The sequence below is a fragment of the Bombyx mori genome, chromosome 17 (genome assembly GCF_030269925.1).
Source record: "Bombyx mori chromosome 17, ASM3026992v2".
Taxonomy (NCBI): Eukaryota; Metazoa; Arthropoda; class Insecta; order Lepidoptera; family Bombycidae; genus Bombyx; species Bombyx mori.
The window spans coordinates 11215127-11453334 of record NC_085123.1 but is presented as its reverse complement, the minus strand read 5'-3'; the positions used below and the strand labels follow the sequence as shown (position 1 = coordinate 11453334).

The 238208-nt window shown below is 38.2% G+C and overlaps 2 protein-coding genes and 2 long non-coding RNA genes across 5 annotated transcripts; 2 read left to right on the top strand and 2 right to left on the bottom strand.

Annotated features, from left to right (window-relative positions):
• Positions 1 to 19363: 19363 nt before the first annotated feature.
• Positions 19364 to 25135, top strand: LOC101745053 (uncharacterized). Its single transcript, XM_021352134.3, has 4 exons — positions 19364 to 19537; positions 19867 to 20051; positions 21924 to 22099; positions 24894 to 25135. Exons 1-4 carry the CDS (start codon positions 19369 to 19371, stop codon positions 25114 to 25116), a joined length of 753 nt encoding a protein of 250 aa, XP_021207809.2. The 5' UTR covers positions 19364 to 19368; the 3' UTR covers positions 25117 to 25135.
• A 10301-nt stretch (positions 25136 to 35436) lies between these two features.
• LOC101744910 (voltage-dependent T-type calcium channel subunit alpha-1G) lies at positions 35437 to 223102 on the top strand. 2 transcript variants are annotated; one of them, XM_062673401.1, is made up of 36 exons: positions 35437 to 35768; positions 72184 to 72297; positions 135751 to 136149; positions 178021 to 178130; positions 178855 to 178988; positions 185784 to 185881; positions 186942 to 187113; positions 189344 to 189620; positions 189697 to 189789; positions 190295 to 190527; positions 193466 to 193580; positions 196748 to 196840; positions 197297 to 197450; positions 198214 to 198410; positions 198562 to 198745; positions 199180 to 199390; positions 200698 to 200907; positions 203563 to 203728; positions 204409 to 204564; positions 204645 to 204779; positions 205000 to 205167; positions 205287 to 205484; positions 206644 to 206939; positions 207303 to 207475; positions 208457 to 208626; positions 209871 to 209973; positions 210386 to 210546; positions 213102 to 213250; positions 214000 to 214192; positions 214770 to 214919; positions 215278 to 215439; positions 217042 to 217260; positions 217970 to 218162; positions 218679 to 219248; positions 219340 to 219569; positions 219644 to 223102. In XM_062673401.1, exons 3-36 carry the CDS (start codon positions 135933 to 135935, stop codon positions 220421 to 220423), a joined length of 6870 nt encoding a protein of 2289 aa, XP_062529385.1. In that variant the 5' UTR covers positions 35437 to 35768; positions 72184 to 72297; positions 135751 to 135932; the 3' UTR covers positions 220424 to 223102. The 2 variants fall into 2 exon arrangements, with proteins under 2 accessions (XP_062529385.1, XP_062529386.1); XM_062673402.1 differs by lacking the exon at positions 203563 to 203728 and adding an exon at positions 201826 to 201943 and having other exon boundaries at positions 35465 to 35768.
• On the bottom strand, positions 114797 to 115653 carry LOC134200521 (uncharacterized). The gene is made up of 2 exons (XR_009975476.1): positions 115444 to 115653; positions 114797 to 115080 (listed from the first exon to the last, which is right to left on the bottom strand). It is a non-coding gene; the product is annotated as an uncharacterized LOC134200521 (long non-coding RNA).
• On the bottom strand, positions 199565 to 217033 carry LOC134200465 (uncharacterized). The gene is made up of 2 exons (XR_009975408.1): positions 216088 to 217033; positions 199565 to 199996 (listed from the first exon to the last, which is right to left on the bottom strand). It is a non-coding gene; the product is annotated as an uncharacterized LOC134200465 (long non-coding RNA).
• Positions 223103 to 238208: the final 15106 nt, after the last annotated feature.

Sequence of the window (238208 nt, the reverse complement as noted above, 5' to 3'; positions counted from 1 at the left end):
AACTTTTATTACATAGTCTCAAACTTTTTCGTCTGTGTGTTGCATGTCGCGTGACGGTCGGCCGCGGAATAGGAATAAAGTGAAAGGCGCTCGTCAGAGCAGCCAAGGCCAATATGGCGGCGCTTACAGTTCGCAGCAGCTGACCGTTTAGTGTATAGACTATTACTCATTTGTGCCAGTGCTCCACGCTATTTTGTTTGTTTTTGTCAGTATTAATGTATATGTTGTTTGTCTATAATGTGAAAAAGTGTCACTTTTAACGTGGTTTCATAAAACCACACAATCCTTTTTTTTTACCAACAGTTTGCTGATTCGAAAATGAAAAATTCAGTTTAGCTATGAAGCTTATAACGATCGCGGAAAGTGAAAACGAAACGGTAATTGCCAATCTGACTGTTCATTCGTCAGCGGATATGGGATGATCGATGCACGAACTGTGCACTGATTAGGTCAAAATACTCTGACCGTTGCGTCGGAAAATCTTCATGTCAATTCGCTTACTTCATTAATGAAAAAATAACATAAATCGTTCTAGACACTACGACAGTCAGCTTTTTGATAGAAATATACGGATTCGTATGTGGGTGTGTGTGTGTGTTTTTTTATCTTTATCTTGAACATGCCTACACTATAATTTTAGGTCAAGTGCATATTTAAAAAAATCTAATCGCAAAAATTACCACATTTTTAATATAATTTAAAAAACTTGAAAAACAAAAACCAAATTGATTGTTACTGGTAGGAGGACCTCTTGTGAGTCCGCGCGGGTAGGTACCACCGCCCTGTTTATTTCTACCGTGAAGCAGTAATGCGTTTCGGTTTGAAGGGTGGGGCAGCCGTTGTAACTATACTGGAGATCTTAGAACTTATATCTCAAGGCGGGTGGCGCATTTACGTTGTAAATGTCTATGGGCTCCAGTGACTACTTAACACCAGGTGGGCTGTGAGCTCATCCATCCATCTAAGCAATAATATATATATATAAAATACACTAGGTACATAGTGTTCGCCCAATAAAAAATAAATAAAAAATCGACCATAATCGCTGACTCCTTTATATTCACCAGACACATTTAGTGTACCACTTCATTTCCTCTTTATATATTAATTGACATCTTGATAAAAAAAACTGACTATTTTTGATTGTGACAAATGAATAAAACAAAAGCCGCTTAATCTTTACCTATTTATTTGTATATAGATATTGATTTAATTCATATGCGCGTTCATTGTCGATGAAGTATGTATATACTTTTTACCAATAAATACGCTACGCTAGGTTTTCTTTGTGTCAATAACGCTCTTTCGTCTTTGTTCAGTTTAACGAAGGCGACTCGTCTCTGATCCTGAAAATTGTAAAGTAATCGAAACGTAACGAAATAATTTAATTAAGCGGGAGATTAAACTGTAAAAGTTGTTTTAATTGCATAAGCTGTTTTTCAGGGTAGGAAAAGTTTTTAAGAGTCACCAGTGAAAATTTACTGAACTGATATCCTTCAATAAAAAAAGTCGTAAATAAAAAAAAACATTTTGAGCCAATCCATCATGGCTTTCGAAAAATTTTGTAATATTTTATAAATAACATTTCGTGATGAAAGAGATTCTTGAGGTTTTTGCCTGTTGCTCTGAGAATCTTTTTTCGCGGTTTCTAAATCTATCGACCGATTTTCAAATACTACCCGGAGTGTAATGGAATTCCCAAAAGAAAGTTTAGTGGGCTCCTTAGATTTGCCACCTTTACATATTCCGTGAAACTGACTGAGCAATTCAATGATTCTATAGGAGATTTTATTTGTCATACTACTGAATAAGCATTACAGATATTGTGTGAAGTGAAAATTTAGAAATCATGTTACCACAGGGCTCCTTATCCATCTCAGCCCCTGCCTATTCCCTGTCTGTTTGCTAGATTTTAAGATGGAAAAGTCGTTAAACTCTAGATTTGAGGCTTAGCCCTAAATACCTAAATAAACAGGTGCTCAGGTTCGCATTTAAGTTCAGATTTTAAGCTATTTGTGAGGATACCCCGAAGGTCACTGACATGAAGTCTGTACTTTTGTGGACTTAACATAGAGAAAGCAATTCAAAGTTCATAATGTAAGTTCGATATTTATATAGCAGTGAATCTCCTCCGGAAACCCTTTAATACCAGCTGAGCCGGAAGTATTAAAACTCCATACGTTGCATGTGGTCACAAGTGACCAATTTTCTTAAGCCGGTAACAACATAGAAAATATATTGGCTCTGATAATTATAGTGGCACTTATAGATGATGAATATTCGTAAGCCAAAAGGATCAATTTATTTTAAGTGTTTCCCTAAATGTTTAACAAAACAGATTAGTTCGAAACTAATTATGAACTGACAAAAGTCATATAAGTCTTCTCATTTATTAAATGGAATGGGGGAAGTAATCTTTGCTACGCGTCAATTAACTTACATACTGAGTAGTCGTAAAACGCGAAGTAATTTGTATATTAATTGCACGGATTCATTAAGAGTTTGTTGCCAAATTTGTAAGTGGCATTGAAAAAAATATACTTTGAATTTCGTAATAAATGAAAAAGGATTTGCGGAAAAAACAATTGGAACATATAGGAAATTAACTTCTTATCATATCTCGGTCGATTTTTGCCGCAAACTAATAATCCATTTGACCGGCACGACATTCAAATTAGACATGTTGACAACACGTCTTTAAGCTTCGTTAATAGGCTAACGGTAAATCTCATGTGGACTATGCATCTACCTAACGACGCTATAAAAATAAACTTTGGAGATTTATTTTGCCGTTCCGAAAATCTATCATTCAAATCATTTTCAAAATTACTTACTACTTACAAAACTACATACTACAACTATCATCGATATACGCAAAATGGATAATTTACGGATCGGTTAGGCAAAATAAAAGTAAATATTCTCCCATGGGTTTCCCGATTTTCAATCAATTCAATCAATTTTGTTAAATGAATCACAAATGGGTCTTGTTCTAAATTATTGCGATCACTTCTAGAACATTTTAATTATAGGTTTTCGTTTTGAATAATTCAGTTCACTTCCAGCTAAATGCATTCATCCTGAGTAAAGTCAAAGGTCGAGGCTACAAGCCGAGTGGAGTGTGACAGACGATCTCATCTGCATAATAGCATTACCGACGCCGACACCTCTTTGAGAAATTGCGAACTTCCAAACATAACACTCAAAGGCCCGTATCAAACAATAAAGTATATTCATACGTATTTCTGTTGTTTTAAACCGAGAACAATTTAAAACTTCCGAAATTAAATTGTTACTTAAAATAGTTCTAATATTTAATTATTAAAAGGAAAATTAGAATAGAAAATATATAAATTTAAAACCTTAAAAACTGTTCAGTTTTTAAGTGACAGATACGTGTATGTGATCCAGTCACGTGTCAAGATATCATGGCTCCGAAATATTAGACAGTGGATATAAAGGCAGTCAAAATGTCTTGTCCTCAACTAGCATAGCTTTAGAAAAATTGTCTTAACCAAGTGAGTTAACCTCTAAGCCCGTCATTTGGGATCCTCCCGATCCATTCTCAGTGCTTTAAGGCATTCCAAGCACCGGTCACAGTCTTCGTCGAATCCGTCAAATGCGACGAAGGGTTCGTCGTGCAACATAGCCCACAGACATGGCTCAGTGAGTCGCGATTTCGATCCGGTGGTAGATTCAACGAAGCATTGCCCTTGCAATGGCAGATGTTAGCAAAGTCTCCCAGGCTGAGCCCCGTGAGCTCGCACACGTCCAGTGAAGCTTCCTCAATGCTACCAGTAATGCTCAATGGTTCCTCAATGCTTCCTCAATGCTTCCTCAATGCTAACAGTAGGTAAGAAAAACAAAGTAACCTTAATTAATATGACACATAAAAGAAGGACGCTTCGTTGTTGGGCTATTGATGTAGTAGTATCCGGTCATCGTTCTCGTCGAACCCGTCGCTTGCGACGAAGGGCTCGGCGAGTAAATTAACCCACAGGCACAGCCCACTGAGTTTCTCGCCACATCTCCTCAGTAGGTCGCGCTTCCGATCCAGTGGTAGATTCTGCGAAGCACGGCTCTTGCTAGGGTTAGTGTTAGCAACAACTTCAGGTTTGAGCCCCGTGAGCTCACCTACTCGCCCGCTTACGCTGAAATGGTCTCTCAAGACCATCGGCTTAGGTAGGAAAATAAAAAAGATGTAGTATGATTATCATGTTTTAACTTAACCCTACTAATGTTTATTTCAAATTCCAGGATTAAAATACCCGGAGTGTTGGCACAGACGGCCGGGTGCGGCCGTAGGTTGGCCGTTCTTCCTATTAGCAGTTTCAAAATCCTTACAGTTGAGAAACGCCTTTGATGTCGGACGACACTGCCGTTCATGTAGGTACGTTATGTGACGCGAATGGGCCAGAGTTGTTAGAAAATAATAATAAAATAAATGTAATTAGTACATAATATGTAATCATTTATTTACAAGTCCCTCTGTTCCTAATTGCATTTTACATGTGTTATAATGGTAGATAATAAACTGACACTTTATTTTTAGATGTTTTCAGATTTTCAGATTTTATTTTTCCGTACTATAAATTTTACTTCATAGAATCTCAGAAATCTAAACACACATAAAATCTATTAAGTGCGAGTGAATATCAAATATTTATTCATGGTTTCTGTTAGTCTTTTACTATATCAACACGGCGAAAGTCAAATGCGTGGGCCTATTTGCCACAGTGAAACGAGATCAGGGTCCATGAATATATAGTAGTTTAGCGTTCTCACAACTTTTATGTATGTTAACTTGTTTGCACGAAGTTCTGGGGTTCAGCTTGACAAATACATCTTCATACAAAAATGAAATGTTGTCATGGTAAAAATAATAATGTCAAACACATATCAGAATATGTCAAAAACGTTTTCGATCCCTATGATGTTGCCCAAAACCACAATAACGTCACGGCGGCTGCGGACTGCGATGCGGTCCGCATTTTCGCCGTCACTGTCGTCGCCGAACATACTGTGGAAGAGCAACCCAGTCGGCGGTGTATCGCGTTCCGACCCGGCAGGCTGGTTCTGGCCCAGCGGGGTATCCCGGAACACCAGCGGTATCGCCCGGGCGGCCTGGTAGGGCCGCCGTACCGCGGAGACCGACGTCGTTGGTCTTCGACTATCGCCTCGACGACCCGTCGGTCGGGCGTCCTCGGTGTGGCGCCGCGTGTCTGGTTGTAGTGTTGACCGCGGGAACCCCCCTAATCTGACCTCAACACCTGCAGATCGTTGAGTCTCACATCGTAGGAAGGACCCCTCGTAGGAAGTTCGGCCCACGGCACAAAAAAAAATAATAATAATAAAAAGTACAAAAAAAATGAACGGTAACACTATCCAATTTCCAACTATTTCGAAAAGGTTATATATTTATGAAAATATAAATCCTATGTTAAATCGCTACAGATCCGTAACGTAATATATTCTGTGACTAACGAAATTACCTAGAAAATTAGGATGATATAAAAGGCGCAGCATAAATAAAGCATAAAAAATACAAGAATCGGGATTTGAATTTGCTGAAAAAAAACTTGACACACTTTTCTTTACCCTTCTTCTTACAACTGTCATACACTACACTCAAATCCGACGATAGTGTCAAAATGAATAAGAATCAACTATAATAAAGGCTTGTAATCTAAAGACCGAATAATAATCACTAGTTTTAAAATATCCAAGTTTTCTGAACTTCTATAATTACTTAAATAAATAAATAAACGGCATTTCAGTCAGCATTAATCCAGATGGTCTCCATTATTGACGTCTCATTAAGTCCTACTCGGCTGTATAAGACAGCTCAGGATTTAAATTGTAATATGCGAAATGAATACTGCTTAATGATAAACGATGTGAAAGAACGACTTTATTATAAACTCGATGAATCTTTATTGCACTGACGCAGTTAATACTTTTGCATTCATTAATTTTCAGTTGTGTTATTCAAAGATAAGACAAAAGGAAGAATAATTTTAATCTAGAATTAGATACCAATAAAACTGTACTAGTATACGAAGACATAAATGACAGGTTTATAGATTTTCTAATAAGGAACCTAAACAAATACCTATGAGCAGTGGGTTCGAATACCAGAACTATGACCCAGTATGTCATTCAAAGCTAACGGTTTAGATAACAAACGAAAAGTTTCAAACTAATGGGCTATTAAGAAATATATTTCAGAAAAGCAGCTATGAATTTACATTTTTCAGGTGCCATTGTCAATGTTTTTTTTATTTTTTATTGCTTAAATGGGTGGACGAGCTCACAGCCCACCTGGTGTTAAGTGGTTACTGGAGCCCATAGACATCTGCAACGTAAATGCGCCACCCACCTTGAGATATAAGTTCTAAGGTCTCAAGTATAGCTACAACGGCTACCCCACCCTTCAAACTAGAATCCCCATCTAAGAAAAAAAAAAAAAGAATGATTTGTTTATACTATGAATTCAGGAGGTTAGTATTTTTACTTTTGTTTTGTTCAATACGACATTATATACTTATATACTATAATAATAAGCTCCTTGTGATTTTATTTTTGCCAAACTTATTTTTATTAAATCTTCCCATAATTATTTTACTTTGTTGTATAATTTATTTTTTATACAGCGTTTAAAAAAAATAAAAAAAAAAAAAAATAAAAAAAAAAAAAATTTTTAAAGAAAATTTTTAAATTTTTTTTTAAAAAAATATTTTTTATAAATCAAATTTAATTTCGCTTTTCGTGAGTCGCTAGATATATTTAAAACTACTTTTTGTATTCAATTCCGTGCTTCATTTCATTTAACTGGAGTTGGGATAAAATGAATTAAAGAAAATGGAATGTAATGAGATGAGATGACACAAAATGAAATAAATAAACAAATGAAACTTTCTTGTAAAGTAATAATAATTTAGTGAAACTTTACTGGATTATTTTAGATTCCTAGAAGTCAGATCCTGCAAATTGTTTTCAAATTCCCACACTTGCGCACTTTCACAGAAACTAAATGATTAATAAGGCATTTTTACTCATTTAAGTCTGCAGGAATACTAAATTGACAAATAAACAATGCACATATCTTCTCCTCGATTTATCATCTAAAATTATTCTTTGATATGGGTATATGTCTGTTGGACTAATTTTATAAATAAAACACTCGATGCATATGCATTTCCTCTGTAACTGAAACAAAAAAATCAAATAGATTCAAATAAATACCACGAAAGAAAGAAATTTACGTAAAACAATTTGTATCTTCGCCTTTCCTAGTCAGACTCATGATGGACACCCCAACTATTTATTTATTTATTATTTATTTAACGGCCATCTGGTGTAGTGGTAAGTGACATGGTCACTACACAAGGGGGTCGCGGGTTCGAATCCCGCCAAGGGAAGATATTTGTATGATAAATATAAATGTCTTTTCCAGGGTTATGGGTGTATATTAAACTTATTATTATGTATGTGTATAATAAAAATCTTACATTTATATCCGTTATCTGGTACCTGTAACACAAGTTCTTTACGAACTTATCACGGGACCAGTTAACGTGGCGTGATTGTTAGTAAATATTTAGTTATTTATTATTTATTTATTTATGTACACACAAAAAAGAAGACATAGTACAGAGTAATAGGAAAATCATGTACAAAGGCACTGCTTATTTCTTTAAGAAATCTCTTCCAGCAAACCTGCGAGAGGATTATGAGAACAATAATTAAAAGTGATGAGTGTGTGTAGAACAGCTAAAATAACAAATACAACATAAGAATTATAGTAATGCACATACACATAGCAAATATTGTTAAACTTGAATACAAAATATTATAAGTAACACAGTTTCTTCTGAGTTCTCCAAGCGACACACAACTATGTGGAGTTGTTTCAAGCGATAAGTTGTTTGATAGTATTCATCTAATTCTTACACCGCTTCAACGTTTTTCGGCACTTCTATGAAAATCATAAACATTTATTTTTCTTTTCTAAATAGTAGTAGTCTTGTTGCTCAGTAAATTAAATGTTTAGCCTTGTACATTTTATAAATATTTTCATATCTTTGATATTTTCATTTCGTTTCATTATAGGCTCACTGTTTATTTTTTTACCATTGACGGTAAGCTCCGATTTATACCACTTCGAGCAGCCCACTATCTCTCTCTATAATAGCCTCTCAAGGCTATCAGCATAGGTAGAATAATTATGGTCGCTCGTGGACATCGACAATGACAGTGAAACTGTCGAACTGGAATCGAATCTGGAAATATTAAATACAATTTAAGTATTTGTTGCCTTTTTTGTGCATGAAAGTGTAATGAAAAAAAAAAGTTGAACCTGTTGTCGCTACATGTATGATTTCTTCTTTCACAAAATAGTTCTTAAGTAATTTCGCTGTCGTAGAATAATCCTCGACGGTATGGTCTTCAATTTTGAATTTGTAAACATTTCCTTGCGAGTTTTCGCTCGAAAACTTTCGCCAGACTTTCTTAGATCCAACCGTGTTTTTGTTTACATCCATTTTTTTTCTGTGTAACATAAAAACTTTTTTATTCATCTACGTAGATAAACAAGGTGGTCTTTGGTATTAGTGGCCTACCTGGTATTAGTTAGGTAACAGTACAAAGAGAATATCTTTAGCCATTCTAAGAGGTGGAAGCCTCAATTCTGTTTGAGAAACTAAACTATAAAATCGAAACACATGATTGAAATAGGTCGGGCCAGTTGTCCTAAGTTGCGCAGGGTCATAGTTTGCCCGGAGGGCAGGTCACCTAATGGTTTTATGATCTTAATCTTTGTTTATTCCCGATTTCAATCTGTGATTACCGACGTGAGTATGGGATCGAGCCATTTTCTAAATCTAATGGTACATTTTAGACACAATCTGAGGAACGATTTACCGATGGATTTAGGAGACAACGCATAAAAAGTGCTAAAGTTTCTATTTTAAAATTAGTTTATTAAAAGTAAGAGATTATAATATTAATTAGTATGAAGCTTAATTAAATTTGAAGAACATCTATTACACGATATCGGCTGTGTACGAAATGTTACATTTTCAATTAAAACTTTGGAACCGTTTACTTTCCAGTTCGAGTAATATCCGTAATTAATGTAAATATAATAATTTACAGTGAATATAATGCGAATTGAAAGGAGTATAGATTTAATAAAAAAATCGTAAATTTAAAAAATAGAGGCAAATCACAAACCGTCATCTGGCCCTAAAATAGGCTTTTCTTGTTTAAAAATATACTGGTACACATATTAAACGCCCACAGAGCAATCAAACTTCTGCGCCACACGAATGTTTGCCTGATGTAGGTATCGAACCCACGACCCTCGGGCCACCAGTCATTGTCGTTACCTACTCTGCCACTGAGTTAGTTTAAATGAATATGCAATTTCGAAAAGGGCACATGTCGCATATTTTGTCAAATACGTTTTTTCATATACATGTAGTTTTGAGGCTTACCTACACCCATTTTATAATGATTCAGTTACTAATTAACACTAAATATATCTCAAAAGTTAATATTTTAAATTTGACACTGCTTTAGAAAATAATCAGTTTTTTTTCATTTCTTGAACATTTTACATTTTCAGAGATGTGCCCTTTTCGAAATTGCATATTCAAATATACTCTCCATTTATCTTTCAGCCCACACGCGCCCACTACTGGACATAAGCCTCCCCCGATATTTATACATAAATGGGAAATTTGTCAATCATAGATTATTTTAAACTTTCACGCCATTCTACTGCGGATAGAAGTTTAGGAACAGACAAATCTGTCTACTCTATTTCTAGTCTGTTTGGGTGGTACCACTGGAGGTCGATGACTCGACGGCTATATCATATCGACAATTACTTTAAGACAGTTCGATAATGCATTATTTATCACTAAACTTAATATTGAATGCCACACTTAAATAATAACCACTTTTATGTTTTTTAAATTTCGATATTACAAATTGTTTCTTTCATCAGTTTCGGTATTCATTCGACGGTCAGCTGTTTAACAACTGTGGTTTATGAAACTCAGTTAAGATCAGGTTCAAAATCCGGTATATGTTCAGTTACGGAAGATTTTTGCGTTATAATAACTAATTCGATAGCACTAAAGTCAATAGTTACTAAATAAAATAGAAAATGAAAATCGGTTCACAATAAGAGAAAAAGGTGCATGACTGTATTATCTTAATTTATCAATGCATATATATACATATATTTTATAGATAAAGTACATCAGTAACGCTCTAAAGCCTGACACTTAATTTCCCAGAAGAATCATAAAGAAGGCAGTGATCGATTCCGCACGTGTATTCACTAGTAATCAGGTAGTTTCCCCAAACGTAATATATTGATATATTGAGCCTTCAGAGTATCTCTGGAAGCATTTATCACTTCATGTTCGTGAGCTCTTATATCAATGTCAAATGAAAGAAATGATTTTGAATATAATCGAGATGAAAGACAAATGTCAAATTTTTCTAAAACTTTTTTATCACTATCCTCATGCTACTTAATTTTGTAATACGGCTGTCTCATCTTTTAGAACAAAACCCATGTATGTATGCTTCGCTTTAAAAATCAACCTTATGTATTTAGTAGTCTCCACCTTATTCCTCTTTCTGTGATATCGTCATTCACACTATACTATACTATACTATACTATACTATACTATACTATACTATACTATACTATACTATACTATACTATACTATACTATACTATACTATACTATACTATACTATACTATACTATACTATACTATACTATACTATACTATATATAGTATATAGTATACTATATATACTCTACACAACCGTCGAGTTGTGAAGAAGAGTGGACGCCTACAGAATCTTTTGCCTATGTTCTACAAAAGAGAGATCTACTAAATAAGCTAAACTAAATAAATCTAAATCTAATCATATCTTCATTAATATAAAAAGCACCGCAAAACATCTTCCTATTACACTAAAACTGAATGACGTTCTAATGGAATCACGCAAGCAAACAATGCCAGATAAAATTGAAACATTTGTGCATACCGTACAATAATTTAATATTATTTTGACACGAGAAATCCCAAGGGCCACCCATAGATACAAAACACTCAGTTTCTCGTCGGATCTTCTCAATAAGTCGTGATTTCGATACGGCGGTAGAATCAGCAAAGCACTGCTTTAGGGTCAGTGTTAACAATTCTCTCAGGTTGACCCCGTGATCTCACCTACCGGTACGCGAGTATTTGGTATAGCCCCTTAGGCTACGAACGATTAGGCAAGGGAAAAACTAAGGGCCAAAGTGTATTTTTTTACCCAGTCCCTAGAGATTGAAATACTTACCCAAATTAAGAGAAGAGATCAAATATGTACTACTCTGCAAAATAAAACGCGCTATGCTAAATTCTATGAAGAAATTATACTCGTAACTCAGAATATCGTATCTATGCAACAGTTTACACAACTGCACTAATTGTTTATTTTTCAACCTACAGAGAACAGAATTGAAAAGATTTAAATTAAATATAATTGCTGTTTTTTTTAAATGTTAATACATAATTGTTTGGATAATGTATACAAACAAAAGTCATAAGTATTGATGTTAATAGAGAACACAGCTAAGAAAATATTAAAAAGTAAACAGTAAATTAATCTTTTAAATCAATTGGTTTACTTAGCTATGTAGCTAAACTTTTGAATACCCCAATGATATTGTAAACGTAAATTAGGAAAAACAATTAAAGATGTATGGCTTTCATACCCGCAGTAAGGCGAAACGATAGTTGGAGTACGTATGGGACTCGTAATATGAAAGTACGCTACTACATCATCTCGGCCTGTTCAATGTCCACTGTTGTTAAATAACGCATACAGAATCGCAAGGGTGAACATAGGCCTCTCCAAGTGATCTCCAGTGCGGCCGGTCTGTTGTCACCTGCATCCAACGTGACCCAGCGATTCTCACTAGGTCGTCGGTCCATCTGGTAGGTGGCCGTCCCACACTGCGCTTGCCAGCATGTGGTCTCCACTCGAGGGTCCTTCTGCCCCATCGGCCGTCCGATCTTCGCGCTATGTAGCCTGCCCACTACCACTTCAGCTTGCTAATCCTACGGGCTATGTCAGCAACTTTGGTTTTTCTATGGATCTCTTCATTTGTAATTCGGCCTCGTAGAGAAATACCAAGCATAGCCCTCTCAATAGCGCGCTGCGTGACGCTAAGCTTCTTAAAAATATCACACGTTACTACACTGATGCTGAAAATTATAGTGTCGCATGACTATGCTATTTTGTAAACAAGATTGCTGTCTTTTCGATTTCGATATTTTCTTGAGCTTCACAGTTTGGTACTGAGCATCGATAAAGGACTGAGATAGGAATTAAAAAATAGAAAAAGGAATTTTAGACAGATTTTTCTACACGATGTTATTCCTTGATGATTGATTGCATTGCAACTTGTTCCATAAACTAAGCAGAGTCGTAGGACTTAACTAAAACGCGTAAAATACTTGGTAATTTTTTTCCAAGTGAAGTTATTTAAAAACCAAATTGACAGACACGCGGTGAATCACGGGCAAAGAAAGATTCTGCTGAAGAAGCCCATGCTCCAATTAAATAACGAGTTTAGTAAGCCAGTAATAAACCCCTTAGCAACTGTGGTCCAATTATGATAAGACAAACGGCTAATTAGGTATTTCTCTTGTGATGAATAGCCACAATACAACAGGGATATTAATCCGTTTATAGGATTAATTGTAAGTAGATGAGCATTTCACGGATAATCCGTATTAATTTAATTAAGGACGTGTTTTGTCGAATTATCAAACAGATACAGGTATTATCAATTTGTCATTCACGAAATGAGCTACCAATTAGATTAAAAAAGCTATGAAATCGGCCGCTTGTTTCATTGATTGTAGTTAAATATAAGAAAGCATTTCAATGTACAACCCACGTGCGCTTTAACATTTATTGATCTCCAATCGCTTTTTTTCAAGTTTGAACCGCAGTACGCGCAAAAGAAAAGGCATACGGACATTTTATCAAGACCATAAATGCCCTACAATTAATTCGTACACTCTGATTTGAGGTATAAAATCAATTCTATACAACTGCATGTTCATAATCTATTTAACAAGAATATAAACAATTTTTATGTATATAAGTTACTCACAATTTTTTTAGAGGAATCAAAAATATTGCATAATTTGTAATAAAAATATATTTTTAAATACATTCAAAAGATCTCTTAGCAAGTATATGGACAATCTCTACAGAAAAAAGTTATTTAGCTATCGATTTTTTTTCTAAAAAATATTCTTACAAATATCAAAACCTTCTTCAATTAGTCCAATTATTTTTCATGGTCCTGTTTATTCAATAATTTATAAAATAAGAGTTAAAGATAAAACATATATGTTTAACCACCAACCGTGGACAATGTCAATAGCATGTCAGAATATGTGCTAGTGAACGAGTAGGAAACGGGTTGCAACATTTTAACTGAATGATTACTAGTAACAGTCATGGCTTCATGGATTTACTTTTTTTATTTTTTATTACTTAGATGGGTGGACGAGCTCACAGCCCACCTGGTGTTAAGTGGTTACTGGAGCGCATAGACATCTACAACGTAAGTGCGCCACCCACCTTGAGATATAAGTTCTAAATACTTAGGTCTCAATACTCAGTTACAACGGCTGCCCCACCCTTCAAACCGAAACGCATTACTGCTTCACGGCAGAAATAGGCAGGGTGGTGGTACCTATCCGCGCGGACTCACAAGAGGTCCTACCACCAGTGATTACGCAAATTATAATTTTGCGGGTTTGATTTCTATTACACGATGTTATTCCTTCATCGTGGAAGTCAATCGTGAACATTTGTTGAGTACGTATTTCATTAGAAAAATTGGTACCCGCCTGAGATTCGAACACCGGTACATCGCTCAACACGAATGCACCGGACGTCTTATCCTTTAGGCCACGACGACTTACATCATCAGACATAATAATTTCATCGTTAAAAACAGACATTCTCCGTACCTTTTCATAATGACTAATTATCATTCCCAACAGAGAAACGTATTCAGTTAATTTCTGCAACAACTCTCGCAAAAGTTCTAAAATAAACTTAAAAACTTTAAGTTAAATGTTCCTTCTGCAAAAACACTTGTTACTGAAGTCAAAGTAAGATATGACAACTTTGTCAAAAGCCAAACGTACGAAGAGTGACTGCGAGATACGTTCACAAACCCGAAAGCTGGAGCTCGTTAAGAGGTTCGCCTGAAGCCAACCGAAGTTAGTGAGTCCAGAAATTAATTCACAGTAGTTTTCGTGTTAGTAATCTCCGGAGTACTAAGAAACATTATAAAACACAGGGTTGAAGAAATGCAAATAAATTTTGATATGTAACATTTACTTTCGTTTATCTAACAAATATTTGTAAGAGTTTTTTTTTTATTATTGCTTAGATGGGTGGACGAGCTCGCAGCCAACCTGGTGTTAAGTGGTTACTGGAGCCCATAGACATCTACAACGTAAATGCGCCACCCACCTCGAGATATAAGTTCTAAGGTCTCAGTATAGTTAAAACGGCAACCCCACCCTTCGAACCGAAACGCATTACTGCTTCACGGCGGAAATAAGCGGGGTGGTGGTACCTACCCGTGCAGATTCCCAAGAGGTCCTACCACCAGTGATTACGCAAATTATAATTTTGCGGATTTAATTTTTATTACACGATGCTATTCCTTCACCGTGGAAGTCAATCGTGAACATTTGTTGAGTACGTATTTCATTAGAAAAATTGGTACCCGCCTGCGGGATTTAAACTACGGTGCATCGCTACATACGAATGCAATAAGTAACTATGCTGCTAAACTGAAAACTAACGCAGTAATAAAAGCCAAATGATTAATTTTTAAGTTTAATTAATCATTGTACTTCAATAGCGAAATGTTCTACGTGATCTACCCGTTATATTCTGTGTTTAGACGTGAGAATCCAATAAATCTACTAATAAAACCGGTTTGCAATCTCAAAAAGCACTATTTTTATGTTGCAGTACAATTACAACAAAAAAACATTATCTCTCCACTACAAATTACACACTATCTATACTAAAAAAATAAAGGAATGAAAAAGAAAGAAATGAAATAAAAAAAGAAAGAAAATAATAATGAATACATTTGGTGAAAACTTATTAAGAAAACTTATGAGGCCAGTGAGGCCAGACCAATGAGTTTGAATAATGCGTTTATAAAAATTTGAACTCGGATATCGAAACAAAGCACGAGTACCGCGTGTTGAAATCTTTTTAGATGTCACTAATGCTTTTTATATTCTACGCTAGATATTAAAACGTAAATATACGAGTAACGACACCTCAGTGTTGGCATATAGACAGAAAAAATAATATTAAGTTTAAAAGCGTTAGTTTTATATTATCTAATCTAAATATTCCACTCCTTATGTTTTCTCTGTATCTCAACGCTCACGCTGTTCAAATATGGACACTCGAATAAAATGTGCCCTTCGAAGGAAATTGAAAATCAAAAATGTAGTAGATCTCATGAAAACTGTAACACGAATTCGTCGTGACGTAAAGAATAAGACGCCTGATGAATTCGTATCGAGCGATGCGAATGTGCCGGTATTCGTTTTGCCTGTGTTCTGAACACAAGTTCTTTTTTTTATTTTATTGATAGATGTGTGGACGAGCTCCCAGCCCACCTGGTGTTAAGTGGTTACTGGAGCCCATAGACATCTACAACGTAAATGCGCCACCCACCTTGAGATATAAGTTGTAAGGTCTCAGTATAGTTACAACGGCTGCCCCACCCTTCAAACCGAAACGTATTACTGCTTCACGGCAGAAATAGGCAGGGCGGTGGTACCTACCCGCGCGGACTCACAACAGGTCCTACCACCAGTAATTACGCACATTATAATTTTGCGGGTTTTACTTTTATTACACGACTAGCGACCCGCCCTCGCTTCGCTTCGGAAACATTAAAACACACATGAAGCCAAAAAATAAAAAAAATAAAATAAAATAAAAATAGCCTATGTTCATCAGGGACAATGTCGGCTTCTAATGGGAAAAGAATTTTTCAAGTCGGTCCAGTAGTTTTGGAGCCTATTCGAAACAAACAAACAAACAAACAAACAAATCTTTCCTCTTTAAAATATTAGTATAGATGTTATTCCTTCACCGTGGAAGTCAATCGTGAACATTGGTTGAGTACGTATTTCATCAGAAAAATTGGTGCCCGCCTGCAGGATTCGAACACCGGTGCATCGCTTCAACACGAATGCACCGGACGTCTTATCTTTTAGGCCACGACGACTTCTCACGAAAAACTTCCACAATGAAGGAATAATAAAATTATAAGGAATAATAAATATCCGATGTGGCATATATATTTTCAGATGTGGCATATACATCGATTTCTAAAGTTACTTACCATCCTTTCATTATTAAATTTTAAAATGAATTGTTCGTAACTTGATCATGAAAAAATAAATCATCATCATCTTAGGCATTACAGCCCAGGGTGGGCCTTAGCCTGGTCCAGTATGTCTCTCCAGACTGCTCTGTTCAGGGCTTTCTCCTTCCAGTTCTTGACGCCGATATTTTTGAGGTCGCGCTCCACGCCATCCAACCATCGGAGTTTGGGTCTGCCACGACTTCTGCGGCCCTCTGGTTTGCCATAGAGCAATTGTCTCGGCATTCTGGTACTCTCCATTCCAACCACATGTCCTGCCCATCCAAAAAATAAATTGGAACGAAGTTATTCAGCCTATCAATATCCAGTAGAAGCTAATAATATTCTTCTTTATGCCCTTATTCCAGATTATGTAGGGTCAGCGGAGCATGTCCTCTTATAATGATGTGTCGGAATTTGAAATAAGTTTTACTCCCCGCCATAACATACTGTTACACCGGTAAGAGTAACACCATCTATCTCCGAATAGTCGAATTAATATCGAAGAATCTAGCACCTAGAACGCTCGAGAAGTACAAACTCCATCTATTGTCAGAAAGCGAAAACACATTGCAAGAGATGTGTGAAATATTCTCGATAATTCTAGGGCTGTGTGGCATCGGCTATAAAAGCGTTGCAGAGATGGCACGCAGCTAGTAATCAGAACTTCTCGAAGCGAAACAGCGAACGGATCACCTGAAGCAAATCGGAAGAAGCAAACTGAACTTAAAGTGTTTCTGTAGTGTTTTAAGTGTTTTTTTTCACTTTCTCACTTTCAGCACCTGGTCCCTCGTTTGTTGGGGGTGGCCGGCGCGTTAAGCCGGCTTCTGCCCAACGTCGGGGGGCCTGACCAGGACCGTATAGAGACGCGCCGTCTCTATACGGGGGTGGTGCGATCAATGGCCCTATACGGGGCACCCGTGTGGGGCCAGTCCCTGGCCGTGGGGGTAGCGAAGTTGCTGCAACGGCCGCAACGCACCATCGCGGTCAGGGTCATCCGTGGTTATCGCACCATCTCTTTTGAGGCGGCGTGTGTACTGGCTGGGACGCCGCCTTGGGTCCTGGAGGCGGAGGCGCTCGCCGCTTACTATCAGTGGCGAGCTAACCTTCGTGCTCGGGGCGTAGCGCGTCCCAGCCCCAGTGTGGTCAGAGCGCGGAGGGCCCAATCTCGGCGGTCCGTGCTGGAGGCATGGTCCAGGCGGCTGGCCGATCCTTCAGCTGGTCGTAGGACCGTCGAGACGATTCGCCCGATTCTTGTGGATTGGGTGAATCGTGACAGAGGACGCCTCACTTTCCGGCTCACGCAGGTGCTCACTGGGCATGGTTGCTTCGGTGAGTTCCTGCACCGGATCGGAGCCGAGCCGACGGCAGAGTGTTACCATTGTGGTTGCGACTTGGACACGGCGGAGCACACGCTCGTTGCCTGCCCCGCATGGGAGGGATGGCGCCGTGTCCTCGTCGCAAAAATAGGAAACGACTTGTCGTTGCCGAGTGTTGTGGCATCGATGCTCGGCAGCGACGAGTCGTGGAAGGCGATGCTCGACTTCTGCGAGTGCACCATCTCGCAGAAGGAGGCGGCGGGGCGCGTTAGGGACGCGCATGCCCGCCGCCGTCGAGCGGGGGCCAGGGAGGCGGATCTCGCCCTAGCCCTGGCCCTCTAAGTGTTTCGGGTCCCCCTCATATGTCGGTCTGGGGCCCGGCGAAGGGGGCCTAAGAAGACGACGTGCAAGCTGCTCTGCACGCGTTTTATGCAAGAGCATCCGGGTGATGGAAGGCCGGCTATCCTCGACCCACGCTGGTTCTGACCCAGCGGGGTATTTCACTCTCCTCCCCTTGCCTTTTCATGAGTTCTGTCTCATGCGAGGGTTGGACGTTGGTTGTTGAGCGACAGGAGGTTTTAGTCGGTTCGACTCCGACATGCCCCACTCTCCATCCCCAGTGGAGGGTGGGAGTCCGGCGATTTCCTCCTGATAAAAAAAAAACAAAAAAAATTTTTTTTTTTTTTTTTTTGTGATGGGTGGACGAGCTCCACAGTTGAATGAACACGAGTTGAATACAGTTTCTAGTTGTATTTTGGTGAAATTTTATTTATCCCGAACCCTAGCGCGTATATAGACAATTATAGATACTGATATATGGATTCTATAATTTGCATTTTAGTTATTCAGACTAAAAGTTAGATTCTCAAATGCTAAAAAGAAAAATATGTCATAAATAATAGAAAATAAGGTGTGGATTTTCAGTCCCGCTGGGGCACTCATTCAGAGCGCTTCTATACCACTCCGCTTGAACCGAATATCACACCATAGTCCAGGAACTCCTTTATTATCAGGTGGTCTGGCGTGTAAGGGAGCTATGTTGTGGAGATGCTCGTGAGATTCAGAGACAGTCCGCTCGGACATAGCACAACCTAGCCTCCGAATGAGCTTCTCGAGCGACTGACTCCACTCCCAGATCCGGCTCCGACTATAGTGGGAAGAGAAAGGTCCTGCTAGACCTACAACCTCACCCGCGAAAGGTCCGGGGAAAGGGGTGACACCAGGCCTTGGCTGCGTAAGTGATACGGGAACGAACATACGTTTTGTAGATAGCGAGTTTAGTCCTGACCGGTAACCTGGAGGCTAAGGCCGGCCGGAGGAGGAATCTCACGTGGTGAGATGCTGCCAAGCATAGCCGCGAATCAATAATTTAATGTACATATTATGTATATGCAAAATGAACCGAACCATTATGACGGCAAATGACATGCTTGAAGAAAGGTTTGCCTTTGTAATCATTTTAATTTGTTTGAATAAAACATGTACTCCGAAAGTATTTAAACAGCGTTCAGGTGTTTCATTGACTATTCAAAATGTTTTCACCGCATGGATCGGAGGAGTGGTTAAAATTTTCGAAGATCAGAAAAGATGGAACAATTCTAAATTTTTCCATTCAAACACTACCAGAAAATAGATTTGACGAATTTATGGATTTCAAAATCAAATACTACGTACAGCAAGAGGCTATTCATGTAGCTTCAGGCAAGAATAAATCTTTGCTTTTACTTTTTGTTCACTAACTTTTTAGTACGTATCTTCGCTTTATGTTTTTAACGTCAAACTGAAACCTCTCTTACACCTTGAGTACGGGACGATCTGATATGCCTCATCTCTATCTTTCTTTGCGATACCGTTAAGAAACACCTAAGGTCCTATGTTAGACAGAGGTCTACTGTCAACGCATCACCTGACCGTAGATGAAAACACATCGATACCCAAGAGGATGATATCCAAAATATTAAGAGGCTAGAGGAATTAAGAGGAAGAGTTTTCATAAAACTAAAATTACAAAACAGCATTTTCTGTTACAGGTATTGCAAACAACGAAAGGGCCTTGGAAGACTATAGACAAGTCTACACGAAGCTGTTGAAGCATCCTTCGATCAAAATAGTTATTTGTTGCCTTGAGAAAGATAATGATCAATCAGAAATAGTAGGATTTTCTATAGTAAAATTGTTGAAAATTGGAGAAAAGCAGAATGAAGTTGTAATTGAGGTCAGTGAGATTATTTTAATATCTAACACTTGACTATTAAAATCTTTAAAATATTTACATTTTTTTTATTGCTTAGATGTGTAGACGAGCTCACAGCCCACCTGGTGTTAAGTGGTTACTGGAGCCCATAGACATCTACAACGTAAATGCACCACACACCTTGAGATATAGTTCTAAGGTCTCAGTATAGTTAGTACGGCTGCCCCACCCTTCAAACCGAAACGCATTACTGCTTCACGACAGAAATAGGCAGAGTGGTGGTACCTACCCGCGCGGACTCACAAGAGGTCCTACCACCAGTGTAATAAGGTTTATATACATACATATATCCACAAACAGAACAGATGAGAAGTCGGTGTTAGGAACGAACAAAAGAGTCCAACTTAAAACTTACTTTCGCAAAAACGTTTCATTGAATAGTCTAATTGTTTTTTTTTAATATTCTGTTTATGGGTAAACGGACTCAAGGTCCACCTTATAATTAATCCTCCACAGAAATCCTTAAACAATTCAACTTAAATGACATATCAGGTTCTTCAGAGAAATTTCCATTCCAATTGTATCATGGATATGACTAACTTTTAAACTGGCGTGTAGGACTTTTCCCAACAGTAGACATAGGAAGAATCGTGATACCTACCTGTACAATTTACAAAATGCCCTATGATCAGATGTTACAGTTTTATTTTTAATTCAAAACCTATGCCTTCATCATGGAAGTCGATCATCAGTTTCATTGATAGTTTAGTTAGAAAATTTTGATTAATTAGAAAAATTTATATGTTAAATTCCTTATTTAGTCGTCTTTATCCCTAATTTTCGTCTGTTATATATGTACGATAACTTAACGTCCAATGTTGTACATTGTACATTTGAAATCTTAATATACCTACGAATAAATAATAAGTCTTAATCGTAGTAATATACACATAAACTGTAATGAGGACATTGACGTAATAAACTCAACAAATACATAAAAAAATTAACGGTACCTTCTGATAATATATAATTAGAATGCAAAGCATAGAATGGAAGATATAATTGGCCAAATTCTAAACAAAGTATTTAAAAGTTTATTAAATACATGATAACAACTCTTTCAGTAAATTTGCTGCCAAAATGAAAATTTAATTTGTTTTTATATGTAATACTTTTGTTACTTGTATTTTAAAGTCTAAGATTTTATGTAGCTGCCATTTGCTTTGCTTGGTCAACTTATTATTTATTTATACAATGCTATCCCTTATAGTTTGTTGAGAGCTATTTAAGCTATCTGCACTTTCGTATCGGTTTGATAAACTAAAATAATATTATAATCTTCTAGATCGTCCGTTAGGCTTTCGGTCCAACAAGTATTGCTTTTTTAGCCCACAAACGTCCATTGTTGGACATAGGCCTCCTCAAACCTCTCCACAACGATTATCCTTTTATTGTGGAATCGGCCGAAATCATGAAGAAACTAGTATCGAACATTCACTAGTGACAAAATGCAATTATCGCGTTTCCTCTAAAGTGGCACAGACAAACATCAGTCATCGAAGAATTTTTGATTCTTAGGAGCCATTACTAATCCATAATATTACAATATCCTGTCAATACATTACATGATCTATTCTATCAATTACATTATCCTGTCTTGTCGTTGTCTTCTCTCGCTGATGGTGGTGAAAACGTTGTCTTAATCCTCAAATTATTTTTCCAACGGAATTAAAACAGATGAAGGCTGACGAATGTAGGTTGTCGGAAACTTAACTTTTCATTTATGGACTGCTGAATGACGAATTTTCTAGTGTCTAACCACACTATTTTACTTTACTATCTCTAACACTATATTATGTATTATGTAAATCTCCATAACTCTACAATTTTCAGCCAAAAACTGAATTAATGAGAAGATTTTTGGAGATCTTTGAACGCTTGGAAAAAATCTTTGTAGTTTCTGATTTGATGAAGCAATACAACATTGATAGTTATTTGGATGATGAAGGACTTGCAACACATCCTGATTACAGAAGCTATGGAATAGCACAAGCATTGATCAAAATAAGGTAACATTTAGAACATGTGTGCACTGAAACTGCACCCGATACAGAAACTTTCTTTTTAGTTTTAAATTTGAATTTTTATGTTATGGAATCTTTAAATACAATTTTTACCAAATTTAAAACGTCCGATTTAGTTGGAAATTGCACAGGTATCAAGAACCGATGACAAACCCATAATTTTATTACTTTTGCTTAAAAATATTATTTAATTTTAGTATAGCTTGCTATTTAAACCGATTTTTATTACATATACTATTTTTACTTATTTTTGAACAATTATTCTGAGTAAAACGATAAATTCGGTGTTCGACTGATAATGGTTAATTGCATATTGACGTGGAACTCGAAGGATTTTTTAAAAAGTTAAAACGACTGTAAAATCATCTACTACATAAATGACTATAACAGGTGATTAATAAGTATTCCTTGCTTTATTAACTTAATAATTTGTGGAATCAGCAAAGTTGGCGAGAGTACATAGACGAAACTGGCGTCCGCTGAAATAGCAGAATGCAATGCACCTCTACTGATTTTTAATTGTATTCTTTTTTAGTAAATTGCGAAATAGCTTTAGAACGTAAAATGTTAAGTTTCGTTTCGTAAGTTAAGTTATATACGTTATATTTTCGTCCCAGATAATTTTATTTTTTTCTATCTGCAATAACTAGGGTACGTAGCTTTTCCTAATTTAGTAACATTATATTAAAAAACGTCCTCTGTATAGAAAGATACAGGAGTACTTTTATGTTAAGAATATTTAAAATTAATTCCGATATAATTGAAACTCACTCGCTGGCGATTTTTTCTCATAATTATTTCATTACTAGCTAATTATTACAGCTAGATTTTTTCTCATAGTGTATTATAATGGCCACACAGACTTAAATGCAAATTTTGGTGAGTCTTAAGCGCTAAAATCACTGAATAACTTTAGTGCAAAATGCTGTTGTGTGTATTTAGACGTGTTTTCAAATTAATGTATAGTCTTAATAGATATGTAACGAGAAAACAATTTGCGCCTGCCGGAATATCATTCACAATGCTATAACAATATACTGTTGCAATATGACTTCAAACAGTGAAGCAGTTACTAATTATATAAATAAGAGTACCCGAATTTTTCTCGCTCACTATTTTCCTTAAGATTATAATTTTAATTTTAATTATTGTGTAATCAAGTAATTACCTTTAACAAATTTTATTATGATCCGAGAAAACAATTTGCGCCTACCGGAATAACATTCACAATGCTATAACAATATACTGTTGCAATATGACTTCAAACAGTGAAGCAGTTACTAATTACTAGAGGTCCCGCAGTAGTCGAAATTCGACTATAATTAATTGGAATTGTAAGCTTGTATACTATTATGATTGTATTTTATAATTCTATAATCACAAATTTCGCCAAGACAGACTACACTATAAAAAATATTAACAAAGACAAACAATATATATTCTATTCTCAATTTGACGCTGGAGTCATGGTCCAGACGGCTGGCCGATCCTTCGGCTGGTCGTAGGACCGTCGAGGCGATTCGCCCGGTTCTTGTGAATTGGGTGAATCGTGACAGAGGACGCCTCACTTTCCGGCTCACGCAGGTGCTCACTGGGCATGGTTGCTTCGGTGAGTTCCTGCACCGGATCGGAGCCGAGCTGACGGCAGAGTGCCACCATTGTGGTTGCGACTTGGACACGGCGGAGCACACGCTCGTCGCCTGCCCCGCATGGGAGGGGTGGCGCCGTGTCCCTGTCGCAAAAATAGGAAACGACTTGTCGTTGCCGGGTGTTGTGGCATAGATGCGTGGTGACGACGAGTCGTGGAAGGTGATGCTCGACTTCTGCGAGTGCACCATCTCGCAGAAGGAGGCGGCGGGTCGCGTGCAAGACGCGCAGGCCCGCCGCCGTCGAGCGGGGGCCAGGGAGGCGGATTTCGCCCAAGCCCTGGCCCTCTAAGTGTTTCGGGTCTCTCTCACATGTCGGCCTGGGGACCTGCGAAGGGGACCTAAGAAGACGACGTGCAAGCTGCTCTGCACGCGTTTTATGCAAGAGCGTCCGGGTGATGGAAGGCCGGCTATCCTCAACCCACGCTGGTTCTGACCCAGCGGGGTATTCCGAGGGTAGACCATTCTAACCGGCGCCATCTAGGCGGGCTTCGGATAGCCTCCCGACCGAGAGGACTGGTGGTCGTGGCACCGACGACCGCCAGTCCGGCGTCCCGAGGGGGAGGGTGATGGGAGAGATGTGCTCCGCACTAAACGCTTCACTTTCCCCCGTTTGCCTTTTCATGAGTTCTGTCTCATGCGAGGTTTGGATGCTGGTTGTTGAGCGACAGGAGGTTTTAGTCGGTTCAACTCCGACATGCCCTGCCCTCCATCCCCAGTGGAGGGCGGAAGTCCGGTGATTTCCTCATGACAAAAAAAAAAAAATCTCAATTTGACAACAGACGTCAAGAACAAAAGTTTGACAATAAATAGTATGCATGCGTGTGTGCGTTAAATACATAGTATGTAGTGTGTGTAATGTTTTTTTATTGATTTAATGTATATTTTATGCATCATTTAAAAAAAATATTAGCATTGTGCACTTCTCTATATTCTCTATAAGTGTAGAAAATTTCATAATCCTCCGTCCGCGCAATTTTCGTAAAAAGGGATACAAAGTTTTTGCTTCACGTATTAATATATAGATATAAGAGTTCCCGAATTTTTCTCGCTCACTATTTTCCTTAAGATTATAATTTTAATTATTGTGTAATCAAGTAATTACATTTAACAAAATTTATTATGATTTATAGAATAATGCTTTGTAAAACTTATGGCGTACCAATGACCGGAGGTTGGGTCACATCGCGCGGAACAGATATAGCTGCTACACGTCAAGGCTGTGTGAAAGTTTTCGAAATTAGCCAAGAGGAATTAGGCAAAAAATTAGGAATCGAACTTCCTGATAATGAAGTAACGCATTACAAATACTACATTGTAAGTCCCTCTTCAGAGAAAAATGTCTGTAAATTATAATATTAAAATCGTTCACGTATGATTTGGTTTTTTTTTTCTTTCTTCTATATACCAGTATAAATAAAATATTAAGATTAAAAATGAAGTTAAGTTGACTCTTAAGCTTCACTCGAGTTGGGTCTTGTCTAGTTTTACGGTTTTCTTGAAACCCCAGGTTTACGTGACTGAACCAAAAAGATGTTTTGAAATTTGATATGATCATCCAATAAGCGTGTTTTAAACTCATACAGAGCGTGTAAAAGTGTTTTGTTTGAAGATGGCTAACCTACGATAAAACGAAAGGGAGCTCTGGAGAGTGGAAATTGGTACAGAGATCGTGAATCCTTTACCCGCTTCGGAAAAACATGTCGAAAAGGTTTATTCGCTGTTTATCTGAATGTTTAGTAGATTGTCTTTATGTATTATATGCCTTTATTTCTGGTTTCCATAGTTACAGGAAATCTTGATTTGGGGTCCATGTTGGATTTGTTCAAAACTATTGTTTATTTTTTTATTACCTATCCGCTTTTAAAAAAATATAATCCGAATTGAGGACCCACTCTTGAAGTCTGTTAAAAGTGTAGTTAGTTCTTTATAGTGAATGAGACCCTGAAATCTATGTTAAGTATTTATATCCTTAGACAAATTGATTTCTGTCCCTGGAATCCATGACATTGGTCTGTATTAGTTAACAGGGACCTTGTTTACTAGGCCACGGTTAATTGATTGATACTCAGAGGGCATAGTGAGCTCCGCGCGAAACGCGTCGGCCCGCCTCAGCCTACCTTGGGTGAGTTCTATCTATTTCATCCGAGGCTTAGACGCGACTTGTTGAACTTAAACGGGATTTAGTTTCTTTTAGGAAGAAAGGATTGCTGGTGTCCCGGAGGCCTTTCTAGTTTCAGGGAGGGATTTAATACTCTCAACTCCTACACGATTTGCTCCTGATACAAAAACAAAGAGTATCATATAAAGATACTATTTTTAGATCTCTAACTAAGGCTGGAACGAGATCTTGAAGTTAAAGTAAGAGTGAGCTACTATCACGATTATATGACATGTCGTGATCACAACTATGACCGGAAAACAATGCTCGTACTGAACATCAGAGCGAATTATCCTTTTATTTTCCACTAGCTGACCCGGCAGACTTCGTAGTACCTCAATCGATACATAAAAGAACTAACCTTTCGTATAAAATAAACTTAGAACAAACAAAAGGAATCCGTCCGACGGGGGACACATGAAAGGAAAAACAAAATTGTTATTTTTATTTAATTCTGAGCATTTTCATATTTATCTACATTTTAAACCTTCTCTGGACTTCCACAAACAATTCAAGACCAAAATTAGCCAAATCGGTCCAGCTGTTCTCGAGTTTTAGCGAGACTAACGAACAGCAATTCATTTTTATATATTATATTATATCTTATATATTTTTATATGTTTTATAGATTATTACTGCCAATGATCGAGTCTCCGAGACAAATGATTGTTAATTTTGTAAGATAGCGTGAAAAGTATTATAAAATATTTTTTATAAATATTATTTGAATCTTATTAATGATAGGAATCAACAATATTATTGCCGTCTCTTTTCTTTTCCAGAATTGTTCACCTAGTACACAATGTCACATAAAGCTCTCCTGGAGCCTGAATATGGAATCGAAACAATCGAATCCCTTCAACCAAATTCGAATATCGCTTTCAGCGATAAGACCGCCTATTGTACAAATGTATGTGCTTTTTGACTGTTTTTTTTAATGTAAATTGTGTTGGTGTGCAATAAAGTGTATTCTCTCTCTCTCTCTCTCTCGAAACGTGAAGTGACAGTCGTTGAAGTTTTGAATTCGTTGTGGCTTAAAGGATAAGACTTTCGGTGCATTCGTATGTAGCGATACAAAGTGGTTCGAATCCCGCAGGCGGGTACCAATTTTTCTAATGAAATACGTACTTAACAAATGTTCACGATTGACTTCTAAGGTGAAGGAATGACATCGTGTAATAAAAACCAAACCCGTAATATTATAATTTGCGTAATCACTGGTGGTAGGACGTCTTGTGAGTCCGCGCGGGTAGATATCACCACCGTGCTTATTTCTGCCTTGAAGGAGTAATGCTTTTCGGTTCGAGGTGAGGCAGCCATTGTACTTTAAAAACTTAGCCTGTAACCACATAACACCAGGTGGTCCGTGAGCTCGTCCAACCATATAAGCATTAAAAAAAAGAAAAAAATAGACAATGGCAGGTTTTATTGTATATTCTGCAATAGTACATCAGAGTCTGTTGTGGACATATTTCTAACATGCATTATATATTATTATGTATGTTCAGTTGGTTTCATATGAAAACAGAATACGGTCACGTATTTAAAATATTACCAATAAATAAGCATATTTATGCAACTATTACTACGCATTATAAAAGTAGATTATTTAACCAGATTTCATTATTTCGTATGCTTATATGTATAATATATTATTTACATTCTCCTGTTAAGTATAATGTAATTATATACATTCAGTATTATTGCTAATTATTTAAGAAAAGGCTATAAAACGAACGAATAAATTAAAGTGTTTTTTTTATTTGATTTTACCCATAATTAGTTTAGTAATTAGTGCTAGTTATGTGTCTTTCGCAATATTTTATTCTAATTACATAAATGAATTTATTATTCGAAAAATAACTTAGAAAAAGTAAGCTGCAAAACGATAATTCGAATGATAAAATACCACTACAAATGTGTTATTTCTCACGCATCTTATACCTTTAAACGAGCGATTCTTGTATAATGTGAATCTAATATTTAAAATATTAATATATAATCTGAATCTCGGAAACGGCTCCAACGATTTTCATAAAATTTAGTATACAGGGGATTTCGGGGGCGATAAATCGATCTAGCCACGATTTATTTTCAGAAAATTTTGTTTTATTCGTGTTTTCAATAATCAACTCTTCCCGACATCTATTGGCGAATAATAATACTATTTTGCTTAATTGAGGGCAACTAACCGCTTTAAAGAGACAACAAGATGGCGTTATAACAAAAAATCATCATCTAGTTTCATTTATTTTATTACCATAACTCAAATCAAAAGTACGAGTATCAATCTCCCTATGGGTGCACTGAAACTTAACGGTCTCCAAGCACCGTGACAAGATATTGGGGCTTGTACTCCATACAGCTTACCAGCCTAGATACGGTTCGAGTGGTATCTCAATGTAGCAACACAAAGCGACAACCCTGAAGAGACTCTTTCAATCCCTGGAATCAAATCCATCATCGTCTACTGAAAACTGAAAAAAAAAAAACACATTATCATGTTAATGACATTGTACGAAATTCAACTTCTTACACGAAGCAAAACGTTTTTGTGAAGCAAATTAATAATCGTGTTAACCTTTGCTGAAATAAACCTTTCTGTGCGGAGACACGGATAACGACAGCGCTCCGTACAAGATGTTCTTACCGCAATTACACATGTCGTTTCGCAACGAACGAGGTGGTTGTTGTTTTACACTTGTCTTTTCTCGTGACGTGTGTTCCGCGTGTTACGTAAAGCATTTTTAATCTAAGCATACTTTTCCAGGAAACGAAAACAATTCCTTTTACGTTCGTTTAAAAAATCAAAAGCGAAACATAGCTATATATTAATACGTGAAGCAAAAACTTTGTATCCCTTTTTACGAAAATTGCGCGGACGGAGGAGTATGAAATTTTGCACACTTATAGAGAATATAGAGAAGAAGTGCACAATGCTAATATTTTTTCAAAATAATGCATAAAAGATACATTAAGTCAATAAAGAAAACATTACACACACTACATATCATGTATTTGACGCACACACGCATGCATACTATTTATTGTCAAACTTTTGTTCTTGGCGTCTGTTGTCAGATTGAGAATAGATTAAATATTGTTGTTAATATTTTTTTCAGTGTAGTCTTGGCGAAATTTGTGATTATAGAAGTATAAAATACAATCATAATAGTGTACAAACTTACAATTCCAATTAATTATAGTCGAATTTCGACTACTGCGGGACCTCTAGTATTTCTAATTGCGTGAGCGCTTTGAGTATCTTATACCTTTTTGTGGCAATTGGCTTGTGCACGTCTAAGTGCATAAGACGGGATTGGGTGTATACTAAAAACGCTGTCAATCTTGATGTTCCGTAATTTCAAAGCATTTCTTGCAATTAACGTAGCCTCAGGACGAAAAGGAGGTCGTCAATTTCACCCAATCCCCTTCTTGTCGGTCAAACATGCTACACTAAACACTTCATCTCTAATTACTTATCCCATAGACACAGCCTACTGAGTTTCTCGCCGGATCTTCTCAGTGGGTCGTCTTTCTGATCCGGTGGTAGATTCTGCGAAGCACTGCTCTTACTAGGACCAGTGCTAGCAACACTTCGGCTTGAGCCCCGTGAGCTCACCTACTCACCCGGCTACGCTGACATAGCCTCTCAAGGCTATCAGTTAAGGCAGGAAAAAAATCTACTTAATATTTGCATGACCATTTCAGTTTTGATATGGTGACTCATTTACTCTCAATGTCTTCTCAAATTCTTCTTAAATAACTCTTGCACTCTATCTTTAGTTTGCAGTTTAAAGTAAGAAAAATATTAATTAGTTTAATTTCACCTTTATACATTATGAACTCAGTTACGTACGTACATTTATTTTATTTTATTGCTTAGATGAGTGGACAAGCTCACGGCCCACCTGGTGTGGAGTGGTTACTGGAGCCCACAGACATCTATCTACAACGTAAATGCCGCCACCCACATTGAGACATGAGTTCTAAGGTCTCACTTGTAACAGTACAACGGCTGCCCCGCCCTTCAAACCGAAACGCATTACTGCTTCACGGCAGAAATAGGTGGGCTGGTGATACCTACCCGTGCGGACTCACAAGAGGTTCTACCACTAGTAGAAGAGTAAGAGTGCACAAGTTAAATAAAAGCTATTTCATGTCATAGTAAAATGACTACCCCATCTATTTATTCGGAAAACTTTAGCCAATAAATGTCGTCGTTGTTAGTCTGAGATTTCAATAAAATTTTGCCCAAGATATCCAGCAATTTTATTTGATTTACCCATCCTTGTGAATCTTCTCAGAAACAGCTAATGACGCTACTGTGACTACACGTGTAAGCCGAAGAAAACATCAAATTAGTGAATATAACAGTTCACACGACCACATAATCTACTTCATCCCATTAAAGCTCTATGACGTTTAATAACTTTATGTGTGTTTACATTATTTTTTTTCTAAACCAGCTTTCTTTTATATCTTTTGATTTTTATGTGGAAAAAATGTGTTTTCAATACTCATACTCATATCGCCTGTGTCGTGAATTAACATATTTTTTTTATTGCTTTTGTAGGCAGCCGAGCATACGGCCCACCTGATGGCGAGTGGTTACCGTCGCCCATGGACTTCAGCAATGCCAAGGGCAGAGCCAAGCCGCTGCCTACCGCACATTATAATGCTTTAACAATATTAGATGTATTTCAATAACATAGAATGTTTATTGACTTCAAGGCAAACAAGATACACCTTTTACCTGTACGGCTATGTTTAAATACTTACTACTGTATAGTCACCGATGAATTAGCGACTAATTCCTACACGAGTAGTAGATAGCCGTTTCCTCGGCGAAGGGAGGTCCTCGGTCCTCCTTTTTTACTGGTGGCAGGACCTCTTGTGAGTCCGCGCGGGTAGGTACCACCGCCCTGCCTATTTCTGCCGTGAAGCAGTAATACGTTTCGGTCTGAAGGGTAGGGCAGCCGTTGTAACTATACTGAGATCTTAGAACTTATATCTCAAGGTGGGTGGCGCATTTACGCTGTAGATTTCTATGGGCTCCAGTAACCATTAACACCAGGTGGGCTGTGAGCTCGTCCACCCATCTAAGCAATAAATAAAAAATAAATAAAAAAGGGAGCTAGATTGGTCTATGGTGACCGGGATATATCGTTGATATTCAAACTAAATAGTCAGGGGGAAAGAGCGGAGCCTTGCGGGACTCTGGGCGTTTAATTGACGGGGGCGAGAGCGAGTTTCCTCGACTCGATATCGAAATGAACGGCTCGACAAGAAGTCTCGATTCATGAGCACGAGACTGCATAGCGCGTCCATGATATACGTTTATAAGTTAAATCATAATGCCAGGCTTTTTTTTTCTCTCCTACCTATGCTGATAGCCTTGAAGGGCTATTTCAGCTTCATCCTAACGTATAAGTGAGCTCACGGGGCTCAAACCGGAACCGGTGCTAACACTGACCCTAGCAAGAGCAGTGCTTCGCAGAATCTACCACCGGATCGAAAATGCGACCCACTGAGAAGATCCGGCGAGAAACTTAGTGGGCTGTCAGAGTTGTCAGATGTTTGGACGAGCTCACAGCCCACCTGGTATTAAGTGGTTACTAGAGCGCATAGACATCTACGACGTAATTGCGCCACCCAACTTGAGTTAAGTACGTATTTCATTTAAAAAAATTGGTACCCGCAAGTAGGATTCGATCACCGTTGCATCGCCAGATACGAATGCACCGGACGTCTTATCCTTTAGGCCACGACGACAAGAAATTCCCATCCGAGCAATACCATACCCATTCTGAATACAAGTGCTTAACAATTCAAAGCCAAATATATTATCTGGAGCGTATTATGTTTACGTGTTTGTTTAGTCGAAATGTGTTGAGCAAATATGCGGAATTCTAACCCCATACAGTGAAGGAATACGTACCTGATTTTCCACGCGTAAGCTGCTTTGTTGAGTGACTAATTGCACTATAAGGCTTTATTAATATTCCGACTAATTAAGTCAATTTTCAAAGAGACCGTAACGAAACCGAGTTGAAGTAAAATATTAATTGAAACATTTTGTTGTAGCTATATAGACGTAATATCGCATTCCTTGATGACACATAATAATATGTATGTAGAATAGTGATCTCTTCTTCCTTCTTCCTTTCCTTCCTTCCTTTCTTGGTATGGTATCATCTAAGTTTCCTACTTCAGTGGTATCATCTCAAACAATTCCTAGAGCACTCGTATGTCACTGTCGTATAATAATTCTAATATTTAAAAAAACATTCACATTGTGATGTCCCGTGTCAACTTAGGACTTTCTGGGTTCTGAGTTGTACAACCCAGCGAAATTTATATACAAAAATTAAGTATTTGTATCTTTTCTAACTTAGACTGACATAATAAAAATAACATTAACGGTATGAGTTACACAATACTCACAATGTACTCTAAGTTTGCATTATATATGCACTATGTATATATAAATATATTAATAATCATATTATCTTATTGAGCAGAAACTCTTATCTAAATAAGACAATTTGTAACAGTGAAGCCAAAATCAGAGGAAAACAATGTGGATCCACCAAATTGCGGACAATATTTCATAAGGCGGTACCACCTGGCCAAGCTCAATGATATAATTCAGAATCTCGGGAACATATTGAAGAAACGCTCTCTTAATTATATACTTTGTTGCACAGATGATGCTCGTGATTAATATTAAAATTCAAACAAACTTCCAATATTCAATTAGTCCAGACTAATACGCCTATGCTATGAGGGTTGGACATATAGACATTTGAGATAATAACGGCTTGACCCAGAATGCTAGATGCATTTTTATAAAGATACGGTTTTCAGCTTTGAATCTAACTATGACCCGATACACACTACACACCAGTCAGAATCACTAGCTCTTTGACTAAAGTGTGTAAATGGGCGAATGGTGTTTATTGGTTCAATAGTTCTCAGAGTATTGATGAGCAGACCGGTTATCATCGACCGGTACAGGTTCGCTTTATATCAGTTGTGGAAATTTACAAAATGTGTTGCAACTTCATCATGGAAATACTTTTTTTTTTAAATTGTACTTGTTATACTTTTGAATGAAGGATGGCACCGATAAAAGTATATCAGGACGCTTCAAATATATTTTCCATGTGTATAAATAATCTAGAGAAACAAGACCAAATTAGGACTAATAAGAGGGGGCCTCGTTAAAATCAGTGCAGTAGAATAACGTCTAGCAGAGAGATGGCGGGGTAAGATCCTGAATAATGATTTATCAATATTATCCCGTTGGAGTAATTCGCATGGATTGAGGGTGAACCCGTCGAAGACACAGGTCATTGTTGTCGGTAGTTCAAGATTGTGCTCGAAAGTGAAATGGTCGCAGCTTCCGGCTATTTTATTTGATGGCGCACAAATTCCTATCAGCGATACTGTGAAAAATTTAGGAATCTTAATTGATAAAAACCTTTCATGGAACGCACAGATAAAAGAGGTTAGCCGGAAGGTGTTTGCATCAGCTGGATCTTTGAGACGGTTCCGAAATTTTCTTCCAACTGCTACTAAAACTGCGCTTGCACAATCTTCTCCTTCTTCCAATTATTGTCCACTGATCTAACTGATTTAACTGAAACACAACTTGATAAACTTAAGCGGCTACAAAATTTCTGCATAAGATTCATATTTGGTTTACGGAAATATGATCATGTATTTGAATTTCGCACTAAACTCAAGTGGTTACCAATTCGCCTTCGCCGCAATACTCATGTCCTTTCATTACTATACTGTACTCTCTTTAAGCCCCATACCCCCACATATCTCAAAGAACATTTCGAGTTCCTAGGTGATGCGCATAATTTTTCCTTGAGATCATCGGATAGCCTGAGATTGAAAATGCCGGTGCATTCATCATCATTCTTTGATAATTCATTCACCGTCCAGGCGGTTCGATTGTGGAATGCTCTGCCGGATGCAGTGAGAAGTGCTCAAACTTTAAACTGTTTAAAGAATGGTGAAGGAACACTACTTATCTGCTTAGTGCTGTTTGTTTGCATTATCATTTATTATTTCCATACTGTTGATGTATTATGTGTATGTAAGTATATTAGTATGTATTGTATGTAAGTATGTATATTAGTATATCTTTCATATTATATGTAAACGGTATATATTTTATTTATTGTATGTATATATTTTCTATAATAACTATAGTATATATAATATAAATATATCTATAGTACACCGCAACATACCTGCTATATTTTTATATTTTCCAGAATTTCTGTAAATTAAACGGTTGTCTGGAAGAGATCGCTTTTAGCGATAAGACCGCCTATTGTACAAATGTATCGTGATTATTTTTTGAATGTAAATTGTGTTTTGGTATGCAATAAAGTGTATTCTCTCTCTCTCTCTCTCTCTCTCTCTCTCTCTCTCTCTCTCTCTTTCTAAGATCCATAAAACTGCCTCCTCTAAAGTAATATTATATAACGAATAAGACCACTCTGTCAAGACCATTATGAAGGAAAAATAGAGAAACGAATCCCTTAATTGTATTTTAGTGCGCGCTATGGCATCTGTTTTTAGAATGCCCTCACTTAAAATGGCCATCTACTTTAATATACGGGGCCTTTTGACCCTTTCCTTTTGACCACATTTTCATTTTCTCTGCGCATTAAATACCCATACAACGGTAACTGACGTCCGGAAAGTATTTGCCTTAGCCATCCGTCACTGTCGTATGCGTTATGCCGTGGCCTACGGAATCCCACCTTTATTAAAATTTAATTGAGAAATAATTCCATCAATGTCTCAAGTTGGGCAATAACATTTGCATTGTGGTATTTACGGGCTCCAAAAACCACGAAGACCGAGAGTCTATCTATAAATCGTTCACTATGATATAGCAAATTAAAACCCAAATTGGTGCAAAAGGACAAGGTTAAACATAAAATGTGGCGTTTAAATATTTGAAAAACATAAGAAGAGACTTTAATTAAAAATAAAGTATAAGGTGATGAACGTTAACTTGTATAATCAAATTCATTCAATCCTGAAAACAGTAGAACTTTAAATGGTCGAATTTCGGTATTTTCCGAAAAAGCCGCTCTCGGGAGACAAGCTTTCGGAGCATGTAAGAATGTAATTATGCTCTCTACAGCTCGGATTGTGCATTCATGGTACGACTTTACACGAATTTCGTGGAATAGAATTTGAAAACTTCTATAGCGATGCAAGATTTTCATGTATTGGTAGATGTAGATGGTAAAATGCAATTAAATGTATATGACTTTAGTGTTAGGGTAAAAAAAAATCTTTGGACTTTATTAATCCAATTTTAAATATTTCTTTCGGTTTGATCGCGAACCGACACTGATTTAGGTGTTACGCAATTATTTGTAGCGCATCGAAAGATTTTTCAGCAGATCCCGCGAGCCCAGTCAATGTTTATCGTTAGCACGAGATTTACGAGCGCTAACAGATTCCGGGATCCATATATGAAGAAAATAGTCGGGAGGCGCATACACGGTAATCGGGTGCGCAAAAATCAATTCAATTTGTCCATCAATAGCAGCTACTTAGTTCTGGATGTATGGGGGACTATACCTGTTACAGGTACAGGGGAGGCAGGGCGGGGAACCCTGCCTGGGTATTCAGTTCAATCGTCGCCTCCGCCCATTGTGGACGCCGCGCGCGTTCCTGTTTCAACGCGCGAATCACGAACCTATGCACATTGTAACTAGTGTAGTGTACTAGTGACTAACAGTGTATCCTGTTCCTGTTTACTGAATTTTCTTTCATATCGGAATTTTTTGCGACTTTTTATTTGGTATGTATTTTTTATTTATTTATCTTAAGTATAAACTGAATTGTGAACTATTAAGTACTATCTATAGTTAATTTTAAAGTTAACAAAAAAATACGAATCACATATTTTTCGAAATAATAATTTTATTATACTCATGAAAGTCGTTGTTATTTTATATAAACTTAATTATAAAAATGACTATGTTTTTAAAATGGTGTATAATAATTATTTAAAACGATTAATAAAATTTAAGAGAAACAAAAACAGGTTAAGGTTAAAATTCAGTGATTAAAACGAGCTTGAGAAAGCTCGTTCAGTCAGCGCGGTCTTTACTTGTTGCATCCAGCGCTTTTGTAAAATCCTGAAAGCGAGCGAAAATGCTTTTTCTATTTCCTTCCAGCTTTAGAAAATGAGGGCTCTAAAATATATCGTCTCGTAGATATTATGACAGTGCATTGAATAATTTAATTGCACATTACTCGGCTTCAGCCAAACGGAGCTTACTGCATAAGTTATTATTAATGTACCGATACGTATCGCATTAATATGTAATGGAAACTGGTGAGGATATAACACAGTGGATGTAAAACAACCGCCGAATTTCGTTGTAATACGTGAAATGTATTAATTCCATGACTAATGTACAATTTGAACAAAAATGTTACTGCTTTTTTGGGTTCAAGTGTAAATTACAACAGCTTACGACCTGCTTGGTGGCAAGTGCTTACTGTAAGGCGAGGAAGTAACAGCTCCAATGTCACTGACCACCTTCAGACGTAACATTCAATTGAACTTCTTCTAGAATCTTCCTCTAAAAAAAAGTGAAACATCTCATCTACCAAATCCAATCGCATGATTATTTTGAAGCAAAAATTGAAAGACGGTGTTACAGACCCGTACAGACTCTCACCATGTCCTACCATCGGATATGTACTTTTTAATTGATCCGAATTACATTAGTTAATAAAGAACTGCTTAGTTTAAATAAATATATACGGTCTACTCTATTTTCTGTTACTTCCACATTTCTAGCCTTTGGTAGATTTTAAACTGAGAAAATATGGTTGTTGTCACTAATGAACATAGTTAAAATTAAGCCGATGACTACCTTAAATGAAGACACATTTAAGTACTAAGTTAATATCACTAACAACTAGTCGAACCGGGCCGGGTTTTCTGGCCGATCTATGATTGGACTTTAATCCGATGCCAATCAAACTTCACATAATTATAGGGTAGATAAATCTGAAGAATATCTGTAAATTCTTTAAAAAACGGTCGAGCCGTTTTGTAGTATATAGGAACGCATCGATTTTTAATATAAACGTAAATGGGAATAAATATATTGAGAATGTTTCTAAATTTATTTAAGGTTAAATTACATTTAACCAACTCCGTTTTACAATAAGTTCCGGTAACAGATATATTACAAAATTTCATAGCAAATGTTTGGAAGTTTAATACAAAATAGGGAGTATTATGAAAGATCCCAAACAAAGTCCTGCTGTGACCGTCGTTCAAAGTCCCTTGCTGATGATGTGGTTCTACATTTATCATATTTATTTATCATTATCATTAAATATATATAATTACGAGTAAGCGGTACGCAAACCGAACAGATATTAGTTCTTGGTAACGGAACCAACCTTGGTATTTTTTTTGTTGTATATTCATTTATTTATTTGTTGATTTATTTATGTAAACACAAAAAAGAAGACATAGTACAGAGTAATAGGAAAATTATATACAAAGGCATATGCCTTTTGTAGATATTGTACAAAGGCATTCATATTAGTTGTTTATCTAATATATTTTTATTGCTTATATGCGTGGACTAGCTCACAGCCCACCTGGTGTTAAGTGGTTACTGGAGCCCATAGACATCTACAAAGTAAATGCGCCACGCACCTTGAGACATAAGTTCTAAGGCCTCAGGCATAGTTACAATTTTGTGTTCGTGTGCCCCTCTAATTTAATATTGCGTAGAACTACTTTTTTATCATCAGAAAAAGGTAGACCTAAATCTGACTGAATATTAGAATAAATCAATTTTTATTCATTAAAAATTTTAATAACAAATTTTCTAGAGCTGCTTTGTAATTATTATTCTTTTCGTGTTAATTTTAATTTATATTAAAATGTAAGTATGTAAGTATATTAAGTACAAAAATCATCGAGTAAACAAAATCACTATAGCGAATTTTTGCCTTTGTATAATAAATTAAGAGCATTTTAAGCGGCGATCTGTCCAGAACAGTCTCCGGGTATATTCTATGTGCAACAGGAAGAACTTTCAACAACTATGTTTTCTATGTAATGTACCTATTTGATTTTAGCGATCTCGAAGTTGTTGATCGGTTTCCTTTAAGTCCAAATATTATGTTTTAGCAAAATTGAGTGATTTACAACAGCTCTCAAAAATTTTCTAAAATAACCCATTGAACATTCATACATTGTCCAATCTGTTTTGACTCGCACAACAAAATATGACGTTGAATTATCTGTATTAAAAACTACGTTTATTTATTTATCAAAAAAACAAGAATCGATTACTGAGTTTTCGGTATTGAATGCTATTTTTAAATATGATTCAAGAATATAAGTTGTTTTTTTTTTTTAAATATGCTACCAATAATTTTGCGGTGTTTGAAACACGAACCAATGTTATCAATTTCAAGATTCGAACTTGAAGCCGCTACGAATTGTACGCCTTCGGGGTTCGCTAATCTATGTTCTGGCTCATTTCCAAGGCCCACTGGAGATTAGATAATATGGCGATCCATACCAACCCCTTGTCGTTAACTTTGTACTCTCCAGAAGATTACAGAATACAGATTGATAGTAAGTTTTGTTGTTTTTGTCTCATACATTTTATATTATGAATGAGATGATGATACATTAATGAATCATGCTTCATCTACAGAGCTTACAACATAGACAATGTTACATCATGTTTTCATTGTTCTATCGTATGGAATTCACCGTAAAAGCCGTTAATGTATGGCTACAAATAAATAAATAAATATAAATATTTACTAACAATCACGCCACGTTACTGGTCCCGTGATAAGTTCATAAAGAACTTGTGTTACAGGTATCAGATAACGGAAATGAATGTAAAATTTTTATAACACACATACATATATATTTAATATACTACATCCATAACCCAGGAAAAAACATCTTATATTTATTATACAGATATCCTCCCTTGGCGGGATTCGAACCCGCGACCCCTTGTGTAGTGACCATGTCACTTACCACTACACCACACGGCCGTTAAGTTATGTATCGATTATACTGTTTAGCCCGGCAATGCATATTGAAACGAAACTACGATGCTCATACTAGTGCTAGACGTATTATGAGTTCGCACAAGTAGGTATTTTTTTTACCTATCTCTATTAGCACCCTCGTGAGGATGTTCTGGCTTCACCGCGCTTGGTACGACATTCACCTTGAGATGTATATATACTCCAGTAACACCAAATGGATTGTGAGCTGGTTCATTCTCCTGTGCCATAAAAAAATAAAAAAATCTCAGGAATTTATTTAACCTAGTATTCTAGAATTTAAACTCAATCGTACAAAACAAAAAACGGTCGAACTACACAAAACACATCGATAACTACCTACCTACCGTATACGGTTTTTAATGGATTAAGTGAAGATAAAATCTAATGCTTCTTATGAAGCCGTTGTACGCTAACATGGATTTTTATTTTATGTAATTTGTACAACATTCATCCGAAACTGTGTATGTTTGTTTTACGTATCTCAAAAAGAACCACGTCAATTTGATTTTATGCGCAGACATGGTACCTACAAATAATAATTAGGGCGGCAGAGTGAGGCAATTTTGGGTACCAAAGTAATATAATGTTTAAAAAGTGAGTGAAACCACAAGGCATAGTCTTTTAACATATAATAGAAATTTAGTTTTAAAATTAAAAATAATGAGAAGCTAAATAATGAATTACATACAATTTTATACACGGACTTCTTCACATTTTGAAGTCGTCGTGGCCTAAAGGATAAGACGTCCGGTGCATTCGTATCGAGCGCTGCAACGGCGTTCGAATCCCGCAGGCGGGTACCAATTTTTCTAATGAAATAGGTACTTAGCAAGTGTTCACGATTGACTTCCACGGTGAAGGAATAACATCGTGTAATAAAAATCAAACCCGCAAAATTCTAAATTGCGTAATTACTGGTGGCAGGACCTCTTGTGAGTCCGCACGGGTAGGTACCACCACCCCGCCTATTTCTACCGTGAAGCAGTAATACTGAGACCTTAGAACTTATATCTCAAGGTGGGTGGCGCATTTACGTCGTAGATGTCTATGTGCTCCAGTAACCACTTAACACCAGGTGGGCTGTGAGATCGTCCGCGCATCTACGAAAAAAAAAAAAAAAAAATTAATTCGACAAATGAAATCGTAATTGGCATTTATAATTCCGTCTTTGCATTACGAATAAATAAATGTTTTGTAAGTCGTTTATGAGAAAACAACTTACATACATCCGCAACATGAAAGCCAATCAGCATGAACGATCATATTTCACATTTAATGTCTTCCTCTGTCCCTCGCGAACTAACACAAAATATACATAACATTTATCTTTATGAAAAATCGGATCATCTTCAAAGTGAATTACGTTTTATGCCTCATATTAAAATGACTGTGAGATTGCTTAATAGACGCGCGAACTGAGCTGTTGTAGCAAACTGCTGATGTTTCGAATGTAGTAAAATTAATAGTGAAATATTGTCGTTGAGGTGGCGCTTCTGACTATCAGTTTAATGACCACGCAGATTCTTAGGCGCCTTTAATTGATTTATTGTCTTCCTATTGCTGGGAGCTTTATATCTGATTTAATTAACATTAACTAGTCGTAGTATTGTAATGCCTACATAAATTCGTGTTATATGTATTATAAAAAAGATTTTTGATTTGTTAAGTTGATGTATGTGCGTATTGCCCACGGTTAGTTAATATATTTTACATTGCTGGTTGCATGGACGTCGGGTATATCAAACCTCCTTACAAGCCTACTAGAGTTAGCAAGTAAAATGATTTTGTCGATTTCCATTCTAGAAGCTTCTTGCACCACTGGTGATCGGATCATTCATAACTTCACATCGTGGATTGAAAATAAAATTGGTTCACATAACTCAACAAACAAATATTGAAAGAACATCAATTTTTATTTATTTTGTTCGTTACAAAATTCATCGCCTCAATTTTCCTTTTATTGCTTAGATGGGTGGACGAGCTCACAGCCCACCTGCTGTTAAGTGGTTACTGGAGCCCATAGACATCTATGCTATGTAAATGCGCCACCTACCTTGAGATATAAGTTCTAAGATCTCAGTGTAATTACAACGGCTGCTTTACCCTTCAAACCGAAACGCATTACTGCTTCACGGCAGAAAAAAGGCAGCAGAAATGGCCAGTAATTACGCAAATTAAAATTTTGCGGATTTAATTTTTATAACACAATGCTATTCCTTCACCGTGGAAGTCAATCGTGCACATTTGTTGTGTACGTATTCCAACAGAAAAATTGGTACCCGCCTGGTATTCGAACACCGGTGCATCGCTCAACACGAATGCACCGGACGTCTTATCCTTTAGGCCACGACGACTGAATCGGTAAAACTCCAGATTCGGTACTTTCTACTTTTATAGTATACATACCGTATCAACCGCATCCCAAATCTAGGGCAGTAGCTTTTTTATTTCCATCGAGCAAAAAAGACACCCATAAAACTTGAATCTCTCATTCCGAGGCAAATTATGACCCGTCTCACCTCGATGTATATTATCAGTAAATACGAACATCATGAGCTGTGTGGAAGTCTATAAAGCGTTAATACGATTTTACTGCAAATTACTTTTTTCGTGGCCCTTCGAGTCCACGTATAGACGGAATTAATCTTTCAAGCGAGTAAATTATAAACGATAGTTTAAGTCTCCGGAGGCTTCGAAGCTTTATACAAGTAAGAAGGTTCGCCTGCCTCAATTTTTCCCGCCGGGAGTTGCTGCCGGAATTATTTATAGACAAAACGTAGTCCGCTCGAGCGGCCCGATCTCGCAGATTTAAGAGCTAAAGAAGCTGAGCAACAGCTTTTACATGAAAATGCAAGAAAAATCAAAAGAAAGCGTTTAGAAGTTTTTTAAGAAGTTTTTAAGAAGTTTTACAGCGCTTAGTAGGCAGCGGCTTGGCTCTGTTCTGGCATTGCTGAAGTCCATGGGCGACGGTAATCACTCACCATCAAGTGGGCCGTATGCTCGTCTGCCTACAAGGACAATAAAGAAACAGTAATGCGTTTCGGTTCGAACGGTGGGGTAGCCGTTGTAACTATACTGAGATCTTAGAACTTATATCTCAAGGTGAGTGGCGCATTTACGTTGTAGATGTCTATGGGCTTCAGTAACCACTTAACACCAGGTGGGCTGTGAGCTCGTCCATCCAACTAAGCAATAAAAAAAAGGATTGTTTTTTTTATTGCCTGTGTAGGCAGAACGAGCGTACGGCCCACCTGATGGTGAGTGGTTACCGTCGCTCATGGACGTCAGCAATGCCAGGGGTAGAGCCAAGCTGCTGCCTACCTGATTCACTAGATGTTGTTTAAGATTCGCATGTCGATTATTGTTTAACATATTTAGATCAGAATATCTTAACTATAGATAGCGAACAGAAGATACGAATTTGCTACCAGAGTTACGTTAAAAAATAGCTTCTTCGTAATAATTTGTCTGTAGCAGTAATATTTCTGACCAGCAGTTCTCAGGTACGATCTTTCCCACACTTTCCTCCACCTCCCTCCTTGCGTCGGTTTCCTCATTACTGAGGGTCGTGGTCATGGCCTTGAAACAGTTTAAATGTTTCTCTGTCCATGACTCTCTTGGGATGTAATTGTGGTGGGTTCCCACGTCCTTCACGGCAAACTGGTCCCGCTCCGGGTCTCTGGTTGTATCCGGGGGCTGGGTTATTTCCCGCCGCCCAGTGCTCGGCGTTGACGTTTTACGGTAGGAATGTCCAGCTCTACTCAACCCTCCTCTTTTCTCATCCGGGCTTGGGACCGGCAATGGCAGAGTTGACTTTATAGATTTAAATGATAGGACAGTGGTTTTAAAATACAATTGATATTTTTACATCGTGTTTTAATGTGTGTGGTGGCATTGACGTTGTGTAATCAATTATAATACCATCAGGAGCGCGGTGAGCTTAGCCCACTTGTCTAATGTAATGAAATAAATGCATACTATTGAACGATAAAGATATGTTCCTTCGCTTCATTAGACGCTAGTGATTCTTGACCGTTTGCACCCATATACTTACAGGATCGATTCCCAGTCAGTACCTTTATTGAAGACTAGCTGAGTCCCGCGATGTTACCCCGGTTATTGTCGGACCGCGGGTCGCGGGGCGAGGCTAGTCTAAAAAAAGTAGCCTAAGTTACTCCTTATACCATCAGCTAGCTATCAGTGAAACTCCCGTCAAAAGCGGTCCAACCGTCCCAGAGATTAGCCGGAACAGACAGACAGACAAAAATTGTAATAAATGTAATTTCGGTGTATATATCGTATATATATTCATATGCATGTAGCAAAAAGCGCTTATTTCAATATTACAAACATACACTCCAATTTTATTTATATGTATAGATATTAGGCGTTCAAGCTGTGTGTTTTTTTTTTCGCATATTTGTTTTTAGTATCAACACAAGGGAATTTCTATCTTAGGATAATGCAAATGAACGTTTGTAAAAACATAAACATAAAATTTATAAAATTAATTAAACCCTTCACGCTCCGCGATGATCATCGTCAATGGTATGAAAAATCTAAATCACTTACGCTGATGCTACTATGACGAAAATATTCCCTGGAACGCCAATAACTGTACAAAATAGAAACACCATCGGATGATGGTGTTGGGACACATACGGGACAGATATACAAAAGTTAATTTTAATTTGTATAAAAGGAAAAAGATGGGCGATACCACGGAAAAGTTATAAGAGGAAAGATACAATCTGCTTGCGATCTACAGATCGGGTTACCCAGTTTAGTAGCCACTAGGGTCGCGGTCACGTCCGCTAATGTTCCTTTTATAACTCGATAGCCAATAAACTTTGTTTCTGATCAGATGGCGCTCTAAAGGTCAGTGCTATACAAATTTTATTTACTACCTTGATTTATTTCTGTAATTTATAAGCCTCTCAGATTCATTAGCCCAATAAAAACAATCTGTTATCAATATTCATTAAATCACAGCGCTCGCATTGAATTGTTTGTAAGACACAAAAACCATGCTATTACTGATGTTACTATGATACTTTACTGTTCAAATTCCGCAATCATATACCAATTTTTGTAATCCAAATAAAAAGTACACGCATGTTCACGAATGTCTTCCGATGAAAGAATAGCATCGTGTAATAAAAATCCAACCGTAGATATTGTAATAAGCATAATTAGTATACAATTGAGACAATAGACCTCAAATTTCAAGGTGGTTGGTGACATTCAGGTGGTCGTGTCTACGGGCTCGGTAACCACTAGGTAGACCGTGTGTGGCAGTAGCTATACAACACAAGATATTTGACAGATGCCTGAATCTCGCTTACGATAAGTTCCGAACACATTAACATTTGGACTATCGGTCTACCAAGCAATATCACCCGCCCGGTGGAAGATCTTCCCTCCGTGGTTAAGCCTTCCACACGTGCGTTCATTCACACCCGTGTATGCAATTAAAAAAAACGTCCGCTAATTTCGCTCAGTAGTTGAATTTCGATCATAATCTTCTGAACATCTTTACGAGAAAGATCTAAGAACTGCTAGTTATAAGTTTTTGAAGCTGGCACTTATAAAATACCCAAAAAATAGTAATAAATGGAGTCAGATTTTAAAGTTTAATTTTTTTAAGTTAGTAACATTAAGTAATATGTACTAACAAAATGTATGATTTTTAATGAAAAAAAAAAGGGAAAAAGTTGTTACCAAATTTTCACCCGTTTCATGTATTACATTTTCTTTTTTGTTACAGAATTCTTGTAAATGTGGGGAGGAAAATTGTTTCCAATTATATTTTAATTGAAAACAAGAAATCTCAATAACATTTTGATATTTTTTTAAGCACCTGCCTTCATTACATTGTGTTCAATAAACACTATACAAAATATTTAAGTACACATAATATTAGTAATGTATCTAAAAATATTTGGACAGAAATAAAATAAGAATCGTAATATACATGTTTTGGCGATTATGAACTACAACATTTTTGTTTGCTTTAATTCAGTTTTGTTTCAGTTTTCTATCATACTCGTTCCTGAATATTACTCGTAGAGTAAGTACATTGATGATTTTCAATGATACAGACTTGCTAGTTGCAAATATAATATAATACGCTTCGTTTGATTTAATATAGTATTTATAACGGCCGTCTGGTGTAGTGGTAAGTGACATGGTCACTACACAAGGGGGTCGCGGGTTCGAATCCCGCCAAGGGGAGATATTTGTATGATAAATATAAATGTCTTTTCCAGGGCTATGGATGTATATTAAATATATGTATGTGTATAATAAAAATCTTACATTTGTTTCCGTTATCTGGTACCTGTAACACAATTTCTTTACGATCTTATCACGGGACCAGTTAACGTGGCGTGATTGTTAGTAAATATTTATTTATTTATTATTATTTATATTTTCTATTCCAATCACAGTCATAGGAAAAACCTATGAAACGAAATTATTTACGGTTGACCTTACAAAATTATCCTTGTAACTCTGTTTACTTTTCTCATTTTACTCGAAGACGGATAAATTTTCCATTAGCTGTGCACACACGGCCCTTAACCTTAAGAATTTTATAAATAATAACGCTTAATAACATGTCATATTATTAGCCGGTAACATTATTCTTATAATGTTATTATACTATAATATATGTATTTTTATATATTATATTATTTACTATATTTTATATACTAGATTACACAGTATTTTGAGTAAGCAATTGAGAAATCAATTTACTCATGCAACCAAAAGCAATTTTATCAAGTAGAAACATATTTTGAATAATGTTGTTTAATATGGTTGTGCGATGTCAGCCAAGAATAGTACAATCCCTAGGGTATCTTAAATACCAAGGAATTTGCCGGAGAAAGGACACCTGCATTCTCTGAGTATTAATGCAGGTTACTGCGATCGCTAACGGGCTTTTGCTGGTGGCAGGACGCATTGTAAGTACAGGTATCAACAACCTGCTTATTTAAGCCGCGAAGAATTTATGCGTTCCAGTTTGGAGGGTGGGAGAGCTGCTATAAAATACAACTGAAACTTGGACATCATGTGACTTAATTTTATTAAGTCCCCGCATGATGTCCAAGACGGATGGTAGTGGTGACAAATTGGTACCCGCCCGGAAGATTCGAACACCGATTCAGTCGCCTTACTCGTTACGAATATACCGGACGTCTTATCCTTTAGGCCACGTTGATTTCATCTTGATCTTGTTCAGTTACTAACGCATTAAAAAAAACTTTTCAAAATACTATACAATTTATTTTGCAGAATCACTGATGTAATAACATGACAGTTTGCATACGATGTTACGCATGTCCTTCTAATTTTAGTCGCCAGCAAAACGTCCTTACGATGTTAGTTGCGAAGCATACGTTTCAATTTAAAAGGAAGCTCTCTTATTATTCCAATAAAACCTCGACTTGATGTTATATAGTATATCATAACCTCTATTTTGAGAAAGAAGTGATGAGCTTAAATAGAATCTCATTTCATCAGGATTTTCTTCGATTTTTGCGAGCTGTGGGCATAATTTAAACTACTTTTGCTTTTAATCTCACGTTTACTATTTTATTTTAATTTTTTTTCGACGCTTCTCATACTACAACTACAATTTACCACTGTCTTTCGTCGACATTTCAATATTATGCTAACTACCGTCTAATTTTCAATAAAAACACGGAATTAAAAATTTATAGAAGTTTTACATATAACTCAGAGGTTATGTTGGTCATAATTTACAGGGTTACCAGACTATGCTTGAAGCACATAAATTAATAGTGGTTTATTCATGTGATTATTTTAGTGCTATTGTTTTAGGAAAAACTATTAATTAGTGTTCGAGAACGGTTCATCCAGTATACAAGCGTTTCTCTGCTAATAATTTCTGGGCCTTTTCTGCTTGAGTGCCTTTTAATAAGTGCCGCGTTCAGACAAGTAAGGTTTTGATATTAAAAATAAAAGAGACAAAATATTTTTTTTACGTAATAACGAAACGATCTCGGGTATTCAAATAGGAATTAATGAAAGAGCATTCTGTTTTTTCAATAACTTACCTTTTGAATCTGTATTAAAAATGAAAAAATTACAAATTAAGATGAAACCACTTTTTTTTAAAAAAAATGACGAGCCCCGTTTTTTTTATAATTCCCGATGCTCTTGAATTTTACCACAAAATATGAACAAAGCTTTAGCAATTACAAAAAATCTAAAATGTAATTTACTAGGTACATAACCCAAATAAAATTTACTTTAGCGCAATGAAGATGTCCGCTATCGAATTAACTTTGCTAAAAGTGAAATCCTTCTCAAAAACGATCTACACCTAGCATCGGCCCATATTTGCCCATTGCTAAAAGACTAAACCCAATCTGCGTCACTACTACCCATTGCTTCTCGCAAATTATCCCTATCAATTTATTAGGACCGCCCTAGACACATTTTCCAGTTTGCGGTATCCGCCGACAAACTCGTCAGCTGCAACTGAAATAGCCACGGCAGTGGTACTAATCTAAAGTGGTCCAGTAGACTATTAGTCAGTCGGACCACTCTCATATAAGATTGTCTTGATATGGCTTTAAACAACAAGCGGGTTGCCGGCTTATACTAACAAATATATACAAAGTGTTAGTTGTAGTAATATTAGATTAACTACACATTTCTTTTAATATTAGATTAACTACACATTTCTTTTATTTTATTGCTTAGATGGGTGGACGAGCTCACAGCCCACCTGGTGTTAAGTGATTACTGGAGCCCATAAACATCTACAACGTAAATGCGCCACACACCTTGAGATATAAGTTCTAAGGTCTCAGTATATTTACAACGGCTGCCACACCCTTCAAAACGAAGCGCATTACTGCTTCACGGCAGAAATAGGCTGATGTCGATCAACAGTTTTGATTAAGACGAACACGAAATTAAATCAATAATGCCAAAAATATCAGAATCCTTGCCGTCGTAATTTAATGGCAAACAATAAAATTATATTGTACGAGCAAAATTTAATTTATGATGTCGTTGATACAATCACAGCCAAATAGCTTTCTAAATTAATAAAGGAGACGAATTCCATAATTCGTACAGTACCATTACTGTTATGAAAATAATATGGTACGGAGTGAAGTAATTTAATTAAAATGAGATTTTATTACATTTTTGAGAACAAACGGTATTTATTTTGAAAATTGAATCTCTAAAATTGAAAAAATCTAATATTTCAAAAATAATCTAATATTTTAAAAAAAAAAAGAAAAAAGACATGCCCGCTGAGTTTCTTGCTAATTCTTCTCAGGACGGAGGCTAGTTCTTGTGAATTGGCAGTAGTTCTTTTGACGTTCAACAAGTATGTACTTTCATTTATGTTGAATAAATTTTTTTTGATTTGATTTGATTTGATTTGAAAGCGTAGGTACGGTAAAGGATCATAATAATGTTATGCCGGTATGAGTAACTCCATCTGTTGTCAAATAGCGAAAACGGATATAGAAACGATCAATACTATCGGAAATGTTCTGGAAAATTGTAGATATGTCGTGTTGGCTATAAAAGCGCTGTAAAGACGACATCAAGGCAGTTATATAGTTCTACTCGAAGCGAAACAACAAAAGGATCATCTGAATCGAGGTCAAATAAGCGAATTGATATTCTGAAGCTTACCTTATGCATTATAATAATTAAATTGAGTTTTAATTTTTATTTCCTTAAGAGTTTTTATTTAACCTGATAAGATGAGTATGTGACTAAGTATTCTTAACGCTTCTTACAGTTCTTAGTGCTGAGTTAGTAGTAAAATGTAAGAAATACGCTTTGTAAACAGTCGGCAGGATATGGTGGAGTCGGATAGACAAAATCCCTTGAATGCTCAAAAAGCCCAAACATCGGAAGAGATAGCACTCAATGAGCAAACATTGAGGTTATGCGCTTAGTACGTGACCTAAAGGATAAGACGATGTATTCGTATCAAGCTATGCGATTTTACCGATTTTCGAATCCCGCAAATTAGATCCCAATGCTTCTAATGAAATACGTACTTAACAAATGTTCACGAATTAATTCCAGAATAAAAGAACTACAATTCGCATAGCTACTGGTGGTATTATATGTTTTGGGAGCCCACACGGGTAGTTACCACTACCGTGCCTATTTCTGAAGCGAAGCAATAATGCGTTTCAGTTCGAAAAGTGAAGCAGCCGTTCCTTGTATAAAACTGAGATTTAGAACTGAGGCCTCAACAGTTGGCGGTATTTACGTCTTTGTTGTCTATGGGCTCCAATACCCACTTTAATCCAGTTCCTGACACGTGGTCCTTGTTTTTAAACTATAGTATTAAACGCGGGTGAAATAGCGGAGAAGATCTCATATAGAAATGAGAATGTAATTTCCAGTACAATTTTTTTATTGAATTTTAAATTGATTTGTTCGGACCTAATTTATATTTCAGCAAGTACTTTGTTTACTTTTTTTCAAAGTTCATAATATATTTGTTACATTATTAAAATATTTAAATCGCTGAACTCATAAGCGGTCTAAACAAACTAAATGTTAAGCTTTAACTGGAAACAGGACCAAAAGAACCATTAACCCTATTTTCAAGTGTCAATAAATTATAGGGAAAGACTAAAATACGGGTTGCCAGAGCCGTGACCTGTTTGATTGATGTAAACTTATCGATATGCAGCTGTAAAAAAAAAAACTTAATCGGTATAGGTAGCACTTACTGTAAATGAATATTGAATTCTTAATAATTTAGAGTACATTTGCCATAATACATTATTTTACAAAGACCGTTGTTGATAGCGATTGAATAAAATACATTTTAGATGTTTTGATAGACCTGTACAGTATATGAGTACATAAGAATCGACGTAGTGACAATTTCATGTTTAAAACAGTAATAATTTTGTTTTAATCTTGTTTAAGATTCTAAATTTAGTAAGTTACTAAACTAAGAATCTAAATTTTAATTTAATGAATAATTTTAATATTCTGATTTATGTCAATAGTTATAAAAAAATAATATTGATAACAATATTATACTCTAAATAATATTTAAACTTGAAACAATTATTATCACAGTAATTATGAAGCTTTGTTTATTACTTTTCTTACATTTAAGCGAATTACATTAGTTTTGAAACAATGAATGATTTGTAGGTACATAGTTCGTAACGTGTGTCCTTATTTTTTAATGTTAACTCCACACAGCCTCTAGCGGAACATTGTAATCGAATGTTTGAAGATAATGTTTTAAAAATACATTAATGAATCGATGTTTGCAGATGAACAAGGTTTTGGGGTCAAGTGTGCGTTTGTATGACGACAGTAAGCTGTGATAGTCATCATGATATTGCCCAAATCGACTTATTATTTATTCGTAGCCCAAATCTATATAATTTAACTAGTTGATCCGGCAGACTTCGTAGTGCCTCAATCGATAAACAAAATACCTAAGATTTTGTATAAAATAAACATAAAACAAAGAAAAGGAATCCGTCCGACGGGGGACACATCAAAGGAAAAACAAAATTGCTATTTTTTTTAAATTTAATCCCGAGAATTTTCATATTTATCTACCTTTTAAGCCTTCTCTGAACTTCCACAAATAATTCAAGACCAAAGTTAACCAAATCGGTCTCGAGTTTTAGCGAGACTGCCGAACAGCAATTCATTTATAAATATATAGATAATATCGTTAACAGTTCTCAACTGTCATTTTACGCGCGGCACTCTCAATAATTTGCGTGTGCTATTTGCAGTTACATTGATTGGCAAATGAAATAAGATTTATTAGAATTTTGATGCGAGACGATGAAATTGTAAGAATTCTGTTTCCTAATAATGAATTAACTTTTGTTAAATGTGTCACTCGAGAATGGCTAAATTGTTTTTATTTTTATAGCCGATACAATTTACGATAAAGTTTTTAGGGAAATAATTATTAAATTAATTTCATCATAGCTTACTTGTTGAAAGCCAAGACTCTACCGACAGTTTTAAAATTCGTCAGTTTTAAAAAAGAAAAACTCAACGGGCTTGTCTTTTTTAGTAATTTTTTGTTTTTGCATATAGAAGGAACTTTAACATATTTACATTTAAAAAATGATAGCTTAACGTAAATAATTAATAAAACAATTATACTATTATAGTTTTATCACTAGTGGTAGGACCTCTTGGGAGTCCGCACGGGTAGGTACCACCACCCCGCCTATTTCCGCCGTGAAGCAGTAATGCGTTTCGGTTCGAAGGGTGGGGTAGCCGTTGTAACTATACTTGAGATCTTAGAACTTCTATTTCGAGGTGGATGGCGCATTTACGTTGTAGATGTCTATGGGCTCCAGTAACCACTAACACCAGGTGGGCTGTGAGCTCGTCCATCCATCTAAGCAATAAAAAAAAAAAAAAAAGTTAATGCCTAAAATCGACTTTGACTTTTGAATCGATCATCAGATGTTATCAAAAGAAACAAGACAATACAGTTAATAGGCTTTTAAATTTGTGAATATACAAATAAAATATAATGTGGAGAAATTACTGCAAAAATAATGTACATTTTTTGTTTTAAAATATTCGTTCATTTGAAAACAAGATGAGAATATAAGTAATTGCCGCTCAAAACTGCATACAAATTACAAACCAAAAACACATCAAATAACATTTTCATACAAAGGGTACACAGTCGAAGCTCAATGTCCAAATCGAAGGCTTTCTGTGTCATTTATCCCCGAAGATGGGTTTTCTGGAACCATCCGGCTGATCTATTGTGTCGTTCATAGGTTTCCGTAAAGCAATTTACTTTTCGATTTTATGACCCCGGGAGAAGCATAAAAATCTGAGAAAATATCTCGTGTGGTGACTTCTTATTTTTCAAAGTTCTGTTGTATACTATTATTTAATTTTAATAGCTATGATGTGTGAACATGGTCACGGTCTGTCCGCCGTTCGGTTGTAATTATCACAGCGTGAATGCGATCACCCTCATTGAGGCATGAAACTGAAGTCTAAATTGTATTACGGATTTCTCAGTCTTAAAATAGGGATACTCAGCTGATGCGCGGCCCATATTATTATAGTCAGAAAGGTAGTAAGTACATACTCGTGTATGCTTATATTATGAATAAAATAGGTAGGTACCACCGCCCTGCCTATTTCTGCCGTGAAGCGGTAATGCGTTTCGCTTTGAAGGCTAGAGCAACCGTTGTAACTATAACTATACTGAGACCTTAGAACTCATATCTCAGCGTGGGTGCCGGCATTTACATTGTAGATGTCTATGGGCTCCGGTAACTACTTAGCTCCAGGTGAGCTTCTCATCCATTCATAAGCAAAGAAAAAAAAAGAAAAAAAATCTGAGCGTCTTAAGCTTTTAGACCACGATACACCAAATCACATAAGTGCCACATAGTCTGTTTTATTTATTATCTGATTTTCATCAGTGGGCTGAGCAATTTTGCATTATTACCTAACATTAATCCATTTACTGATGTTAATCTATAAGAATGGTATCTCTGAAAACTTGGTGGAACCCTTAAAGTGTCCATAAATTCATTGTCATTTGATTTGTCGCAAGATACCAACAAAGATGTTTCACAAAAATTAAATTGTAACTTCACAAAGCATTTACTCCTCTTGGCACCGCGCTATCTCTGATGGACGAAATTCGATGAAGATTGGAAATTCTTATCTTATTAAACCTCGAATTCGGCACAATTTCATCTTTTATATTGTATATTGAAGCAGGACGCTGATAAAACACCTTTAGGAGGAAAATGTCACGTTCAAAAGATAATCGGGAAGATTTCTGGAAAACCCTTTTCCCTTTAGCTTCATTTAGTTAAGGATTAAATATCTGTGTCTTATAAATTCATTTCTCCAATTTTGATATTTCTCACGGTAGAATGATGGTAGGTTTTTTTATTTTTTTTATTGCTTAGATGGATGGACAGCTCATAGCTCACAGCCCACCTGGTGTTAAGTGGTTACTGGAGCCCATAGACATCTACAACGTAAATGCGCCACCCACCTCGAGATATAAGTTCTAAGATCTCAGTATAGTTACAACGGCTACCCCACCCTTCGAACCGAAACGCATTACTGCTTCACGGCGGAATTAGGCGGGGTGGTGGTACCTACCCGGCGGACTCCCAAGAGGTTCTACCACCAGTGAAAAAAAAAAAGGTGATGTCAACCCGTATATAATTTTTTTACTTATTAATATAACTCAACGATCATACTAAAACGTCCAACATATTCTGTAATAAATACATTATCATGAACTCATCGTAACATATTCAAACAAAGAAAAACGGAATAAAATTCATTCAGAAGAACATTCGCAACTCTCCAAAAGCAAATACATCCCAATATAGCCCTCGTAAAACCCTAGTTTTTTATGTTTAACCACTAACACAACCATTTCGGAGAGAATAAGACAAATTCGGTCGCAACGGAGAATAAATGTTCTGGGCGTATTTTCAACAGGTTTTTCCTCGCACGTTCACCTGTAATTTTTGCGCTTCAATTATTATTTCAACGCAATTGTAATATGTACATAACATTATATATTTTATCGAATAATAATTATATTGAAGCGTAATATTTTTCTAAAGCTATGGTCATATATTTAACTACATGTATCAATTTATATGTAACTATAATATTTGACTTTGTAAGGTCCTAGAATAGCACCACTACATCTCTTGTCGTCGATATCGTAAAGGCGATCAAGAAATTACCAACTGCTATTTAGTGGTGTTAGTTCGTGTTTAAAGCCATCACAGATACGTATCACCTTCCCATCCGTATCTGCTGTGAAGTGTAATAGTAATACTTGCCAGCTTAAAGGGTGGAACAGTGATACAATACTGTTACGCGCTGGGGTTCGGGATAAATAAAAGCTCCACCAAAGTACAAATTAAAACTCTATTTAACATTAAGAGCACTCACAGAACACTTTACAATTCGTAATTCGCTTCAGGCGATCCGTTCAATGTTTCGCTTCGAGTCCTCACAAGTCGATTATTTTCGATATGCGTTTCCGCAATTTGACAATAGATGGCGTTGTAGTTCTCGAGCGTTCTCGAGTTTACTAGTACTTTTGATATTCGTTTCTGCTATTCGACGATAGATGGCGTTGCTCTTATCGGAGTAACAATACTATAAGGGCGACTGTGAATCGACTTCATGTCTAAAGGTGGCAGAATTCATGTTGTGACATTTTTTATTTTTTTATTGCTTAGATGGGTGGACGAGCTTACAGTCCACCTGGTGTTAAGTGGTTACTGGAGCCCATAGACATCTACAATATAAATGCGCCACCCATCTTGAGATATAAGTTCTAAGGTCTCAAGTATAGTTACTAACTACTACTACTACATCTAAGGACTCCGGTAAGCACTTAATACTAGGAGAGTAATTGGTATTAGTACATGTGTCTTTACTAACTTTCCATTAAGCTGTCGATATAATATAATTGCTCCAAATTTAAATTAATGTATTGTAGTACTTATGTGATCATAGAGTGGATATCGAATACCTTATCCAGATCCATTCTCGATGACGAAATAACCTAATTATTCGTAGTTCGTATATTTTATTTCGAATAAAATCAAACGCAATCGAGTACCTACAGTTGGTATTTATTTGTCATAAGATACAAAAGGTAAACTTTACATTCCACTCTTACTAAATGAAATCGGGTTTTAATAAAATAAAAAATCAATGTGTTAAGGATTACTACTGTTGGTCCGTATGTATAGATCGGACCTACGGATATCACCTTTCGGACTATATCTGTCGCCAATTGAGGCCGTCAGCGCAAAAGTGGCCTAACCCACAATTTTTTGATAATCATGCTTATAGTTAAGTATATTGCATTTTATTTAAAATATAATAAATTTTAATGCAAGACCGGCCTATCCATAGTTTCACCTATAGATAACAGATGGCTTTGTAAACATTATTTTGCGCGTATTGTTTTTTTGCACACTTAATTCAAATTCATGAAAACTTAAACCTCATTGCTCCATAATAACTATGGTAAGCTTAGGCCACTTTTGCGCTGACGGCCTCCATTATACGTTGCTTCTTTTCGAGGCCGAGAAAATGTGAATTTTCAGCCTCAATATCCAACTGACGACGGAGTCTGCGTTGCTATGTCTACTTTCATATCACAGAACATGAATTGGACAATAAGCTCATATGTATATTTTAGTATCAGAACAAAATACAAACAAACGTAAATGTCCACTATAAAATGTTAATAGCGCAGGGCAAATACCCCAAGATAAACGAGGCGTGTAGCCTGAAGTCGCGTGCTCTCTTTGGATGGCTCGTCTCACTCATTGTTGCACGTTCATGCTCGTGATATCGTTATACTAGAATAAAACCCGCCTTTGTAAGGAAGACCACTTAGTTTTATTTGCCTTTTTTCTCGTAGAGGAAGCCTAGAAAACTTGCAAAGATTCTACATGAACTCACGATATGTTTATTTATTTATTTATTTATTTAAGGATTATTATTATGTCCTGTAATTTTTAACCAGATTGTATTTGCATTTATCTATGTATGAAAATAAATCTTTCTGATCAACTTGAAAATCTTCACAAAAATCAATGACAATCTTATTTTAAATGACATCTAATTAACTAAACAAATAATTGACTTAAAATTGGAAATAGACTTCTTTAGGCTGTATTTTCTCACAGTCTATAAAGTTTGAAGGCTGGACATTTTATTGTACAGAGCCTAACAAGACCGGTAGTGTTTGTTCAGCGTAATTCAATCCCCGTAAAGCCGACTGACTTAATGTTAAAGCTACAAACAAGAGAATTGACACTCGTCATTGCGCTCGACTGACTATAGCGTCACATTCAGGATCCCTCAGTGGATTTGTGTCACATCACAGCGAAGCACAGCGGAACGATGTAATGATTTGAAAATGGCATCCGATTAAATGGAAATAAAAACAATATTTGAATATATTTTTCATGAAAAGAACTAGTTCTTTAAGTGTATAATTTAAGAGTACATTTGAGCTGGACTGATCAGAGAAATGAGATGCTTTCTGTACTTGAAACTATGTGTTACTTAGGGTATGTGCTCTATGCTCTGATGAATAGCTTAAGATGACGAAACTATCTCATTTTTACCATCAGACTACCCGCCACTAATTCCAAGTTCTTCCCTAATGTTTTGAAATGCTTCATTATAGAGTACTGTGCATTCTCATGTATCATATTTGGAAACAACTCCGTTCAACAGTGCTTTCTGAGCGTCAAGTTCTTCTTTAAACAAGATCTGAAAAAACAAAAAAGGATTAGGCTATTCCCGAGAGCTGTTCCCCTAATATTCGTGATGTCGATAAACGACAGTGAAACTAACCATCAACTAGGCTGTATATTCGTTTAATTTGAAAGCATCAAATAAATTTTCAATAATTAATTCGATTTATTATTATGTGATTCTGCTAAATGCGCCCAAACGACTCTCGTTGCGTGCATAGCAGAAATTCATTCGGCTCTTTATGCTTTTGACAAGTTATTTCATATCATTTCCACGGCAATGCGTGTGTTATTACTGATATGACTGGGCCCTCAGAAAAAATTGCGACAGAGTCCATAATGCTGATGATAGCGTTAAGTTGTTTTGAGAACATCAAGAAAAAAATAAGAATATCCCTATGTCTAAATTTTACCAGTACTCTGCGCTTAAAGTAATAAAAACTTTTAAAATTCACTTTTACTCTAGAAAATTGTACTCCAGCATACATTGTATGCCTCGTTTAAAATGTAATTTAGAAAATCTACTGGTGGTAAGACCTCTTGTGAGTCCGCGCGGGTAGGTACCACGGCCCTGCCTATTTCTGTCGTGAAGCAGTAATGCGTTTCGGTTTGAAGGGTAGGGCAGCCGTTGTAACTATACTGAGGTCTTAGAACTTATATCTCAAGGTGAGTGGCGCATTTACATTGTAGATGTCCATGGGCTCCAGTAACCACTTAACACCAGGTGGGCTGTGAGCTCGTCCACCTTAGCAAATAAAACCATACCCATCTTAGCAAATAAAAAAAAAAAACGTTTTGCGCTAAGTGAGTAATTCAAATTGGTATACCACTGTCTTCAAATCAAATTGCCACAATCCTTGGTGGCGACCTTCGTACAAAAACGCGTACTGTTGATTAAACCTGCGAAAACAATAACATTTAACGCCCATTTGTTTGAAATAACACATTATTTATTGGCTATACTTATGAACTGTAATTTCTTGGATACGAAACAGAACATCGTGCGTGGATCACATAATGTATTTAAAGTTTTTTAGAACGAAAGAACTTGTTAGTGCTCGCATTTATCGAGTTTTTAAATGGTTATCAGGGTGTTAAAACTGCGATTCCTTTAATAATGGGTGTACCTCAGGGTTCCATTTTGGGTCCTTTTTTATTTCTAATATATATAAACGATTTGCCTAGTTTTATTGAGTCCCGACACGAGGTCGTATTATTCGCAGATGATACATCTTTATTATTTAAAATTAAACGACAATTACAAGTCTATGACGAAGTGAATGATGCGATTTCGTGTGTGGTTCATTGGTTCCGTATCAATAACCTATTATTGAATAGTAAGAAAACGAAATGTATTAAATTTACTTTAAAATGTATTAAATCATCTTTAAATGTGAGACAAGTAGATAGTAATGTAATTGTTTCTGAGGAATCATTGGAGCTTGTTGAGTCAACCGTATTTCTTGGTATAACAGTGGACTCCAAACTGCAGTGGGGACCTCATATTCATAAATTGGCGAGTAAGCTTAGCTCTGCAGCATACGCAGTAAAAAAAATTAGAATGTTAACAAATGCGGACACGGCTCGTTTAGTTTACTTTAGTTACTTCCACAGTGTCATGTCCTATGGCATTTTGCTATGGGGCAATGCGGCCGATGTAGAAATGATATTTATTCTGCAGAAAAGAGCTATACGTGCTATTTATAACATGCACTCAAGGGAATCCCTGAGGGAAAAATTTAAAGAAATTAAAGTTCTCACTATGCCATCCCAGTACATCTTTGAAAATTTGATGTATGTTCGTAAACATATTGAGGAGTTTCCTAAGATGTCGGACATACATAATAGAAATACTAGGAACAAACACAAGCTTGTTGTGCCGATGAGTAGGTTACATAAGATACGAAATTCATTCGGGTGTTTGTCTGTGCGCCTGTACAACAAAATCCCACAAGATGTTCAGAACCTACATATACATAGGTTTAAGAAAACTATTAAAGAACATCTGTGCAATAAAGCTTACTATAAAGTCAATGATTATCTAGAAGATTGCACAAAGTGGGAATGAGTTGCTCGCTCCGGGAATTTCAATATTGTAAAATTGTTATGTTATAATTACTTATTGTAATATGAATATTTAAAAAAAAAAATATTTAAAATAAAAATAAAAATCTAATATTTAAAAAAAAAAAAAAAAACATGCCCGCTGAGTTTCTTGCCAATTCTTCTCAGGACGGAGGCTAATTCTTGTGAATTGGCGGTAATTCTTTTGACGTTCAACAAGTATGTACTTTCATTTATGTTGAATAAAACTTTTTTGATTTGATTTGATTTGAATGTCAAAGTACTTAAGTACGGTCAAATCACATAATACCACAAATTATTATTATTTTAAAGCTGAAACGAGAATGTCATAACATGCTAATTAATAATAAAATGTATAAGATAATTATCATATAAATGCATACATGAAACAAAACATCAAAGTATTGCTTTAGCGGGATCATCTACTATGTATATATATATTTCTTAACAGGCAAAGAAAAAAATTACATGAAAAATGATTTAACAATGCAATACATACAAATACCAAACAAAACAAACATAATAAATATATATCTTGAGACATCAGTGATCAGTCAGCAGTCAGGCTGTGCCTGTGATATTGCTGGTGTCCATGCGACGCTGACTACTTACACTCAGCTGAGCCATTTTCTAGCTTGCGTATAATGGCAATTATAAAATAAGCTAATTTTCCAATTCCGACGGGGGACACATCAAAGGAAAAACAAAATTGTTATTTTTATTTAATTCCGAGCATTTTCATTTTCATATGTATCTACCTTTTAAACCTCTTCTGGACTTCTACAAATAATTCAATACCAAAAGTAGCCAAATCGGTCCAGCCGTTTTCGAGTTTTAGCGAGAATAACGAACAGCAATTCATTTTTATATATTACTAGCTGACCCAGCAGACTTCGTTGTGCCTCAATCGATAAATAAAAGACAAAAGGAATCCGTCCGATGGCGGACACATCAAAGGACAAACAAAATTGTTATTTTTATTTAATTCCGAGCATTTTCATATTTATATACCTTTTAAGCCTTCTCTGGACTTCCACAAATAATTCAAAACCAAAATTAGCCAAATCACTCTCAAGTTTTAGTGAGACTGACAAACAGCAATTCATTTATAAATATATAGATAATATCGTTAACAGTTCTCAACTGTCATTTTACGCGCGGCACTCTCAATAATTTGCGTGTGCTATTGCAGTTACATTGATTGGCAAGTTTTAGCGAAAATAACGAACAGCAATTCATTTATATATATATAGATTTTAGAAGTATTGTAATAAAAGTAAAAATGTAATAAATCAATGTAATAAAATTTAATCGAATTCGTAATCCCATATTACCGTTCAGCTAATTTCAATTAACACATAAAAATTATTGCATTAATTTGATAATGCCAGCGATCATAAATAAACGAACGCGCACTCATTTCGTCTGCTTATTCACTTTCGTGGCGTGAATCTGTAAATAAGGGGGTGGCGGTTTATTGAATTTCTATAAAAGCGCTGATCGTGTATTCCGTAGGAACGTTGTCAATGCAAATCGAACGAAGTCCCGGAAGAGTTTTAACTGAACCCCGGAGAGTATTATGTATTCATTATTTTTTTTAATAAATAATAGATTTTTTTTTATTGCTTAGATGAGTGGAAGAGCTCATAGCCTACCTGGTGTTAAGTGGTTACTGGAGCCCATAGACATCTACGACGTAAATGCGCCACCCACCTTTTTTTTATGATTGAAGGATTACTGGTGGCCCGGAGGCCTTTCCAGTTTCACCAGGACAGGTGGGCGAGCAAAGGCTCAGCCAAGAGGGGTGGAATTTGCTAACAGCTACCCGAGCGCCTCCGAAGGAGACCTAACAGCTCAAGAGTAGCTGCTTCACGAATGAATCTACTACCGAATCGGAATCGCGACAGCTGAGAAGATCCGGCGAGAAACTCAGCGAGCTGATTCATGGGTTAGGTTGCACGGCGAACTCTTTGTCGAGTTCGACGAGTACGGTTACCGAGGTCCCTAAGCCTGCTCCTAGTGTTAGAGCTGAAGACGTCTAATGCAAAGGTTATTGGATCTGATGGATCCGTAAGGACGTGTCGTCGTGCGTGATCAGGATTCGGGGAGTAGTCAGCGGCGGCAGCGATAAGGCGATTATCATGACGCATAGCCTTATCGAAGTACCGTTCCGACGCTGACTTCATGTATTTCTGGATAGATTCGAGGCCCTGGTGGTCGTGTAGGTCAACGTTACTCACGAACCACGGAGCTCCGACGGCTAGCCTGCAAAAGCGGGATTGTAGAGATTGGAGGGTGTCCATGTGTGTGCGGGCCGCGTGAGCGAACACCGCACTCGCGTAAGTCATGACGGGCGCGCCACCCACCTTGAGATATAAGTTCTAAGGTATCAAGTATAGTTACAACGGCTGCTCCACCCTTCAAACCGAAACATATTACTGCTTCACGGTAGAAATAGGCAAGGTAGTTGTACCTACCCGCGCGAACTCACAAGAGGTCCTACCACCAGTAATTACACAAATAAAAAATTTGCGTGTTTGATTTTTATTACACGATGTTATTCCTGCACCGTGGAAGTCAATCGTGAACCTTTGTTGAGTACGTATTTCATTAGAAATATTGGTACCCGCCTGGGGTTCGAACACCGGTGCATCGCTTAACACGAATGCACCGGACGTCTTATCCATTAGGCCACGACGACGACTTATGTAGCGGTAGCTAGCATAGAACAGAAGATATTCGACATAGCATTATATTTTTTTTTTTTTTATTGCCCTTGTAGGCAGACGAGCATACGGCCCACCTGGTGGTGAGTGGTTACCGTCGCCCATGGACTTCAGCAATGCCAGGGGCAGAGCCAAGCCGCTGCCTACCGCTTAATACTCTCCACAAGCCTCGTTTGAAGAAGGACATGTCATAGCGCTCGGGAAACACCGTGGAGGGGAGCTCATTCCATAGCCGGATGGTACGTGGCAAGAAAGATCTCTGGAAACGCACTGTGGATGACCGCAGTGGCTCCAGGTAGTATGGATGAACTCTACTCCGGTGGCGGGCGGTGCGATGGTAAAAACGAGATGCCGGTATCATCTCGAACAATTCCTCAGAGCACTCCCCATGGAACATACGGTACAAAATACAGAGGGAACCGAAGTCCCTCCGCAGACCCAGAGGCTCCAAACGATCCGTGAGAATGGGATTATCGACAATCCGAACGGCCCTCCTCTGTATGGAGTCAAATGGAAGAAGCTGGTATTTGGGAGCCCCGGCCCAGAGATGGGAGCAGTACTCCACGCGAGGCCGGACTTGTGCTTTATAAAGCAAAAGTCTTTGTCCAGGCGTGAAGTACCGCTTTGCTCTGTTGAGGACTCCCAGCATTTTGGACGCCAACTTGGCTTTGCCTTCCAAATGACTCCGAAACTGGACATCGCTCGAAATGTCGACCCCAAGTATCCCGATACTCTGGGAAGGTTGCAGGGATACTCCTTGGAATTGCGGCGCCATGACAAAGGGGTCCTTCTTCGCAGTGAACGCGCAAACTTGTGTCTTTATCGGGTTGAATTGAACCAAGTTCAATTCACCCCATTCGGAGACTCGCCCCAGAGAGTTCTCCACTTCAGACACAAGTTTTGATCGTCTCTCTTGCACCGCGCTCCGAGAGAGACTCTGATGGCCGATATATCGCGCTTCCCCCGTGCTATCATCCACATAGCAATGCATGCCATCAATAGACAGCATGTCATTGATATACAGGATGAAAAGCGTGGGGGAGAGCACCGAACCTTGTGGAACGCCAGCGTTAATGGTCATGGTATCAGAACAGTCACCGTCTACAACGACCGTGATGCTCCGCCCATCCAAAAAGCTAGCGATCCACTTGCAGAGACCCTCGGGGATTCCGTAAGATGGTAGCTTCGACAGAAGTGCCCTATGCCAGACCCTGTCGAAGGCCTTCGCGATATCAAGGCTCACAGCAAGAGCCTCGCCCTTGCTCTCCAAGGCTTCAGCCCACCTGTGAGTAAGGTATACAAGAAGATCGCCAGCTGAGCGACCGTGACGGAAACCGTACTGTCGGTCACTGATCAGCTGGCGATCCTCAAGATACTTCAGGAGTTGTGTATTTATTATTCGCTCCATCACCTTGGAAAGCAAGGAAGTTATCGCGATAGGCCTATAGCTCGACGGGTCCGACCGGTCACCCTTCTTGGGGATAGGGTGGACGTGGGCGGTCTTCCATGAAGACGGAACCCTGTTAGCGCAATAAGAGAGGCGATACAAACGCGTTAGCGCAGGTGTCAGCTCAGGGGCGCATGTTTTCAGAACCACTGCAGGGATGCCGTCTGGCCCACTCGACTCGACACATGGACGTCCAGGAGTCGGAGCTCCCGCCTAACTGCATACTGTGTGAAGCAGATATCCGGCAGGGAGCTATCACACCGGGGGATGTTCGGTGGTGTGGCACCCCCGTCGTCCACAGTCGAGTTCGAGGCGAACGAGGCAACGAGGTTTGACCAGAAGGTCAGCCTTTTCTTTCGCGCTGTGGGCCAGAGTGTCATCGGACTTGCGCAGTGGTGGGAGACCAGACCTGCAAAAGTTTCCTTCTGCAGCTTTGGCGAGCGACCAAAAAGCACGGCTCGCGGAGGGATAGCTCTTTAATCGCTCGCCAACTCTAGCAACGTGCTCCGACATGTACCCATTATAAATATCACTACGTTCTTATTAACTCATTTTCTTTCGTTTAGTCTACACGATAATGAAAGTTTTAACGATGAAACTTGCTTTGCTTGAAAAAAAATCTTACAATTAGACCACAATGCACGAAGATGCGAACAAATAATTTTTACTCATTTTTTTTAATACGCTTTTATTGGCTTCAGACGTATGTATGTTTGTAACGGAATCTGTGAACATGTTTTTTTTTACATCTCGCTTTTTTTTACAATAAAATAATTTTTTCTTACACTATTTTAAATTCAAATTTATTAAAATTTATTTTCTATTTTTTAGTTGGATTTTCTATAAAAGCGTATTTTGTTAGTATTTTAAAATTGTTATTTATTTATATTTCAATTTAAAAACTAAAGTTTTGTGCTTCACTTTTTTAACATCTAATTAATGCATTTTTTTGTTTTTAATAACAAATTTGAACCTGTTTCGGTTTAATACTACCAAATAAGGAATTATTAAGGTCCACACACGAGGTCATCAACATCGCATGTAAACACTCGTTTAAAATCTCTATTGACACCAAAATAACGTCCGCTGTCGACAGAAGCTTTAAAACGCAGGTAATCATACTTGATGGCGAGTCGGCGACCAGGAGGGACGATTTATCAAACTTATTGTCCCGCTGGGAATCGGCAACCCGGATACCCTCCTCGTTGGACAAAGATGGTTAATTCTAGGCACACCAAAACTTAAATGGGATTTTGAATCGTGACGTATTGCAGTAAGGTTTATTTTGTTATATTAGACATTACAAAGTGGTTGGTTAGACTTTGATATTCTCTTATAGGTTTGAGTGGAATGTTGGTGGAATTGCATATTATTATTTAATAGACACAAATCCTAACTGATCCTTATTAATAAACGACTTTATTAAAATTGTGCAAAGTATAATGTGATTTAAATTACTTTAATGTGTGTAGTTATTTATGGACTTTAAAATATAATTATAAAAATTATTAAAACGTACTTTTTCTCAATCAAGAGGAAGTCGCCTGACTTCCATCTATGAATAGGGGTGGTACACAGCAGCGTATATTGGAATCGAACCGACTGAAGCTCTTTGTTAGCAACCAGCGTCCGAACTTCGGATGAGATACTTAATCAAGGCAGCCAGTGGACAAGGTTACGTGGTATGTGCGGATGGGGTGTATTTCTCGTCACCACTGTACGCGTATAGAAGTCACGGAATATACATAATAAAAAGTCCCAGCAATTTCATATTCATTTTAATTTAATATGATCACTTTTCATACAATTCACCTTCTTTAATGAATGTAGATTTGCTACTGCATGTATACCCTTATGTCGAACAAACACTAAAAACACTTCATATAATTATAATATACTTATATATATTTTTAATTTAGCAACGATTCGTGTAAATTTCATGTTTTCAAATTTTAAGCTATTAGCCATTACATTTTACATCAAGTCAAAAGAAATAATGGTGGTACCTATCTGTATGGATCCGAAATGATTTAGAAATAATATATCTAATGAAAATTATAAAAGCGACGTTAAATCTTAAATAAAAGGGATTTAAAGCATGTTTACCACCCGTGAAAACTGAAGCAAATAGTGACAATTCAAAAACAAAATTCTGTAGTTTTTTGCATCTACATCGTTTTTTTAGATTTTAACCTATTTATACAAAAACCTGACTATTTCTTTACAACATATTATTACCTCATAACGTGGGAAAACTATCTGACAATTAAATTAATACGCGAAATCATTTATAACAACGTTTCAATGTAAACAATTTAGTTAAATGTTAAATAATTTACATAACTTTATTTTCAATTCCGAAGAAATTCGAAATATTTTTTGTAACGTAAACACCTGGTTAATATCAAAACAAATTAGTGACTACGATGCCAGTCATAAGCGTAAATTGAATTGTAATTGCGCCAAAAATTGCTGATGCCACTGCTTAGGCATTCACATCAGCAATGCATTGAAAATGAATATTTGGATTTTTACATTCTCCTCAGCAATTTCATTGCTGGCGAGTGTATTATAGTAATTAAGCACTAAAATATACCCCGTGTCCTTAGTTCCTTTATTTTTATGCCAATTTCATGAAATATTATCATTAGATAATTAAATAATGATTTTAGTCTGGTCTGGTTAGAAGATTTGGGCATACGACTCCAGTAAACTCATAGCAATACTAATTAGTAGCAATAATCCTTGAATACGTTTTCCCTCCTATAATATTTCTGGATCGCTAATACAGCTATTGCATCCCAACAGATAATAAAAAATTATAAGTGTTAATAGGTGTTTTGTAATGTTCAGATGGGCGGATGAGGTCACGGCCCACTTGGTGTTCAATAGCTACCGGAGCTCAGAGACAACACCAACTTAAATAAACTTTATTAACATTTTATTGTTAAAACCTTATTAACAAAATCAACCTGGATCAGTTCTTAAAAATGATTTCGCCCTACTTGAACTAGTCTATCGCTACAAACAGGACTATTGTCGCCAATAACCCCAATATCGTGATAATATGTTCGCCTAACTGTGTTAGTTGATATAACCATTCCTCAGGACGAGGACTCCGTGAAAACAGAAAAGGATAAAATATTTAGAAGAAAAAGATAAAAAGTCAAGGATTTATAAAAGATTTAGACCACTGGCCCACAATACTACCGCGATACTTTATATTGATTCAAATCCAATTGTTCCGATGGTTGCGCCGATGCAGACTTTGATAGCGAATATTTTGGACTAATACCTTAAGAAGCTTTCGCAATCCAGTTGTATCGAGGCACGTGCCGAAAGTGACTATTCATGTATCGCAAGCGTTTCTTTTCTGGAACCTTATTTTATGTTTGAGAGATTACTGGTAGCCCGGAGGCCTTTCCAGCATTATCAGAGCAGGTGCAGGTGTTAGCACATGCCACCCCTCCTTGCGAGCAAGGGCTCAGCCAGGAAGTGTGGAATTTGCTAACAGCTACCCAAGCGCCTCCAAAGGAGACCTAACAACTCAAGAGTAGCTGCTTCACAGATTCGGCGAGAAACTCAGTGGGCTGATGCTTAGGTTAGGTTGCGCGTCGTATTCTTTGCCGAATTTGACGGTTACCGGGGTCCCTACTCCTAGTGTTAGAGCTAAAGGCGTCTAATGCAAGGGTTATTGGATCTGATGGATCTGTAAGGACGTGTCTAGGGCGTCGACGGTGACTAGCTCATGCGTGATCAGGATTCGGGGAGTAGTCAGCGGGGATTATCATGACGCATTGCCCTATGGAAGTATCTTTCCGAGGCTGACATCATGTGTTTCCGGATTGATTCGAGGCCCAGGTCGTTATGTAGGTCAACATTCCTCACGAACCACGGAGCTCCGACAGCTAACCTGCAAAAGCGGGATTGTAGGGATTGGAGGGTGTCTATGTGTTTTCGGACCGCGTAAGCGAACACCACACTGGCGTAAGTCATGGCGGGCCTTATGCAAGTTCTGTAAAGTGTCACCTTGTTTCAAAGGGACATTTTACTCCGCTTACAGATCATGGGGTAGAGTGTGCCGAGAACAAACGCGGCACGGTTGCGAACGGATTTTATATGGGGGCGGAATGTCATGGATCATGTAATCGGGTATGTCCTCCTAATCCGGAAGGAAATCCGTGTAGAGTTTCCCCTTTGAAATATCACCGCAATGCTTTTCGCTGGGATGATGTCCCATGCGCCATTTTCGGAACCACTGTCCTAAGGTTATGGCTGCGCTCTGGAGTTTCCTCGCGATTAGGGAGTTATTTCTACTCGAGTAGTAAACGGTCGCGTCATCGACGAATAAGGCTAACTCTCTGGAACCCTAACCACAGGTGGGAATAGGTTTTTAATCGCTTTTATATATATTAATATTTCCTTACAAAAAAAAATCGGCGCTCAATATATTGTCAATAATGCATTTTTTCAGCAAACATTCTAGTACTAAATACTATTAAATGCACGTACTATGGTAATAAGTAAGTAAAACAGTATTTTTCAAATAACATAATAATGCGTTCCACATCAGATACATTAGAAAACTTTCATTTCTCTATGTATCAATCAACACACCAAATAAACAAACCAATCCTCCGATCAGAATTCTCGGCACAGCGATATCGCCAACACAAGCATTACTATTGAAAATTCAGTGATAAATCTCAGCAGCAAATACAAACAGAGCGGATAAACCAAAACTAGAACTAGACTTGATAACTAAAAGCTTTGATACGTCACTGCATTATTTCTGTACATTATATCTCAAGGCCATTCAAACTGCATTGTATCAGAGAAGTTTTTAGTCGAACTATGTAGAACAAATAGACAAATACATTTGATTGTTGGTTGTGATAAAGAGGTTTTGGGCTTCGATATCCGTTCGGAATCAGTATCATTGTAAAAGTATTTTGTTCAGTTTTCGCGAGAAGTCAAATTAAGCTTCATTTATTAGTAATTTTTTTGTGGCTTAGATGGGTGGACGAGCTCACAGCCCACCTGGTGTTAAGTGGTTACTGGAGTCCATGGACATCTACAACGTAAATGCGCCACCCACCTTCAGATATACTTTCTAAGATCTCAGTATGGTTACAACGGCTGCCCCACCGAGCAGCTTCAAACCGAAACGCATTACTGCTTCACGGCAGAAATAGGCAGGGCGGTGGTACCCACCCGCGAGGACTCACAAGAGGTCCTACTACCAGTGAATAAGTTTCAGAGTTACCAGAATTTCGATGTTTGAAACACTGTACAGTTTTTGATGTCACATTTGGATATGGTAAATAATGGTAGGCAGCGGGTTAGCTCTGCCTCTGGCATTGCTGAAGTCCGTAGGCGACGGTAACCACTCATTATCGGGTGGTCCGTATGCTCGTCTGCCTGCAAGGGCAATAAAAAAAAATAAAAAAAATATATTGGATATTGTACTATATAACTTGTAATTTTAATATGTGAAAGATATTTGGGGTTCTAGGTGTGAATGTATTAGTTCTAGTCTGGTGTTTTTGAGACATGTATTAAAGGAGGGAATCTTAGTTACCGGAGTTCATAGGAAATAACGATAGTATTCTAGCCTACCTTAAGGCACGAAATAGTAATCTCAACTTTAGCAATAGCCCTCGCAGATATAAATAGATCCGCACTACGCTTCCGTGTGGTCTCACAAAATAGTCACGAGTAGTATTTAAAATTTTGAATGAATTAACCGAAGGAAATTCTTAAAAAAAATTTCTCATAGACTAATTAAATATCCAAATGTCGTAAAACTGGAATTGTTTTCACACATTGTGTATGAACAGTTAAAGTAAACGATCCCAGGATTTTAGATCCAAGGGATGTAATAAAATGGAAATAAAATAATCCGTCGATTCTGAACTGGCGTAACAGCAAACAATGTTGAGTTTGTACAAATAAAGAGTCATTCGTTCGTAGATGTTTCGTTTTGAGCAACCAAAACAGCGCTGACGTGTTTCTTTCAATAATAAATGGTCTTTTTTTTGTACTATCTTCGATCGGAACGTTCCAAGGTATTGATTAATGAATGCTCTTTAAATTTTATTCTTTACGAATACGGTCATGTGAAAGTGGTCAAGAGAAGTAAATTCTGTGAAAAAAAATTCTTAAATTAAAAAAAATACGTTTGTTCATTCGTGTTTTTTTATGTTTTCGTTTTTTTTTCTGATTGAAATTTTGATGAAAATTTGGTTGAAATTTTTTGACGGTCACAGTTCTTCTTCTTTTACTTCTTAGTCGCATAGTTCATTGCTGAAGGTCGTATCCTTGAAAGGCCTTCGTGTCTCTTCAATTTTTTTTATTACTTTAGATGGTCTTTAGACGAAGCTCACAGCCCACCTGGTGTTAAGTTACAGTATAGTTACAACGGCTGCCCCGCCCTTCAAACCGAAACGCATTACTGCTTCACGGCAGAAATAAGCACGGTAGTGGTATCTATCTACCCGCGCGGACTGACAAGAGGTCTTACCACCAGTAATTACGCAAATTATAATAGTGCGGGTTCGATTTTTATTAAACGATATTATTCCTTCACCGTGGAAGTCAATCGTGAACATTTGTTGAGTACGTATTTCATTAGAAAAATTGGTACCCGCCTGCGGGATTAGAACACCGATGCATCGCTGGATACGAATGCACCGGACGTGTTATCCTTTAGGCCACGCCGACTTCAAAGTTCGTTTTGTTTGGTTTTCGGCTTCCCTCGGGGCAGTTGTAACAGACAGTCCGCTGAGTGCGGTTACTTGATCTGATCAACGGCTTGGTGACCAGCCGGGGTTTTCCCTTCTACCTTGCCCACTACAATCAAATTTTCAAAGTTGTTTGGTTACCGTCGACCAATGTGACCAAAGGTTACAGTTACAGGAAGTTTTCTAATAAAATCCTTTCTACTTTTGATCAATAATATTTTCTACATTTAGCGGTGGTTACAGTAAAGAGTGCGGGAGATTCACTAGTTATTTATAAAATACAGGTGTAAACAAGTACTGAATTTTTATTTATTTCTTAAAACAGAATGACGAGCCCACGACCTTTCTAAGGTAAGGCGATTTCCAGAACTCAATGATACAACAACTTTATGATTGAAGTCTTAACTGATCTGGCTTAATGATTTTAATTGCTTCGCGAGAGTGTAGGTGCTAGTGTAGGTACTATTGTATTTATGTTCGGAATTTTTTAATACAACCTGTGTTTAAATAATTACTTAGAACATTGGGAATCGGGGAGTCATGAAGGGAAATAGGCGATATGAACAAACGATTGGGTGTTCCAGTAGAGCTCGAAGACGCCAGGGCACTCGTAAATATTTAAATAGATTTAGATTTAGTATTTCGTCTCTGTTTGCCAAACAATTTTCTTTTCTTTTCCGGAGCCATTATCAAGCTTTAGTGTCATCATTGAAATAAATTGAAAATATAAGCTTCCGTTTAAAAACGTTAATAATTTTTTTAAGATTTTACTAAAATGTTCACTGCTTGGATTGGATTTTCCACTTTTGGAACAGTGATTTTGGAACGCTATTACATTGAGTTTATATTAATTCTGACTAATGGCCTAAATAAATTATCATTAAGACGACCCCAAATGTGTAATACGAAAAATTAGCCTCAAAATTCTAAATTTAAATTTGTAACAATAACAAAATATATGGTTCGAAGCACCTATCAATTTAAAATGAAGAATAAAAAATTGAAATTGATTCGCGTTATTTACATATAAAAGCCTATTATTCATAATGTTTGAATGTAGAACGGATTTATGTATTCATATGAATTCTGTAATGCGTCTATTCGGATAAATTACTCTATGAGTTGTACGAGAATAGCTGTGCGTTTCGCATTCAGCACAATTTTCATAACAATAACATATATATGTATTGGTATTTATTAGCGGACTCCATAGTTAATGAACTGCTTTGGTCGGACCGAAAACGTTTTACAGTTGGATTTATCATAACAAATTTTATGTACATTATAACTTATGAGAAACGGGCAATGGTTGCTAATACGATTTACGATTGCAGTTGACGTATGTTCAAACAAGTGAAACGAAATTAATTTATAACCTTTTAATAATAGCCGAATTACGTTATGTAGGTACGTGTAGTTTCGTAGGGACTATCGACTGTTGGTCCAGTGGTGAAGCGGTGCAAGGTGACTCCTGTGCGCCGCTCGCGGTGTGTCTCGCGAGACGAGGTTCTTCGGGATTTTCCCGGAGATGAGATCCTGTCTTAACATTAGTACCTTACTCGCCTTAGCCGGTACCCCGGCTAAGGCGAGACTTTCGACGCGCACCGCGGTACCGTAAGCTTCGTGTAGTCGGTGGGGTGGAGCTCGATGGGGCTTAGTCGGTACTTCTTCCTCTCGGAAGGCGCCGGAGTCCGACATAACCCGGTCCGTTACCCCCATCGACCGGGTATCTGTCAATGGATTCCCCAGTGTTAACAAAAAAAAAAAAGGTAAGTGTAGTTGGGGATTTCTATAATATTCCAAAACAATTTCGATATATATATTATTTTATTAATACGTGTTTTTAATGGCACGCAATTTAATACAATAAAAGCAAATGAACTATTTAATTCACTGAATACCTATAATATGTATATTAGTTTGGTCCATTTTAACAGATCTCTATCAATCGTAATACACTCCTACATACCTGACGTGTCGTTTAAAAATATCCCTATGAGAAAACGGTTTCCTAGAAGAAATCGTCTTTAGTGTTAACACTGCTTATTGTAGAAATTATATGTGCCTGTTGACTGATTTTCAATGTCATATAAGTTTTTGTGAGCAATTAGGTATGCTCTTTCTCTCTCTCTCTCTCTCTGTCTCTCTAAGGCAAGGAAACCATGACATGTAGACGACACGGATGTCACGCTTTTGTCAGTCACTTTCTTATAAGAAATATCAACTGCCTTCATGAAATACCTGCTAAAATTACAAATATTTCTACTTTTATTAGTGTACATCCTATAAAAGATATTCCTTGTTTGTTTTGTTGAACTCAAAGTTTTGTATAGTTATGTTTGGCAGTTTAAAGTCGAAGCATGTATCGTTCCGAATAAGCATGGCGATGTCTAAAATAATTATGAACATTGAAAATACAAAAACATCGTTTTTAGTGATAGATGGGCGATAAGAACTTTATTTTTTTTATGATTAAGATAAAAATGTACAACCTAATGTAAATTAGTAGTCTTCTTAACTTGTGATGTTTTAATGAAGATCAGTCTATCCTTAGTCCTTAATACAATGAGGAAGGCCCCGTGAGGGTTCCTAATACAATGTGGAAAACCCGGTGAGGAAAGCCCAAAGAAGGTGACAGCATCCATGGTATGCTCTGGGTATCTCTGAGCATCGGTAATCGCCTAACACCAGCGAAGTCAACTTCCACGTATATTTTTTTTCTCTGTGCGGAAGATACCGGCCATGCTTATCATTATGCTTTTGTTTATTATGCATTATGCTCTTTTACAAACCCAATTAATCTAAACGCACCCTTGTCTTGTTTCAGATACTTTCCCTTCGATGTGATTTCACAAAAAAGTTTCAAATTCTCTCAAGTGCAGTGCTTTAATTGAAGAACGATTTATTTTTTCTATTACTACTATTTGAAAAAAAATAAAAGGTGAGTAAAATACATTTATTATTCGATAAACAAGCTCTTTCCACGTGAATAATCTATGTCTGATCTAGAAATACATGGAGTAACGCAAGACAGAGATATATGAGCAGAAAGAAGAGTCCATAGACCCAACTCTGAGGTGCGAGGTCGAGGTCTCTCCTGATATGGAACAATGGTCACCCTACTCCACGAAAATAAGCAGAACGGTGCTAGCCACCCATGCTTACAAAAGGCCCTGCCATCAGTGATTACGTAAATTGCTTTGTTTCCTAAACTAATTGGCTTTCAGTAGTTACTGAGCCAACGGGTACGACTGAACTTTCCGGAATGTTCCAGTACGTACGGTTGCCAAAAACAATGCTGTTAGCTTCCTGGCTTAAATCATGTACGATTTGTTCTGCAGTTTGTACTAATACATCAATAAATTCAAAGTTTTCGAATAGTATTTTAAAATAATGATATTTTAATTTAATTATCGTTATTGCGTGATATTTAAAAAAATCGTATTTAATAAAAGACGAAAAGAAGATTGCGGAGATATTACAATATGATTAAGGGATTAAAGTTTAGGTTTTTACAGTAGAACTTAACTAAAACTGAGGAACCCTATTGTAGGCTAAACAATTGGTACACGAAGAAACAAACGCCATACTGTTAATCACCAGCATTCATCAATAACGATCATGAAACGGTAGAAACAACAACGACGGGTATATAACATCTAACCGCAGTTTCTCCGCCAGAAAGCCTGAACAAAAGTCTATTGTTAACATCATAATCGCTACGGAACCACAAGATAAGGCCCGAGATAGGCGTAGTTGGCCTAGTTTACACCCCTGCGTAGTTCCTGACACTACAGATGCCATTCAAACGAGACGTTTTCTTCACCAGCTGAATATTTTACCCTTGTTCTTACAAAAGGTGTGAAGTTATTCAATGAATCTCAGCGTTTGTATATTTCCTCGGCAATAAAACCGATGCGAGCGTCGATTTGTAATGTCACTTCATTTCTAACAAAAATATATTTCATAATTAAATACTTTGGGTCTCCATGACTCTTCACTACTTCCAGATACTGCGTAGATACTCTTTTGACTAAAAAATATCTCTTCGATTACTTTAAAGTTCCATATTCGGGCGTAGTGAAGATTTGTCCGGGTGGCCAGCCTCATTCCAGCTATTTATGGAGTGGAGCATACCGTGTTTTGACTCTATCTGACAGGTACGATATCGTACCGTATGTTCCATGGGGAATGCTCTGAGGAATTGTTCGAGATGATACCATCATCTCGTTTTTACCATCGCACCGCCCGCCACCGGAGTAGAGGTTATCCATATTACCTGGAGCCACTGAGGTCATCCACAGTGCGTTTCCAGAGATTTTTTTTTCCACGTACCACCCGGCTTTGGAATGAGCTCCCCTCCATGGTGTTTCCCAAGCGCTATGACATGTCCTTCTTCAAACAAGGCTTGTGGAGAGTATTAAACGGTAGGCAGTGGCATTGTTGAAGTCCATGAGCGACGGTAACCACTCACCATCAGGTGGGCCGTATGCTCGTCTGCCTAAAAAGCCCACTGAGTTTCTCGCCGGATCTCCTCGGAGGATCGCGATTACTTCATTCATTGAAGTTTAAGTGCTCTAACAACCTCTCAATAACGGGTGGAATACCAATTCATGAACGCATCGAAAGCAAAAACATACATTCGATTCATGGTAATTGCAGTGGGTACTTGATCAGTGCCATGTTGAATGATCCTGCCCTCAATCCAGCAAACAGAGCTACGTCTTACTTTCATTGACCCTGCTCTGGTCAACAAGACTCGTGCTGCCGGCGATGATTTCTCCTTGATTTTTTTGCAGTCCTAGGATGCAAAACATCCATGGTTGCAGACCATCTTTCTCCAACATACATTTTTAACGCATTAATCTATTTCAGCTCTCTTTCTTTGAGAATACTTAATGATGCAGTAGTTAGCTCTCCTGACTACCAGACTTATGGTCCTGGTTCGATTGCTATGTTTGGCAAGGATTCGTATGATGAACAGCTGTGTTTGTCCTTTTTTTAGATTTTTAATAAGTTTGGAAGCTACACTATCTCCGAGTGACATAGGCCATATTTGTTTTTAACAAAAATTAGGGATCCTTACTAAAACTTTTGTTAAAGACCCGAGCGAAGCCAGAGCGGGCCGCTAGCTATTTTATAAATTACTAAAAACGTATCTTTATCGCGTACCTGAACCATAAAATTATTATATATTATAATAACGACTCGCTAAAACCGAAGAAAATGCTACGTAATTTTTAATTGCCGTAATTCTCCCGATTTCGATAGTATACTCGTATAACTATTTCATCAGCAGGCTTTTGACAAAGCCGACAATGGTGTGGAATTATGAATGATCATTGAATATTGTTCTGTGTTATGTGTGTGATATTTTAGGCTCAATCTAGAAACAGGTTTTATTTTGTTATTCATTGAGGTGGCCAGAAATTGTGGTTTTTGTGCGTCTATGGGCAAAAGAAGAAGAGGCCGTCCAAAGAGGAGTTGAATCGACAAAATAATAGAAACAGTATGAAAAGAATGGAGAAGCAAAGCAAAGAATGGAGAAAATGGAGTAAGCTGGAGGAGGTCTATACCCGGAGTGGGGTTCCAATAACAGAACAAGTTTGATATTTAATTTTGTAATTTAAAAAAAACCCTGTTTTGTAAGGTTGTTGGAAATAAAAGGGCTCATTGTTATTATCATTATATCTGTCAATGGATCCCTAATGTTGGGTGTAATTTATGTTGGTTCGTAGGTTCGTGGAATGCACTAACAGAGGTTTTAGTGAGAAAAATATTTATTATCTAAGGTGGCGTGGAATGACAAAACTTTAGTGGTTAGGAAGCGCGCGGCGTTCGTTGCTTTGGTCACAGCACTGACTTCGTTCGCCTCAGGTCATCGGTCCGAGGCCCCCTCACCTCTCGTTGAACCCCGCGCACTCCCTCTTACAAATCTTGTTAATTTAAAACTAAGCTAAAACTTTTGTTAACTTATCCTAACAAAACGAATTCACCATACAACAAACATACACCAAATATACTAATCACAGCTCCAAATTTATATTTAACGCATCGCTAACATTGGGAAACGCGCATTTGTATCTGTAGAACATTTGACAATGGATTTTCTTTTAGTATTTTTATTTATTTTTTTGGATTGACAATTATATTACATATGTTTTTTTTGTTTTTCTTAGCTTTAGCTTTAGGTGCTGATATACCTAAAACACATGTGATGCTCTATTGTCATGAAGTATAACATCCAATATATAGTATGGTATAATATTATAAAACATTGGAATCCGCCTGCGGGATTTATACATCGCTCGATACGAATACATACATCAACCGTGTCGCCTTTAGGCCACAGCGACTTCAATTCTGATAAAACTAACAAAAAAAAACCCAACACCGCATTTATTAAAACTTAATTTTCAAATATTTTGGGAACAATCAAAACCGTACGTACCTGCGAAATGACATTGAATATTTAAATGACTTTACACATTCGTGACAGCTATATATTAATGTATTACGTGAAGGAAAAACTTTGTACCCCTTTTTACGAGAATTGCGCGGACAGAGAAGTATGAAATTTCCCACACTTATACAGAATATAGAGAAGGAGTGCAGAATACTAATATTTTTTTCAAATTATACATAAAAAATACATTAAATCAATAAATAGAACATTACACACTACCCTGTAATTGACATAACACATAATATATACTCTTTGTATATTGTTAAGCTTTTGTTATTGTCTAAAGTCTGTGGTCAAATTGAGAATATATTAATATCGTTTGTCTTTCATATTATGTTTCTATAGTGTAGTCTTGACGAAATATGTGATTATAGAAGTATAAATAATGTTTAAACAAAAAATTTCAAATTATATTATAATTATAATTATAGTCGAATTTCGACTACTGCAGGACCACTAGTGTTATTTAAAATATCTTTACCACGAAAAACTGGTACCGAGAAAATCTAACACGAAAAAATAGCTTGTAAATACCAGTTTAATGTTTCAATTAGCCAAAGCGGTATCTTTTAACGGCTCCTCTAATCTTGACGGCTGCCACATTTTAGTTGAGATGGATCCTTCAATATTGGCTTCGCTGGTGAATCGGTTCTTTGAAAATGTTGCCATGTTTATTATACCAATACAGAAAGCACTTAAGTTTTGACATTTTATTCATTTAGAATTTTATATGTACAGCTTTTTTTCATCAAACAATTTAGTGGACCTAGATTGTTTCATCTTTAGACATGACAACGTGAATGAACCCTTAAGGTATGAGGATATAAAGTCTAGATTTCATTTTACAACGATGAAGCGGTTGTTGGACAATGTGACGGTTCCTGCTGGTGTTGCTACAAAATACGACCTACTACCAGTAGTTTTAGAAAATGTATACTACGATATATTAGAATTATTAATATTTAGACTGTAGCTAAATTTGATTGGGACTCCTTGCGCACTACCTATTTTACTGGTACCTATATTACTGGTGGTAGGACCACTTGTGAGTCCGCGCAGGTAGGTACCACCACCCTGCCTATTTCTGCCGCGTGAAGCAATACTGCGTTTCGGTTTGAAGGGTGGGGCAGCCGTTGTAACTATACTTGAGACCTTAGAACTTATATCTCAAGGTGGGTGGCGCATTTAAGCTGCGGATGTCTATGGGCTCCAGTAACCACTTAACACCAGGTGGGCTGTGAGCTCGTCCATCAATCAAAGTAATAAAAAAAAAACGTTAATGAAACTATGCCGGAAATCGTTCCGGAAAAATCACAAGAATTGCGAGAAAATTCACTTTAATGGAATGAGCAACCTGTAAAACAATTAAACAAGCTTTCAACTTAATTTTACACAGCGTGGAATTAGATATGCATAGCTCTAAATGGTAATTGCGTTTATATTAAACTATATGATGACCGAGCTTAGCTCGTTTTTTTTTTTTTTGATAATCAAACAACATTTTCTGAAAATAAATCGTAGCTAAATCGATTTATCGCCCCCGAAATCCTCTGTATACTATATTTTATGAAAATCGTTGGAGCCGTTTCCGAGATTCAGATTATATATACATATATATACAAGAATTGCTCGTTTAAAGATATAAGATAACACGTGCACATCGATCTGCTTGACTGGTGGTAAGGCCTCTTGTGAGTCCGCACGGGTAGGTACCACCGCCCTGCCTATTTCTGCCGTGAAGCAGTAATGCGTTTCGGTTTGAAGGGTGGGGCAGCCGTTGTAACTATACTTGAGACCTTAGAACTTATATCTCAAGGTGGGTGGCGCATTTACGTTGTAGATGTCTATGGGCTCCAGTAACCACTTAACACCAGGTGGGCTGTGAGCTCGTCCACACATCTAAGCAATAAAAAAAAAGCGTTTATATTACATAAGATAGTACGTGCACATCGATCTGCCGAAAAAAACTACAATAAACTACATCAGATGCATAATAATTTATGGTATCTCAGAATGACGTGTAACAATCCCCCAATCTTTTTATAACCGCTATAAAAACGATAAAACGTATTCGTATAAACATTTTCGTGATCTTTGAAATGTTAACGTCCTAGGCCACTTTAGATATCACAGTGGAATGCATGAAATGATTCATTTCTTTTGAAAATTCAACAATAAAATCGATTTGTAAGAATAGCATAATAGCATGACTGTGTGAGAGTCGAAATACTACTTCCTTTTAATTCGATCGTGTAGGTTTTTACCACCACGCCGCTAATTTCGGCCGTGAAGCAGTAATGCGTTTCGGTTTGAAGGGTGGGGCAGCCGTTGTAACTATACTGAGACCTTAGAACTCATGTCTCAGTGTCGGTGGCAGCATTTACGTTGTATATGTCTATGGGCTCCAGTAACCACTTAACACCAGGTGGGCTGTGAGCTCGTCCATCTCTCTAAGCAATAAAAAAGGCCCTCCTTGAAAAATAAGTTTAATGAATATATTACGGCCTGAACAAATGGTGTGTTCTATTTTCGACAAGCCACTTTGACGTCGCCATTAGGATAAATAAAGAGCAAGGTACTTAGAATTGAGCAGTGAACCGAGCGCCATATTATGCGATAGACCGTGATAGACCGGGATCCATGATGCAAATGACATTTACATCCCCTGGCACTTGAGAACGCCAAGGGCTCTCTCGGAACTGGAATGAATATTAAAAAACGGAAGAAAGGTCCTATCGCCTGTTTTATTGAATAAAATATATTGTTTTATGTTAAATGGAATTTTGTTTGTGGTTATGATAGAACAATTTCAAGGATGGTCCATCTGATGCTATTTTTTTAATTTTTTTAAATTACTTAGATGGGTGGACAAGCTCACAGTCTACCTGGTGTTAAGTGGTTACTGGAGCCCATAGACATCTACAAAGTAAATGCGCCATCCACCTTGAGATATAAGTTCTAAGTTCTCAGTATAGTTACAACGGCTACCCCACCCTTCAAATCGAAACGCATTACTGCTTCACGGTATAAATAGGCAGATGGTGGCACCTACCCGTGCGGATTCACAAGAGCCACCAATAAAAATATTATATAATACATTTATTTGGAACAGCTGATACATATGGTAACGAATAGGCGCACCAGAAAAACAACGCTTAGACAGTTTTTGTAGTTCAACTTTAGTGTTATCTGCTAATGCTTGCAATTCGTATTGCACGGTAAATTCATTGTCATTTCTTATTCTTGAAACAGGAACTTGAATGTTCTCGATAATTTTCCACAAAGATACAAGATTCCGATCACACATTTCCTCTAAAACATCTAAAACTAAAATAAAACGATATTGTACATTGATTGAAGTTTCGAAGGCTAAAAAAGTGTTCAACTCACATTGTATCTTCTTGGCGAACATTTATTTTTTAACGTATAATGCGTTCAAATGTTCATGGTACTTCAGAAAAATTTTCTGACGGTTTCCCCCTATGGATTTCAACGCTACAAACAATCCAATGTTATTAATATATGTGTCCAATATCAGCTGTGCTTCCTTCATATCATTAGTACTCGTATTCATGTGTCAAGCCTTATTTGATTTAATTTTAGGTAAAATAATGCGAATTTACATTTGTGAAAAAGTTTTTCAATTTCAGTCTTTAATATAGTAATATATCTTCGATAGCAACTGTACGAAATCAAAATGAAATTATTTATATAACATATTTTGAAGCGTAAAAATAATCTGTTCGTATATGTATTATAGTCACGGGTTGTTCTTTATTAACAAATTACTTATTTAAATTAATAAATTATTAAAGAATGGCTCTAAAATCTGCTTCTTTGCAAGAAATTTTTACTGGTGGTAGGACCTCTTGTGAGTCCGCACGGGTAGGTACCACCACACTGCCTATTTCTGCCGTGAAGCAGTAATGGTTTTGAAGGGTGGGGCAGCCGTTGTAACTATACTGAGACCTTAGAACTCAAATCTCAAGCTGGGTGGCCTCATTTACGTTGTAGATGTCTATGGGCTCCAGTAATCACTTAACACCAGGTGGGCTGTGAGCTCGTCCACCCATTAACGCAATAAATAAATAAATGTATCCTTCTAGTTCTATGAAAAAAATAAAGCATTTCATGTAAAGCATTTCATTTGGGGGTTGGTGCTTCCCGCTTCCGTAGGTTTAACCCGCGATTCCCTACAAGTGACCCCTGGGTGGTGCTAAACGGGAGCCGAAAACATAACCGGTGGTAGGACCTAGTCCGACTGGCTGGCGACCACCCTCCAACTAGAGTCCGCCGCCAAATAGCCTAGCTGTGTTCCGGCGTGTGGGTTGGAGAGCCAGTTCTATCCCTTCCCTTTCCCCTTCCTTGTTGGGGTTGAGTCTTGGTGACGACTGGAACTTGCGGAGCAGACGTGCGTGCGAACTCACGGGGCGTGATTGTTTGACGGGGGTATAGGGAGACCCAGTGAAACGGTACCCGCTGCCGCCCGCCGGTCAGTAGGGGACCTGAACCCGGGTGTCTCTACTAAACTCCGCCCCGGGAAGCTGTCCCGCCAACCGGTGTAAAATCCTGTCGTGCGGTCGTCGTGCCGGAGTCGGAGACCGGAGTGGATCCCGGCGATCGCACGCAGAGTGGACTGGGGGCCCTTCCATGCCCTGCGTCAGTCTCTCACGCAACCCGTGGTCGAGCACGTACTATGTTCCGCGCTTCATTCAGGTGTTGCCTCGATCTCACCTCCAACATCCTACCTCTCCTTATCCTACTCTCCGAAAACTAAAGAATCATGAAGACGACAAAAAAAAAGAAAAGGGTTTCACAGGCGGTCCCCCATTCCACATTTAATGTGGATTTCAGCAATGTCAGGGGCCTACATAGCAACCTTGACGCCGTACACCACCACCTTGAGACGGCGCAGCCTGCCCTGCTTTTTTTAACGGAGACGCAGATATCTGCTCCGGATGATACCTCATACCTTGAATACCCCGGCTACGTATTGGAGCACAACTTCCTGCGTAAAGCCGGGGTCTGCGTATTCGTCCGGGCTGATGTCTGTTGTCGCCGTCTTCGGGGCCTCGAACAACGGGACCTGTCCCTCTTGTGGCTGCGCGTAGATCATGGGGGCCGTAGCCGAATCTACGCGTGCCTGTACAGGTCCCACAGCAGTGATGCAGGTTCAGCTCTGTTTGAGCATGTGCAAGAGGGGACTAACCGCGTGCTTGAGCAGTACCCATCTGCGGAGGTGGTGGTTCTTGGAGACTTTAACGCTCACCACCAAGAGTGGTTGGGATCCAGAACCACTGACCTCCCGGGTCGGACTGCCTACGATTTCGCCTTGGCCTACGGCTTCTCCCAGCTGGTAACACAGCCCACCCGTGTCCCAGATATCGAGGGGCACGAGCCTTCTTTGTTGGACCTTCTGCTGACCACAGATCCGGCCGGATACAGTGTGGTGGTCGACGCTCCGCTTGGATCGTCTGATCACTGCCTTATTCGTGCTGCCGTACCACTCTCTCGTCCTGATCGTCGAACGACGACCAGGTATCGAAGAGTTTGGCGGTATATGTCAGCAGATTGGGATGGATTGCGTGAATTTTACGCATCCTACCCATGGGGGCGGTTCTGCTTTTCCTCTGCTGATCCTGACGTCTGTACGGACCGTCTTAAAGACGTGGTGCTCCAGGGGATGGAATTGTTTATTCCCTCCTCTGAAGTGCCCGTTGGGGGTCGCAGCAGACCCTGGTATAACAATGCCAGCAGGGATGCTGCACGCCTCAAGCGGTCCGCATACGTGGCATGGGATAATGCCAGGAGACGTCGGGATCCTAACATCTCAGGGGAAAGGCGGAAATATAACGCCGCTTCCAGGTCCTACAAGAAGGTAATTGCCAAGGCGAAGTCGGAGCACGTCGCTAGAGTTGGCGAGCGATTGAAGAGCTATCCCTCCGGGAGCCGTGCTTTTTGGTCGCTCGCCAAAGCTGCAGAAGGAAACTTCTGCAGGTCTAGTCTCCCACCACTGCGCAAGTCCGATGACAATCTGGCCCACAGCGCGAAAGAGAAGGCTGACCTTCTGGTCAAACTCTTCGCCTCGAACTCGACTGTGGACGACGGGGGTGCCACACCACCGAACATCCCCCGGTGTGATAGCTCCCTGCCAGATATCTGCTTCACACAGTGTGCAGTCAGGCGGGAGCTCCGACTCCTGGACGTCCATAAGTCGAGTGGGCCAGACGGCATCCCCGCAGTGGTTTTGAAAACGTGCGCCCCTGAGCTGACACCTGCGCTAACGCGTTTGTATCGCCTCTCTTATTGCACTAACAGGGTTCCGTCTTCATGGAAGACCGCCCACGTCCACCCTATCCCCAAGAAGGGTGACCGGTCGGACCCATCGAGCTACAGGCCTATCGCGATAACTTCCTTGCTTTCCAAGGTGATGGAGCGAATTATAAATACACAACTCCTGAAGTATCTTGAAGATCGCCAGCTGATCAGTGACCGACAGTACGGTTTCCGTCACGGTCGCTCAGCTGGCGATCTTCTTGTATACCTTACTCACAGGTGGGCTGAAGCCTTGGAGAGCAAGGGCGAGGCTCTTGCTGTGAGCCTTGATATCGCGAAGGCCTTCGACAGGGTCTGGCATAGGGCACTTCTATCGAAGTTACCATCTTACGGAATCCCCGAGGGTCTCTGCAAGTGGATCGCTAGCTTTTTGGATGGGCGGAGCATCACGGTCGTTGTAGACGGTGACTGTTCTGATACCATGACCATTAACGCTGGCGTTCCACAAGGTTCGGTGCTCTCCCCCACGCTTTTCATCCTGTATATCAATGACATGCTGTCTATTGATGGCATGCATTGCTATGCAGATGATAGCACGGGGGATGCGCGATATATCGGCCATCAGAGTCTCTCTCGGAGCGTGGTGCAAGAGAGACGATCAAAACTTGTGTCTGAAGTGGAGAACTCTCTGGGGCGAGTCTCCGAATGGGGTGAATTGAACTTGGTTCAATTCAACCCGATAAAGACACAAGTTTGCGCGTTCACTGCGAAGAAGGACCCCTTTGTCATGGCGCCGCAATTCCAAGGAGTATCCCTGCAACCTTCCGAGAGTATCGGGATACTTGGGGTCGACATTTCGAGCGATGTCCAGTTTCGGAGTCATTTGGAAGGCAAAGCCAAGTTGGCGTCCAAAATGCTGGGAGTCCTCAACAGAGCGAAGCGGTACTTCACGCCCGGACAAAGACTTTTGCTTTATAAAGCACAAGTCCGGCCTCGCGTGGAGTACTGCTCCCATCTCTGGGCCGGGGCTCCCAAATACCAGCTTCTTCCATTTGACTCCATACAGAGGAGGGCCGTTCGGATTGTCGATAATCCCATTCTCTCGGATCGTTTGGAGCCTCTGGGTCTGCGGAGGGACTTCGGTTCCCTCTGTATTTTGTACCGTATGTTCCATGGGGAGTGCTCTGAGGAATTGTTCGAGATGATACCAGCATCTCGTTTTTACCATCGCACCGCCCGCCACCGGAGTAGAGTTCATCCATACTACCTGGAGCCACTGCGGTCATCCACAGTGCGTTTCCAGAGATCTTTTTTGCCACGTACCATCCGGCTATGGAATGAGCTCCCCTCCACGGTGTTTCCCGAGCGCTATGACATGTCCTTCTTCAAACGAGGCTTATGGAGAGTATTAAGCGGTAGGCAGCGGCTTGGCTCTGCCCCTGGCATTGCTGAAGTCCATGGGCGACGGTAACCACTCACCATCAGGTGGGCCGTATGCCCGTCTGCCTACAAAGGCAATAAAAAAAAAAAAAAAAAAAAAATGTAAGTATTTAGTTATAGTCATAGGGAAGTGTGAACGGAATTCACTATTCTTATACTATTAGCACAACAGTAGCGGAAACAGTTGCCTCGAAAATAAAATTAATTGTAAACTTTAACGTCTCGAACACATGCCGAGTTATGGACGACGTTTCGTGAAATTATTTTGATGTGAACTTCTGGAGCATTCTAGAAATAGTTTCCTTATTTTTACTTACATAGTTATTAGTAATTAAACCACACTATAACTACTAATATTAATGTTATAAATGTGAAAGTCTGTTTGTTTGTTTGCGTGTTTGTTTGTTCTTGTGTCACGTCGAAATGAAGCGACGGATTGACGTTTTTTAATGTCATAGAATTCGGTCAGGAGAGTAGTGACCTTTTATCGTCATTGGAAAAACATATTACTTTCACGGGAAGCTACACTAACACTTTTCCTAGCCCAGACTAGCCGAAGCCGCGGCTAACAATTAGTTATATGTAAAATCTTCTGTTTTTTTCTATTATTATCTAAATTTCTAAGTATTTACTTTTGTTCTAAAATACTTACGTCAATTATTTATGTAAAATTACGTTTTCATTTACATTTCGGATCGATCTTAGGACCAATACACACGTGTTTTTCACACGTGTGTATTGGTTATAACCAATGTGTGTCAACAACCCCTGGTCACTCACAGTAGGTAGGCAGAAAAAGTAACAATATGAAACTGAAAACCTTTAATCTGGAAATAATAAGTGCTTCACGACAGATATCAGCAAGACAGTGATCCTAACCCGTGCTAATGTGTAATTAAAATAAGTATCAGCAGCATTTAAAAAAACGTCAAAAAAATAAATTTAACAGTATCTGTTTGATATCCTGGATAGTCGCATCAGTCGTTTTAAACACATACTGCTTATCCATTGTAACTATACTTGAGACCTTAGAACTTACATCTCAAGATGGATGGCGCATTTACGTTGTAGATGCCTATGGGCTCCATTAACCACTTAGCACCAGGTGGACTATGAGCTCGTCCACCCATCTAACCAATAAAATAAAATAAAAACACCCACACCCACACACACGCACACAAGAAAGACATCTTGATGAGTGTCTAAAAAGAAATGCACTTGACGCTATTCTTCATTTTTTTTTTTTTGTTTTTTTTTTTTTGTTTTTTTTTATTGCCCTTGTAGGCAGACGAGCATACGGCCCACCTGATGGTGAGTGGTTACCGTCGCCCATGGACTTCAGCAATGCCAGGGGCAGAGCCAAGCCGCTGCCTACCGTATCATTTCCCTTGAGGTCAATTAATTTCTTTCTTCTCAGCAACAGGAATCGTTTTCATTCAATTATAATGACTCTGTGTATTGACGAAGACAACGTTCGGCGAACGCGATTCGCAAACACGAGCACTTAATCTAATAACAGATAAGGAAATTTTGCGGATTGTCGTAATATATCATCGGACATGTACATACTAGAAACAGGAATATCATCTAAGCAAATAAATGGATCTGTTGGAATACTGCCACAATATTGACAAATAAATAACCCGCCCTTGAAATGTGGATGGTCTTGTTCAACGCTTTTGTTCATAATATGATTCTAATATATTTGTTTACGTTTTAAAGTAGTAACGGTAAAGCTTTTTATGAACTACATCGCCAGTAAGTATAGGAATGTTACGTACCTACGCTAATGGAATATATGTAGACTTTTTGACAATTTGATTAAATCTAGTTATTATTTTCGTCAAGGATAATGAATATACATACGTATACATTTAGGTAAATGGAAATCAAATTTGGTTTTAATACGGCAATTTAACAAAAGGAACAAAATACCAAAAAACTTCAAGCTTGTTAACCGTCTTGAAGTTGGTGAAAATTAAATGGACCGATTGCATAAATATACCTATAGTTATATACATATCGTTATATACATATAAATAAATGCTGTTCCACCACTAAAAGCGGCTTTTTCACAAGCCCCGAATTGAGAGCCTTCTTATGTTTTATTTGAAATCGGGTAAAAAAAGTCAATCCAAAATTAGAACATGACCTTTACTCAATAAAATATAATGGCCAGTTTCATCGATATTAAGAAAGATCATCTTGAACCTTCTCCGAACCAGACAAAAGAGGTTATTAACAACTTTAATTAATATTTTCGAACAATAGATTGAAGCGATTTCTTTTCATAACGAGTTAAGTCTACAGTCCCTTAAATATTGAATTATTCTACTGCATTCAAAATTTGTTTAAATACTCCAGTTCGAAAATTTTGTTTTAATATTTTACGTGTAAATGAATGAAACTTTCCGAGAAATTGGAAATTAATAAAATATTGATGTCATTTGTAACGTATTATAATAATATGTAAGGCTATTTATTCTAACCTACTATTATATTACAAGACAGAGAAATGTACCACTTTGGCTGCAAGTGGCATTATTATAAAAATCAATACAGTCTTATTTATATACGACTATTTATAAATATATATTTTTTTCAATCGATAGTCATACCGCGTTTAATTTATTTAGTGATTCTTGCCCACCTGATGGTTGTCTGGAAGAGATCGCTCTTAGCTATAAGGCCGCCCATTCTACTTTTTTATATTTATTGTTTTGGATTTTTGTTTATTTTCCTTTATAATAAAGTATACTTTCTCTCTCCCACTAATATCTAGGACTAAGATCACTCTATAATATACATACATATATGCCGTTGTAGTAATAGTTTAATAATTTGCATACAAAAATTAAAGCAATACTCCGTTAGAAACATGATGAAGTAAACATTGAAAATTAGTAATGAAGGCGAGAAATTTGCTTATTTGGAAACCCGCGAACGTGTTTCGGTCAGTTGTACACCGCAAAAAAAGTTTGTAAAGCACTCCTGAAACTGGGAAAAGGGGCCAGTGATTACAGTGAAACGCTTTTTGCGGTCCAGCATGTGAACTCGCTTAAATGTTTCGACGAGTTTCGCCAGACGTAATCCCCCTTACTCTGTAGTCGCTGATCTGTCTCGCGTTTACACCGGCGATCAATTTGGAATAAATAATCCGCAGTTGAAATAAGAACTCACCATACGTTTACATTTTGACGAATTTATTTCAGTTTTTTTTACAAATTATTTTACAACTTTGTTCTCGATTATTTATACATTACTGGTGATAGGACCTCTTGTGAATCCACACGGATGGGCACCACCACCTTGCCTATTTCTGCCGTGAAGCAGTAATACGTTTCGGCTTGAAGGGTAGGGCAGCCGCTGTAACTATACTTAAGACCTTAGAACTTATATTTCAAGGGGGTGGCGCATTTACATCGTAGATGTCTATGGACTCCAGTAACCACATAACACCAGGTTGGTCGTGAGTTCGTCCACCCATCTAAGCAATAAATAAAAAAATATCTGTGAGTAAATCCGGTTTTACTATTAATTTTGCGACTACCATTATTGTTATTTACTGGTACTAGTGGTAACTCACCAACGGCTTAAGCTGTTAGCCTCCCTTACCGACATGCCTATGCCTGAAGCTATAAAAACTGTCGCAAGTTGAAATATCTGGTAAAAACTCTGCAATGAGTGGTCAGAGAACAGTCTTCAAACTAGACACAACAATAAGGAAATGAAGATAACGACTCTGAGCAAAATAAAATCATTTGTCTTCATGTGTAGACGAAGCTCACGGCCATCCTAATTAGAAAGAGTTACGGAAACCTATAGACAACATGAATGCCACCATCTAACTCAAGACACGATTCAAAATCCCAATTGTACTGTACAATAATAATAAATATCCATAAAAAATCTTCTAAATTCAATCATGATGAAATTTTTTGGTGGTAGGGTTTCTCTTGTGAGTGCGCGGGTAGGTACGTAGGTATCACCCTACCTATTTCTGTTGTGGAGCAGTAATGCGTTTCGGTTTGAAGGGTGGGGCAGCCGCTGTAACTATACTTGAGACCCTAGAACTTATATTTGAAGGCGGGTGGGGCATTTACGTTGTAGATGTCTACTCATCTAAGCAATAAACAAAAAACATTATATGTAAGCGCTTACATTCCATAAAAGTAATCTGATACAACGAAAATGTTGAATTCAAAATGCTTGCACACAAACAATATACAGCACAGGAAATGCAACAGCAAGCCATGCTACGGATGTAGTGTCAGATAACCTGCCTTTAACGTACCTCGGGATAATGTTTGCCTTGGTCAGCACATGTTTATCGTGCAAGTTCATACCTGATGCTTGATTGCATGACGGCTTCGCAATTGCTATTGATTTTTTTGACGTGTTAAATATGAAATATCGTGTTTTTTTTTTGTTTTATTGTCTTTGTAGGCAGACGAGCACACGGCCCATCTGATGGTGAGTGGTTACCGTTGCCCATGAACTCCAGCAATGGCAGAGCCAAGCCGCTGCCTACCTATTAATACTCTCCACAAGCCTCGTTTGAAGAAGGACATGTCATAGCGCTCGGGAAACACCGTGGAGGGGAGCTCATTCCATAGCCGGATGGTACTAGGCAAAAAAGACCTTTGGAAACGCACTGTGGATGACCGCAGTGGCTCCAGGTAGTATGGATGAACTCTACTCCGGTGGCGGGCGGTGCGATGTTAAAAACGAGATGTCGGTATCATCTCGAACAATTCCTCAGAGCACAGCTATTCGTGTATGTACTTTTAGTATTGATCTCTTTGACGTCCTCAATATTAAATTTTTATAGCTATTCACTCTATTTTAGTATAAGGTTGAGAGTTAAATACATTATTCAAGATTTGAGACATTTACCAACAAAATTGACGGGCGGCTTGAACTGCTAACCACTATGTTTACAAGTTTCCGTTTCCGGTTCTTTTGGATATATATTTTTGGAAGATGCCTGTATTCGGCTATAAATATTTGCTGTATTGTAATATAACATATGATATGAAGTCGAAGAGAAAAAAATATTTTGAAAAGAATCCTAGACAACCCTCAAATTGGAACTTTTTCGAAGAAATAGTTTAAACTTTGGTATTAGCCCATTAATTCTAATATCTCTGAGTAATATGTATAAGCAGTGACTATAATCACCAAAGATTCAAAACGATTACGATCGCAAAAGCTGTTAGAGAACTAAGGCTTTCATCTTTGAATGCATGTTTGGTTTGAGTATGAAATTATTATCTTTTTTGCTTCGAGCTAAGGATCAGTTTTCATTGTTCGTAATGCTGACGAGAATTTTTTTAAGATTTTTCAATGCAGTTTTGTTTATGGCAATTTAGAGGTATCTTACAAATTTTTTTGTTAATAGAATAGAATTGCTACTTTTTCTTTCACTGTTTTGTTGCTTTAACATAATATATTATGTGCATAATATATAATGCTTACAAATATGTAGTATAAAATATTTCCAATACTGCAATAAACACTGTAGGCATATTTCTATATGTTGTTGTCGATTTAAATTATTTAATTATTCAATTTCAGTGTATGACAAAGAAAATAAAAGTATTTTATTTTATTATTTCTTTATATTCTAATCGTGTTATTAATTTGTAAATAATAGTGGTAATAATTATATGAAAAGGATCAAATACATTAAATAGACCATTGAATAGTTAAAACCGCCACTGAAATAGAGTTCATCCATACAAATTTTTTGTTATTATTGAAGGCTTACCTACTGTTGGCCTTCGAAAGACACCTAGCAACTTGAGAGCAGCTGCGTCGCGAATTAATCTACTACCGGATCGCGATCGCGATCCGCTGAGAAGATCCGGCGAGAAACTCAGCGGGCTGATGTTAAGGTTAGGTTGCACGTCGTACTCTTTGCCGAATTCGACGAGTACGGTTGCCGGGGTCCCTACTCCTAGTGTTAGAGCTGAAGGCGTCTAATGCAAGTTATTGAATCTGGTGGATCCGTAAGGTGACTGGCTTCTGCGTGATCAGGATTCGGAGAGTAGTCAGCGGCGGCAACGGCAAGGCGATTGTCATGACGCAAAGCCTTATCGAAGTAACGTTCCGACGCTGACTTCATGTGTTTTCGGATTGATTCGAGGTCCAGGTCGTCGTGTAAGTCGATGTTCCTCACAAACCACGGATCTCCAACGGCTAACCTGCCAAAACAAGATCGTAGAGATTGGAGGGTGTCTATGTGTGTGAACACCACAGTCAGTAAGTCATGACGGGTCTTATGCAAGTTTTGTATGAGCTCTCCTTTCCGGTGTTTCCCAAGCTATGTTACATGACCTTTTTTAAACGAGGCTTATGGAGAGCACTTAACGGTAGGCAGCGGCTTGACTCTGCCCCTGGCATTGCTGGCGTCCATGGGCGACGGTAACCACTCATCGTCAGGTAGATCGTACGGTCGTCTACCTACAAGGGCAATAAATAAAATAATCCATAAATATAGTTTTAAAATTACGTCTTCGACTCGCTAAGCCCAAGAGAGTTCCTTCTTATCTTAAGCATATTTGCATTTGTAAAAGAATACGCTATATTTGACATATTAACGTTTTAACATATAAATGATGTATACGATATATATATGAACAATATATGTGAACATATACGAGTATACACATTCATAATAGAGAGTGATAAATTAAAATAAAGCAACATTGTAACCAAACACTAACAACCTAACAACTGATCAAGCAAGTAACATTTCTAAGTACATACATACATTTGCGAACTAACTCCTTGACCGAATTAAACTGATAGCTAAATTATTTCCACTCGAAATGCTATATTTGCCGTAGACAATTTGCATGTTAACTAATAAATTTATTCAATTTAATATCAAAGCTATCTTTTCCGAAAGAAGAAAGTTGAAATATTAATAATAAAAGCCAACTTATGTGTAACGCTGCATGCTATATGTGGACCGTATTTGACCACGTTCCATTTTTGCCTGTTGTCGGGAATGTCACTCCGGTCAAAGTCGTCATCAAACCAAAGTCTTTGCTAATGACCTCGGTGAGCGAACTTGAGGCGCGAACTTTTTTCCTTTATTTTCTACCTAAGCTGATAGCCTTAAGAGGCTATGTCATCATAACCCTAACGTGTAGGTGAGCTCTCGGAGCTCAAACGAGAAGGCGTTGCTAACACTAGTCCTAGAAAGAGCAGTACTTCGCAAATCTACCACCGGATCGGAAACGCGACTGAGAAGATCCGGCAAGAAACTCAGTGGGCTGTGCCTATGGGTTAGTTTTTTTTTCTGCATCTCATTCCACTAGAATGTGTACTACTGTCTCATCTGCCGCCACACAGGCCCTACATAGGGAACTGTCAGTAGGACTTTTAGCGTGTAGTTGCTCGTTAGGAGTACTTAGGAGGATAGATTAGGGCATTCAACACCAACAGAAACTTTTTTTGGTTCCACTACGATAAATGAAGAAATATTGTTGCACGCTGATAATTGCAGAATACAATTTTTTTACAAAAAAAAGAAAACTGACTTCTCTGATATCATGAAAATATGATAAATAAATAAGAGGTGTTGTTAAGCATAATTCAGAAGCTACGGTCAGTTCGAAAGTCGTCAGTCAAAAATCGAGCTACACGAGAAACTCTTTCAAATAAAAGAAGAATCATCAAAATGAGTTCGTCTAGGCAAAAGTTCTGAGGTAACATACATAAAAAAGCAGTCTAATCGAGAGCCTCCTCTTTTTTAAAAGTTAAAAATACGTCTGTACGTCTGTAGTGGCTCGTAAGAAAACTACGAGTTAAAAGCATAGATCGGTGCTTCCGCTTACAACATTTCTGCCGGAAAACAACGATGATCTCGGGATATCTATCCATCTACGCCAATAAAAATAAACATCAAGTCACGTTTGAATACAGGTGTAAAAAGGTTAAACTTTTAGCATTCGTACACATAAACCCGAAAAAATACCGAGAGCTCTTTGCATTTATTTCGAGGAGAAAAAATTTTTCGTGCTATTTAACCCGTATCACATTTTATCCAACAGACAATAGTAATGCGAGGAAGGCTCGCTCGTAAAGACGTGTGAGGGTTGTGGCCTGATTTCATACTACAAAACTAGAACGCACGAATGCACGCCATATTTATTTTACATCATTCATTTCGAAAATTATTTGTACTTCTGATTTATGATTTAACACAAAGTGCTCTATGAATCTATCAGGAATATATCCATCTATTCGGAAATTTAAAAATTTCTCTTTTTGAAGCCTGTTTGATATTAAATAATTGTTAAAAAAAATAGTTTAAAAAAACTAACAAAATACGCCTTTATAGAAAATCCAACTAAAAAATACAAAATATATTTTAATAAATTTGAATTAAAAATAGTGTAAGAAAAAGTTATTTTATTGTAAAAAGAGCGTGGTGTGCTTTTCAGGATATTAGCCCTTCAATCAAAATAACCTTTCTACTCATATCTGTTCATAAAATATATATAACTACTGATACCATGCACACCACGCTTTTTTTCTTACACTATTTTTAATTCAAATTTATTTTCTAGTTTTTAGTTGGATTTTCTATAAAAGCGTATTTTGTTAATTTTTTAAACTATTATTTATTTTTCATTTTTTAGTTCAATTTCAATTTTTTTTTTCTTTTAGTTAGTTCCAACATACTATCGTTCTTTCTATTATATTATATTATTATATTATTATTTCTATTATATTATATTATATTATTTATATTATATTAGCTGTCTTCTTGACGTAATAAAGTTACATAATTTCACATGCGTAATCGAACATCAAACTGCAACATTATCTCGTTACACGTTAAACAGATATTTTGGCTCCTTTGAAATTGCTTTACAATAAATTAAATAATGCATTAGTTTTAAAGATATCGTGCTTTGATCGTTCTGTTTCTTTTAACTTGTAAACAATCAATGTGTCTGTTATTTCGAGAGAAAAAAAACTTATAACATTCAAGAACAGTCTCTTTTGTATTGGATCTATCACACGAATATTACCACGATTGCTGCTAAAATTAGGTTTGGAGAAAGTCCAAATGTTTTAAATATATTGTTTTTAACGGCCGTCTGGTGTAGTGGTAAGTGACATGGTCACTACACAAGGGGGTCGCGGGCTCGAATCCCGCCAAGGGAAGATATTTGTATGATAAATGTCTTTTCCAGGGTTATGGATGTTTATTAAATATAATATGTATGTTTATAATAAAAATCTTACATTTATTTCCGTTATCTGGTACCTGTAATACAAGTTCTTTACGAACTTAGTACGGGACCAGTTAATGTGGCGTGAGTGTTAATAAATATTTATTTATTATTATTTATTTATTATTTATTTTTAATGTTAAACTAATACAAATTTCCATGACAGCTCTGTCCATTTTTAATCGTATGTATTTTAATACGCTACCAACATCAATGTTTTGCTCATGATATCCAACTGGAAATAGTTTGATAACTTATGTTAGAAGGAATGTGTCTCGCATTCGTTAGAAAATGAAATATTTCCAAGCGTTTATGGCTCGCTTAAAATACTTTACAATTTTCGTTATGACATTACTGAATTAGTAAAAGTTCGTAAAAGCTGTTTTAAACTACATTGATCCGAATTGCAAAGGCCTTGTAGACGGAGTGAAAAATGTTTTAAATATTTTAGAAAAGATTCAACAAAGGGTGCTTTTTTACAAAAATATGTACAACAAAACCTGAGTATAAATTAGAGTTCAATACTAGACTGGAAAATGTAGTAGTGCCTGGGAAACATGGAATGTTTTAGCGTCTTTAAAAGCGTTTGAACCGCAAATTTATTATTAGTTAAAATTCCTAATTCTCTCGTTGGCCAAGCATCTGATCTCGATTGGAATAGAATTTAAGTAAGCAAAGAGTACTCAAAAACTTGCCTGCCTCTAAACAGGCAAGGGTGGATAAGAACTTATAGATATCAGCAATGCTGACAGAGGCAAGGTGCTGCTGATCGCTAAAGAGTCTCGTCATACACTACTTCTAGAAGGACATATAATAGCGTTCGGGAAACAACGAGAAAAGCACCTTACAGACCCTGATCGTCGTATTGGAAAGAATAAGAATTACTCGTGTACTACACTGATGAAAATACACAAAACAATTTATTTATTTATTACACTTCATGTAAAATTTACATTGGCGGACTTAATGCCTAAGGCATTCTCTACCAGTCAACCAAAGGTAGTGCAGAGTAAATAGTGGTAGGTGCAATGAAATTTAAATTAGGTTACGAATACATACAAAAAAAGTATATCTACATATATACAAAATCACATATACATATACATATACATATACATATACATACATATAATAGTTTATACAGTATTAAAAGGAATATATTAATAAATTTCCTTAACAAATAACTTCATCTTAATAAGTTCATGACGATTCCGCTAACTTTTCCAACAGCATTCGCCGAACCCTTAACTTGAACGTGCAGCGGATAATAATAGTCCTGATCTCGAGAGGAAGCGCATTCCATAGCAGAACAGATTGCACGACGAAAGAGTTACGAACATAACTAGAACTATGTGTGGGACAACGAATTAATAGGCTATTGAGAGAACGTAGGGCCCGCTCATGGCTGGAGTGAAGATATTGAAAATAGGAAGTTAGATAGGAAGGAGGTTCGGGAGACATAAGTAAGGAATGAAGAGTCGTCAGTGCACGTAAATTACGTCGCTAATTTAATTTATTTTCTTGTAATATTCTCTGAATGAATGGAAATGAGAAGTGGATGAGAATGAATTTGCATGATACCTAATCTAAATGGTCTAAATTGGCTTTAATGGTGATGGTTTGGGAAATTGAAAATAGGTAACTACTGAATTTTCTATCGGATGTAAACCATACATTGTTTTTTTGAAGTGAAACTTCCTTATCGGCGTTGGAAAAAAATTTACCGTCACATTTTTCGGTTACGCGTCACATTTTTCCGTTACGCGCCATCTTTTTTGTATTCATGTCTATGATAATAAAATCCTTTTGTTTAAACTTTATCTAATTTAACTTTTTTGTATTCATGTCTATGATAATAAAATCCTTTTGTTTAAACTTTATCTAATTTAACTTTATTTAACCAATTTCTAGAAAGTTGCATGTAGATCATTTTTCGAAAAATAAGGCCATAAAGAAGTTTCACTTCTTACGTGTGTACACTAGTACACGCACACATTTTTTTATTTTTTTATTGCTTAGATGGGTGGACGAGCTCACAGCCCACCTGGTGTTAAGTGGTTACTGGAGCCCATGGACATCTACAACGTAAATGCGCGACCCATCTTGAGAATGGAAATATCACAAAGTCTGAAAAAAATATGTATATATTTAGCAGGTGTTTAATACTTGTCATGTTCTGCTGTAGATAGATAAACGATCCTTTGAGTACCTAGTACTTAACAGTAATAATCTACTTGACACACGATCCCATCACCGAGAAAAGAGGTTAAAGCCGCATTTCTATTACTTAAAGCTGCTCTACACTTGTAACGGAACGTTACTTATAATTATCATTAAAAACTGACATTAAAATTGCATTGTAAAACAATATCGAGCGATGCGTCTTCTTTGTTATTAAATAAAAAAATTTGAAGTACACAAAAAAATCCACAATTTTTTATAAATATTTTGAAGTCAGAGAGAGAATATAGTGTATTGCACACCAAAACACAATTTAAATTAAAAAAACAGTCAAAAAGTAGATACATTTATACAATAGGGGATCTTATCGCTAAAAGCGACATCTCTTTCAGACAACCGTTTAATTTACAGAAATTCTGGAAAATATAAAAATATAGCAGGTATGTTGCGGTGTACTATTGACAATACATTATTATAGAAAGTATATACATACAATAAACAGAGATATGAGTCGTCTATTATCAAAGGTGGCAATCTGTGCATTTGGAAAAAAAAATGTTATTGATATGTCAATACAGATTGGTTTGAATATAATTGTCTCCTTCAAAGAATACGGTTCAAAACCTGCATTAAATAAAGGTTAATAGTTAACCTGTTATTTATCTAAGATGTCGTTCCGAAGAGTTTTGTGACTGCCAATGGAATACAAAGTCAACAATTCGTTTTTCTGATTTACCAATAATTGTCCAAAAGTCAGATTGCCGGCTTTGATAATAGTCGACTCATATACCGTTTACATATAATATGAAATATATAGCTAGCTAACTGATTTAATATACCAGCAAATAAACAAATTTTTAAACAAAACCGTATTAATTTTGTTCTTTACGAATGTTCGATTCAAACTTTAGCATAGCGAACGAACTCGCATGTCCGTGCCGATATAAAACTTACACGACATTTGACGACACCGCAAGCTTCCGGTGAACGCGGTGCATTGCGAACCTTTCGTTTGGCTGGACTTCAAGATGTCAGTCGGTCGATGACTCGTCTGTACATTAATTGCTCTTAAGTCACTCGACATAAGGTTCACAATTGCATAGTAGTTTAATAGTGAATGATATCATCCATTGATATTCATTGAGTCAGTTATTTTTTTTTGAAAAGCGAACTTGGCTTCCTGAATTTCATTCATTTAAACGAATAATACTGCTACTATACTATGCCATATATTTATATATTAATACGTGAAGGAATAACTTTGTATCCCTTTTTACGAAAATTGCGCGTACGGAGGACTATGGAATTTTCCACACTTATAGAGAGTATTGAGAAGAAGTGCACAATGCTAATATTTTTTTAAATAATGCTTAAAAGATATATTAAATCAATAAAGAAAATATTACACACACTACCATGTATTTGACTCAACACATATATATGAATATACCCTTTGTTTATTGTCAATTGTCAAACTTTTGTTAGTGTTTAAAGTCTGTGATCAAATTGAGAATAGATGAATATTGCTTGTCTTTATTATTATTTATGTATAGTGTAGTTTTGGCAAAATCTGTGATTATATTAAATAAGTATGATAGTATTTGACAATAGAACCATATTAATGTATAAACATAAAATTTCAATTGATTAAAGTCGAATTTCGACTACTGCGGGACCACTATATTAAAAAATCCATGTGAGTTTCTATGTAGTAGCTCGTTGTGGTCGCTCGTATTCTCGAACACAAAGAGATGTGGTAGATGTAAAACAATGAAATGAAAAAAAAACAGTTTCTATTTGGTGCGTGTGTGTGTTAGCTTTTCAATTCCTCTAGCTCGGTAGACTAACACGAAGCACCCTTATTTTTGTAGCAAAGCAATTATATGTTTCATTTTATCCGATGACTCAGCCTGTACACAATTGTAAAAAGTCTCATTTGAGACTCCAGTGTCTCACGTGTCTCACGATGTCTATGGGCCCTGGTAACCAAGTACCCCCTCCTTCCTTGCGTCGTTCTCCTCATTACTGAGGGTCGTGACTCTTCCGCTGCATCAATCTCTCTTGTACGATTGGTCTCCATCTGCTGCGATCCTTGGCCTATTGAAGGGCATGGTAGAGCTTGATGTTCAGACAAGACCGAATTTGATCCGACCATCTCGTGGGACTGCGTCCTCTGGGACGCTTGCCCTCTATCTTGCCTCATATCTCATCAATCTTAAGATTGTGACGCTCCTTTCGAACAATGTGTCCAAAGAACTCCAATACTCTATGAATGCATATTGTGGAGAGACTGGTTTTAACATTAAGCTCTTCTAGTATTGACACGTTGGTGCGAAAAGGAGTCATGGAATCTGCAGCAATATCCTCCAGTACCACATTTCGAAGGCGTCTATGCGGTACCAGACAACCAAGTACTAGATGAGCCGTAAACTCCTATACGACTTTACGCTATAAATAAATAAAACTTTTAAGCTGCTTTAAGCTTCCATCTATTTATCTAGCCATCTTTCAGCCCACAGATATCCACAGCTGGACATAGACCTCCCACAAGCCTCGCCACAAGCGGATTCCCGCTCCAACAGGCTGTTAGTCTACCTTGTAGAAGACCACGATATAACTAGCATCCAAATAAGCTATTTATCTATTTAAGACTACCTGGCCCGGTAGACATCGTAGTACCTCAATCGAGAAATAAAAGACCTAAACTTTTGTATAAAATAAACTTAAAACAAACAAAAGGAATCCGTCCGACGGGAGACACATCAAAGGAAAAACAAAATTGTAATTTTTATTTAATTCCGAGCGTTTTCATATTGATCTACCTTTTAAACCTTCTCTAAACTTCCACAAATAATTCAAGACCAAATTTAGCCAAATCGGTCGAGCCGTTCTCGAGTTTTAGCGAGACTAACGAACAACAATTCATTTTTATATATAGGTAGATTAAAAATGCGATATACAAAAACAAATCTGTACCATAAAACAAATGTACAATCTTCAACGTAATCTACGGCTCGGAGAAACATTATTTTCAGTCTTAGAAGCCTTTTTCTCAAAATCACTTCCTGAACACATGTTCTCTGACTTCACGCATCGGAATGTTCGAAAACATTCACTCACGGAGCGCCGAGAGGCGTTACCGCTAGTTTGCTCCACCTATGTATATGGTGTCAGTTGATTAATAATCTGATTCTGTTTGTTGAAGTAAGAGTTTGTATTTACATAAAAAACGTTTAAAATGAAATCTACACGTTTTCGTGATGTAATAAACTCTTTAAAATAATACAGTGCGCTGTCTAATTATCGATGTCTATCGCTCTGAAATTATTCCGTATTAATTTTAGTTTCATTTATAATTTTAAGCTTCTCTGGTTTTGTGATTCAAACCATCGCAACGTGTACTGAAATATCAGTACTACTTTAAAACGTTGAAGGATTCCTAAGTGTTGAGATTACTGTGTAATTAGAATCCGCATTTCGAATAATGTAACCACTTTAGCATTAAAAGCTACGTATATAATACTTTATCTATACTAATATATAAATCTACAGTAGTTTTTATGGATGTTCCGTTATAACTACTGAACCATGCATCCGTTTGACTTGAAACTTGGTGTCATTCCGATAGAGGCACCCGTCACGCGCGGACGTGCTCATCGACCACTCGATCGCCCGGCCTTTGTTCGCCCGGCTTTTGTTAGCCCGGCCATTGTTCGCGCGGCCTGTGTTCGTGGTACATCTGCCGACTAAGTGCTCTTCCTGGAAGTTTTTATTTGTTTTGTTTCCTTTTGTTATTTCTGTGTTCGTGGTACATCTGCCGACAAACTGTCTTCCTGGAAGTGTTTAATTGTTTTGTTTCTTTTTGTTATTTCCGTTTTGTTGTGATTTTTCTTTGTCCTGCAGTAATCGTGCCGCATCGCCACCTGTGTTCAATAGAACCGCTCAGGTCCGAGAAGTTGGGGCCTCGCCGCAAGGCGAGTGTTTTCTAAGACCCAGGGTAGCCCCACCTGGGCACGTAGACATCATGGACGCTGTATTTGCGGAATTTCTCCGGCTTCGCTACCCAAAGCTCACTTCCGAGTTTCAGGCCTTCAAGGCCGATCACACTGCGAGCCCTCTCGTGGACTCCACCGAGCTCGCTGCTCCTGCGTCGCCTGTACCTGCGTGCAAAGCTTCTGCATCGAGCACCGCAGCCTCCGTCGTGCCTGCCGTTCCCGCGTCGCCTATACTGGCGAGTAAAACTGCTGCGTCGTCCGCCGTGGTCACCGTTCCAGCAGCGCGATCATCCGCGGCCTCCGTCGCGCCGTCCAAAACACCTACTCGTAGGTCACCTGCGCCCGCCTCCTCGTCCTCCGACTCTGACTCGGAGATGGAGGTCGACCTCGCTCCCGCCTCATCGACGGATGAATTCACCCTGGTGCAAAAGGGTAAGAAGCGTGCCGCGGAGTCTCGAGCTCCCGCGGCCGCTAAAATTAGCAAAGCCGCGAACGCGTCGCGCCCCCGCCCTCAGACTCCCGTTGCGCCTCCAGCCCGTGCCACTCCGTCGCCGCGTCCAGTGGCACAAAATAAAGCCCAGACCCCTCCCCCGGTAATCCTTCAAGAGAAGGCAGCTTGGGAACGAGTTTCCCTGGCCCTTAAGGCCAAAAATATCAATTTTACGAATGCCCGTAACCTCGCGAACGGCATTCAAATTAAGGTTCGAACATCCGACGACCATAGGGCCCTCTCTTCTTACCTCCGTAAGGAGCGTATAAGTTTCCACACATATACGCTCCAGGAGGAGCGCGAACTCCGTGCCGTTATACGTGGCATCCCTAAAGAGTTGGATGCCGAGCTCGTCAAGGCCGACCTTCTCGAACAAGGCCTACCGGTTAACTCCGTACACCGCATGCACACAGGCCGCGGAAGGGAGCCATATAATATGGTTCTCGTCGCCCTCCAGCCTACCCCCGAGGGTAAGCAAATATTCAACATCCGAACGGTCTGTAGCCTTTCCGGAATCGCAGTCGAAACCCCACACAAGAAAGGCACACCTAGCCAGTGCCATAACTGCCAATTATACGGGCATTCTTCCCGTAACTGTCACGCGCGCCCCCGATGCGTCAAGTGCTTAGGCGATCACGCCACGGCCCTATGCACTCGCGATCAAAAAACCGCGACAGAACCGCCTAGCTGCGTCCTGTGTCGAACACAGGGTCACCCCGCAAATTACCGCGGATGCCCCCGAGCCCCGAAAATAAATCGCCGCGTCGCCCGCCAAAACCGCCTCCGAGCTTCCGGCCCAGACATCAAAGCCTCGGCACCCTCTGTGTCGCAGGCTAAGCCAGCGTTCGTTCCGGCGCCGGTGCCCAGTGTCTCGGCCTGGGCGAAACCGCTGCCGTACATGAACACGGCTACAACTCCCTCCTCCGCGATTCGTCCCGCCCCCGCGACTCGTCCCTCTCCCGCGACTTGCCCTCCGACCGCGTCCGACAATCTCGCTTTAGCGATCGACTTCTTTCAGTCGATCAACTTTGAGCGCGTTAACGCTTTGGGCGACGCCATTCGCTCTGCCTCCACTGCACAACACTTTATCGCCGTTGTGCAAGAATACGCCGACGTATACGCGTCATTAAATACGTACGTCCTCCCCTCACTCCGCCGGTAATCAATGGCGTATATAAGTAGAATAAAGCCCCTATCCGTAACGATAGGATTTTTTAACGCTTACGGTCTCGCAAATCAGCGTGATCAGGTTTCTGACTTTTTGCGTGACCATCAAATTGATATCTTTTTAGTGCAGGAGACCCTACTTAAGCCCGCGCGCCGTGACCCTAAAATCGCGAACTATAACATGGTCAGGAACGACAGGCTCTCTGCTCGTGGTGGTGGTACCGTCATTTACTATAGAAGAGCCCTGCATTGCGTCCCACTCGATCCTCCCGCGCTCGCTAATATCGAAGCATCAGTGTGCCGAATCTCACTGACGGGACACGCGCCGATCGTTATCGCGTCCGTTTATCTTCCACCGGATAAGATCGTTCTAAGCAGTGATATCGAGGCGCTGCTCGGCATGGGGAGCTCTGTCATTCTGGCGGGCGACCTAAATTGTAAACACATTAGGTGGAACTCACACACCACAACCCCGAATGGCAGGCGGCTTGACGCGTTAGTCGATAATCTCGCCTTCGATATCGTCGCTCCGCTAATCCCGACTCACTACCCGCTAAATATCGCGCATCGCCCGGATATACTCGACATAGCGTTATTAAAAAACGTAACTCTGCGCTTACACTCGATCGAAGTAGTTTCAGAGTTAGATTCAGACCACCGTCCCGTCGTTATGAAGCTCGGTCGCGCTCCCGATTCCGTTCCCGTCACGAGGACTGTGGTGGATTGGCACACGCTGGGCATCAGCCTGGCTGAATCTGATCCACCATCGCTACCGTTTAGCCCGGACTCTACCCCGTCTCCTCAGGATACCGCTGAAGCCATAGACATCTTAACGTCACACATCACCTCGACATTAGATAGGTCATCGAAACAAGTTGTAGCGGAGGACTTCCTTCACCGCTTCAAATTGTCCGACGATATTAGGGAACTCCTTAGAGCTAAGAACGCCTCGATACGCGCCTACGACAGGTATCCTACCGCGGAAAATCGTATTCGAATGCGTGCCCTACAACGCGACGTAAAGTCGCGCATCGCCGAAGTCCGAGATGCCAGATGGTCTGATTTCTTAAAAGGACTCGCGCCCTCCCAAAGGTCTTACTACCGCTTAGCTCGTACTCTCAAATCGGATACGGTAGTAACTATGCCCCCCCTCGTAGGCCCCTCAGGCCGACTCACGGCGTTCGATGATGACGAAAAAGCAGAGCTGCTGGCCGATACATTGCAAACCCAGTGCACGCCCAGCACTCAATCCGTGGACCCTGTGCATGTAGAATTAGTAGACAGTGAGGTAGAACGCAGAGCCTCCTTGCCACCCTCTGATGTGTTACCACCCGTCACCCCGATGGAAGTTAAAGACTTGATCAAAGACCTACGTCCTCGCAAGGCTCCCGGTTCCGACGGTATATCCAACCGCGTTATTAAACTTCTACCCGTCCAACTCATCGTGATGTTGGCATCTATTTTCAATGCCGCTATGGCGAACTGTATCTTTCCCGCGGTGTGGAAAGAAGCGGACGTTATCGGCATACATAAACCCGGTAAACCAAAAAATCATCCGACGAGCTACCGCCCGATTAGCCTCCTCATGTCTCTAGGCAAACTGTATGAGCGTCTGCTCTACAAACGCCTCAGAGACTTCGTCTCATCCAAGGGCATTCTCATCGATGAACAATTCGGATTCCGTACAAATCACTCATGCGTTCAACAGGTGCACCGCCTCACGGAGCACATTCTTGTGGGGCTTAATCGACCAAAACCGTTATACACGGGAGCTCTCTTCTTCGACGTCGCAAAAGCGTTCGACAAAGTCTGGCACAACGGTTTGATTTTCAAACTATTCAACATGGGTGTGCCGGATAGTCTCGTGCTCATCATACGGGACTTCTTGTCGAACCGCTCTTTTCGATATCGAGTCGAGGGAACCCGCTCCTCCCCACGACCTCTCACAGCTGGAGTCCCGCAAGGCTCTGTCCTCTCACCCCTCCTATTTAGCTTATTCGTTAACGATATTCCCCGGTCGCCGCCGACCCATTTAGCTTTATTCGCCGACGACACGACTGTTTACTATTCCAGTAGAAACAAGTCCCTAATCGCGAAGAAGCTTCAGAGCGCAGCCCTAGCCCTAGGACAGTGGTTCCGAAAATGGCGCATAGACATCAACCCAGCGAAAAGTACTGCGGTGCTCTTTCAGAGGGGAAGCTCCACACGGATTTCCTCCCGTATTAGGAGGAGGAATCTCACACCCCCGATTACTCTCTTTAGTCAATCCATACCCTGGGCCAGGAAGGTCAAGTACCTGGGCGTTACCCTGGATGCATCGATGACATTCCGCCCGCATATAAAATCAGTCCGTGACCGTGCCGCGTTTATTCTCGGTAGACTCTACCCCATGATTTGTAAGCGGAGTAAAATGTCCCTTCGGAACAAGGTGACACTTTACAAAACTTGCATAAGGCCCGTCATGACTTACGCGAGTGTGGTGTTCGCTCACGCGGCCCGCACGCACATAGACACCCTTCAATCTCTACAATCCCGCTTTTGCAGGTTAGCCGTCGGAGCTCCGTGGTTCGTGAGGAACGTTGACCTACACGACGACCTGGGCCTCGAATCTATACAGAAATACATGAAGTCAGCGTCGGAACGGTACTTCGATAAGGCTATGCGTCATGATAATCGCCTTATCGTAGCCGCCGCTGACTACTCCCCGAATCCTGATCATGCAGGAGCCAGTCACCGTCGACGCCCTAGACACGTCCTTACGGATCCATCAGATCCAATAACCTTCGCACTAGACGCCTTCAGCTCTAGGAGCAGGCTTAGGGACCTCGGTAACCGTACTCGTCGAACTCGACAAAGAGTTCGCCGTGCAACCTAACCCATGAATCAGCTCGCTGAGTTTCTCGCCGGATCTTCTCAGCGGGTCGCGATTCCGATCCGGTAGTAGATTCATTCGCGAAGCAGCTGCTCTTGAGCTGTTAGGTCTCCTTCGGAGGCGCCGCTCGGGTAGCTGTTAGCAAATCCCACCCCTCCTGGCTGAGCCTTTGCTCGCCCACCTGTCCTGGTGAAACTGGAAAGGCCTCCGGGCCACCAGTAATCCTTCAATCATAAAAAAAAAAAAAAAAAAAAAAAAAACTTGAAACTTGGTATCCATGTAGAAAATACATGTACTTGATGGATAGGCTAAAACTTATATAAGTATTGGACTCCCTAATAATAATGACAATAAATGATAATGTTAATTTTAAATGCCCAGCGAAGCGGGCGAGTACGGTTAGTAGTATTATATTACACCCGCCACGTCATCTGTAATGTTATTAATGAAAGAGTGATTTAACCGATTGCTTTTAAGCTTCAATTTTGATTAACATCCGCGATACTCTTCTATGTCTTACTTTACTTTTACTTTATTATATTACTTTACAAAAAGATCCTAACTACCAAGAGTACTGGTAAAGATACAGGTAATTATATCAGAAACGGATCAACCCTCGAAGGCGCTAACAAATTACCGTCAAATTCTAATTTTGAAATAAGACCTCTAATAAAATTAAATAAATTATGTCGCAATGTAGACGCAATTATTTGATTTTAAATCCCTAACATTTGATCTTAGAAAGCCCTACACTTTGAAATCGTTCGGTTGCTCGTCTTTTGAATTTTCCCATAATGCTATTTTCGTATCAACGATGATAGGCTATGTAGCCCTGATGACGTCATATCAATTAAAAATACCGAGAGCGCTTATCTTTTTACATATTTTTTTCCTAAGTTTTTTTTTCCAGTGGACCGTATAAATTAAAAGAACAAAAGAATAGAATACATTCATTACAACGTAACAAATTCTATTTGGCATAGCGCACACATAGTTATTTTCTATTATAAACTTGTAAAAAATTACCGCTGAATCTGAATTATTAATTTACAACGGTCGCTTATACAAAGTTCCTTATGTAAACATATGAGGCTATAGAAATATTTACCTACTAATTTTACCAAAGCTACTTTGTATTTAATGTAGCAATAATGTATTAGTAATTTACAGTAATTCTCTACAATACATCAATTAGTGCTCACGTCATTACACTCGATTTGTACATCGTAAACACCTTGTTCGAATAAGCTCCCTTCAAACACTACTATATACATACCTACGTGTTAATTTGCATGTAAAATCTATTTGCATAACATAACTATTCGTCACGAAATTGAGTTATATTTATTTTATTATATCATTTTGTCACTGGTAGTAGGATGTCTTGAGTCCGCACGGGTAGGTACCACCGCTCTGCCAATTTCTGGCGTGAAGCAGTAATGCGTTTCGGTTTGAAGGGTGGGGCAGCCGTTGTAACCTGAGACCTTAGAACTTATATCTCAAGGTGGGTGGTGTATTTACGTTGTAGATGTCTATGGGCTCCAGTAACCACCACTCCAGTAAGACCAAGTGGGCTGTGAGCTCGCCTACCCATCTAAGCAATAAAAAAAATTTATTCAGTTAGCATAATATGATTTAAATGTAGAGAAATACTGAAATAGTATCTAGATTAACCCGGGGCACGTCTATAGTTTATTATAATAGTAACTGGAGTCTATAAATACATTGTTAATATCATCACCTTCACTTGAGATCTGAAATTGAAATGTTATTTCAATCAATTTATTCATATTAATTAATTATATAATTCAATCATATTAATTAACGGATTTCCTAGCGTTCAAATCAGAACATATAATTTATTAAAACTAACTTTAATAACATTTTATTTAAAGACTAAGAAAATAATGTTTGAAGAAAACATTTTTAAAACACTATTCACAGAAAGCCAAGCGCAAAACAGACGTCCGCCAGAATCAGAAATCTTGACCTTTGCGTTGTGTGAAAATATGTTTATCTAGGCCGGCCGTTATCATGATTCATGGCCGATTCGCGTAACGCCTAGCTTTCGTCGAAACAAAAATGTGCACTCGATAAATCAAGCAACATAACAATTGGTTGGGAAGCGAAGTGAATCGGGAATAAAAAAATTCGACCTTCAATTTAGTTGTGTGATCTAAGACTAGGTCCTAAATATGTTTTAAGATTTCCGTAAATAATTTTATGTATGTACATTTTTTTTATTGCTTAGATGGGTGGACGAGCTCACAGCCCACCTGGTGTTAAGTGGTTACTGGAGCCCATAGACATCTACAACGTAAATGCGCCACCCATCTTGAGATATAAGTTCTAAGGTTTCAGTATAGTTACAACGGCTACCCCACCCTGCAAACCGAAACCCATCACTGCTTCACGGCAGAAATAGGCAGGGCGGTGGTACCTACCCGTGCGGACTCACAAGAGGTCCTACCACCAGTAAAAATTTCTTGCAAAGATGCAGATTTTAGAGCCATTCTTTAATTATTTATTAATTTAAATAAGTAATTTGATAATAAAGAACAACCCGTGACTATAATACATAAACGAACAGATTATTTTTACGCTCCAAAATATGTTATATAAATAATTTCATTTTGATTTCTTACAGTTGCTATCGAAGATATATTACTATATTAAAGACTGAAATTGAAAAACTTTTTCACAAATGTAAATTCGCATTATTTTACCTAAAATTAAATCAAACTAGAGGTCCCGTAGTAGTCGAAATTCGACTATAATTAATTGGAATTGTAAGTTTGTACTCTATTATGATTGTATTTTATATTTCTATAATCACAAATTTCGCCAAGGGTACACTATAAAAAAATATTAATAAAGACAAACAATATTTAATCTATTCTCAATTTGACAACAGACGTCAAGAACAAAAGTTTGACAATAAATAGTATGCATGCGTGTGTGCGTCAAATACATGGTATGTGGTGTGTGTAATGTTTTCTTTATTGATTTAATGTATCTTTTATACATTATTTTGAAAAAATATTAGCATTGTGCACTTCTTCTCTATATTCTCTATAAGTGTGCTAAATTTTATACTCCTCCGTCCGCGCAATTTTCGTAAAAAGGGATACAAAGTTTTTGCTTCACGTATTAATATATAGATAAAGCTTGACACATGAATACGAGTACTAATGATATGAAGGAAGTATAGATAGTGACATATATTAATAGCATTGGTTTGTTTGTAGCGTTCAATTTCTAAACAACTCGAAATCGATTCTGAATTGCAATAGAGTTATTAAAATAAACCTTGAAATTTGTAACGTGAAAACGGTTCAGGAATTGCTTTAGATTTACGAGATGGATAGACAGAATGCAGTAATGAAACTCTTCGGTAAGCCTCCATATTGTAATCCCTCAAACGATGACAGTGGAGATTCGTGACAATCATTTTAAATTATTTTTGTCAGAGATATCCATTGAAGTAGGAAACCTGAGATATCCAATCCTTTTTTGACATACTATACTAGATGAATACACGTCACGTTTCTTGTCAACAATAATCGTCTAATGAAATCGCATTCGACAATGTAGATATGAAATCCAAAGCAAAATTTTCCGCTCTTTATCCGCTTAGTATTAATCGAATGTTGTGTACCGGACATTATTAGGTTGAACCATTTCTGTTTGCTATCAAAATTCACGTGAATTTTTTTGAATAAAAACGGCAATAAAAGCGACTTAATTGGAACAGTATTTATATCAAAACTGCATAATCATGATCATACACAGTCTGTTCGTCACAAAAGTGGAACTAGTTTGGATGTGTGTTTAACGCTGCGCTTATCGACACTTGATCTCCAGTCCAGAACGCGTCTGCTTCATCGGTCATCGGTTCCTCGCCACATATGCCCGGCACTTCAGCCTGCCAATTTTTAGGGCAGCCTTTCACAAAGTGAGCGATAACGCTACTTTGCGGGCACTGCAGGCCTAAAGGGTGTGCGGTAAGAGACCCAGAAAAAAAAGGGAGCGTTGTGAAGAGGCTTGGGAGGCGATTTGTAATTTCATTTAGGAGGACTCTTAGACACCGACTGAGCTCTCGCTATAGTAGTTTTTAGGTAGGTGAAAAAATAGGGACACTAAAAAATAATTTATTCTTAAAGTGGGCAGTAGACAAAATAAGTTTGGGAGCCCCTGCTTTAGGGCTATGCCGGTTACCATGGTTCTTCAATTGATTTTTTCGTTTCTGATTCAATCCATCAAAAAATCTCCGAGTGTACTCCTTTTCATAAAGGAAGAATACATAAACGCAAAATATTTGAAAACTGTTCATAATAATGAACATCAGTGTTCGTGCCATCCCTGATCACAACGGCTGAGTAACGCTCGCTGTTTACATGTTAAGGTCTTGCGATGATGGAATTGTAGTGGTTTCTAATTTCATGATTTATATTTGTGTTCCAGGTAAATTACTCCAGGGCCAATGGAATATAAACATTAGGCTCAGAACACTATTAATAATTCATGTTTATTAAGTCAATGTGTGTTTATTTTAGACATTTTTTACCAACTTCTATTCGTTTTTAGATCATACGGATAATGAGTAAATGTTATTACTATTATGACTACTACATATTATGACTTTATTATTATGAGTTATTGTTATATATTTCTTTTTTTTCTTCGTTTCTTTTCTTTCGTTATCTTATATATACATACATACATTTATACATACATAAATATATAACAAAACCTTGAACAAGTGTGAATGATGCATATAGTTTGTTTCTTTGCATTTTATAAGTACGTGGGCTATCCAATTAAGACCAATTTTTACGGTTAACCTAAGATAGCAGTTAGTGCAAATCGTTATAAGGAATCGATGTAAGATAATTAGCGATTCAGATAATTAAAAATTCACATTACTTAGATTACTCTATGTGTATTCGTATTCTAATTATTCACGCGTCGTTTATCCAATTACTAAAAATGTATTTATATGTTACCAATTCAAAAAAGTGCATAGTATGATGCTATCAATAAATTATTAAATTTCTTTAATACTATTCACAATCAAACGTGAGAAATTTAATATAAATAAAACGTAATATAGTGGAAGAATAATAACAATAGCTTTCAGTAATATTATTAATTGCGCTTTTGGGAGTTTTAGATGTAATTAAAAATACTTATACAATTTAAATAGCGTAAAAGTATTTTTTTATGAATATAACATATTATTATTTAGACGGTACGGTTAAAGTAATCCGTGCATTCGCGCTTACTATGTGAACCCTTTTTAATTAACGCCCGTAATAGTAGAAGATGAATGATCCGTAAAGTTTCCGACAGATTATAGGCAGTTTATATAAAACTTATGCTCAGAGTGTCTTCAGCAGCCCGGAATTGGTGATACAGCTAAGAATGCAGTAGAATGTATGTACGTGTGAAGCAGTAATGCGTTTCGGTTTGAAGGGTGGGGCAGCCGTTATAACTATACTTGAGACCTTAGAACTTATATCTCAAGTTGGGTGGCGCATTTACGTTGTGGATGTCTATGGGCTCCAGTAACCACTTAACACCAGGTGAGCTGTGAGCTCGTCCACCCATCTATACAATAAAAAAATTAAAAAACAAACCTTCGTCATTGGTGCAAAATTTATAAAATTGCATAATAACTAACGACAGGGCTTACCCCCCATCCTCTCTACCTATGACGCTAAGAAGTTATGCTTTATGGTTCGAAAGGCCACTAATTGCACACTAAAATCAGATTACATAAAACGACTTTCATACCTTAAATCAAGATATCAGCATTGATATTTTACAGCAAGATATTTGGTAGGCAGCGGCTTGGCTCTGCTCTTGGCATTGCTGAAGTCCATGGGCGACGGTAACCACTCACCATCAGGTGGGCCGTATGCTCGTCTGCCTACAAAGGCAATAAAAAAAAAAAATAATAATATCAAAACCTCAAAAAAATCTACGTTCACGTAAAAATAATATTCAATTTGATCATATGGATTATCCAAATACTGTACGTGAATTGTAGTAACAATACATGTACAATATTTGTACACATGGAGTATCTATTAATTGATATGAAAATACACAAAACATGTATTCGCGGTTATGATTGCAATCATTCGAAGTTTGATGAAAGAGCTTTTGTAGATACAGAATATAATAACTTGATTCGTCACTTTATTTTTTTTATTTTACTTTTTCGTTATGACGCTAATAACTTATGAAATGTTCAGATAAAAAACCATTGAAGGTACTACTTACGTCCAATTATGAACAAGAGTGGTAAAACAATCACAATCATTATTAAAAAATAGAGTTGTAAAATCATGTGTCGTGTGTGTGATAACTATATTATATTCAATTAATTAAGTAATTCTGTGGTCCAATGAATCACCAACACCATTACAAGATTTCACAGATTTAGGAAGCACCCTTAATAAACTATGACTTGCTCGAGAATACACGTTCGCTACCAACAAAAAAGTTTAAAAAAAAAACAAAATCCACCACAACTTCGTGAAATATAACGAATATTTATTTAGTTTCACGACGATTTTAACAAATTCAGAGGAAACTTGAGAAGAAGTGACTAATAATAATAACATGTGACAAGGGCAACAATTTAATTTAAGGAAAGATTGAAGGATTGATTACTGGTGGCCCGAAGGCCTTTCCAGTTTGACCAGGATATGTGAGCGAGCAAAGGCCAGGAGAAAAGCGTTAAGCCGATGTAAAATGTATAAATTTTATTTAGCAGTATTTGTATCGTAATCTATATATTATATAAAAATGAATTGCTGTTCGTTAGTCTCGCTAAAACTCGAGAACGGCTGGACCGATTTGGCTAATTTTGGTCTTGAATTATTCGTGAAAGGCCAGGAAAGGCTTAAAGGGTGAGAAAATATAAAAAAGCTCGGAATTATATAAAAACAAACAATTTTGTTTTTCCTTTGATGTGTCCCCTTGATGTATCTTTTATTTATCGATTGAGGCACTACGAAGTCTGCCGGGTCAGCTTGTAGTCAATAATATTTACATAGAAGTGATACGTAAGCGATGATCTGAAAACTAAATTAAATTGAAAATATTCGAATTTTCGGTCGAATGTGTCGGTCGAGTAAAAGATGTGACTTGATCTTCTCTCCGATTTGATTGTTTACTTTTCGAAGTAATAAGATATTCTATATTTTAAGTGCTGAAAATTGAAATTGGCGAGCTATTTATTTTTTAGATTTACCTAATTATAGAGCATTCCTTGAGCCAAATATGTGATTTTCAATGCAATAATTCGCCTCAGGCTGAACTATTGTGATACACCACTATCTTGTCAAGCAATAGCCGTCATACTTATTTAGTCAATCAATTATTTAGTCACTTAATTCAATAATATAATACCAAAAATATCTAACGAAATTAACGTCTTTCGCATTGGATATATCACGTATATACCCAAGAATAGAAATTGAAAATATATTCATTACAACTGCAACAAATCTCGTTTGGTGGCACGAAACGTCAAAACATGATGCTTAGCAAATCACCAATAAATTTTCAATATGTAAATCCTTGTCTAAAGAGATTGGGTAAGTGCTTGTCTAAGAATGATATTTCATTTCATGAATTTCAATATATTTTTTTAAAGTAGTTCTGTGTTACAAAAAAATCTTGAGAAAGCTTTTCACGTACTTTTGATATACATACATATATTTATCTAAGCTAATATTAAAAGTTACATTTATTTCTGTAAGCTTAAACGCATTATCTATGAAAAATCTGAAACTACATCTTCATGTATTTTTCAAAGATTTTCTAAATTTGTTACAACCAAAAAGAAAGAAATTCACATACAATTTAGCTTAGCTCAGTGCACATTTTTCTAAGGTAAACAAAATACGAAAATAGGAAACTGGGTGTGCGAGAGAAATTCTTTACAAAGCTTATTCAATAGAACCAAACTCAATAACGCAAACAAAACAATAATCAGATACACTCATTTTAATGGTGAATACACAAACCTGCAGTATGTGCGAGTATTCTCACATTTCTATTTCGGGATTCCCTTGAATCGGCCACCTTCATTGATACCAACGGATTTTACACTCATTACGTTCCGGAATGCAGAGTTCGATAGTGTTTATTGAATCACCATCCTGTTACATTTCCTACAAGCTCATGATACTGAAATTGTTTTTAAATTTCCAATCACACAGATGAGCAGACTAATTCATGGCACTCAGTGAACGTCGACGCCCACTTTCAAGAATGAGATTGAAGTTTTGTATTGTGGATTGAATGTAGATTTTCAAATAAGAAATCCACATTCAATAGTCCTAAGCTAAGCTAGCCTGGATTATAACTGGAAACATGCATCCCAGATATGAACGATATTTTTTAACAAGGACATTGACCTCAATTGGATATCGAACTGGGACCTCGGAATGTGGTGGTTACGATAACTATCTAAAGACCAACAAGACGATCAAATCGGATAGCTTCGTTGGAAAATAGTCAGGATAGCGAAACAAACAATTTTAAGAAAGGTGAAGATAATTTGTACTTCCACGGACGGATGTTGTTATATTGCTTGTTACTATAGTTATATCACCCTGTATTTGCTCCCTAAAAATAGGTACATATATTTTTGTCTACATTACTAAAGGGCCCGGTAGAAAATGTCCTACAAACTGTACTGTCCTTAAAAATAACTCAAATTCCTGAAATCGCAGCGCCACCAACTTAATCTAATTTGAAAAACCAAGCTATCCATTCAAACAGTGAGAGTCAGGGCAGTGTAAAAGGCAAACAATCTTATCAAGAACTTAATTGCATAGCCCACTAGAACCAAATATAAATCTCAACCAAAATCGGACACATTTATATACACACAAAAACCATCTGAATCGGTTTCACGGCTTAAGGTCATTTGAGAGTTTAATGATAAATACAACAGCAGAATTATATTGTGTAGAATACATATATAATTTATATTAGTTGTGAAAATATATCATAAATTATAATAGTAAACGAAAATGTTTCAAAAGTACGAATATTGTTTTAGTTCCATCTCGTTTTGAATTAATACATAAAACATTTTTGAATCCTTGGGAAATGGCAACATAATTCCTCCACCATTATGTCACGAATATTGCTTATTTATAATCCATCCATGTTTTTCCATGCAAATTAGATGTTATTGTAGAACGAAGGCAGAAACACGATATTCCGCATTCAGTTTACAATATAAAGTATTTTCATGGTTATTGTATCATCGTAGTACCTATAATCTATTCTTTTATTATAACATTAGATGTTGATTTTAATATTTGTGGTTTTTTTTTTCGTGGTTTCAACAAAATTTATATTTTATATGGTAAAATTCACAAAGATCACAGCACAGCGTGGCTTTTAGGAGTACTGCCAGTCACCGTCTTCGTCAAACACGACGCTTGCGACGAAGGGCACGACGAGCGAATTAGCGTATAGACACAGCCCACTGAGTTTCTCGCCAGATCTTCTCAGTGGGTTGCGTTTCCGATCCGGTGGTAGATTCTGCGAAGCACTGCTCTTGCTAGGGTCAGTGTTAGCATCACTCCGGTTTGAGCCCCGTGAGCTCACCTACTAGTTAAGGTTACGCTGAAATAGTCTCTCAAGGCTATCAGCTTAGGTAGGTGGGAGTACTGTAATATATTATAATGTAGGTATAACAATGATTATTTATGTTCTTTGTAGTCCTTAAGGATAAGATGCCTGATGTACTGTCAAGTGATGCGGCTATGCTAAATATAAATTTACAGAGGCAACTAATTCGGATAAGAAAATACGACATAAAACGTGTTTAGGGATGAGTTCCACGATGAAAAAAGTTGAGGAAATCGTTGTGCTCCTCGTTTCGTAGTGTCCTCATAATTAAGGTGTTTGGTATGCGTCGTCTGGTAATCAATCATATTCAGTGATTCGACTATGACAGAGTTTTAACTCTGAAGGTATCATACATTTTTTTTTTCACCAACGACTTTTAGCATTGTGAGTAACGTGTAATAAAAATAGAATTTACAAATCGTGCGTATCGGATTGTGACATGATAAGAATAATGGTGTAGAACAGACTTTATTGCTATAAAAAAAATTCCACGCGGCGAAAAGTGCCCTAACCCTTTGAACCGTTAAATCTCCTGACTTTCTACATCAAAACAAAAAAATCTTGACACGTCTCCTCTGTCTTTAAATACCAAATTCATAATGCTTTCATCTTTTATATTTTATGTTTTTTAAATTAACAGTTTTTTTTTTCTACAAAAGTCTCTTGGAGTCGTCGAATGTCTGGATAACTTAAAGCTCCTTTCACTTAATAATGCTAAAAGCCTCGACGTTTCACCTCAATTACTAAAATACTGAATTGGAGATTATGGGCGTTCTGTTGTCACTTAATCGTTCGATATCTATTCATTAAAATAAACGCTATTGCAAAGAAAACGTTAGTTTAATCGTCTGTCTCAATGACAGCCTTAGTGAGTATTAGTTTAGGTAATTGCACAATGATTGACGATAATTTTAAGAAAAGCTTCCGCATACAAGTTCTGACCTCTCTGTTTGCTGATAAAAGCACCCGTGAGGTAGATAATTTTCCGTTTTTTTTTTGTTTTTTCTATAGACTGTTTTCCTCAGCGTGATGACCTATAACGCGATTTGTATGTATCCAACTACAAAACGTGGTGTGTATACAAGGTGATCAATTCAACCAAAACTAGCAATAGACTTGAACCGCACAAGACAGTGACCGCAAACCATTTGCCCGTCTACGCCGCGCCGAACGCTAACAATGGCCAGATGATGGACAGCGAAAATAGAACGTAAAGTAAACAATCGCCGACAAAGCGAGCGTTGCGGACTCGAAACTGTGAGATTAACCAATGTCGGTGCTTTTGATATCCTGTAACGTCACGCCAGAAGCACGTGCGCGATCGCATGCAGGTTCGGTCGTAAAATTTTCGGGAACTTTAAAAGAAAAATGCGGGTATAATTTAGCTTTAATCGTAGCGAGTTTCAAGGTCAAAGGATTAGATAAAAAAAAAACCTTACAGATATAATCTGAGTCTACGATTAGTCATAGGTTATCTCTGTGTTTTGTTCTTCAACATCAGAAAGGACGGTTCTAAATATATATTTGAATCATTCTCTTTTTATTTGCATTGCACTACTCGCCAATGGAGCAAAACGAAATTAGGGCTGTAAAGTTCCAAAATGAGTGTTTATATTATCTTATGCAATAAAAATAAACTTCAAATATATTTTATTAACGAAAAACCATTTTTCCAAAAGTCAATTATATTTAGGGTATTTTGTAGAAAAATTCCGTTTTGTCAGTTGCTATAATTGTTTCCCTCAAAAACTTTTCGGTTTCCTAATGTTCCGCAATTACGAATGTTATTGCATTTTTACAGCCAACCTCAGATCGCTTAGCATGCACGCTCTCAAGCGACATTTGTTATTACTTCCGCCAGTAAATATTTAGACGAATGCGGGAGACGTTGAATGACGTTCCAAGCCTCAGCGGTGCCTGTAATATTGAGCTGTGGATAGAGCATTCTTATCGTTTTGCTAAGGTAATATTTAATAATTTTATTTAAAAATTCATCATCATCTTAGGCCTTACAGCCCAGGGTGGGCCTTAGTCTGGTCCAGTATGTCTCTCCAGACTGCTCTGTTCAGGGCTTTCTCCTTCCAGTTCCTGACACCGATAGCTTTGAGGTCATGCTCTACGCCATCTAACCATCGGAGTTTAGGTCTGCCACGACTTCTGCGGCCCACTGGTTTGCCATAGAGCAGTTCTCTTGGCATTCTGGTCTCTTCCATTCGAACTACATGTCCTGCCCATCGTAGGCATCCAATTTTTATAGTTTTTATTAAAAAAATACTATACCTTATTTACACCTAGAATAAAACTACTTTTATGGTATAATCTTGACATTTGAATATTGTGCTAACTGAAGTAAAACATTAATCGACACGTTAGTCTTCCGCAACAACGAAAACTATAAACTACAAGTTTTCGAAAAAATCGCAAATTAAAATGTATAAAAATATTAAAATAAATCGTAAACGTACAAAATGGCTTTAATTATTAAACATCTAGATTTTTAGCTTTTTCCTGGCTGTATAGATAATGTCAAAACGTTAAAAATGATACATAGTATGTCATACCTACGGACTGACATTAATCTAATAACGCTTCATCTATAAGTATGTATATGAATTGCGTATTAGTACGTGAAGCAAAAACTTTTTATGAAAATTGAAATTTCCCACACTCATGGAGAAAATAGTGCGTGAGTACGGAATGTATTTTTTTTTTTTATTATGCATAAAAAATACATTAAATCAATAAAAAAAAACATTACACACCCTAACCACCATGTATTTGACACACACACACTCACATGCATACTATTTGACTATTGTCAAGCTTTCCTTATTGCTTAGTCTGTGGTCAAATTGAGAAAAGATTAAATAATGTTTGTCTTTATTAATATTTGTGTAAAGTGTAGTTTTGGAGAAACCTGTTATTATAGAAGTATAATAAATAGTATTTGACAATAGAATCATAAAAGTGTACAAATTGATAATTTCAATTAATTATAGTCGAATTTCGACTACTGTGGGACCACTAGTAGGTATGTTGAAATCGATCAAGACTCTGGTAAACCGATTCAAGATTAGTACAGTCGTTATTGGTGCTCCTCGTAATACCGCCAACTTTGTGTGGTGGCGGCTCGCGAGTAGACTCAAGAATTCGATATTTTTCATACAATCAGCAATAGTCACTACGAAACGTGACCAGTTTTCACTATTACAATACAAAAAAAGGTTTTTTGACTCTCAAACGAATTTTTATAATTTTTTTTTATATTATTGCCGTGTAGGCAGACGAGTACACGCCTACCAGATGTTGAGTAGTTACCGTCAACCATGGCCTTCAGCAATGCCAGGGGTTGAGCCAAGCCGCTGCCTATCACTTAATATTCTCCACAACAGAAAAAAAAGCAAATGGAAATATGTTAGCGTTCAACCTACAAACCAACTCGGGTCACAGACTAGATAATCCGAGTGGATTCTGATAAAAAGTACATTGCGTTAATAAGCACTACCTACTGCATTAGTGAATTCGCAAAATAATAATTTTAATACACTATTGTCGTAACTTAGAATTGGTTCCATTTGATAAGCCCACAACGCACACGGGTCGTGTTTTAAGCGTATCTACGATAAAGTGCTTAATCCGGTACTTCGCAAACTCGCATAAACCCACATGCTTTTAGCATTTGATTGGGCTGTCACTTATTAACCAAATAGAGGAGCGGAAAATCAAACGCGCCACGTACATGGTAACTAGCGCAGGACTAATTCAGTTATATCTGTATCTCGTATTATCAACTGAGTTCAAGAACGAATTATACTGACATTTAATTTGACATTGCCATAGATGGGAAAATATGCTCGTGGTCTATCTGGTGTTTTTTACTGGTGTACCACCACCCTGCCTATTTCAGTCGTGAAACAGTAATGCGTTTCGGTTTGAAGGGCGGGGCAGCCATTGTAACTATAGTTGAGACCTTAGAACTTATATCTCAAGGTGGGTGGCGCATTTACGTTCTAGATGTATATGTGCTCCAGTAACCACTTAACGCCAGGTGGGCTGTGAGCTAGTCCACCCATCCAAGCAAAAAAAAAGGTCATCAAAGTTCATAGACAACATGAATGCCACCACACTCGACACTGACGCAGTAAGTAACTTAGACAGCTTTAAAATACTATATCTATATATTATTATATAAAAATGAATTGCTGTTCGTTAGTCTCACTAAAACTCGAGAACGGCTGGACCGATTTGGCTAATTTTGGTTTTGAATTACTCGTGGAAGTCCAGGGAAGGTTTAAAAGGAAAGGAGAAAATATAAAAAAGCTCGGAATTATATAAAAACAAACAATTTTGTTTTTCCTTTGATGTGTCCCCTTGATGTGTCTTTTATTTATCGATTGAGGCACTACGAAGTCTGCCGGGTCAGCTAGTTAATAATATTTTGCACCCCGCCGTTTCATCTATGTTTAATTTGTAATTCAAATGAACCGAAATATGTTGCAGTGTCCCTAAAGAAAAAAATACTTATGGCGCGGTCTAGTCCATAATCTGCTATTTGATTATTTTGTCAGTTCAGAAAGAATGAAATAAAAATATACTTGTATCACAGCCCGGACTATAACCTATTATGCATTTTCTAGACTCATTAGTACGTAAAATTATGGAGCAGCAAATACACTGTTGTATTTATTATAGGCGATATACGCGCCGTTGTCCAAATCACGTGCCATGAAAAAAAATATCCTATGTATTTATCGAGGTTTATAAACAATCTTTGTGCGAAAAATCATGCAAAACCGTTCTGTCACTTTTGCGTGATTGAAGTATAAACATCTAAAGATACAAAACATTTATAATTAGGATATTATACAGCATACATTGTTTTTCTCCTACCTACGCCGAAAGTTCGGTTTTCCTCCCGCCGTACTGAGAAGAAAGTGTAACTTTTCCTCCCTGGGTACTGACAAGTGCGCATGCGCGTTAGTGTCTACGTCTGCTCTCACGCACCTAAAATTCTCCGCCATTGTTTTGCTCGGGTAATTTGCAATATTGTGTTTAGTGTAAAAGTGAAATAAACAAATGGCAATAAAATTTAATAGTAAAGTATTAAACAAAGATGAGTTCATCAGGCAATTCTTATTCAATTAGTAGTAGTTTATTTAAAAATTAAAAAACAGTTAAATTCTTTTTTTATGAGTATAGAAGAACGACCCCCCCGCCAAGGCTTCGCCCCTGGACCCCGGCTCAGTACTCCACGAACTTTCGGCCTAGTAGGAGAAAAAATAGTATGTGCACCGCGGGAAAAAAATACTATACTATAATACCATTGGAGTCAATTTCGGATCGGTAAATAAGTAGAAATTTTAATTTGAAAAATACAGAAATATGAAATTCTTGAAATATTTCATACTGTTGTTTAATCCCAAATACGGCTCTGCAACAAACCCGTTAGTTCATTTATCGATCGTTCCCATGCCGCGATACTTCCCAAGCCCAAAATGCTGGTTAAATACATCTGCACGTTTCAATTTGCACATACGGCCTAATTCGGAACACGAATGGTAATTCTTAATGCATGAGGCTTCGTGATCGATCGCCACTCATCAGATTGTGGCTTTTGAAAATTCATCAAAAGACATTCAATGTAGTAAAGCTAGTAGCCGGCCTTTAACAGCCGTCTGGTGTAGTGGTAAGTGACATGGTCACTACACAAGGGGGTCGCGGGTTCGAATCCTGCCAAGGGAAGATATTTGTATGATAAATATGAATGTCTTTTCCAGGGTTATGGATGTATATTAAATATATGTGTGTGTATAATAAAAATCTTACATTTATTTCCGTTATCTGGTACCTTGTAACACAAGTTCTTTACGAACTTATCACGGGACCAGTTAACGTGGCGTGATTGTTAGTAAATATTTATATATTTATTATTAGGAATAAGTAGTGCTATTTACGAATAGTTACTGTATGCTTAGATATTATGAATATGGGCTGACAATATTTTTATCATTGCATCTCCCGCCTCTAGGGCAAAGTTCTTCCATACTATTTGGAACCACTGCTTTTATCGACAGATGTTTCTTGCCATGTTCGATCCGGCTCTGGAATGAGCTCGCCTCCACCGTGTGTCCTGAGAGCTATGATATCTCTTTTTTCAGTAGTAGGGCAGATAAGTTCACAATTCCTTCTGTCTAGAACAGTCAACAAGGCCTATAGACACCACAACGTGAATTCTACGATTCCACTTAAGACAAAAAATCGGAATTTTAATTTTTACAACTTATTAATACTAGTGGTCCCGCAGTAGTCGAAATTCGACTATAATTAATTGAAATTATAAGTTTGAACGTCATTATGGTTCTATTGTCAAAGACTATTATACTTCTATAATCACAGATTTCGCCAAGACTACACTATAGACAAATAAACAATATTAACCTATTCTCAATTTGATCACAGACTAACAGAGCAACAAAAGTTTGACAATAAACATAGAGTATTCATATGCGTGGTGTGTCAAATACATGGTAGTGTGTGTAACGTTTTTTTATTGATGTAATTAATGTATTATTAACGCATAATTTAAAAAAAATTACCATTCGGCACTCCTTCGCTATATTCTCTATAAGCGTAGGAAATTTCGTACTCCTCCGTCCACACAATTTTCTTAAAAAGGGGTACAAAGTTTTTGCTTCACGTATTAATATATACATAAAATTGTTAACTATAACAAAATAGAAAAAAATATTCCTTACATCATTATGACAATGCATTTCATGAAGTACATCCATTATTATGAAAACCGTTTTTTTTAACAGTTTTTTGTTAGTTTCGTTTGAAAAAAAAAAAGAAAAAACTCCTGACCTTCCTGGTCTATTTTCTGATTTTCAATTTAACATACAGAGATCAGACAGATGGCCAGCAATTTATATTGTTTCCACAATTTGAATTCCGTAGAAACATAACTTCGTCACCAAAGCCAGTCGTCAATCACAGTGCTCATTCACTCCACCTTTACGTAATCACTTAGCTGATGAGCTCTCGAACCGACTCTCGTGGCTTTGTCTGTCATTTAAAACGGTCGCGACGTATAAAATATGTATAGACCCACGTAAATAATCAAAATGTTAATGCAAAAGAACCACTAGGTACTATATCAGAACAAGATTAGTTGAAAACAGATTGTGATATAAATCGAAATTGGCAGGCTATCTTTAGTGAAGGCTGTTTTTGGCAAGGACAGTTTCTCGAATGCAATATTTTGCGTAATGATTGTCTAAACGATTATTGGTCAAAGGCATACCACATTCGTGTAATACCCCAAGCTAATTCGATCTATGAAACAGCTTTATTCGACTTTTGGCTCACGTAGCATAAATTGCTTACCGAATGACAGAGATGTGAGTAATTGGAACTAGGCAGATGGTTATACCTCGGTCATTGCAGTATCCATGCTCACTTCGAGAACTTGGCCCCCCGACTAATGGTGACGGTTGGCTCGTTAAGCCAGAGTTTGCTAGACATCGGGGGACCAAACAGCGCCGTCTCTAAACGATGGTGGTGCAGTCCATGATATTGTACACGCCCACTAAGGTGCCTCACTCTGATCCTGATGTAGGTACGTCACGGTGCTTCTTCAACGCCCACTGCTCGCGATCCCCCTCAGGGCGGTTCTGGGATACCGCACCGTCTTCTTCAAGGCGGCGTGTGTTCTCACTGGGACGCATCTCTGGGACTTGAAAGCGGAAACGGTCACCGCCGATTATGGGTGGCAATAAAACCTGGTGGCGGATGGTAGTTGCTACCAGTATGGACTAATAATTCTCTTTACCACTAGTGATAGGCCCTACCAGCTTTAATTATTTTCACGTTAAACTATTGAACGATAAAATGGCAATAAACTTTGCTTTCTTAAAGGCCAATGAGTAGAATATATGTATACTGGACACGCTTTGAGTTAATAAACTAACATATTGTTAAGGCTATTGATGTCTTGGGTAACTTTTTTCGTTGCCTTCTCGGCCATTTACATAAGCTATCAAAGGGGATCTCAAACCATTACTGTAAACTAAAATTGTACAGATTTACTTTCACATAATAAAGCATGCAAGGCACGGATATTTTTAATCAGCAGAAGCAAATCAGCATTTCCGTTCATTCTAAATATAAAAGAACAGAGCGCACTTTTGGAGAGTAAATACAACGTTAAATAAAAGAAATGCCCATCGCTGGAAATTGGAAGACTTATTTATTTACTCTCACTGTTATAATGTGTAATGTAATGTTGGTATTTGATAATTTTAGTAATTTTTTTTTCGAAATATAGTGTAATTTTGAATCGACAACATCAGGTCTATTTTAAAGCAATTTTTCTAATTTCTTTTATCATCAAAGAAGAAGATACCGTAATAAGTATGGGTACTGTTTATTATATTAGAAAAAAAAAGGCTCTGTAGTTTCGGCTTAGAATAACGTTCTCTGAGTATTGCACCAGAGTGATATTAGCCCACTGAGTTTCTTGCGGGATCTTCTCAGTGGGTCGCGTTTCCGATCCGGTGATAGATTGTGCGAAGCACTGCTCTTGCTAGGGCCAGTGTTAACAACTCTCCCGGTTAGAGTCACATGAGCTCACCTGCACGTCAAGGAGAAGCTAAAATAGCCTCTCAAAGCTATCAGCATAGGTAGGAAAAAAAAAAGAGTAATACGATCGACATTTATTATTGGTTGGGCGTATTGAGTGAAGCTCATTCGTACATTCCACCGTCCTATGTACTGCTGCTACGAAGTAGTTATGCGTTGTGGCTTTAAGAGTGAGACAGCCTCTACAAAGGAGGATTTACATACCGATTCTATCATACAAGGTAGGAGCCAGAATTCACCTTAGTATTTCTATGTACCACCATTCTAGTAGGTTTGCTTAGAGCTCGTCCACTCATCGAAGCATCAATAAAAATTAAAAAAAGAATTTCTTTTACATATTTGTATTTTTAGTATGTTGAAATTTTTCATTTTTCATTATTATTATTATTTATTTGAATTGTATTTTTTGACTTGTTTTTTCGTATACTGTAAATATGTTTTCTTATTTAAAAAAAAAGAAAATATTTGAGAACATCCAAAAAAAAAAAAGCCCACTGAGTTTGTTTCGCCGGTTCTTCTCAGGACTGTGGGTTTTTTTGGAACCGGTGGTAGAGTTAACATTTTTATTTACATTTTGACATTCAACAAGTGTGTTTTTGATGACATCCAAGTTGAAATAAATGATTTTGAATTTGAATTTGAATTTATACTGTATTGAAAATATTTGCTGTTCAACTAAACTGAATTTTCTCAGACGAGAGCATCGCCCGCTGTGTCCGAAAAACGAAATTTACTTTCGGTCTGAGAGTCAGGTAATTGTTCCAGTATTCGAATTATTAACCCGATTTCTTGAGGTGGCAGATTAATACTGTATCCACGAACCACAGTAATTACCTTCACCTAAGACTTATGACCATGAATTTGTATAGCTGTCGTAAAAATTTAAGATCCAGATCATGATTAAACCATGTGATCGTCGATCAGTGGGCGGCCATCTTGCCAATCAAAAGAGCCAAATATAGATAACGCACAATTGAAATTTATTCAATTCAAGGGCTTTTGTTTTAAATAGCCTTGTGTTTCAAAAATGTTTACTCGTCTCTGACAAGCCAAGATAGGAACTAATATACCGTGCCTGAACTTAAACATTTTTTTAATTGCTTTTATGTGTGGACGAGCTCACAGCCCACCTGGTGTTGAGTGGTTACCGGAGCTCATAGACATCTACAACGTAAATGCGCCACCCACCTTGAGATATAAGCTCTAAAGTCTCTAAAGTGAGTCCGCGCGGGTAGGCACCACCAACCTGACGTGTGATCCACAATCGTATTATTAATGTTACTAGCATTAAGATTTCGAACACTTTCGACCACCATAGTTATGTATGTTGTTTTCACGTTTATCTTGATTCGATATCTTCTCGCTAACAATTCAACCCAGTAGTGCTTTTTGCCCAGTCTCGTGCGACATTGAGAACGCTGTATGGATTTAAAACATACTAGATGATGACCGAACTTTGCTCGGTTTTTTTTTTTGATAACGCCATCTTGTTGTGTCTTTAAAGCGGTTAGTTATTATCCGCCAACAGATGTCGGGAAGAGTTGATTATTGAAAACACGAATAAAACAACATTTTCTGAAAATAAATCGTAGCTAGATCGATTTATCGCCCCCGAAATCCTCTGTATACTAAATTTTATGAAAATCGTTGGAGCCGTTTCCGAGATTCAGATTATTTAAATATTAATATACAAAAATTGCTCGTTTAAAGGTATAAGATCAACTTAAAACTATCTCACACTATTTATTTCACTAATCGAGTTTAATTGTACGTCCCAAAGCCCAGATTTCTTCTGTGAAAACATACACATGAAAAACCCAAACTCCAAACATCTGATCAACTAGGAAATAAAAAAATATTTCCTGTATACTGTTGGGTACGACATCGCTACAATGTCAGAACTTTGTTTGTCAGTAACTGAATTAGAACATTAGAATCTATATGATTAATACGTGAAGCAAAAACTTTGTATCCCTTTTTACGAAAATTGCGCGGACGGAGGAGTATGAAATTTACCACACTTATAGATAACATAGAGAAGAAGTGCACAATGCCAATATGTTTTTAAAATAATGCGTAAAAGATACATTAAATCAATAAAGAAAACATTACACACACTACACACCATGTATTTGACGCACACACGCATGCATACTATTTATTGTCAAACTTTTGTTCTTGACGTCTGTTGTCAAATTGAGATTAAATATTGTTTGTCTTTGTTCATATTTTTTATAGTGTAGTCTTGGCGAAATTTGTGATTATAGAAGTATAAAATACAATCATAATAGTGTTCAAACTTAAAATTCCAATTAATTATAGTCGAATTTCGACTACTGCGGGACCTTTAGTCTTAATAGAAATCCAAATATGATATTAGCATGTGACTATATTGATTCATATTACACGACGTTCTTTACATTATGGAGTACGCTGACATTTAAAATATATACCTACGTTTTTAATTGAAAACATTTCAAATTCCGTTCTGTAGGTACTTGATTCTAAAAACGCATAGTTTTGTATAAATACACTTCAAATGCTTTCTATCACCACGGCTCCGACGGCATCCGCAACCGCGCGCTTAAACTGTTACCAGCCCAACTGATAACGATGTTGGCCACCATATTAAATGCTGCTATGACGAACTGCATCTTTCCCGCGGCGTGGAAAGAAGCGGACGTTATCGGCATACACAAGCCGGGCAAACCGAAGAACGAAACCGCGAGTTACCGCCCCATCAGTCTCCTCCCGGCAATAGGCAAACTATACGAACGGCTCCTTCGTAAACGCCTCTGGGACTTCGTATCCGCGAATAAAATTCTTATAGACGAGCAGTTTGGATTCCGCGCCAGACACTCGTGCGTCCATCAAGTGCACCGCCTCACGGAGCACATCTTACTAGGGCTGAACAGGCGGAAACCCATTCCGACAGGAGCCCTCTTCTTCGATATAGCGAAGGCGTTCGACAAAGTCTGGCACAACGGTTTGATATACAAACTGTATAACATGGGAGTGCCAGACAGACTCGTGCTCATCATACGAGACTACTTGTCGAACCGTTCGTTCCGATATCGAGTCGAGGGAACGCGTTCCCGGCCCCGTCACGTCACAGCCGGAGTCCCGCAAGGCTCCGCCCTCTCCCCGTTACTATTCAGTTTGTATATCAATGATATACCCCGGTCTCCGGAGACCCATCTGGCGCTCTTCGCCGATGACACCGCCATCTACTACTCGTGTAGGAAGAAGGCGTTGCTTCATCGACGACTTCAGACCGCAGCTACCACCATGGGACAGTGGTTCCGGAAGTGGCGCATCGACATTAACCCCACGAAAAGCACAGCGGTGCTCTTCAAAAGGGGTCGCCCTCCGAACACCACGCTGAGCATCCCTCTCCCGACTAGGCGCGTCAACACCCCCGCCCCCGCCGTTCGCCCAATCACGATGTTCGACCAGCCCATACCGTGGGCCCCGAAGGTCAAATATTTAGGCGTCACCCTCGACAGTAGGATGACATTCCGCCCCCACATTAAGACGGTACGCGATCGTGCCGCCTTCATCCTAGGACGTCTCTACCCGATGATATGTAGGCGAAGTAAAATGTCCCTTAGAAATAAGGTGACACTCTACAAAACTTGCATACGCCCCGTCATGACCTATGCAAGTGTAGTGTTCGCTCACGCGGCCCGCATACACTTAAAATCCTTTCAAATCATTCAATCCCGTTTTTGCAGGATAGCCGTCGGAGCCCCGTGGTTCGTCAGGAATGTCGACCTCCATGACGACCTGGACTTAGAGTCCATCAGTAAGTATCTGCAGTCGGCGTCCATGCGCCACTTCGATAAAGCGGCACGACACGAGAACCCTCTCATCGTGGCCGCCGGTAACTACATTCCCGATCCTGCGGACAGAATGGAAAGCAGTCGACGTCGCCCAAAACACGTCATCTCGGATCCTCCCGATCCACTAACGGTGCTTTTAGGTACTTCAAGCACCGGTCACCGTTCTCGTCGAACCCGTCGCTTGCGAAGGGCTCGACGAGTAAATTAACTCTCAGACACAGCCCACTGAGTTTCTCGCCGGATCTTCTCAGTGGGTCGCGTTTCCGATCCGGTGGTAGATTCTGCGAAGCACGACTCTTGCTAGGGTTCGTGTTAGCAACATCGTCAGGTTTGAGCCCCGTGAGCTCACCTACTAAAGTTAGGGTTACGCTGAAATAGCCGCTAGGGCTATCAGCTTAGGTATGGAAAAAAAAAAAAAAAAAAAAAATCTATCACCATTCACTGCAAAGAGGAATCTGGTTAGCTAGTTTCTGAAGTTATCGTGGCCGTAAGGATCAGACGTCCGGTGCTTTCGTAGCGATGTAACGGTGTTCGAATCCAATCTTTGTAATGAAATATGTACATAACAAATGTTCACGATTGACTACCACGGTGCAGGAATAACATCGTGTAATAAAAATCGAACCTGCAAAATTATAATTTGCGTAATTACTGGTGATAGGACCTCTTGTGAGTCTGCACGGGTTGGTACCACCACGCCGCCTATTTCTGCCGTGGGACAGCCGTTGTAACTATACTGCGACTTTATAACTTATAATCAAGGTAGGTGGCGCATTTACGTTGTAGATGTCTATGGGCTTCAGTAACCACTTAACACCAAGTAGGCTCTGAGCTTGTCCATATGGGTGGAGATGGATACAAAAAAAAAGTTTGATAAATTAGTCTTAAATTATACGGACCACTTAACTCTTTAATTTCTGCTGAAAAATAACACCTAAATAAAATTCATAAGGATAAACAAAAAAAAACTGATTGACAAGCTTATTTTTAGCTTGTCCATCACACGGTCACATACACAAACCAAAACCCGAAACGAAAACAAATAAAACCGTGAATTCCATTTGCCGTTGAAGACAACTCAAATATCAACTTCAATCATTCGTTCTGATTGTTTACAAGCAAGCGCCACAACCACAAATATAGTTGTAGCCGACGCGTCCGGAATCGTAACAGATAGTAATATCGAACAACGTAAATACGCGGATCACCTATTATTATTGAAATGTGAACTAGAATAGACCCTCGTAATGTTTTTACTCGTAAGGGCAAACGGTGGCTTAGAATAGCACTATACAAACCCGTAAAGGCGATTTAGAGATTCAGCGGAGCCTTGGCAGCGACATCCACTGATTATTATATCGACTTATTCAGTGTGCTTAGTGCGAGTACATTCTCGATAGCGTAAAAGTTAACCCAATTTTTTTATGCAATTGGAACAGCGCCCCTAGTGGCAAACGTAGGCAAACGTTCCCATTCCATACAAATATGAGCTAACTTTTACGCTATCGAGAACGTTAAAAAACTCGCACTAAGCACACAGAAATATTTATTTCTGTCTATTTCAGTGAAGCAGCTCTTCGTTCCTGTTTGAACGGAGGAACAGCTATAATCTGTGCATTTCACAGATTTTTCATCAAATCAACGGAATCAGTAACAAGTACTTAGGAATGGGAATCAATACCATTATTATATTATATAGGTATATATTATTATATATAACAACAACTACAAATAGTACCTACTCGATAGTTCGAGCACGTCTGGAATCGCGGCAGACGCACAGAAATAACATTAACCTATTGTATCCGATCGGTACCGCCGTAGGTATTTAGACAGAGCTAGGGCTGCCTAATTCAATTCATTAACAATCTATATATATAAAAATGAATTGCTGTTCGTTAGTCTCGCTAAAACTCGAGAACGGCTGGACCGATTTGGCTAATTTTAGTCTTGAATTATCTGTGGAAGTCAAGAGATGGTTTAAAAGGTAAATGAATATGAAAATTCTCGGAATTAAATAAAAATAACAAGTTTGTTTTTCCTTTGAGGTGTTCCCCGTCGGACGGATTCCTTTTGTTTTATATAGTTTATTTTATACAAAAGTTTAGGTAAAGACCTTTATCGATTGAGGCACTACGAAGTCTGCCGGGTCAGCTAGTATTAAATATATTTTTGAAATGCCAAAGAAGCGTATATTCGATTGAGAGATTATTGGTGACCGTAATTAAAACTGCATTAGACATCATCAGACTTTTTTTTTATGACAAAATTGAGCAATACCCAAATTTTTTTGTTGATATGAGGAAAAACCGTCTCTACGGTAGTATAATTAGGGGTGAGATGAAGAACTCAGGCCGTAGCGTACAATACGGCGTCTCCCCACTACTGCTTAAAGAACGAGGTCAGTGTGCTCAATACGAGTTTTAACTTCTCTTAGCAAGCGCCAAACGAAGGGAATCTGTTCTAACTCCACACAAATTTGAGTTAACTTTTACGTGATCGAGAAGTTAAAAAAAACTGGCACTAAACATACTGGTATCCATTCTATTTCATATGAAAAGTATGACGTGTCATGTGGAGGAACTTCGCAAACGTGAAACAAATATTGGCGATTCTAATATATCATAAACATGAAATTCTCTGGTGCCAGAAATCTGGTAAGAAAATAGTAATAAAACGTGCCGAGTCAAAGCAGCTGCTACCACTAAAATAATAAATAATTATTTTGTCTTATTTTAATTCAGACATTAGTTTCAATATAAAAACTGGTACCGACAGAAAACTATCGACGATGACCCTAAGCACATTAGATCAATTCATCCGTAACAAGTTACAGCGCTGGCAATCCTTTGAATATATAGGTATATATACAAATATAATGTTCTCCTAACATAAAGATAAGTCCAGTTTGATCTATACCTAAAGTTTACATATAATTTCCCAATTAATTTTAATTCGACGTAAAGGGACGTCCGATGTTCTCGTATGATATTCCAATCCCGCAGGCAAGTACCTTTTTTTTCGAATGAAAAATCTACTTGACTAATGTTCACGAATGACTTCCAGTGCAGGGAATAGCATTGTGTAATAAAAATGAAACCGGCAAAAAATGTAATAAGCTAATAACTATATAATTGAAACAATAAAATTAAATAACAAGTCTCTTAGCGGGCAGGGATATTTACGTTATGATATCTATGCAGCTAGTTCTCGGTCTACACAAGAAATCAAAACTTGAAATCATTTCAAAAAGTCGATTATCTACAACTTTAGCTATCTACAATCTGTACCATTGTACTACTGTGTACTGAAATGCGCAATTTACCCAAAATATAGCCATAACATAAGGGTGCAGTCACTGAGCACGTTATGAAGAGGACAATGACTTTGGACAAGTCGAATCGAAGATTTTTAGTAATACATACAAGGAACAAGTAATTTCTTTGAAACATGGCGGACTTACTTACAGCACTTAAATAATGCTTGAAAAATTGAAAATTCCTACGAACAATTAAAATTTTGATTTTTGATGTAAGTAAACTTGACTGTAGATTTTAGACTTACTTAATTAAGTTTTTCTATCAACAGTTGGCTGAGCAAATTAAACAAGAATAATAGTAATCATAATTAATTGATCCGGCAGTTCATCAGAAGTTGGTTGATTCAGGCTTCGTCAAACTTCTACCACTACATAATATTGTTTCTCACTTCTGAACATCAATTAATAATCTCGATTTCCCAGTCACGCGAGTCAAAAAGAAATAATTTACGCCTACGTTAAATTCTAGAAAATTAAAAATTAAAAAATGGTAATCGATGTTTGGGCGCATGATGTCCAAGCTAGCCAATGAAATTCCAATATCGTTCAGGAGGCAGCCACTTCTACAGAAACGGTTTCGATATCTCTTGAAACTCGTCTTCTTTGCTTACTATCCACTCATCTCAAGGGCTATCGAATGTTCAGGAAACCAGAAATTCTCGAACTCTTCAACAGATCGCAGTTACACCTAAACTTCAGAAATATAAATTACTTAAATGTTATTCAGGTCTAAATAAATTTGTGACGGCGAAATTCGAAATATTAAAAAAAAGCAAAGACCGCGACATCAGAAGGTGTGAATCTTTTTCTAAACGACATAATTGAAACACGCTCCAACGCTTCACAGACTGCTAGCTATCAAAAGATAAAAATTCTCGTTTGCGCTATAAATTACTTTTATGAAGCGTTTTCCAGCTATTCGGATTATAAATGGTCGAGAACTTCGCTTTTTTTTCTATCTCCGACACAATATTTCCAATAAAACCGATCCATAAGTGTCGGAGTCGCGCCGAGGCCGGCACGAAATTTCAGAATAAATTTCACGAAAACAATACTTCACCATTGCGAATAAAATTATAAGTGTTTCACTAGTATGCTGTGTGAAGCGGCTTTATGGTAACTTGTTTTACGTGATTTATGACTTCAGCGTGTTGCCGAGTGACGTCATTTCGATGGAGTTGTCGGTTTTGTCGTTCCTATGATTAATATTGTATGCCGGAGTATATTTAGAACGTACCAGTACAAGCGATCGGTAACGAGAATGACAATTTTACTTTGATGTTTCAACGACAGACAACGCTTTAAGTGCTGGTTTACGATTGAGCTTTATGTAATTGCTTCTGTTAATGGCACACTACTGTCGTTGGGGTGCGAAATGATTTATATTGCTTCATTTGTCTTTAATGTATCAACAACACGCAAATTACTAGTGGCGTTTGTATTTTGTTTTTTATTTGCATATGCGAACGGTATATATCTTCTATCTTCTTCTTCTATATATATATATATATATATATATATATATATATATATATATAAATGAATTGCTGTTCGTTAGTCTCGCTAAAACTCTAGAACGGCTGGACCGACTTGGCTAATTTTGGTCTTGAATTATTTGTGGAAGTTCAGAGAAGGTTTAAAAGGTAAATAAATATATAAATGCCGGAATTAAATAAAGTTAACAATTTTGTTTTTCCTTTGATGTGTCCCCAGTCCAGGACGGATTCCTTTTGTTTGTTTCTATGTTTATTTTATACAAAAGTTTTGGATTTTTATTTATCGATTGAGTCACTACGAAGTCTGCCATATCTGCTAGTACTAAATAACGATTGCTTCTTGTCCGTTTGCCAATTTCATAACAGAAATTCTTGATAACATATTTATTGAGTCCGATTTTGAGTAGGTTATCGTACGCACCTTTATTGCTATAAAGCTGAGCCGCCTTCCTATCATAAAGCCCGAGATGTGAGCCAGTAATGTTAATTGCTATACGAATGCCCACATAGCGTTTGCCAAAAACACTTTGTTTAACGAGAACGACCATCAGGTTGCATCTGGCTGCTATTTAATTTCACTTTTTTAAATACCATTTAAATGAAGGACCACTCGAACGCTTATTATGAAATAGACCAATTTTTCTCCCACTTCACACTTTATATCCCCATCCTGCGTTTTATGATCATCACAAATCGAAAGTAATTTTTGTGTTCACAAAAGATTTGTTTCTATTTCATGAAAAATATTGAGGTTCATGAAAGTTTCCTCTTGAAACAAATTTATTACCAAACAGTTTGAAAACTAGAACCCTTTGGCCAAGTTTTGACTAAGAAAGAAGTTCGGGGCCTTCTAATTCCCACGGAGATGAACGAGACGCAAAGTCTATTACTAGTTTTATTCGGATATTTCGAAACTTTACAAATAAAATGGTTAACAAAAGAATTTTCTGTAAAAATGGATGTACGATATAATGGGATATTGTGGGTCGACCATGATTTGTTGAACAAGCGAAGGAACTATATATAGCCTTAGGGTGCGACATCGTTATGGCGTCGTATTACTGTTTGGACGTGAGACTCTTTCTCACTTATTTCTTGAGACAATTTATTGGGTTTAACATTACCGTTAACATTTGTTTTAGCTTATTGTTTATTAGTTTATTACTATACTGTTTAATTTTTGCTATGAACGCACACAATAAAACCAGTAAAAAATATTTTTCAAATATGTCACAGATAAATTAAAGACCTCTATTATTTTTATGGAGTGGGCAGAATACCAGCCAAATGGTCAATTCTGGTTAAAAAAGCGATTAGTGGTAGTCTATATCATACGGCCCAAGCCACCCATGACCGAACACTATGGAGGAAAGTCACATGTGGTCGCGATCCTCAGCAGTGAGGGAACGATGAAAAAGAAATTAAAGACAAGAGATCGTTGAGACAGAATTTACTAAATGCAAGGAAAAATAGTGATAAAATAGAAATAGCATCAAACTCATAACATACTTTAAGAAATTATGACATAAAACTCCTAAGTACATTTTGTTTTCGCATAAAAAAACTTTAAAGAGAAACACATAAAGTGTGTAGAAAGAGCAATTTCCTAAGTTCTTTGTGTGGCCATTTGCGAGTTTCATCTAGAACGCGAGTGAGTTGAGAAATGACTCTCGCTTTATAACCTTATGTTTTTCTGACACTTTGAATTGACGCCTTAACTTGGAAAATACTTCGTAGATTCCACGAGAAGTATATTTTAAAAGTACGAGGCAGCACTGCAACCATTCTTAATTAAAGCTTACATTTTTTCTTATTTCATTATTAACAACGTATTATTTCATCATCGTATCTTTTTCTTGTTTCATTATTAACAACGCCATTAATTAACAACGTATTAGCGGCTGTACCGCTTTATATTCACTATTTTTTATATTTAACTAGCAGACTCGGCAGACTTCGTAGTGCCACAATCAATAAATAAAAGACCTAAACTTTTGTATAAAATAAACTTAAAACAAACAAATGGGACCCGTCCGACGGAAGACAAATAAAAGGAAAAACAAAATTGTTGTTTTTATTTAATTCCGAGCATTTTCATATTTATCTACCTTTTAAACCTTCTCTGGACTTCCACAAATAATTCAAGACCAAAATTAGCCAAATCGGTCCAATCGTTCTCGAGTTTTAGCGAAACTAACGAATAGCAATTCATTTTTATATATATAGATAACAATAATCAAAGCATATTCAAACATTGAGATTACATCTCACCGTAATTAAATCTAAAACGTATGTCTTCCAGAGGGAATTGTTTTTTATTTTTGAAAGTGCCTCACATTTTTCTCTATCACGTTCTCTACTCGACGTGTACAAATGTATATAAGAATGTAAACGTATATACGAAATGAGATATGCATAAAAGATAAGTGTAACATGAGTAAACACATCTTGCACGACCAAAAATACTTTCGATTGAGATGATGTGGCCCACATTAAGATTATTTTTTGTGCTGAAATTGGACGCAGACCTGCCTTTCGCCGAAATCAGCCCAGATGATAAATGGTTATTGCAGCTTATGAAGATCCGTAATGCCAGGGGTAAAAAGATTTACAAGTTCGTATTCAGTACAAAGTTCATCAATAAATAAATGTGTGGACAGTCAGTTTTAATGCCGGCATGTATGTATTTCAATAGACAGTTTCGGGGACCACAGTCATAACAATTATTTTAGAAATGTGTAATCGCATATTTAAAACTACTAATATTACAGTTTAATGGGTCGGATGGTAAGTCGTTCGTCGGAAGTAATACAATAACAATAAAAAAAAATGCGAGATTAAATCGTAAAAGTAATATTTTTTATGTCTACAACTCGTGAAAATGGAAGAAAATTGTATGTTTTATTGCTTATACAAAAATTTACGCTTTAAAATTTACCAAATACGTAATTATATTCTAGTTTCCATTTATAACCGTGGATGCTATATACTCTTTTTTTGTTATGTGTGTGTAGCCAAGAAGGATGTTCATGAATCCCGTTTTTATGTTATCACAGGATTAGACGTAATACGGTAATTTGAAGGGATGGATCACATTCGTAAAAGTTTAATGGTTGTTTCGGTGATCATAATGTTTTCGCTTAATGTCCAAATTCAGGGATATACTCTGTGGTAGATTTCTTTTTTATTACAGTAAAAGATTCATGTCTGTTTTTTTTTTTAAATATAATCCACAACACATGCGTTCAATAAAAAACAATATTTTTAATGTCACGTAATACATGGCAACAAAAATGTTCATCGTACAATTGCAAGGACAATTACAGCGAGAAAGAAATTGGCCGAGCCATTCTCAATCGATGTTCCGTCAAACAGTTAGTTATTGATTTTTATTTAAATAGAACACTAAATTAAATAAATTTAAATGTTTTACCCAGAACATTTTTACTAAGCTATAGTTCGCTGGCTCGGTTTTTGAATTATTTTGACTATTCTGTTTGATTGTTCCAATACTGTACAGAAAGTACTGGACATATATTTGGTATTATACTGGTATATTTTTTTATTTTTAATACTCCAATACATAAAATTGTTTAATCATGTATTGTGTTTTATTAGTCACCAATATGACCAGAACTAGATTAACTGTCCTTTCAGATCCTCTCGATCAGCTCACGGTGCTTTTAGACATTCCAAGAACCTGCCCCTGTTCTCGTCTAGTCCAACAAAGACTTCAACGTCCAACTTAACCCATTGTATCTCTCGCCGGATCTTCTCAGTGGGTCGCGGTTCTGATCCGGTGGTAGATTCAGCGAAGCGCTGCTCTTGCTAAGCAATTTTGGTGGGCTGAGTAGCCTTACTAGCAACAGAGGAAAAAATATCATATATTTAATAGTATAACTTCTGTTTTTCAAAACAAATCCCACATGCATTTAAAACATTTTAAGATGAGAACGTGGATCTTTACTATTTTTCTTATTCTCACTAACAAAATGAAGGATCTTATAACACAAACTATAAGTGTCATCTTATTTTATAATTCATACTTTCACCCTTATAAAATTACTGTAATTCGATCGTGAAATCGTCGAGTCATTAAACATGTTCAAATTATACAGCCTTTCATAAGTAAGAAGAACACGCAACAATACTACCTCCATAAATATTTTATTACTTCCTTTGTGTACACGGAAAAGTCGTTAGTCATTTTGGTCGTAGTAATTATTCAGGTATTAATTTAACCTATCCTATGTGAACTGTTTGAGGTAATTACTAGTATCTTATTAACCTTGTGGTTGAACTTTATTGGCCTTACGGCTGGATTACGATTATAGTATCACCGTTTTTGTGGCGCGTAAGAAAATAATATGTACATATATTTGTATGTGTATGTATATATTTTTTCTCTTATTATCAAAAAGGAATAAACCTATCAAAGGACTTTCATGACACCCTTGGTTGACTGGTAGAGAATGCCTTAGGCATTAAGACCGCCACTGTAATTGTGTGCATAAAGTTAAATAAATAAATAAAAGTGGAAGCTTTTATTGCACGACATCAAAACAGGAATACCGGGAACCACTTTGAGACACCAGTTTGGTTTCATATCGGATCAGATTTTGAAGTTTTGTTACAGAAATAAGCAAGATAGTTTTACCTATACATATGAGTATATGAGTACACATGTAGGCTTATAATTGTTGCGAGTTAATTGTACGATTTGTCTTAACATTAAACAAAGCCTTGTAATAGCTCGCAGCATTCACAATGTAGTATCTATGGACTCTTTTAATCACTTAGCACAACGTAGATTGTCTGTCCGTCGGTCCGTGTACAATAAACAATGGGATGCCCTTCATTTCGCATCTGAAACTCGAATCAAATCCTTCGTTTTTTTTATTGCTTAGCTGGGTGGGTGAGCTCACAGCCCACCTGATATAAAGTGGTTACTGGAGCCCATAGACATCTACAACGTAAATGCGCCACCCACCTTGAGATATAAGTTCTGAGGCCTCAAGTGTAGCTACAACGGCTGCCCCACCCTTCAAGCCGAAACGCATTACTGTTTCACGGCAGAAATAGGCAGGGTGGTAGTACCTACCCACGCGGACTCACAAGAGCTCCTACCACCAGTAAGAAAGAAGTTTGTACAAAACGTAAAGCTTGATCTTTTTTTTAACGCTTTTTTTTCCAAGCAAAACGATTAACAAAAGTCACTAATAACTCACTCTGCGCCTTCTCATGCAACGGTTTATTCGATAGACTAATAGTTTATTTTTTTTTGTTACAGATAAAAGAGTTACCAGTTCGCGCTCACCTCAATCATGGAGTTCCTCGCCAGCACAGTGACGGAACGATCAAAACATTCACTTCAAACACAAACCGATTCGTATGTGTATAGTTAAAAACATCTAAGATGTAGTATAAGACTGTTCAAGTGATAAAATGAGCTTATAAATTAAGTCGAGAGAAATGCCTTACTACGGGTATCGGGACGGGGGAGAATCGGACACTAGTGGGGGATGCTCGGAATCCGACGGGGTGGAGTCGGATTCGGAAGGAGGGGTGAGCACGGAGAGTTCCGTGGGCCAGGGCCTGCCGTACCCCGGTTTCACTCCTGTCGCACTACGGTATTTGACTCAAGACACAAGGCCAAGGAGCTGGTGCTTGAAACTCATCACGAATCCATATCCTTTTCAATAAAATATTAAATAATGAGACTACATACATACAATTTCAGACTACTTTCGTCTTCATATTTGTGAATAACAGTGAAGTTCCAGTTTTGATTCCGTCATGACCTAATGAATGGGTCGGCTGGCTTGCTTTTATCGAAAAATACGACTTTCAATTCTGCAATAATACGTACCTGACACATTTCAAGAATTAATTCTATGATGGAGGAATTAGATAACATAAAAATAAATGAAGGCAAAGAAAAATCCGTAAGACTGTGTAAACGCATCGCATTATGAACCCTTACGGGTGGATACCACCGTCTTGTCTACTATGGGCTCGTCTAGAGCAATAATATTTTTTTTGTCTTTGTAATCAAAATGTCATCTTCTTCGTCTACAGACGTCCACTGTTGGTGATAGGCCTCCTCCAAGGTTTGCCACAATGACCTGCACAGCCCGTATTTAGATGACTCGCATAAAATATAACAGGTCATCGTTCTACCCTCGTTATAAGCCAACCCACCAACATCTTCCGGTGAGCGGTCCGAAGAGAAGTCGCGGCCATTTGTTCTTCGAGCAATGTGCTCTGTTAAATTGCTATCATTATCTTCTACGGTATTGTAGCTTTTTCGGCTTATTCGCGAGGCTAGAAACCTTCAAGGTTGCGCACCATAATGTTTGTAACAATTCTTATACGTGGTTCGGAATTGAGATGGGTCTATAGTTTTTTCAACGATTATCATCACCCATTTCGCAGTATCACAACTACCAGAGTACTACCGCACTTCTGGTCCGTGCTTGAGGTATCTTGGTAAACAAACCATGCAAAATCCAAAATGCATCTTATTCTACATATATCATCATCAGCCTGCGGCAGTCCACTGCTGGACATAGGTCTCCCCCAAAGCTCGCCACTGAACCCGATCTTCGGTTCTACGCATTCAGTTACTGCCAGCTGCCTTGCGCAGGTCGTCGCTCCATCTAGCAGAAGGGCGTCCTACACTACGTTTGCCGGTTTGCGATCTCCACTCCAGAACACGTCTATTCTAACTATTATCGGTTCTGCGACATATGTGACCAGCCCACTGCCACTTCAGCTTACTAACTCTGCGAGTTATATCGATCACTTTGGTTTTTGCCCGAATGACCTCATTGCGTATTCGGTCTCGCAATGACAAACAAAGCATAGCTCGCTCCATATCTCGCTGAATAACTTTTAGTTGGTGGACTAGTCAGTGTCCACGTTTCGGCTCCGTAATCCTGCGGAAATCTCCTGGCCGGTAACGGTCAGCAGCATTACCTGTGCAAGGCACCGAGTACTGCGATCACCAACCCGCCTGCCAAGCGTGGCGATTACGGCATAACCCCCCCCTTATGGCAGCTACAAATAAAAAACGTGCTAACCATATATTACATATTAAACTTTAAAAAAATCCAATTCAAAATTGCTAACATTAAAAACGTCTCAAATACCTTTAAAAATTTTCAATTAGGATTTACGAAGCGTGATTAGTCGCTCTAAAATAATGTTCAGCCAAAACGCCTAGATACATCAAACATCCATTTTCATGTTACCGTACAAAATTCAATTAGTTCATCAAAATTAAACAACGTGTTAGACCTTCGTTAGTACTAAAAAAACATTGGGCTATTTTAATCTGTGGCGAACTGGATTATAACAGACTTTTACGTTTATTAAAAACACCCAAAAACCCGTAGTATAAACACGTATGTGAGCTCAGTACTGTGTACATCGCACAATGGAGTACTCATAGACGCCCGGAGATTGTGATGATAAACAGACACTAAATAATTTATGATTACTATTAAAAATGTATTTTATATTCGCATGGAAATAATCTTTTACGCGTCATCTTTAGAATGGCGACGTGAAAACTATGTTAGGAATTTTCCTTTGTGATCGAATGTTTAACGAAATTTTTATTTGAAAATATACCAAATATTTATGATATTACCAAACGAATTATACCTGAATATGGAATGAGATTGCTCAGGTGTACTTAACACGTAAGCACTGCTCGAATGTGTATGAGAGGGCGCACACACGCCCTCAAGTACACAAGCAATTTCTTACAAAATTTGTTTCAAAGCCATGCCGTCAAACGGGAAACGTTCAAACGGCCGTCTGGTGTAGTGGTAAGTGACATGGTCACTACACAAGGGGGTCGCGGGTTCGAATCCCGCCAAAGGAAGATATGTATTTGTATGTTAAATATAAAATGTCTTTTCCAGGGTTATAATTATGGATGTATATTAATTATATGTATGTGTCTATAATAAAAATCTTACATTTATTTCCGTCATCTGGTACCTGTAACACAAGTTCTTTACGAACTTATCACGGGACCAGTTAACGTGGCGTGATTATTAGTAAATATTTATTTATTATTTATTTATTATAGTCTATTGTAATTCAGTCAAAACAGTTCATTGAACCAGGAAATAAAGGTTTTCATGAAGATTGATTACATAATTTTCCTAGACGGGCCGACGATTAGAAAGAAACCTTTAGAAGACTACGATTTCGTCCACGGATTAGGGCGAGTCGCTATCAAATTACGAACCTGCATTTCATTAATCAAGAGTTTCGTGCATATCATTTTACGTAGAAAGCTGTATTGATATTGTATAGAAAGTACTTTTAAAAATCGTCGGTTTTATTCAATTTTTATCAAATTTCAATTAATATGGAATTTAAGAAATCTGCTCTCCTTTCCGTGTAACTGAGTCTTAATTTGTCCCAATTTCAAAATGTCCGATCAACTATAAAATAGGCAAAGGTATACCTAAGCGAACGATTACATAAAAACAATATTACCTTGGCTCAATATCCTGTGCAGAATGACACGGTTATTATTATTATAATTTTTTCATTTAACTTTAAGACATACAATATATTATCTTTACTTTTACTTTTAAACAGTAGTCGTAACCTGCATGTCAAGATCACATCACCCCCTAATCGAAGCATTTTAAAATTCTGTGGCATGGATGAATCTTTTATATTCTAGAAAACATAATCGTTAAGTTTCTGCTCCTAGATCTAACCAAGATTTCTCATATATTCAAAGGAATTCGCACAAGGCAAGCATTAATACTGTAATATTAAACCATACAAGTTATATTATTGAAACAGCCAAGACCATAAATGGAATCTCACGGGGCAATGGGTGTTTTGTTAAATTTACTGCCCGCGTATAGCGAGAATTACTATACCTATACTTGTCTAGATTGGTTTACAATGGCGGCCAACTCTGTGTCTATGTTGACCTGAACTTCTAGTGTAGTTCACACAGACTATCCAAACAAGACCACGGCGATTTAACATGCACAACGGAGCTGAGAGTTTATTAAAGAGATACTGGTAACACTGTGTGAATTATGAATGTAATAAACTTTGTGCCTAATATTTCATAAAGTATGTTTAGAGATATTTTATTTATTTATTTATAGCTTTTATGGGTGATCGAGCTCACAGCTCACCTGGTGTTAAGTGGTTACTGGAGCCCATTGACATCTACAACGTCAACGCGACACCCACCTTGAGATATAAGTTCAAACCGAAACGCATTACTGCTTCACGGCAGAAATAGGCGGCGCGGTGGTACCTACCCGCGCGGACTCACAAGAGGTCCCACCACCGGTAATTACACGAATTATAATTTTGCGGGTTTGATTTAGCTACGTCTCTTATCTGGCAGATTGTGCAAACTGTCTACAGCTTATCTAGTGGGGCTAGCAGCCGTGTGAGTTCCGGCTTGAGACTTAAATTCGTTAGTTTTTAAGTTTTTTCGTTAAGTTTTTACGGATGTTCCGTTATAACTACTGAACCATGCATCCGATTGACTTGAAACTTGGTATTCATGTAGAAAATACATGTAATTATATATAGGCTATATATATTATAGGCTAATAGGCTATATATATTATAGGCTAATATTTATATGAGTGTTGGACTCCCTAATAATAATGACAATAAATAATAATGTTAATTTTAAATCTCCAGCGAAGCGGGCAAGTACGGCTAGTTTAGTTCTATTTCTGTAGTCTGGTGTAAATAAGTCTAATATTAATTATCGTAATTTTTTACTATTAAGCATTAGAACAATCAGTCATCAATAACTACAAAGTATGAATGAAAGCACGCAAATCTCATTATTATCCGATCACAAATACAAAACTAAGCTGTTCTTAGATATTACCCGGAATATAGTTTCATGGACTGCGCCAATCTTGAATGCACGTGCTTTGATAAACTGTAAGAACTGTTCAAAGGGAATGAGAAATGAATAAGGCAGCAAATGTATGCAGTCCTTCCCCGAGGCATTTCTATTTGATGCTTTTCGAAACCTTGTAACAGAACAACATAAAAGTACAGTTGAGTGGAAAGAAGTATTTATTTTTAGTATTTTTTACTAGTGGTAGGACCTCTTGTCAGTCCGCACGGATAGGTACCACCACCCTGCCTATTTCTGCCGTGAACCAGTAACGCGTTTCAGTTTGAAGAGCGGGGCAGCCGCTGTAACTATACTGAGACCTTAGAACTGATATTTCAAGGTGGGTGGCGTATTTGCGTCGTAGATGTCTGTGGTCTCCAGTAACCACTTAACACCAGGTGAGCTGTAAGCTCGTCCACCCATCTAAGCAATAAAAAAAAAGTATCTGACTTTATAGGCTTGCCGTTACCTGCTTACTTACTTTATGGCTGACGATTTTTTAAACCAACAAACTACAATGACTAGAATTATCGAATCTATTCTATTCTAAATTAATTAAATTCTAAATAAAACTGAAACAAGCTTTCAACAAATATTTATCAAAAATAATTAGTTTCAAGCGAAAAGCTTTATGGAAATTCTTCGGAGCCATTAAATATTTTATCTCCGTATGATTTAAATACCTTACAACAACACTCATTTTCTCATCAACAAAGCTAACCTAAATGTTTTGACATCGTTTCATCAAACAAACACTCGAAACGGTCAATATTGTGAATCATCACAGAGTTATTTATGTATTTACATTTAATTTTTGTTCTGAGAGACAGAAACTAAATTAAAAGTGAAATAACCACGGCGCGGCTGGCTTTAATTGTTGTGACCGTGACCTCGTTCCGCAAAGACCTAGAGCTCGACAGATATAATCTAGGCTTTAGATGATTTCGCTGTTTTACGCTACGATTTTTATTCAGAATTCAATTATTTTTTTATTTCAAAATTAGAATTACTTGTTACACGGTTACTTCTAGAATATTACTTTCCACAAGTCTCTTACTAATGAACCAATTTAGAAACTCTTATCTGTACCATCGACTAAAACAGAGACGTCTGTGTTTCTGGCATGGTTTTACTATTTGTTACTTTCTATGAAACACACGTGCATTAAGGCAAAGACATTTTTCAGGAATATCCATTTTAGAACAAACCAAATGTTTTTTTTATTCTGATCTTATGGATTTTTTAAATTTGAATTCACGATTAGTCTACCTCTTTATATTTAATTAAGCAGAAAAATACTTACAGAATCACTGTAGATGTATTTTAATTTTATATAAAACGATGTACACATGATGTCACGCATTATGATACATATTAAGGCAGTTTCCAATATCATCATCGTCCCCCACTTTTCCGCTGCTAAATACTGATCTCTCCTAATTTGAGCTCCTTTGTCAAACCCTTGTCATTTAGGAGCATATTAATATGAACGTTGACGTATGCTAAAAACCTTTATATCGTTTAACCGGGTATAATGGTAGTTCATAAATACATTTTTCACTAGTACTTTCTCCGGTTTTCACTAGACGTAAACATAATTACAACTACTTTTACGGTCAAATCTCGTGTTGTGAATAAAATAGCGTAGTTACACAACAGTTTGCCCAATATTCAAATAATATAATGACTATAAAGTCGCGAGATTAAGCTGTAAAAAATATGTTAATTGCTAATACATTTACTAATACTCAAACGAACAAAAGGAGAGAGGAAAATAGAGTAATTTACAAAAGTAATTTACGTAATAAAATGTAAGTAGAAAGAAATTTAATTCGATGTAATTTTCTTCCTCTTAGCGTACTCGACCTGACTTCAAACCAAAAAGGATATTCTTCCTTCGACGCGTAGGTTTTTTTGTCTAAATTCTATATTATACTTATATGATATTATTATACTACATGAAATTTAATAACGCACTGAAAATCTACTATTAATTTATTCGTCAATAAACCCTTTAATAGTGTAGTCGAACAAATATTCCAATTTAACAAAAAGAAAAGTTCAAGACAATAACAAATACAAAACAAAAATGTGCGTGAAAACCCGGAGTTAACTATCATATAAATTATGAAAAACAAATCTGGTTAATATCAGAAGTGGAGCGTGTGGGCAATGAATCTTAATTGTTTTATACTATGGTACAAGACGTGGGCGCCTTTTGTTGGAACACCACAATTTGAGGGATTCCTTTCATCATCGAAATCGAATTGAGATCGGGATTAAATTTTGATTCAATATCGTATCGCGGTCACCGTTCCTCAACTCAAAGACTTTTCTGTATGAAAAGTAACGTGTTCCGGAAAATTATGGGTTCCGTTGAAACGCAAGAAGAAATCCAATACTTTCCTCATTCGAAATATATTCGTACATCTCCCCGGTATTTCTTATTCGTAATAAATGAAGTATGTGAACTCTCGGATCTGTACACTTGAACCGCGTACGACGTAAAAATTTAAAATTAACTCGCAACCTATTTGTTCGTTCAACGTTATTATTAAGCGTGAACTGTACGCTCTTTGGGGTTCGGCAAATTTCGCTAAAATGTGTTTTACTAAATATTATCTAAAAATATTTTTTTATTCAACGAGTCCACGCTAGCAATAAAACTACACTGCCTTATCAACGTGTGGCTATCAAACGTTTGGGTTTATTGATAGGATGCATAAGTGATAAACATATGCATTCAATCAAACAATAGCATCGATAGTGTCGCTTATTACAAGTTTTTTTTTTATTGGAGTTTACTCCTTTAGAATCGATTTACATATATAGGCCCGGGGTATGAAAATTATGGGGACCAAAATCGTACTAGCATGTCACACGAAATGCGTTATGCGCCTGATTGGCTCCTGATTGCGTGATGCGTGCGCGCGCCAATCAAAATCGTACTAGCATGTCACACGAAATGCGTTATGCGCCTGATTGGCTCCTGATTGCGTGATGCGTGCGCGCGCCAATCAGGAGCCAACGCGCGGCCGCGTTATTGCAGGTGACGCCGGGCTGCTGCGCCGGCAGTCCGCCACAAAGCCTCGTACTGATCGCGCGTTTCTCTCATTATTGTATTTTCATATATTTGTTAGTCGTTTGTTTTGTGTCTCGTTAATTTGTTTAATAATCTGTAGTGTATCGTGTTGTCGTAATATAGAACTATTTCTCGTATTGTTTCGTTTAATTTTTTATATCCAGTAAACTCCAGTCGTGCGTCGGAGCGGACACACACACTTTTTTTTTTAAATTGTTTAGATGTTTGGACTCTCCGGGTCTGCGGACTTCGTTTCTTTCTGCATTTTATACCATATGTTCCCCGGGAAGTGATCTGAGGAATTGTTTGAGATGACTCGATCATCTCGTTTTTACCATCGCACCGCCCGCCACCGGAATAGATTTCATCCATGCTACCTGGAGCCACTGCGTTCATCCACAGGGCGTTTCCAGAAATATTTTTTGCCACAAACCATCCGGCTTTAGAATGAGCTCCCCTCCACGGTGTTTCCCGAGTGCTATGACATATCCTTCTTCAAACGAGGCTTGTGGTACTTAACAGTAGGTATCGGCTTGGCTCTGCCCCTGGCATTGCTGACATCGATGGGCGACGGTAAATACTCATCATCAGGTAGACCGTATGCTCGTCTTCCTACAAGGGCAATAAAAAAAAGCTTGATTTTCTATCACGAAAAAAAAACATATTTATTAAAATCAACTTACAGTATTTTGTACGTAATAACAAAACGCGGTGACCGAAAGAATTGCGGACGCTAGTAGTAAAACCGGCCAACGCAACGGATACTTAGGTGTGCGGTGGCTTACGGCTTCCTTAATTACGTTTGTTATACGAAATTCACATCGAATAGCCATCGTTAATTTTTAATAACAGTCGTTATGTGCTAATAAAGGTATTACTGGTTTTACTTTGGACGTGACCGTCAAACATTTTTCGTGGTCAAGAAATCAAAGTAAGACTTGTTTTTGCTTCCCATTTTTCGCTGTGAGCGGTCGTATTTGTATTATGATTTCTGTATCCCTCTAACAACCGTTTAACATCAGTTTACGAATAAATTCGTCTTTACATTTAATTGATCATAAGACTTAGCAATGATAACAATCACCGATTAAGAAACAAGCATACAAGTAAAATTAATGTCTATCTAATTTTAGCTTAGTTCGAAATTTTATAAAATTTGCTTAAAATCAACAACCCATTTTTGTATTAATCAACAACATATAATATTGGTTAACTTAAATATTGGTAATGAACTTTTTTTAGAAGAATTTAGCGAGATAAAGACTCCGATTTTTTCCTTTCAAAACAACAAAGCAGACAACAGAGAATTCCTATGTAATTAATATCTGCAGCTTTCAAGGAACATTGAAATCTTAATTGACGGTGTAATAAAAATATATATGCGAAAACATACTGAATACGTGCCCCAAATCCTTTGGTCGTGTATCACACACGAAGATTCGTTTATAGAATAAAAAACAGCATCTGATAAGCTGTATACTTTCATTCATCCACCAAGAAAATGAGCTTAAGAACACCCATGTGTGATTTAGTGTCAACACTCCCATTTTCTTTTAAATTTGTTACTTAACTCAGGATAGACTCGCTCATAGAGGCATCATTACCGGGCGGCTTATCTATTTCGCAAAGTATGCCTCATTTCAACTTCCTTAGCCCGTATCCGTTCGAAAACTGTAACACAGCCAAAATCATTGCATTCATTTGCATTTATAACTGGTTTATAATATTTAGGATACGAGAAAGGTTTTGAAGATTTTGTAATGTCCTTTTTTTCTTCCCTACCTATTCGCTGGTAAACTAAGGGGCATGTGAGCTCACGGGATCAACCTGAGACAATTTGCTAACATTATCCCTAGCAAGAGCAGTGCTTCGTAGAATCTACCACCGGATCGGAAACGCGACCCACTGAGACGACCTGGCGAGAAACTCAGTGGCCGAACATTTCATACTTTCATCATCAGGCGTATAAAAAGGAATTATAAATAAAATCGCCTGTTTGTAGTATTGTACCTACGTATTTTATTCGCACTGCTTTCTCCCAATTTTATTCATCAAGTGTTCTATTGTGAATTAGTGACGTGTGCTGAAATTTATTTAATTCCGAAATAAATGTAGTACATACAGACAGGAGACAATAATGCACTGGCAGCTTGATTTTTTCAGTCAGACGTAAGTACGATGTAATGTGTACAAAAGAGGCCATAGTCGGAGGTTTATTGTCTCAACAAATTGCTGGATTTTTGCCTAACAATTGAGCGCGCTGGACAGGGCAATCGTCTTACAAACCGTTTATCGTTTAACAACCCGTGTGAGAACCTTATATAAAACAGAAGTAGGAAGGAGGTCGAAAGCAAGACCACGATGCTCAACCCACCGTTAACCACCTCACTCCCACGGGAGCCTACTTTTGATACCCCTAGATCTCCGAAAGCAGCCTATCTGAAGTCCAAGTTGACGATATTTGATGACGGTCTAACGGTATTTTTTTTTAATTATGATGACCGCAGAATCTAATCTCAAAGGTCAAAGCCTAAGCGACTGTTAAGTGATTCGGTCAAGCAATCAAAACTCTTATACTTTTCATCTTATACATTTGTAAATGAACACTTAACGGTAGGCAGCGGCTTAGCTCTGCCCCTGGCATTGCTGACGTCCATGAGTGACGGTGACCACTTACCATCAGGTGGGCCATATGCTCGTCTGCCTACAATGGCCAAAAAAAAAGTCACAGACAATATACATTACTTATACGGCTCAATTTATATGCAAACAATTTAAACCTTTAAGAGGATTATTTCTTTAGGGCTACTTATATAAATAATATAAGTATATAAGTAAATAATCCTCTTAAAAGTTACCAAAAATGAATACGCGTGCTTTGTAGACCACTCGGCGACTTTATGCTTAAAACAAACGTGTAAACAGATTTAAAAAAAAAAAAAAATCTATGGAAACATTCCCGAAAAGAACCGATGGAAAGTTAATCCGAACGCGCTGAAAAAGATTAATGTACCGTTTTATATTTTCACGGTTGCTGATGTCTATAAAATTGTCCATAACAAAATAAACAACGCCACTGGCGTATCTCCAACGTACGAAATGATAACGTAACGTTTAAATTGTTACAGTTTGACGCAAAGGTGTTGTTTGTGTACGTAACATACAATACGGGATACAACAAAACATTTACTTGTGATATCGGTAATGTTAATGCACACGAGATTGTTACTGTGCACAATAGAACTGCCAAATTGTGCCGCGACCAATCATGCGTTAGATCTCGTGGATTAGCTTAGCAGTTATTTTAATGTTATTGCAATTTCAGTCTTAAATGGCGACCTTTTCTCCTTACCTATGCTGATAGCCTTGAAAGGCTATTTCAGCTTCTCCTTGACGTGTAGGTGAGCTCACGGAGCTCAAACCGGAGTGTTGCTAACATTGGCCCTAGCAAGAGCAGTGCTTCGCAGAATCTACCATCGGATCGGAAACGCGGCGCACTCTGAAGATCCGGCGAGAAACTCAGTGGGCTGTGTCTGTGGGTTTAATTCACTCGTCGAGCCCTTTGTCGCGAGCGACGGTTTCGATGAGAACGGTGACCGGTGCTTGTGGTACCTAAAAGCACCGTTAATGGATCGAAAGGATCCAGGTTTGAGGTTTGAGCCTCGTGAGCTTACCTACTAGCCCGGTGACGCTGATATAGTCCTCTAGACCATCAGCTTAGGAAGGAAAAAAAAGAAATTAACCTTTTTGGAAGTGGCATTAGAAGTTTCACTTCAAAAGTAACTTAATCTAAGTATATACGTGTAAAGAACTATTACTGTTTTAATATTTATTCAGAAATACTCTAATTAACGAAAAAATCAGGCCCGACCAATATATGGATAGTGGCGCACTAAACATATATTTTTAAGTAGGTATAACACTCGGATTCGTGGAATTATGAAAAATCAGCAAATTAAAAAAAAACAATATGTTAATAGAAATATATGTAAATAGACAGTTGGACTCTTGATATATGCTAAATCTATGATTAAGTTAAAACTCGCAATTTGATGACTAAGCAAAATACAATGTATTTTGTAATAGTTCCAAGTTTAATATATTATATTTTTCGGATGCATTTTTTTATTTATCTATATTTAAGGAGGATTCATTGGGTGCCCAAAAACCCGTTGTCACAAACATGTACATACTAAATAAAAAAATTAAAAACTGTATTGAATATAAGAAAGCACTCATCCAGCATTTATGAAAATTATATCAAGATATCATTTTTATTGGCTTTGGGGGCAACCGAACATATGGCCCACTTGATGCTAAGTAACCGTCATTGCTCGTGAATATCAGTGATGCCAGTAAGCTAAGCTAAGCCTCTGTCCACAAGCCACAAGACAAGATGTTTTATATTTTAAGAAGTAAAATACAATTAAGAAAACAAACCACACTTCACCACTGACATCCTTTAAGTGAATTTTTAACTTGAAACATTGGAATATGCAAATAAAAAAATAAAATGAAACCTTGCTTAAATTGAAATCACAAATAAAGCACAAAAGAAATATCTACTTTAAGTCAAATATCATTAAGGTTCAAATTCGCTGAATCTCAAAATTCTCGTTACATTTCCAATGTCGAGTGCTCTAGACAACTTGTATCTCGTGAAGCAGTGAAATTAGGTTGTACACTCAAAACAGGGTTTATAACTGGAAAATTAGGTTCTTACTATTTGTTTGTGTTACATCCTTGGAGTCCGTAACTCCCCTAATATTTTTACAATTTGCAACCTCTAGGATAGATAAAATAGGGATGACACGTTTCAAAACGAGAAATAATTATTCACATCCAGATGCGAAAATTTCATTTGAACAAAATTAAAGTTTAGTTTAAATGCAAAAGAGAAGTTAAAAAAAATTAACAGGAGTCTGTTTTGTTTTCCATTGTTATCTATTTACCAAAACTGTAAGAAACGTAATCTCTATATATAAAAATGAATTGCTGTTCGTTAGTCTCGCTAAAACTCGAGAACGGCTGAACCGATTTGGCTAATTTTGGTCTTGAATTATTTGTGGAAGTCCCGAGAAGGTTTAAAAGGCAGATAAATATGAAAATCTGACTCTGAATTAAATAAAAATAACAATTTTGTTTTTCCTTTCATGTGTCCCCCGTCAGACCGATTCCTTTTGTTTGTTTTAAGTTTATTTTATACAAAAGTTTAGGTCTTTTATTTATCGATTGAAGCACTACGAAGTCTGCCGGGTTAGCTAGTTAAAACTAAATATACACCCAAATGTACTTCATGCTACATATATCCACTCCATTCGATTGCAAACGACCCGAATGAAGTCACGAGCTAAAAGTTTCCAGTACCTACACAGAACTGCTACAACATGGCAATACGAGTTTCAGTTCAAGAAGTTTAACTAGACGCATCTGGCTTAGAGGGATTAACAATTTATCAATCTCAAACAACATTCGGAGCTAGATTAAAACCATTAATTATATTACGAATGTAAGTTCGAAACTTTAACACAACTTTTTTTTTTTTAAAACGTCATTCGAAAATTCTAGTTAAGATAGATTTATCTATACATATAAATAAAATTGGATAACTGGAATTGAATAACCGCTTTTTACTACTTGCATATGAATATATATACGGTACATACACCAAAATAACATTTTTTACAATTTTTGTCTGTTTTGATATGTAGCTGATGATATAAGGAGTAATTTAGACTACTTTTCTTAGACTAGCTTCGCCCCGCGACGTCACGCACGGTACCAAAATAACCGCGGTTACTATCGCGGGTTTCAGCTATCAATAATATTTCCAAAGCGAAGCGAGGGCGGGTCGTAATATAATGTATATAATTAAATTACTATGACTACTAAAGTTATATATGTACAATATGGCAAACACTAATGAATTTGCACCCGAATTTTTCGCTATATTAAGTAGACCTTAACTATCTTAGGTAGTATATTGAGATCACTTGGGCAATTTCAAATAGGCTTTTGGGCTGGACTGATTCATACTTCCAAGTCATATGGAACGTTTATATAATTAATTATAAGTGAGTGGTCCGTTACTCAATTGAATCGTTTTTAATTATATTTATACTTTAAATGTTACTACTCGTAAAGTTTCATTTATTTACCAAAATATTTAAATAAAAAATATTCGAAAATAAAACGGTAGAGTGTCAACCCTAAGTAATAAGCTACCCTTGGCTTCCAGCCCGATTACACGTGCGAGCAATTTGTAAAGGTAGTTCGGAGCCAAAACTACAGCGATACCGCCTATTCGTTATCAAACTCAACACAAATATGTAAATAGGCGATAGAATTTCGTGAACGGTCGTGAATTCACGTTCACGACACTGAGCTGTAGAATTCAGAGAATTCAGAGATTTTCGGAGATAATTTCATCCACGCACGATCCAACTGTAAAAGTAACCGCCTTCCGCAGTATTTCCTGAGCACTATAACACGTACCAAACACATCCTTCTGCAAACTATATATATTATTATATATTATTTTTTTATTGCTTAGATGGATGGACGAGCTCACAGCCCACATGGTGTTAAGTGGTTACTGGAGCCCATAGACATCTACGACGTAAATGCGCCACCCACCTTGAGATATAAGTTCTAAGGTCTCAAGCATAGTTACAACGGCTGTCCCACCCTACAAACCGAAACGCATTACTGCTTCACAGCAGAAATACGCAGGGTGGTGATACCTACCCGCGCGGACTCACAAGAGGTCCTACCACCAGTAATTACGCAAATTATAATTTTGCGGGTTTGATTTTTATTACCCGATGTTATTCCTTCACCATGAAAGTCAATTGTTAACATTTGTGCAGTACGTATTTCATTAGAAAAATTGGTACGCGCCTGGGATTCGAACATCGGTGCCTCGCTCAACACGAATGCACCGGACGTCTTATCCTTTAGGCCACGACGACTTCAAAGCTTTGAGGAGAGTCCTCAGCGTTAGGCTTGGTTAGGTGCCATTACTCATGTTCTTGGGCGATTATTCGCTATCAGGCGCATCGCAAACGTTTTAAGACAAAAACAAAATCTTGAAAGCAAACTCAAACTTTACTGGTGGTAAGACCTCTTGTGAGTCCGCGCGGGTAGGTACCACCGCCCTGCCTATTTCTGCCGTGAAGCAGTAATGCGTTTCGGTTTGAAGGGTGAGGCAGCCGTTGTAACTATACTGAGATCTTAGAACTTATATCTCAAGGTGGGTGGCGCATTTAAGTTGTAGATGTCCATGGGCTCCAGTAACCATTTAACACCAGGTGGGCTGTGAGCTCGTCCACCCAGCTAAGCAATAATAAAAAAACTCGATCACCGTAATAAACTTTCGTAGTCAGTCATCTCTCTGAAATAGACATCGCCATTGTAATTTCAATTCGATTGCATGGTCAATCGTCGGTTCTCTGGCTCGCCAAAACCACTATACATTTGTAACGTGTTCATCGCAATTATGTAAATATTCGAACTGATTTCAAATCGACCGCATTTCTGTTACATTCTAGGTGATGCTTCGATGATTGTAAATGCTGCTATTCGATAGATTTATCACTCAGTCTTGTTTAGGTTTCTTGAATTAAATGCAACATCAGATTCACTCCAGAAAATGCGTTTAACTTTAACGAAAATCTTCTGTTTGTGGACTTTTTCAGAACACGATATATCACTCTTGGTAAACGTCCTAAGAAAAAAACTTAACGATATCTTAATCGGGTAAAAAAATCAAACCCGCAAAATTATAATTTGCGGTGGTAGGACTTCGCGGGAGGGTACGCGCACGGGTAGGTACTACCACCCCGCCTATATCTGCCGTGAAGCAGTAATGCGTTTCGGTTTGAAGCGTGAGGAAGCCGTTGTAACTATACTGAGACCTTAGAACTCATATCTCAAGGTGGGTGGCGACATTTTCGTTGTAGATGCCTATGGACTCCGGTAGCCATTCAACACCAGGTGGGCTGTGAGCTCGTCCACCCATTTAATAATTTTTTTTTTTTTAGTATCTAGTTAAAGAAACGATTTTACTAGAAATTACTGACCAGTTTTCATGATAATAAGTAAATACTAAGCAACACTTGTGCGAAATCGTTTGCTGTACAAAAAAAAACAGATACCCCAGATGCACGAGAACATAATCACAGAGTAGTGACAAGCCATGGAGGCTTTCATAACGTCACAGCACCGTAGAACTAAAATTAAAAAAGTTCCTTTTACACTACTAGATCGTTCCGAGCGATGCGAACGCTTGTATAATAGACTGTACCATTGAAATGACTGACTTTCCTTTATTAAAACGTACCGAATTTTTCGCGAAGGGCTCTTCATAATATGAAATGCATTGTTAACAAAAGTTTGTCGTTCACGGTTATACTCTAACTTTGATTTAAATGAAACCCGAGCTATTCAAACAGATATCCAATAGAGTTGGTTATTCAGAACACAATCGTTGGCAAATTAATCAGTATTTTTTGAAGTGAAAACTTCTTTAGAATTGTTGTGATTTCAAACCGGATGCAACGGAAAAAACGACAGGTAAGAGACACAAATACAAAAATGTGTAGGATGAAGCCAGCAAAGAATGAGACAGAAATATACATACTATTTAATACAGCGCCATCTGTGTGATTTTTTTATACTAACGTGTGTATGAAAGCTCTTGTAGTGAATTTTAATTTAGGATTATACGTGAAATTAAAATATCAATTCACAGAGGGCGCTACCTTACAATTATTTACTAATGACAAAATTTTACATATACTTAAGATGTTTAGGATAATTGTATTTTAATTTTGGAAGGTTTCACTTCTACCACGTGTGAATTGCACACATTTTGTTTTTTTTTATTAAAGAAACAAAGTGAAATAGACTTAGTAGTCGTACTCTATAGAGATGGAAGGAAATTCCAATTTACATCAACTATCAACTAATTTGTTAAACGGTCTTGATTCCATGTAGAAATAGATAAAAATAGAGCCTTGAGGCAACGAACCGTGATAGTTCGTATAATTACGTATTTAACATTCACCGGTAAAGCGGATAGGAACAAATAGACTTTCGACTTTAATGCGTAGAACATTAAACACAATTTTGCATTTATAATGTTGGAAACAGGAATCGTTTTGTTTGTGCTTGAAAACGTCTCCCACTATACGTTTTTCGCATACAGAGCTTTATAGGAAAAGCAATTAGAAATCAGTTTCAACTTCCTAGGCATTAAAATTCGTCTTGTGTTGCTTAAAATATGTTTAAAAATCTATTGTATAAGTAAATAACTAGAAATATTGATAATTATTTTTTAATTCACTAGCTAAAAATCTATCGATATAAAGTGACAGAATTTAAGAAATGGCTTTTTGTATTACATTATTACAAATCACACACAATACATAAAACCATTATCAAAATTTAATATTAAACTGTTTGGAAGATTGTTAAAAAATTAAACAACGCAAAAACAATTGGAAGAGACAGCCTTAGTAATGCAATTCCAAAGATTGATGACTCTCAATTTAGATTAACGAAGTGGATTCGAAATCAATTGAACTCAATTACAATTCGATCCAAATTTGGCTTGAGATATTATGCCGCTTTTGTCTCTGACTAAAAAATCATTTTAATATTGACTGCGTGTTTATCCTCATCATCTATTTCTATCTTTAAACTAGCAGACACAGCCACACGTTGCTGTGGTTAAGGTTTTTGTTTCTAAATAACACGCGGCTGGCTATGCTCATACCAAAAATTCACAAAGTAAGAACAATTGGATTTCACTGTATTGCGTTTACTACGAAATAAATATCACTTATACTTTAGCCTCAGCAACACGTGGTGTTTATGCCATTAAATTGTAGCTAATGTGACACGTTGGTATTTTTAACACAGCCCCATCTATGAGATATTAATGTCAGACAGTATTACAATTGTCTGTAAAAACTGATTTAAGGCGCCATCTGTTTTAGACTTATGAAACTTACAATTAATAACAAAAATCAACATAAGAAATCATTTTAATGTTAATTAATAAATATTGCGACCATTAATCGAAATAAAAACCATCCTATCTTTCAAGTTGGATCAAACTGCACACGGTGTACAAATTTCATTTAAAATGGGTTAAGTAGTTTAGGAGTCCATCGCGGACAAACAACGTGACACGTGATTTATATATATTAAGATAGAATACAAATAGGTAAGGTAGGTACTACTGAATTCACGTTAGAGTATCAAGCTTTCTATAAAAGATAAAAACGATAAAATTCGTAAGTATTATAATAATATATATACTTATAATATACAGTTTCAATCAACCAATAAACCCTTTACCCTTTTAAGACTGTTCATTTAATTTTTATATATTTTAAAGACGTGCTCTTAGTTCATTGTGTCTTCTATTGCTATCTATCTTTAGGAATAAACAGATTATAATATATTGATTATATATTATAACAATAAAATAATAATAAATAAAAACATTTTTATTCAGTACATGGGTAGACGAGCTCATGGCTTCTCCTGTGTTAAATGGTTGGCACATTTTTTTTTTTTAAATATATCCATCTACGAATTGTAGGTTTTCAATATTTATTTTAGCTAGAAAAATGTGCAAATCTGAACAATGATGTACTAATTCTTCGAGGGATTATAAAAATCATTTTGGAATGACAGTATTTAGACGAACAAATTTTTTTTTTTTTTTTTTTTGTTTTTTTTTATCCTACCTATGCTGATAGCCTTGAGAGGCTATTTCAGCTTCGCCCTAACGTTAGTAGGTGAGCTCGCGGGGCTCAACCGGAGAGTTGCTAACACTGACCCTAGCAAGAGCAGTGCTTCGCAGAATCTACCACCGGATCGGAAACGCGACCCACTGAGAAGATTCGGCGAGAAACTCAGTGGGCTGTCTGTGTCTATGGGTTAGTTCGCTCGTCGAGCCCTTCGTCGCAAGCGACGGGTTCGACGAGGACGGTGACCGGGGTCAAATTAGTAGTAAATTTAATTTTAACACGGTATATTCATGCTATACAGTAAGTTGGTCTGTAGTAAATATATAACTAAAATTTCAGCGTAAGCGGAAAATAATATTTATTTAGTAAACAGAAATGTAAAGTTGCTAGCAGAGGTGAATTTTACTAATCAGGTTAGACGTTTTTGACTTAAGTACGTCCAACAAGCTTGAAGTTTTAAACTGTTCTAAGCTTTGCCGATTAATGTTCAGGAGAATTCAGACAATTTTCAAATGCAATGAAAGTCATTTTAATTTAATTAAGTTCATATTTATATATAGATTGGGATCAAGATATTTAAAAAAGAATGTTTTTAACCTTTTGAAATCCTTCGTGAGTGTCACTAACAAAAGTCTTCTTTTAGTAATTTATAGTTAAATTCTAAATCTATAAGTTCATCTGATTTTAGACTAAACTTAGTTGACCAATAGATTTGGCCTCAACGACCTATCAGTCTGGCGTCGCTAGTCTGGTTGTAGTGTTGACCGTGGAAACACCCCTGGGTTCTGACCTCGGACAGAGATCGGACGTCGGGTGACGAAGTACAAGAGGAATCTTTTAGTTGGTAGGAGCCCTAAAAATAACCTTGTTAAGACTCACATACCCCGCGTGCCCTCTAGGCGCGGACATCTCGTACGAGGTTCGGGCCAATGTGCGAAAACAAATTAGTAAAGATTTATTTAAACATATTTTTTGGAGGTCAGTAAGTCATATTATGTGTGTGGTACTAAAAAAGGAGTTAGAAGTTAGATTTCCTGCACCATTATAAAAGGTATTAGCAAATCACGACTTATTCTGATCCCCTTCAGTCTTATCTATTTTTTAGTCGCGTATGAACCGTAAGGGCTCGTGGGTGTTCGGATTTATTTTACAGGTCATTAGATGAGAAAGGGTAAGCAAATTACGCGGTAACGGCCTTTGTTCGTTGAGCATTTTTTAAAGATTTTTTTATTACATTCGAAAAAGGTACTTGATGCCAATATGCGAAAGGGGTAACAAATTTAAAAAACAAATGTTTTACTAAATATAATACATATCGCACATACAGAGCTATAATGACACTTATGCAATTCTTGTTAATACCGAACTGAGTTTGAGAAAATCCATTTTTTTAAAGTTACTAGTGGCAGTAGTCGAAATTCGACTATAATTAATTGAAATTATAAGTTTTAACGTTATTATGGTTCTATTGTCAAAGACTATTATACTATAATCACAGATTTTTCGCTAAGACTACAGACAAATAAACAATACTAAAGTTCCCGCAGTAGTCTAAATTCGACTATAATTAACTGGAATTGTAAGTTTGTACACTATTATGATTGTATTTTATACTTCTATAATCACAAATTTCACCAAGGATTCACTATAAAAAAATATTAACAAAGACAAACAATATTTAATCTATTCTCAATTTGACAACAGACGTCATGAACAAAAGTTTGACAATAAATAGTATGCATGCGTGTGTGCGTCAAACACATGGTATGTAGTGTGTGTAATGTTTTCTTTATTGATTTAATGTACCTATCTTTTATGCATTATTTAAAAAAAATATTAACATTGTGCACTTCTTCTCTATTTTCTCTATAAGTGTGGAAAATTTCATACTCCTCCGTCCGCGCAGTTTTCGTAAAAAGGGATACAAAGTTTTTGCTTCACGTATTAATTATAAACAATATTAACCTATTCTCAATTTGATTACAGACTAACAGAGCAACAAAAGTTTGACAATAAACATAGAGTATTCATATGCGTGTGTGTCAAATACATGGTAGTGTGTGTAACGTTTTTTTTATTGATTTAATGTATTACTAATGCATAATTTAAAAAAAATTACCATTCGGCACTCCTTCGCTATATTATCTATAAGTGAATATAGCAAAAATTTCGTACTCCTCCGTCCGCGCAATTTTCGTAAAAAGGGGTACAAAGTTTTTGCTTCACGTATTAATATATAGATTAGTGAGATGTTTCCTTTTAATATAAATAATAACGTTTAAAGTTGTAGTTTAAATATTATCATTTTATTTCTTTAGTCGAGAAGAAGTATATAATTGTATTAAGATGTTGAATTTTCAACGCTTTTCCTGAAAAACTACATAATATGCATAAGTGTAGCTATAGCACCGTATGTGCGATATTATGTGTTACTAAAATGTAATAATGTCCATAGTCTGTAGAGTTAGACGATCTTACGGAGCACTTATTTGTAGATATTGTATAATGTAAATTTAAATTTGAATGACCTCATTGTATGAAACCGTTGAAACAGTATTATAAAGGCTTGTATTACGAGATGAAAACGCCACCGGCCTAGCCTACCCAGCCATTGTCCCGACAAACGTCGCCTATTGCTCGCTTGCATCGGCTTAGTAACTCTTCTGAAAAACCAATATGCCGCTAGTCTTTTTTTATTTTTATTGCTGAGATGGGTGGACGAGCTCACAGCCCACCTGGTGTTAAGTGGTTACTGGAGCCCATAGACATCCACAACGTAAATGCGCCACCCACCTTGAGATATAAGTTCTAAGGTCTCGAGTATAGTTACAACGGCAGCCCTACCCTTCAAACCGAAACGCATTACTGCTTCGCGGCAGAAATAGGCAGGGCGGTGGTACCTACCCGTGCGGACTCACAAGAGGTCCTACCACCAGTAACAAGAGGTCCTACCATCTTTTCCCACCATTTCGTTTACATCCCATTAAAAGTTAAAAATAAATACGTATTGTCGTAAATTAATCTATAAAATAAAGTCTCTTTGTATTTTTGCTCGGATTTTTCACTTTCATTGTTCAACTATTCGCAAATAAAAGTAAAAATATAGCAAACTGCAATAATATAACTTGGCACTCGCGATGAATGATTGTCATTGATCGTGCATGATTCGAGTTTTAGTGACCGTAAAACGATCGTAAATTTCCCTCGTTCGGTTCTGCTTTTGTTTATGCAATTGTTAAATTATTTATTTGCGTAAAAATAAAACATTATTCATATCCGTTGTCGAGCATAATGTGATAAGTGTAATCACTTCTTGAGAAGGACTTGAGAGACGGAGGGAAAAAGTCGGAATAGCTAAGAAAGTAATATAAAGGCATAATATACAGTATAGCTGTTGTACACAGTTGTAGGTTGTTTGTACATAATATGTATTTTGCCGTGGCACACTGACTTGAATAATACTATATGATATTTCCTCATTAATGTGGCCATTTCAACTACATGACTAGATAAAGTTGATTAAATAAAATGAAAACTCTAGATACAGCGGTTGTAACCTATATATGAGTCGTCTATTATCAAAGGTGGCAATCTGTGCATTTGGACAAAAAAAAATTATTGATATGTCAATACAGATTTATTTGAATATAATAGTCTCCTTCAAAGAATACGGTTCAAAACCTGCATTAAATAAAGGTTAATAGTTAACCTGTTATTTATCTAAGATGTCGTTCCGAAGAGTTTTGTGACTGCCAATGGAATACAAAGTCAATAATTCGTTTTTCTGATTTACCAATCATTGTCCAAAAGTCAGATTGCCGCCTTTGATAATAGTCGACTCATATAAAGCCTTTACATAAGAGTAATTTTAAAATAATAATTTAATTTGTGAATTGACGACAGGTATCTGCAACAGCACGCGATCGTAGAATGTCCCTTAAGCTCTAGGGGAAAATTTACAAAACGATCATTAGACCTGTCGTATTATATGGATCTGTATGTTTGGCGATGAAAGTAAAGTATGAAAGCATGAAAGAGGAATGCATGCGGCAGAGATGTGAATGTTGAAATGGATGTGGGGAGTGACAAGAATGGATAAGGTAAAAAATGAATATATCAGAAATGGAAATAGGCCCGGTGATTGACAAATTAAAGAGCGGACGGTTAGCGTGGTATGGACATTGATGCGTAGAGAGGAGATGCATGTGACTAGGAGATGTAAATGGTAGTGCAAGGTAGAGGGGGAAGAGGTCGACCGAAGAAGACATGGATGGAATGTGTGAATGACGATATGAGAGAGAGAGAGAGAGAGAGGAGTGAGTGTTGAGATGACGGCTGATAGAACAGAATGAAATAGAAAATTTTGTGACCTAGTGAGATAAGGTGCAGACAAAGAAGAATTTAAAATTGTAAATTGAGTTTTAAAATTTGAATTCTATTTTACAGTTTAGTTGAGTTTCATTTAAACGAGGCATACTTTGAAGTGAGAAAATACGCGATACTGAGTTCTGATTTCGAATCATCGAGTTTCTTGGTTTAATATTTCATTCTATACAAATGGACTGTCACCGATAAAAGGTTTTTCATTTAAAACATTCAAATACAATATTTAATATTAAAATTTAATGAAGATTTCATTTGTGAAGATTTTTATATTATTCAAATTCAAATTTATATTACCGAAGGGGGGCATGTTGTATGCCCGTACGAATGAATACCGCCGTCCTGTTTATTTCTGCCGCGAAAAACTCCTGCGTTTCGGATTAAATGCAACAGTAATTATACAATACAATTGTGGTTTGTTATTTGTTGATCGTATTCGCGGGATATTTTCACTCCGAATATACAACAGTCAAACACGCTATTTCAATAATATCTATAATGTGTACAATATTATAATATAAACTAAAAAAGAGTAAACAACGCTAGGCACTAGAAGATGCAAATTAAAACTAAAATTAGGTACGTTTTTACATTCAACTTAAATCGGTGCGCGCGAATTTTGTTGCATGACGTCACGGGACACCTGCGCGTTCGGGAACTCTGATCGCACCCGATGACGCCCGAGTGCGACCGAATGTTGCACGATACACAATTTTTTTTTTTTTAACACTCTCTATGAGTGGACGAGCTCACAGCCCACCTGGTGTTAAATGGTTACTGGAGCCCATAGACATCTACAACGTAAATGCGCCACGCACCTTGAGATATAAGTTCTAAGGTCTCCGTATAGTTACAACGGCTGCCCCACCCTTCAAACCGAAATGCATTACTGCTTCACGGCGGAAATAGGCAGGGTGGTGGTACCTACCCGTGCGAACTCACAAGAGGTCCTACCACCAGTAAAAATTGAATGTCAATGAAGTCTTCGACTTTAGGGATATAAGGTTGTTTAGATAAGTACATAAGTCGAGATGGGTAAGTCTTAAATGGATAGCGGTATTCACGTTTGGATGTATTCTTTATATAGGTACACGACGACTAAGGACATTTATAGTTTCCCGTAACAATTTAGGTTACGATAAACTCGTAAAGTACCTATTTTCCCCTATTTTTTTGCTGGTATACTAAGAAGCTATTCCAGCTACATGCGATCGGAGAGGTGAGCTCACAGGCTCAACCTAAGACAATTGGCTAACACTACCCCTAAGAGCAGTGCTTCGCAGAATTACCACCGGATCTGAATGGTACACACTGAAAAGAGAAGATTCGACGAGAAACTCAGTGGGTTGTGTCTATGGGACTATTTGTCTTAGTCGATGAGTTCGATGAGAACGGAGACTGATGCTTAAATTCTTGCTCGATGAGCCTAAAAGCACCGAAAATGGAATCCCGGGATTCAACAAGACATGTTTCAAGCGATGACAGTTTTGCGTTATCCTATTGCTTGGGTCGCACATGTAATTAGCGGTGGCCACGATAAGTGGGCTATCGTGTCACGCCGCTTTGTCGAAATAGCATTCTGACACTACCTTAAAATACTTACGTATCGGTTCTAGATTTATATCGTCGTGAAAATGGACATTCCTTATGTACTTACCATGGTGCTCTGACAGCTATCCTGGACAAACGGGATTGGATGACCAGAAGAGAGTTTATATAATATATAAATATAAATATAATTATATATTATATTATATATTATATTGTCTTGAGATGTACCATAGAGGACCTGTAATCGTGAGCTCGTCGCCATATCTAGTGTAAAGAAATAAGGTGTGCTAGTGAGGTTTAAACAAGCCAATCAATTTAATATAATAAATAGATTGTAGCTATGGAGATGCGCAGAATTAGAATATTATTTAATTTTTTTATCAAACGTTACATTTCTATACCATATCCTAAAAACTTTGCGTTACGTATCGTAACCTATTGTCGTACATTTTAATATTCACATAAAATGTTTCTGTGATCACGGGCGCCACATTGACATAGACTCTCTGAGATATATTTAGGTGAATCATTAAATTATTATTACACTACAATTTATTTCTGCTCTAACATCTTTTTCAGAAACAGTTTCCCTCATAAACTCAACTGATTAGATAATGGTCGACAATAATTTATTCTACATAATTAATTAGGTGTAGCGTTTGAAAAAAAAAAAAATTATGCCATAGAATAAATAAGAATCATTTTAGGATTTTTCTTTTCAATTTTAATTGTTTTGGGCATCCAAGAATTTACAAACAAAAATACGCTTGACTTCCCCATTATCCACGAAATTCGATTCCCAATCGAAGTTACTATCTTTGGTAAAGATTAGGCATTGAGTACATATATGGCGATTATGGTGGTTTTGTACTTATACATGAGAACATCTTAGGTTGTAAATAGCTTTTCAAATTTCCTACATTCAAAAAAAGTCTGTGTTTTACAATAGAGTTTTGTAATTATTTGCCTACCGACCAGACTTTCTTCTTTCGCCAACGTAAAAAAAAAACAAAATAATCAAAATATAAAATCAACATGGAACCGAACAAAAGAAAAGTACATGATTCTTTCATGGCCAGAATCGAGGGCGCGCCAAGGACCGTCGATCACAAAAAAAAAAGAAAAAAATCGTCAACTGCGAGATATTTACCGAGCTTCAAGCACCGCACTTTACAATACAGATGTATTTCCCTGTCTTACTAATGTTTTGGAGAGATTTTATTTCTTTGTTTACTCGTTACGTGGAAAGTTTCAGAATTATTGGTTAAGATATTTTTGTTAGCTGTCTTCATTGCTTTGTTGTTCAACCTACAATAATTATTATCATTTTATATATCACTAAAACTTTTCGATATTATTCATTTTAGATCAGATATTTTGTGAAAGCTGCTGTCTTTATAATATGATATTCTTCGCTTCAAATCAGCTTCATATTCAACACAAGATGTTCTAAGACGACCATTCCCGATCCTAAGGACCGAATGGTAAACAGTCGACGTCGCCCTAAACACGTCATTTCGGTTCCTCCCGATCCACTAACGGTGCTTTTAGGTACCTCAAAGACCGGTCATCGTTCTCGTCGAACCCGTCGCTTGCAATGAAGGGCTCGGCGAGTAAACTAACCCACAAGCACAGCCCACTGAGTTTCTCGCCGGATCTTCTCAGTAGGTCGTGTTCCCGCTCCAGTGGTAGATTCTGCGAAGCACTGTTCTTGCTAGGGTTAGTGTTGGCAACGTTTTCTTTTACTCCACCTTATCCCACTAGGCGGGGTCGGCACAGCTAATTTTTCTCTTCATTCTCTTTTATCAGCCGTCATCTCAACACTCACTCCTCTCTCTCACATATCGTAATTCACACATTCCATCCACCGAAGAAGATATGGATCTTCTTCGGTCGACCTCTTCCCCCTCTACCTTGCACTACCATTTCCATACACCTCCTAGTCAAATGCACCTTTTCTCTACGCATCACATGTCCATACCACGCTAGTGTTGGGAACTTCGTCACTTGTTAACTATTTATTGGGTTACGCTGGCACAGCCTCTCAAGGCTTAGGTCAATCTTTGGTCGGAAAAAACAAAAAAACTAAGATCCGTGAACACGAAACCTGTAAACTGTTTGAAAATTCGTAAATACCTACTAAGACAATAGCAAAAGAGACATGAAAGTGGAAGCTTATTTTTAGTGACAACACTGTCTTCTTCTTGGTCGCATACTTCATTGCTGAAGGTCGTGACCTTGAAAGGCCTTCATGGCTCTTTGTACAATTATCTTCTACTTCGTTCGGTTTTCGGCTTCCCTCAGGGCGGTTGTAACAGACAGTCCAGTGGGCGCGGATACTTGATCCGACCAGACACTTTAACTCAACGCAAATGCATATGTCCCAATTATGTTGGCCACAATGAAATGTTTCGAACAAGCATAAATGTTTTTTGTCAAAATACGAATTTGATGACTCCCGTACTTTCCTATAGAAAATAAAATATGCATACGATATCGATCATCCATCACAATTAGACGAAACTTTGTTCGTGTACTAAGCTCGCGTGCTTCCATACAATAAAATTAGAACAGTGTCACATGGGACAATAGTAATTTATAGACATTCTCTTAACGTGAAAAACTGATACCAACAAAAGATTTATTACGCTCTAGCAAATGTACGAATCTTGTATCCTGTCTGCCAACGTGGTCTGTCAATTATAAGAAATAGTGATTTTCTTGGCACATAAGAGATGATGAAATATCATAAAACGAATCATAACGAATAGGGAAAAGTTTCTTTAACCGAATTAGAAAAGTTTTATCTCTGGCATTAGTCTTCATTACAGCCGGACATAGCATGTCTTCATAATAGATATTAAATATACCTACCTATACAAAGGCACAACGTATAGAAAAGTTGATAAATAAAAAAAAACAATGTTATTAAAATCGTTCTGATATATTTCCCATAACGCTTTAAGATGATAATAAGAAAAACAAAAATAATGATAAGAAATGCTGTAACAAATACTTTTGCAAATCGATATGTATTAATCCGGACTATAACCTACGTTTGTACGAAATTTCATCCAAACTAATCATTTTTGGGTTACTAAAAATCAAATATCTAAACATAAAAATCTTCATTTTTATAAGATTACTTATAACTGTATTATATTGAACACAATAATGAACTATGGACGTAACCCACTTACTGCTGTGACTAATAACATAGATAATTTAAAAAAAGGATAAGACTGCCAGTGTGACAGTGGCTTTGTTTCGTAATCAGTGGTAGAGGAAACGTGATTTCAAAATACAACTATATTTTGATGTCATTTAAATTGTTATTCACAACTAACTGGCCCGGCAGACTTCGTAGTACCTCAATCGATAAATAAAAGACCTAAACTTTTGTATAAAATAAACTTAAAACAAACAAAAAGAATCCGTCTGACGGGGGGACACCAAAGGAAAAACAAAATTGTTATTTTTATTTAATTCTGAGCATTTTCATATTTATTTACCTTTTAAACCTTCTCTGGATTCCACAAATAATTCAAAACCAAAATTAGCCAAATCGGTCCAGCCGTTCTCGAATTTTAGCGAGACTAACGAATAGCAATTCTTTTATATATATATAGATTTGAATTTTGAACAGAACATTAACAGTAGCAATAAGAACCTATTTTAAATACTTTTCCTTTTAACTATTATACTTTTCACACAAATTGAGAACAAATTTTTTTTTTTTTTTAACTAAGGTCGCATCTCGACCTTGCGGAACAAATAAATCTCATATCAAGCCACGATTGCCTCTGTCGTGGAATGGCGGCATCCGCGTAGACACAGGAATCCACGGGTTTAACGACAGTTTTATAGCCGACTGGAGCCGCGCTGACTAAATGTCGGTTTCGGATGGACGACCGGCGTTATTAAAACCCCGGGAAAGGACAAATTGAACTAAGCTTCGCATATGACGGGGGTCATGTAATATGGTATCGCATGTTTCAGAGTGATCGTAAATCACTTCGTTGCACTAAACTGGAAATAGTGGTAGGAATATATTGAACTTGGAAAAAACATAAGAACTATTACGCCAAATATATCGCTGACTTTGTCTTTAGAAATATCAATGGAATAGCTTATGGAATCTATAATAATTTAACTATAATGTAATAATTAAAATTACTATTATTAGACGTTCATTAATACTTAATTATCGTGAGTTCCTATTTGGGAGTTTATACCGTTATTCCAATACATTTTTGTGTTTTTTTATTTTTTTTTATTGCTTAGCTGTGTGGACGAGCTCACAGCCCACCTGATGTTAAGTGGTTACTGGAGCCCATAGACATCTACAACGTAAATGCGCCACACACCTTGAGATATAGTTCTAAGGTCTCAGTATAGTCACAACGGCTGCCCCACCCTTCAAACCGAAACGCATTACTGCTTCACGGCAGAAATAGGCGGGGCGGTGGTACCTATTCGTGCGGACTCACAAGAGGTCCTACCACTAGTAATTACGCAAATTATAATTTTGCGGGTTTCACCTTTATTACACGATGTTATTCCTTCACCGTGGAAGTCAATCGTGAACATTTGTTGAGTACGCACTTCATTAGAAAAACTGGTACCCGCCTGCGGGATTCGAACACCGGTGCATCGCTTCAACACGAATGCACCGGACGTCTTATCCGTTAGGCCACAACGACTTCATATATGCTTATAAGCGTGCACTTGCGGTGCTATCTATAGGTGCTTAATTTCACGAAGCCGTAAGATCGCATCTTCTTTGTTCTCTACACCTGCTATACTACTACTACTACTACTACTACCACCACTACTACTACTTCTTCTACTACTACTACTACTACACTACATATACCACTACAAATAAATATACAGATTAAAATAAACAAATATTAGAATACCAAGCACGACGACTCAAGCGATTGTGATCAGGTAAGTTGATAAAATCTAGGGGAAGTGTAATTTGAGGGGTCTTGTCACGTCGCCGAATACCGCTTAATTACATCCCTTGACTAGACATAAGCTCTAAGCCATAAGCTAATTAACTATTAAAGAACGGCCCCCGGAGATACTAAACGACAAAAGTGGATTAAACAAGGATTTGTTACCAAGTTCGCTTGGTATCTGCTTAATTATGTTATAAGTGATCTGAAACGTCATAAGTGCTGTACTATGCTCATATAATTACTTAGTCTCTTTAAAAAGCTTATTGACCTTAACAACCACTCTGTGGCTTAAGCTCCAGTCTGCCTATTAAATATTAATTTTTGTTTTCCTTTGAAGGATTATTCGGGGAAAGATAACAATAATTCCCTCCACGCGAGGAGTTTCGAGCCCGCATTTTCCTTTTGACAATGGACGTTTTTATCGGGTATCGGCAGGGATATACATTATTCTTCGGAATGGGTCATAGAGAACAATGTTAGTGGCTCCGTGAATCTGTATCCTGGCAGTCGATAAATAAAAACAGAGCATAAGTTCGTGCAAAGAAACTGGGGCTGTCCCTCCCGATAACGCGTAACGATTTTAAACTTGTATATACTTCATCTGACTACTCAAACTAGCTTATTATATTCAAACTAAAGTTTTGTTGCTTAAAGATAAGTAGTAATTTGTAATGTTAACAAATAAATAATTTAAAACACCTCTCTGCCCCCAAAAAGTATTTCACTATTTATTTATTTATTCAACTTCATGCACAAAGGTACTTAATGCATGAGGCACAACTATAATTGTGTTTAATATATTTAGATGATATTTTTTATAGATCTATATTATAAAGCTTAACCAGCCCATCGCCTACTTGATAAGCGTTATAGACATTATAATTCTATGCCGACGCTAACGTTATCAACGCTTTGGATTCCCAGCTATACTTTCATTTAAACCGAAAATCCGAGACAAATCGAAGCTGGATAGGAGTACAGCCTTATCGTAAAATTCGGGTATTTTTTTAGTATTTGCTAACAATGACGATTACTGGTAGCAACTGGTTTGGCTGCTTCAGAGACTAATTTGAAAAGTAAAATTCTCTTGTAATTGGCCATAGCCACAAGAAATTAACAATCAACAAAATTAACTTGGTCTGAATTGTGGAACGGACGAATTGAGGAATTTCCTTTGTGAATGTTCCCATTGTGAGCCCTTTTAGCAAACAGATGAGATATATAATGGAAAACGCAAGTCATCTCGATTCGGTTTCCCCGATCTCTTGAGGTAATATTATTGTGACCGATTAATTTTTTTGAAGAGCTTGCGAAGGCTGTCCTTCTAGCCTAATTAAAATGGACCTCTCAGCTTCATACTGGTTACATTGATCTCATCCTCGCAGGAGTAGGCAGATAAATGAGTAGCTATTTACTTCATATATATTTACCCATGCCGCACGCGCTGCACAAAATTCTGAATTCCGAAGTAACTGTTTTTTTTTAAATAATATGAACTGGAAATAATTGCTCGTCGTTGTAGAATTACGTTTTTAATAAATGCGTTTTTTACAAAATACTTTTGGTTGCCGTTAACGTAATGAAATAAAAAATTTTTTTTAGTTCTAATAATAAATAAGTTTAAAGCATTATTACGTCATGATATGCCATAGCATATCATGCATATCATGACGTATCTACGTATTGTCATAACAATACGTAGATACGTCATTTTTAACTAAATGTGTTGCACAATTTGATAAGTAACGGAAAAATGTCAATAAATGTCAAATAAATAAAAACAAGGACGCACACAAACATTTTCTATTCTAATCCCAATACGCACTGGAATACAACAACGGATGGCATTCAGCAAATAGCCGAACCGCAATCAAAATCCAGGAATTTGTAATTAACGAAGGCTCACTCGATAAATCCGATTGAGTAAATGGAAATTTGCGGAAAATAAATTACGTTGAACATGAAAAAATGTAATAATGCTCTGAATTCGAAACCACCATTTTTTATTTGATTTTGTAATCAAATTTGGAATATGTTATTTCGTGACTTATATTTTATTACATATTAGACTTATATTTAATTAATGCTACAGAAGAAATTCCTCTTTTATTTTTAGAAAAAATAATCAAGTAATACATTTTAAAATTCAATTTTCAGTTCATCTGCTTTTAAAATATTTTCAATATTGCAATTCTACGTTTCCCACAATTGGGCTAACCACCAATCCGCATAAATACGTGAACTCGCTAAGCAGTGAAACAATTAACAAGCGCCGGATTTTATAATTAATTCTGGCCATAAATTAGAGAGATCGGATACAGTTTCGTGAAAGCGAAAAAATTGGCGACGGATCCAAATTTAATGCATTTTAACTGAAAATTAAAAGAGCACGGATTGTATTATTTATTAAACAAAAACAACAAAAAAACACGTGTGGCACTCGGGAACTGCCGCGGTAAAGCTATTGCATAGCATTTTTTATCAACTTATACAATTATAATTAGACAATAATAATTTAATATTAAAACAATAATGAAATAAAACCACGCCATATTTATAAACATTAACAAAAGCAAAACATTAGCTGTCCCCTTCACACTCATAAGCTAGACCGCGCGAGAGAGAGATGGGCAGAATTTTTATGATGCGCATACAGTGCGACGTCACGCCGCGCGCTTATTCACAAACACTACACAAGCACAACGTATGAATGTGTTGAACGCGAACTACATGGTAGGCGGAGTGGGGGAGTTAGGTTTTATTTTCGTTACGAAGTTTCTTGATTCGGTCGCCACGCTGAAAGCCCACGATAAAAACTATGCAATAGCTTAAAAATATAATAGAAACAAATACATTTCAATAAAGTAAAGCAAATATTTTATTCTGTAGTTTATATAAATAAAAGAGTTACAAAAAAACTTTTCCGCTAAATATTAGAAAAAAATGCATTGCCGACCGCTGTTTCTTCAGACTTAGAAAATAAATTAAGTGATAATCACACGCTACGGCTGTCAGTTAGGCGTTAAAAGTACAAAATGCGATGCCTTCAGTGAACATTTTCCTACGAACACCAGGTACCTTAATCTAGCTTCCGGCTTGTTGTAATTAATGCACACGAGCCCCGACCACAAACGAGAAACACGTCTAGTAACAGCACACTACACGTTCTGCTATTTAAATCTTTCATTTTAAGTGAAACGTTCATGCTCACTTTTTAAATGAATTGAAGTTTAAAAAAAATGTGAGCCGTCACGGGACGCCTGGCAGATGTGAAACATTGACATTATTTTCTAAAAGTAATATGCAGTAAAGAGCAGATTTTGATAAGAACTAGATATGTCATAATCTATATATATAAAAGAAAGTCGTGTTAGTTACACTATTTATAACTCAAGAACGGCTGAATTGATTTGGCTGAAAATTGGTGAGGAGGTAGCTTAGAACCAGGAGAAGGACCCAGGATACTTTTTATCACGTTCCCATGGGACGTGACATAAAACGTGGCATAACAAAATGCAACTGATATGGAATAATAAAACGCAACTGACAGCTAAACATAATATATTCTATGGTTAATTATAGTAGAATTTTGAAGTTGACCGGTTGATGTGTTTGAAACAAACCGTGTGGCGGAACGAAGTTCGGTGGGTCCACTAGTGATAAAATAAAATATTACGAAAAAATGATTTGTTTTCAAGTAGAACACAGGTTATGTGTACTGTAGTAAACAACACTGTATACACTACGGAGTATACACTATAGGTATCCGAGCTCAGTGTAGCGAGAGAGATGGCTTAACGCCGGATGGAGTGGGAGAGAATCGCACAGTCGATTGCGCATGGCAATGCGTCGCCACGGCATGCGTCGCCACGCCAGAAGTCGGTTTTACGTGTGGCGCATGGCAATGCGTCGCCACGCCAGAAATCGGTTTTACGTGTGGCTATAGATGTTTCACATCAAAATTATTTATTTCACAACCAATTCGGACTTAATCGACCAACACCGGGCGTTCGAACATCATAACAGCTTTGTTCTTGTTTGTTGATTTGTGTTTCAAGTTTGCGAAAAGTCACTTATTCTTTACCGAGTCGCCACATTGTCTGCTATTCAGGTAGCATTAAGCTGGCTGTTTAAGATATCTCATTACCGAAATAACGTTAATTTATTTAAAACTATTTTGTACTATAATCTTGCGTTTTTTAAATATTATTATGTTATTTGTTAAGTCTGTTTGATATGTCTTTACTGGTGGTAGGACGTCTTGCGCGTCCGCACGAGTAGGTACCACCACCTGCCTGTTTCTGCCGTGAAGTAGTAATACGTTTCGGTTTGAAGGCTAGGACAGCCGTTGTACTGTAAAACGAAACCTTAGAACTTATATCTCAAGGTGGGTGGCGCATTTACGTTATAGATGTCTATGGGTTCCAGTAATCACTTAATACCAGGTGGGCTGTGAGCTCGTCCACCCATCTAAGTAATACAAAAAAAAAACCTCGATGACATATGACTGACCGTGATGAAGAAAACTGTGAAGTATTTTAAAAGTACTTGAAAATAAAATATTCATCAAATTTATTCTCCGTCGGTTGTGCAAACACCGAAAATTTAACTTCTATTAAAAACGTTTGCCCTCGATGTAAAACCCATCTGTTACAGTTTTTCTCGATGTTATTCAGTATCAGTCAAAAATATAAATTCAATTCATAATTTTTCCGCTCCTCTCATACAACACACATTCATCACTTGTCATTGGCGTTTATTTACAGATTACAGATGTGCGCTTTCGATCCTCCTTAAAAACTGATTAACTGATAGAAAAGTATTTTTGGTGTGTTCTGTACATTATGGGATTTAAAAAAAATTGTCAAACATTTTGAAAGACTTGGATTTCTATAATTAAAAAAAAGTTGTTTAAAATCCACACTAGTCAGATTTTCAGCATTTAATTTGAGTGTTTTATCTTATTTGATAATAAATACATTCCATTCATTGAAATATTATTTCATAATATATGACTCTTCTTAATACGCTTTTATTAGCTTCAGACGTATGTGTAACATTTCCGATAGAGGTACCCGTCACGCGCGGACGTGCTCATCGACCACTCGATCGCCCGGCCTTTGTTCGCCCGGCTTTTGTTAGCCCGGCCATTGTTCGCGCGGCCTGTGTTCGTGGTACATCTGCCGACTAAGTGCTCTTCCTGGAAGTTTTTATTTGTTTTGTTTCCTTTTGTTATTTCTGTGTTCGTGGTACATCTGCCGACAAACTGTCTTCCTGGAAGTGTTTAATTGTTTTGTTTCTTTTGTTATTTCCGTTTTGTTGTGATTTTTCTTTGTCCCGCAGTAATCGTGCCGCATCGCCACCTGTGTTCAATAGAACCGCTCAGGTCCGAGAAGTTGGGGCCTCGCCGCAAGGCGAGTGTTTTCTAAGACCCAGGGTAGCCCCACCTGGGCACGTAGACATCATGGACGCTGTATTTGCGGAATTTCTCCGGCTTCGCTACCCAAAGCTCACTTCCGAGTTTCAGGCCTTCAAGGCCGATCACACTGCGAGCCCTCTCGTGGACTCCACCGAGCTCGCTGCTCCTGCGTCGCCTGTACCTGCGTGCAAAGCTTCTGCATCGAGCACCGCAGCCTCCGTCGTGCCTGCCGTTCCCGCGTCGCCTATACTGGCGAGTAAAACTGCTGCGTCGTCCGCCGTGGTCACCGTTCCAGCAGCGCGATCATCCGCGGCCTCCGTCGCGCCGTCCAAAACACCTACTCGTAGGTCACCTGCGCCCGCCTCCTCGTCCTCCGACTCTGACTCGGAGATGGAGGTCGACCTCGCTCCCGCCTCATCGACGGATGGATTCACCCTGGTGCAAAAGGGTAAGAAGCGTGCCGCGGAGTCTCGAGCTCCCGCGGCCGCTAAAATTAGCAAAGCCGCGAACGCGTCGCGCCCCCGCCCTCAGACTCCCGTTGCGCCTCCAGCCCGTGCCACTCCGTCGCCGCGTCCGGTGGCACAAAATAAAGCCCAGACCCCTCCCCCGGTAATCCTTCAAGAGAAGGCAGCTTGGGAACGAGTTTCCCTGGCCCTTAAGGCCAAAAATATCAATTTTACGAATGCCCGTAACCTTGCGAACGGCATTCAAATTAAGGTTCGAACATCCGACGACCATAGGGCCCTCTCTTCTTACCTCCGTAAGGAGCGTATAAGTTTCCACACATATACGCTCCAGGAGGAGCGCGAACTCCGTGCCGTTATACGTGGCATCCCTAAAGAGTTGGATGCCGAGCTCGTCAAGGCCGACCTTCTCGAACAAGGCCTACCGGTTAACTCCGTACACCGCATGCACACAGGCCGCGGAAGGGAGCCATATAATATGGTTCTCGTCGCCCTCCAGCCTACCCCCGAGGGTAAGCAAATATTCAACATCCGAACGGTCTGTAGCCTTTCCGGAATCGCAGTCGAAACCCCACACAAGAAAGGCACACCTAGCCAGTGCCATAACTGCCAATTATACGGGCATTCTTCCCGTAACTGTCACGCGCGCCCCCGATGCGTCAAGTGCTTAGGCGATCACGCCACGGCCCTATGCACTCGCGATCAAAAAACCGCGACAGAACCGCCTAGCTGCGTCCTGTGTCGTACACAGGGTCACCCCGCAAATTACCGCGGATGCCCCCGAGCCCCGAAAATAAATCGCCGCGTCGCCCGCCAAAACCGCCTCCGAGCTTCCGGCCCAGACATCAAAGCCTCGGCACCCTCTGTGTCGCAGGCTAAGCCAGCGTTCGTTCCGGCGCCGGTGCCCAGTGTCTCGGCCTGGGCGAAACCGCTGCCGTACATGAACACGGCTACAACTCCCTCCTCCGCGATTCGTCCCGCCCCCGCGACTCGTCCCTCTCCCGCGACTTGCCCTCCGACCGCGTCCGACAATCTCGCTTTAGCGATCGACTTCTTTCAGTCGATCAACTTTGAGCGCGTTAACGCTTTGGGCGACGCCATTCGCTCTGCCTCCACTGCACAACACTTTATCGCCGTTGTGCAAGAATACGCCGACGTATACGCGTCATTAAATACGTACGTCCTCCCCTCACTCCGCCGGTAATCAATGGCGTATATAAGTAGAATAAAGCCCCTATCCGTAACGATAGGATTTTTTAACGCTTACGGTCTCGCAAATCAGCGTGATCAGGTTTCTGACTTTTTGCGTGACCATCAAATTGATATCTTTTTAGTGCAGGAGACCCTACTTAAGCCTGCGCGCCGTGACCCTAAAATCGCGAACTATAACATGGTCAGGAACGACAGGCTCTCTGCTCGTGGTGGTGGTACCGTCATTTACTATAGAAGAGCCCTGCATTGCGTCCCACTCGATCCTCCCGCGCTCGCTAATATCGAAGCATCAGTGTGCCGAATCTCACTGACGGGACACGCGCCGATCGTTATCGCGTCCGTTTATCTTCCACCGGATAAGATCGTTCTAAGCAGTGATATCGAGGCGCTGCTCGGCATGGGGAGCTCTGTCATTCTGGCGGGCGACCTAAATTGTAAACACATTAGGTGGAACTCACACACCACAACCCCGAATGGCAGGCGGCTTGACGCGTTAGTCGATAATCTCGCCTTCGATATCGTCGCTCCGCTAATCCCGACTCACTACCCGCTAAATATCGCGCATCGCCCGGATATACTCGACATAGCGTTATTAAAAAACGTAACTCTGCGCTTACACTCGATCGAAGTAGTTTCAGAGTTAGATTCAGACCACCGTCCCGTCGTTATGAAGCTCGGTCGCGCTCCCGATTCCGTTCCCGTCACGAGGACTGTGGTGGATTGGCACACGCTGGGCATCAGCCTGGCTGAATCTGATCCACCATCGCTACCGTTTAGCCCGGACTCTACCCCGTCTCCTCAGGATACCGCTGAAGCCATAGACATCTTAACGTCACACATCACCTCGACATTAGATAGGTCATCGAAACAAGTTGTAGCGGAGGACTTCCTTCACCGCTTCAAATTGTCCGACGATATTAGGGAACTCCTTAGAGCTAAGAACGCCTCGATACGCGCCTACGACAGGTATCCTACCGCGGAAAATCGTATTCGAATGCGTGCCCTACAACGCGACGTAAAGTCTCGCATCGCCGAAGTCCGAGATGCCAGATGGTCTGATTTCTTAGAAGGACTCGCGCCCTCCCAAAGGTCTTACTACCGCTTAGCTCGTACTCTCAAATCGGATACGGTAGTAACTATGCCCCCCCTCGTAGGCCCCTCAGGCCGACTCACGGCGTTCGATGATGACGAAAAAGCAGAGCTGCTGGCCGATACATTGCAAACCCAGTGCACGCCCAGCACTCAATCCGTGGACCCTGTGCATGTAGAATTAGTAGACAGTGAGGTAGAACGCAGAGCCTCCTTGCCACCCTCTGATGTGTTACCACCCGTCACCCCGATGGAAGTTAAAGACTTGATCAAAGACCTACGTCCTCGCAAGGCTCCCGGTTCCGACGGTATATCCAACCGCGTTATTAAACTTCTACCCGTCCAACTCATCGTGATGTTGGCATCTATTTTCAATGCCGCTATGGCGAACTGTATCTTTCCCGCGGTGTGGAAAGAAGCGGACGTTATCGGCATACATAAACCCGGTAAACCAAAAAATCATCCGACGAGCTACCGCCCGATTAGCCTCCTCATGTCTCTAGGCAAACTGTATGAGCGTCTGCTCTACAAACGCCTCAGAGACTTCGTCTCATCCAAGGGCATTCTCATCGATGAACAATTCGGATTCCGTACCAATCACTCATGCGTTCAACAGGTGCACCGCCTCACGGAGCACATTCTTGTGGGGCTTAATCGACCAAAACCGTTATACACGGGAGCTCTCTTCTTCGACGTCGCAAAAGCGTTCGACAAAGTCTGGCACAACGGTTTGATTTTCAAACTATTCAACATGGGTGTGCCGGATAGTCTCGTGCTCATCATACGGGACTTCTTGTCGAACCGCTCTTTTCGATATCGAGTCGAGGGAACCCGCTCCTCCCCACGACCTCTCACAGCTGGAGTCCCGCAAGGCTCTGTCCTCTCACCCCTCCTATTTAGCTTATTCGTTAACGATATTCCCCGGTCGCCGCCGACCCATTTAGCTTTATTCGCCGACGACACGACTGTTTACTATTCCAGTAGAAACAAGTCCCTAATCGCGAAGAAGCTTCAGAGCGCAGCCCTAGCCCTAGGACAGTGGTTCCGAAAATGGCGCATAGACATCAACCCAGCGAAAAGTACTGCGGTGCTCTTTCAGAGGGGAAGCTCCACACGGATTTCCTCCCGTATTAGGAGGAGGAATCTCACACCCCCGATTACTCTCTTTAGTCAATCCATACCCTGGGCCAGGAAGGTCAAGTACCTGGGCGTTACCCTGGATGCATCGATGACATTCCGCCCGCATATAAAATCAGTCCGTGACCGTGCCGCGTTTATTCTCGGTAGACTCTACCCCATGATTTGTAAGCGGAGTAAAATGTCCCTTCGGAACAAGGTGACACTTTACAAAACTTGCATAAGGCCCGTCATGACTTACGCGAGTGTGGTGTTCGCTCACGCGGCCCGCACGCACATAGACACCCTTCAATCTCTACAATCCCGCTTTTGCAGGTTAGCCGTCGGAGCTCCGTGGTTCGTGAGGAACGTTGACCTACACGACGACCTGGGCCTCGAATCTATACAGAAATACATGAAGTCAGCGTCGGAACGGTACTTCGATAAGGCTATGCGTCATGATAATCGCCTTATCGTAGCCGCCGCTGACTACTCCCCGAATCCTGATCATGCAGGAGCCAGTCACCGTCGACGCCCTAGACACGTCCTTACGGATCCATCAGATCCAATAACCTTCGCACTAGACGCCTTCAGCTCTAGGAGCAGGCTTAGGGACCTCGGTAACCGTACTCGTCGAACTCGACAAAGAGTTCGCCGTGCAACCTAACCCATGAATCAGCTCGCTGAGTTTCTCGCCGGATCTTCTCAGCGGGTCGCGATTCCGATCCGGTAGTAGATTCATTCGCGAAGCAGCTGCTCTTGAGCTGTTAGGTCTCCTTCGGAGGCGCTCGGGTAGCTGTTAGCAAATCCCACCCCTCCTGGCTGAGCCTTTGCTCGCCCACCTGTCCTGGTGAAACTGGAAAGGCCTCCGGGCCACCAGTAATCCGTCAATCATAAAAAAAAATAAAAAAAAAAAAATAAAAAAAAAAAAAAAAAAAAAAAAAAAAAAAAAAAAAAAAAAAAAAAAAAAAAAAAAAAAAAAAAACGTATGTGTAACGGAATCTTTGAACATGATTTTGACCCCCTTCAAAACGGCGGATTAACTCGAAATTTGGTATACTTATTAAGGACCGATGACAATTCAAACTAAAAAAAAAATTGAAAAAAAAAATTTAAAAAAATTGAAATTCAACTAAAAATGACAAATAAATAACCCCACGCTTTTCTTACAATAAAATCATTTTTTTCTTACACTATTTTTAATTCAAATTTATTAAAATTTATTTTCTACTATTTATTTGGATTTTCTATAAAAGCGTATTTTGTTAGTTTTTTTAAACTATTATTTATTTTTCATCTTCTTTCAAAGAAGCGTTACCCTTTATTTTAAATACAAAGAACAAAACAAACTGACCGCTAGCTAATTCTATGTTTCGGTAACTCGCAAACGAGATCAAATGAACAAGTCACGTAACAAAGATCCAACCTCATACTGACCGCACCTGTACTATCTACTCAGTTACTCTACCGAATTAACTGCGGAACAGCTTTATTTCACATTTTGAATGATGTCTAGGGTTGGCAACAAAGAGTTTCACATTTTAATAGCCGGCGAAGGAGTAATTAGTGGCCTTAACGCAACTAACACTCATGTCACTCTTGACAACGAAAAAAACACTTTATTCAACCAAAATTGCTAGCTATAAAACCGGCTAAAACCGGCTACTATCATAATAAACGAGCATCCATCTGTACATAACGCAGAGTAGGTACTTTCCTTATTTTTTAGCTTAAGCAGATTTCTAACTGTCATCGTGATTTGCCAATTTGCCAAGCTCACTACTGAGTTTCGTGGTTCGTAAAATATTCTAATTTAATGTTTTAATTTACTTGTGGTAGGATCTCTTTTTTATTTATTTATTGGTTAGATGGGTGGACGAGCTCACAGCCCACCTGGTGTTAGTGGTTACTGGAGCCCATGGACATCTACAACGTAAATGCGCCACCCACCTTGAGATATAAGTTCTAAGATCTCAGTATAGTTACAACGGCTGCCCCATCCTTCAAACCGAAACGCATTAGTGCTTCACGGCAGAAATAAGCAGGGCGGTGGTACCTACCCGCGCGGACTCACAAGAGGTCCTAGCACCAGTTAAATCTCTTCTGAGTCGCACGAGTAGGTACCACCACCCCGCCTATTTATGCCGTGAAGCACTAATGCGTTTCGGTTTGAAGGGTAGGGCAGCCGTTGTAACAATATAGAGACCTTAGAACTCATATCTCAAGTTGGATGGTATTTACGTTGTAAATGTCTATAGGCTCCAGTAACCTTAGAACTTGTATCTCAGGTTGGGTGGCGCATTTACGTTGTAGATGTCCATGGGCTCCAGTAACCACTTAACACCAGGTGGGCTGTGAGCTCGTCCAACCATCTAAGCAATAAAAATAAAAAAACTTAAGCCTAGGTGGGCCGTGAGCTCGTCCACCCATCTAATCTATAAAAATGAAATAAAACACACACACAAATAACCGCAAATAATTGTAAAAACAAAGTAGGAGTAACTTTAAAGTCAAAATCTGCAATATCTTCTTCTTCTTACTCGTTTCACTCTTCGTCATACATTGATAGAGTTGACGTGATCGTTATCTAGTATTAGGGGGTGGTTGTGAGGTGCAGATTTCATGTGTCTTGCGATGTCCAGCCATCTTTCGCTCTTCGAGGCCATTCTCCTGTACTCATTTAAGAGATCTTCCTCTGTATTCTTGATTTGGCCGACAGTAGCCTCATGAAAGACCTTCCGCGGGGTGCTGTGCCATCCACCCTTCCTTGAACAATGAAACACTCTATGGACTATCTGCATTATAAATACTATTATTTATCGCGTTCTTAATCGTACGATTTTTAGTTTTAATTAGCTCCCAATATTCCGGTGCTCATGATCGGTGAGAAGGATCATGATCACTGGTCGACTGTAGGAATAGTCCTTATCAAAAACCTAACTGTATCGAACTCGAACTGCAAATCGCAGTCTTGCCCATTAAATGTTAAATTACTAAAGTAATTTCGAATGGAATAATTGCGAAACTGCAACCTAAAATGTATTTGATACTTTTGTTTAAAAAATTTATTATCAAAAAGCTGACCCGGCAGACTTTGTAGTGCCTCAATCGATAAATAAAAGACCTAAACTTTTGTATAAAACAATCTTAAAACAAACAAAAGGAATCCGTCCGACGGGGGACACATCATAGGAAAAACAAATTTGTTATTTTTATTTAATTCCGAGCATTTTCATATTTATCTACCTTTTAAACCTTCTCTGGACTTCTACACATAATTCAAGACTAAAATTAGCCAAATCGGTCCAGCCGTTCTCGAGTTTTAGCGAGACTAACGAACAGCAATTCATTTTTATATATATAGATGTTATTCCTTCACCGTGGAAGTCAATCGAGAAACATTTGTTGAGTACGTATTTCTTTAGAAACATTGGTACCCGCCTGTGGGATTTAAACACCGGTGCATCGCTTCAACACGAATGCACCGGACGTCTTATCCTTTAGGCCACGACGTCTTCCGACGACTCTTTGGAACTTGTTTAAAAATGTTATTATCAATTAATTAACAAAACATTTCCTTGACTAAAATAATTCACATGGTTCGAGAGAATATCAATGCTAGTTATCCTGCTGAACTGCGTGACCCTTGGGATGTACCAGCCTTGTGTCGACGATCAATGCGTCACAAACAGATGTAAAATATTACAGGTGAGAAATTTACAACGATTTCAATATGTTTTTTGGTTGTATGCTGCTACCTCATTCTCTGCCTATACCATTACCACAAACCACAATGAGCAAATTTCGCAATGTTTCCGAAGCTGGATAATATAATTTTGTTCCAATTTCGTTTATAACTCAAACGGAAAACCTATTACAACCCATTCAAACCAATTATATCTGAATCTCAACAATGCATTATAATTTTTTAATTAATAATGTAATATAATACTTACGTTAAAACATTTAATAATCATAACAACCATCAAAAATATTACGAAAACTTATCTGGTTGGTTTGATTTTTATTTATTCTTTTTAAAAATAGAAATATGTGTGTAAATTCGAATTTGAATTTTAATACGTAATACGTAGGCGTATTCTGTCATAGTTCTTAAATTATGTGTTGTTTTAAATATAGCGAATATAGCAACTAGCGAACCCGGCAGACGTTGTCCTATAAAAATAAATTCAAGTCGATCCAGCCTTTTAGTTGTAATATAGATGAATAACCTAGATACCGACTGCAGTGTCATCTGCCAGGCTGATTTGTGAATCTAAACCATCCACGGTGCCACCCAAACGCATACAAAAAAATCATTCAATTCGGTCCGGCCGTTTAGGAGTTCAGTGACAAATACACGCACCGAAGAAATATATACATAACGATTAATATGTTCATTTCGGAAAGTAAACATTATTCGTGTTCGCAGGTGTTCGACGATATAATTTTCGCGTTTTTCACACTGGAGATGACAATCAAGATGGTCGCGATGGGCGTGTACGGACACAGCACGTATCTCGCCGACTCCTGGAATCGACTCGACTGTTTTATAGTAATGGCAGGGTAAGTCTTATCACCTTGTAAACTGCGGAATTTATACGGATAATATCTATCCGGCTGAGGATCAAGATACGTACGTGCGACCCCGATTCCGTGCCACTAGTATTTCCCACTTTTATAGCGTTAAATGAGCGGACGAGCTCTGAATCCACCTAGTTCCATGTGCTTACTAGAGTTCAGTGAGATGCGATTGTCGTGATAGAAACATGTCATATGTAAGTAGTATCAATTTGGTAATGTACCCACTCTGCCCCACCTTACCTTTTAGATCGGAACTCACGAAATATTTCTGCCGTGAAGCAGTAATGCTTTTCGGTTTGAAGGACTGCGGCAGCCGTTGTAACTGTAATGAAACCTTAGAACTCATATCTCAAGGTGGGTGGCGGAATTTAAGTTATAGATGTCTATGGGCTCCAGTAACTACTTAACACCAGGTGGGCTGTGAGCTCGTCCACATCTCTAAGCAATAAAAATATTTAAAAAAAACTCCTTGCAACTTCCATCGTAATTGTGGAAAGGTCATATTAATTTCCAATTTCACTCTCCCACTAATTCTCCTATCTTGTATAATACGGGAATAGCATGTGCGTGAACCAACAATTTTCCATGTAATGAAAATGACAAAGAGAAGATCTTAAGCCGATCGGGTGTCTTTGTCGGTACCAAATAACTCAAATAGTGGCTATTCAGAACTTGTAATAATGTTTAAGCTTATCTTGTAACGATTCAGGTTTTTGAAAGGTCTCTACTATTTCTATAATAGCTATTACGCTACTACCATACTATACCGGTACTACCAGCAATCTCGCATGCGGCGTAATGGGTAGTGCAGTCGTCATTTTAATGCATGTAGGGACTAATAACTAACCTAATATACCGAGATTAGTGGCATCTACGCTAATTGAAAATAACATTAATAATTAATGCTATAATTTTATAAGCAAAAAATATCGCAATATTGTTAAACTAGGACGAATCACACATCTGGCTCCAAACTGGGATTTCCCATACTTTGGAACCCAGGACTGGTACATATGTATATTTATTCATATATATGTTGTAATATTATACCTATATAACTATATATTGAATGAATACATATTATGATTTATTTTAATGAACTTCAAATACAAAATTGGAGCAATCGCAAGAGTTTAATTTGAGATAAACTTCGATTTCAATTCGAGCTAAGCTAACTCTCGAGTGAGCTGTGAAGGACCGTTTCCAACTAATATCAACATTAACTGACGATAACTTAAATCGTTTCAAAATTTCATGCTCTGAGATCTTTCCGTCAAATATAAATAAATAATTTAAATAATTTTTCAAGCGCTAATTACTACAACCTTTATGACTGATCAACATTTCAATCATATCTTATTTTACCATAGCATATTTCATACAGTTTAATTACATATTTATAATGGACGTTTACAATTTAACAATGGCTTACGAGGTAATAGCAAAATTTGTCTTTTAATATGATGCATGAGTTAAATCAATTTCAATTCTTTAGGTGTTGAAAATTCCTAATCGATGCATTTCAAATACTGTATGTTATATTTATTCGAATTGAAGAAATTCCTCTTCTTACTGGTATCTCATAACTGAAGCTACCTTGCAGTTGTAAATGAACTTCTCCGTAATACTAAATATCGAACTTCTGAGCGACTTCAGTCTTCAGCCTGCGTTCATTGGCATTACAAACAACTTCCGCATCTCAGAGAGAACGTGTTATTCTAACTTCTGTTACTCACAATTCAAAAGCATTTTTATGGTTTAATTTTATTGCTTACTGTTTCCCTTTTATATTTTCCGACGTTTTAAATACTTAACATGACCATGGCTACAACTAAATGACTAGAAAAACTGTATAGCTTTTTTTTTCTTACCTAAGCTTTTTTTTTTTTTTTTATGATTGAAAGTTTACTGGTGGCCCGAAGGCCTTTCCAGTTTCACCAGGACAGGTGGGCGAGCAAAGGCTCAGCCAAGAGGGGTGGGATTTGCTAACAACTGCCCGAGCGCCTCCGAAGGAGACCTAACAACTCAAGAGCAATTGTTTCGCGAATGAATCTACTACCGGATCGGAATCGCGACCCGCTGAGAAGATCCGGCGAGAAACTCAGCGGGCTGATGCATGGGTTAGGTTGCACGTCGACCTCTTTGTCGAGTTCGACGAGTACGGTTACCGGGGTCCCTAAGCCTGCCCCTAGTATTAGAGCTGAAGGCATCTAATGCAAAGGTTATTGGATCTGATGGATCCGTAAGGACGTGTCTAGGGCGTCGACGGTGACTGGCTCCTGCATGATCAGGATTCGGGGAGTAGTCAGCGGCGGCAACGATAAGGCGATTATCATGACGCATAGCCTTATCGAAGTATCGTTCCGACGCTGACTTCATGTATTTCCGAATTGATTCGAGGCCCAGGTCGTCGTGTAGGTCAACGTTCCTCACGAACCACGGAGCCCCGACAGCTAACCTGCAAAAGCGGGATTGTAGGGATTGGAGGGTGTCTATGTGTGTGCGGGCCGCGTGAGCGAACACCACACTCGCGTAAGTCATGACGGGCCTTATGCAAGTTTTGTAAAGTGTCACCTTGTTCCGAAGGGACATTTTACTCCGCTTACAGATCATGGGGTAGAGTCTACCGAGAATAAACGCGGCACGGTCACGGACTGATTTTATATGCGGGCGGAATGTCATCGATGCATCCAGGCTAACGCCCAGGTACTTGACCTTCCTGGCCCAGGGTATGGGTTGTCTAAAGAGAGTAATCGGGGGTGTGAGATTCCTCCTCCTAATCCGGGAGGAAATCCGTGTGGAGCTTCCCCTCTGAAATAGCACCGCAGTACTTTTCGCTGGGTTGATGTCTATGCGCCATTTTCGGAACCACTGTCCTAGGGCTAGGGCTGCGCTCTGAAGCTTCTTCGCGATTAGGGACTTATTTCTACTAGAATAGTAAACAGTCGTGTCGTCGGCGAATAAAGCTAAATGGGTCGGCGGCGACCGGGGAATATCGTTGACGAATAAGCTAAATAGGAGGGGTGAGAGGACAGAGCCTTGCGGGACTCCAGCTGTGAGAGGTCGTGGGGAGGAGCGGGTTCCCTCGACTCGATATCGAAAAGAGCGGTTCGACAAGAAGTCCCGTATGATGAGCACGAGACTATCCGGCACGCCCATGTTGAATAGTTTGAAAATCAAACCATTGTGCCAGACTTTGTCGAACGCTTTTGCGACGTCGAAGAAGAGAGCTCCCGTGTATAACGGTTTTGGTCGATTAAGCCCCACAAGAATGTGCTCCGTGAGGCGGTGCACCTGTTGAACGCATGAGTGATTTGTACGGAATCCGAATTGTTCATCGATAAGAATGCCCTTGGATGAGACGAAGTCTCTGAGGCGTTTGTAGAGCAGACGCTCATACAGTTTGCCTAGAGACATGAGGAGGCTAATCGGGCGGTAGCTCGTCGGATGATTTTTTGGTTTACCGGGTTTATGTATGCCGATAACGTCCGCTTCTTTCCACACCACGGGAAAGATACAGTTCGCCATAGCGGCATTGAAAATAGATGCCAACATCACGATGAGTTGGACGGGTAGAAGTTTAATAACGCGGTTGGATATACCGTCGGAACCGGGAGCCTTGCGAGGACGTAGGTCTTTGATCAAGTCTTTAACTTCCATCGGGGTGACGGGTGGTAACGCATCAGAGGGTGGCAAGGAGGCTCTGCGTTCTACCTCACTGTCTACTAATTCTACATGAACAGGGTCCACGGATTGAGTGCTGGGCGTGCACTGGGTTTGCAATGTATCGGCCAGCAGCTCTGCTTTTTCGTCATCATCGAACGCCGCGAGTCGGCCTGAGGGGCCTACGAGGGGGGGCATAGTTACTACCGTATCCGATTTGAGAGTACGAGCTAAGCGGTAGTAAGACCTTTGAGAGGGCGCGAGTCCTTCTAAGAAATCAGACCATCTGGCATCTCGGATTTCGGTGATGCGAGACTTTACGTCGCGTTGTAGGGCACGCATTCGAATACGATTTTCCGCGGTAGGATACCTATCGTACGCACGGATCGAGGCGTTCTTAGCTCTAAGGAGTTCCCTAATATCGTCGGGCAATTTGAAGCGGTGAAGGAAGTCCTCCGCTACAACTTGCTTCGATGACCTATCTAATGTCGAGGTGATGTGTGACGTTACGATGTCTATGGCTTCAGCGGTATCCTGAGGAGACGGGATAGAGTCCGGACTAAACGGAAGCGATGGTGGATCAGATTCAGCCAGGCTGATGCCCAGCGTGTGCCAATCCACCACAGTCCTCGTGACGGGAACGGAATCGGGAGCGCGACCGAGCTTCATAACGACGGGACGGTGGTCTGAATCTAACTCTGAAACTACTTCGATCGAGTGTAAGCGCAGAGTTACGTTTTTTAATAACGCTATGTCGAGTATATCCGGGCGATGCGCGATATTTAGCGGGTAGTGAGTCGGGGTTAGCGGAGCGACGATATCGAAGGCGAGATCATCGACTAACGCGTCAAGCCGCCTGCCATTCGGGGTTGTGGTGTGTGAGTTCCACCTGATGTGTTTACAATTTAGGTCGCCCGCCAGAATGACAGAGCTCCCCATACCGAGCAGCGCCTCGATATCACTGCTTAGAACGATCTTATCCGGTGGAAGATAAACGGACGCGATAACGATCGGCGCGTGTCCCGTCAGTGAGATTCGGCACACTGATGCTTCGATATTAGCGAGCGCGGGAGGATCGAGCGGGACGCAATGCAGGGCTCTTCTATAGTAAATGACTGCCTAAGCTGTGAGCCTTGAGAGGCTATATCAGCGTAACCTTAACTAGTAGGTGAGCTCACGGGACTCAAACCTGACGAAGTTGCTAACACGAACCCTAGCAAGAGCCGTGCTTCGCAGAATCTACCACCGGATCGGAAACGCGACCCACTGAGAAGATCCGGCGAGAAACTCAGTGGGCTGTGTCTGAGGGCTAATTTACTTGTCGAGCCCTTCGTCGCAAGCGACGGGTTCGACGAGAACGATGACCGGTGGTTGAGGCCTAAAGAGAAGTCGTCGTGGCCTAAAGGTTTAGACGTCCGGTGCATTCGTATCGAGCGATGCACTGGTGTTCGAATCTCGCTGGCGGGTACCAATTTTTCTAATGAAATACGTACTCAACAAATGTTCACGATTGACTTCCACGATGAAGGAATAACATCGTGCAATAAAAATCAAACCCGCAAAATTATCATTTGCGTAATTACTGGTGGTAGGACCTCTTGTGAGTCCGCACGGGTAGGTACCACCGCCCCGCTTATTTCTGCCGTGAAGCAGTAATGCGTTTCGGTTTGAAGGGTGGGGCAGCCGTTGTGACTATACTGAGACCTTAGAACTATATCTCAAAGTGTGTGGCGCATTTACGTTGTAGATGTCTATGGGCTCCAGTAACCACTTAACACCAGGTGGGCTGTGAGCTCGTCCACACATCTAAGCAATAAAAAAAAAAAAAAAAAAAAAAGGTACCTAAAAGCACCGTTAGTGGATCGGGAGGATCCGAAATAACGTGTTTGGGGCGACGTCGACTGCTTTCCATTCTGTCCGCAGGATCGGGAATGTAGTTACCGACGGCCACGATGAGAGGGTTCTCGTGTCGTGCCGCTTTATCGAAGTGGCCCAACGACACCGACTGCAGATACTTACTAATGGACACTAAGTCCAGGTCGTCATGGAGGTCGACGTTCCTGACGAACCACGGAGTTCCGACGGCTATCCTGCAAAAACGGGATTGAATCATTTAGAATGATTTTAAGTTAGTGCGGGCCGCGTGAGCGAACACCACACTTGGATAGGTCATGACGGGGCGTATGCGAGTTTTGTAGAGTGTCACCTTATTTCTAAGGGACGATTTACTTCGCCTGCATATCATCGGGTAGAGGCGTCCTAGTATGAAGGCGGCACGGTCGCGTATCGTCTTTATGTGGGGGCGGAATGTCATCCCTCTGTCGAGAGTGACGCCTAAGTATTTGACCTTCGGGGCCCACGGTATGGTTTGGTCGTACATAATAATTGGGCGAATGGCGGAGGCAGGGGTGTTGACGCGCGTAATCGGGAGTGGGAAGGTCAATGTGGTGTTCGGAAAGGGATCGCCCCCTTTTGAAGAGCACCGCTGTGCTTTTCGTGGGGTTGATGTCGATGCGCCACTTCCGAAACCACTGTCTCATGGTGGTAGCTGCGGTCTGGAGTCGCCGATGTAACAACGCCTTCTTCCTACACGAGTAGTAGATAGCCGTGTCATCGGCGAAGAGCGCCAGATGGGTCTCTGGAGACCGGGATATATCATGATATACAAACTGAACAGGGAGAGGGCGGAGCCTTGCGGGACTCCGGCTGTTATGTGACGGGGACGAGAGCGCGTTCCCTCGACTCTATATCGGAACGAACGGTTCGACAAGTAGTCTCGTATGATGAGCACGAGTCTGTCTGGCACTCCCGTGTTATACAGTTTGTATATCAAACCGTAGTGCCAGACTTTGTCGAACGCCTTCGCTATATCGAAGAAGAGGGCTCCTGTCGGGATGGGTTATAGCTTTAACATAGTACATAATATCAAGTATCTCTACATAATTAGATAATAGATAGTAAATAGCATAATTTCGTCGTTATCGTGACTGTCATTTAAAAGGCACAATAAATGTTGAAACGCTTCTAAATTATTATATCCCTACGTAATGATAATTGTGTTCTATTGACATTATATTGGTAGTGAAAGTTGATCACGATTACATTGTCCACCAGAGCATTGGAGTACGCACTGAACGTGGAGAACATAAACTTATCAGCGATCAGGACTATAAGGGTGCTCCGACCACTAAGAGCCATCAACAGGATACCGAGTAAGTTTCAAATAACCTATAACGACTTTTATATAAATCTAGGTAAATTTGAAAATTGAAAACGCGATCATTGATAAATGTAAGCACTTATTTTATCATGTAGGTTATCGTGAGTTTGAAATTTTTTTAAATTTCATAATATTAGTGGTACCACGGTAGTCGAAATTCGACTATAATTAATTGAAATTATAAGTTTGTACACTATCATGTTTCTATTGTCATAGACTATTATTATTATACTTCTATAATCAGAGATTTCCAAGACTACACTTTAGACTATAAAGGCAAACAATATTGAACCTATTCTCAATTTGACCACAGACTTTATGCGATAAGAAAAGTTTGACAGTAAGCTAATAGCGTACATGCGTATGTGTGTCAAATACATGGTAGTGTGTGTAATGTTGCTTTTTATTGATTTAATGTATTTTTTATGCATAATTAAAAAAAAAATTAGATTCTGCACTATCTCTACATTCTCTACATTCTCTATAAATGTGGGAAATTTCATACTCCTCCGTCCGCGCAATTTTCGTAAAAAGGGGTACAAAGTTTTTGCTTCACGTATTAATATGTAACTTCTTTCCTTAAATTCCTTGGAGTTTTCCGAAAGGCTGCTCTTACAGAAGGGCTTGAATCAGGCCGATGCTTCTATTTCGCAATAAGTTCACATTGAAACACCAATATTAATATTGTATAGTTGCAATCAGTAACGTCTTAGGTCATTATCAAATAATTATTATAATAATCATATGAAACAGCTTTGTAAAGCAGGCATGTATGCGGAAACTGCTATACGCTTTTTTTAACAAAAGGAGAAAAACAACATAGTTGTAGCATTATTAAAAAAAAAAAAAATTCACAACAACAAATTATTTACAAATCTTTTTATCATTTTAGGCTCTTATAAAATAAACAAATTACCTACTAATAATGTTATTATTCATATAATTCTAAAGTTTAAGATTTAAATTGAAGTCTTAATACATATTTAATGACTCAATTATTCAATTACACTAATTCGTGTCCAATTATTCAAAGATTAAATTTTATTCAACAGGCATGCGGATTCTGGTAATGCTGCTCCTTGACACACTTCCGATGCTCGGGAATGTTCTATTACTCTGTTTCTTCGTATTTTTTATATTCGGAATAGTCGGTGTCCAGCTGTGGGAAGGAATATTAAGGCAGCGCTGTGAACTCGTTTTACCGACCAACGTACTCAGACCTAAGTAAGTATTTTATTTGAACACCCAATGTTATTTCTTAGGCACAATATGTATTTTCATTACATAGTGTGTATTTAGTGACAATAAAGCTAGCGTTTTATTAGCAATACATGAATTTAGCATCGTTTTCGAAATCTATTAACACGATTGAAATAACTTACAAGGAACTAATAATACTTTTATAGTTTTTTTAAAACAATATACGAAAAATATTTAATAATTATTTTGCTTGATGTACCGAAAAGAGGTCGTCTTAGAAGCACGTCCCATCGCTAATGTTGACTGCATGCAATATTTAACGCTTACTCGTACATCCCTACGAGCCCATCCATGGCTATTCTTTACATCATTTAATATCAACATTCATCGTTGCCATAAAGTTCTGCACAGTTACTAACTTTACCGAACGTGCATGTTGAGATAATCAACTCACAATCAATTTACAATCGACACACGTAAATATTGCATTCCGTCAATACTCACATTGTACCAAAATCGTAATGACACACTCATATATATACCTGTATACATAATGTACAGACATTTAACAATGTCGTAAACAGTAAATGGATTTTCGTGTCTAAAACTATTGCTACATTTGAATGGTTCTAACATAATAATTTTAGCATCAAAATAGGATAACATAGACTTCCAGCGTAGTTAACCAAAATTACTTTGATACTAAACTCAAACTTTACCATTAAATAATAGATTCAATTTAAAAAAAAATTGGAATATGTTTTAATTTTATCGCGACCGGATTCGTTCATGATTGATTAAATTATTTGATAGTTAAGTAGTAAAATTAGGTACATAACGCAAATCACGGCTTCCTTCATTTGTGTTCCAGAGACCTGTCCGAATGGTACAGAGTGCGCGTCAGAGTGAACTCGTAAGGAATTTGCGAACAGAATTCAATGTGTTTCTATTATCGATATTGCGATCTGTTGTAACGTGTACCTTCACACATCTGCCGTCCAGATGTGCTACTATATCTGCTTCATTTTCGCGAATTGGCAGTTTTATAAAAATAATGTGTTTACCTTTAACAAATTAAACAGCTTCATTGTGAAAAAATAAACGAAACTAACCATATTTATGAACTGCCAATTTGTTACGATACGTTATTATCGGTAGTTTCTTCAACTTCCTCTGTAAATGATTTATGAAAATGTACAGCTGTCCCTCTTGAAAGTATTAGTTTCAAAGCCATAAAAACGTAATTAAATATCGAGTTATCTTTTGGTCGAGAAGTTTCAGAGATGATCCTACTCTCGTGAACTGTACCATTCATTACCGAACAATCTAATGGACATTCACACACACTTTAATATCCACATAATACTTTGTAGGTTCACAGAACATAGACAAATTAATCTGACTAACATTCATACTCCCATTGAGAATTCACATCACATTTTGTTAAGCGATTGCATTGGTATCTTAAAAAAAGCTTCTTGAAACGTGTTTTATATTGATGTTGGAGACCACAATAAAAACCTTTATGAGTGTCATGAAGAGTACGAGTCCCGAAATGACCGGGTGTCCCAAACGACGTGAGTTAGGGTCGGCGTGTCCGTGTTCCGAAGCATGTGGACCCTATCGTAAACGATAACGGCACAAAGACCACTGACGTTAATCTCTCCGATCCACCTCTCAGTTTCTCTAAGCCACCTTTATTAGCGCTACCATTATCATTAATTGAAATAGCCAATATAGTCTTTATACCTACCTACCTGACCAACTTCTAACTAAGCGTTTGTTCGCATGCTATTTACATTTTCTCTAGTATCCGCATGTGTTTTACTCTAGTTTGTTGAAAACGTTTTCTTCAAAACGTAAACAGTGAGCCACAGGTTTTAAAAATGTAAGCATTATTTTTAACACGACCGCTTTCGCACCTAGAATACCTATATAGATTAGTGTTTTCACTCATACAATTATATGTGTCTGTATGTAGATTTGATGTTGTGTTACAAGTAAATCTAATAATAGCATTAAACGCCCGAAAAAAAAAAAAACATGATTGTTTACAACCAAAGAGTCTGTTTTTACAACGAATACAACGGACGGCAACAGTTCATTAGTATTCACCCTTTTGAATAAAACATCATCCCTTTTGCTTCTCATTAGCGAGCTCATTTATCATTAACTCGAATTCGTCTCGCGCCCGACTATAAGAACGACATTTTTTATTTTATATACAGATGTAAATTTTAGAATTGCATTCCAGCATTTCGTTTTACTACGAGTTCTCTAAAGAGCTGGATTACATTTGCACGACACCAGAGGATAGCGGAATGCACCAGTGCGGAGACTTTCCTCCCTACAGATACGGACCTTTAGTATGTAATGAGACGGCCAAGCCTTTCTCATATAATAGACCTTCTAACGCTTCCTGTGTAAACTGGAATCAGTATTACACTAATTGTACTCAGAGAGGAGCCAATCCATTCCAAGGGACTATTTCCTTTGATAACATCGGACTTGCGTGGGTCGCTATTTTCTTGGTAAGTTTCCCTAACATACCTATTCAGTTTGTACTTGTGTCGTGCGTAAAATTGTTAAGTAATTTATTAATTACAGGTCATTTCTTTGGAAGGTTGGACAGATATAATGTATTACGTACAAGACGCTCACAGTTTCTGGGATTGGATTTATTTCGTGCTCCTCATCGTGGTACGTTTTTCATCAATTTCAAAATTCAATAGACAAAATGGACACGTAATGTTACGTGACCGATGCCCGATGGAGGTGTACATCGCTGGTGGCATACAAATTACGTTATTTTTACATGTAGAGTGTAGACGTCTCATATCTTCGATGCTTCAGGCAGACATTTTTGTCTGAAGTGGTATGACATTACTATTCGCATTTCTGCTATGAAATAATACATTTCGGTTTGAAGAGTGACATAGCTGTCTTATCATAAAACAAAGAATTAGAAATTATACACCCATTCTTAAGTAATAAAAAAAGAAAACTATTGAAAAAAATAATTGCTGCTGAATTTTGTAAAAATTCAATACATGAATCTTTCTAAATGTTATACAACAATAAATCATATTTTCCGTGCTAAACCCGTAACATACAGCATTATATTAATAATAATAAAGTATTGAAACACACATGAAATATCAGTGGAAATTTTATGTAACTTGAACGTTCGCAATTTGATTGCCAGATTGGGTCATTCTTTATGATCAACCTTTGCCTGGTCGTGATCGCGACACAGTTCAGTGAAACAAAGAAACGTGAAATGGAACGTATGAGAGCTGAACGAGCACGGTTCACATCGTCCTCGACCCTCGCTTCGTCTACCAACAACAGCGAACCGGCGACTTGTTACGCGGAAATCGTGAAATACGTTGCGCATCTGTGGAGGCGATTCAAAAGACGAATGATGAAAAAAATAAGGTATGTAATATCTGAAACTCTTTGAATAATAATGACATACATATTTCGAAAAAGGAATGTCATTGCCCTTATTAATAGTACTAGATGATGACCGAGCTTTGCTCGGATTTTTTTTTGATAACGCCATCTTGTTGTATCTTTAAAGCAGTTAGTTGCCCTCAATTAAGAAAAATAGTATTATTATTCGCCAATAGATGTCGGGAAGAGTCATAAAGTTGATTATTGAAAACACGAATAAAACAACATTTTCTGAAAATAAATCGTAGCTAGATCGATTTATCGCCCCCGAAATCCCCTGTATACTAAATTTTATGAAAATCGTTGGAGCCGTTTCCGAGATTCAGATTATATATATATACAAGAATTGCTCGTTTAAAGGTATAGGACTAGACTTTAGAATTAATAGATTAAAGATCTTCGTCGTTGAAATTTCACAAATCCTATTAAACCTGAATACTGTTGTTGGAAATTCTTATATAACTACATATATCTTGCTTGTATATTCATAGCCTTTCAGAGGATCGCTCGCAAACAAAAACAATACATATTAAAATATCTCGTTTGTATTATTTCATAACACAAACACTCGGATTCATTAAGTACATTATCAATGTGCCGAAATTCCAACGAGGAGCCGCAAAATCCGAGTTTCAAATTAAATATCGTATTTCTACATGTTAATGATCAACATTATTTTAGATTGAATTTTTAGAGGTTATATTTGTAAATGAATACTATTTATTCTAATACTAGCGGTAGGACATGCTTTGAAGCAAATTATTTCAGTACCAAGAAAAGATGTGTTTCACTTTAATGGAAGTGAGTATGGAAGCTGTGACCACATGTCTCAAGGTTATTGGATGCATTCGCGTAGTGATGTATGTGGACCCCTATAACCATTTAACACCAAGCACACCAAATGACATGTCAATCGAAAACAAGAAACCAAAATTGTGTTTATTTTCTTATTTAATGATTTAAAAAAAGTCAGATTTTCTGTTCAGTAATACTTAACATAAGCTTAAAAAAACTTAGGTATTTTTCTGTGGGTAGAATATTCACAAAATAGTTTAAAAAAATTAGGAAGTTACCGTCCTTTATAATATGTTAATTCAATTTTCTATTGATTTATCTATGTTGGCGAACCACAAACTTTGGTATAGTTGATTCAATCATTTCAAAGGCTATCCATGCCATTTATACATTAGTACAATAATAAGAATCTGTTACCAACCTTAGGCAATCACAAACACGGTTCGAGTTACGTGCATACTATGCATAATGAAAAAGTATTTACGATTAGCTCGCATTTATTAATTGTACGTTTTTTTAGTGTTGCTATAAGTGTGATTCTAGATTTTTTTAAACTAAGAAACTGATAGTCAGGGTATTAGCTAAAGAAATAAAAGTAATGTCTCTAAAATGTGTATAATTTATTTATTTCATCGTACATCTTAAAGTCACTGAAAATAAAGTTGAAATATTTTTTTTTTTTTATGGCTTAAGTGAGTGGACGAGCTCACAGCCCACCTGGTGTTAAGTGGTTACTGGATCCCATAGACATCTACAACGTAAATGCGCCACCCACCTTGAGATATAAGTTCTAAGGGTCTCAGTATAGTTACAACGGCTGCCCCACCCTTCAAACCGAAATGCATTACTGCTTCACGGCAGAAATAGGCAGGGTGGTGGTACCTACCCGCGCGGACTCACAAGAGGTCCTACCACCAGTAAAGAGGTCCTACCACCAGAAAGAAATACAATATACTTACATTAGCACGCTCTACATGAAAAAGAATATGTTTTGAATAAATGTACAAATCGTAGATCATTTTACTTTGTGGGAACAGTATCGTCGAAATTTCTTTATTTCAAATTTCAAAAGAAATCAATTGACCTAAATACTGCCTTTTGTTGAGCTCGACTTTTTTCTTGACATTCAAGGACTCGAATTACGCTTTCCATCTTCGAGTTTTTTACATATTATTCACAAAGACATTATGTTGGTGAAAAACGCTAAGCTCATCAAGCTTTTCGTAAAGCTTAACAAACGTAAGGTACATTAATAATAATTCATAATAGGAGTATATTATGGGTTCCGAATAAAATTATAAAATTATTTTATGTATGTTGAAAGTTCTTACAGTCTAAATTGACGGGTCAAAAACACTGTTCTTTCACTGACGTACTATTAATTTCACTACACCACTATTTACAATGCAACTAGTCCGTAACGAAGTAGAACCTTCTCGGATTTTCCCATCTGAGTTTCCTTTATCACGATCCTTCTTGTAATGCTTCGATTCCGCTCATCTATTTTCTACTACAAGGCGCTTTAGCAACATTTTACTAAAAAAAAAAAGTGTGAAAAAATGCAAGTTGTTCCGGGAATTTTGAACGATTGCATTAAAATGAAATTGCATTAAAATGATTGAACGATGAATTAAAAGAGATCAGTTTTAAAACACATCACTCCATTCTCCAAAATGCTATCTATCTATCGCTTCCGCGTTGTTTCTCGAGCTCTATTACAAACGAATGCCTCTTTAAAATAGATCTCAAACGAGTTCTCAGTACTGGACAGTGGTTACAAACAGGTATGTCGCTGGCATTCTGAGATTGAGGAGTAAGGGCTTTTTTATATATATTCAGGGAGAAAGTATTACTGGTGACCCGGAGTCCTTTAGGAGTAACGGTGCCTACTTACACTTATTTTTAACAACGTAATAACTATAATATCTATACTACTACTATCTAATATTAAAAAAAACCTAATATTTAAAAAACAAAAGACATGCCCGCTGAGTTTCTTGCCAGTTCTTCCAGGACGGAGGCTAGTTTTTGTGAATTGGCGGTAGTTCTTTTTGACGTTCAACAAGTATGTACTTTCATTTATGTTGAATAAAAATTTTTTGATTGATTGATTGATTGACTGTAGGGTATATCGATATCAACGCGCTCAGCTCCGATGGAGAACAAGTCGGGAGACACTACAATTGCCATCGAACAAAACAAGACAGCATCACCCTTGCTGTCCACGAGTGCATCCACAGGTGAGTTCAATGAACTTAACTATACCACCTTTACTGGTGGTAAGACCTCTTGTGAATCCGCACGGGTAGGTACCACCACCCTGCCTATTTCTGCCGTGAAGCAGTAATGCGTTTCGGTTTGAGGGGGGGTAGCCGTTGTAACTATACTGAGACCTTAGAACTGATATCTCAAGGTGAATGACGGCATTTACGTTGTAGATGTCTATGGGCTCCGGTAACCACTTAAGACCAGGTGAGCTGTGAGCTCGTCCACCCATCTACGCATTTTTTTTGTCGTAACTGTTTGTCGTAAACGAGACCATAGCCCAAAAAGCGTGAAGCGATAATCTGAACACACATTAAATTCCGCAACCTACCCTCAAAAATGAAGTCGAAGACTCAACTATGTCGTAGAACGGCTGTCGTCCCACATGGATACGTATTTGAATGGAGGCACATTTCTCATTCATTTTCACTAATTTCAAGAACATCATTTCTCGATATTACGAATTTACGTTTTACGCGAGGCCTAAGTGCTAGTTGACAATCTGTAGCAAATCATCTGTCAAGAGCTTAAATTGAGTGATTAAATCGAGATTAAATTTAGAATTCAATCATTTTAAAAGCCATTCCGGTTTACCAATGGTAACGACTTAGGAACAAATATCATTATGGTAAATTATCACGAATTTTTTTTAATAATTTATAATAAATAATAACAATTCTGTAAAGTCCGGTTCCAGATTCGGTTTGGGCACAATCAAATTCTATTGTGCAATGATTTTATCACTATTTAAACTACATTATTTCTAAATGACCCGAAACAAACAAACTAATAGGTACTACGCATTCGACTTTGTACTTGTGTATTGGCGTATACATATATATAAAAAATAAGAATTATAGAAACATAAATTAAATTCGAATATTATTGTCTTTTTCTTGTTTAAACTCTACTTGTGATACTCTTGATAATGCGTATCAATTATCAATAATTGCGGCTAGATTGTAAAGTATTCTCGGGATTAATGTAAATAAAACCTTATAAAATTCATTCCGCTCTGAAGTACCTTTACAGGTTATTGCCAGAATTTCATTTAATAATTCGATCACCAATTTATTGGGATACTAGACTAGCCTTCTTCGATAAATTTCAACAGTATACTTTAATTAATTTATACCCGTGCTCATCTGTAAGGCTTCGTGGATTTAAAATAATATAGGTACACAAAAGGGAATTTTAAATAATTATCGCAACCGAGTAATTGTCGAACCACCATTTGCCCTCAAAGTTCGTTATTTTATTAAAAGGGACGAATGTATTTCTAAAGACTCGTTGATAAAGTATTCACGGAGGGCTCAGAAGCCAGTTCCCTGTTCCCGTATTGTATCGTAGCTACAGAGTTAATGACGTAGCAGCGTTCTCGTTTTTTTAAAGGCTTTTGTTGAAATTGGCAACTTTTTCATACGTTTTCGACGTCTAATTGCGATTTTTGTTGTTGATTTTCGTTTATTTTTGAACAATGGTTCCGAAAACAAAGGCCCTTTAATCGTACATAATATTAATTGTGTTTCAAAACACAAAAAATAAATAAGAACAAACACCTTCACGGTTACTCATCAGTTCATAATAAATACTAACCAATTTAACATTTAAAATTACAAAAAATAATCTTTAGATCGACCACGAGTGAGTACTCGTAATAATAAGCGCATACAGAATTATTTACATTTCAAATGTCAAAATCAGAAGGATGTTTGAATCGACTTTTACGGATTGGGAAAATTAATAAAAGAAAACTACTTTTGCGGATTATTATTATACTCATATCAATAACATCCAATGTCGACTTAAACTTAAATGTATTCCTACAAGCTTCGCCCGCTCCATCTAACAATATCGGTGTGGAAACATGCTTATACAGTGGGCATTCTGATACACTAGAATTATTAAACATGAAAAAAAATATTACAATTTCATTTAAAGCAAACATGTTGGCTTTCTTGTTTTTTCAATGGCCGCCGGCTTTACATAGGTAGTCGTTGGCCAGTTTTTATTGCTGTATGTACGGCATATGAGCTCACAGCTCATTTGTTAATAATCATTACATAAGTACTCTGTAAGTACCTTGTACTAAGAACCTTAAGAACTATACTGATATCGTAGAACTCATACCTCAACGAGGGGGGCGGCACTTACGCTGTAGATGCGCTCCGGTAACCACTGAACACCAGGTGGGCCGTGAGCTCGTCCACCCAACTAAGCAATAAAAAAAGTACCATCAATAATCCCCCTAAATTCACATCTAAGCCAACTAAGCAACTTATTCTATAATATAGACGAGAAACCGCAACTATCAATGCAAAGTTTCCCATTGCCTTATTAATAAGCACCCTATATACAACTAGCAGAAAAAATATAAATATACTGAGACATGCCCATCCACAAGCTGCGTGTTAAATAAAAATACGTGATGGGAAAATTATTACTTTGTATGTTTCACTTTACTGTGTACATACAATAGAGACTTTCGTAGCCAATATTGTAGCTTCGTAGCAGTCGTCTGAGAATAATCTCGGCTGCTTTCTCGTAGCGATTTCACTTGGATGTCGTAAAACTAAATGAGCCGCATAATTTTGTTTTTCATGTTAAATAAATATTCATTTTTATGTAATAAATTTGTTGTAGCTTTATACTATTGTAATAATATAATTAGAATACATATTAGTTATAAAAATTATGTAGATATTTCCTACGGGTTAAGATTTCTGGTTTTTTTAGGATTAATGCTATGAAATTAAAAAAAAATGCCTACGAATTTTCTGTCATCGACCAAAATATTTATAACCTTTTTAAAATAAGGTAAGAAAGCATAATGTACTCATTGGATTTTGTATAACTTTACGGCACTTGTTATGTGACCACAAAGTATAATAAAGAATATTTCAAATCAAATTCAAATTAGGGAAATGTGTGATTTTTATTTATTTTTCGTACTGTCAAGATGAGTGAATCTAATGAAGAAATTCGATACATTTTAAAATTTTACTACAAAAAAGGTAAAATGCAACGCAAGCCGCGAAAAAAATGCGAATAATCTTTTTCCCCAACCTATTATTAAGCATAATGTAAACTAGACGATATATCCTATGCAGCATGTTTATATATAATTATAATGTTATGACAGGGTAACGGTAAGGGTGTTGAAGAGGGTGGCGAGGAGCCCCTGAGTCGACCCAGTCTGTTGCGCGTCCCTTCACTATCCGCAGCCGATCTTGAGGTAAAACACACTCACCCTAATAAAATAACGGCTATCTCTAAGTTATAACACGCTCACTCAATGTTTGATTGATGTAACAAGTACATGCACTTTTAAAACTTCAATAAGTTACAGTCTATTTTTAAAAGACACAATCAGTCAATGTAATAAAATGAAACTAGAACTCTAGCAAACGATTTCCCTAAGTCAAAACAGAATATAGATGAAATTCCTTGACGGATACATAAACAGCAATCTGTCGATTTTAAGGACATAAGTGTCTCATAATTCCTAATTTTAGTCTGTAACTTATTGGTATTAATGTAATAAAATGAAATTAGACCCTAGCAAACGTTTCGCTAAGCTAAAACAGAATATCGATGAAATTCCTTGACGCATACATAAGCTGTCGATTTTAAGGAGATAAATGTCTTATATGTCTTAATTTAGCTACAAAGCAATTGTTTTTGAAAATAGAACGCTTCAAATCTCTCGCTGTTGTCACCTCCATCGCTAATAAGAAGAAGATCGTCGGTGATGTTTAGCGACACAGTGTTACTGCACACGCCGAACGCGCAGCACGTGGCTCATCCGCATAACGTATGCTCTTCCGAGAAGATGACTCAAACAGGTAACATTTTAATAGCCATGAAATGTTTTACGATCATGTTTAACTATAAAAATAGCATTTACGAAAATTTCAATAACTATTATCCTCATTCAGTGCTATCAGAAGTATTAGGTCATCCATGCATATACATAATTTATTCACACGATTTAATTTTTATGTTATTCCCAATAAGCAACAGAAACAGTGATCCAAAAAGATAACATGAAAATTCAATGAAAAGCTCTTTCCATCTTTTATCTTTTCTCTACAATTAAACCAGCGCCATAATGTTCCCTACACTGACTTACGATTTAACAAATGAAATAAAATATTTATAGATTCATTGTGTCAACGTGACTGGCTAAAGAGCCAAAGTGGTGAGTCTAGACGGTAGACCCCTAGACCTTTCTAGACATATTCTATTAGCAATGTAATCTGATTTTCGCCTTTCACTATCCCTTCAGATACTTTGGATTGTACTCAACGATATCCATTTCTTCTTTACTAAATTTTCGCTCTTTAGTCTGATCTTCTTGAACATGAGCTTAGGTTTATTTTGTTATGAATTTAGGAAGCATTTTCGTGTCTTCTTCGCTATTTTTACAGTTTAACCAAATTATTTATTTATGTTATAATCGATATGTTCCAGTGTGAACTACTGTGAGCTCGTTCAGTCGACTAAGTAAAAAAGGCAAAAATGACGTTATAAATTTTGCTTCTTAAATTATGTAAAATATTAATTATAAAGAGCAATGTAGTGACATTAATTATATTGGGGTGGTAGAATTTGACCTGCCAGCAGGAGACACAGCTGAAGAACGAGCAGCTGCAGGTGGTACTATGTCCTGCCAAGAACTACTTGCTTTGTCTGGAGCATTGTCAGCTGCTTTACCTACTGGACAAGTAGCACTGGATTCCTTCTTCGAAGAACTTACAAAGGGAATCAGTAAGAGGGCCGGTGAAGATAAAGCAGACACTAAAGTAAGTATTGAAAATATACTACTATAAAATATCTAAATAAAATATATAAATTGAAGAACACGAAGAATCATAGTAAGATGTATATTTTACACAAGTACCATAGTTAGTTAAGTACGATAATTAATTGAAATATATTTTAAATCTTCTACAGACTATAGAAATTGAAGACTTTTCTTGCTGTGTTGATCTATTGATGGCCGAAGCTGCAGCTAAGGAAACTAGAAAAGGCAGATTGAGAAACGCATGCTGCAAGTTCTGGAAAAGTTTTTCCAATTTTTTTTCTGATAAACGAAAACGTATAAAGGAAATTGCCGATCATAAATACTTTCAACAAGGTACTATAACTTAAAAAAAATAAGGAAATTATTTTGTAAAATAATTTCGTCGTACACAAAAACCTTTCTTTCCCGAAAATAGTGCTTGGACACCCCATTGAATGAAATTCTTGATATACCTTTATAATTTAGGTTTATTTTTATCATAAAAACTCATCAATTCATAATTATCAAATATGATATTACAACGATTGCAATTTTTTTTTAATTATGACAAATGTTTCTATATTTGTTTTCCTTATAGAAATTCTCATTTGTAATTTGTACAGAAATCTTCCAGAATTTGATCTCCAAATAATTTTGTTCTCATCTTTATACAATCAAAAAATCTTCTACATCAGAATTTTTCACGTAAAACTATCTAGTACACTTTTTGACCTTTCCCCTAAATCCAATCACAATCACGATTGTAACGTAGCGCTCCCAAATTGCAGGTATTCTGTTAGCTATACTGATCAATACGCTATCAATGGGCATTGAGTACCACAATCAACCCGAGGAGCTCACTGTAATAGTCGAGATCAGTAACGTTGTGTTCTCGGCCATATTCGCTATAGAAATGGTTTTCAAGATCATTTCTGAAGGCCCTTTTAAATATATCTCCAACGGATTCAACGTATTCGATGGGATAATTGTAATTCTCAGGTAAGTATGTGTTGAAAGTCTTATAACCATTTTCAACTCATCCTTGTATTTCTTTTGTCAAACAACAACAATATTTCGATGAAAAAACTGCTGTTAAATAAGCACTGTCTAGGTAACTTCGTAATCTTTCGGCAGTAATTTCACCTTTAATAGACCATTAGATATATCTAAACAAACTTGAGAACTTCAATCTTGTCGAGTTATGGCCTGGAATTTTAATAAGACATCCGCAGTCATTTTTTCATAATCTATGAGTAAACGTTCTGAATATGTAATCGTTTTAATATTTTCTTGTTCGCGAGGAAACTCCTATTCCGTTACGAGCCTATTGAGAGTAGTTTACAAACGTTGCCGTATCAAATATTTACATAAAATACTACTTGAGAAACCACTTAATCCAGCTGAATCCGAACTATATTAAGTAATATTTTATATTACTATAATAACGGGCCTAGCTTCTATTGTCATCGATTAACTGAATAAAATAAAACTTATTAGTTATTAAAACAATTAATACGCCTTCTACTGTACGTTGATGCTAATAGCTCGGAAACTTGTATGCACTTCAAATTACTAGACGGAGTATAAATGTCAATCGTATGAAATCTGAAATAAATAGAAATGGAAAAAAAATTAGGATATCAAATACAATTAAAAAACATTTTTTTTATTACTTATATGGGTGAACGAGCTCACAGCCCACCTGATGTTAGGTGATTACTGGAGCTCATAATCATCTACGACGTAAATGCGCCACCCACCTTGAGATATAAGTTCTAAGGTCTCGAGTATAGTTACAACGGCTGCCCCACCCTTCAAACCGAAACGCATTACTGCTTCACGGTAGAAATAGGCAGGGTGGTGGTACCTACCTGCGCGGATTCACAAGAGGTCCTACAAACAGTGAAAATTACGGACCTTTGCAATTTCACCTGGTCCATGCGTCAGATTGTTTATGTTTTTCGTCCAGTTGTCCGTATAACCGTCAACTTTTACTCAAAAGCTATTTGTAGGCATTAGATATAGAATTTGGAAACCCTAAACATAATAAAAGTGTATATAACATAAAAATATAGTAAATAAGTGTAAAGAAAAATGTTTGTTTTCTATGCATAAAAAACTATTCACCCGATTATCATAAGACTTGGTATAGTTATTGTGGGTACTTCAAGGATAGTTGATGTCAAAATACCAACATTATAAGAGAGGTGACATGCGAATACTTTCAAGAAATCGAGGGTTTTTATGGAAATAAGTTATGTCACAGCTGTGCGTGTCGGGGTTTCAATGGTGAATATTTCCAACAGTGCGTTCGAGCTAGCACAGAGCTACGGTAACGAAAAGGACTTGGCAGGAAGTTCTGGTCTTTCGGTGCTTCGGACATTTCGACTCTTGCGTATATTAAAACTGGTACGCTTCATGCCGAACTTGAGGCGACAGCTTTTTGTAATGCTGAGGACAATGGACAACGTTGCAGTATTTTTCTCCTTGCTTGTTCTATTCATCTTTATATTCAGGTAAATATGTTTTCGAATTGTATATTAGGGCAATGGATATTATGCTGACAGATTAAAAAAATGAATATAAAGTGTGAAATCATAAAAATGCAAATAGGAGCCTTGTATTATTTAGGTACTTTTATTTTACCGAAAAGTATTGTATAATTTGATTTTTAATTATGATTAGTAAATATTCTTCTAAATCATTTTAGTTTTAAATTTTAATAAAAAAGAAAGTAAATAATGATTAAATTAATTTGTAAATTAAATTAAAACAATTTTTTTGTTCATTATTATGTTCTTACTATGATTTATTAAACCAAATCTAAAAAATTTAAATTTTTAAACTGACCTTGAAATTCCTATATCTATTTCCTGTTACAAAACTAGATCCTTAATGTTGTCTGTGTTTCATGTGTTATGTAGCTACTATTATACTATACTAGATCACAATCCCAAGCAATCACCCCGATTGCTGAATCCGATGTTTCATTTTTCCGTAGCAAAAGAAGAGTAATTCGAACGTTCATAAAAAATATATATGAAATTCCGAATATTTCTACTTATCTGTCACACCCGCATCCCTTAACCTGTGCACTAACTGTGAGTGAGCTATCCTACTTTCTTTCTTATCCTCATACGTCTGAACCATCTCTGTCTTTGACATTCACTATACACAGCCACTTTCCACACTCTTTACAACTTTACCTCTTGTATTTATAATATTTTTACATCTTTTTTCAATCATCATTGTCACATCACGCTTTCGTGCTTATTGTGTACTTCAGTTTGTTCACACCTCGCACCAAATCATTCACATTAGCCTCTCTTGACATATGTATTTACTCTATATGTATTATATATCCTCCCGTTGTGTGTGGTAAGGATTGTGAAGAAACCGTATTATCTAATCGTATATTGCGTGATAACGTTCAGCATCCTCGGTATGAACCTCTTCGGGTGCAAATTCTGCGAGAAAGACCAGCATGGCGAACAAGTGTGCGACCGAAAAAACTTTGATACGCTCTTGTGGGCCTTTGTCACGGTGTTTCAGGTATTAAAACATTTTCAATTAAGAAACCTAACAGACAATCCAGAAACAGACTGAACTTGCAACATTACTTAACGCTTACAAAACGGGTGCCCGTCAGCGGTCAACACTCTCATGACAGTTTGACAATCCCAATAACAGAAGACTGTGGTTGTGACGGCTAATCGACTAACCACGCGAGTACACAGACAACAGTCCACTTTGCTGCAAGACGTGCCTTAACCAAGCCTGCAACTACCGGGGGTCGTGTTTCTACAGTCCCCGTTGCAAACACGGCGCTTGCAGCATCGTGCGTTGTCAAATAAGCGTTCAGTTGCGTAACCGCTACTCTAGTCCCCGCGTAGTGAGTTAGAAGCATCGTAACAGATCGTTCCAATACCATCTAGTGTCACGTTCACGTTGTCATGCCGTTTCGTGCAGTATCCCATCAGAAGTTGTCGAGAGCACATTAATTAGTCCAGAGAGCTTGGTTGAGTAGTAGGTTAGCTTGAGGTCGTTTGGAGCCGAGTTTCGGGTTTATCTATTCGTCAGTTCCTGTGTCCCCATAAACTACAACCGCACTCAGTTCAAACAGGATCTACCACTTTGCATGCCGCTTCTTTTATTCAGGATTCTTATATGAAATTACTAGATCAAGGTCACCTTTCATCTTATTGTCTATTGTAATATATGTATATACATATGTATAGATATAAGAAAAATAATTTATATAAAGATCTACTAGTTTCGTAACAACCCCGAGCATCCTTTTATTAATCTTTACTTACAATCTTAACTTTCAAATACTTTCCCCTTTCTAAAATCTCTCTACTTCTTATTAATTAAACAAATATTAAAACGATTCACTCATCTAATTTTCCTTTCTATGATTTCATCTGCATCTTCAGGATGAATTTATTTATTTTGAAATTAATTAATGCATTATTAAAATGAATGATGACGAAAAATGTTATTTAAATAAATTTGATTGCACTTTTCTTTCGCCTGTTTTGTGAAAATTATGTTTTGACGCATTTACATATACATACCTTTGTTCGTCATAATTTTATAATTGAGGCGTTTTATTTAAATATGAATGAATACTCATGTTTAAATTAAGTTTATCGAGAAATTTGCACTTACATAACACGAAGTCAATTAAAAGTACCTTCGTTACTTAGAATTAACAAAACCGTTGGTGGTAGCGTTCCAACGGCGATAACACTGCTTAACCACGTAGCCCACGATGAATAATTACTTCATTACCACCAGTATGTAAATAAATAAATTAGCGTAGAACTAATAATGGTTTAATTATTTGGAAAGTCATAAAGTACATAAATATTCCTAACACACATTTTCCGTATGTGCACCAAATTAAGTAATAAACATCCCGATGAATTATTCTCGAATAATAATACATGTTTATTTTTACGCATTGTTTAATAAAATAAAATCTAACGATACTTACAAAGCGCTGATAGGTGGCATCAATTGTTATGAGCCGTGTTACAATAGCGTTGAGAGTTGAGAGCTTGCAGTGTTACCGTCGTGATGCTACAGGGACCAGATCCTATCAGTCGCGGTTATGCGCATAGCATTTCCTTTTTCTTTCATTTTTCCATCGGGCCCGCGACGTGCAGTATACTGGGCATGTATCTATTCGGTGGTAAGTTTTGCAAGTACGTCGAGGACAATGGCGCCGAGCGTGATTGCACCTGCCCCGAGATTGTTTCGCATCATCCCAAGTGTGAATGCGACAGGAAACATTTTAATAACATCCTTTGGGCGACGGTCACCGTTTTCCAGGTAAGCCTCGCGCGACCCTCGCTACATTAGGAGTTATGTCGGTTTATTTGCGATCCCGTTTAAGTATGTCCTATAGGATAGCGAACGCGTCTTTCTCGTAACCACCAATCTATATTTGCGGAGCTTTTGAGTTGTTTGTCTTATTCAACAACTTTGTTTGTTGGAAAAGATGAATCTAAGACGAGGTTAAATCCCTTACTTGATTGTGAATCGTTGGAATTGGCACAAGCGAGAGATACGCCGTGATAGTTTTGTTTGATTAGTCTGAATGTATTGCATCGTATCGCGCTGTAGCTAGTTGCATCTTGCTTTAGTAGCGAATAGTGGCGTTAGTACGAAGTGCTGGACCCCTACGCTTGTGTACTCAAATCGCCGTCTGTGTTCCCTTCCATGTATTAGTACACACTAACACAACACAACACTTACTAACACAAACACGCTGATTACTAACAAATGTTTCGTTTTTTTTGTTTTTTTGTTTTTATTGTTAATTTTTTTTTTACATTGATTTTACTTAACAATTATTACAAACACCAAGAGGCACGACTTGAACACAATATGACAGCACACCTTGCTTATTTTGATTTATTAAAGATAATTTAATATTTGGAAGATATTTGATGTGGTAGAAAGACTTACACTCCCGAGCGAAAGTCCTTACTTTGATATGAACCTTTCAGGTATTAACTCAAGAAGACTGGAACGTTGTACTGTTCAACGGAATGGAGAAAACAAGTCACTGGGCCGCTTTATATTTCGTTGCACTTATGACTTTCGGGAATTACGTACTGTTTAATTTATTGGTAGCTATACTGGTTGAAGGATTCAGTTCGGAGGTAGGTTTGATTCGCATGTAAACGCTTTAGACCGTGATTAATCCGTGAATAAACTACCACGAGTCATTGAAATATTTTAGCGAAATGAGAGAAGGGAACGTGAGCAACGCGAACTAGCAAAGTCTAAATTATCAAGTGAATGTTTCTCTGAAAACAATGAGTTACAATACGATGAGTCTAATTCGGCATCGCATTCCAGCGATAGTTTCTCCCAGGTACACACTAATTATTATTTTCAAGTACTGTACATCAGCTTGTTAACTGCTATTTATACGATTATATTAATAATACGTACGGCCAAAAGTGAACATCAGAAATATATTATGTCATTAGAATACGTAGTGAAACACTAGTCTTCAACTAATAAATCATTTAGAGAATAACACTTTGTATTAACTAACATAACCATGACCACAAATGTAACCTTTTATATAGAATGAAATAAAGAACTATTGGAGGTCCGCCGATGACGTTAGAAAAGCCAAAGACGACGTAAACGGCCACAAGGATAAAGCGATGAAAACTAAACGTAAATCTAAATCTTCACACCATCCGACCCTGTGCAAGGACTGCGCCCAATCAAACAAATGCAATATACAAAAGGTAAGACCTGAGACCCAAAGCTGCTACATGATGGTATACCGTAATGTATCATAGCAGTAAAAAATGTATCATAACACTCATCTTATATTAAATAGTTTAAAACGATCCGTTTTGACTAGGAATCAAAGATGCTAGCAAGCAATGCAGGAGTAGCTGAATCCGCAGCAGTTCCAATGATAACCCACACTGCAGCTACACCACAAGACTCACCGTCAACAACCTTGGAACCGGGAGCTTCGTTTAGAGATTTCAATATGACTTTGAGTCTGGAGCGATCATCCATGCTCTCTAGTTTAGATTCAATCGATCGAACATCTGTGAGTATTGGATTAAATCCGACTGTTTTTTAACTATCAAAAAGCATAAGGGTCAAGTTTTATGACATAAAATTATTTCTTAATTTAAATGTACATAACTTACTAAAGTTTTTAGAAAGCTCAAATCGTACTTTTGTAAAAACGCCTCATTAACCTGATTTTTTCTAGAAGTATCACATGTTGCATAATATCAATACATAAAACGGGAACAATATTTTCAATTCACTTCAAATATCATTCTAATTACAATGGTCGTAGTCACATATTCCATGTGTAAATTTAATTTTATTTTAGCAAAAGTCTCCTACTAATATTATAAAATTTATAACATCCAATAGCACCGAACCAATTTCGAACACAAAAAGGCAAAAAAATACAATATCCCCAAGAGCTTTATTTTTAAGAGTGTAATTTCTTACTGTATTTTTTCGTTGCCTATGAAAAATAAAGAATGATAAAACTCATTCATAAATCAACTTATATAAAATACAAAATATTCGAACATTTGAATAGCATACCATTGTTTCTTACTATCAATTTCAATCAAATAGGACCATAAGTAAAAGTTATCGAAACTGCTAGTTTTGGATCATGATTCTAACAAACGTCATGAGCCGTTATAAGAGTATCAAAGTTTTTCTATTACATATTTATAAACATGCCTATCAATATACTGGCCCGACCAACTTTCCGCAATCAGAAACTAATAGGAAGTTTTTTGACTTTTATAAATCATCTTTATTACATCATGAAAAGGAACATATATAATTCATTTCAAGAGAGCAAAATCTACTATTGTTCATTCTCAATCGATATTAAAATATATTATTTTTAGTTATTCATCTACACAGTTAATATCTTCAACGTATTAAGACTGCAATCAGTCAATCAGTCAATTACTGGTGGTATGACCACTTGAGTCTGCGCGGGTAGGGTGGGGCAGCTGTTGTAACTATACTTGAGACCTTAGAACTTATATCTGAAGGTGGGTGGCGCATTTACGTCGTAGTTGTCTATGGGCTCTTAACACCAGGAGGGCTGTCCACCCATCTAGGCAATAAAAAAAATCAGATTGGTGACCTCAAACTTTATTAAGCATTTATTGAGCAGTAGGGTATTGGTAAAAACGAAATTGGTACAAATATATAAATGGTTTCAGTGCGCAAGTATTCCCGGACTACTCAAACCACCGAATAGCTACACGCTCACACTCCATTCAGCTCAGGCTCAACTCGGTGCTGAGAAAGCAAGACTTCCTCCGTTAACACTGGCGCCTCCTCCATTAACCCTCGCTCTTCCACCGCTCCGGACCTCTTCACCGAGTCCCACAACTCCAACCACACCAAAATCAATGCCGTCTCCAGTGTTACCAGAAAAAAATCTACAGGTCACAATAGCCAAAGACGAGAATTGCTTGACCACGAGTGACAAATCTAGTCTACTGAGTTCACAAAAGTAAGTTTCATTGTTTATTTTTTTCGACAATTATTTACGTTTACAATAAGAACTGATTTTATTCGGTAACTAAATAATACAAAGTATCAAAAAAAAGAAGGAAAAAGGATTTCAACAAAATAAAAGGAGTATTAATGTAGTCGAAGTCAACCAAATATGCTTTATTAACAATAACTCAAAAACTACTGGTCCGATATTAATAAAATTGAAATTGGACCAAAGGAGAACCACTATTCTTTCAATAAAAAAAAACATGTTTAGATTAACATAGAAAAAAATACGAATGAATAAAAAAAAAGCGAATAAAAAACCTCAATTTTTTAAGTCCCTTAAAAACAACGTTAAGCAAAACTAAATTTGCAGGAATATAAGTATAGTTAGTACTACAGCCAACGGTGAGGACAAATGCAGAGTACAAAGAGGATATAGCTGGCGTCTTTCCAAACCAAGTCTGAGAAGGAAACCGAAACAGAGGACCGGATCTGATTCAGATGCGATTGTCTTGAACAATGGGAGAGACCACGCTGTTTGTAACGGTAAGCTTCCAGAGCGCCAGTTAAATTTGACGAACTTTCTAAGCATCATTGCGTCTAAAACTTTTTAGTTTTTCCAAAATTTACAAAAATACACATTAAAACTTAATAGATTCCTTGCGAACGTAGTTGTAATGCCTATATAAATGCTGTATTGATAGAATTGATAAAATAAACAACAATAAACGGGAAATTAAACCGTAAAAGTGGTTTAAATTTGGAATTTAGATTTATTAAAACATCGCAGTTACCTACAGCTATTACGAGTATGTACGGAATCCTAAGACTGATCAACTGTCAATTATTTTCCCAAATGTGTTAAGTAATAACGAAATTGACTAACATAAATGAAATGAGCATATATATGAAAGTTATAACCAGCTTTGGTTTTGCAGTAGACAAGTAAAAATCTCTTTAATTCCCATTTTAATTTTGCTTTACGACTCTTCATTTGGAAAACGTTCTGTGCTAATAATTTCAGACATCCAAAAATGTGTTATATGTACTCTGATCTTATCTGCTATTTCTGCATAATTTTCAGTTAATATAACTAATTTTATATGGTTAATGCTAAACAACACCAAACATTGGATACCTTTGTAATGAATTAGTCGTAGAAAATTTAACTATAGAATTATAATACTAATGACCTAAAAAAGTGTACATTTCTTTCCCAGGTCATTCATTTCAAATGCGCGATTTGATCATTTTGTTTTTTTACACTGTGTTTTGTAGTAGAATGGGTAGGATCTAGTTCGTTTCTAGTCTAATTTTTGCCGCAAAGGAGCATTGCATCCCGGCTTAAAAAGTGGAACAGTCATTATTCTATACAACAGGGACTTAAACCTTTAGTCTCTAGGTGCGTGGTGGCACGGTGATGCCATAACCACTTAACACGAGATGGATCGTGAGCTCGAGAAAACTTTCTAAGGAAAAATAATTAACTACTTTACAATTTTCTTATCGAAGCCTTCTCCGCTATAGGATCAGGTCTTAGGAAGAACGAGCTGCTTCTGTCGTCATCGATAGTGATCAAGAACGACACCCAGTCGGAATACCCAAACAACCGATCTCGTTCACAACTTCCCGCGCCCAGAGTATTATCTGCACCAGCCATGAAAGTATCTGCGCAAAACGCTCCCTTATTACCTGATGTAAGTATTACTTTACCATAACCATACTATTCCACTGAGAAACAGGCTCACAACATTTCCTATCACAAAGGGGTCATTTCATACCCAAAAAAAACATTTTCTACCCAAAACGACATTTCCTACCGAGCGGCAGCGGAAGGCTTAGTGCAGGACAGATTTTGATTGCAGGAGAGATTAAAATTTCTTCTATTCGCCAAAACGTACCGCTGGTAGAAGTATATCATGCATAGGAATGATATTCATGATATGATATCATCATACCGCATAATGGTGTATCTCCTCCTACTATCATCGTACTCCCCAAATTCGAGGATTGTGTCCACCTCCATCCATGAATTTCGCCATCACGGAGCTATACCATCTTCGACTACTCGGAGGGCAACGTAGACAGTAGAATCAAGGATGGTGCGAATCTGGTCAGACCAACGCGTTGGATTGCACCCTCGCGATCTTTTTCTTCCACTTTCCAGTAATAACCAGTTCTTCAATATTATTTTCGTCTTTCCTGGCAGTGTTTCCGAAATACTTTAGGATTTGCTTGAGACAGAAAGCCTTGTTTTGATCTTGAGCTTCGCAAGTATAAATATCTGTTCAGGTATAAATCCGATCAGCGTTACCTACAATGTGTAGAAGGCCATTTTCGAAGCTTCAAAGAAAATAAATTCCTATCTACAGAAAATAACATTAATTCAGGCAGTCATATTTAAATAATTGCCGCGTATCTCAATGGACCGTGCACTGTCTACTGACCTGTCTTCGTTTTCAGAACGCTCAAATACATCGAGCTGCTTGCTTTTTCGTCTGGTACGATCGTATAGTACGCAGACCCATCACATTTAGTGCATAAAAAAATATTAATAATGTTTAAGATTTTTGTGCACTCGTTTATTTGTGTACTCGTGCTCTATGCGTTGACACAGTAACAACAAACAAACAGTGGCGCGCGAGTGACTCCAACAAAATTTCACATATATGTCATAGTGAAGCACTGCTGAAATTCACTAATATAAAAAATATACAATCCAATCTTCTTGGTCCAGTACATTCGGATGTTTTTTTTTTCTTACCTAAGCAGATAGATAGCCTTGAGAGGCTATGTCAGCGTGACCCAACAAGTAGATGAGCTCACCTGACGAATTCGGATGAGGAACACGGTGATACAGATCGCACTACAAGCATTTTAAATATTTGTATGAAGTCCCTTTTATAATGCTCACGTTATAAAATTACTTTATTTTTGTCAGGTTTCATGGAAGGCTCCGGAAGCAGGCTTTTCCTCGGATTCGACTGTACGACTTGACGCGGTTAAACCACACCGACTATCACTAACCAATGACTACATAACCGGTAGGTACCAGGACCTAAGATGATGTTTTTCTCTATTTAAAAACATTTACAAAGTGAAGGAAAGATATCAAAAAATTATTATTATGTTCATACGTAGCTACATTATGAAAATAAAAACTTAAAGAATGAGGCATTAGCACTAAAAATGCTAAAGACAGATTGCTCTAATTACATAGTGAAAATACAGGTGAAAAAAAGAAAAGGCATAATAGTGCCTATGATGCGTCTTCAAACAAAAACTACTCTTGTGGGCTTAATAATAAGATTAAACGACTCTGATACCTATGCTTCACACACAGAAATTACTTGAACGGCAAACCGGTTCCATTAATCTTTCCATACACCTGTTTACAGAATTAGCTTTAGTTTATGTAAACTGTTTATTTCAATAAACTCTAATAACTGTATCTAGTAACAACAGTGTCGGAAGTGAAATCTAGCAACTTGACTCCGCCTCCTGCGACAATATCCCGAGTTCCGTCGTTACCGCGGACTCCGAGGAACGAAGTATCCACGCTACCGACAAGACCTAATAATCAACCCCTTCCACTCATTAAGCAGATTAATGAAGAGGTACGTTAGACTGTAACATAAAATAATTCTACTACACTTGCGTCCATAATAAAGTATTCTCGTTAACGTAACGTAACTTTTCTTTCCTTTTCTTTACTACTTACTCTTTTATTTTCTCTTCAATGTATGTATACTAATTTGTAGTGCTAATTAGTTTGTTAAATAAAGACTTTTATTTATTATGATGAATTTAACACTCTATAAGATAGCTGGTGAAAAAAATCACATCGACAAACCTATGGCTCAAAGTTATCTAAGGATGTCCTATTAAAATAAATTTCCGTAGCCCTCTACGAAAGGATTTTGTCAGATCGTAACTTACAATACCATAGTCGGTGTAAACGACAAACTCTATGATATTTTTAGTGACAGCCCTAACTCAGTGTCCTCTATAAGAAAACCTACAAAGTAATATGCATTTAAGCCACAAATCCTCGAATCAATCCTCATGAACATAATTAAAACTACTTTTGCGGCTTAATTTTCCTTTCATTGTTATCATTTTATTATTTCCAACCTTTTAGAATACATTATAGTTTTCGTGGTCACGGGCGGTCAAAGTGATTAAACACTATAATAAGTTTTAATTTCGTGAAAGGCTTGTTAAAACTGGAGAATATATGTAAAATAATACATTCATAATTTCATTTGAAAGATAATATACGAACGAATTTATCTGAAGTAGAACTTAAAACAACGTAAATATTTATTGATATTTAACAATGTTAAAAATAAATAACAGTTTAAAAAAACTACAAAAACACGATTTTAAAGAAACTCCAACAAAAAAAAATAGAAAATAAATTTTAATAAATTTGAATTAAAAATAGTGTAAGAAAAAAATATTTTATTGTAAAAAGCGTGGGGTGCTCATCAGGATATCACCAAAATAACCCTTCTACTCATATCTGTTCATAAAATATTTATAACTACTTATACCATGCACCTCACGCTTTTTTTACAATAAAATAATTTTTTCTTACACTATTTTTAATTCAAATTTATTAAAATTTATTTTCTATTTTTTAGTTGGATTTTCTATAAAAGCGTATTTCCTTAGTTTTTTTAAACTGTTATTTATTTTTAATTTTTTAGCTGAATTTAAATTTTTTCAGTTTTTTTTTATTTTATTATTTTAAATATTGAATTGTCATCAGTCCTTAATAAGTATACCAAATTTTGAGTTAATCCAACGTTTTGAAAGGGGTCAAAATCATGTTCAAAGTTTCCGTTACAAACATACATATAGTAATCGGCAAACTTCTTGAGCAAATGACCTTGACTGCGCAGAACCGAATTTTAGATCACTTTGGTGGTGAGGGTGAGGCGCGACGGCAGGGGAAATCGTATCGAGCGCGTTATTGGTAGATCAGTCGAGCCTTGCGTCCCGCACCGCGCCCTCATTCCGCTTGCTCCCAAAAGTACGCTTGCGTACAGTGGAAAGTCTATCGTTATTAATCGTTAAGTTATTTGTTATAATTGCTTGTGGACTTTGTTGCCATTGCTATTTGTTGAGTGTTTGTTGATTTTTTATAAAACATACACTATGCCGTGACAAACTGGTGTAGTACTTAAAAGAAAGGGTAGAAAATTTGTGTACGATGTATATTGCTTCATTATAAAACAGGGGAAGAATGATATGGAAAAATTAAAACAGACTTCGGAAGCAACAAAAACATCAGTGAGTACTGTTAGGTGCATTATTAACGAAGCTAAAGGCTCTGGCTTGCTCGCCGTGTTTCGGACTCCGGGTAAGAAAAGATCAGGGAAGAAGAAAGTTACCGGAATGGATAGTTTCGTTCAATCTGTAATAAAAAGATGTAATCATAATAACTACATAACAAGCAGCGAAACTCCGTACCGTAGAAAGGCTTCGAAAAATTTAAAGAAGATATAAATTTTAATGGCTCGGAATGAAGCTTACGACGAATTATGAAAGAGCTAGGCTTCAGATGGAAGAAAAGAACAGAAAATAATCGGAAGCTGGTAAATGAAAAAAGTAACATTCGATTACTACGAATCGAATATCTTCAAAAAATAATTAATTATAGACAAAAAAGAAGACCGAATCGACCGAGTTGTAAACTACGCCGATGAGCCCTATGTCGACTCATCACGATGATAGCAACTCGGGTGATAAAAACAGTGATGATGATGATGGTCAAGATTATGATAACGAAAAAAAAATTACAAATACCAGCTTCGCTTCAACTGAACCAAGACCTGGCAACAGCTCTAGTTAACTAGTTTGACTTAATAGAAGGAATATCTATTTTACCCCAAGATTAAATTATTACAATTTTTAACCTATATGTTTTGTTGATGTTCTAATAAATATATAAATAAATACATATGTTGATTTTAATAATTTAATAGCATTATGACGCAGAGTAAGTAATGTTTTTGCACGTGAGTGTACCATGCGCAAACTTACCCCCACTACGTCAACAAATGCTCAAGAAGTTTGCCGGTTATTATACCTACGTCTGAAGCTAATAAAAGGGTATTAATATGACTACCTCAACCAACCTATTATAACAAATACATTATTACAGGTAACGATAAGCAACAACGTGTGTATCTTTTCATCACGTTTCGACAGAAGACAATTCAGGTTCAAAGATCTCTTCCGGTTCATGGAGCCAACTGGATGCCTCAAAGAGAAAGAACATTACTCTCTTTATATTTTCGCTCCGGAAAACAAGTAAGATTGGCTTTCGCTTGTCACAGAACTAAATTTATTAAACATAATCAAAAATTGTACGTTTATAAGATAATTAAACGTTATGTATATGTCTATGAACTAAAAAAACTCAACGGATAGTAATCTCATAGCTGAAGAGTTTTTAATTGATTACACAGTCTTAACAAAACTTACTAATAAGTACTTAACTAATGATCTAGGTTCAATTCCCAATGACCGTGAGTTTATTGGTGGTATCGTCATATAGACTGCTCTTCAAATTAAGTTCGCTTTATTTAACACTTCAATGAGTGAACGAGTTCATACGGTGTTGAGTTATAACCAGATCCTATAGATGAATGACCTCATGCGCTTTAAGACCACCTACCCTACCTTATAAACTAGGAAGCACAACCACTTTACGATAGAAATAGGCAGAATGGTGGTATCTATCAGTGCCAATTTACAATAAGCCGTACCGCCAATAAATATACAAATTATAATTTTACATTTTTATTACACGATGCAACTCCTTTATCGTGGAAATTGGCCGTGAACATATACATTTAAAAAAAAATTGATATCTGCCTGCGGGATTCGAAATTCGAACACCGGCATAGTTACACCGAGCGGCTTATCTAATTATATAGTCTACGGCGACTTTATTTTCATTTGTACTGGGGTAGTCTGATACTGAGCTTCCCAGAAGATTCCTTTGCCTCCTGTATACTAACATTAACTACAAACTGACCAGAGTTTTCTTTGAACAGAATGAGACGTTTTTGCGTATGGATAGTGACCCGAAGTTGGTTTGACAATATCGTCTTACTGTTTATCGCATTAAACTGCATCACACTTGCAATGGAACGCCCGAACATACCGCCTGATTCTAAAGAGAGACAGTTTTTATCAAGTGCCAATTACGTATTCACTGCTGTTTTCGCTATTGAAATGTTCATCAAGGTAAGATTCGAGGTTCGAGAATTAGATTTAAGTAATTAAATACATTTTAGAACATAAATAGGTGCCTAATAAATCGACGTACAACAAAACAGTTAACTAATTTTATTATTACATTATTTATTTTAGTTGGTTTCAATATTTCGATTGGATGAGATTGTGCTTGTATTCGACAAATCGGAACAGAAATCAGAGGTTACTTGTTTGGTAACTGTTAATTTATGTACTGTTTATATGTACTAACGCATCACTAGGGGCCCTAAAATCTACACAGGGTCGCAAGCCTACTGGTACTTTTCAAAATCTTCTCTCAGAGACACGATACAGCAACCGTACGATGAATACATGGATTGCTAAGATATTCGTCTCATTTGCTAACTTAATTTTTGTTAAGAAATAAGTTTAAGATACTTTTTCATACGAATAGCAGCTTCAAAAGACCAGAACCGCATATATTCGATTCATTTAATTAATTATTGAACAAGCTCTTTTCGTAAGCATAAAAAGTGCTGAATTATCGTATTGATTCATTTCACTGTCGATAACTTTTTCCTACACATAAATACGGTGTTCCTCGCAGGTGGTTGCATCAGGAATGTTTTATGGGCACGAAGCATATTTCACATCAGGATGGAACATAATGGACGGTTCGTTAGTGATCATATCAATCATTGATTTATTAATGTCATTAGTATCAGAATCAAGTCCACGGATTTTCGGAATTCTCAGGGTAAGGAAGATTTAGACGCTATTCAATTTCTAACTATCGTTTATGATTAAATGAATACTGTATTTTTCTTGTACCACGTTTTTGATACGAATTAAAAAGCATAAAACGTCTTTCTCCATATTTTGTATAACATTATCATCCAATCCCATTTCCGTATTTCAAGTTCCCAATTCTAAGATTTATTTTAAAACCAATCACAAAACAACGTAAATTAAATCTGGATCAAATAGATGCCATTTATTTTCTTTTCGTTCAGCATTTAAACTGTTTGGGAGTGCTCATTGTCTCAAGACCCCATAAACATTCTTCAGATTTTTGCTTATTTTCCTTCCACTAATTGATTCTTAATCCTCATCAGGTATTCAGATTACTCCGTTCTTTAAGGCCGTTAAGGGTAATCAACAGAGCTCCCGGCTTGAAGCTGGTGGTTCAAACGCTACTTTCGTCTTTAAGACCCATCGGAAACATCGTGTTGATTTGTTGCACGTTTTTCATAATATTCGGTATTTTAGGAGTCCAGGTAAGTTTTATTTATAAATCCGCACTTTATTAATAATAAGGCAGGTATTGTAATAATTATTATAGCATTTCTACTATAGGAGGAAGACTGTTATTACTTGATCCCCAGCGCTTTACCAATGCTCTTGGGTAGCATTCGTAAAATGACTATTGTAATACGCCAATATCTCAATATCCAATATCCTCCGCATTCTCATAATGATGTCCGTCATCATTATCATCATCATCATCAACAGCCCACAGTGGTTCAATGCTGAACATAAGCCTCACCCAATTTACCTCACTCAGCCCGGGCTGAACGTCCATAGGCTGTCCATAACTTTAGCTACTTCGTATTTCCCAGCCATTTTTTTTCACAAAACACGCAAAAATCTTAACATTGTAATAAAGTTTCAGCGTTATTACCTACAATGTCTTCATTGATGTATATTGATGTTATCATAATAAAAGCCACATTTCGTATCAAAATATACCGCTTGGAATTGCGTGCTCAATTTTGCGATATTACTAATCGATCTTAATCATTATATCGCTATAATTTTCAAAGGGAAAGATCGCAAGTTCTATCAATACAACGCTTCGCTTCTTACACTTCATAAACATCTAATTTCATCTTCGCTAATTACAAATACATGAACTAAAACATTACCTGAAATCACGTAATGGGATTCCTTCGAGACACGTCACATTCCGCGGAATGTATAATTATTTCGCTCACACATCACATCGTCTGATCTAATCGTCTCTCGGATTACACGTAGTTGTAAAACAATTACAGAGTAACAAAATTTTCGAACACGATGAACAAGCTTCACTCACAATTTACATTTCGACATAATTTACTTCACGACATTGCGAATAATTCGAGCAGTATTTATTTACTTTAAGAATAAGATGTCGAAAACAAAATCTTCTTTCACTTCTATTTGTAGTGGTTACGATGTGTCAAATATTCAGAGATTGAAGAAACTTCTCTTTTATTATATGTTTATGTGCACTATACACTATTCCAATTACGAAGTCCCTTGTGACATTTCTTAGAACGTAACTCTTCACATTTCGCAAAATTTTAAATAGCAATCATTTTTTGTTCATGGCCGTAAACATCTTTTAAAAAATACACAATCAATCTAAATCATTACACAATTAATTCACACACACATTAACATAATAATAACATCTGTCTCATGAGACTTCGTAATTGGAATAGAGTATAGAGGATATTGCTAATAAAATCGAAGAGGTTCTAATGAACTTGAGTTTAAGTAGGTTCGTATTTTGAAAGCAAGTAAATTGTAAAGTAAAGTATCTAATATCTTGTTCTATCTCAGATTATTCAATAGCGTAGAAGATAAACATCAAACAGCAAAATACATATTTGAAATTCAAACGTATAATTTCCGTTTGTCAGGGGAAAAGATTTTTTTGAGAAAAATAGAAACAGAAGGTCGTGTAAACCTTATTAATATTCTATATGCTACACGACTACATCAAAGTAAATCAAATTCTGACATAAAAATATGAAATGGAATAAATAGAAAGATGATAAATTCGATTTTACAAACAAAAAAAAACATGGTCACAAACAAAATACACTTTTCAGCTGTTCAAAGGAGCGTTCTTCTATTGCGAAGGCGCGAATATAAAGAACGTTAAGAACAAAACCGACTGTCTGGCCATTGAAGGAAATGTGTGGGTCAATAGGAAGTACAATTTCGATGATCTTGGCAAAGCTTTGATGTCATTGTTCGTATTGAGCTCAAGGGACGGTTGGGTGAACATAATGTATACTGGCCTTGACGCTGTTGGTGTTGATCAACAGGTAATTATAAAAACTTAAGAATTACATACAACTTGAAGCTAAATTTAAATACTTAAAACACAAAATATAAAATGCAGTATTTCCTGAAGTGCTCAAGCATAGTTGTCGCTAAATAGACATCGCTTTTTTTTGTTTTTAATTTTCGTTAATTCAATTGCTTATTAATTTTAGTAGTATGGTCTATATTTGAGATTAAATATATGATTCCACTACTTGAAAAACTAGTATACACTAATCGGACAAATTATGAGTTCGTCCGGAACCGGCATCTTGACTATTTTTGCCGCGAAACAGTCATGACTTTATACATAATACAGCAGTTACACATAATAATTAAGTCTTCGACCTCATATCTCGATGTAGTTGATGACATTCACAATATCTATCGGCTCCATCTAGCCATTTAAGTGGACTGCAACAAACTCTTATAAAACTCATATAAAGCATATAAAGTACTAGCGACCCGCCCTCGCTTCGCTTCGGAAACTTATTTATTATTGATTTTTCCACTATTTAATGGATGTTATTATACATATAAACCTTCAATAACTCTATCTATTAAAAAAAACCACATCAAAATCCGTTGCGCAGTTTTAAAGATTTAAGCATACATAGGGATATAGGGACAGAGAAAGCGACTTTGTTTTATACTATGTAGGGATGCTATAACAGTAATATTTATTCCATGATTTTTATTTTCTTCAAACAGCCAATAGTAAACTACTCGGAATGGCGTCTCCTCTACTTCATTGCATTTATACTCTTAGTCGGATTCTTCGTTTTGAACATGTTCGTGGGGGTTGTGGTAGAGAACTTCCACAGATGTAGAGAGGAACAAGAAAAAGAAGAACGTGTTAGGAGAGCCGCCAAACGAGCTCTGCAGATGGAAAAGAAAAGACGAAGTGAGTTTCAAATTAATTTAATATTCTTTTCTTAATTTGTCTATTTTTTAGTATACGCTATCGGGCGCTGCAACTCTTTCAATGCAATCATCATAGACGTCACAACTTGAATACGCTCACTCTTCTTGAGAAGTCAAGTCCAAGTAACTTTCAAACAATAACTGCTTCGCGGTGGAATTAAGCAGTCTGGTGATATCTACTCGTGCTGGCATCCTAGGAATATATGGAGTAGTGTTATGCTAGGACGAGGAACAACTGGTCACGTAAATAGAAAGGAAATATAATTTGCGTCTTACGTAGTGGCGTTGAGTCATCAGTTAGCATGGTTTGGCACCACCATCCCATCTATTGTGTCCGGAAAGAAATCATGCATATGAAGGGAAGATTTGAAAATGGAATTATTAGGCGTAGTTACTTTGTGATATTTAAGCTCTACTAATTACTTAACAATCGATTAGCCAAAGGTCGTGTAGATCTTTATTCTTTTTTTTTTACCTTTAAACTCTTTCATTCCAGAAATGCATCAAAGACCATATTATGCAGACTATTCTCAAACACGACTGTTTGTTCACAATGTTGTGACTTCAAAATACTTCGATTTAGCCATTGCTGGTGTGATTGGTCTTAACGTAGTCACAATGGCTATAGAGTACTACAAAATGCCGCCGGCATTGCAATACGCTTTGAAGATATTCAATTATTTTTTCACTGCTGTCTTCATATTAGAAGCAGTAATGAAACTCGTTGCGCTGGGATTTAAAATATATCTAAAAGACAAATGGAACCAATTGGACGTGATAATCGTAATATTGTCAATTGTCGGTATAGTTTTAGAAGAATTAGAGACGAATATAATTCCAATAAATCCTACTATAATGAGAGTTATGCGAGTTTTGAGGATCGCAAGAGTTTTGAAGTTATTGAAGATGGCGAAGGGTATTAGGGCCCTTCTAGATACAGTAATGCAAGCGTTACCGCAAGTTGGAAACCTGGGCCTGTTGTTTTTTCTGCTGTTCTTCATATTTGCGGCACTGGGAGTAGAACTATTTGGCAGACTAGAATGTTCCGATGAAATACCGTGCCAAGGTTTGTGAGAATTACAACATTAAGTATTACTCTCACTACAAAAAAAAACTATTTTCATCACATGAGAATTAAAACAAAATATAAATTTTAGGTCTTGGAGAACATGCCCACTTTGCCAATTTTGGAATGGCATTTTTAACATTATTCCGTGTAGCGACGGGCGATAACTGGAATGGTATAATGAAAGATACTCTGCGGGAAGATTGCGACAGTTCAGTGGACTGCGTTCGCAACTGCTGCGTGTCTACAATAATCGCACCTATATTTTTCGTAGTATTCGTGCTTATGGCACAGTTTGTACTCGTCAACGTTGTCGTGGCTGTAAGATTATTAACTATTTTCAAACTTACAAATTCGTAACTAATCGTTATTGAATGAATGTTTAAAATTTTTAGGTCCTAATGAAACACCTAGAAGAATCCCACAAACAAATGGAAGATGAAATCGACATGGACGTTGAGCTCGAGCGCGAATTGGAACGGGAAGCCGACGACGAAGAAGACCGAGCGCTGTGCCGAGCCCTAGAGGAATGTGTATCCCCACCACGGCCACTGAACAAGGTACCATCCCTTCCCGCAAACTTTACATACAGCGAGCCGAAGCAGCCGCTGCCGTCACCGGCCCGACGCCGCCGCACGATGCACTCGCACCACGCGCTCCTCCCCGGCCTCTCCCCTACTGGGCTCCCCCCGCGCCGAGCCTCCCTCTCGCCACACGCCTTCGGGCGCCGCCGACAGGACTCTGCATCTGAGCCACCTGCCGCCCTCTACGAAGAAGACGCTAGATTCATCGACGCTGACGACATCGAAGAATTAGAGCCCGGTAGCCCTCCGAGACGAGACTCCTTTGCCCAAAATCGAAGGCAGAGGGTTGACAAACGAAACTCTCTTCGCGGAGAAGAAGCCAGACTTTTGCGACCCGCGCTTTTGTCCGTTCCTACTACACGGCAGAGCGTCCGACTCAGCGGACCCAAACGAAGGTCATCAACAGAGTCTGCCGTCGCGTGTACTTCATTGCGATCTCCCAACCAACAGAACCAAGCGGTTCCCGAAGCTATCGACCGACTTATAAGCGAGGAGGAAAAGATACGTATAGTGATCGCGGAGAGGCGGAAGATCGACACGGGACGGCCCGACGTGGAGGAAGCAGTCGAACTGTCAGAGCGTGGTTCTTAGTGCAGGCGCGGCCGGCCGCTGCTACACCATGAAGTCTACATCTAGACGCGATACATAATCGCATCCCAGATGAAGCTTCTCTTCCTTCTCTATCTTCCGATATTTTACTCTACCCTGTCACTTCTGGAACGTTCTTGATACGGTCGAACATTGAACTCGGTTGCACAAAAATGCCAAAAGTGTTTGTTAAACATTGTACATTTGATGTGAATATAAATTGTGCCAATGCATTCTTGTTTCAACCGATTTAAGTATGGTGATGCTTTGTCATTTTCGTGTCAGGTACTACACTATTTAGTTCCTTAGTGATTTCCGATTCAACCTTCTCATCTTAACCAGTTGCGGTCGGTTCGAAGACTTCTGAAGAGACTTTAATAAAGTTAAGAGTGTATAAAACTGTGTAGATAGGGCTTAGAACTAGTCAATTTGTTGTGGTGGGACTTTTTCTACGTGAGCTGAAGTTCACTACGTAATTTTATTATTAGGACGGTGCTTACTGTTAAAGTTTTATCGATTATGTTCAATATTCAATCAGTGAGTATTTCCATTAAGACCTCAACGAAAAATTTCGTTTTTAGTATAACGTAACGAAATTAGGTTTTACGTAGATTTTACGTGCAGATGTTGAATCGTATAGATATATTGAGCGTCAATTTGAGTGTTAGTTTTATTTTAATACTAAGCACGGGTTTCGAATCATTGAATTATGGTAGTAACTTTAAATGTAATCCAACGATTTGTAGACAAAATCTTTATTAATTTTGAGTATTTAGTTATATTATTATAATCATGTTAAAACATTAGTGAACGACTGTGTAGCCTCGTAGATTGTTGTTACTAGTTAGAATTTCGTCAATATAATGTGTTTAAGACGGAACCAATCGTTTGCGAACTCTTTCAAAATGTATTACAAACTATTTTCTCAATGAATAAATCATATTTTCTTACAGATAAAATAGATTTTTAACTGGTAAAACGCACATAAGCATAGACAGTAGACTCGTAGTGCAAGTTTGAGTTACATAATTACTGTTCGTTTTCATTGTGGTCGAAATAATAATTTAATTTTAGGACTCTCATTTCGTTGTCAGATAAAAGTGATTCTAAAAATAAAGTACAATGGATACAAATGAAAAATTATTATTGGACGAACTAAAACAATTGAACTGGATGCATTGAAGTTCAGTCGGATTATAATTATCTTGATCGTTAACTTTTATCTGACGATTGAAAAATCAGTACTCACTAATCTAATGTGAATCGACGTGAGCAGTGCCAAATAAACAACGACTATTCTATGAAAAGAATACGTTGGCAATTTTTTGTAATTCCTTTTTCTTTTATATCGCTTTTGACTTTCTTTAAAACTCTTCGATATTAATACTGAATACATCTGATATATAGCCGTTGAGAGAAACAACATATTTGAAAGCATATTCAGAGCGATTAGAACTAGGTTTATTACAAAAAAAAAAAACTACTTTCAAACTCCTAGTTACGATAATGGAAAAGTACTTAGTTAAGAAAGTCAGCAATAAATTTTATACTTCAACTGTGCCTTCCCTATTTCTAACGTGTTAGCTCGATGGATTAAACTTGATTAGGCTTCTGAAATTTAAATGTATACTGTAGTTAGAGTCGGTGGATAGTTACAAAATTGAATCTTGTTGAAACTTATTAAGTTTTTGTTGTGTGTGCTATTTGAAAGTTTATATAACGTAAGACGGTTTCCCTCGAAACGGAATTAACTCCATCTAGTCCAGTCGGCAAGTTGAAAATGGTACAAAATTTGGTAGACCTATTTTCAGCGTTAAATTAAAATTATAAATAATGGAGATAGAGTTCCGGGAGCTAGGAGTTTTTTATTGGAAATTTCCTCCTCTTTGAGAATCTTTTTTTTAAATTTTTCAAATATTAATAGTTTATGAAATATTGGCGTAAAACGAAATGCCATTTTTTTTCATCTTTAATTGCTTATAACTTTTGCAATTTTTTTATGTGCTAATAGTACACGCTTTTAGCAAATTTTCCTAGGCGTCATTCCGGATCCAATGAGCTATCGCACATGATTTTATGAGCAGTATCTCTATTTTGTACCATTTTCAACTTGTCGACTAAGCATTCCGAATAGGTACTACAAACTGTTCCGCTTTCAATTCAGTGAACCTTGCATTACGAACTTGTACTATTTAATATTAATGCCTTTGTTCCTTCGTTACATTGCTTCCATCGCTTCTATAGTGACTTCGGTAATCAAGTTAGCTTATTATTCTTTGTGCTTCTTCTTCCATTAAAACTTATCTTTTCTGTACAGCGTCTTCCATTTAACGTATTCGCCATTTTTAACTTGAAAAAAAAAAACGATTCAGAATTACAAAATTAGTCTAAATAAATCTGTATTTTAGAGAATAAAAAAACAGTCCTTAGATATTATGATTTCGTCGTCATACAAAAGAATTGATTGAATGGAATTTAGTAATTTAAGTATACAGTATTTTCGTGATAAAAATGATAAGCTACGTGATAATGATGAGTTTTTTTTCAGTACTGATCGTTTACTTGTTTTAAGTGGTATGAACAATGTTCATAGTTGAGTACATCTGTTGTATTAGCTGGTGATCTGTCAAGTTACGAAAGTTTCATCATGTTAGGTTGAAAGAATAAAAGTTTAAACTAAAATCTGTCTTTCATTTAAACCCTTTTATCTATACTAATAATATTATAAAGCTGAAGAGTTTGTTTGTTTGAACGTGCATTAGGAACTACTGGTCCGATTTGAAAAATTCTTTCAGTGTTAGATAGCCCTATTTATTGAGGAAGCCTATATAGCATCAGGGTAAGATCAATATAAGTAAAGCACCAATAAATAATGTTTCAAAATAGGGGCTTAAACAGCTCCTTTATATTCTATAATTCAAAAATATTTTCACTTTCTACGTAAATGAAGTGGGGGGTAAAATATAGCGTTATGCCAAAGTAACTATTCCACGTGGAGTCGCGGGCAAAAGCTAGTATGATTATATATTGACCGCTTATAAGATGTTTTTAATGAACAACTGTTTTCAATTCTGCTGTCGCTTCAAAAATATAATATTGTTCATAGCCTAAAATCTCTAAGTGCTACCCAACATATTCACGATACGTCTTAATTATGACATTCTTAAATTACTAAAAACTTCGGTTCATGCCCAAGCTCGAACCCGCAATATATCATTTAGACAGTGCACTTTATGCTAATGAGTCACGATCGCGCTGCTAATATAAGCGATTCCTAGAGCCGTGGAGACAGGGGGAAAACGGGGAAGGTAACAAGCGTATAGAATTGACTTCGGCTACAATCTTAACGAGCATTTTCTCTTGTTAGCAGGCGCTTACAATCTCATCAACATAATACCTGTTAACGAATTTTGAGGGGCCCTTTATCTTCTTATTTTTATAGCCCTTGTTCAAAAAAATATGGATCGCGGTATTATCGCATCTTACAGGTAATCTATGAGATCTTCGTTAAAGTGAGTCGGAAGTGAACGTATCTGATAAATACCTTATTAAACATAATAAAGCAGACTGCCTGTACACTAATTGAAAGAGAAACTGATGTCTTAAGCAGTTCGTCGCAAAAAAAAATATGTGTGGTGTCTTGGGACACCGGATAGGAGGAACGAAGTTCCTTATTATAAAAATTTTAATTTTAATTTCTATTCGAGGTATAAAGAACATAAAACTGGAGGTTTCGCAACAACCCACGGTCATTCGGTAACGTGCGAACTTATTGTGGTACACTTCATTCACGGGTGTTTGCATGAGTTAGTAGTGTATTGCGCAAACGAACGCTCTGAGATCGTGATCAATGAATAATAAAAAAATATGTTATTTTTTGTACGTTATTACAAAGTTAAGTCGTTCACTGTGTGCATTACTAATAAAAATCTTACGTTACGGACGTTTTTTCCCGGTTAGGGTAACCCTCCGCATCGTCCCATAAGGAACTTCGTTCCAAAACCTTGTAAGTTGAATGTGATTGTAACTTCGCTTTGGTAGCAACATGGAAAGAAATCCTTGTTTTCATAACTCTAATTTTGTTCAATCTCTGTCAGACGCGCCTGTCCGGAGCCCGCCTGACCTATATTAAAAGTTTTACATAAAAACGTACTGGATAAAGTTGAGACATATTTTGTATCTCATTCGCAGTACTAAGCTGTGTTTGTTTGTCAACTATAAAGTTAGCTCTCTCCAAAAATTCAGCAGAATAGCATGTTAGTTTTTAAAAAAGTAAATTATATAATTATATACTTTATGACGCATACGCTAATCTTTATTGTAGCTACACCAATTTTAATTAATTTTCCAGTTGCATAGATATCATTTAGGGCAAATTTTTTTCACTGCTTAGATGGGTGGATGAGCTCACAGCCCACCTGGTGTTAAGTAGTTACTGGAGCCCATCGACATCTACAACGTAAATGTGCCACCCACCTTGAGATATAAGCTCTAAAGTCTCAAGTATAGTTACAACGGCTGCCCCACCCTTCAAACCGAAATGCATTACTGCTTCACGGCAGTAATAGGCAGGGTCGTGATACCCATCCGCGCGGACTCACAAGAGGTCCTACCACCAGTAAAAAGCTAGCTAGCGAGTTAACCCTCTCCATCAATTCAGCAGAATGGCATGTTAGTATTTAAATAAGTAGGTAAATTATAAAATTATATTCTTTATGATGCATACGCTAATCTTTATTCTAACTAAACCAATTTTAATAAAATTTTCGTAGTTACATATATGTCAAATTGGGCTTTTTTTTATTGCTTAGATGGTTGAACGAGCTCACAGCTCACCTGGTGTTAAGTAGTTACTGGAGCCCATCGACATCTACAACGTAAATGTGCCACCCACCTTGAGATATAAGCTCTAAAGTCTCAAGTATAGTTACAACGGCTGCCCCACCTTTCAAACCGAAACGCAATACTATTATTATTATTATTATTTATCATAAATTCGCTCGTGTTAACGAACCATAATAATAATGCTTTCGATAATAAAGCATTTTTAATATAATAAACAACTTTATCCTTTGCCTAATAGCAGCTATTGGCGTAAAATAAACAAAAAAAAAAAAAAAAATAATAGGGATCGCTATTTTTTTCAGCTAAAAGCAAAAATGATGGGTGGAGCTACGCAAACAAACTGTCGAACTGCCGAACTGCACTCCGCTCGTGAGCTTTTCCAGCAACAGTCCGAATAAAAAATGCACGACTATATGATTTCAATATTGAACGTCGAAAAGATTTTGTTCGTTACCTTTCAGCGCACGCTTTTTGCGTCGAATGCATTTTTAAAATACTGCGGATTAAACGTTTTCAAACGTTTAAAAAGTAGTTTGTGTGTGTTAATTAAATCAAACGACCATAAAAGTAACCGGCTGGTCACTTAGGTATGGTATTCAGTTTATATACAAGACATAAAAAAAACGGAAACTGTCTGTTACTTACTACTACTTTTTACTTTTTTTATTTATTGCTTAGATGGGTAGAAGAGCTCACAGCCCACCTGGTGTTAAGTGGTTACTAGAGCCTATAGACATTTACAATGCAAATGCGCCACCCACCTTGAGATATAAGTTCTAAGGTCTCAGATAGTTACAACGGCTGCCCCACCCTTCAAGCCGAAACGCATTACTGCTTCACGGCAGAAATAGGCGAGATGGTGGTACCTGGTACCTACCCGTGCGGACTCACATGAGGTCCTACCACCAGTAAATAGGCGGGATGGTGGTAAAAAGTTTCAATTCTAAAAAAAAATTGCCTAAATACACAAAGCGTATTTTATTATTTCAGAACATAATACGTAATATGCTTTATCAAATAAAAAAATCCATTTTTAGCCTAAATATAATGAGGGAGACGCGACCGATTTGAAGAAAGGTGTGATCATCGTTAGCCATGAATCGAAATTAATTTTTATTTCGAATTAATTTGATACTTTGACGTCGCGTCTCAAGGTGGTAATTTTCCAATGCCCTTCTTGAAGAAGTCAAGGGTACGAGAGCTAACAAACTCATCAAAAGCATTCTGTACGGTCTCGCGGGTATTAAGTGTTTTTGCTGCCAAAAAGTTGTTGAAGCTTTGGAAAAGTACAAGTCTGTCAGCACAAGGTCTGATCAGTACGTGGATGACGTAAAACTTTTAAACAGTATACAGAAAGGGTACAAATCTTTAATGCAATCTTTGATGCGATAGCTCCAAATTTCACGGGATCATCCGATAAGAAAATCGGAAGATTTCCTGGAAATTTCATAGAAATCGGTCCAGTTATTTTCGAGTCTACAGGGAACATAGAGACTTTGTTTCCCATATTTATAGATTCAACTACTATAATAAAACCCCACCGAATGTAGTTCCGCCTTGTCGTGGCGGTGGGGCTTAAGCGTGCGTCCCTAAAATCGCGTGCAGAGGAATCTGTGTGGGACGCCGCGACCAAGAGAACTGCGCCCAGCTCTCCGCAGCCGCCTCCGCGTTCTGCGGGGGATGCTTGAGAGAGAGTGAGGGACCCTCTCCCCACCCCCTTTGCACTGGCAAAGTGTGGCATTTAGGGGATGAGGGGTTGGCTCTCGGGAGCCTGATGAGCCGGCGGCACTTTGGTGTCTTCCGGCTGCGGGTTGCCATGTCCCCGGCTTTGGCTACAGGGGAAAGCCTTCCAGATATGGAAGGTACCGGCTCGCCGGCGTGGCTCCACACCGCGTTGTGGGCGACGGACAGGCTTCGGCCACCGTCGGCCAAACCGTAAACCCCAGTCATGGGGAACGGGGGCTCCTGCCTTTACTGGTCGGAGCCGCGAGGACGCAAACCTCTTCAAAAATGCCCCAATCCCAAGCTCGACACCCGGCGATGGGATGTATGGCTGGAGGGTTTCCAGTCCCGAGGGTGTCATAGATCCCAGGGGACCAAACCCCTGGTTAATAAAAAAAGAAATTTCATGATGATGGACAATTGTACAAAGTTAGTACCCCAGGAGGGTACCGCCCGCGAGTCGGGCGGAGAATCCCTCCGTGCTTCTACCTCAGTGGAAGCACGCTGCCCCACGTATTCTGGGGGGGGCAACAATTGCCAGGATGAAGGAGGCTGTGCGACGGGCAGCGAAATTCCCGTCGAACCGAGGCGCTCCCCGATCGCCGGCTTGATGCGCTCTGCGCTCGCCAGCGAGTCGGGTGCGATCAACCCCACCAGACCATCGGTAGGGAAAAAGAGGGGGCGAAGGAAGACCCCACTAACAACGTCCGACGACGGCGGCGCGTCATCTTCCAGCATCGAGGTGCCGGAAAAGACGATGGCCATCGAGGAGGTGGCTCCGGTGGTTGCGGGGCCTGCCACAACGAAAGACACGATGCCCGCTCCCCAGCGGCCACCAGTAAGGAGGAGAGGCGCAGTGTCACCAGCGACGTCGGTGGAATCGATGTCGACGTCGGCCGCGTCCCTGGCTAGCGGGGACGAGGCATTCCGCGACCTCGACCTTGCGCTGGTCAATCTGGCGAAGCTGCTGTCGACTGTGGCTGCCAAGGGCGCTGAGCCAGGCAGCAGCTACAGGAAAAGGCTCCGGGAGGGAGCCGCTATGGTTAGGACAAAGCTGATCCCCACCCTGTCCAAACTCGTCGGGCAGCTTGACTCCAGGGAGAGTCGCATTCTGGAGGACTCCCAGGTCTTGCGAGATGGGACTCCCTTGTCGCCGATGCCTGCGCTGGCACACTCTGGGCCCCCCGCGAGGAAGATGGACACCAGCGTGCCCTCACGAGCTGTGATGAGTGTGGCGGCGCCCATGCCAGCGCCCACTTCTGTGGCCCCTGTTTCACGAGTGCCTACTCCCGCACTCCCTCACCCCCCGCGGAGGGTTGAGTTAAGGCCTGCGCCGCCTCCCCAAATATCGGCCATCCCTGCGTCCATGCAGAGAGGAAGGTTAAGGCCTGCACCAGCGCAGGCTGAAGACATCCGCTCGCCACTGGCGAGGATGGTAGACGAGTGGCCGGCGCTGTCGCGGCCCAGGCCTGCGGAGCCGCCAAGCAGAGAAGAAATGGTGGCCTGCATCTCGCGGGCGGTGGCGGATGAGGTCCGCAAACACTTTGCTGGCCTCGAGGAGATGCTCCGCTCCTCGAATGGTTCCGGAAATTGCGTCCCGGCACCAAAAGCCACGACCGCCATACGGGACTGGGCCGCGCAGCCGACCTCCACTTCTACCCCATCCGCGAGGGTGGCACGACGTGGAGGCCGGAACCAGAATATCAGAGGTGCGGGAGCCAAGAATCCCGCCCCGAGATCCCAACCACAGCCTCGGCCCCTTCCTCCTCCCCCGTCAAGCATGGACGAGGGCTGGACAGAAGTGGTGAAGCGGGGTACCAAAGCACGGCGACAGACAGCAGCTCTGGCAGCTCCCCAAGAGGGTCGAGCGCCGACCGCTGCAGCCCGAAATACAGCGCTGGCGGCCGTGGCTGCTCCCCGCGAGGGTCGAGCACCGGCCGCTAGCAAGAAGAAAAACAGAAAGAAGAAGCCGCGCGCAGCGGGGTCAGCTGCCGTGGTAGTGACTTTGCTGCCGGGCGCCGCCGAAAAGGGCCTCACCTACAATGAGGTGATGGCCCGGGCGCGCGCAGCCGTAAACCTGACAGAAATCGGGGCAGAGGAAGGTCTACGCTTCCGGCATACCGCCAATGGGGCGAAGCTGCTGGAATGTCCCGGTGCCGATAGTTCTGGCATCGCGGACAAACTAGTGGCGACGCTCCGCGTGGCGTTGCCGGAGGAAGAGGTGCGCGTGCACAGGCCGGTGAGGATGGCCGAGATTAGGGTCACCGGCCTGGACGACTGCGCCACCAAGGAGGAGGTGGCAGCCGCAATAGCCGCCCAGGGGGGATGTGCCCCGGAAAGCGTGACCGTGGGCGAACTTCGCTCAGGGTACTCCGGGGCCAGGTCGGCGTGGGCGCGCTGCCCTGTGGAGGCGGCCACTTCTTTGGCCACCCCTCCACCGGGAAGATCGACGGGGGATCCGGGGAGACTGCGCGTGGGCTGGATAGCGGCCCACGTGCGTCTCCAAGAACCACGTGCCTGGCGATGCCTCCGATGCTTCAGCACGGGGCACGGCCTCGCTAGGTGCACCAGCTCAGTTGACCGCAGCGGTCTGTGCTTCCGTTGCGGCCAACCGGGCCACAAAGCGGCGTCCTGCACGGCCGCCCCGCACTGCGCTCTGTGCGCTGCGGCCGGGCGCAGGGCAAACCACCGGGCGGGAGGCAAGGCGTGTTTCCCGTCCGGTGATAACACCGAACGAAACCGGCGCCGGAAATCAAAGCGCCGGCAAAAGAGAAGGTTGGCCAGAGGAGCACTGGCCAACGTTGTAATCCCCGTTGCGGCGCCGGTGCCGGAGAGCGGGGGCAGCGGTGAAGGGGAGGGGGCGATGGATGTGGTCCAACAGTAATGGACCGCACCTATCGCTTCCTCCAAGGAAACCTTAACCACTCCGCCAGAGCTCAGGACATGCTGTCTCAGAGCATGGCGGAGTGGTCCATAGATGTGGCTGTGGTCGCCGAGCCGTACTTCGTTCCCCCGGCAAATGATTGCTGGTTTGGGGACGATGGCGGCCTGGCGGCCATAGTCATAAGAAGAGACGCGGCGATCCCCCCCCTGGCGATGGTGACCAGGGGCCAAGGGTTCGTCGCAGTGCAGCTGGAAGGAACCGTCGTGATCGGGGCATACTTCTCTCCGAACAGGCCTACCGTCGAGTTCGGGCATTTCCTGGGCAGGATCGGGGCGATTGCTCGCCGGCTCGCTCCTCGTCCAGTGATTCTCGCGGGGGACCTCAATGCGAAGTCTGTCGCATGGGGCTCCCCCCGCTCGGACGCTCGGGGTAGGCTACTGGAGAGGTGGGCGAACGCGGCCGGCCTCTGTTTGTTGAATAGAGGGTCGGTTGCGACGTGCGTGCGGTGGCAGGGCGAGTCCATTGTGGACGTTACTTTTGCGAGCCCGGCCATCGCGCGCCGTATCCGCGACTGGAGGGTTTTGGAGGGGGCGGAGACGCTGTCAGATCACCGATATATTCGGTTTGATCTCTCCGCCCGCTCCGCAGTCGCGGACGCCCACGGTGACTACCCACATGGTGCGCCCCGGTCATTCCCCAGGTGGGCATTGAAGCGCCTGAATAAGGCGCTACTGATGGAAGCCTCTACGGTGGCGGCGTGGACGCCCATGCGTCCATATCCGGTTGAGGTCGAGCGCGAAGCGGGGTGGTTCCGGGACACGATGCGACGCATCTGCGACGTATCGATGCCCCGGATCAGCCCTCGGCCTCCCAATCGCCAGGTGTACTGGTGGTCGCCCGAAATCGCGCAACTCCGCGTGGAGTGCGTTCGGGCGAGGCGCGAGTGCGCCAGGCATCGCCGCCGTCGCTTGCCGCGGCGCAACGATCCGGTTGCGTTCGCGGTGGTGGAGGCCCGGCTGTACGGCACATTTCGCGTCACGCAGAGGGCTTTGCAGCTGGCCATCAGAAGAGCCAAGAACCAACACATGGAGGGTCTCTTGGAGACGCTGGATGAGGATCCGTGGGGGCGACCCTATCATATGGTGCGCAATAAAATGCGCCCATGGGTCCCCCCAATCACGGAGCGTCTCCAGCCTCAGCAGTTGCGGGACATCGTCTCGGCGCTGTTCCCGCAGGAGCGGGAGGGATTTATCGCTCCCGCTATGGACGTCCCGTCGGAAAACGGCGGCGACGCCTCTGCTGAGGTGCCCCATATAACGGGGGCGGAGCTCCATGTGGCCGTGCGTAAAATGTGCGCGAAGGACACTGCGCCCGGTCCGGACGGCGTCCATGGCCGGGTTTGGGCCTTGGCTCTTGGTGCCCTGGGGGACCGACTCTTGAGGCTTTACAACTCCTGCCTCGAGTCGGGACGGTTTCCTTCATCGTGGAAGACGGGCAGACTCGTGCTGTTGAGAAAGGAGGGGCGCCCGGCGGATACTGCCGCCGGGTACCGTCCCATCGTGTTGCTGGATGAGGTGGGCAAGCTGCTGGAACGCATTCTGGCGGTCCGCATCATTCAGCATCTGGTCGGGGTGGGACCCGATCTGTCGGCGGAGCAGTATGGCTTTCGAGAGGGCCGCTCAACGGTGGACGCGATCCTTCGCGTACGGGCTCTCTCGGAAGAAGCCGTCTCCAGGGGTGGGGTGGCCTTGGCGGTGTCGCTCGACATCGCCAATGCGTTTAACACCCTGCCCTGGTCCGTGATAGGGGGGGCACTGGAAAGACACGGAGTGCCTCTCTACCTTCGCCGACTGGTGGGTTCCTACTTGGAGGACAGATCGGTCACGTGTACCGGACACGGTGGGATCGTGCACAGGTTCCCGGTCGTGCGCGGTGTTCCACAGGGGTCGGTGCTCGGCCCCCTTTTGTGGAATATCGGGTATGACTGGGTACTGAGGGGTGCCCTCCTCCCGGGCCTAAGCGTAATCTGTTACGCAGACGACACGCTGGTCGTGGCCCGGGGGGGGAGTTTTGCTGAGTCTGCTCGTCTTGCCACCGCTGGGGTGGCGCATGTCGTCGGCAAAATCAGGAGATTGGGCCTCGACGTGGCGCTCAGTAAATCCGAGGCCATGTGGTTCCACAGGCCCCGGAGAGTGCCACCTGTCGATGCCCATATCATGGTTGGAGGCGTCCGTATCGAGGTCGGGGTGCAGTTGAAGTACCTCGGCCTCATTCTGGACAGTCGTTGGACCTTCCGTGCTCACTTTCAGAGCCTGGTCCCTCGTTTGTTGGGGGTGGCCGGCGCGTTAAGCCGGCTTCTGCCCAACGTGGGGGGGCCTGACCAGGTGACGCGCCGTCTCTATACGGGGGTGGTGCGATCAATGGCCCTATACGGGGCGCCCGTGTGGGGCCAGTCCCTGGCCGTGGGGGTAGCGAAGCTGCTGCAACGGCCGCAACGCACCATCGCGGTCAGGGTCATCCGTGGCTATCGCACCATCTCCTTCGAGGCGGCGTGTGTACTGGCTGGGACGCCGCCTTGGGTCCTGGAGGCGGAGGCGCTCGCCGCTGACTATCAGTGGCGGGCTGACCTTCGTGCCCGGGGCGTGGCACGTCTCAGCCCCAGTGTGGTCAGAGCGCGGAGGGCCCAATCTCGGCGGTCCGTGCTGGAGTCATGGTCCAGACGGCTGGCCGATCCTTCGGCTGGTCGTAGGACCGTCGAGGCGATTCGCCCGGTTCTTGTGAACTGGGTGAATCGTGACAGAGGACGCCTCACTTTCCGGCTCACGCAGGTGCTCACTGGGCATGGTTGCTTCGGTGAGTTCCTGCACCGGATCGGAGCCGAGCCGACGGCAGAGTGCCACCATTGTGGTTGCGACTTGGACACGGCGGAGCACACGCTCGTTGCCTGCCCCGCATGGGAGGGGTGGCGCCGTGTCCTCGTCGCAAAAATAGGAAACGACTTGTCGTTGCCGAGTGTTGTGGCATCGATGCTCGGTGACGACGAGTCGTGGAAGGCGATGCTCGACTTCTGCGAGTGCACCATCTCGCAGAAGGAGGCGGCGGGGCGCGTGAGAGACGCACAGGCCCGCCGCCGTCGAGCGGGGGCCAGGGAGGCGGATCTCGCCCAAGCCCTGGCCCTCTAAGTGTTTCGGGTCTCCCTCACATGTCGGCCTGGGGACCGACGAAGGGGGCCTAAGAAGACGACGTGCAAGCTGCTCTGCACGCGTTTTATGCATGAGCATCCGGGTGATGGAAGGCCGGCTATCCTCAACCCACGCTGGTTCTGACCCAGCGGGGTATTCCGTAGGATAGACCATTCTAACCGGCGCCATCTAGGCGGGCTTCGGATAGCCTGCCGACCGAGAGGGCTGGTGGTCGTGGCGCCGACGACCGCCAGTCCGGCGTCCCGAGGGGGAGGGTGATGGGAGAGATGTGCTCCGCACTAAACGCTTCACTTTCCCCCCTTGCCTTTTCATGAGTTTTGTCTCATGCGAGGTTTGGACGTTGGTTGTTGAGAGACAGGAGGTTTTAGTCGGTTCGACTCCGACATGCCCCGCCCTCCATCCCCAGTGAAGGGCGGAAGTCCGGCGATTTCCTCCTGACAAAAAAAAAAAAAAAAAAAAAAACTATAATAAAACAGTATCAACACCATGTCCAAATCCGTATATCGATTTCCAAAAAAAGGTTTTTCTGACAAAATCTAATTATAAGTGTGCGATGGACCTCACAAAAACATTATTGGCACAAACATTCCTCGCATAAACATTCCATTAAAATATATACTTCGAATACTATGGCCAGTCATATAACACATATTACTTAATTTCACAACGACAACCCACACATACAGGAGCACTCGACTTTTATGAATTTACCTATACCCTTACATGGGCTTCACAAACATACATACTTAAGTATATTGCGGGCTTTAAATACGTACTTTAATATTTAAAATATCACTTTTCACGAAAACATTTCACGATTTTTATATCAATATTTGTCGGTGCTTACCTTTTTTGACCCTACTTAATCGTTGGTAGCCTTATTGCAACTTAGGGTTATTCCAATTACGCATAGACTGATAGGTGAACTTACGAAGCTCAACCTGAGTGAACTCACTAACACTAGCCCTAACAATTATTTTTTTATTGCCCTTGTAGGCAGACTAGCATACCTGATGGTGAGTGGTTACCGTCGCCCATGGACTTTAGCAATGCCAGGGGCAGAGCCAAGCGGCTGCCTACATATATAATAAGTAGTGCTTCGCTGAATCGACCACCGGATCGGAATGCAGTTTTTCCACTTAAATCATCAAAAAACTCAGGTTTTTCCCTTTTCCAAGTATAATATTAACGCAACACATAAAATTAACAAACAATTAGATAACATTAATTACATTGCAAAGCATTCCTTACACTAATAATAACTAGATGATGATCGGTTTTTTTTTTATAACGCCATCTTATTGTGTCTTTAAAACGGTTAGTTGCCCTCAATTAAAAAAAATAGTATTATTATTCGCCAATAGATTTCGGGAAGAGTTGATTATAGAAAACATGAATAAAACAACATTTTCTGAAAATAAATCGTAGCTAGATCGATTTATCGCCCCCGAAATCCCCCATATACTAAATTTTATGAAAATTGTTGGAGCCATTTCCGAGATTCAGATTATATATATATATATATATATATATATATATATATATATATATATATATATATATATATATATATATATATATATATATATATATATATATATATATACAAGAATTGCTCGTTTAAAGGTATAAGATAATGACTAGAGCTACAATAATCATCGATATAATTTCAATCCCACTTACAGCTAACGAGAAGCTAGACCCAGTTAACGCGTCGAGCTGTCAGATTGCCCTAGTTAGTCGCTATACCGATAATCGACCACTCGATTTAACTATTAATTTGTTTGCTTAGTATAGTGCTTGATACCCAATTCAATTAGATACAGCTTATGTACCCACGTTTTGACGTACTACATACGTATGTGCTCGGATATAAATTGATTTCAAAATGATATTGTCCTTTTTATTTGTGGCCAGACAATTCAAATTTTCACTCGCTCAGGATTCTATAATATCTTATTACTTTAGTCACCTAAAATCAATTTCAAGTAAATTATTTTTATAGAACTACTTTTACGGATTAAGTTCGCGTTAATTAATTTATATTCTAATTGTTCCGATCATTGAAATACCTTACAGTTTTCGTGGTCACGGACGACTACATTTGAATATTTTGCTCTATCTACAGTCTTATTTTCAGTAAAAAAATATTACTTGATATTTACGTTTCTTTTTACACAGAAAGAAATACTTTGAAGTCTGAGAGTTTAGACCATTATTTAGGAAATTCGTTTGTAACCACGAAAACTGTAAAATAATCGAAACGTTGAGAATAACAAAATTAAAATTGAAACGCGAAATTAAACTGTAAAAGCAGTTTTGATTGAACAAAAAATAACAAAAGACACAAACAACAAATCGAAGTGAACAAAAACTACCAATACATACAACATAGTTGATAAAACTTTAATTCTTAACCGAACGTTGTGCCTGCGAATACTGGCAAGTCAGATCTCACTTATAACAATTTGTTACATGTAGTTATGAAAAAAATACGCTCAGACACCGCGTTCCATATGCGGAAAATCGAGAAAAGCCTGCGGCAATACAATTAGTATGAAGTTGTTCACATTACGCCGGATCCGGCAAAAAACCGGGTCAACTGCATCGATCGAACAAATTTTAACGGCGAAGCTCCGCCTAAACAGCCGGACCGGTTATGAGAACCAGCTTTTATTGTTACCACCGTCTGATTACTGTATTATATTATTTAAAACGCCAAAAACTTCATTAAATACAAACAAAAATACATGTCTGGTTGCATCCAACTTTTCTTTTTCAAATTCATTGTTACGAACCACTTTTCTAGTTTCTAAAATATATTCAGTTATATTATAGTACTAGCTGACCCGGCAGACTTCGTAGTGCTTCAATCGATAAATAAAAGGCATAAGCTTTTGTATAAAATAAACTTAAAACAAACAAAAGGAATCCATCCGACGGGGAACACATCAAAGGAAAAAAACAAAATTGTTTATTTTTATTTAATTCCGAGCATTTTCATATTTATCTACCTTTAAACCTTCTATAGACTTCCACAAATAATTCAAGACCAAAATTAGCCAAATCGGTCCAGCCGTTCTCGAGTTTTAGCGAGACTAACGAACAGCAATTCATTTTTTTATATATAGATAGATTAGAACTCACGCTCATGTCTCTTACTCTGATAGCTTGTCCGGGATACCCAAAAAAAGACGATAAGCCACTCCAGAAACCGCTTACCACCTCGAATTCAATTCTACATACATCTGCAACGCCCAACAGTTTTTTTACAATGTATTTATTCATTTCAATTTATGTATATTGAAAATTGGGAATAAAACCAACATATTCTGCAAAGGGACCACTTGATCACGTCGGAGGGCTGTTAAATTAATTGAGAGAGAAATTCAATCAAGGTCCACACTTTAAATTGATCCCCATACGCCGGTACCTTCCACTCATTATTGGAAAACCGCTTCAACCGAAACACTGACCGATCTTTACAGAGCCACCCCGTCGACGATGATGATCGCCATTATTTCATTTCAACATTTTACGTAGATTTCGAAATACATATTATTATAATAGATCGTTTGTTTATTGCGTAGTGTAATTAAATATTGACGTAAATTAATTACATTATTATTATATTCTCTCGTCGTTAAAATCGTTAATCTTAAATACTAGATTAACTTGATATCACAATTAATAAAAGAAAGTGATAAATTATAGTTTTTGTGAGTCTTAGATATAATTAAAACTATTTTGACGGTTTAATATTGCGTTTTTCAACACAATGTTAAAATGAGTCATTCATGACCACGAAAACTGTATAGAATAATATAAAGATATAAAGGTAGGCTTAAAAATATATTATTTTTATTAAAACATTGATTTCACATTATGTAATTTGAAGTCGTCGTGGCCTAAAGAATAAGACGCCCGGTACATTCTTATTAATAGATGCAAGTGTGCCGGTCTTCGAATCCCGCAGGCAGGTACCAATTTTTCTAATGAAACATTGAAATACTTCTAATGAGATATTGACAAAGGTTCACGATTGACTTCCACGGTGAAGGATTTTAGCAGTGAAGGAATATTACACGGTAATTACTGGGGGTAGAACGTCTTGTGAGAGGTAGAGAGAGTAGGTTACTGCCACCCTACTTATTTCTACCGTGAAGCAGTAATGGGTTTCGGCTTGAAGGGTGGGACAGCCATAGAAAACGAGAATTTATTAAATAAATTGTAGTTCCATTCACTCACAAGACGCAAGGTTTCTAGACAGCTAGGTTATCTACTGAAAGATCTTTACATGAAAAAACGGTTTTCGCTATTAAATTAGTGTGAGGATTGGAGTTCTTAAGTTACGAATTCTGCTGGTAGTAAGCATTAGTAGTCGCTTCGTATATTCAAGATTAGGCTTGTACCCATAAACTTACTACAGTTTGAAAAAAAATGAGCAGTATAATTTGAACGTATAATAATATAACATATTGCTTTGTTAGCATTAATCATTCTGTCAACAATGTATAAAATAAACCACTTTTAAAAATTCATCCATATCATACATATCCATCGATTTTAACCCATACTTTTGAACTACATAATATTTTCTTTTTAATGCTCCGAAAAGTTTTTGGATTTAAAAAGAAACAGTGACTGTTCTATAGATTAGGTTAACAATTTAATTAGGGTGACTAAAAATTAAGGTATAACTAAATAAAACGACAACTTAAAATTTTAATCTTAGTACTAGCATGTATTGTGTTGACAATTTTAAATGTAAAGGTGGTTCAGAGTGGGTCACCGACTTAATCACAAAAATTCTAATCACATTAAATAATAGCAGTATAAATCTGACATAAATTAGAAGTTCAAATTATATTTTACTACGCGTTTTACTATAAATTAGTGTAAATTTAATACTGATAACAGCTATCTGCCATCCTAAGTAAAACCGTAGCTATGGAAAAAATAGACGTACACAGAACAAAAATGTGCTTCAATTTAATTCCTGTGGTAACAGAACGGAAATTTGATTTGTGTGTTTTTCCTCTCCTGTCTTCGCGTTTGAATTCAACAATAATACTGAAGGTCTTTAGGCGGGTTTATTTATTTCTCGTGTACTTTAAAGAAGACTTATTACTTT

Excerpts from the sequence above, each read along its gene's own strand:
- LOC101745053 (XM_021352134.3), top strand. The coding sequence starts at position 19,369 with ATGTTTTCACCGCATGGATCGGAGGAGTGGTTAAAATTTTCGAAGATC. Across the intron at positions 20,052-21,923 it reads AGAATGAAGTTGTAATTGAG|CCAAAAACTGAATTAATGAG; the intron begins GTCAGTGAGATT and ends TACAATTTTCAG. Across the intron at positions 22,100-24,893 it reads CAAGCATTGATCAAAATAAG|AATAATGCTTTGTAAAACTT; the intron begins GTAACATTTAGA and ends TATGATTTATAG.
- LOC101744910 (XM_062673401.1), top strand. The coding sequence starts at position 135,933 with ATGCCTTACTACGGGTATCGGGACGGGGGAGAATCGGACACTAGTGGG. Across the intron at positions 198,746-199,179 it reads TCATAAATACTTTCAACAAG|GTATTCTGTTAGCTATACTG; the intron begins GTACTATAACTT and ends CCCAAATTGCAG. Across the intron at positions 205,168-205,286 it reads ACAAATGCAATATACAAAAG|GAATCAAAGATGCTAGCAAG; the intron begins GTAAGACCTGAG and ends CGTTTTGACTAG.